Source organism: Betta splendens, chromosome 14 (genome assembly GCF_900634795.4).
Source record: "Betta splendens chromosome 14, fBetSpl5.4, whole genome shotgun sequence".
NCBI classification, from domain to species: Eukaryota; Metazoa; Chordata; class Actinopteri; order Anabantiformes; family Osphronemidae; genus Betta; species Betta splendens.
This window is the reverse complement of record NC_040894.2, coordinates 8417141-8634459: the sequence shown is the minus strand read 5'-3', so window position 1 is coordinate 8634459 and position 217319 is coordinate 8417141. Positions and strand designations below refer to the sequence as shown.

Genomic DNA, 217319 nt, shown 5'->3' with positions numbered 1-217319 from the left:
ATACGTCCTCAACATTTTTAACAAGCAGTCTTTTTGCAGTCTCCGTTTTCCTTTAAATTTAGCTCTTTGGTAAATGTGGGGCACTTAGAAGAGACAAAGAAAGACCCAAAACTGTTATGCTAAGGTGCTTATATTCAGATCTTTAGTCAATTAGTCAAGCCTCTCGGCTACTGGGAAGCTTTCTTAATATGAATTATATATATATATATATATATATATATATTCTAAATTTGGCTTAATACTGCTTTTTTCAATCAGTGAATCAGTGTTACTCAAAGTAGGAGCAGAGTAAGGTTCTAAAATCATGTAAAGATTTCATTATATACTAAATAATGAAGATTCAGGCTTTACTAACACACCAGAACTACACTGTACCCGGAAGTGAGAGGGAGAGAGGCCACAAGAGAGTAGATGATGATGAAACCCAAGTGTAAGACACATTATTAAAACATATTATGACCTGAAATTTGTATGAAATGTAATGTCTTCATGTTAAACATGTTAGCTTATCTTGTTAGCAAAATGTGACCCGTGTAAAATTACATCATTATGAATTTATTGTGTTTCCTTTATCCCCAAATATTCTCAAATTCCAAGATCCCAAGAAATTGCCAGCAAACAAATTAATATTAAAAATTTGCTTCTCTGAGCAGGTCACATTCACTGATTTATAATATCACTGTTCTCTGAAATCATAAATAATGTCAGATGCAGTTGTTTCTGAATTTTCCTGATCTACAGACATTATTATTTATTGTGCCCTATAAATTCTAAGCAAAATGAAATAGTGTGTTTTCTTTCTAAATCTCCAAGAATCAACACACAAAACAGGTGTATACAAAGTATATAATCAAGTGTATTTTCATTTTTATCCACGTTCTGTACACATATTAAGATCCATTTCACATGAACACTATACAATAGCAATGAGTGAGGAATGAGATATTTTCTGAATGTTGAGCAGGTCATGTCAAATGGCACTTTCATAAAAAATAACAGGAAATCACAGGGCATGAATAAGTAAATGTTGGAACAGAAAAGTTGGCTTTATATTGTCAGATCCATTGATTAACAGATTTAGCACATACAAAATGCACAATGCAACAGAATAAAACATTTGTTTGCTCCATCCTTGCGTTTTCTCTGCATAATCTGGACCGTAAAAAAATGCAAAAGCACAAAATACTTGCAGCAACCAGAGGAAAGTGTGCTTTTTGTCTGGATCGAAGTAAAAGGCAATTTAAAATGTAACGTGTTAGGAGGAATGGCAACAAGATACATTGAAATATCAGAGAAATATCAATACAATTCACAAACCTTCAATTATCTCATAGTATAGTCTTCTAGCAACTGATAGAAAAAAAACATGTTTGGCTGCTTTACAAGGAATATCTATGTTTCAAAGATATGTGTACATTTTCTGTGTGCTTTTGAATTATCCCATGACAATTTTGAAGGAAAGGAAGAAGAGTAAGCCGGCCTCTGGTGAGCCAGGAAGGTTCTCCCTGTCCAGGAAGCAATCAGAAAAACATCATGAAACGTAATTCCGCGTAACGTGGAGTCCTGAATGGATGCTGTTGTGAAAGCCGGGGCCCGGGCACCTGTGACGTGGGTTCTTCTTCATACCTGCTAACTTCTATATGTACATACAAGAAATGTTTACAGAAAAATACCTTCACTTGTGTAGACTGACTGGTTCACAATTACCCTTACTTGGAATGTCATGGCACATCGACTGGAATATCTCATGTAAATAACGTTTGCAACCGTCATACTCTGTGATTCACTGGTCGGAGCATGTCAAGGGATTGTATAATCCCCTTAAGCTGCTGTATTTGTCGCCGGGAGAGCTCAATAGCATGCTTCATTTATGATGCCGCAACAGCAATATTATACCCTCTCTTGTGGACAGAGGCAGAGTGACTGGGGAGCTGTGAAAGCACATAACATAACATGGACGCTGCAGAGATGATGTCTTTCCAAAAAAAAAAAAAAAAAAAAAAAAGCTTTCTCTTTGAGTGTATTCAGAATTGCTGTGGAGTTCTCTGCTCATCCGCCGACCAGCCTGCTTTTCCTCATATACTGTAAAATGATGGGGACACTGAGACTTGAGATACAGCATAACAAAGAAGAGTAACGAAAACATTTAGGCAAATCTGTCCCGATGTTCCCAGCACTTGCATCACAGGACCATATCCATGCTATGTACAAAGCCAATGTGGACATGTCTCTTCTTAACTAGACGGAGCCTAGTTAGAACTTAAAAAATGACACACTAACAGAGAATCAGTAGATGCAGACTGAGTGCGTGTTGTGACACAGACGATGAGTCAGATCTTGTGCCCGATAAGGATTTCACCACTAATAGGAGCTGGGCAACCTTGACTTCTGAATGTACTGTAACCATTAAATGCAAGATACAGTTGCTTTGTGCGGTTGTCTCTGACGGTCAACCTGACAAAAGCGGGCCAGGAAACAAATGCGCACGCTCTCACCCCCCTTGTCTCTCGCCACGTTCGCCTGCTCTCCTCCTCCTCGCTCAGACGTAGTACTCTTTGTCCTTGTTCTTTTTGCCCCTTGTGATTGCCTTGGCCACGGAGGCCGTCGCTGTGCTTTTGTCTTTGACCACGGCTCCGTTGCCTTCCACAGTGGAACTGTTGGCAAAACTGTGGCCCTGGTCTGTCTGGTAGGAGCCCTCGTCCCGGTTGCGGTACTTGTACATGGCATAGAGGAGGATAAGAATGCAGAGAGCAGCAGCAGCCACGATGCCAACAACCATCCCCGTGGTGCTACTGGACTCCCTGATCACCTCCACGGCACCGGGCTGGCTCTTTTCATCAGAGGCTGTGGGGTTGGCTGTGGGCACATGGGGAAAATTGGGGGGGTAAGTTAGTCCCGGTGTGTGTCGGGAGGACGGAGGAGCAGGGGGTAGAACCACCTGAACACCACGAGTGTTCATTTTGCCTGCAGGGATGTGGAGCTGGTCAGGGTTGGTGGTGGGAACATAAGGAGGTAGGGGGCGGGGTTTCTGAACTCCACCCTCACCAGCGGCGGGAGGTGGAGGAAGGACTGTCCTGTCAGTGACCATGGGGGAGTTATTATTGTAAAAGTCCTCGTCATCTGATTCCGTCATCTCCCCAGAGCCGAAGGCCGAGACCTCCACAGGGTCACCACAGTCCTCCTGGTCCGGGGGGCAGGAAGGGTGAGGAGGGAGAATCAGGGACTCTTTGGTGGTTTCAAGTGGGGAGAGGAGGGTGGGAGGAGGGGGGATGACAGGGTAACGGGTGGCAATGGATGGAGACTCAAGGGAATCCACTGTTATAATAGGCAACACTAATTCACCTCCTAGAAAGAAGACAGAAAAGGTAGTGGGTCCTAAATTAGAGCAGCACCAAAACAACAATAGTGAACAATGTATCAGCGTTTGGATTCTTATAATGACAACGTCACACAATAAAGCAAGAACATGAGAGAGCTCACATGTAGACACAAACATACAAGGAGGCCCATGAAAGGCGGCAGCTGAATGGAGAGCATAAAGCAAACAGAGAACGTAACACACACAGGAACAGCAAATTACTGTATGTCATGCTGCTGAATGCACATCTGTAGGCAGAGGTCAGGAGGTCACAGGAGGAATCACAGGCAGGCTTTTTATTAGTGAGAGCCGCCATAAAGCCCTGGATATCTACGTATGTTTATTATGTACCCTCCTCCTATGTGGGTCCTATATGAGCTTTCATCCTGTCACTTGATTTCTCAGATCTGAATGTCTCCTGCTTGTGAGGGAATATTTCAGTCTGCAGCGTTTATTTATGGCGCCGAGGTTCTCTTTCATCATTATTTGAGTCACACTTTACGGGGCCAGTCAACAACAAACTATTCTGATAAGGTCATGTTAATAATTGAGGCGCCCATAATAAGGGCAGGCTCCACAGCTTGTTTCCGTCACAAGCTCAGTCGACTGTCGACTGCCAGGGCCCTTAATGACTGCAGCACACTTCATAAAGATTTTCCTCCATCCAATTTACCGAGTTACAGATACGATTCAATGGCTCATATGCGCTGACGCTAGCTGGGTCGGTAGCAGCTATCCAAATGAGGAGAGCTGTTTGACAGAAAGCCCCGAACAAATGACTGCGCGATAGTGGCAGGAACGTGAAACTCAAAGAGGGGGAATTGAATTTTTTTTATAATAGCGCTGCTGAATGAGCGCGTTCCGGCTGAACGGAGAGGAGTTGTACTCTCGCGCCGTTCCATGACTGTCCCACCTGTTCCCGGCTCACACTCTTCCAGGTCCTCGTCGTCGCTCGGACACTCCGCCGATGCCACCAAAATATCGTCCGAGTTCTGCGGCTGGGAAGAAAATGTGTTGCTTTCAACAAATGTGAGATCAACACACATCGCGCAGACTGTGCCCATTGTGTTTTTTGCCGGTTCCACTGTCCCATTTATGAGAGCAACACTGGTCCGGGTCCAAAACATGCTCATATGCAGCTGCTTTCTATCTTTTCTATCTTTTCTGTCCTTGATTTCTTTGCTTTCAAATAGTAAAAGCTCTGTACTAATGGAGGGTAAATTGCTAAAATGATTCCTGTGCAACATTCTGTCCATGTCTTTTAAATTCTATATAATTTTCTCTAGATTGTAAGCAAATTCTTACAATCTAATTCTGGGCTTCAATATGTCTAAATCAAATTTGAGGGTGCACTGTGGAGTCAGGATACCTGAGCAGAACAGGGAACGCTTGGTCTACAGATAGATTACTTTGTTAAATTGAAAGTCCAGGGAAGGCAATTTGGGGGAAACTGAAAAATGTAATAAAAAATGCACTCTGTGTTTTTATTAGGACAGGATTTTTCTTTGAAACCTCAGGACTTTAAGCACCGCCGAAATCCTTCCAATCTGGCAAGACCTCACAGTGCCTGGATTAAAATCACCTCATGCGAAATGATGGGACACTAATTTTTATTGTGAAAACTCTACATATAAATGTATATGTTTACTACAAACTGAACAGAATCAATTTAAATTCAATTAAATATATATTAAAAAAAATAACAAATTCAGTGACTGGTTGATACATTTACTGATGAATCAAAGCTGTTGTACAGATTATATAGTTTATATGCATTTGCTTATTATAGTAATTTTTGCCTTTAAAAATGTATACATAATAAAGAGGTACATCCTGTAGTTTGGTATATGTATTATTTGTGGGACTATTAAAGGTTTTCTTATTCTTATTCCTATATTACATTCTGTCCCTGCCACACGTCTCCTCCTTCAGCTAAATCAATTATCCATAAATTAACATTTACAGCGCAATAAACAAAACCTCTGACCTTGGAGATGCTCTCCCTTAAGCTGGGCGACCGCGGTCTGCGGGTGGTGGTGGTCGCCATGGTGGTGGTGGTCTCCATAATGGTGGTGGACATGTCGGACACGGCCAGCGGGGTGGCCGACGTGGTGTCGGTGGTCAGCACGGACAGCGAGTCCCCCACCAGTCGCAGGTTCCCCTCCACCTGCACGCTGGGGTCGTTCTCCGCCGCCAGCTTCAGCACCTGCAGGCCGTTGTAGTACAGCCCAGAGATCTGACCCTGGAAGGGCCGACCCTTGTCGTTGCCGCCGATCTTGATGGCCGCCTGGCTGTTAAAGATGGTCAACTGTCTCCCTGAGGTCAGAACAGGGGGAGAATGGTGGAGCGGGTATAGAGAAGTCAAGTGGGAGAGATTGAACAGGAAGATCATTTGAACCAGGTGCTCTGCAGTGACTGACACATTAATAGTTAGTCATCTGTTTAAAACTCGATTTAGACGTTAGTTTTAAAGGGGGTTTATCATTTAGGCTTTACACATGCAGGTTACAAGCATCACTGTCTATTTAGGCTCCTATTTAGTTGTTTAAATAGCGCAGGCAGTGTTGGGATGACTGTACGACTGAGTTAACACACTGTCTGTGGGGAGAAAGGCACAGATGCTGTTATAGATATTTATGTATCTCTTAAGTCCAAAATAGATGGTGCAGGGATGCGTATCCTACGACTTATTCAAATTATTAAAATGGCAATCGCAACATATTTCAGTCTGTGTGCCGCTAGATGACACTAATAGCCAAACGCTCATCCCTCCATCGACTTTATCAGCCAATAGGCCATTCAGAACGCTCCTCTTTGGGCTGCCATTAGTCCAGTTGTTTTACTCCCTGAAAGGGCCAATGGCAACTAACGACACAGCTGTCAGCAGCCTCACTGATAAGCAGTGTAACATTAGAGGAGGAGGAGGAGGAGGAGGAGGAGGAGGGCCCCAGTAATGGGCCCATCTCACGAGAATACTTATTAGCAAAGTTAATGGCTGCAAAGAGCGATCTACCTCAACAGCCTGTCAGCGCTGTTGCGGTGCCGCAAGGAAAACTTTGGAGCCTGGGAGTCTGCGGCGGTCGATGCTGCGTCCGTGGTCACATTTAGCAGCTACGTTTGAGTTTGGAGGAGGCGAGACCGGTTTAACTTGAGCCACACGCTGGTTTCACTGGGGTTACCGTTAAGCGCACACAGGCCTTTAGTTGTTATTTAGAGGATAGTTACACACAGCATCTAATTACACACAGTGGTTAAGGAGGACAGTGGAGAGTTAGACAGAGGGTTATGTGTTTATAGGTGTTGGTTTAAATGTTTATTAAGGTGCAGCTTTTTCCAGTTCTAAGGATGACAAAGAAAAAATGTCAACTTTGGTCTAGGTTTGCTTTTAAAAGCACTGTGGGTTCCACATAAAGCCATAATGTTGTTATCAAAAGCCATCACTGATAAAAAGTCCAATTAAAATGGAAAGCAATACAATTTCCTTGTCACCCTTCTCCTCTGGAACTGCACCTCTCATGGGGAAAGGTTATTTGGTAGTTATTTCAAGGATTAATTAATCAATCAATTAAGTTTTACCTTTATCGAGTAGCCACTCGTCAACTACCCGACCAAGTCTGTATGGGATTCTTTGTCTGGCAATAGCCAGTCGCTCATTATCATAGTGTCCTTCAAAGAATTTGGAGAGACAGATTAAAGGTTAAAGTCGGCAAGCTGAAAGATCACATGGTTAGAAACATCGCTAACAGGTTTAACAAGTTATCCGTTTTAACCCAGCTGCGAGTTAAAAGAAACTTGTGCTCTGCTTAGTGTTATCTAGTTATCACGATGAACTAATTAGAGTAACGTTTAGGCTATTTATAATGTGCTACACTAGTTAGTGGCATTTAGCTATTTTTAAGCACAGCATCATCGTCAGCAAACAATCAATTACAGTCAAAGGCTAGAGGATTTTAGGTTAATTCACAAAAAAAACATCTAAAAAGAAGTTAGCAAAAAACATCAGACATGGCAGGAAATACTGTGAGAAAAACAGCAGTTGTGGTGATTACTGGTATTAGTGTACAATTTGACCGGAGTCATTACAGAGTCAGAGTCTCGCCCCACTTTGATGCAGCTACTATGTATAATACACTGCATGAAATACTGCACAATGGGTTTTTAAGGCTATGGGATTTATTGCCAGTATGTCTACATCCTATGAGGGCATCAGAAAAAAAACTGTATACAAGTACAAGTCCAGCAGGGGAAATATATTTATCATCAATACTTAATTTGAGCTGTTGCAAACACGCATTATTGCAGAACTTTGAGAGGACAGAAGCTGCAATTAAGTGGCACAGACTTTAACTCATGTATTCATGCAAACATAAAAGTAATGAATCCTATTTAAATTACTACGGGATATGCAGTGTATACATGACACATACAAATTACTGCATTAGGTTTGCAGTGGAACGGTGTGGTAACGATATGCAGTGTAAACTGCCGTTACGGCTACTTCTGTGCATCTCATAGGTCAAAACGGTTTAAAAAGCACTGATTGCTCAGTGGAGCTCACGCAGCACATGCATGGGCTTCACTAGGATCTTATTCATGTGCAACTGTGGCCTGTGCGCGCGCTTGGAGCACCAGCTGGAGGCAGAGACGGGGCTCTAGGACCAGCTGGTGCACCTGCTCTGAATAAGGTGAGTTGGTTGATTGATTCGCAACAGGTTAAAGCACAGGCTGTCATGAGCACATTACGCATGGCTCATATTTGGCTCTGTGGTTGTATAGTTTGATGAACTACCCAAGGCTTTGGGCAGTGACTTCTGTATAAACTATATGCCGTTTGTAGATTATGTAAGCGTCAGAAAACAGTATGAATTCAGTCCAATCTATTCATCTTTTTATATAAAAAGGGATATAGATATAAATATATATGCACCATCACCACTACATTAGTAATTATACAGTACATGTATATTCGAGGCAGTTTAAAATGACTATTGTTTTATTATGTGTATTGACATTCATCCAGTTGCATGTGTGGGCTAATTGAATAGCTACTGTAGCTCATGAGGTGGTGATTCGGGGGGAGCACATTAAAATAAGATCCCGTTCCACAGCTGCGTATATATTTCTGTTTGATACGGAGACATGCATCCTCGCCCCGCGCTCCAGCGCTCGGCGTGCTACGTAACGGCCCGTCACCCCATCAGTCTTACCTGGCGGGTAGCGCTCAATGACAGGATGGTTGTCCACCTGCAGAGTGGCATTGCCACCGCTGCGTGTGAAGCGCACAACATGGTACTTGCCGTCATTCACTATGACAGCGGGCTCGTCGATGGTGATGTCGTCCGTCCCCACGTTGAAGATGACGCCGATCTTCCCCTGATCCTGTCGAGGGAGACAAAAAACAAAAGCGCAGGATCCATGTGTCAAACGGAACCAATGGTCACACGGCTTCCCTCCACCTCCCAGGTTGTTGAGCCGAGGTCGTGTTTACGCGAGGAAAGCAGATTCCATGCGACGTGGACAGTATGCTTGGTTTCCTCTCTCCTGGGTGCAGCTCCGCTGCCCTCTTGGCAGACAACTCAGGTTTTCCTGATGTGAATCAATCCTGACAGAATCCTGCTGCTTCGCTTGAGGTTCAACAACTTGTCTCCCTGTCAGTCTTCCCGCGCTCCTGCCAACCTTCGTCAAAGGTCAAAGCTGCTTCTCAGCTCGGCCTTTGGGTGGCACTAATAGGAAGCGGTGGAAACAAAGCGTGTGTGTGTGTGTGTGTGGCTGTCTGGATGTTTGTTTCCATTCTTCTTAATTGCAACTCAAGGTCAAAGTGCTAATGTGGTTATAAGACAAACAGTGCACAACCCTGTGGAGGAATAAAGGAGCAGCACACCATTTATTACTTCATTTGGGACACAGCGGTGCCCGATGCGTGTTCATTAGGCAGCGACACGCTCGCGTGGCCTGAGGTCAAATCCAGGACAATAATTAACCTCTCCATGGATGGAAGAGTTTACTATGGGTTTTCATATGACATCACCAAAAGTGCTGCTTTTATTTTGCAGGGAACAGTTACAGATCAGGCCCAGAGCACCTTCTGACAGCTGGCCAAGAAATGCTACAATGCTTCAGATTTAGTAAACAAAACCTTGGCCTTTCCAGTTGACTTTTCCTTTCAGTCGGGGCTCCTCCATATTTGTGTTTGGGTATGAAGCTACTTGGGCAGAACCTGACGGAAGGCTGCGCAGTCTCCCGTCTGGTTGTTCTGACAACACCTGTTCCCACTGAAGCTTTCATGGCGGGCTCTGAATCCTCACCTCAGCCCACTGTAATTCATCCGAGAGGGGGCTAGTTGTTATAAGGGCGCGGTGTATTATTATGAGGAAGTCTTATTAAAAGGGCCGTGGCACTGACAAGTCTTCTCTGATGGAGCAACGCTGCCATCTTATACATTTTTAAGCAGAGCGTGAGAGAGCAGATCATGATTCTTTTAAAAAGAGCAGCATAACTGTCTGTATCTGTATTGGATGCTTCGATTTACTGAGGCGTTCTCCTCAGTGGTCTATAGTGTAGGAACAGTAAATACAGTATGTGAGCTGTAATCTGCCCGTGTGACTGCTTCTGCAGTATTATACTGGGGAGGAAGTTTGGACAGTGGAGCTTTTGTTTCCACTTTATCTTATTCAGGTTTCAGCAACATGAAGCTTCTAAAACACTCTGATGAATAGAGCTGCGGCTGCTTTTCTGCAGAGTAATTGCTCTGAGGTTTGTACTACACCAGCTACACTTTCTGCATCTGACCACTTTAATGCAGCAATTATCAACGCAAGTGAAATTTATTTTTATGCATGAAGTAAAATTGCTGCTTTATTGAAGCTTTCTGCGGAAATAAATGTGCAGCTTTGAGCATTAAAACCGCTAAATTATTGATGACGTAAATCTTGTGGTGAGTAAGTCGGACCTTAAAACAATGAACATACTTTGTTTTGACTTTTATAGTCCAGATTTCAAATTAGATAAAGGTACCAATAAAAATATTATTAATCATGGATTCAAAACCTTTTAAGGTATTAACAAAAGTATTATTAGTATCAAAGTAAAAGTTTGTGTTTTTCACTAACTACTGTAGCTGCTGTTTCAACTTTTAACATTATGTTCTGAAAGCCCCAAGGCCCCATCGTACATAAAAGCCATGTATCATTTCTTCCCTTTACTATTTTCAACTCTCCCTCGTGACCAGTGATATTTTGACGACTACACTGCTTCTTACTGTCTTCACCTAGTTTTTACTCTCCCTGTTCAGACAGAGGAAGGAGAAAAACGCAATAAACGACATCACATACATTATTACATTACAAGTAACGACAACTGACTTCTCTGTAAAACAAGGAGATGTGACATTATAAAGATCAGGCCGAGAAAGTAAAAGAGACAACCTGAGCGCCATGCGAACGCGTTCGGATTCCCCTCCGCGGAGCAGTAATAAGGTGTCAGAGTAAGCAATCTGTCAGAGTGCGAGGACTTGGCAGATGCTGGCGGAAAAATCTTTTGAGCTCCCACTGCACGAAGGCAAAGGTCTGTGCATTTACCACGGCTGCTAAGGTCAATGTCACTCCTTTAGACTGGAAATACAATTTAAAATGTTTTATGAATATATGAAAAAAACGTAGGTTTTGGTATCGAATACAACAAGGCAACATCTGTTTCAGCCTTTGTTTTTATTTTCATACTATTATTTTTACTGTAGCTACAGGTTCATTTAAATTTGTAATATAGTTTATGTCTTAATTCCTCTTAGTGGATTTACCCAGAAAAGAGATTTTGAAAAGGTTAAATATTTCATTCCAGGTTGTGAATAATACAAACCTGCCGAAACACTGCTTCTAGAGATCACGGATTATGGGAAGCGTTTTGTGTGAGTCACAACAATAATGGCGCTAATCACGTTCTAGCTCCAGTTGTGTCTTTGTCCTGAGCTTCACCAGGTGTGATTTTAATTACTGCGCCGCTCACAGACGCTTCCATCATGACACATCTGTCCCGTGGCTGCATGCTTTAAAGGACGGTTTCCCTCCAGCTGTTGACAGCTGCTGCGGCGCCTTGATCCAACCGGCGGCCGCTCGCGTTCAGAACCAGCCAGCATCTATTAGTCGTCTGACTTGTAGCTGCGTCTTGAGGTCATAACGTCTTTGTTCCTATTTTATCTCACGATTCAGATGCTGTTAATCCTTGAATCAAATAAGCTGCGGGGGGAAAAAAAAAATCTGTCTGATGTTTTTGTGCCAAGAGAGAATAACGGCACAGTCGAGTTACGTTTATAAATAGACCATACGATGTTTATTTATATTCATTTCTGTTTCCTTGCATTTCATCAAGATTGTTGCCGCAGAAGCAGCAGGAAACCTTTTTGTGCTGGATTCAGAATCTTTGCCTGCTGCTCCATCAACATATAGGAAGAAAGACGCCTTTCATTTTAATGTGGCTCCAAATGTTTTGAAGTGCAACAACTGACGTGCACAAATATTCATAATATTGCCCTACATAACAGAGTTATGGCGTGACTTACTATGTGCAGCTGAAGATAGTCTCCCAGTCCGTGGGTGCTCTCCACTCGTACCAAGATGGCGTCCTTCTGCTGGGTGCTGAAGCCCACGGCCAAGCGGTCGGCTCGGGTGCTGGGCCGCTCGTTGGGAGCCCAGGTGAACGTGATGAGGGCGCCTCCTTTCCCAAAGATGTACGTAGTCCCAGCTGACAAAAAGGGACAGAGCGAAGGTAAACATGACATCATAACGCTAATGTTAATGTAATCAACAGCAAGCGCTGAACACATGGAAACTCCAGCACGCGGTCCAGGATCTGGAGCATATATGTAATAATATTTTATATTTTATAGGGTAATAGTCATATCCCTAAAAGCGTTGCTTGTCAGTTCAATGAGCAACAATGACTCCTTCAGAGCTTCATGTCCTCTAAAATCAAGACAAGGCTCCTGACTTTTTATCTGAACATGAAAAATTCATTATTGACCGTCTTTGTCTTGGTGCATCTTCCTCCGTCTCCACGTCGCGCATCACATGCAGTGATCACAGCTCTTATGAGCGCTTTCTGTAGCTGTGTGTTATTAACACTTGTTTAATATGTGTGCTTCCATATGTGAACGTATATTAATGTCCTTTTGGGGTAAATTACATTTATAATTAGAGATGAAAAACTAGATGACTTATGTGAAGTGACTGTTTAAAAACCATTAATTTAAACATGATTAAAATTCATCCACCTGCTCCTGCACTATCTACCAGGTGCAGAGCAAAGCCATACGGCCTGCTTAAAGTTTTATTGTGGAAGTTATTCATCTGTACTCAGAAAGATTTCTGTCTCCTTGAGATGGATGAGGCATATCGATGTTAATTTATAATTTACAGGTCTTGCTAGAATTGCTGAGATACTCCAGAAACTCCATGAAGGCTTGCGCTAAAATCCATTTGCTGATTAGTGGTTAAATCAAACATGTCTTCATGATATCACATGATTTATTGCTAACCTCACGCACACCTGAGACTGCTGATTAAATATAGATTTGTGAAATTCTTTCATTTCTGTGAGGATATCAAACTCCGAGCTATAATCCATTTTGTATAATCCATGCAAATTGAGGCTGAGTCAAATCTAAGTTTACGCTAAGTCTAAATCGGAGTTTTCCCAGAGGACGCTGCTTTTTTCAGAGGAGCTGCGATTGTTGGTGTTCATTGCAAATATGAAGAAGTGTCATTCCAGCAGAAACTACGTTTATCTTTCATAATACCCCACGATGACAGGCTTATTTTAACAACAGAAGACAGCTACAAGTGCTCCTTATATTCTAAATACAGTGTAACCCCTGAGATAAACTTGCTGCCTTCATATCTATTATTTCCAAAGACCTGGTGACTCGTCTGTTTGGAGCAGGAACACTTGTACTTACTCTGAATTCAATTAAAGTCCGGGTCCTCCTGACAGTGTCGCTTTCAAACAGAATGCTTCTTCCTGCGGTATAATCTTAATTAATGTCTAGGATTTGCACTCAAATGTGACTCAGTGGCACTAAAACATTTAACACCGAAATGAATAACGTGATGTGAGTCACGTTCGTTTCTTTCGCTCAGTCAACGTTATCTGCATTCAGCTTCAGTTTGTCCTCGTTTCGGCGGAAATTGCTTTTATTTCTGGAACTTATGAGTAACAGAGCTCCTCTCGTTCTACTGTACACAGTATGATTAAGCTCTGTTTACATTTCCATCCTTACTGTAGTTATTGCTATATGCTACTTTGTACAACTTGCGTGACTAAATAAAAGAAACCATTCATTAAGTGAATATTAAACATAGAAAAGCAATTGACAAGATGTGAGAACATGATTTGCAGACACTTCATATGTATATTTCACATGAGACACCAACAGGAAATATATCCTCTACATTCGTGTCATGGACATGTGACGTGTGAGGATTGATCTCCTGCTTTGTCACGACGGCACAAAGCCACTTCAATCACATATTGAAGTGCTGCGTTTAATTACCTTGACCAGTGGTCTGTGGCCGGTGTGAGTCAGGAAATCCCCTCATTACAGCCAGCCCATGGCAGCGAGCGGTGTGCTTTATGAAATATGGAATACTAATCCGCCTGCGGGGAAACATGGAAGCACCTGTCCGTACACAGCAGCCGCCGCACTCTTGTGTTCTCCACCGCGTCTCCTTTTCTCCCCGCATCAATTAAAGCAGGCGCTCTCTCTCTCTCGATGAGAGACCAAATCTTTATAAGATTAGCATCAGAGCCTCTTTCCAGGAGTCGGCTCAACCTCACGCTTCTGCTCTGCTCTCGCCGCCGTTCGGCTGCAAGATGTGTCGCTGGCACAGTCTGCACACAACAACTGTAACATTAACCCGCAGCTGCCGTTATTGTCCAACACTGCGTGGATGTGGCTGCAAAGCCGCTGTAAAAGCCAAACTGTGGCATAATGGATGCTCTTGGCTGGTTCAACGCTGCGGAGGTCAGCGGAATCGTCGTGATATGACTGACTGCCTCCACTGCATTATATCCACAGATGTAGACCAGCGAGGCCTGCGGAGGCCCCGCTTTGCCGTGGAGCGGCCGCGATTGGCTCGGCGGATCAAATTAACAGTATGGATTGTACGTCTGTGCCGAGATGCACGCATCCCACACAGACATCCCTTTCATTTGCGCTCTCGACCCGTCGGGTGCGCGAGAGACGAGGCGAGGCGCTCATAGGACTTGCAAAACACACAGACGATCCGCTAGTAATTTGCATGTCACAGAACAGTGTAAATGTGAAAGGATTTAAAGGCTGCACCCTGAGCCTGCCGTCAGAGAGAATGGTAGCATTTGTGTGGTCTGACTAGTTACTGAGCATCAGCTCTTATAATGTTACGAAACATAACTTCTAAGAGGCTGAAAAATAATGGTGAATCAGCAGAAATGACAAGTGGTATCAGCTGATAGCTACAGTACAGGACTGTAAATAACAAGGCAGGATGTCTGAATGTACATTTGTACCATGCTGAACCCACAGTAAGGGATGAGGTACAGCGTGCAGTTTGCATAAATCTATAAACTGGGAGCAGTTTTGAGGACACGCAGACTACATCTGTTTTATGGCTGAGTCTCGGTATCGGTATCACACTGTCAGCTCTCAAGTTCAGTGTGCAGCTCAGAGGAGCTCAAAACGGCCCCTTTAAGGTTCACGCTGGAAATGCTTCGCCTCAGTCTTCTGAACTATGCTTTCATTCCTTATTGCAAAAGATCGTAAAGGCACAGAAATGGTGCATGACAAGAATGTCATCACTATTTGGATGTTTGTGTGGTTTTATGCAATGGATTTTATAAATTAATGTACAAAATTAAATATGTTTTATTTATAACCCGTTTTTCTAAACACAACATACTGAGTACTGTACCATCTGATATTAATGTATCCTGTTTATTATTAATACCAGAGCAGGTTTACACTGGTTCAGATGTGAACAAAGGAGGGAGCAGATCTTTCCCTTTCTGAGTAGAAACACACCTGCACTTCTTCAAACACCCCACAATGAATAGCCTCACTGTGCTCGTCTCACAACAAACCCCATTCATCCAGTCGTGCTCCTCTTCCCTTTATTTACAGGCTTTACGTCTTCATGTCTGTACATGATAACATACAGCATGTAGAAATTGGCCTATGGTTGCACTAATCACTGCTGAAAGCACAAACCGTGCCTTTCTCTCCCGTCTCCAGACCGAACGATGGCCACGTTCCTCTCTGTTGTCTTTATTCTGCTCCCGCAGCAAAAAATGAACACCGCGTTGAGTCCAACTCCAGCGAGACGCCGCACAAGCATGGCGATCTGAGGACAACACGCTTTCTGACCAACGCCAGTCCTTGAATATTGAATTGTCTCGAACATATCATTGCGGGAGACGCGCTAAACCGCTCTCTCCACTCGAGACATCTCTCTGGAAGCATTAGCCACCGCCAGACAGTTCTTCCACCAACACGGGGGCCCTGGAGGATGAAGTGCAGCAGATTTTCACTGAGTGTGTGGAACACGCGGGTGTGTTGGGAGTATGATGAGGGTCAGCTACAGTGCAATGCTTTTCTGCATTCCAGCTGAGAGCCCACACGGCCTCCCTGCGCCGAGGGGTCAGGGCTATCTCGTACTCTGGTGCTTTGGGGGGTTAGTTTAACAAACCACGGCTCTGAAACAACGGGGTTAGCGTGAGATCAGACCGTGTGCGTTATTGTGGCACTGCAGGGTCAGAATGTGAAGCGTGCAACACAGGAAGCACGTTACAGTCGTTACATAACAGGTTTCAAGTTGGGATTTGGCTTCCTTTGATATGAATCCTTCAGCCAGTGAGTTAACACTGGTAATTATGTCCTTTTAATTTGTGGTGCTCTCATCTAGAGTACTTTGTTTGGCACATGAAAACACCATTTCTTATTCATAGCAACCCAGATACAATGCCTAAATGTTGTTTTACTGGATTAGGGGCGTCATGTTTAGCCTCATAGCTGTGAGCACAAAACATACCTTCTGTCCTGACATTTACGATCAGGATCACATTAAAAATGCTTATTCACTGCCCAGTGCTGGTCCAGATGACTGAGCCCTAATATTGTGCTGCTAACAGCAGCTTTCTAAGCCTTGCTTATGTACATTCTGGTTCACTAAGGGCTCGTTTGATGTAGAACCCTGGTATTTCATTTAAGGCTATGCACAGTAAAGTAGTTAGAGGTTGTTTTGGATTTAATCAGATTAAGTTTGATTAATTCTTAGTACTGATTTGGACAACGTCTGCCTGAATGATCACTGCTACTAAACGTGCAGGGATCTTGAAAGGTCTGATCAACAGTTCAAAAAGTGCAGAGTTCACACTGAAATAAATGAGGGTGAATGGACAAATGTACAACGCTGGAGCAACGCATCAGGAATCCATGCGAGCTAATTCCGAGTTGACTTACTGAATTTTTAAATAATTGCTGCAGGGCTAAAAGTTCCAATTTGCAACTTGAGTCTGTCTGCCGACTTCCATAGGGGCTCCCTGCTATTCTGTGGACATAATCATTATCTAAACAAGGGAAGGAGACAGGCATGTGTAGGAACCGGCCACAGACTGTAAACAGTGTGCTGTGACAACATCCAGAGCAATAACCTGTGTTTTGGATAGGGAGCGAGGCATTGCAGCAAGGTAACTGGCCTATAAATAGCCATAGCCCAGGGGCCTCTAGAAGACTATGGCTAACATATGCGCACACACACACACACACACACACACACACACACACACACGGTCTAATACGATAGTGATGCCAATCATTGTCACCCAATAAATGTATAGGGCATTTTACACGATGCCTTCCTTGATTGTAGTCATGACTTAACTCATAAGTGCCGTCTGGTTAATTTGTGTTGCAGTAAATTGAATTACTTGCGCTGTAGCACATGCTTTAGAACAACCCACAGAACAGAGGTAATAGAAAATGTATCAGTGAGTTCTTTGAAGTGTTCTTTTATAGGCCTGTTTGATCACAGGTTGTGTCGTGCCTGTAAAAGCCTGGTCCAGAACGATACGACCATAATAGCGCTGATGTAATTTATCACAGTTTTTTTGCCGCCGTGCAACTGACAAAACCGCTGCGGCGGAAAAGACACTGCAAATCCGTTGGGCCTCCTTTTTTTATGAGACATAAAAGTGAGTGTTAGGACAGAAATTTCAAAGTGTATTAAAGGGAGCAATGACTCTGGTGTCAGCGCTTTGAAGGAGCCCATTTAAATAGCGCAGCCAATTTGATGTAGATTGTTGAAGATGGGTCAATGCTTCGCGTGCCTCCGCTCAACACAAGTTAGACTGTCTAATGGAAACGCACCATGAGGAACGGTTCTCACACAAGGGTTTTAAGATGGAGGAAACGCGGCCTCAAATCCTGTGATGAGTGTTTTATATTTGCACAATAAAAACCCAGGAGATCTCCTCTGCCTATTCTCACTATGCATATAATCATTTAATGCATTTAATCACAGGACACTGTATCAGTCACCTTTGGCACAAAACAGGCTCCATTACCAGGAGTGCATTACATTACCTAAATAAACAGAACATCATAAGGGAAGATAAAGAGATTTGTATTGATGATTCAGCACAGCCTTAATGTGCAGTTCCAATATAACGAACTGAGCTCCTGATGCTGGAGCATCTTGGAAAGGGCAAGCGGTGCTGCCACTGATGTGCCAATAAAGGGGCTTAATGATGCACCTAGACTGCAGCACAGCCACAGTTGGTAAATGATCAATTATCCCACAGTTTGTCACAAGTGAGTAACCCGTGGTGGAAAACCAAACCAACCCCTTATTAGCCTAAAATGCCCAACGCATCCTTACATGTGCGTCAGCATCAAACGAGCACTCGCATCTGATTCCTGCCGCGCTCCATCCCCGAGAATCAAAGAAATGCGATGCGTTAAAAGCGGCGGCGAGCGGGAAGTTGAAGAGAGACGTCTTACCATGGCCCCCTCTTGTGAGAAAAGGCATCCTGTTGATGGCAATGGGCACGGTGCCGTGCTTGTTGTGGAAATGGTGGACATGGTGCGTGGTGCTGAGACTGGAAGACACACGTGCTGTTCCGGTCTGAATGGGCAGTAGCGTGAGCAGCGTGAACCACAGGACCAGCTTAGAGCAGTAACTTAGGCCCATGCCTAGGTTAAAGCGCGACCGGCTGCTCCGCTGCCCGAGCACAGGGGCGGCTGCAAGGACTCTACCCATGTATATTAGATCCGCATGGGCCCAGGACAGAGCACTGGCAGGTGACAGTTCAACCTGAGGACCACAGGGCATCTCAGTGACAACGTGGGCCCATCGCTCTCATAATCCCTTAGTTTGGGAGTCGGTAGATGCTGGAACGGTATCCTCTGCGTTTGTAGAAAAAATAGCAAAAATGGATGTTTAAAGGCAGCCAGACAAAGTCAGTGAAGAGCAAACAGCTTATCTATTTTCGGTCAACATCTTGGTATCGACTAAACAAAAACCCCAAGGAAAATGCGTTGAAACCATCCCAAAGCTCTGTCTCCATGAATGGAGTATCCAAATGAAGACAGCAGAAGAATCCGCCTGCGATTTCAAACAGACGTGTTGCTCGACCATAATGTTTACGCATAAAAAGTAGCAGGACACGGCTTCATGTGACAAGAATCCTGATAAGAGTCTCCATCGCCCACAGGTACAGCTCGAGGGCAGCTGAGTGTGCCCACTGACAAGAGAGCCCCTCCGCCGCGGCAGAAGACACAGCACGCTCCTGTAGCACGCCGGATCATTTCATTTGGCGAAAGGAGGATGAAAATAATGCCCAAGCGGAGATGAAGCGATGAAGGCTGATGCTGAAACTAGCGCTTTTGTTCCCCTTTAGCCAAGGAAAGAGACGAGGACAGAGACAGGGAGGGGAAGAGGGAGAGAGAGAGAGAGAGAGAGAGAGAGAGAGAGAGGGAGCAGTATCTGCAGCAGCAGCACAGTAGAAGAGAAAATCCAGAAAATAAATAAATTAAATCTCCGCGGCTCCTCGTTCGCGCTCTCACAGATGCAGCAAATCCGGCAAACGAACGGCGAGCGGACGCGGGGAGCCGCTGCAGCACGAGTGCTTCTATTCCGGATGAATATGCGGCCGCTCTCGCTCGCTCCACCTGCTCTGGTCTCACGCGGCAGCGGCTACTGCTGCATTCCTCTCACCGCTGCTCCTTCCTTCCCGCTCGCCCCCCACCCCCTTCTCTCTCTCTCTCTCTCTCTCTCTCCCGCTACCTCGTCCAGCCTCCGTCCGAGGGCTCCTAACGTGACAGCCGCCCGCGTTCGCCTCCGGAGGAGGGCAGGTGATGCTCCTCGGACGAGGTGGCTCCGATAGCGGGCGCCGAGATGCCGCCTGGGGCTGCTGCAGCAAAAATTATGCTAATTAAAAAGCACCGCCGTGTCATGGTTAATCCTGGATGGGTAGAATTCCAAGACAGACCAAACCCCGGCAAAAATAACCTTGGCTTGGAGTTGGGTTCTTGTGAATGTGAGATAAAGGAGCTCTTCTGAAGGCATACTGTAGTCAGAGGCTCTGATCCAGTGAGGCACAGCATGCGCCTCTGTGAATGTGTGTGTGTGAGTGTGAGTGTGTGTGTGTGTGTGCGCACGTCTGAGAAAGAGAGACTGTGAGCAAATGAGCGAGGAGGGAGGGTGTGAGCGCGAGGGGGAGGGTGGGTGAGCGATAGCGCGAGGGAGGGAGCGCCGGGAAGAGACGGCGAGAGAGAAAACAGGCGGCCGCGGCGGCGCAAACGCGCGGGGTCGCAGCGAGGAGAGGAATGAAAACATGCTACGGCGCACTGGCTTGTGGGTCCTGGCAGTAACACACAGGAATCATGCTGCAGAGGAGGAGCCTGATTTAGGTGAGCTGTCAGATGGCGCCGACGTGCTCCCAACGTAACCACTCCAGAGCCGCATTAGGGCCCGAATGATAGAAACACAAATACCTGTCAGAATGGTAAAGTACAGCCAGCTCGCGGCGTCTAATCCGCTCCGAGGAGATCACGAGCCTCCGCGAGGCGACGCGACGCCATACACTCGCTGTTGTCAGCCGCCGAATCAATTTGCTCAATCCACTCCGCTCACTTCATATCTGTACACAAGTCACTCCCCGGCGAGGGAGCTCAGTGGCTGCTCGCCGCTCTCATGCTGCTTAACCATGCAGAACTTATCCCGAGCTGTGACTGATCTGAGTTCAGAGGTATTCTGACAGTTTCGGAGCTTTCCCGGGTTTTCGAGGGTGGGGAGGTGCGATGGGAGGATGAGTCGTAATGTATTGACATACGAGAGGATGAGCGCATTATCGGGAATGGAGGGACAAAGTGGGCAGGGACCGGAGGGAGGAGGGAGTGGAGCCAAATATGAGAAACAGAGGGAGGAGGAGGGGAGGGGACTGCAGGGGAGAAGTGGAGGTAGAGGAAGGGAGGCTGCAGCTATATCAGCTGAATCGCGGTCGATACAGATATCAGCTGGGATTGCCTGGTCGGTTGAAAGGACACGCATGGAAACCTGGAGGACGGAGGCGAGACGCCGAGCGCCCGCTCCCACGGTGACAAGAAGCCGACGCAGGCCATTACTCAAGCGGGGGGGGGGGGGGGTTGGGGCGAGGGCCCGTCGAACACAAAAGAACAGAGGAGGCCCGAGTGCGTGACGCTCCGAAATGGCAAGTGCCCCGACGAGCGCATGTACAGCAAGAGAACAGGCCGCGGATCCTGTTTCAGGTCCGTCCAGGCCTGAGTCACGGGGAGATTTGAATAATTTAACGACATCCTGTTTCCTCTGTGAATCCCGATGCCGAGAGGCGGGAGCTCAATCAAACACACAAAGCCCTGCCTGGCTTTGAGGACACGAGGACGCGGCCGGATCCTCCGGTTCGTTTCTACGAGCGGCTGAAATAAAGACAGTCACGACAAATAACTTCAAATCGGACCCCCTCTTCCGACTTATTACGTTACGTCCAAAAACCAGCCTTTCATTCCCAGTAGGGGGAGATAAAAGAAGCAGTGGCGGGATGATTTACAGCCGGAGACTTGATATCGTCAGGCTGAGCATCTCACGCTATGAACATGTTTCCAGGCGCTGATCACATCTACAGTAAAGTGAGTGAGAGCTGTCGAGGTGGAGGCAATCGCGTTAATCAACTCACGTGCTCAACATGATGAGTGTCAGGTTATCTGCACATCTGGGTGGGGAACGATGTGGAGCCATTAGTTCTTTATTAAGCTGGGCATCACACACTGGACTGCACATCAGGAGTTCTATGGACGATGATGAGCTTTATTCTTAAATGAATTCCAATAGACATGAATTGGATTATGAAAATGAAACGACTGTCATCAATCTGCTGTTTCCGCCGCCCCATAAACCTTTCATTTGCATTTTCATATGTTCCCACACTAAATCTCCTTCAAGCATTCTGGCAGTTCTGTGCACTGTTACATAATCACATCTGGATTCTATACACTGCGAGATAATGTTTAAAAGTCAACAGGTTCTTGCAAACTTGCACATGACATGATGTGAGCGGACGCGTACGGCGTTTTAAAGACTTACGGAACCCGAATGTGCGCGGTTTGTTCTCAGGAGGATTTGTGAGGGGAGCTTTTTCACAGACATCCAGTCTCGCCCCAGGGGGTAAAGTAGCAGGATTAATCATAGCACTTTCAGATTAATTACTCATAATGTGAGCATCCTCTGAAAGGCGTGGCCTGCAGTTGTGATGTTTAGTTGATTTCATTAGGCTCAAAGCGACAACACCTAAAAAAAGCCTGGCGACGGTGTTTGCGAAGAAAGGGGAGGCGGGGAAAACATGAAGGCGCTTAAATTCATGATGTGTGTATTAGGTGCACGGCTGAGGGGCCGTTGGAGCACTTCTTAAAAAATGATGAGAAAATTAAGAGGTGGAGATGAAAAGGAGAAGTCTTCTTAAACTGAGCCACCAAAAGTCCACGAGGACCCGCTTCACCTCCCCCCAACCACGGTCTAGCTGTGGCCCGAGCCAGAGAGGAGGCTGTCGGCTGTCACCACACACACAATTGCTGCCTGGCTAATGTGCTTCTTCCTCTCCACTCTGGAGCCTAATTTTGAGGATGGGACCGAAAAAGCATCAGCAGGAGAGCTGGCATAGAGGAAGCCCTGTCTCCGTTATTGGCTTGCTCCATCTACTTGTCTCGTTCATTATATCAACATTAAAGGAAGCACCGGCAGAAATACATGAAAGCTCGTCCTGTTGCTATGACTGCAAATTGTGATGGAGCTCTGTGCTTGTCCAACAGTTTAACCCCTTTAGGAGAATCATCACGATCCATTAATAGACTGCAGTTATCATGCTTTACACATATTCATCAGAAGCAAGTATGCAGTGTAAAATAAAGTGTTGAAATCGGGCTGAGGTGAAGTCTTTCCACTGTCTAGTCTCACATTCGCACAGTGACTTAGTGAAATAACAATTTCCTTCATTATGCTGTATGAATATTGCTGTAAGGGATATTTTTAGACCCGAGATGTCAGTCAACATAATGAAAACAACATGGAAGACGATTTAATGTAATGTAGTCTCTGTAAATACACAGGTGTAAGTTTCAGTCCTGACGTCGAGGTGCTGGAAATGCTTGGTATAAGTGGGGCATGGAGCCCACCATCATATGAATTGTCTGCATTGCCGCTAATATCGCTGCACCTTTTATGTGGATGTAATTGGGATGTATTTGGATTTTTGGCTAAGTAGGACATCTACATTTGCATCAAGAAAGGAGCGATCAAAGACAAAAACACAGTGACTGCGAGTCAAGCACGTCTGTGGCGTTTAGCATCACGGCGTAGTTCGCTTCTTTCCAGCAAAAAAGTGCAGAAGTGAAGTAAACGCTGGTTTGGTAAACCGTGATTACAGTAGAACGTCGTCCTGTGTGTCTCTGTCCGTAGTGCTGAAAGGTTTTTCTCCACTAAGGTGAGCCCATGTCGGCCCGACTGCGTGTTTGCATGAGGGATTAACAATGTGGAGGGTTATGGTGTATTTCCAGGTCCAAAAATGTCTGAAATGACGTTTGCTATATTGTGTGACAGATTCAACGCCGTCTTTACACCAAGAACAAGCACAACCAACATTCTTGAAAATTCCTATTCTGATACTAGAAAAATGCATTTCTAATAAGACAAGAAAGCAGCAGTCTATTCTGTCTATAATTGTTTATTACTGTTGAGCCCTATTGTGACGTAAGTACTGTATCACTGACCAAACAATAGAAGCTCCCATCCACACAATGGACTGACTGTACACACAGTCGAACGAAAGACTTGTAATTCTACTATAAATAAATGCATTAGCAAATCTTTTCATTGTTAGTCATTGAATACAGATGAAAGGGAGCCAAAAAAAATCCATGCTCTGCTTTGTTTTGCTGTTCACGCAGACGTTAGTGCTCAGTGACCGGAGATGTGAGGCAGAACTAGGGAGGTGCTGGCAAAGAGATGGAGAAGACAAAGAGGAGTAAAAAGGCGTCTGTGAGAGAGAGAGAGGAAGCGAGGAGCCAGCGGTAAATGTAAATAATATAAATAAATGAGGGATGAGCTCATACAGTGCGCCAATAGTGTTGCTTTACTTTAAATAGGTGCAGGTTTAAACCCAGTTAGTGGCGGTGGAACGTTCCAGATGAGCAACACTACTGTACTTACTCTACACTAACTATAAAATAATAAACAAACTAATGAGACTGTAACACAATATCTCCCTACTGAACCATGAAGGTGCAGTCAAAGGGACAATTTAGTTATTTCAGTCTTGTGTAATACTAATAATACTAATAATAATGATAATAATAAAGCAGTTTCTGTTGCGTGGGGTACAGCTGGCTTGCTCCATTCAGGTCAAACCTTCTATCTATTCATCAATAATTACATGGGTTACACACAGTGCAGCTGACTCTTACTGCTACATGGGACACTGTGGCTGTCGGCCCGCCTCGTTACGAGCCCCGTTTCCATACACTAATCTGCCGAATGCCAATTTTAAATGGATTGCGAGTTTTAATAGGCTACAGGAGTGGGCTGGGGAGAGTGAGGGATTACATGAGCCTTTATCGGGCCACAGAGGCAGAGAGACGTCAGCCTGTTAGTCTGGCTGAAGGGAAGAGACAATGGTTTGACCTCAAGTATAGAAATCCATCTAGTGCTGAAACAGATCAGGAGTGATGTATGATCTTTTTATCAACAGTAGGTGAAGCTGCCTCTGGCTTGTACCGTTTCAGTCAGTCACCACAAGGTGAAATATTTTAACAACTGGCACTAAATACAGTACGCTCTGTCATCTAATGTGATAATCAGCATCTAATGTGACATGGCTCAGGTTCTTATTAATTATATACAATAAAAAGAAAGTTACCATCTTTTAGCTTCCAGGGTTTTAATAAACTACACCTGATCATTGATCTTTATGTAGTGGCACATTAAACGGTTATAGACGCATCCTCTGCATCTGTAACCTCAGCACGTTTCTCCTGGATTTAAAGATGTGTAAATCCTGGCATGACGCTTTAAAAGCTTGTCAAAGTTGATTGCGAGACTTGTTTTATGGCCGACAGATTATGCTAAATGGCATTTGATATGATTTGTCCCACCTTAGGAGCAGCACTTGTTGAATTATTTAACACGCGCGGGGTGTCATACAGTATTAAAAATGACACAATGTAATCCAATATTCTCAGCTATGGTTGGTATAATGTAAATGCATGCGTTCATACATCATGACATACTGTATTATACATTTAGCAGCAGTTTAGCAGACAAAGAGCACCGTGCACTCTCTGTTTACCAAATCCCGCTTTACAGAAGGTGATCGTATTATTGGAGTGGGACCTCTGACTTTCGGAGTGAATGATGTGTAAGTGACTGTGTCATTGTGTCTGTGAGAGGTGGAGAGAGCGACAGAGCGAGGCTGAGTCTGACCCGGACTCTGAGGGCCTCTCTGTCTGTGTGTCGCCTTTATGATGTAAACTGAATGTAACCTTTCTCCTCTCGCCCGGCCCGCGCGGCAGGGGCTCGGGGGCCGGCATAGGCCACCATTCATCTGAGGCTCAGCTGCCGCGCGGCCCTGGTGCCAAGCGAAGGCCCGCCGCGCTGCCACGCAAACACGGGCACAGAGGGACAGTCAGGCTGAGGTGGGCGCCGTCCACTGGCTAATCAGGCCTGGAGAGAGACCTGAGGGAGCATCGCTCTAACGGGACACTAACGGCCAGCGTGAGATGATTTACACTCATCCACCCACCGCATCGTTGTGAACACGAGCCTCTTGGCGAGAGTCTGACCCCACTTTTACAGCGTTTGCTGTCGTAATTACAGCTGCCTTCGGTTACTTCACCCGAAGGCGTATTATGATCGCCCTTACTTCTATGGATAGTGAAAAGGCAATTTTTAATAATTATCCCTAATATGTGTGAAAATGATTGTGAAATGTCCTCTTTACCAAATTGCTTGTTATTACACAAAGAAAATCTCCTCACTGATGCAAATTGATCCACCGTGAACATAGCGGACGCCGCCTCCTGTCCGGCTCTCGACAAGAAAACACACTTACTGGAGACCTTTAGGATTTTTTAGGACTCTTCCTGTCATGGTGGTTGAATAAATGCATGTAAATACATGGATGAATGCTACAAACACTGACGAACACAAAAGCGACACATTCTCGGCAAACTATATATACCAACAGGACTCACTGTTCCCCAAACCGGTAATCAGGTTCTACATTATTAATTCTTATAATCGTAGCTAGGAAATAGTGAAAATTGCTTTCCAACCAGAAGCTAATCTTTTCTGGGGCATCTCTGCGCCGGTAGCCTAAATTGCCAAGCCTTGTTATGAACTTGCTGTTGCTTGCATTTTTTAAAATATATTACAAAATTAATTTGAAAGATGGAGAGCGTCTCCGCTTCCTATGGGGTCTGCACTTTAATTCTGCACTTGAGGAGCTGCGGAGAACATGCTCTCATTTGTAACACACGCCAGAAAGTACTTATGAAGTTTACTCAGGAAAAAACGGCTGCTGCTAATGAGAGACAAAGACCAGAAAATCATTTTTCGTTTTATAATATGATCATGATTGCTGGCAATTCATCAGCCTCTGTTTTCACCCTGTTGGCTTTTAATCTGAAGCACTGGATGACGCTCAAATCACAGTCTTTAATGAGTGCTCTCACTTAATATGTGTTGGTTTCACAGAGAAATAAAACATCTGCAAAGACTCTCGGAGGTGAAATGTTTTAGTTTTACTGAAAAACCCTTACGTGTGTCAGAATCAGACGAAGCAGAGGGAGAAAATTCCCTCTTTCTTCTTTGACAGCAATTTTGCATTGCTGGTATTTTATGAATCTGTAATTCAAAAAGTGTCAGGCCTGCTAACAGCTCCCACTGTGGATGGTCTAATGGATGAATCTATTTGTCGTGGGTATAATTACTACTCAGGGTAGACTCAGCAAGAAATTGCCACAATCACAATGTATTTAGTGCACTGATATTTTTAATACACATCATAAATCCCAAATGAAAATCACACTCTAAAACAAGTTGATAACTCGTACTCACATGGTGAACGAGCCTGATGCTGCAGATCTCTAACAATGGCTGCGAGGTGACGAGATTGCGTCCTATCACCGGTCTCAATCAAGGTTCGGACTCCTCGGAGGACAAGGCGAGTGAGGAGTGTTTTGTAGGGGTTTGGATATTTCTCCCAACTCCGTTAGTTCAGTGTGACATTGGCAGGAGATTGAGCTCGCTCTCCAGCAGTCAGTGTTTGCAGGGTGAGTCATAAGAGCCCATGACTAATCATGAAATAACCTGTCGCATATCTGAGCGAAACTGGCAGTGTGGCTTGTATTTTCCAATCTATTAAACATGGATTTGCACAGCCGTGTCTGTTTGCATTCTAATGAGCTATCAGCTTGTATTAAATTATCCCGTGTATCTGTATCTGCGACGCCTTCCCTAAAGGTCGCGAGGGGTCGTGAAAAATGTCTAGTGGCTTTAAATAGCGAAGCAAAATGAATGACTTACTGCTGATTATATACATTTTGGAGAATAATGAGAGGATTGAGGAGCTGGGAACCTAAAGAGCTTGAAGTGAGAAATACTTCTGCTGTAGGCCTGAAAATAACACGTCCACGGCCACAGTAGCTGTAGCAACAAGCAGAGGAGGGTCAGGCTTGGGAATTGTGTGATTGATGATGATGTTAAATACTAGTGTATTATACTACCATACTAGTATTTGTACGTCTTAACACCGCACTTTGGAGAAAAGAAAACTTCTAAGTCAACTTTTAATGTGAGAAACTACAAGGACAGAGAAGCAAAAATAAGTCAAAGTGGGCTTTAGGCCCTCGGGCCTTTGACTTCTTCTCACATCTGTGTAAATGTCAAAGGTTTTACACACACGCCTATAAGGCTAAAAAGCTGTAAAAATGCCGAGCGCACGCAGACGCCATGAATTTGCATGATCGTTATTTCGACAGACGACTGACGGCGGAGTAAACAATGGCTCCTGTAAGTCACAGGTCAACTTTTATCGCCCCATGAGCCTCTGCCAGTCACTTACAGCGCGCTCGCGCTTTTACTACCACGTTAACGGCGCTGTGCCAGCAGCCTGGGACTCAGGGCGCCCACGTGACTCACACACAGCGCAGATTTGGCTGAGACAGATCCTTCCTGGGATACACTTCCTCTATTATGACCCAAGCTGACGAAAGCAGGTGCGTAAAGCGATGGCAGCAGCGCCGCTAATGGAAAAGAGAGGGTCAGTCGCCGGATGCGTGAACCTGCGGTGTTTTCGTCGGAAAGGTTAATAGCGGGACTAACTAATGCGCGCGCGCAGCCAAAGAGCACGCTAACTTTTTTTAATTGCCCCCAAAGGTGTCACGGTGCTGAGCAGCAGATGGTCCAGACACAGGCTGCAGTCACTTCGGAGAGGATGCTAATAAGGTGAAGTGGGCCAGCAACAGCAAACGCCGGCCCAAGAAGCATCAGCGTGAGGAAGTGAAGGCAGGAAGGAGTCGAGGGATGCGTGGTTTAGTCACACCAGCAGCAGTTACATGTAAGATAATGGGTGGGTGGCCAGGTAGCCTATAGCCTAGACCACCGGCGGACTGGTCCCGTTTCTATTTGGGGCAGGTCACTGCGTTACTGTATGAACAGCAATGGGTTTTCCTGAGCCTGCGTCCCGGGGCACAAGATTAAGTCTGAACCTCTATCCTGGATTATCCTTGTGGCCTTTGGGACACGCTTATAATCTTGAACGACTCCACCTGAAAGGAAGGTCAAAGCAAATACGTGATATACAGTAATGGGCCACTTCTACTTCAGCTCTGTCACACTTTGCAGTAGAAGAGAGAACATGCTGTAGCTTGTTTTTTTCACACGTCTGCCATTATGCACATTTACTGTAGCAGCACTTCACCGAGGACTATTATGATGAGGTGCATTCTATCTGGAGTTCAGCACATACTCTGCATGTAGGGTCATAAAAAGCTTCATATGTCTCTTACAGTTTCTAATCCTTTAATAATTACAGCTTCTAGTAGTAAATACAAAATCCATCTAGCTCTGTTGAAAGTAATGGAAAACCATTATAACCTCCATACACAGCTAGACGCTCTGCTTTCTAACAGGCACATGGAATAAGAAAAGGAGACAGCTGCTGTCGAGTGCTGTGTTACTGTACCTTGCATGGATTTTACAGTCCGCCGTCCTCCAGTATGAATTAAACTACTCAATGAAATGTTGACTCAGAAATAAAAGGCAAAGTTGGGTTCCACTCTGCAAAAAAACTGACGAGTGCATGGCGTTAATCGCGCAGACATGTATGTAGTCACGCACGCATTAGCAGACAATCATCTGTAGCTGAGAGGTTAAATAATACTGTAATTACACTCCTCCTGTGTTTACACAACTCTGACCTCCTGGATGACAGAGGTGTGAGGAATTAAATATTTCTAAGGGGATATTATTAGTTTTGTTTCACAAATATCAAAGCCAGAGATGTGTTTGTGTTTTCAGAGCATTCTCTTCTTTATAATGACTCTAGCGGCTTAGTGTGAGACACAAGGCTTGTTATTTGCTCCGGGCTGCACTGATGTATTGGTTTGACCTTTGGTATCGTCCAACCCTGGCCTTTACCACCAGCATGATTGAGAGCTGCTGTGAAGATCGCTAAATGAAAACCCAAATGCTACAATTTAATGTATTTGTCTTCTTCAAAATGCTGCTGCTGTTCCATTATTAATCCTAATCCAGATACTGGAGACCAGATGTTACAGCAAACACTTGTTGGGCTGAAAGTTTAGCCTCAGGCAGACAGCGAAGTTCTTGCTTAGCTGATGTGATCTGCATCAGTCTAGCAGCAATTATAGAAGATATAGAAAGTCAGGTCTTTAGAAGATGAGAAATGTTTTATAAGACCTTTAAATATAATTTGAGTTGAACTGCATGTCCACATATAGTATTAACATATGAGTGAAACTCCTTGAATAAAGAAAAAATGAAAGAAATAAATGAATACATTTGAGAATATTTTAAAGTGGCTGAACTCAGTGGAGCGTATAAAAATGTAAGCTAACGCACCAAAGTGCCTTTTCTGTTCGGCTCATGTCTCGCGTGAAGGTTCAGGGCAAAATTATGTAAAAGTTGGAAATGAAAAAGCCAGTTTAAGAGAAATATGTTAATGTAATAAACAACTTAAAATAATTTGTTTGACTTCCTTTTTGAAATACAGTTTTAATGAGTGTGCAGAGAGACGTGGAGGTTCGAGCAGCGCCTCAGGTTCATCCTGCATGACGTCTGCTCAGTCCTGAGCCAGTAGCATGTAAGAGATGACAAACTATGGATCATGAACTCAAATCAATAGGTTAAACAGCAGGTTTTACCTTAGAGACAGCACCTGGTTTCCTTTTATACGCACATAGAAAGAAAACAAGTGCAGTTCACTTTTGTACATTTTTTGTAAGAGCGGACAGATTTAGAAGCTTCCTGTTAATTTAAACAAAAACAATCCAACCGAGAGATGATTGACAGGACACAAATGACACAAAATTGTGTCTTTTTGCCTCAGTTTTCCACTTGTGTGTGGAGACAATACCTCGGATGTACCATCACCTGAAAAAACGCTCCAATTTACTCCAAAAGGAAAGGATTTTCTTTGCAAAACCTCAAAAGTGTGTTTTAAAGGGAAAACAAAGTGTTTTTTTCTGTTCGCATTGTGTTAATGTTGCTTTTGCTACACTCAGACAGGCTCAACCAGTCCACAGCAGACGCCCACTGACTGGTTCCAAGGGGCCACGGGGTTGATGTGATCCAGAACGACGCGTGCCGTCACACATTTTCACAGCGTTAATACACAGACTCTCGCTGAATCCCCTTTTTTAGATCGTCGCGATCTCGCCGGCTAATTGCGTATCGGCCTTGTTTAACGAGCTTCCTCATTAGCGACCGGTGGAGCGTTTGCGCCTGTTCGCTCGGGCGTGTTACACCTTCACTTACGGTCGCTGCAGAACGGGCCCCCGTAGGTGGTCATGGTGCAGTCGCAGGAGAAGCCCTCCCACAGCTGCAGGCACACGCCCTGGTGGTGGCAGGAATCCTCTGTGCAGGTGGTGCTGGGACCTGCAGGGTGTTGACAGCAGACGGACCTGATGCTGTTGTCTCATTTCATTCATCCAGAGGAAACAAACACATGCATCCGAGCCAGTGGTTATTTCTAAATATACTGTAATGAAGACAGCTTTGGGTGCTGGAGACTGCATGACCTTTCCATGCCAAACTGTGCAGTAATTGTTACCTGGTGATATTATTTCAGACTGGCACATGTGCTGCAGACTGCTTCCCCCACTAAGTGCTTTCTTGTTTGATTACAGCTCTAGAAACGCTGCATTTCTTGATCTCAGAGTGACATTATTACACGTTAGCATGTCTAATCACAAACAATCAATCCACAGAACACATTCACTGGCCTATTAGCGGTGCATTCAACAAAGCCCTTTAACACCATAACAAATGTAGCGTAATTAGTTCTTAGTGGAGCAGTCGAGAATATCAACAACTGCTGGAAATCCAAGAACGCCGGTTCCCACTCACCTCCGCAGCCACGCTCCACCTCCCCCACCTTGTGGAGGGCGTCGGCCAGCAGGTCGGGGAGTCGTCCATTCAGGTCCACGGACGCCAGGCAGCCCTTGTATCCTTCCCGGGATGCTATTAATCTGGGCAGGCTGCCGTACATGCTCTTCCCAACACCCCCGACGTACAGCTCCCCTGGAGGAAGGCAGGAGTCTGTAACCATCGGCCTGTTCGCCAGCTGTTACTGCCTCGAACACTGGATGGAGCAGGCGCGTTACCTTTCAGGTCCAGGTTGCGGGCTCCGTTGGTGTGTTGGGTGACGGTGCGCGAGTCGATCTTGAGCACGTGCACGTTGTTGTTGTCGCGGGAGATGAGCACGTTGTGCCACTGGTTGTCATTGAGCGGCTTGTCCGAGTTCCCTTTCATGAGCGACGGCCCGTTGCCCAGGTCGAAGACGTAGTGAATGTACCTGCAGGACAACATGCATGTGTCATAGCCACCATCACCACTCATAGGATCTGATCAGCAGACTGTGCACTGTCAGAACCAAACTGTTGCTTGAGTCAGTTACTCTAAGCACCATCTTTGGCCAAACTGCTCCACTTCAAAGATACAGCCATTCTGAGCAGCCTGAAAACTATGACGGAGGTGTTGGAAGCCATTTTTCCTGTGCGTGGTCATTGAGAGCTTCTGCTGGGGGCTCCGGAGCCGAACGAGGCCTCCCAAGGACTAATTGCTTGCAGTGGAGAAAACCTGCGGCAGGTTTGCCTGAGTAACGCTCCAATCGCCGCTCACTTGCTCCCTTTCGACAACCTCCGCTATTTTTTCCGTGGCAAAAGTTATTTACGATGAATAAAACATGCGGCGCGTATTTGTGAAGGAGACAAGTTGTCAAATGTGCTTGAGTAGGTCTGAGTGGGAGAGTGACACTGGTGCAGAGGCGACTGCAGCTCTTGGTTTTGCTATTGCTTCGCAGCTACAGTATATTTCTTTTCTCTGCTTCGCTTTCCTTAAATTCTTTATGACAAACAAATAATTTAAATTATTTTGAATAATTTTGTGTATCTTCTCAAGGCTGGCTTGAAAAATATATAAATCGAAAAATTGAAGTCTCTGCAAAACAAGGATTAAAAGACGAGCCCATCAACAACAGAACCAGAACCACAACTCACCCTTTGACCAGCTCCACCATGATGAAGTCGCTGCCATCCCCGGAGTTGTAGAGCATCAGTCCGTCGGGGCTGGTGGTCTTGAACTGGAAGAAGAGGTGCATGGAGGCGTAGGCCTGCAGGGTGGAGAAGGCCAGGTAGCTGGCCTGCGTCAGGAAGGTGACCGGGTTGGCCACGATGTGCCGCATGCCGAAGCGGGCGTTCAGCTCGCAGTAGGAGATGTCCCCGTTCTTGCACTGGTCCAGGTACAGCATCCCGTTGAAGGACAGCGCCTGCAGGTGGCCGATGAAGTTGGACGGCATCACGGAGATGTAGCGCCGCTCCGTCATGATGCCCGTCTCGATGTTGTTGAACTCCAGGCGGGTGTGGGCGCCGCTCATGTGGCCTAGCGAGCAGAAGAAGAGGCACGTTCCATTTCCACATGCATCCGCTCTCATAGCATCGTTGTTCCTACTGTACCTTCCACCGTCACATTATCCACAGAGAGCTGCAAGTTCTTCCCACGCCGCACCACCTTCACCGTGTGCCACTCGTTGTCATTCATCTTCTCGCCTACCAGGAGTATCTCTGGTCCTTTGCCTAAGAGGAGGCAAATCACCAAGTGACAATCATCCCAAACAAGCTCAGGGCACTTTTTCCACAGCACGCCGTCAACACGTGACGCGCCCGCTCCCCAGGTCCATGCATTCGCTCATTTACCCGCATCAACGCTTAGCAGAAACCCATCATTTGCATCCACTCGCTTCTAGGTTAAAGGAGGAACGTGACAAACAGATACTGTAGCGAATGCTCCTCCTCCAAGAGGCTGAACGCGGGAATTGATTTGTGCTCTCAAATAGCATGATGAATGCCTGCTTTTTATAGCGTGGCTTGATTGATGTCTACTGGGGGAGCGATGCTAGGTATTATCTAGAGCCTTGGCTCAAACATACAGTTTTAGACATTCTGCACTATCCGCTGCCTTTTCGCCGCTTTCAAAATAGGTCACAGTGCAGAATCTTGCCACTGCAGCACCGTCATCCCGAATCAGTGCCTATGCAACAGGCCGACACGGCAGTTCAAAGGAGTTCTGACATCGCTTGGGAAACTAATTGGCCATGCCTAAGCTGACTGCGCCTTTAGGGGTTTGTCTGTCTAATTGAGCTCAGGGTGCAGGAGAATTACAGGGGACGTAGAGAGGGCAATAAATGGAAAACATCAACGGGCTTCCGAACACTTCACTGTTTTATCCTCGGGGAAATAAAACTGCGACGGGAGACTTTGTCCGCGGCTGCATATCAAGTGTCTTTACAGCACACGGCATGGCACCACCATCCACCTGCTGAATATCGACCGCACGCTCCACACAGATCAATCACGTCAAACCCGGCTCCCTCTATATCTGATGGATTTACTTAGATAACGCGAATGTTTACCTTGTAAACACGGCGAAAACAAGGCTGGGTGTAATGAAAGCACAGATAGCGGAGTGTTGGATGGCTGGGACTCTTCATCTTATCTGAGCCTCTCAGAGGGGAGCTTCCCCGCGAACGCATGTCGGCGTCAGAGCCCCAAAATCCAGACACCACAGAGTGACAGGGAAGCAGCAAAGTGCAGGGTTCTCCTCTGTTTTTTCGCCTATAGCTATATATTAACTGTGCATTTTCCTTTGGGATTATTAAAGATTTGTGGTGTCACACATCAAAGTCTGTTGAATATGGATGTGTCCTGCTTTGCACATTGTAAATATATATTATGTGGTTAATAAAGTATTTTCAAAATAGCAACAAATTATCTTGCAGGTCATAATTCATGAGATTTATCTCCAACTCAACAATAGAAAGGTATCAGTGTTACTCCTGATGCTAATGGTGGGCGACGTTGCCTGTGTGCTGCTGCCTCAAACCAATATTTTTGCTGTCCCTAGTATAAAAGCTTCTGTGGGTCCTGAGCGAGTCGACGCCTCGGGTCACGGTTAGCGGGAATCCTTCACTCTTGCAGCCTGCTCCTCGAGGCAACTGGCGCCCGAGGCTGCATTAACAGCTACTGGAATAACACAAGTGAACTGTTAAATGACACGTTGCATTGTGGGAAATATAGGTGTTTTTTTTTTGTACATGTGATTTTATGCGAAACTGTGATGAATAGCTGCAACGTTTATCGACAAAAGAATAAAAACTGGGGCCACGAACGCCCCCCCCCCCCTCATGAAAACGCCCGGTTAAACTTACTACAATGGCTGTTTGATATCAGGGACAGGATCTGTAGCGCTGCAGAGGAGTGAAATGGCAGAGCATAATATGTATTCACACAGACACGTGGCTGAAAACCCTTTGAAATGTGAGCTCCTATCAAAGTGCCTTCGCCTGACAAGCTCGGCTTCGAGCGGCTTGAGAGGAAGCAGCACATGTAAAGGGTCTATTTTGTCTAGTTTGATCCTCCGTTAAAATTTAATTTGATTAATATTCTCACACAAGGACGACTTCAAAGGCGTGCTGCACTTGTACAGGTCAGCATCACGGGCGAGCGGAGACTTTGAATGCCGAATGCCCATGTTAATAATCAAAGTATGTTAGGGTAGTTCCATATTTGATTTTTTTTTTTTTTAAGAACAAATGCGTCATTTCAACAGCGCCGTTCCTGAGAATTAGTAAACAGCACTGCAGCAGCATTTGTTCTCACAACTGCTACACTCCCACAGTGGATCCAGTTGTGGCAGGTTCCAGGCAGCTGCTTAATATAGGCTGTCAGACTCCATAAGGAATAAGCTGCACTGGAAGGAAGACCGGCCCGATAAAATCACAGCCTTTATTCTGTAATTAGGTTGTAGGATAATTCTTTCAAACAGGAATAAATGTAATTAATAAGCACAATGAGCCTGTGGTGCAAATTGTAATTCTCCCCAGTGATCGCACTCTCAATGATCATCTAAATAACTCTGTACATTGTTGTAGCACGCTTTAGTGTAATGGTTGAGGAGGAGGATTTTTTTTTTTTGCACACATACAGTGCAGAGCATGTTTCCTGTGGATGATGGGACGATGCCATCTGCTGGTAGACAACGTTTCTCCTAACGGAGCGTTTTTTTGTTTTTTTTTTACGTCTGTACTTTTAAACGAGGGCAAACAAGGCCTCGTCTCTCTGCGCGTCGGCTCATGAGTCGGCTCATTCACAAACACAGCACATGCATTTCACTTGTCATCCACACACATCCAGTGCTACTCACCTGGAGCAGAGGACAAACAATGAAATCCTTTCAATACAACCAACTGTAGCTTAGGCTTATGTGTATGTTGTAAATCTGTTGTAAATCTCCATCTTGGACCGTTACATTAACACAAGGCAGTGTTACAGTACACACTCTGGTTTGTTGGTGTTCCTGCTGCGCATGCGTAAATATTAAAACATGTTAGAGAGAGCGTGTGCAGCTGCTGCAGTGAGTCCCCTGTGTCATTGTGATCATCAGTACAATCTAATGTCAAGCAGGCCTTCAGAATCATTGGCAGGTGGAAAATTAGAAGCTGAACGTTTTATTTTGAAAAGCGCCTGAGTCGCTCATAGGGGTGGAAATGAGCTTCCAGCTCGCTCTCGATTATAGTGATATGAATTCACAAGCCTCCTCTGCACTGAGGGATCCATATCAGGCCGTCATTCACTTCTCCTCTGGCAACAGTGTTTATCTGTTTCTCACGCCAACGTAATCTGGAGCCGAACTTAAATTGCCTGCCTCCCTCTATCAGGTGAGAGCAACAATCTACATGATAAGGCGCAAAATCACCAAGCGACAATCTGCATCTGCTAACGCGTGGAGGAGCCACATTTGCTCATTTCACAAACTTAGGGTTCATGAGAATGTGTGTGATGGATGGTCTAGTCAATACTGACGTGTCTGAATGATTTAAGACATTTATACAGATTATTTAATCTGCATTCATCGTCCGTGTGTTTGTGGATGTCGCCTATAATTAAAATCATCTGCGAATTATAAAGAGAGAATTTGTTGGATTCTGTCCTGGAACCGTTGATTTACTTTGCAAAATATATTTCCTGACAGTCGAGGAGGAATCAGCTGCAACAGGCCGTCGTCTCTCGTTCACGTTTTAACATTTAGGCAAAGCCAGGCTGAAGGCTGACGTCTCTGTCTGCCGGTGATCAGATATCAGGCTAACCTTTAACTTCCCCGCAGCTCTGACGTGTGTTTACACAGACGGAGGCGCGGCTGCTCTGACTACAAAATAAAAGCTTAGTGTGCTCAAACGCTATGCAATAATCAGCTGTGTGAGCAAATTAGTCACATTTAAATGAGTTTAGCTACATCAGATGGCATTAGTACGTCACAAGAGGGGGAACTTTGTAATTCAGGTTGTTGCTGAAATGTAAATTTCAAAAGCATAGAAAGGATGCAATTATATTGAACCATAACATTGCTTGCCACAGTGAATTCCTGCTCTTGTTCTTATCGTTGTAATGATGCTTATGAGCAGCATAATAGCAACAGTAAACAACAGGAACCGTAGGGCTGAATAAATGAATTATGTTCTGTTTCATAAGGGAATAGAGCAAGAGGCATATGATTACACCACAGTGCATATTCTTTCAATCATAACACAGGAAATAATCATTGGAGACACTTACTGAGATTACAGTCTATCCTGATACAATCTGGTGAGAGAGAGAGTGAGATGGTGAGTTTAAAAGAAAAAAAGAGAAGCACAAGAGAGGAGAATATTTCACATCCTTCAAGGTACATTCTGCAGACAGTTCAGTGCGTTTCAGAGCCACCATCCGGGGACAGGCTTGAGAGTCTAAACCGCCCCTTCCCCCCCCGCGGTGGACGTGAGAGCGGGTGAAAGGAAGCGCCCGGCCGCTGCCGGGGAGCACGGAGCGGATCAAAGCGGGGATCGATACCGCTGTTATCGACCGCGGAGGTGCGCCGGCATTATTTTTAGCTGGGGCATCGACTCCGATTCGGCGGCTCACATTCAGAATCAGCCCATGGATCGGACCGGGGCAGATTAAAGCCACCGGGTTCTGGGGTAACTCAGCAAACGTGTGCCGCCGCGAGAAAAACTGTCCCGATGCAGATAAAGACAACGAGGAAACGGAAGCCGGTCCAGATTTGGGGGTCCGCTTCGGAGATAATAATGATGATTTTAACATTTGATGCAGATTAAGGAGGTCTTAAATCTTATCATACGAAGGCAAGGAATAATTTGACTGGATAGAGCAGGTGTGTGTGGCCGTTTAAAGGATTTAGGCTCCAACGGTTACTGGCTTTATGCAGAGTCTGCGATAAATGGTTGTGTGATTAATTTCATAGATATCTACTGAGAGGGTCATGAATGTGTAATTTTATTCAGAATGTGTGACATACTGCAGCAATAAAGCTCTACTCCAAAGCCCCAGCCTTGATCCGTCCTCAGACCGTTAACTGAAGTGATGTGCGGGCCTGGATGCGGGGGAAAAGGGCGGTTTGCACAACCTGCAGCCACAGGGAACGTCACACCACAGGGGAAATGACAGCGGCGTCGCACAAATGAGATGCATTACTATTATTCCCTCGCGTCTTCACGTCAGCGGCTGACGTGGTTCCGACCCCATCTGCGTGTGTGGTGAGACCAATTTCTCTAACTGTACATGAATGCATGTTGGTGTGAGTCGAGTGGCTGGGGAGTGCTCTCAAGCTGTCAACCATCACAGAGCAGTGGATACAGACAGTCAGAGACCACTTTCTGCTGCAGGTGAGTGTGTGTGTGTGTGTGTGTGTGTGTGTGTGTGTGTGTGTGTGTGTGTGTGTGTGTGTGTGTGTGTGTGTGTGAGAGTGAGAGAAAGAGAGAGAGAGAGAGAGTCCATCACAGACACCCTCTGCTCGGTGAAGCGCCTCTAAATGGCCCGACCAGTAAATGTGTAGGGAGGGAGCCACGACGGTCACATCTGTCTAAGTGGTCATATCCCCGCATGATGATGGAGCTGGTCTCTGACTGCCTTCTCCTTGAACTGCAGACAAGCCATTGAAGGGCTGAAAGAGCCGGGGCGGTCAGACGAGACCTGACCACTGGGTGAACCGAGAGAGGAGAGGCAGAGAGACAGCACGTGTGGGAGAGAGCGAACATACACGCTGACCTACAATTGCTTAAAAGGCATGAAAACGCGTCGGAATGGTGGTTTTTTTTTCTTAAAAAGCGATTACTAAAAGTGTTTTGAAGAGACTGATTTAGGGTCAGCGCTGTGACTCTTTGCTTCCTTTGCTCCAGGACATGCGTACCTTAAATCCTTAGTGTCTTAAATGCAGCTGCAACAAGGGCTTGCTCTTGATTTTTGTATAGTTCTATTAGGTTATAAGCTAAAGATCTTCTCTCATAATAAAATAATACATAAAATTATCTCATAATCATACTGTAATTATAGATATATGAATTCATATGATAATTATTATTAGATACAATATAGCTCAAGAAAAGACAGATTCTAAGGCAATAGGACAAAATAGAGCTTTACTGACTGGATGGTGTCTCTGTATCTTTTTAAGCAACTGTAGCTCCCGAGTATGCAGACAGATGAGGGAGAGATAGAGGCAACTCCGCTATCATCACAACTGTGGCTAAGCCCTGCAAGGTGAACCCGCGACGTCTGCCTCGGCATTACCCAGGTTGACAGTGAGCTTGACTCGGCCTCCGTCCAGCTCCAGGCGCAGCGTGTCCGCCGACTGCTGGGAGGTGGTGGCCATCAGCAGCCCGTACGCCCTCTGGGACATGAAGCGCAGGGACAGGTCCTCCGCCTCCGTGTGCAGCGTCCTGGGCAGCACCACCTTCAGGTACATGCTCCCGTCGTAGCTCACCATGGTGGCCTCTGTTGAATGAGAAACACAAAGTGGCGCCTATGGAGGAAAGCGTGAATTCCATTCGAGCCTATCGCAGGTGCCGCATGAGAGCGCCTTGGATTGCAGTTTCCATCAGTCACACCAGATGGCAGAAAGAGCCTAGAGCATACGGAGGCGGCGGCCAGACTGCAGCAGCAATCAAATTTAAAGGATTTATAGCAATCACGGTGCAATGCAAGAGGGATTTTCATATAACCCTTATACTATTAGCTGCCAATAGATGTGCGTAATTGGGCCTCTCTCTGAGAAAACCCATCTGCATGGAAAACGCGGAGCGAGTCGGGAATCGCGCTGCAGAGGCGCCGCTGCATTTCTAATGAGACACTCGTAGCACCGGCGACCTCCTGAATGACAGTTCATTACCCAGTCGCTACACTGAGGGGGAAATACTGTCATTTGCCTTTGAATGGCTTTAATAATAACAACTATTTTCTATTGTCTCTACTCCATTGTCCATTCATTGTGACCTGAACTGCTCCGTGGACACAGGCAGTTACCCCGGGATGAGAGATCCTGAGATATTTGATTAGATATGAAAATACGCAGCAGAGGGTGCAGGTGATCACGAGCAAATGAAAGTATTATTGTTTGGGCGGCGAGGCTCTCGTAATGAATTTCCTTTATATCCGCATTTTTTTCACCTGTGCAGCCACTCACACCTCTAAGATGATGAATAAAATACCGGGCAAAGTGTGTTAAAAGCGCCGCAGCAGCATCCCGGGGTCACCTATTCCCCCCTCCCCCCAGGACTCACCCTTCTCGCAGCTGCGGCCCAGGTACCCGGTGCCGCTGCAGTCGCAGATGTGCCGGTTCCAGCCCTCCCTGCAGTGGCCGCCGTTGGCGCACGCGTCCCTGCCGCACCGGACGTGAGTCTCGCGGGTGCAGAAGGCGCTGACGCCGGCGGCCGTCTGGACCTCGGCCAGCCTCCACAGGTCGCGGCTCTGGCCGTCGATGAACAGGTCCCTGACGCAGCCCACGTAGCCCAGGCCCAGCGTGGCCGTCCACACCTCGGGGGGCAGCGCCAGGTTCTGGTGGTCCTCGGGCAGCCCCCCCAGGTACATGTCGCCGTCCAGGTCCAGGACCTCGCTGCCCTCGTTAGCGGAGAAGGGGAGGCTCTGGCCGTTGACGGAGACGAAGCCTGCGAGGGTGGGGGGTGGGGGGTTGGATTAGCGGTGAGTTGACTCCTGCAATATATTTTTTTTTCACGCGGAAAATGACGACAGGTGTGTGTGGGCTGTGCTAAGTGAGGAGCGAGAACAAACTGTGAGACGGAGGAAGCGGGCGCCCGTCTCTGTTTGCTTTCAAGCAGCCAGCACAGAGAAGCTGCACTGCCGCTCCTTAGGATATGAGCAGGAAGCTAAAATTAAAAGCAGCTATGGAAAAGTGAGGAACTGTAATTGACAAATCTGCATTGTCATAGTGCCCTGCTTGAGAAGGAGGGAGGGTATTTATAGAAATAGAAGGAACTGTGTGTACTTTTGGCTGCTACTGATAAGGCAGACGTTTGGATTGTATTAATAAGGCAATCACGTCTCCGTTGGAGGTGGGTGACTGTATAATTGGTTCCTAGTAAAACAGGTTAACACCGTTTTTGTAAATATAATCCACATATTATAGCAATTAAAATAATATTGCTTTAAAACGCTACCATCATCCGCAGTGATTCACAGCAGCCTCCACCCCCCCGTTCTCACCGTTGCGCCCGGTCCTCTGGAAATCCACGTGGCACCACTCGCCGTCGTCCAGCCTGGCGTCGCCGGCCCTCATCTTGATGCTGCCCGAGCCCATATCCATGACCAGGTGGAGAAAGCCGTCCAGCAGCTCCAGGGCGAAGAAGTCGGCCCTGGGCTTCCTGTCGGGCGGCGCCCCCTGCAGGCTGCCGTGGCTGAACAGCAGCAGGCCGCTGGCCTCCGTGGTGCGGAAGTCGAAGGAGACGGTGCCGGTCTTCTTGGCGTTCCAGCGGGGCAGCGTCAGGTAGGCGGCCGGCGTGTCGAAGGTGACCGGCTGCAGGGCCTCCACGCTCTCGCAGCTGAACATCAGGTCGCCATGGATACTGATCCTGGGGTCCCGCTGCTCGGCTAGCTGCGACAGCTCCAGTCGGAACTCGTTATTTTTGTAAACCACCTAACAAAACGAGAAAGCGACGCCGGCGCGGTGAGACAATGGCGTGAGGGAGGGAAACATTCGGTGCAAAGGTTGAATATTACTCATCAATAACAGCTAGAAATAACAGAACCCAGAAGCTTCCACAAGGACGCGCGGCGGAAAACATGTTGATTCATCGCTAAACCCGGAGCCGCCATGATTTCAGCATTAGAACTAGTGCATTTCAATATATGCACGGTGAAGCATTTGCTGCATTAAAAGCATTTTAAAAATTAATTGTCTCGGTGTCGTCGTTGGTGTCTCATGCTGTGGAACCGTGCAGAGACGAAGCACGTGGAGCCGACTGTGTTTTACTGCTTAGACTGAAAAGTTTTTCATGTGTGAGGCCAAACAGTCGCTCTCCTCCGCCGCTGTCTGCTCTTTAGAATAAATAGCTTATATATAACGAAGTAGACTGTTATACAATGTGTAATACTGTAATGAGAAAAAAACACAACAGCAAGAGCTGAAAAGCTTGTGAAGCTGGAAAAGGAGGAAATATATTGATGCAAATACACATATTTACATTTTAGACAGTTACCGAAAGTGGCAGACTCAAATTCGCAGACAGGCCTTCAAATAATTGCGTGTGTTTATACGAAGCAAAGTGAAACAGCTCGAGCCCGAGTAGATAAAGTGGGTGGGAGAGAGAGGTGGACTCGCTCCTATACAAGCAAACGCACAATTTATTATTTAAAGAGGCGCATTTAGTGAATGTGAGAGGGCATAAACTTGACTGTTCGTTTTTATTTCGGAGCTCATGGGACAGAAATAGAAAAAAAAAAATCTAGCTGCAGAGAACGTACAGCAGAGCCTGCCTCTGCCTCGTTACCTAGTTGATATTTGAGCCCAATTATGGCGAAATGCAAATCCGTTTATTCATTTCATATACAGGATGTACAGAACTCGGTTTAAATTAAAAGCACGCCGCGCTGAAACACCTGTGCAGCTCCATGGTCTCTCATCCTGTACCAGCGCTAACTAGCTAACTAGCTAACTAGCTAGCTCCCGCGTCCCCTCCGCAGCCAGAGGTGACACGCCACGCTGCACAGGGGCCCGGCGGCGGCGGAGGGGGAGGGAGGGGGAGGGGGAGGGGGGTGCAATCTGAGCCAATATCACACTTCACACCGCCTCAGCGTGAGCAATTAGGCAGCGAAATCAGATGGCGAAGCCGACTGTCGAGAAACGGGCGGAATGGGCAATTTTTTAAATTGAGAAGACAGTCAATCAAGACAATCACTTACAGGAAGCACGAGCGGTTATATATAGGGACGTTTACACCTTTTTTTAACACCCAGGAGCACAACATCCAACACAAGCGCACGGAGGAGGCCGGCTTTGACCTCTGCCGCGCTATTATATAAGCCCAGGGACAACACAGGAAGCGGAATCCTATTCCACTAATTCAGGCGGCTGTTTTATGTGACAAGGATTACAGCGTATCCCAAAAAACACAAGAATGGAGCTCTTGTTGGGTTGATTGACAAAGCCCCTCGCGTCTTTTATGCTCAAGTAGTGAAGGATAACAGCAATCGGGGAATGAATACCTCCTCTGCTGTGCGAGCACATTCCTCACCACCAGACTGAGGAAAGCATCCGGAGCGTTAAAGTAAGGGAACCTAATGGGGTGGTGTGGGATATCCGCGCAGCGCAGGCCAATAAGCTGCCGCCTTCCAGGACAAATTCATCTCTCCCTTCTAGTTGTTGTAGTCGTGACATCCATCTGAAAGCAGCCATTATTTTCCCTCTACCTGATGAACCTGATGGCCTCTACGCTGCAGCACTCACATCTATTATCTTGTAATGTCTCCAGAGATTATTCACGGCCCAAACTACATTCAATAAAATGAGACACATGCCCCCAAATAGATCCACTGCTTATACAATAAATATTTTAGTCACTGCTCACTTTTCTTTCTCACATGGATTAAGATGAATATATGTGTTTTTTTTCTCCCCTGGAGCTTCGATCTTCTAGTTCATCACCCGACTTTGGAGCTTTGGCTCGGACTGACCCGCTTCTGAACCTGGCTTCTGGATTCCCTGACAGGCTGATCCCATTTGATCAGCTCTGCCTCTGCAATGTCTCGCCCTCATTAACGGGACTTTTTTTTTTTTTTGGGTTCGCCATTCTGTCGTCATGACTCTTTATCCCATCATATTCTCCCTGCGTGCCTACAGTACGGCACAGCAGTAGTAGGTCTAAGCAGCACCACCAGCTACACCGCCCACGGAGCGGAGGTTGCAGCATTGGCAGTGGTGCCGGGACAATAACCTATCCATAAATAACATCTCATTTTCAATTCAGTGCATTCACACTGCAGAGTAATTATGTAGACACTCCATTTAAAATCATTCACCAAAGGCTTGAGTGCTTTCAAATGTTCATGTTCGCTGCTTTACCAACAACTAATCCTAATATTTCAAAAATATAAACAAGTGTGTGCTTGGAAATCTAATGAACACGGTTGCATACCTGCAGACTGTGAGTCTTTCAATGAACTGCATGTGATACCTTGAACCATGTTCACGCTGTTAACAACATGTGAGCGTCTCTTGAGGCAGGCGACGCATCAAGCGCCTGGAGAGAAACGCTAACATTAGCAGGTTTGCGGTGCATATTTTTTGCTTACGTTTAGCGGTGCCAGGTTGAGCGTCTCCGCTTATCCTGTTAGCGCACTAACAATTAGGGATTTTCAAAGTAAAGGCGAACGATGTAGAACACGGAGTGCACATTACAGCAGCATCCCCGCGAATAGCCTTCACTCCGACATATTATCATACAAATTCCATTATTATTAGGCTTTTGTGTTTTTCAGAATGTAGAGTTGAGATCACACAGTAGCAGTGATTAGCGAGTGTGACGCTGGAATCGTCCACACAATGAAACCGCCGCTTCTTATGCTTCTCTTCTACCTGCTGATGCTGTTCGTCCTGTGGCTTAGTCAAATTATTTCTCTCCTCTTCTACTTCCCACATCTAAGTCATGTGTCTGTTCTGTCCTTGGTGCATTGTACTCCCAGCTGAATCCCAAGCAGCTGTATTAAGTAGGGATCAAGAGCAGAGCCTAGTAACAGTTTATCGGCATTTACGGGAGAATCGGTCTTAAATTACTTGATTACAGGCTCGCGGACACGTGAGGACCCCAGGAAAACATGTATGTACCGCGTATGTCGCTATGACGTCCACCTTTTTATAATTCACCTCACTCTTTTAATATCGAGCTCCTGCCCGTCATAGTCGTGCCTCCTAATCCTTCCTTGGGAGGGGAAAGCATTTCTCTCACTTTTAATGCACATCATTTGCCTTTTATGAGATTGCTCACTTCATTAAAAATTTGTGAGACCAGACTGAAATTGAGCATTAACCCGTAATTCACTCCTGTGCCTATACTAATTCCAATGCTTAGTACATAATCTGAAGTTTCTTGCTCGAGATAATCAATGTGACAGCTACAGGCCCGAGTTAAAACGCTTCAAAAACGCAAAAGCCGCGATAGATGGAACAGTCGAGGCTGCGTTTACGGAGACGCGTCTGTTTCGTACTGTATGCGTATTATTGCTACGTTTGCCAGGGGATTCCCGCAGGAATCCATAAGTGCATATGCTCGACGGCGGCACAGAAGCTCGGCTGAGCGTTTCTCCTTGAAACACCCTCCAACGGGGGAATCAATACCAACATCTGCAGCATTTTCCTATATGCACAACGGGCTCTGCTTCTAGTAGGAGTAGGTGCTATTCAGGGAAGGTGGGGTAGTGTTACACGTCCTCTCGGAGGTCACGCTCTACTCACATCCTTCAGGCAGCCCATGAAGTTGTTGCTGACCGGGGAGCCCGGCAGGTCGGCCGTGTTCAGGCTGCCGCCGATGTAGAAAAGATCATCGGAGCCCAGCATGGTGTAATCCTCCTGAGTGTAGCCCGTGGTGGTGAGTATCCCATCCACCAAGATCGTCACCTAGAGGAACCATCAGGCAGACGAGACAAGACACGGGAAGGCTCTAAGTCAAACAGAAAGAACTGGCCTAATTATTTCATGCTTCATTTTGTGATTGTGGTTGAGTTCGCCTTAATGTTGAATCTTGAAAGCAATTACAAGAACCGCTTTGAAGGGTTCACTAATCTCGGCTGATCCCTCTGTCTGATACATTAGCAGGATTGCAGCGGCGTCGGTGCATCATAAATATTCCTTCCACTAATATTTTGGCTGCAAAGTGATATGAATGCTACAGTTCTGCTCAATTAATTTGAGATTTAAGATACGGAGGTGGCAAGCCACAGCGCTTGTGTACTGGCAGCAACAAAACAAGATTATTCTCATATCGGCCTCATCAGCACACAGAGACAAAGGAAATGAATGAATGAATCGGGCGATAGAGGGAAAATGATATTCTTGTTGCCATGACAATAAGTCGACATTTAACATGTATTGCTGCACAAATGCAACAGCTCCCACTTTGGGCTGACAAATAAAAACAATTCCAACTTTTTGTAGTGGATAAAAAAAAATCAGATAAAATATCCAATGCAATGAATTTAAATAATTGAACTGAAATAATTTAAAGTGTCGAGTTTAGACTAAACATTTAAAATACTCTTTTTCTGTGAGCATTAAGCATCATGACTATGGGCCGACAGTGAAGTAGACTAGCAGCACCTGAACCAGCAGACCTTGACATGAGGAGATAACGGCAGCCAAGTGCTGGGGCAGGCGGCCCGGTCATTATCACAGAGTCAGGCATCAGTAAGCAAAAGAACTGTAAATAATTCAGAACGTGGGAGTCACCAGCGTGAGATTAAAAAGCCCAGCGGTTCAACTGTATCTCGTGAACGGCTCACTGTAGAACCTGCCGGTGTCTATGCTGTGAACAGCCCTGGTACAGTGTGTCGAAGGCAAGCGGGGAAGAAACAAAAGATTGACCTGACATGGTGTGTTCAGGTGTCAGGTCTCTAAAACAGCGCCTGCCTCACAATTCTCTGATACTGGCAGATATTGATTTCCGCCCGTCTGGCGGTAAAACCTTAGAGGGCGGACAATGGCCCGGCCGCGTCTGATGATACTGCATCAAAAAAAAAAAAAAAAAAAACACGTTCGAAAATCAAAGTGCTTTTATGAAACCGAGTCGAGCTCCTTCACACCTCAGCGTCCAGGAAGGCGACGACAGACCAGCGGCTAATAATTACACCACATCCTGAAACAGTAGCTGTAATGGGCTCTAAAATCAGCGAGAGGAATTAAAAGCAATTATTGAATTAGAAGAGAACAGTAGGATAGCGTTCGAAACTCCATCCCTGGCGGCTCCGATTGACCTGCCATCATCCACAGCTCCAGCCTCTCAGGGCACATTAAAGACGATCACATGCAGCATTTATGACTCCACTGCTTGAGAGTTAGAGTCCGGCAGGAAGCGAACGCAGCGAGCAGACACACACTGTTTGTGTTGTACAGTGCCTCAGTGTGCTGCGTGCACGAAAATAGGTGGATGCATCATTAATAAGGGTCAGAGGAGTTAGCCCACTGAAGGAGAGGGGAAGACAGATGGAGAGGGAGGGAGCGGGTAACGGGAGAATTTCTAGCTTAAAAAGCACCACCGGATCTAATAAAATGTTTCCACCACCGCTCTCTTGGGAGCTACAGTTCCCCCCTATCTTCATGTCAGTGAGGTAGCTTATCTGAGAGGAAGGCAATTTACACAGGGATCAAATGCATGGCTGAAAGCAGAAGTGATGTAAGCACTGGATTGCTGCTCCTTTGGAAGCCGGGGTAGGGAAATAGATGTGGAGGAGGATGTGAGTTTATGTGCAGGTTAATGTGACAGATTCAGGAAATATTGGTGATGATGATGAGAGCGTTAGATTCAAAGTGGCTCCGGCTTCGGCGAAGAAATCCGCCGCCTAAACGCGCGGCGCACGGCGTCGCTTGTAGAGAGACACGTTTAATTTCGTTATGGTCGGGGTGAATTTACTACAGCGAGTGATCACATTACGTGTTTGGCACAAAAAGCTAGAAACCCGTCTTGCCTTCAGAAGCCCGAGCTGCATTGTGTTCCTGCGTTTCAAGTGCAGCTGACAGATAGCATAAACCATGAAAGACTAAACTGGCTCCCAAACTACACAGCGCTGACGCTCAGTCGAGTGAGAAGCGAACCTGCTTTTGTAGGTGAGGAAATATTATTGGATGCAGCGTATTCAGCTGTAGTACACCTGCTCAGTAAAAGAGACAGGACACAGCATCACATTAAAAAATAAAAAAAAATCTGGACTTCAATGAGAATCACATCAAGCCAATTAAATAAAATTAAACCTGCTGGGATTTGTGTAGTTTGGATTATCTTTCAGGACTTGTTTGATTATTTGATCACATTTTAGCTCAAGTCTACATGGAAACACCAATTGGACCTTTAACTTTCTGATGCAGCTCTGCTACATTGCACAAACACCCATTTGCAATTTGCAAACACCTCCATAAACCTGCAGAATTTGCCAGCGACCCGTGGGCCGGTCCCTGCAGGTCCTCTGCACGTCACACCGGACCTCGTCTGTTCGGCGTGAATTCCAAAAAGTATTGATTGCTGGAGCTTTAAGGTTGTTGTATGGTGGAACTAATTGCAGAATGGCTGCAGAGTGCCAGCAGGGTAACATTTAATGCAACAGACACATCCTGGCAGTAAATTAATTTGGGAATGCAGCGCTGTGCCTTGTCTAGTGGACAGCGTTAATGAATACAAAACCTTAGGGCTGACTTGTACTTGGCTGCAGTACAGTAGATACAGCAGCACAATGTTGGACACATGCAACGGCTCTATTCATTATATAAGCTCTAGTTTTTTTGCTTGCATGACCTCTTTAAACGCAGCTGCTATGTAGTTGCAGCCACAGAAATTAGTGAGTTATTTAGGTAATAATGCAACGCCACACTGGAATCTGAGCAGCAAAGAGGAAGACATTTACAGCAAACGTGTGGATGTGGAACTAAGTGAAACGGTGAGTATAAAAGAACCATGGGTTCGACCTGTCGGAGGTTGCGCGTCACCCGGACGTCGTGCCAGACGTTGTCGTTGAACTTCCCGCTGGCGGGCTCCACCAGGGCCTCGAAGGCGCCGGAGCCCAGGTTGATGACCAGCCACAGGGCGCCGTTCCTCAGGGACAGGTTGACGTAGTCGGCCGAGCGGCCCGTGTGCAGCAGCAGGCCGTTCCTCTGCAGCGTGCGGAAGGAGAGCGTGATCTCGTCCAAGCTGCTCTGAATGGGCGTCTGGGACAGGTTGTAGCTGAAGAACTCGTTGCCTTTGAACGTGGCCACTGACTCCCTCTGCCCTGAGAGGGAAGAACAAGCATCTTAGATAATTGCTTCAGCCTCGGCTCCGTGTGCTCACTGCTTTGATGACATATTGAGATAGATTAGGGCTTTAGTGAGTGAACGGAGACTAAACAGAGAAGAAAAGAAAACACAGTACGATACAGCACTACTCAACAAACATCTCACCATCTTCAACAAAGTATATGAATATCTGCAGAGATCAAATATGTGGTTGCATATCTAACGATATGTCTGGGAATATTTTACACTGTTCATTTTGTGGGAAGGCTAATGAAACAGCTCCTTGTATACATTTAGGAGTTGATCCCAGAACTATGGAAACTCAGAGCGATGAATCATCTCTCCCATAAATGCGGCACAGAGAAAAAAACGCAGCTGACGAGCGTCCCTAAACTACCTGCTTTTACCACATAAAGACAAAAAAAAACAAAAAAAAACACGTCTACTGATTTAGTTACAGAGGAGAGACGCATAAACACTCTGGGTGTTAATCAATTATCCTTAACTGGCTTTGTTACTTGCCTTTAGGCACTTTACTGTTTAATGAACCGGTCTAAGTTATTCGCTTACACATACGTTGATGCATTAAAAGCCCTCCACACTGACAGAAACAAACAGTTAAAACACTAACATTGCATTAGACCCACATTCAAACATAACGTGCAACAAAAGATTGAAATATTATCTATATTTATTATCTAAGTTGAAATAGTCCCTATATTTATACACTTTTCCTTATTCTTCATTATTTTGTCTTGGATTGGTGGCTTTCATAAGATCTGTGGCCATAAAAGAAAGCATTAAATAACGCCGCCCTTCTCCTTTGTTAAACGGTGACATTTATAAATACCAATATAATAGTGTCAGGCTGTGCTAAACATCAAAATCGCACGCACGGTGAAAAGATTGTCCACTGGATGACGGAAACATACAGTTAGAGTAAAATGCAACGGCTCCGGAAATTGTCAGAATGACAAAAGTGTCCACGTTTAACAAGAGCTGAAAGAGAAAGCTGTTTTATGGGACTCGCTAAAAACAACGCTGTTGCAAGCTACACGGCAAAAATATATAAATCCACTAAATGCTGGTGCAGGTTTAGGCTCACTTACAAACTCGTAGTTCAGTGTAGCAGCAAATAAAATAAGCATGCATCATCATTACATCATGATTATATAGGAGAGTAAAGGCAGCAACACTGACCTTCACACCAGGTCACACAACGCTTTGCTTCTTTGTCTCTGTTCAGTAAATTACAAAACAATCCACTAAGGCTTTGGTGCATTAGCTCATTGTGAGGCCCACTCTTAATGTTCCCAGCACTGGAATCCACAGTCAAATTACCAATTCCAGGACGTTAACCTTTGACGCTGAACTCTTTATTTCGCATGCACCAAACATTACACAATGCGGCTCCTGAACCGAGTGGGCTGCTGGGAGCCGCTGAAGACGCCCCTTCCTTTACTCGCTCTGGAGCCGCGGCCTCCGTGTTTGCAGCTCGAAGGATAAGCTGTCTCTTCTATTCGTTTGTACAATAAACGTCTGCTTCGGGACTCCAGGGACAACTTAAGCCAGGCAGGATCAGTGGCCCCTTTAATCTCGGAATTGATATCAACTTATTACACTGCTCTTGAACCTAAACACATAACATTTAACTGATGTAGGAGAATTAAACCTAAGAGCTGGTACAACTTCATTATTATTACAACTGAAGGATGCAATGGCTCAATTCACTCCCAGTTTCTGTTACTAAAGGCTACAGTGAGCTATTCCTCTGTTTTATGACACCTGGAACCATTGTGTGCGGTGACCGGGTTTTGTTCGTGTCAACACAACGCAGACTGGTGCTAAGACTGCAGTCGGTGAAGCAGCTCAGCCGAGCCGCTTGCCACTTTGCGCGGCTGACAGTGGGGGTAGAGGCGTCAACCTTCAACCCCGACTGCAGCTACTGTGTGTGATCACTGAGCCGATAGATCTCCTCATGCAAATGGACGCTCGGCGGCACATAACGGCGGCGTCAACAGTCCTCCGCGTCTCACCTGGCTTCCGTCTTCCCGCTCGGTTCCACCTCTCTCACTCTGTCTCAGACACGATGTTATACTTGCCTCCCGTTGTTTGAAACCATGATCCTATTACTTCTACTATTCCATGAATTAGCTAGTGTTTGTATCGGGTCTGTCTCGAGCTCCACATTAGCAGGTTACAGTTACTGCAGGCTGTGTGTTAAAGCCTGTAGACAAGGAGCAACGTGATATCACATACTGCACTGCAACCTAGAAATGCCAACACCTACTGTACATTCTAAATGCTCATTAACACTGATTATCATTATGTCGTCTCATGGTCTGAGCCGCTGTGCCTGTTGTTGCCTGGCTGCACCCAAAGCTCAGATACCTGCGTTGGTCTGGAGGCAGAGACGAGCACAAACACTCCAGTGAGCTGCACCTGCTTCTGCTATATCGCTTCTGTTTACAGAAGATGTGTGCGCACTGGCAAATCACACACACACACACACACACACACACACACACACACACACACACACACACACACACACACACACACACACACACACAGGCAGGCAGCCACTCTGAAATGGTTTAAAAGTTTGAAAAATATCCTCTAATTAATTCATAAAGTGTGCGAATCTTAAAGCGAGGGACCGCCACTGTACAGTACGTCGTGTATTTGATTTGAAATTATTTATGACCACATAAACACAGATTGTATCAGAAGACTCCGCTGAGTATCCCCTCAGGCTAAAGCTGGAACATCAGTACAGTTAATAATAAAATTTAGTAAAACATTAAATGGCTGAATAAAACCCGAGTACAACTCACAGCACTTGCTAATTGTAGCTGTGCTCAGAGGCTTAGTTCTGTAAATGCTCATTACCAACTTCTTCTCATTAGCTTTATGGCTTTTAAATATTTGATATACAGTAACAGCATCGTTCACCTATAGCTGACCGCATAATAGAGTTGAGGCACCGACGTACGTGGCGCGTCCCACTCTTCTCATGTGCCAGCAGCCCCATCAAGCAGGAGCTCAAATTGAGCATTATCTTTTGCCCTGGCACTGATTACTTCTCCTTAACATAAAACACTTCGTCCCACAGCGAGCAGCCAAAGAATCCCAACCTTAATTTGTAATGTCACAGTCATGTACAGCCTGGAGCCGCAGTATTTTTAGTGGCTGAAACACTGGCGTAATCATATTTTGAAGTATTTTTCCGGCCTTTTCATCTACTGTAAATGACCTCCATATTAGAGTTATCAGCTTAACACCAGAAAACGCACGCGAGAACACCCAGGGTGGTGGAACACTTATTTCATCTTCACAAATTAGCGCTACATGGGAGAGGGAGTATAGCGTAATTCGAGGAAGATATACAGTACAAAGCGGATTGAGTCACATCTGCAGGGTTCGCGTGATACACTGTAGGAACTCTGATGATAAGCGCTCGCATGTATATGACTTGATGAGCTATTTCTAGAAAAAAAGCCCTGCGAGATGTTCATCGAAACAGTCCAAATACCATTCGAGCGACGGCGCAAATGAGGATGTGAGCAGCGTCGTCGGCTGTCGGTGGGTCATCAAAGCAAAGTCTCTGTGTTCAGAGACAACACTGATTGCCATGGAGACAGGACGGTGACTTTTATCTCCATCTCACAGCATGTTGCAGAAAACACAAAGCATAAATACAGCAGAGGTAATGGTCAGCGCCACCCACAGCGTTCGGGCGAAAGTTTAGTATTTGTGCACTGTTTTTCTCATAGTGGTGCTGCAGCTACGCTAGAACTCAGGCTTTAGCATGAGTTGAAATCAATTTAGACTGTGTGGAAATGATATAGAATGTCTGAACAGGCACAGCACATCACAGTAAAGTCTAATTGGCTGGAAAAAACCCTTCTACATATCAAAAACGTCTCCTCCATCAGTAGTTTAAAACCTCTTATTTTGAAACCGAAGTGATGCTATTGTATGAGCATAGATGCATTACCTTGGCGAAAAACTGTAGAGGTCAAAGGTGATGTTCCGGTAGCTCAGTCAGTGGTCAGGACAAGGGTTTGACGGACACAAATTGAGTGAGTAGTGAACATAACATGACAGGAAGCAAAAAACGAATAGGCAAGTATATGAGAAAAGAGGAGAGGAAATATTAGTGCAGCACAGTCAACTAAAATGATTTCAGGGGAGGGGAAATGTTGTGATCAGGTGGTTGGGAAGGAAAAGCAAACCAACAGACCCCATACCTTGGCGGTTTAACATCAGGTGCGCCAGACCTTGAGGGAAAGAACAGAAAAAGGATACGAAAACAGGAAGTTCATAAAGAGGTTCGGGAGAACAAAAGCATTGTCACAATGTTGGACTGCAGTTTGTGACAGACATCCTGGGGAGGGTACGGATGTCAAAGTTCAAACCAAAAAGGAAAGGGGAACTCAAACGGAAAACAGACAGACACCTCGAGGGAGGAGAGGGGGGGCAAGGAGAGAAAAAAACATCTTGGTCGGTGCAACCCGCTCAGGTAGTTGCTCACACAGATGCTTTTTTCCGAATGGAACACACACTGTATGTTTACTTGATGCAGACAGCGTTTGAGATGCACCGTATCGGATGCACTGCAGGCAGAACCCGCTGCACCCCGTGCAAAGGTCACCGCTGGTACCGTTCGTTCTGTTCGCTCGCGGGCCTCGCCTGTACAGCACCGGTATGCAGCACGTCGGCGCTCAGCCAGTCCAGATGAGGTTTCATGAGGGGGCGGAGCTACAGCGCCCTCACTCCTCCCACTTTGTCCCGCTATCAAGCACCAGGAAGCAGGTCCATTTCTGTGCGAGCCCATGTTTCTTATGGGCTCGTTTTTCCTTAAGAACCACAGGCGCATCTTTCACCGGGTCAACCAGACATTCCAGGCTCCTCCTGCCAAAAAGCAGTCCGTGACACATGAGCCAGGAGCTCTCATCAGCGCTGCGGCGCTCCCACCCGGCCCGTCGCTCTCCCACGGTTCAATTCCCAAGTCAGTCATTAGATAAATCTTTATTAAGGGGCGAGCGGCCGGCGCACAAATCTCCCTCGCGCGTCCGTCTGAACGAGACCGCTGGAGCTGCAGCCCTCAGTGTGGAATGGGCGTGATTACCCCTGGGATGGCCCTCGCCTGCCAACGCGGAGGCCTTTAATACAGCGTGCCACTGCAAAGCCAGTGACAGAGCCTCTGCTTAGACAGGATTTACCCACAAACCTGTCCACACTGCAAAATAAAGAACTGCAGCGCGCACCCGCGGCCGCTGCCAATGAGCGGGGCATAAATCAATGCGCCTCCTCCTCCTGGGTGAGCTCGCTGGACACATGTGGCACGGATAAAGAGCGTCTGGTGGCAAAGCACCACTGGCTGAGAGAGCAGGGGAAGTATGAGCCTGTTCCGCCGCTCGTCTTCCTCCCGGTGGGGAGGCGGGGGGACAGTTCGTCTGTTATCCGTCTAATAAGCAGCAGCTCTCAAAGCCAGCAGTGGCCGCGCTGCTTCATCGAGTAGTAAAGACCCGGCGTAACCCAAAGAACTCACGGCCCAGATGACTCCACACACTGTGATTTCTTTGGAGTGAGGAATACTGACCTGAATTCCTGACTAATGTGATCTCTAGCCAGCGGAGACGATGCTGGTGATCGCAGCGGGTCAAGGCGGGTGGTACTTAACTAGTGGCTCCTCCAACAAGTCCTACTTTGACTTTGTGGCTCTTGTGGAGAGGAGGGGAGAGATGCTGCTGCCGCTGTATGCGCCAATGAAGGCGCCCATCGTTACTGGCTGAGCCTGACATCACCGCTCCAGAACCAAGATATGTCGGATTTATCACCTCCTCTACAAGAAACAGGAGCAAACCTTTGCAGTATAGGAAGGGTTTTAGGAGAAAATCTACCATGGAAGCTTATGTTGGCGTCTCACCATTTGTTTATTTATTATCTTTGAATAATTTAAGAACAATATTTCAGTGTTTTCTGCAATAATTAAAATGCTGTCAAAGTCTCGCTTTTCCAGCCGGAGCTGATCTGTAAATTGGCTGCTTTACCTTGTAGATGTGTTGTTACTGATTAAACCATCACTTCATGTTTATTAATTTAGCCTCTGCTTTGGATACACAATCCATTATTCCTCCATTCTCCTGACCTTGACTGAATCCATAATAAAACGTTCACGTCTAAAAGCTGCTTCTCAACAACCTCTTTCTTATTTCGAGCCATTAAGCGCGTTGTACCTCTGGCAACGTATCCGTTAATTGTATTAGCGCTACAAAAGCAGCCGTTCACGTATGCTAAAGCTACAGTAGTTACAAAGCCTGCTGAAATGCTGGCATCGCACAATTCCTGCGCTGCTGAAGGAAACGCATCCTTCGTCACGTGTCGCCGAGTTCCTTTGCAGAAATTTGGGGAACACTTCTAAAAAGTCATTCCTACAGTATCTTAGCACGTTTAATTAAACACATATGGCGTCAGTCACGAATGCAGATGTTTTAAAGACCTCTCAGTCAACGCGGCGACATTAATTAGCGAGCGTCTGAGACGAAAGAGTCGTTTCATGAGGATTAGGATTTGCCAAATTTGTTTTTCGACGAACAGTGCGGTTATTATACAGCCTGTTGTAATGAAGGATTAGACCAAGGTCACTGCTGAAAGATGCCAGCCCACCAGGACCGGGTTTCTTTACTGAAGATTTTTATACTTGCGTTTTCAACCTTGAAGCTTTTAGTGTGCCATTACTGTGTGCTTACACATAAAAATCTGAAAGAGCAGACAAAAACAAAAACAATCACAATGTGTTAGCGCCCGGCATGTGTGGAGGAGTGAGGATTCCCTATATGAGTCCTCTCTGCTCTGTATCGGCCTTGTGCGGTGGCTGGCCTTATCTTTCGTACACAGACCTGTTTCCTGCTCGCGGAACATCAGAGGACGATGCCTGGTTTTTTCATTAGAGCACGCCCCACCGTGCCCTTTGTCCACGAGGGCCGAGGGGAGGCGACACGCCGCACCCTGGACAGTGGATGTTCTCAGGAGACTCACCTGCTGTGCCCAACGTTTTCAGAGGTTGCCTTTAAAGTAGTTGCTCAAAAGAATTTCTTAAATCTTACAGCCGACCACATATAGCACGTAGGTTACCGTCTGTCCCGCCTCTGGGGGGAGGGACTTGAAGCAGCTAGTGCATCAAGTACTGTAGGTTTTCCTTTTTCCATGGCGAGCGTTGCAGTGGTGGATAGTAGAAACATCTGGACAGATGCTTTTGAATTCTACATCCGCGCTCGTCTGCATGTCCAGCTTTAATATATGGACTCTAATACAACCTGGCAGTTAATAATGGAGGAGCAACGCACATCTGTGCTCGTACTGAGAACGTGATCATGTTTTTATGAAGCACTGTAGAGTTTAAACCTAGAATTAAATTATGAATTATTACCTTAATTCGTGAATTAAAACAAAACCTGTAATTTGCTGTACATGACCATGAATCAAAGTTTTATTGTCTGATTGGTTCAAATCAAGAAAGACTAAAGGAGTTTCAAGATATTTCACAGATGCGTTGAATAAAAACAACGCAAAAAAGAACAAGGGCAAAATTATTAGACCCTCTGGGATTTGCTTTAAACACACCTCACCACTTAATAAGCTTCAAATTTACACTTAGACGACTTTACATAAATACTCCAATGTGAGGGACTACGCTTGAATTCCTGGTAAGTTGTATTTGCATCAGGCCAATAGTAAGAAATAAGTCTGGAGCTTAGACAGAAGAGAGTGGATGCTCAGCTTCAGGAGGATTTAAAGGCGTTTCCAGACGTTCTATAGTGTCTGGAACAGCTGTGAGTTGCATTGCTGAAAAGCAAAACAACTCAGACTGTGCTTCAACTTAGCGAGTGCTTCAAGTCACCGTGTCCTTCGAGGTTCAGCATTTTCCAAAGTAAAACTCTGCAGCTCACGCAATGAGCGACGATTGCCAGCAAATGTTTGTAACGTCGGAAAGAGATGAGGAAGCGTGTCCTTTAGCTCGTTGGGCTAATGGACGCCGGCAGAGGGAGGGAAAGGCCTTCGTTTCCACAGCAGATACAACATAACGCTGCGAGGGCCGTTCTGCCGCTCCGAGCACAGGGAACCTCGTTCCGGTACTTGACACTGTAAACACTGCAGGATAATGTCAAGGAGTCTGCAGCCAGTTCAGCTCCAGGCCACTCCTGCTACTTCCAGCGAGACAATGACCTGCATGGACGCCCAAGTTGGTCTAAAATGTTCTGAAGGACTCCAAGAAGCTCTCAGAGCTCAGAGAAGACCAAATCTCAAGAGGAAACCAGGCAGGGACTCCTTATTGTAAGTAATAGACTTGGAAAGGTTGCAGTAATCATTATTAATTGCCAGAGGGATAATAAGCTTTGCCCTTGTCATTTTTGAGCTCATCACTAAAACATCTACACCAGATTTGTTGCGCATTTTGCCTTTGTTGTCGAAGGTTGTAATAATTTCTCATTCTAATAAATTTGTCCACAACAAGGTTAAGAGACTATTGGTGGGTACGAGGACATTTTAGCATTTCTGCTCGTTTTGCTGTCGCGCACCAAATAAGCGTCAGGGGCAGGATTTTGGGGAAGCAGGTGTGCATGTGCATTCGGAGTCAGTGCGAGTGATTTATAATGTGCAGCGGTTCAGTGCACCTTGCGCTGCTCTCCTGAGCCTGTTAGCTGCCCTTTCACCGGCACCAGCAGTCCTTAATGGAGAGATGGATGCTCCGGTCCGGTGCCGACTAAACAAATCTTCCCTCTCGCTTTCAATCTTCATTCCACTTTCTGTTTGTGCTCCTCATTAGAAAGCGGTCCTGTCTAATTGCGATGGCCTAAAGCGGCGCCGCTAACAAGTACAAGAGGAGTGAGGGTAGCTAATAAACGTACCTACAGTAGAATATGTAACACCTTATTAGAATTTGATGAAGTTTGGGGCCTTGGTATTGAGCCACGTGATCCCAGAGGAATTACGCCACAAGGTGCGACTTTGCTTGTATTCCTTGGAGCATAATGGCATAAAAATGTGTGAAATCTTAATAATTATTGTAGTTTAGATGAGGAAAATATGCACAGAAGAGAGAGGGAAACAGAAGTTATGAATAATAAAACAAAGCTTCTCTGTACAGTCATTTGCTCTGTGTTGCAGTATATGAATGCTTCCCATATTGTGCAACACCCACATACTCTGCAGACCTCTCCAGTCACCTTGAGTACACTGATTATATATACAATGTGCATTCAGCACATTAAGCGCATTCTCCTTAGTGACCCCGTGACCAGTGATAGTATATCTCCTTTCAGCTTAATTTGTTGGATGTCAGAACTGCAGTCCAAACTGACAATAACGACCCGATAACAACCCGGCACACTTGCACCAGTGATGCTGTGTTAACAGCTTCGGCAAATAACAGCATCATGATAGAAAAAAAAAGAAACAGTTCACGTCCATCATTATGCTCATTACATAATGCGTCGGCTTACCTGGAGCTTCTCTCTGCACAGCTGTGGGGCGGTAGAGAAAAACAGACATGGTGAACGTTATTTCAGCGCGGCACCAGCAGCATCTGAACACAGTCAAACCTGTCGCTTTCATCGCTCGCCCCGTCAAACGTTAGCCTCTAACACAGACACAGCACAGTGCAGATGCGGTGCTTTGTCCTCGGGCCGAGGCCAGTGACCTCGCCCCACTCCTGAAATGCCTTTTATTACTATTTCATGTGAATAAACTAACATTTATAAGTAGGAACTGACAAATTTTAGCGAAGCGTAAGAATCCATAATCGCTTCTGTTTTCTATTCAGCGCTTCCAGCAGCGAGGCTCACTTTAAAATGCTGAGTGTTGGGCTCAGTTGTAGACAGAGGAGGAAAATGACATCCATTCTGTTAAAACACGCTGCTACTCTGACGATACAGTTACTGCTGAGAGAGCCCGGACTCCGAGAGGCCTTTAAGTACTGATGTAGTGTGCTTTGACCTGGATTACTCCTAAGTGGGTTTTATTGATTATTCTCCAGAGCTCAATGAGGATATAGACTATACTTAGAATGGGATATTAATAAGATATCTTAACTGTTTAAATGCCAGATCTTTGCTCACAGTCCAACGGCATGCAGCTAAATCTCACTACTCTACAGTATGTGATGATTTTAAATCCTGTACTGTTAAAAAAAACACTTAGTACAAGAAATGTGATTGTTCTCACCTTCTTGGCAGTACCTTCCTCTGAAGCTGGTATTTAGACAGTCACAGAGGACCTCTCCTTGGCTAACGGAGCACAAGCCCTTGTTGTTGCACGGGGAGTGTGCGGCGCATATGTACTCCATATCACTATGTACCGCTTGACCGTCCAGCAGCACAGGCAGCGCCTCCCCCAGTTTCAGGTTGGCTATGAAGCCCTGGAACGGAGGCTCGTATTTGACGGTGCTGGACGTCAGGGCCGAGAGGCGCACGTCGGGCGAGATCCCGCCCACGTACAGGTCGCTGGCCACCACCATCTCCTTCCTCTTGGACTTGACCTCGGCGACCTTCTCCTCGTTGTCCACCGCCAGCCTGGTCTCCCGGAAGCTCCGGGACACGAGCACCCGGTGCCAGCGCTGGTCGTCCACCCGCGTCTCCGTGTGCAGGGAGGCCGGCTCGGCGCAGTGGATGGTGAAGCGCATCTGGAGCCTCCCGTCCTCGATCAGGAGCTCCAGGAAGTCGCAGTTGCCGCCGTCGTCCAGGTACAGCACCAGCGCTTTGCCGATGCTGGTCTTCAGGATGAAGCTGAGCTCACCTGTCGCCCCGGCGTCCCAGCGGCCGTAGCGCGTCCACTGCCCGGGAACGCCCTCGTATTCTAAAGCTACTCCTCTCAGCACCAACGCGGCCAACAGCAGTAAATGCAATCCTCTGCCTTCACATGGAGCCATGGTGGTCAGTGTCTACAACTACTGGCTCCTCTCTGCCTTTCGAATAATACAGACTCAGCGCGGCTGCGAGGAGGAAACGTTATCTAGTGTCAACACTCCTTTTGTTATCGCCCTAAGATTAGGCTACAGTGCCCGCATGCATTAAAAGAGTTTCTTCAGCCTCGACTGTCTATCCAGATTCTCTTTGCCATCTCTCCATGGGTGACATGACAGAGTGAACAAATGCGGCACAATGCAGAATACAGGTACTTGCATCTACTGCGAATCGTCTGAGAAAGGGAGCAGACGACACAAGTGATCCACGGTGCTGCGCGCTTCCTCGTCTTCGCCATCCAGTGTCTTGGCCTCCATTCAGCGCTGTTCCTCTCAGTCCTCCATGGGTTAGTTAGGCACGCAGCCTAGGTACTGCCTTCATCCTCCTCAGCCTCCCAGCAGCCTAAGACAGAAAGAAGGATGTATGATGCGGAGCCAGAGCGTTTGCTAACAATGCACAGTCATTATGAATAACATGGAGCCATTAATTATGGATCCACTACTTAACAAATAATTAAACTGTCAGAGATGGATTGACGTAAGGTCTAAGTCTAAGGTGGGATACAGGATTGATTCATGTGTATCAAAATAACTGATGGTTGCTATAAGGACAATTAATCCAGGCCCAGAACGACAGCGTTTCAGCCAAGAAGCATCTCAGCGGCGGCTCAAATGTCAGGATTCGGGCACAAAAATGCAAAAAAAAAAAAAAGAGGGTTTGACTCGTTTACCGAGAGCGGCTTTTTAAGAAGCTGGTGAGAAAAGTCTGTTTCATAAGCACCCCCACAGATGTTTTGGTGCAACGCATGGCCTCGCTAACTTCAGCAGCGTTGAGCTCCTTAAGCCCTCTGCACTCCCCGAGCTCGGGCTAAGACTGTGCGGCTGAGCAACGCATGCAGGCCAGTGGCTGCCAGTGATGACGGGGACGAGGTCCGGGTGAGAAACCGACCGGCAAACTAACAAAACTCAGCGCTGTGTAATAACAGAACGGGGTGCGAGTCCCGCGCCTGTGGACGCACGCTGAACTCTGGGATCTCCTCTGACTCACTCAGGCGAAGACACTCATGTACAGTCATCATGTACAGTAAAAGAAGGTCTGAGAGGAAATCATGCATTAACATTCTAGTATTCAAACTTTTTTTTTGTTATTAAAGTCAATTTCCCCACAGAGACAAAGTCAATAATGAATTTATTCCACAGAAAAATACTATCTGTGTAGCCACAGAATGGTGTTGCTTTTGCCTCCGTGCCAAAGAGCTCGCCGCTGTCCAAAACCTATTAAAAACACATAAAGGAGCAATCCTGTTGTGTGATCCAATTAAATGATCTAAAACTAAAATCAGCCACTGCAATCTATTACAGCCAATTTGCACAAAAGAGCGCCGCAACACTGTACTGTAGGTCTCAAGGATGCTTGTGTACGCCGCATGCCAAACATCTAATCAGGCTCAGACGCTGTACAGTGAACGCTGAGCTCGGCTCTTAACAGTCACAAAAAGCACCAAAGTCACCTCGTCTCCTCAGAAAGAGAAAGGAACGCTGGCAATTCACCGCTTTACATACAAGAAATGTGTCCCTTTCGAGCACACACAATTAGCGCGCAATAAAAACATTCTGCTGTAAACCGGCGTTAAGTTAAAGCTCTAAGGTTCGCAATAAAGCAGAAAAAGAGCTAATTTGTCTGAAAGCAACAAATAGTCGCTGTGCGATGTGAAATTGAGTTCTTTCCCGTTCGCAGGCGTTTAAAACCAGGAGCTGGAGCATTTCATGCAAGTTGGACCCAATTTCATCTCTGTCACAGAGAGAAATATAATATATGCTTGCGTCTGCAGGGAATTACAGCCTCTATATGGTCTCCTGGTGATGAGGGAGAACCGCAGTTGGGCTTATTCACTAAAGGTAGACGTCCCAAGACTGTGTGCATCACAGCAAATAAATCAAAGTTCCTCCCCAAAGAATCAGAGCGCTGCAGGCTGGGAGAAAAGCCCCGGTGATCGACGGCTTTATCACGGGAATAGCTGTATCCTGGAAGGCCGTAAACACTGACACCCTCAGCACAGGATAAATTGCAATTTGCCAGGGTCAGGGTTTGGTGTGTGAAATGCTCCTCGGAGCCCGGCAGAGCTGTATTTACATGGTTGACTTGTGCGGGTTTTAATTTAGACAAACAAAACACTAGTATACGGGCGACGAGGAGGCGGCGCCGCCGCCGGCGTCGCGGCCTCGCCGTGCGATTATCGTAATGCGCCGGCACCCATTTCCATTCATTAGGCGCAACCTGTGCTCCAAGACACGGCTGTAAATCGCCATAGGTGCTCGTGCTGAATAATATACATCTTGTCCTCACAATACTAATGTAGAAAGCATACAACAACAGAGCATTATGGGCTGTGCTCATAAATAATAGCAGCGGAGCATCATTTTCATCCTGATATGTCAGTGATTACCTGCTGCCTTTGTTCCCGGCGCATATGCTGTAATATCTCCGGGACTTTCATCACATACAGTGTACAGGACAGAAGAAACATACAAAGGCCCATTTCCCAAAAGAGACGGATGATACGATGCCAGTCTGGTAATGTCACCCTGTGCACTTACAGCACAGTGATTCGTGATTCCGAGCACATTGGGAGCCTCATAAGTAAAATAGCCGCCGAATTAGCTCCGAAGCTCTAATATAAAGAAGATGGAGCGCGCTGCTCTATGAAACCTCTGACCTCTCATAGGATTCTTATAGGCAGGCCCGTGGACAGATAGCGCCGCCGCGCCGCTAACGCGCCGGTAACAATGCAATAAAACACACGGGCCCCAGAGCGCGTGTGAAGCTCGGTCCAGCGACTCCTCTGGCCACGCACCCAGTATTGATTACACAATAACACCATGTAAAGGTGCAGTAAGATGTTTACCGCCGTGCTTGTTGTCCTCTAACGGCACTCGGACTGTCTTCCTTGGCCTTAATAAGCCCCGTTGTTCAGACTCCAGAGGTGGTGAAACGTCTATGCATCCTCCACGCTTTTTTTTTTTTTTTTTTTTTTTTAAACCCACCGATTTTGTCAGGTCAGTGTAATGTTATGTTTATCCCCGCAGCATGCAACAATGTGATAACGCCAGAAAATGGCCCATAATGCTGTAGCTTGTCCACAGTGGACATGGAGCAGCACTAACAGAATCCAGTGCAGGTCAAAATCAGGTCTATGCACAGTTTTATTAAAAGTACTGGTGAAGAATATAAATCATACCCACATGATCAATGTTACTGTATAAACAGAATGTAAGACTAGTGCTGTTTACTTTTCATGTACATGTTTGCTATATTACCTGTATAATACAGTTATTAATATGTTATTACACAATACGGAGAGAAGCCCTGCAGAGTGAATGTGTGCCGCGTTATCTGCTGCAGGAGGGTTTCAACCTGCTACCCTGGGGAAGGACAGAGGGCCCGGAGGTCCGGCAGCCGCTGACTGTGCACGTGCGGATGTCACACCGACCCGGCGCCGCAGGGGAGCGGAGTCCGAGCGGTTTCCGCTCGAGTCCGCGGCTGACGGCGAACAACGGGGCCGGTGGCGTGACGCCCGGCGACGTCCGAGCGAGCACAGCGGTCGATGGGGCCGCCGCGGCACCTCTGGAGGATCAATGGGCACAAACAGGCGGAGGAGTGAAACGCGGGGTCGACTGAGCAAAGCGACTCCTCTGACCGGCGCCGAATCGGACCTGCACCGGCAACAAGAACTGTCACACATGAAGTTTTACGCCATCGGAGCCGGAATCAGTGTAGCCATGTGTCTAATTGCTGGTTGAAAGGCGTTTCACAAGATGCTGTTTAAAAGACAGTTCAAGGTCTTGCATGCGTTGACTTCAGTTTAACGCTTCAGTGAAGCCGAAGCGCTCTGACATCAACCTACTTTCTACAGTTTAATCAAGCAGGTTCTGGGGTGATACTGCAGGCAAATGCCACATTTGTACCCAAAGTACTACGTGGTTATTGTTCCCCAGCTGCTCAGCTCTATTCCTCCCGCCCATCAATTTTGATATTAGAGGACCGGCAGAGGTTGAATGCCACAACATTCCCTAAATGGAGCCTGCAAGACGCAGCGGAGCTCAGGAAACCCACGTTCAATATACTGCACACGCCCAATCTACTTGAGGCACGGCTCCGTCATGGCTCTGTGCATTGAGGTAAAGTTCTGCTTCAGGTAATGACTTCTCACCGTAGCGCTGTAATCTTTTACCTCAACCTTGGGACTCATAGTCGCAGTGTTGCTGGAGGCAAAATAGGGCATGTCTAAGGATGTTACCTAATGAAGTATCTATAGCTTTTTGGCACAGCATTTGTGTATGAGATTCCCTTTGACAGTGTCAAAGCAATTCCCGCAGTTTCCGTAAAAGGAGAGCGGTACAGAAATAGCCTCCGTTCTTTGACACAACTCTTAAGTTGGGTCTTAAGAGCTCTCGAGCCTGGATGGGACCACGTCGGCTGAGACCTCAGGTCTGGGGAGGTTCTATGATTCGATCACATTTTTACTCCGCTTATGTCCAAAGTCAAATAACTGCTTGTTTAATGGTGCATTTGTGTTTTTTGAATCAGACAATCAAATGACTTGTGATGGTTTCATTGTACTTTGATTAGATTAGTTTAGATGAACCAATGTTAAATACAAACAGGCCGACAGATTCAGACTCTGAATATGTGAAATTTGCAGTTCACCCAAAACTGCACGGGCAAATTCTGAATGATATTTAATTAAAGGAAAGATAGAAGAAGTACTTAGTGTCATTAAAGCTCTGTGACGGTGCTTCTCAAGTTCACAGGCCTCTGAATGATTTAAATTAAGACGCAGAACACAAGGGTCTCCTCGGTGGGAAATCATATGCACATAAATGGAATCGTCTGAGTCTCTGTAAAGCATTTCACTGAAGACAAAAAAAGGGCGGTAAGAATGATTACTGTTAATCACAGATGGAAACAATGTCTCCAATATTGATACAAAGTTTTAATTAACCAATTTAAAAATTAAATCTAATTTGGCCTGATATGGAACAAAGCCTGGCCTGACCCACATACACTGGGACTTTTTTCTTTGATGGAAACTAGGATTAGATTAAAGACATCACACATAATGGCTGCTGCCTTGGAACATTGTGTTCAGGCTCAAATATTTTCAATAAAGTAAAACTTAATGTTAATTACATTTCCGGCAGCTCCATCGTTCGTTAGCATTGACTGTTGCATGTTAAATAGTAGCACAGAGAATGTTTTACTTTGTTTGCCTCGTCGTTAATAATTGATGCATCTGTCTAGTTGCATGTTTTAATAATTACAGGATGTAGCTGGGAATTGATTTCTTCAAATAACCCTGAGACACAAACGCATGCGTGCCTATTGTGGAGAGGACAAAGTGGAGGAGAATGCAGAGTTCAGGCCGCTGCTGATAAGTGATGATAGAGAGCTTGGCTGTCATCTTATTTTTAACTCTACAGTTCAGGATTTATTTATTTTTCATATTTAATCGTGGCTCGTCCATATATTGTACATAAAACTAGTTATCTCAACAGACATTCGGAACAAAAATAGGCAGCCATTCATGAATTTTTAACAAAACAGCTCTAATGTTGGTCCTAATGGCTGATGCTGAGTCTCCAGTCACTTCCTTTCTTTTTTTTTTTAACTTTAGTTCGTCCACCGTCAGGGACCACGGGAACCAGTGTGGAAAGTTCTGATGCGTGGCTGACAAACTGAGGTAACCAGGAGATTTTCAATGCTTCACCAACCCTCACAGTCCACACGGAGTCAGCAGCTCAAGAAGACACCTTGTCAATTGCCTTAAAGATTTGCATTTCTCAGACTTTGCAGAAATTGCAGCGACGTACACAGAGAAGATTAATGATCCTCACAGCAGGTTTCTTTTTAAACATGTTGTAATGTATATGATTATCTCATGCATATAAATTGCGCTTCACACATAAGATGCACGACAGATAATAAAGTAAGATAAATGGACGTGCGGATAGATGGGACTGGTGCACGCTGGTTTACGCCATCACATGAGATCAATGTGGGTAAAGCAGCTTGAGCCCACACACGTGATCCGGATTCCTGCCTCAGGTTCTGCATTTGGTTCTGTACCTCTACTTGTACCTCCCTGTGCCACCCACACCCCTAAATCTAGTCATCGCACCAAGTCACACGGCAGATGTTCATGTGAGTCTGTGATAATGTGTCTATTAGCTAAGAAGGAGGAAGAATCCTGGTAGAGCTAAAGATAGAGCGACTTAACAAAGATGCTGACGGTGTTTAACAAATCTTTGCATTTTGTTGCAGTCTTTATGGTTTGACAGTAATTTTGACCTTTTCCATTTTCTGTCACATGCACGAAATTAGAGAACTAATAGGCAACCGAAATACTAACAGTACATCTCCATGCTGATACACAGCAACCTGGACACATACAATGAAAATACAAAAGTGCCAACGAGCAACAATTTAAACACAGGAGCACAACATTAGTCGTTATGAATAATAAAACATTCTTTTAACATTTATTAGCTCAAGGAGGGTCTGGTCAGATGAAAAACAACGTTTTCATCCAAGCATGAACGGCGCTGCATTGAAAGCAGCGCATATAAATAGACCGTGCATGCTAATATCAGGGAGCTAAAGGTAGCGGGGGGTTGTCACTCAGCCAGTGATACCGCCCGGGGACGTACAGCACAGTTACAAGGACAGCACCCGCCCTCCACCCTGCAGCGCCCAGGACAAAACCACAGAAGGCTGCTCAGCTGTGTGGGATCACTCTAACAAGCTGCTGCCTCAGTCTGGCCCAGCTGAAGCTCCCCGCACTGTTTACCCGGCGCCTAGAACTGTGGCCTCGCTGGGCTGCGATGCTCGCATTCATGGCCGCGTGCTCTTTTATAAGAGCTACACTGAAAACTGGACTGGATGATATTTAGTGAAGAAGTCATATAGTGGAGCATATTGTGATGTGGGATATACAGTTTTGAGCAAATGGTCATAACTCTCAAGGTAAATTATGAGAAGGAAAATGAATGAGAAGGAGTTTTTGGAGTTTTGGAGAGTATAGACCGACATTTCAATACAGTAAACTGTGCTGTGTGTCTACGTCACTGCAGAGGTACCTGGAGGCAACTTAGAGGAGAAAGGAGGAAAAGGAAGCGGAAACCATATGGGGCCGTTTGCTTGTTGTCACATATGGACATCTGCTATAAGAGAAAGTTTTGCCAAAATATGCAGAAGGGGACCAAGTCATAAAATGGAGATAAGCTGTCTGGAATTAGTCCACGCCGCCACACGTGAGAACAAAGGCGTTCGTCGTTACGTTTAAGTCCTTCGCCAGGTACCGACTGAGGAACCGCATAAATAATGGAACAAACTAAGACGGTCTTTAATACTTGGACGAACATTCGCCACTTACTGTCCCATTACTGACGTAGTGCACAGCATCACGGCTGCACGGAGCTTGTGCCCTGCTTAAAAATTAAAAGAATACATGCATTATACAAAGTCTCCCTAATGTCTGCAATAATTCATGTAGACTCCAAAACAACCAGCCGCAAAATGAGAAGAAAGCATATGTCAAGGTTTGAGATTCAAACACCTCCCAGGACTTTAGGCTGGTGATGTAATGGAAAGGCTACAGTAAGGAATCAGTAATGGGGTGAAACTTCAACCTGAGCAGCACCGTCTCCAGGTACAGCATTTAATACCACGCACACGTTCAGAGGTGGTCTGCGTCTCTTTACGGTTGAAGTCTCTTTGTTGTATTTCATATAGAACCAAGAGCGACAATGAGCTCATCTTCTATCAGCTCGAATCCTAATAATTAAACTTCTGCATTTATTTGATGGTCCTATGCTCAAAGGGAGCTAATTTCCCATTAATTAGGAGTCAACTATGCCCGGTTTTAATTTGGTGTCATCCAATTATTAGCACCAGTGATCCAGTTTTTCTCCGAGCAGCGTTCGCATTGAGACGCCGTGGTGCTTCCTCCTCACATGTGTCAGCCTGGCTTTTGTCTGCTAGCTTCTGTTGTACGCTGTGATTCACTCGCTGAACACTACTACCCCCCCCCCCTTACACCTCACATGAAGCTCAGCGTCATTATTTGGTGGAAGCTGTAATTGGAACGTGCTGATGTTGTTCCTTGCTTCCTGTGGGCATCCCAGTCGCTATTCCAGGCCGCCGGTAGCGAGAGCCACATTTTCCATGACAGCGTCTCGCCTTCAAATGTATGTCACGCCGCAAACATCTCGTCGCTTCATGAATCTTCCATTTTATTCCTCCTACTTTTCTCTCAGTCTTTTTTTAGAGGCAACATCGTTGGGACAACTCAATCTTTCATGATGGACATGCACTCACAGTGGCAGCAGCCAAACTTTAATTTCTCATATATGACGTGATTTATTATTTACTTTTTGCTTAGACTGCAACTTTGCTGGTGGCCAGTTTTTGTTTTGTCTGTGGTGATGGATTGCCTATATTAGTATTAGTATTTGCAGCTGGCCATCGCCTTCATTGAACAGAAACAAAATAGGCTGGTTGGATCTTGCCCTGTGGCCAGTGGTCTGTCCTTCTGCATCTGTTTAAACTATTAATCATAAATAATATATACAGTATTTTTTCAACAACACATTTCAGAACCCACAGAATTTTAGGGTTTAGTTTTGAAGGAAATGTGTGTTTGCTTTTTGCTCAGTGTAAATGTAAAAATTTATACAGATTTACTAAACTGAGTCCTCTTAAGACTCCACATTCGCCAGATTCTTTTAACGAATAACAGAGACGTTCACATCAGTAGAAACTCATTTCACTAAGGTGTCATTTTAACGCCGAAACCTAGAGTAAGTCATTCTGAAATTTCCTGCTGGTGTTATTAAAGTTCTTTCTGTATAAATCTGTCTTTTTTGTGCAATCTCTGAACGCTGATATAATCACAGGCGATTTGCATGTGTGGAAGCCTCTCCACTTCAGCTGCGAGCTTAGCAGATATGACCTCATCAGCGACTGCATCAGCTGCATCAGCGCTCCTGCCAACAGGCATCTACTGTACACAGTCTTCATCACCAGCGGAGCCACCATCACCCTCATCTTCATCATCCACTTGATCCCCTTCTTGACCGCTAACTCACATCCCTCCATCAGCTCTTAGCCCCATGATTTACACAGTATGCTGTATAATCTACAGCACGGGGAGATTTAGAACCTTTCGTGCATCTGTAGCGGACAACATGCGACTCCTCGAAGCATCGGCGAGGTGAGTGCATCCTTTTGGGAACATAACAATCACGTTGAAATGTTTTCAGCCCGTTTGTCGTCATGGTCGGGCCGTTGGTGTGTGAGTCGAACGCTTTCCCCCACAAACTGACACTTCTCCTTGTTTGGTGAGCTATTACAGGTTCAGGTACACAAAGAAACGCTGTTCTCTGCACACCTATTGATTTAAGTATGATAAATACGGGCTTCTATCGTGTTGCTGCTGCTTGAACCACACTTGGGAAGAACCAATTTATACTGTCTATCTAGTTTCTGGGGCAATAAACAGGCCATACAGTAAGTGCACATCAACAGGACGAGAGTTCCTATTTTCACAGTGGCACGAAGCCCCATAACAGCTGACATTTTCACAAACCAGCAAGCCAGGTAATTAGGTAGCTAACTACATAATACTAGCTGCATGCATAAACATGCGACTGTGCACAGTACACTCATTAAGTAAATGTAAGTGTGGTGTAGGCGTAAGAAGGGATGAAATGCATGCACATCTGCTTGCTATAGCGACAGTATGAGTGTAATACTATTTGAAATGCTTTTCGCTGAGATGCAATTTGCTTGGATCTCTGAGAAACAAAAAAAACATGTGTTTTACATGACAGCATGTGAAGTCAACCGGCGACTATAATAAGCACCTTGTCAATTTTGAATAGGTGGAGAAAAGCATCAACAGACAAATTAAACATGTTTGATCACATTTTATAAGAATGATATAAACAATAATAATAATAGTGACGGTGCGCATCATTGAGCAGAACTATTTGTCTTAGCTGGATTTTTAAATAAGGCCGACTTTCTCCGCTTGCCGCCCACTCCCGCCCGCTTCGGCGCATAATGACGCGAGTGGTGTGTGTGGCACCGAGCGCCGTTTAGTCCGACGCTGCCAATCTCACACAGGTAAACCAGCGCAGGACTGAGAGGGAAAATCTCCCAGCCTCATAAATGCGTCTGCCGTTCTGATGATGCAGCGTAATCTCCGGCTGCGCTGATATTTTATGAAAAAGCTGCCTCTGCGTGTGGGCGTCTGACACCAAAAAACACCTCTGCGCCAAAGTAAAGCAAGGGATTTAACAGGTTTAGAGCAATACTAGTTGAAAATACTAGTACAATGAGATGAATTGTGACGCTGAACAGGCTGGACGCATTAAAAGCGCACTCATGCAGGACAAAGGGAGTTTTAAAAAATGACAATTTGCCGTGGCAAAGGTTCGACCCATTTCAGCTTCTCCTGGATGACTCAGTGCTTTCCTGTCAGATTCTTGGCACCCCTGCTGTGCAGCCATACTGGCCTCCTTCAAATGAATGAGAGCCATGAGATTTTCCATGCCGGGCTGAAGAGGGTTTGATCTTGATGCTGGTGATTGCTGCTCTAAGTGCAAAAGAGGTTTGCTGGTCACTTGCAGGCGAACGTTTCATCTTCCTTTACGTCATATACAAGCGCTTACAGGAAGCTAAACACTTGGATCGTCAGAAGCTGTTGGACTTGTTCTATTCTTAGATCTTACTTCAAGGGGAGCCAAAAAGGTTTGCCCCGAAGGTGGCACCAGAAGAAAGGCCGTGTTGTTAAATCAAAATGGTGGCCGATGTAGGGCATCCTCGCTCCCCAGGGGACCACACATGTCTGTGGCACAAACCATGGCGAATGGACAAGCTGGAAATGAACTAAGTATTTAATCTGCTGTGTAATATCTCACAGGTTGTTTGGTGCAAGGATGAATGGCATTCCATCACGATACAAGATTTAAGAACGCAAGAAAGAGGAAGAAACAACAATTATTTCTCAACATCAAGCTACTGGATACAACCTGACTCTACTGCAGAAATATTTCTCTTCATTAAAATCATGATCCCCGGCTAATTGATTGTTAAAAGGAAGATTTATTGTGTTTTTCAGTCTGTCTTCCTGTCGTTTAACATGTGTTTATGATGCAAAACAAACACACGAGGGAACAATAAAAAGTGGAGCCGCGACCTGCTCCACCTCGCAGACGGCAGCGGGGGATCTCATCGCTTTGGGAGATCCCTGAAACATCTGAAGGGAGGAACTGAAGCAACACAAGCACACCCAAAAAATAAAATAATAAAAAAAAAAACACTACAGTTAAAACAATTTTCCTTTTTTTCAAATCAAATCTGTCAAAACACACGCTGATCCAAAAGAGTGCCCTTCTTTTTGCTGCGGAACATCATACATTAGCACATCTTTCAGACTCTGAATATGCAAATGCTCCAGAACGTAGCCATCATGAAAGCCACCCCAGTGATTCTTACAATAAATGACAGTTTCATCCCCGACTCCCTACTCTCAAGGAAGACTTAAATTGCAGCTGAGGCTTCGTCCTCTAGTAGAACATTATGTATCTATGTGTCCCATATAAATTAGCTTCTCATAAAGACACTTAATAAAATATATGCATAAGAATTTAATGAGACAACGAGTCCCTCCTGTGCCTCAGTGACATTACCAGGAGCCATCATTCAGCTGCACCCGCTCATACGACTGGCCCATTTATACAGTGTAGTACTAATGATGGAAATGTTTGCCCTTGAAATCGCAGTTAATAAGCAGCTATGCGGTGACATCGATGATTAGATCACCCAGCGCTGTCACATCTCATCCTGGGGAGAATGCCACCAGACAAAGCGGGCCGGCGCCGGTTCCATTCGCGCACGCACACAGACACTCGCGGGCGCCGACGCAGCTCCTCTTCGGCAGCCGAGCGGCCTGGGTTAATCCTGGGTAACAGCTTCTTGGCCCGCATCAGAGAGCTCCACTAAGACCCGATGGATGCTGACACCGATACAGCACCGAATGCTCACACAGGTGGGACGCGCGAGACAAACGCCTTTAAAGATGAAGCGGCCCGGGGCGAGGATGGGATTGATTTCGCATCGCGGCATTAGATGAGATTTCCGATGCATACTATAACGAATTAGCATGAACGCGTTGCCCGTGAGAGGCGCCTGCAGACACGGGCTGAATTGAAATAAATGAGCGTGCCGGCGTTTTCCGCAGGCAGCTCGGCCGTCTGAGTGTGACAGGCCCGGTTCAGGCGGCAGAGATCACCGTGATGGATGGACGGCCCGGCGCCCGCTAAGAATCTGGTGATGTACACCGAGCCGGATCTGCCGCTCACTGATCAACTGGGCCCGCGTAAATCTGCCGCCGCGTTAATGTGACACGATAAGCAAAGGGAGGGAATAATCGCAGGGCTCTGCTATTTGAACCATAACTCTTAATAGTGTAATTTACAATGATTGAACAGGCTACAGGCTTTTATTTTTTTTTTATTGCTCCTCTCACACGTGGCCCGCGCCCAAAGTTCTGCGAACGCGGCCTTCGACAGGCGCCGGTGAGAGGAACGCTGCAATGAAAGGGAAAAATTTATCGGGCGATCTGCAACGAAGGCAGCGCGAGGCCCCGGCAGAAAGCGCTGGCAACAGATGTGATGCAACTCCCATCAAAGGGAACCGAGCGGCCAAACGGAGGCCCGGCTGCGCCGCGTTTCAAAGCTGGCGGCGCCGCGGCCCGGCCCTCCTCACTGGACCGGCGCCTTAGCGAAAGTCAGAGTAGGAGAAGCGACTGTAAACGAGGCAGCATTGATCCAATTTGTTGTTGGGTTGATTTTTTTTTTGGTTGACATTTATTACTGAAGCATATTTATATTTAAATATAGCAAAACCAAATATTAAACCTGACAACCCTAAGCTCCAAAACACCACACATTTAATGTGATGCTATTTTCAGGGGGTCTTTCACAGACAATTAAGCTCCTCAATTTAGGCCACTTAACGGTAATTCAGCTTTTAGTATCAGGAAAAAAACCAAAACACAATGCACGTGATGATGTTACTGCTTGTAACACACTGGGACCTGCACTGAGGGAGAGGAACAATGTATACGCTCCACTAATACACGGAGCGATCCTTTACCTCTCTAGATTTTCCCCATCAGGGCTGCGTAATAGATTTGGGGCCTCGTTTCGTTGCCGTCTTCCGAGCACGGCGGCTGCATAATGTATATCCTGACATGGTGATATTGTGTTTTATATCTCTAAGGGCACTGATTATGCTGCCTGGGCACATTTTTGGTTAACAGCGCGGCTTCAGCTTCCTCCCCCAACGCCGCTACGCCGTAACGACGATGAATGAGCCGGGTGCGCCTGCATTTGCAACGTAACACAACACTGCACCTGAATGCTGCAGGACGCACGGCGCTTCGTTAATGGTTCTGGTGGTGCAGCACGGCCCTCGAACTCTGAGGCCGGATACTGGAAACCCCGACGTCATCCGTAGGAGGCCATTAGATATGAACGCTGCAAGGGAAAAACACTTGCCGACAGCTTTTATCTATAGTAACACTGTCATTCGCCGCTTTCTCAGTTGTCACATGTGAGCTAGATCTTGGCTTCATAGCTGATAATATCAGACTCTGTGTTCCTTCGCTTCTCTCCCCCTCCTTCCTCCTCGCCCTCAGCTACCAGAGGATATTTTAGCTTTCAGCGCTTTACTGTTCACGAATGCTGAACGGCCACCACGCTGCGTTCATTGTCCTCATTGTCTCAAGCCAGAGCGGACTTTGTGCCATGTCCGTATTTAATGAATCGCAGCTGAGCTTTGAGAAAAAAAAAAAAAACAACATTTTTGTTACCATGTCTCCCAGTGTGACAGGCTCCAATGTACCAACATTTGCTGAAGCCTGAGTGGCATTCTGCTTACAGAAAATTATAGAGCACCTTCCAGTCCGTGCTACCTACTGTACCACCTGCAGGGAAAATAACCGGCAATTTCACTGAATATTATTTCACAGCCTTATAACAATATCAATCAAGCTTTCCAATCCAGTTCCTACTGTAAACGCAGACTTTTCCACTGGATGTGCCTTTGTCCGTTTTTGGACAGGAGCTACTATGGCACAATGACCCATATTGTAACCTACCCAGCAATGCTCTGCTGGAGTCCCAGCTATGACTCCTACAATAGTCTTTCAGTTTAGTTACTTAAGAATTCCCTTTCATTTCTCAAGCAAGTTCATGCACAAATAAATAAACAACCCCAACTCGCCAAAGGTGTAAAGAGACAAAGATCTCAACGATGACCTTTTTTTTTTTTTTTTCCAGTCTTCACCATCCAGGGACATAATCCCTGTTTGGCTGTGCAGCTGGCATGCGACTGAGTCACGCGTCATCCCTGATTAGAAGCAGCAGTGGTCCGCAGGCCCCATTCCTCTGCAAGAGCCAGGAGTGGAAAAGGCCAGGGCCACCACTTTCAGTCTGTGGATATGACCTTGATGGGGTATGATAGAGAGGAAGCGACACGATTCGCAATGCCACACAATATCTGTAACCTTCCACTTCCCCAGTGCGCATACTGAAGCTATTGAGCTGTGACACATACACTCACAAACCATGTCAACTCTGGCCTGTCGTTATTTCAAGCAGTCTCCTCCTTTATGTCACCCAATCGTGCCACTGTGTTTGTATATAGTGGCTGCTGGTTTGTGTGAGGGCTCTTATTATTTCCCTTCATGCTGCTGCTTTTAATGATAGTGGATCAAATGTAAAGTATCTTGAAGTTCATTCTTTTCACTCTAAGAGTGATACAATTACATTATACCTAATATTATTTAAACATTTGAGCATCGTCAGCTGGAGCAGTGACACAATTTCCACTTTTTTGAATTGCTAATTCTACCCAAACCCTCAAATCTTAGTGGAGCAGCGATGGAGACAGATGTCTTGTGAGTCAGATCACAACAACACAAGCGTGGTAAAGACGGCAGAGAAGCCACTGAAAATACTGAGTGGCGGTGAGTAAAATCTTGGCAAACGTGTCCCGTGTCAACATACAGCTGATAAGAAATAAAAATAAACATGCGGATCGTAGCCGAGCCGCAAATATAAACGAAGCATGACTGAGGCTAAATAAAACGGAACAACAAAACAGCAGACAAAAAGCTAAGACTGTGACACACCCTGCTGTTGTACTGCTGCCTAAATATATCGCCATAACAACATATGCACAGAAAAAAAGTCACGCTCAGCATTGCGTAAGTTGATTGTGCCGGGAACACTGCAAACCATGACTTCCCCTGTCGTCAGTGTGCCTCTCATTTAGGCCACGGAGGGGCTTAGTTACTGAGGAATGCAGAAACACTTAAATAAGTCAGCAGCAGGGATTTGAGAGTGCGCCCAAACAGCGAGCATTAATGAGAGGCTATGTAACAGATCTGAGGCACAACACTTAAGTGCCTTCCGCAGGTGAGGGGCTGGAAGCAGCCTCGCTCAGATGGGCAGGAAACCTGAGCCGCCGCTGCCGTCGACTCCTCTGTAAACTGAGGAGACTGGAAGTTTCCCACGCGAGTCTGCAACAAAAATGCGTCGCGTTACTACAGGGGCCGTATTTGCTAAGCAAATGGGCCTGCGGGGCGAGCAGGAGGGCCAGCAGTGCACGCACGCACTGTATGCGACATGTGCAGGGGTGTAGCTTACAGTCTCAGGCACCTCCTTTGCTTTTTTTTAATTTTTTTTTTTTTTGGGGACAAATTGTTGTGGGAAATATCAGCAGCCGAGGCGCTCCGAAGCACAATTAAAACACACCAAACCCCACGACGGACGAGTCGATGCAACCCAGGAAGGACACGACGCCGTTGTCCTCATTTACATTCATCCACTCGCTGTAGGAATCGGCGCGAGGGATCGCTCATGCCTTCATTAAACCCTCGTACAGCGGCGCACGCCACCTGAACCAATGCCACATAAGCTGCTATGGAGGCAGCAGCTTCCTACGGGCCAGCGATCACCCGGCCGCCGCTTGGCCAGAAACATTATCTCGTCACACAGGTAAAACCCTTCTTCTCTCCGGCTCACAACTCTCCTCTGATTTCACAGATAATACTTGGAGCTAATGGGGAGCCTGCCTCCGTTGCGGCTGATGTGACTACTCCTTGACTCATCTACTGTTTCCCCTCCTCGCTCCGTCTCCTTCCTGTCTTTACACTGGCCGGTCCTCCGGCACCGAACATGAAATCCCTCTCAATAATAAATAGGCTGCCTCCAGCATCTCAGAGACAAGGGCCCTGGATGCTGCATGACTCAAGGACCAACTCAAGTTCACTTTTATCTATATAAAGAATTAATAGGCAGCCGGCCCGGCATGTGGCATCAGGCGAAATCAAACAATAGGTAGAGTGGCTGGTGTCCGTCTACAGCTGTGCCGGCGCTGCAGCCTTCATTGGGAGGAGAAGCCGCCGCCGTACGTGCCGGAGCCGAACCACGGGGCATGTCTTCCGGCACGCAATTAGGCGACCTCATCCGCAGCCGCGCCGGATTCGGGAGCCCCGTTCGCCTCACCTCCACCCACCTCAGCTGCGTGTAAACACCGCAAACACTGACGGCGGGGTTAAAACGCGATTATGTGCGGGAACATTAAGTAAGAAGACCCCCCCCCCCTCCCCGCACCCCCCTCCAAGTGAAGTGCCAATTACCGAGCGGCGGACTAACGTCCCCCCGATTTGCAATACAAACAATCCCGGAGCACTGACATTGAAAAAAAGCACAGTGACACACGGGCGCGCAGATAGAGCCGCGGCTTATCTTGTAGCTTCCCGCCGCAGCGCGCGTTAAAGCTAATTACCGCCGTCCATAAGGTCGTTTCCGTGCGGGAGGTGTGCGGTGTCATTTACCTGTGCATCATCCGGCGATCCGACACATGGATAGAGCGACGGGGCTCGATTATTCCAGCCAGGCAGCGCGCGCGCGCAAACACAAAAGGAGAAAGAGAGAGGAGGAGGGGGGGGGGGGGGGGGGTGCCAGGGAAATAAAAAAAAAAATCCAAATTTCAACAGAGATGAATGCGGCAGATGAATTCGCGACCTCCGCGTGGAGGGAGAAAAGTCTTCTTATCTTTAGACGCCGCTGTGTCGAGGCAGGGAAGCCCGGAGCGTCTCCGTGCAGACAAAGATGCTTTCTCTCCTCCGCCGCACCGAGAGCAGCGGCAGCGGCGGCAGCGGCAGCGGCGGCGCCAGCACAGCCGTCATTCCCCCGACACTTGACGGTAATAGTTTGGTAGGTAGCTCATGTGGGTTGAGGGCGCGGTCAGCCGCCGTTGACCAATCCCGCTCCCCATCAAACTCGCGGCGGCGTTGCCATGGACGATGAGGCACCCCGGCGCCGTAACCCGGAGGAGCGGAGCTCAGGTGCGCCTTTATTTCACGGACCTATCGGGGAAAATGCCTCAGCGATAGGAGTGGCGTGTGATGCGAGGAAGCGGCGCGGCGGTGACCTAGTGGGGGAGAGACGGTGTCAAGCATCGCCCCATCATCATCAACCCCACCCTGCGCCCCCCCCCCCCCCCTCCTCCGCCGCCTCCTCCCTCTTCGTGCTGCCGAAGTGTCCTCCAGCAAGGCACAAGGCAACGATCACCAGCTGCTGGGACGCTGCTGGGAAACCTCGCCACGTTTTCCCTTCTCTTTCCAGACATTTGTCTTCTGTGAGTCATGTTCTAAAATAACCCCCCCCCCCCCCAGTTTGAAACTGTCGTTTTAATCACTTTCACCAAGTGCGTCTCCGTGAAGTTTGTTTGCTGGCGGCTGCCATCTTTGTTTCATCATGTAACCACAAACTCACATATCATTCACGCTGCCATGTTGCACATTCTGAAACCTTTTTTTTTTTGGGGGGGGGGGGCGTCAGCTGCTTTGAAATCCGGCCAAGGTGTGTTTTATTTGTGAGCTGCGTACAGTATTATCTCTGCTGTTGTCACCCACAGCAGGCAGGTTGTACTGTATGTGAATTTAATGAAGATGAATCACATAAAGTGGAACTGTAATGTGGAGCAGCAGCAGCAGCAGCCCCAAGCTCAGCCACCTCCAGGTGCGCTCTGTTAAACCAGCGGATTTTTACCAGTTCTTTCTCTGGTGGGAATGAAAAAAAAAAAAAAATATATATATATATATATATATATATAGTATATATATAGTATAGATAGATATATATATATATATATATATATATATATATAGTATAGATATCTATAGCTATATACTATATATATATATATATATATATCTATATATAATATATATATATCTATATATATATATATATATATATATATATGTATGAAATTTTAGCACTATAAATATCCAAGGTACGGCTCAGCCCATCTCTCACACTGGCTGTAATACAGGAACTAACTGTGGCATCAACTCCCCAAATTTATGCTCAAGAGCAGGTCAAAGGTCAAAGGGCGCCCCCCAAAAGAAATACTAAAAGCGAATGATGACACGTGATTTGAGAAACTATAGGAATAAATGCAGTAGGAGCCTGGAGCGCGACAACACACAGGTTTTAACCCGGTCATGTCAGAGGCAATCGGACATTTTCAGCTTGATTCGGCCGCAGTGTGTGCGCCGTTTGGTAATTAGGACTGCTGTAAAGGTCAGACCCAGGTCGACACTCTTTTTACATACAAACATATGTTTGTGATGGCTGGCGTCATTAGTGACAGCGGCCGGTGAAGGTGAGCAGCCTGGGCCCAAGTCCTCCGTTGCAACACACACAAAATCAAAGCAATCTCAAGTCTGGGGATGACGTATGAATAATGGATGTGGCCTGAAACGTTTCCTCACCCACAGTTCAGCCTGAGTAATAAAATGGGGTTGAATACTTCTATAGCCGCGTGTTCAAAATTGGCTTCATAATTCAACATGGATGTGAGAATCCTCACGATGCAGATTCATTAAGAAACCTGTATTTTTAGCGTAACCCGTGGAAACGTGGCTGCCTCTCTGTCCCCCGTCCGCTTTGTTGAACGGTTGCCATGGACCACAGACAGTCGTGCTCCCCAGAGGATGCACGTCTCCGCGCAGCTGTTCCGCGGCCCCGCGAACGCCGCCGCTCCGGCAGCGCCGGGATCCTGGCGTCGGCGCCGAGCTGCTAATGTTATGGTGTGTGATATGAGGCGTTTTGCAGCAGGAGCAGCGAAAAAACCCGTGAAGCAGAACTATTGTGCAGCAAAGCATCCACATCTGTAAAGAGGACACAGAAAGAGGAGTGTGGTTTACATGAATGCGCTGAAACATAATTGGGTTTTGCGTCCCTTCGTTTGGGAAACATTAATAACACACTGACCACAAGCTTTTCTTGTTAACATCTGTGGTATTTACCAACGCCGTGTGTGTCTGCGTGTGTGTTTTAGTGACCTGTCTAAGGCAATTATTGATTTTTGTTCTGGTCTCAGCAGCGCGGCCTCCGTGTGGAAATTGCTGCGCTTGTCTATTGTGCGGAGAGATACATATCCACAACTACAATAAAATATTGAGCAATTTCCGTATTATGAGAACCCCCCCAGGACTTAAACACAGCCTGAGCGTTATTGAATCTGCTTTCTGGGCTCGGGCAACAAACTGCAACTTGGTCGTTTTGGGTTCTAAACAAGGCGTCAGATACGCGGAGCTGCTGAGACGCAAACACAAGTCCTGAACTAGTCAGCTGACGACATGTAAGAGCCTGAAATATTGATGAGTAAGCAGTAAATTAAAGTTGGACTCATTTCCTAGAATATAATCAGTGTTTTAATGTCTTCTTTATTTATAATCTGTAGCACATTAGAAGTTATGCGTGATGATGATGATTGTGATTATATGATTTTTTTATTTAAACAAATGAAGATAACGTTGCTGTAATATTTTCTTTAGCCACATTATGACGAGGCGTTTCAAATTTTAGAAAAGGTTAAGGTCAATTTTTTGCATAACAACGGGGGGTCTCACAAAACCCACAATAAAATCAAATAGTGAAAAAATGAAGCAGCACTTTTTTTTCGCCCAGAGCCGTAAGTGTGTGATGAGTCGTTATTAGTGAATAGCTGTGTTCGTGTTAATTAGTTAATATCGTTCATTAGCTCATGCTGCTCCAGCCTCACTGGTGTAGTTGCTAGTTCTGCTCGCTGCCCCCAGTGTCTTTACCGCTGAGCAAACCTGGCGATTCACCAGCAGGTGACAGTGTTTCCGCCCGATCTGATCGGATCCGGCTTCGTGGGATCAGGTTCACAGACAGAGAGACACTGCAATGACGTGGCCACGACCCCAGCAAGGAAGAAGTGAGTGGTTTTCTGCAGATGCAAGCATCTGTGCACACAGTAACATTCAGCGTGGCCTTGTTTACTATTAGACATTCAACTGAACCTCATCTGAGTCAGATGAGGAGCGCTCACTATTTGAAACGCATCCACTGAATCCTAATGAGGCTGCAGGAGTCCAACGGCTGCTGCTGCGTGCTGTGCAGGAATGCACGCGCGCCAACTAGTAGGTGTAATACCTTCAGTCTGCAACTTTTGGTGCGATGTAAACAAAGATGCTCATTATCTTCAGGCAAACGAGAGGAAGCAGCCTTCCCACCGCCCGGCTGTGCAACAATGTGTGCGTGTGTGACTGAGCGTGTGAACGAGGCGACGGAGAGGAGAGAAAAGAGAATTAGGCGCAGATCAACTTAAGCTTTTGAAAATTGTTTGGCTCCTCAGCTGCCGCGTTTTGTGCGTGTGGGCAGCCGGGGACAGTTTTTGTTGAATGTAGACAAGTGAAAACCCATCAAAGCACAAAAGCGACATTCTAACTGGCTCCTAGTGTTAAACGCACCCCATGCAGGTCACCGTTAGGGAATATATGGTGGATTTGATGCATTTTTAACCTGGTTTGAGCACTGGTCCTCTAGAATTGCTCCCACTGTTCTTTTAAAACAGAAAAACGCCTCAGTTAAATGAATCAAAAGCTGAAGAAAAGGATTTAGAGCAACGTTCTACATTCACACATATATTTCTGTCATTTGTTGTTGAAAATTCACCACAACATTGTGAATAATGTGGGTCTTTTTTTTAAATTTTGCATCAGGCAACGCATCCATTCACTGGGATCCTGAATTGCTTGATGTACCATTTGACAGAACAGCCAGTAGACATGTAAGAACATAATTTGCTCATCATAATGGACAAATCAGGGGCACGCCAGCTCCAATCTGTGTCATCTGTTGTGTGATGGCTCCTCTGTTGTGGGGGTCATTTGTTACGCAGGGACGCAGGAAGGAGCGGATTTAAGCTCCACCTCGAACCTCTCTGAGAATCTGCTCCTCCTCATAAGCTGTAAGACGAAACTGCAGTCCTGCTGTTGTTTTACAGCAGCTGTTTTTTAAAGACAGACATGATAGTTTGACTCCCAGTACTTTTCCCGTCAACACGCAACATCCACATCCACAAACAGGACGCTGGTAACGGAGCGGCGCTGCATCGCGCGGCCCCACCCACCGTCCCACTCAGTAATGCTGCAGTGGTGTCTACCGGCGCTCGCTGACATTAACAGGATAAGCCTTTCAAATATCATGGCCTTTGGGACTGGGTCAGAGTTGCTATTTATAGAAGGTCAAGACGTGGTGATAGTCGGGGCCGAGCTGGAGCGAGGCCTGAAAATAGAGCGAGTTTTACAGTGGTGGCTGATTCGTGTTGGTCGTTGTGTGAGGTTCTTGACCGCAATCACTCCACAGAGAGACCCTCTGGATGGTTCCCAGCGACTCCCAGTAACAGCCCTCTAAGCACTTGTGAGGTTATACAACAGCATCAAGATGTTTCCCATCGCAACGCTATCGTTTGGGTTTTAGAAGCAACACCTGATCCAGAGTCTGCGGACCTGTCAGCCACAAACACGGCGTACGATATAATTAGCGATTGCTTTTTAGCCGCAACAGAACACAATTGGAAGATTCCAATACGTTACCATCTGCTCGTCGAGGCCCCGTTGCCAACGCTGGTGAGAAAAATCCATTAGCTGCTGTAGCGGGCAGATATTAGCGTCCACATTTCCCCTTCATTTTCACACAATGTATTACACAGATCAGTGAAGTCATTACATTAAAATATAACAGATTTTGCTGTAATATTAATAAGTGAATGATAACTACAGCACAGACACGTCTGGACCATTCATATCATTCTAGTTCTGTGAATGGCACCGGGAAATGTGAGCATGGCTGAAAATACCAGTAAAATATGGCGTTAAGAGTTGAAACCAGATCAAAAGTGAAATCATTCGGACCCTCGTTGTTTATAGACTGTGAAATCAGCAGCCCTCTCCAACATGTGCTGTATTTCTGCCAGTTCACACGATGGATCCGAGCTCCTCTTTCTGCCTCCGTCCCCTCGCCGAGCACCGACGCCCCCCTGCTTAATATTCACAGCGGGGGCTTTAAAACGCCGGACCCGGGCCCGCGGGGGGGGTGCCTCTCCTGCCGCGCGGTGGTGTGTGCTCGCAGTCCGACCGTCCACGTCCCGATCCCCAGAGCCGCAACATGTCCAAGCCCCTGTCCGACCACGAGAGGAGGAAGCAGATCTCGGTGCGCGGCCTCGCCGGCGTGGAGAACGTGGCCGAGCTCAAGCAGAGCTTCAACAGGCACCTCCACTTCACGCTGGTCAAGGACAGGAACGTGGCCACCAGAAGGGATTACTACTTCGCCCTCGCCAACACGGTGCGCGACCACTTGATTGGCAGATGGATCCGAACCCAGCAGCACTACTACGAGAAGGACCCCAAAGTAAGTTCCAGTCCAGAGGCCCTAATGGGTCTAAGACTTCTTCATAAGGACTCAATAAAGATATAGTGAAAATGTATTTTTTTTAATCCCATCTCACCATGGAGACGAGCTTAGTCAGCAAAACATTAGTCCCAGCGCTCTAAAGCTTGATGTGAAAAATCAGTCAATCAGAAAATCTGGGTTCTTTTTTTTAAAAAAAAAAAAAAAGTAAATAAAAAAGTATTTCAATGCAGCATTTGTTCTCGCACGGATCTCTGTGCAGCCCGGAGTCGGGGCAGCGCCGAGTCGTGACATTTAAACCCCGGCGCTGCTCGCTGGCGCTGGTATGCGGCCTCCGCTGCCGTGTGTTGAAACCCGACGCCGCCCCGTGACCTTCTGTTCCCGTCCCGCCACGACGGCCGCACCGCACGGATCCCCGGCCCCGTGTCACATGAGCGCATGCCTCCCAGGGCGCCTGGGTTCACGCGGGAGCGGCCGCGCAGACGCCGGGCTCCGCTAACTGCGGCGCTGTTAACGGGCGGAACCACGCGCCGTCAACAGAATGAGGCGGCGAAATTGCCAAGCGCGCGGCGTTATTGCCTGAAAATGTCACCGAAAACCATGTGCGGCTCCAATAGAGAATTCAGCGGCAGAGTGAAACTCATCTCCATTTGTGCTTCCTCAGCATAAAAAAACGACTTTATGTGACTATAATGAATAAAAGGGATCAATTTAGCGTTTGAACATCACAAGGCGCCTTTTTTCAGAAGCAACACGCTTATTTCTTCCACTTTTCTCGTTTCCGTAAACGGTTTGTTCAGATGTTGATGTATTTCAGCCTCTAGGCCACAATCTGGCTCGTCCTTGCTCTGGAGCTAGAGGTCAAAGGTTAATCCATCAAAGGTCTAAAAAGAAATTGAGGGAAGGACTGTAACCAAGCTCAGGGGTGATTTCGGCCATGATCACATTCTGGAGGATTTATGAAACATTATGAAACATACTGTCATACATAATTCAGACCGTCCTGTTCACTACTCTGTCATAATATTCATTATTATTTCCTGAAGCCCTTCTCGCATCAGCCCTGGCTCAAAGTATCAGACTCAGGTTGACCTTTACAGCGACCTCTACAGGAGCTATTTTTGCTCAGACCAAAATATTGATGTTATGTAACACCCAAAGCGGCGCGTCCCCCACTGCCTCCCCTGTTCCTCAGCCTGAGTCTGACCCCCCCCCCCGTCCCAGGCAATACACTGAATGGCAAAGGCTAAACACTGGCTCAGGTGGCACATGTCTTCGCTCCCCCGACCACGGCCTTCAATCCTGAAGGTCAGAGGCCTCCGCCGGCTGCTTTTGTCTGCAGAACCCTGCAGAACCCTACCATACGGTCGTTGAAGTGGACCCTGCTTGTCTGTCCGCAGCGCGTCTACTACATCTCACTGGAGTTCTACATGGGCCGTTCCCTCCAAAACACCATGGTGAACCTGGCCCTGGAGAACGCCTGCGACGAGGCCACGTATCAGGTGAGTGAGTGTTCACGCTGGAGCGTCCCTCGACCGCACCCACGGCCCACGCCGCACTGTGTTCTGCTGTGACTTCCAGCTGGGTCTGGACATGGAGGAGCTGGAGGACATGGAGGAAGACGCCGGCTTGGGCAACGGGGGCCTGGGCCGCCTGGCCGGTGAGCATCTCTCCATCATTAAATGGAACAATCTGACGCTCACGCCTGCGGAGGGGATGACGCCCGTCTGTGTTTTGTGTCTGGTTTCCAGCCTGTTTCCTGGACTCCATGGCTTCATTAGGCCTGGCTGCCTATGGTTACGGCATCCGCTACGAGTTTGGCATCTTCAATCAGAAAATAGTCAACGGCTGGCAGGTTAGAAATATTCATCCTCCCTCCTGCTTCTGTTTGTATTCCCCATATTTAAGTACGTGAGAAAAGCTGCAGGTGTGTTCCTTTTATCAGCCGCATGTCTTTCTTTCTTTCGTTCCTCAGGTGGAGGAGGCCGATGATTGGCTGCGCTATGGCAACCCCTGGGAGAAGGCACGTCCCGAGTACATGCGTCCCGTGCACTTCTACGGCAGGACCGAGCATCACCCGGACGGCGTGAAGTGGGTCGACACGCAGGTAAAAGCCACCGCAGACGCACGCCATGATGTCGTGTGACGGCGGAGGCTTCAGGCGTGCGTGTCACCATAGGTGGTGCTGGCTCTGCCCTACGACACCCCCGTGCCCGGCTACAGGAACAACTACGTCAACACCATGAGGCTGTGGTCCGCGAAGGCGCCCTGCGAGTTCAACCTGAAGGACTGTACGTGAGTGCGGCGCGGCCGCGAACGCAGACGCGCTCGGGTGCAGCGGGAGTTCACGCGGCTCTTTGTCTTGCAGTCAACGTCGGCGGCTACATTCAGGCCGTGCTGGACAGAAACCTGGCGGAGAACATCTCCCGCGTGCTGTATCCCAACGACAATGTGAGAGAATGTAACCAAATTGTCTTTTACCCCACTGGAAGCGCTCCCGTGAGATGACCGTGGACGTCTAAAGCTAATTAGAGGAAACAGCTGAATGTTGAACAATAAGCCCGTATGGCTCCAGTGTGACTGTATAGGGCTTATCTTAACGTTGCCGCAAGACGGATTTCCATAATTTGGAGCTGGGCAAATTTCTTTTGAGTTCATCTAGAGCCATTGTGTGTACGCGCGTTCAGCTTCCTCTGAATTTGTGCCGGACCACCGTGTGCAAACTCCCTGAAGGCCCATAAAGGAGGACTTAGGTTAACAGTTTAGCTCCAGCTATAATTTATCTCAGGTCCGGTAATTTATGTTTGCGGGAGCTCCAGTGTTGTATGAGACGTTACACTGCTGTGCTTTACAGGAATCCATAAGAAAAGGTTTCATAGTTCAGTGTCATCATTTTATAATATATATATCATTAAAGTTCATAAAATTTAAAAAATATTAGGAGGTATAACTTTACTCGCATACTGTATATACAGAACCTGCCAAGGTAAATAAATATGTCCTGACCTTTTGGGATAAAAGTCTAAATCAGTCACTACTTCCCAAAGCACGTACTGTATTCAGAGCTTGAAGAACCTTGAGAACACAAGCAGACAAATATGTGTCTTTATCCTCAGTTCTTTGAAGGGAAGGAGCTCCGTCTGAAGCAGGAATACTTTGTGGTGTCTGCCACCCTGCAAGATATCATCCGCCGTTTCAAGGTCTCTAAGTTTGGCTCCAGGGAGATCGCGCGCACAGACTTCAGCAAACTACCTGACAAGGTGAAGTGAAGAACTCAACAAAACACTTCCTGTCGAAAGAAGAGAGCGGGTTCTCCCTGATGTTGTCTCTCCCTGTGTCTTGGTTTAATTCCCTCTGTCAGTGTGTTGAACAGGTTGGAGGTGGGCTGCATTGTGTCCTACGAGCAGCGCTGCATAGCACATTCTAATTCTGGACTGACATTTAATAATATTCTCCATATTCAGGTTGCCATTCAGCTGAATGACACTCACCCCGCCATGGCTATTCCTGAGCTGATGAGGGTTCTGGTTGACGAGGAGAAGCTGCAGTGGGAAAACGTGAGGAAGAAAAAGCTCCACAAACCTTTTAAATCTGGAGCTTTGTTCCTTCATCACATATTTGCTTGTGCATAATAAAGTTTTCCTAACATCTTGCACATTAATGCATGTTCACGCCCTCCGCCCTGCTGCTCTTCAGGCCTGGGACATCTGTGTTCGCACCTGTGCCTACACCAATCACACCGTCCTTCCTGAGGCTCTGGAGCGCTGGCCTGTTGACCTGTTTGCTCATCTGCTGCCCCGTCACCTGGAAATCGTGTACGAGATCAACCGCCGCCACCTGGAGGTCAGTGCTGCACATTACAGGATCGGAGGCAAGTAATGAAGGCTTCAGCCGGTGTCTGCCTGGTTAACTTAGGGAAAACACATGAAGTTGGTGAAAGTCTGTGTATTTGAATAGAGATAAAAATTTGATGCGAACATTCACAAGGTGAAATTTAAATATAGGATATAATTAAAAACACATAAAGGTAGAACAGCAGAAAGGAGACATGTCCTTTCCTCCAACTATAATTAGACATGTTCAGATGCCACCTCTGAAAGGAGACTATAATTAAAACGTATTAAAATGCAACGAAAGACTAAAGATTGGCACATTACCTTTCATTCTGAAGGAACAAAATGATTTTGATTGACTTATAATTGCAACATCTGTCAGCATTAAGAACTCCCACGCTCCCGCTCAGTATAAGGAGAAGTATTTCTGTCTGAGAGTTGCAGCATGAGAAGGTTTCTGCTGCTGTAGCACAACGAGACCTGAATAGTAAAGATGTGGTTCAGCCGGCGAAATATAATAAGACTGAAGCGTGAGCTGATGTTTGGTGTTGATGCTTTTCATTTTGCAGAAGGTTGCGGCTAAATATCCTGGAGATAACGGCCGCCTGAGCCGCATGTCCCTCATTGAGGAGGGCGGACAGAAGAGGATCAACATGGCCCATTTGTGCATCGTGGGCTCTCACGCCGTGAACGGCGTGGCCCAGATACACTCCGACATCCTCAAAGTCACTGTGTGAGTCCCGCGGACCGGTCCGCGGCCTCGCGGCCTCGGTGTTTTTAGCCGCTCGCTGCCTCATCCGTCTGCGCTGACGCCGACGCCTCCTCCCGTGTGCAGGTTCAAGGACTTCTACGAAATGGAGCCGGAGAAGTTCCAGAACAAGACCAACGGCATCACTCCCCGCCGCTGGCTCGTCATGTGCAACCCCGGGCTGGCGGAGGTCATCGCAGAGGTCGGCCCGAACCCCCACATAACACACAACGCATGTTTTAAGACATGCCCATTATTAAAATGTGTTCATGCCATTAGAGGATTGGTGAAGACTTCATTCGTGACCTTGACCAGCTGAGGCGTCTCCTCAACTTTGTCAATGACGAGGCCTTCATCCGTGACGTGGCCAAAGTGAAGCAGGTGAAGTGACCCACCGATCATTTAACTTGTGTGTTATGATCTCATGAGCTACAAAGGCCAATCAACGGTTCATACGCGCAGGAGAACAAGCTGAAGTTCACGGCTCACTTGGAGGAGCACTACAAAGTGAAGATCAATCCCAACTCCATGTTCGACATCCAAGTCAAGAGAATCCACGAGTACAAGAGGCAGCTGCTCAACTGTCTGCACATCATCACCTACTACAACCGTAAGTGTGAGAGATGTCGGGGCTTTTTTTCACATCGCTTCTGGGTCAGTGTGTTAACGCCTTGATGTTTGGAGCAGGCATCAAAAAGGACCCCAACAAGCAATGGACTCCAAGAACTGTGATGATCGGAGGAAAGGTCTGTGATGAACATCGAAGACGTGGCAGGAAGTCAGTCGCCGTCGCGTTCTACAAGCTGAATTTGTGTAATGGTGTTTTTCGGTGCACTTCCCGCAGGCTGCTCCTGGATACCACACTGCCAAGATGATTATCCGTCTGATTACAGCGATCGGTGAAGTGGTCAACAACGATCCGGTGATTGGAGACCGCCTCAAAGTCATCTTCCTGGAGAACTACAGAGTCACGCTGGCCGAGAAAGGTAATTACCCAATCACGGCTGCAGTTAAAGCATCTGCTCTGCTCATCCTGCTCTGCTGCGAAGGCCTCCGGTCGGGCTTCACCACCCTCACACCCGGATCGGGACCGGGTTCTGTCTCCTTCCAGCCATCCCTGCCGCCGACCTGTCGGAGCAGATCTCCACCGCCGGCACCGAGGCCTCCGGCACGGGCAACATGAAGTTCATGCTGAACGGCGCCCTCACCATCGGCACCATGGACGGCGCCAACGTGGAGATGGCCGAGGAGGCCGGGGAGGAGAACCTCTTCATCTTCGGCATGAGGGTGGACGACGTGGATGCGCTCGACAGGAAAGGGTAACGGACCGACGGCAGTCTCTCCCAACAGGGATATTATTGCTTTTCTCCAACAGTTATCACATTGAATTAAGAACACAACACAGAATATTTCTAAAAAAAAAAAATTCAAAATTGTCCATAAAATACAACAGAGACGGGGAAAGGCTCATGCTCGTCTCGCTACAGTATTTGTGTCACACCTGCTCTCAGATCTGTTTGGTGAAATACCTCCAAAGTAGCTTTGCTATCCGGCATCTGCGCGGCGTCTCACAGGTGTGTGTGTGGAGCTCTGTCACTGGCCCCACACTCACCGGTTTTATCTGCAAAGCCCAGGCTTCCCACGCTGAGACGCACGCGTGGCCGTGGGGGAACACGCAGGCACCGCGGTCCGCGCGCCGACTGCAAATCATTCCCACGTTTGAAGGTTACTACAGCAACGGGCCTGGTCTCCGCTTCGCTTTTTCACCCCCCCCCCCCCCCTCCATGAACGCGCTTGAATCTCATTATTCTCTCTCCGGCCCCCGCTCAGGTACCACGCCGACGAGTACTACAACCGCCTGCCCGAGCTCAAACAGGCCATCGACCAGATCGCCGTGGGCTTCTTCAGCCCCAAGCAGCCTGACCTGTTTAAAGAAATTGTCAACATGCTCATGCATCACGACAGGTAACGGCACACGTAACCCCCCCCCTCTCGTCCGCAGCCCGAGGCGCACTCATCCTGTACTGTACACCCACCCATACCAATAAGAACATGTACCGGCGTGCATGCTGGGTAAAAAGCATCCGTTTTTCATTTACTTTTTGCAGATTCAAAGTATTTGCAGACTATGAAGACTACATTAAATGCCAGGAGAAGGTCAACGATCTTTACAAGGTACGTTCATTCATAAGGCACTAAGAGTTATTTAAATGTGCTGGTAATTCTCTGATGATCCTCTGTAAACACATTCATACCTTAGCTGGATTGCAGACACTGGGTAAATCCCAGACTGGGTAAATGTTTAACCCAGGGTCCAGTTACACAGACAGGGCTCAACCTGGACATGACCTCCATTAATGCTAGTTGGAATGGAATGGATGTGACACGCATTTAAAGTGTTGGATCACTTACGTCTCTCGCCTCAGAACCCCAGGGAATGGACCAGGAAAGTGATCCACAACATCGCCGGATGCGGTAAGTTCTCCAGCGACCGCACCATCGCCCAGTACGCCCGTCAGATCTGGGGCATGGAGCCCACGCTGGAGAAGCTCCCCGCTCCCGACGGCATGTGACACGTCCACGAGGCCCAAACCCCCGCTTCCGTCGCGCCACCAAAACCTTTGGAACCTTCACCTTTGTAGAAGCTACTGTGTGACAGGGAAAAAAAAACCTTCTCCAAACCCAGAAAACAGATAATTGGCTGCAGTGAGCTGGATAAAAAAATCATTGGGGAGGCTTCACAAATTTAATGTTTTTTTATAAACACAATAAAGTCTACAAAAAAACGTCTTTCTTAAGAACCACAATCATTCCGCTGGTTAGATACAATAAATGCAAAAAAAACCAACAAACCAACCTCTCAACTTTGATCCAAACCCAGGTAGAACAAACAAGACACACAGGACAATCCCTGCGACTCCCACTAAGGAGTTTAATGCGTTACGGACAATGGTCATGCGTAGAGTTTGTGTTAGCACCGTTAGGTTTCCACTCTACATACACCCATTCACACAATCATTCACACGTTTTGTTAACATCTTAACAAGTACGCTGGAATTACGGCTCCAGTCAACCCTTAGTTATTTATCCTGGAATTATGGGCCCAGTCAACCCCAATCATGGCATTACGGACACTCACTTCTTGTTGCTGTATTGCTCGTCTCCTGGAACTCGTCATCAACGCCGTCGGAGGGAAGATCAGGATCTATTTCACCGACCCAGCGACGAATTCACGCCCCAGGATTTTGTATCGGACGAGTAGATGTCCGGCTGCCGGCAGGTCTTAGCATTGTAAGCACTTCACTCAGAGACCACCAACTCCAACGAACTTCCCCAAAGCACAACACTTTATTGACACTTGTACACGCCTTCAATATCACATCATTGGTGCACTTGTTAACATGCGGAAACAACCAAGTAGTCATAGCAATACTAACAGGTCCCCTCTTGTGGTTTTGAACACCTACGCATGAATAGGAGCACAAAGCAAATGTGACAAAGTTGTCCTGCGTATATGACAATACTTGTATAAGAACTTAAGCATGTGGTTAGACATCTGTGCAACTGTGAATGTGGTTATAAGGCACAGCAAATGCAAACCATAAATGGTAAATGTAAAAAGGTATTATGTGTAAAAGATAATGAATAAACAACAAAGATGTTGAATAACAAGAGAGATGAATAATAGATGAGAATATATTTTTTCCAACAAACAGTGTCTTCCATAAAACAAAAAATATTATTTACTTTACTGTAGGAGGACACCTTGAAAACAGCACAGTTAAAACAGCTTTATTTGGACTTCATCAGTGATTAACAAACATGGTCAAATAGAACACTGGGGTCTTTGCTGGTATTGAGATCACAATAACAGTGGGAGGTGAACTTTATAGCATCTTTATAACGTGTCTAAAAACACATAATTAAGGCAGTCCCCTGTTATTATTTGTTGTGGTCGGGATGATCTGTCTGTTATCATTAGCAAAAGAAAGGGGGGGGGGGGGGGTTATGAGGCTAACTGGGTCAGGGGTTTGATTAGATGTTTGTTTGAGTAGAAAAGACCTCAAAGCCGAATCTGTAATGTGAGGAAGTAGTGACGTCAGAGCGAAGGAGAGATAAAGGGAGGCTTGATCTTATAACAGCACTTAGCGTTTATTACAGGCCGCAGCACAAAAGGAAGCGAGGAGCCCACTCCTCTGCTCTGTGGTGTGATCTGTGGACGTGTGAGCACCTTCACAGATGGTGCTAAACCCGCACATTTAATGGTTGTTCACAATTTACCCCAGAAGCGGGTGAATCATCCGACCCGTCGCGTCGATTCACTGTCGCACGCACGCGGCGCGGCGTCTTAACCGCGGTGAGGGAGAGTCTCCAACACAGGAGCGCTCCCCGTGAAGGTGGACATCGTATCATATACAAAATAAACGACCGCTGGCGACTGTTCGCCAGGTTCAACTGTTAAACCCAATGACATAAAACTCACCCATCAACCCAATGAGATATTCTGAATTAGATCAAACATGTTTTGCTGGTGGTCGACTGCGGCTTTCTATTTTCTACTGCTGTCGTTGGTAAAAAGCAAAACAAACAGTGCTGAATGTCATTGCCTGTACTAGGTGTACCTAGAAGTACTGCAGTAAGTCAATAAGGGGCATTTTCATGGGCCAAGTCAATAATTATACAACCAAGCAGCAAGGGCAAAAGTATCGCAAAAATACACGACAGTGAAAAAGTCAACATTATAGAAAAGCAGATGAAATACTGTACTGTAAAGACTCCTGGGGATCTGGGAGGTCACCAACAACCACCAGAGCTGACGCAGCACAAATCCAACAACAAATGAAGCCAAACACCAGGAAGTGGGTCATCCTCACGTGCAATGGGCTCCAGTTCAGCCTAAAGTCACCATTCAGAAAAGGTCACGGAGGTAAAGGTGAGAAAACGGCCTTGCTCAGCACTTTTTAAGTTCGCTCCAATTTGGTAAGTTACTTCTTCCATTAATGTTTAGACTGCTATTGTTCAGTATGCAGAAAATAATTAGCTCCTGTTTGAACTGTCACAGTGTTAATAAACATACTGTGGTTAACCAGTACTGAGGGGGGTGGATCAGAACCAGCAAAGCTATGAACCAGTGTCAGTTCTGTTCTTGGCTTTGCACCGAGTCACTTGTTGGTGCAAACGCGACCCGCAGGCTGCTTATACTACAGCCTTTACTGCAGACTTTAATGAGGGGCTTTACTGGAGCAGTAAACTCCACGATAACCCTTTGCTCCTCTTCGGTTTCTGCAGGTTGACCAAGTGTAAAGTCCAGGCGCTTCATAGCTTCATAAGCATAAGAATGTGTTTAGGTGGCACATCCTGACACTGTAAACGAGCCTGTAAAGAGCTGCTTTATGGATCTCCTACGTTTGATTCCCGCCGTGCATGAGAAGTGACTAATAGAGGCTGTTTTTTTCTGGCACAATGACAGATAGTAAAGATCTCTATCTCCACAGGCGGGTTTGTGTCTCATGCACCTTGGCACCAGCGTCTTCACATCCTCATTATCTGTACAGTACTTACAGTACTAGCACATTCTACTCTCACCACCTCCTGGTGATGGTGTTGCTCCTGCTCCATCATTTGGATTCACACATGCTTTAACTGATTCCCTTCAAGATCAGTTGAAGCAATGCACCTTGGGATGTCAAATGCCAGCACTATAAATGCACTTGGTCGCTGTGACCATGTCATTGTGTCATGGTGACATCAGAGAGTCAACCTACTGTAGCAAGCTGGGCTTCACACCCAGTTACAGATGTGATTGTTAAAGTTAGAGAGGCATGACGTACGGACATCTACATAAAAAGCCTCCTGCATAAAAAGCCTAATTATACCAAACATCACTGAATGATTGAGCAGCTTCTCTTTACTTCACTGCACTTATTAACTCTTTCGTTTTATCTCGTCTTTCAGCCTTCACACATTCGGTCAAACACTTGTACTTGCAGGGTTCAGCGGAGGAACGGGACGGACGAGGGCCCGAGTCTTCGCCCCGGCTGGAGGCTCACAGCTGACAAAGCGGAGACTTGGCTGTTTGGCTTGGATGCACCTGCGGCCTCATCCAGCCTGACGCCTCATGCTGCTCGTTACACAAGCACTCGCATTCCTCGGCTCCAATCAGCAGGGCCCGCACCTACTGTGCAAGTGCGAATCAGGGACGGGACAGAAAAAGGATTATTAGGAATTATTACAGACATTTGGTTCATATAGAACACCTTCTTTCGCTGACGTCTACAGACCTTTAAAGCACCTGGACTTTTCTGCTTATTACAAAGTTTATCACTACATTCAGTAGAACTCAAAACTCAAATTTTTTCACTACATAATATAAGAACTAATTTTTTTACTGAATATTGCGGTATCTGTTATGAACAGCCCATAACAGAATGGGCAGTTGTGATGCATTTCTACACTGAGGGATGTCACTACTTAAAGTCAGAACTAAAAGTTTTTCATTACATAAAGTCAGAACTCAAAGTTTTTCATTACATAAAGTCAGAACTCAAAGTTTTTCATTACATAAAGTCAGAACTCAACGTTTTTCATCACATAAAGTCAGTTTTTACACAAAGTCAGAACTTAACATTTTCTACACAAAGTCAGAATTCAAAGTTTTTTTACATAAAGTCAGAAGTCAAAGTTTTTTACACAAAGTCAGAAGTCAAAGTTTTTTACACAAAGTCAGAATTCAAAGTGTTTTTACATAAAGTCAGAAGTCAAAGTGTTTTACACAAAGTCCGAATTCAAAGGTTTTTTTACATAAAGTCAGAAGTCAAAGTTTTTTACACAAAGTTAGAACTTAACATTTTCTACACAAAGTCAGAACTGAACATTTTCTACACAAAGTCAGAACTCAACATTTTCTACACAAAGTCAGAATTCAAAGTTTTTTTACATAAAGTCAGAAGTCAAAGTTTTTTACACAAAGTCAGAAGTCAAAGTTTTTTACACAAAGTCAGAATTCAAAGTGTTTTTACATAAAGTCAGAAGTCAAAGTGTTTTACACAAAGTCCGAATTCAAAGGTTTTTTTACATAAAGTCAGAAGTCAAAGTTTTTTACACAAAGTTAGAACTTAACATTTTCTACACAAAGTCAGAACTGAACATTTTCTACACAAAGTCAGAACTCAACATTTTTTACACAAAGTCAGAATTCAAAGTTTTTTTACATAAAGTCAGAAGTCAAAGTTTTTTACACAAAGTCAGACCTTAACATTTTCTACACAAAGTCAGAACTCAACATTTTCCACACAGTCAGAAGTCAAAGTTTTTTACACAAAGTCAGAATTCAAAGTTTTTTTTACATAAAGTCAGAAGTCAAAGTTTTTTACATAAAGTCAGAACTCAAAGGTGCCCTGTTTCGGAGGGAAGCAGTATCTGTGGGGCTGGCGCGGCAAGCCGGGGAGGGGCGCATTTCCATAAAGGCGAAGAGTTGTGTCACTCAAGCTGTAAGAATCTGGCCCCACAGTGGATTTTATGGGTTTTTACTTTCTGTTATGACCAGTAGCACACACAAAGTTTTCTACACATAAAGTCAGGACTCAAAGTTTTTTTACAAGACGTCATAACTCAAAGGTGCCCCATTTTGTAGGGGAACAGTATCTATGGGGCTGGGTGCATTTCTACACAGGACAAAGAGTTGCGTCACTCAAGCTATAAGAATCTGGCCACAAACTGGATTTTTACATCCTGGTATGACCAGTAGCACACAAAGTCAGTACTCAAAGGTGGCCTGTTTCGGAGGGAAACGGTATCTGTTGGGCTGGGCACGGCCAGCCGCACATAATGTATTACGATTGGTAGACCATAGACTGTTTTTTAGACATAAAGTCTCTCTGTGGTGGCTCCCTTCTTACAGCACTGGCTTGGGAAGAAAGCTGACAATAGTACAGTACCTGTGTGACCTTAGTACCTGCGTGACCTTAGTACCTGCGTGACCTTAGTACCTGCGTGACCTTAGTACCTGCGTGACCTTAGTACCTGCGTGACCTTAGTACCTGCGTGACCTTAGTACCTGCGTGACCTTAGTACCTGCGTGAGTGATGGCCTTGTTTACATGACAAAAGCAATCGTTTACAGCATGTCGGACAGAGCGAGGGTTTTTTTGCCCACTGGCCTAGGTGTGTAAGTGTCAAGTGACCCCTTCTCAATGTGCTAGTGTTAAAGGAGGAGCTGACGAAGCACAAGGAAGAGAATCACACACATTTTAACTTAACCCTGAATCTTGACTCCTTTTAAACTGTTAAACTCAAATAATGCTGATTAAATCAAACAGCAGACACATGTCAGATAACCAAAGTAAACTGAACTCACGCTCACACACAGTCCCCCCACCCACCCCTTCATATCAGCAGCCAATAAGGAGCAGGGAGGGGGATTTGGGTGCAAAGTCAGAGGTGAGCGGGGCTTAGTGACGTTCCCACTCTAGATGCGGGACCTCGCTCTCTAGGAGCCATTCGAAGGCAGGCGTTCTGTTGGCGGTGCACAGCGGGGACTCGGCCACCTCAGCGCTCGGCGACGGCGCTGCTAATGCTTCTGGAGGGGTAGACTCCACTTCTGAGAATCCAAAGTTCAGGAAAAGCTGCTGGAATTTCAGAGCTGATTACTCCCTGCAGCTCGCTGCTGCAGCCAGACGAGCTTTTTCGCTGTTTTGAAGCACTCTTTGGAACATTCTTCAATCAAAATGACACTATAACGTGTTTGCTATTCAAGTGAAAGAGACTCACTCACTCACCAGGTAAGTCCAGCGCTGCTGATGCCCTTTGCCTTGCTGTCACTGGCGTTACTGGTGTTTTCTCCACAGGTGCTAGAGCCCCGCTCTCTGTTGAAGGAGCTCTGTCCGCGTCGCCCCATGGCGTTTGGGGACCTCCTGGAGCAGGTGGGGGGCACCGGGCGCTTCCAGGTGCTGCACGTGACCCTGCTCAGCATCCCCGTCCTGATGCTGGCCAGCCACAACCTGCTGCAGAACTTCGTGGCCGCCGTGCCGGCCCACTACTGCAGCCTGCACGCCAACCTGTCCCACCTCCAGCTGAGCCCGGAGGAGGCGCTGCAGGTCACGGTGCCGCTGGACCCCAAGGGGAGGCCCCAGCGCTGCCGGCGCTACGCCGCCCCGCAGTGGCACCTCCTGGCCGAGAACGCCAGCGACGGCGCCGAGGGGCCGGGCGCCGCCGAGCTGCAGGGCTGCGCCGACGGCTGGTCCTACAACATGAGCGACATGGGATCCACCATCGTATCCGACGTACGGTAGCGCCTTTGGCTCGGCGTTAGCGCCCGGCGTCCTCTGGCCGAGCTTGACCTCATTGTTCTCTTCCGCCAGTGGGATCTGGTGTGTGACCTCCGCTCGCTGAAGGAAATGGGCCAAACCGTGTACATGGGGGGAGTGCTGGTGGGAGCTCTGGTCTTCGGGGCCCTGTCAGACAAGTAACGCGTGATTCTGAATAATCGAACCGCCGCCACATGCTGATTGTCAGACGCCTAACGGCCTCCCACCGCAGATACGGCCGCCGCATCCTGCTGCTGATCTCCTACCTGCTGATGGCCGTGTCGGGGACCTGCGTGGCCTACTCCACCTCCTTCTCCTACTACTGCCTGTTCCGGTTCGGTTGTGGGATGGCGCTGTCCGGCCTGGGCCTCAACACCTTCTCACTCAGTAAGTGCTGCAGTTGAGTGGGCAGTGGGTGCGGTCGTACAGTCACTGGGTCCCATCACGGAGCTCGGCCTCCTCCTTGTCTTAGTTGTGGAGTGGATCCCCACTCGCGTGCGGACCGTGGTCGGCACGGCAACGGGCTACTGCTACACAGTGGGCCAGCTGCTGCTGGCCGTCATAGCCTACTTCATCCGGGACTGGAGGTGGCTCACCCTGGCCGTGTCCCTGCCCTTCTACGTCTTCTTCCTCTACTCATGGTGAGGCGAGCGGCGCCGGAGACGTGACACGCGGCAGCGGCACATAAAGACGGGGAATCTCTCACACAGGTGGTTCCACGAGTCCTCGAGGTGGCTGGCGCTGAGCAACCGGCCCGAGCAGGCCATCAAGAACCTCCAAAGCGTGGGCAGGTTCAACGGACGCCACGAAGAGGCCGAAAAGATCGACGTCAAAGTAAAGACTCGGAGTCTGAGACCTTTTTTTTCCCTTTTTACGCTATCAGTGTGACTTTATTCACTTCTTTATGTGCACAGAGGCTGGAGGAGTCCATGAAGAAGGAGATGTCCTGCACGCAGGGCTCCCACACGGTCCTGGATCTGTTCCGCACGCCCGTGATGAGGAGGATGACGCTCTTCCTCAGCGCCGTGTGGTACGTTTCCCCCGCCTGCGTCCAGAGCCGACCGCCGGCCTCTCCTCAAGGCTCAACGCGCTGTACGACCTCCTGACAGGCTCTCCACCAGCTTCGCCTACTACGGCCTCGCCATGGACCTGCAGAAGTTCGGCGTGGACATCTACCTGATCCAGGTGATCTTCGGCGCCGTGGACATCCCCGCTAAGGTGGTCATCACGGTGTCCATGAGCTTCCTGGGCCGGCGTCCGTCACAGGCCGGGGCTCTGATCATCGCTGGGATCACCATACTGATCAACCTACTGGTGCCCTACGGTAGGAGGACGCTCATATTCTTCATTTTATGGCTCTACGTGACCTCCGGCCCGCTTCGCTCGCAGATAAGCAGACGATCCGCACGTGTCTGGCCGTCGTGGGTAAAGGCTGCCTCGCGGCGTCCTTCAACTGCTGCTTCCTTTACTCCGGAGAGCTGTACCCGACCATCATCCGGTGAGAAGAAGCAGGTTTCACGTGACAAACACAGGCTCAGCTATTAGGCAACGCCTGGAGAACTACAAGTCTGCTACAAGGATGTTTCAGTGTTCATTCACTGTTACCGTGTTTGTTATTTGCACACATACTGTGTGGGTGTGTTCATGCAGTATCGCTTGTATATGGGCAATATTTGCCCTCCTCCGCTTTAGGTCACATACACTTTGCTAGTTCCAGATACTGAGTCCACCAGACAACAAACAAAGCGAGTTCATCAGCCTTTGGTCACGTTAAACAGTAACTGACACGCGCGTTTATCGCCCGCCCCTTATCTCCCATCCTCAGGCAGAACGGCATGGGCTGGGTGTCCATGATGGCCCGCGTGGGAGCCATGCTGGCCCCGATGGTGCTCCTCACAGGCGACCACCTGCCCTGGCTGCCGGGCCTGATCTACGGCGGCGCTCCCATCGTGAGCGGCGTCGCCGCAGTGTTCCTTCCGGAAACGCTCGGCACGCCGCTCCCTGACAGCATCCAGGACGTGGAGGACAGGTACGACGGGGCGCCAGCGTCCCAGAGCTGACGCGCAGCATACATTAAGAAAAGCGGCCTGTCAACACTGCGTACAACACATACGGCTGATGACATTTATGCACATTTCCATTTCTGTTTCAACACAGGGGATCTGGGAAAAGCTCCAAAATGTCAGCAAGGGAAACAATAATGTTACAAGACACGGAGGGAAGCTTCCTAAAGCAGGCTGCCTGAGGGCGTTTGGATTGTACTCCTGATGTTGTGCTGGCATGTTAATGAAAGCAGAGCGGGAGCCATTTCTCTGGCCTGTTTATTTGATTTTCAGGAAGACGTTATTGTCTCTTGTGACTGTTGGACAATTAGAGATGCAATGGTTTTTCGGACAGGTCAATACAGTGAAGACATGTTGCAACAATCACACCCCAGTTTATTTGTTATATAAGCCTTTTACATGTTAAATGGGTTTTTTAATGCTTTCACTGGTGTTTGTATGACTTCTTATTGCTTTATGTACAATCCTGCAGATTTAAACGTGTATTGTCATTAAATTTTCAGATTATTCATTTTATCCTACTGTTTATTATATGATCTGCTAAACCCATAAATACTGCATGATTAACATAATTACTAGAAGCTCATTCGAACAAGCTCATGTCACCTAAACTATATAATGATCAGAAAAAAATCTGAGGTTTAAATATGAATGCAGAGAAACAGCGCCATCTACTGTTGGGCAAAAGTATAACACATAATTCCCAGGGTCTTGTTTCACTTGGGTCCAGGTCCAACCAGCCCTGAGCTCATCGTTTCCTTTGATCAACTGTTTTTAACAAGAACATGTCAGCAGATTGATCCCAAATGCAGGTCAGTAATCAAACAGCAAATCTGTACGGAGAGAATAAATGTGGTATTTAATCCGTTCAGGTTTTAGTTTACTTCAGTAACAGGGACCTTTAAGTCATTAAGCACCCAAAAGTGATGAGCTGAGTTTTGACCTGAAGGATTAAGAGTTTTTTTTCTCCCTTCTTCTACTTAGATTTTTAGAATCTGTGTCAATTCTCCTCCCTAATTTTTAAAAAATGTTCTTAAAAATGGGGATCTAGAGCTTGGAATTCATCGCTGTGTCGCCATCTGGTGGCGAATCAAGGCTAATGCGACAGATTATAGTAACAAATAATAAATAATAAACAAACGCAATAAAGTTTTTAATTACGTTACGACATGTCACACTTATTTGATCAGCTCAATCGGTTCATTGTTATTTTGAAAGATTTTATTTTAATATGTAAACCAAAATATACCTTTGTAAGCAATAATTGTTTTTTTTTTCCTGTTGTATATTTAGAGTAATGTGAGGTTGGATATTAATACTACGAATTGAAGAGAGCTGTAAACCAATATTTTATTAAACCAGAGCTGTATTTTTCTCATGTTTAGCTCTATTACAGAGTTTAGGCTGAGTTACGTGTGATACTCAGCATATGAATGATCAGAGCACAACTTCCATTCAAGGCAGGTTGTTAATATTAAAAAGCCCAGATCACCATATTAAACAGCTCTTGTTTTACAATCTGACTTATGTGCACTATTCAAGATGACCAAGATAAAAGATTAATGCAAATGCAGAAAAAAATCCTTCTACAGAAATAACTACATCATAAAATGATATGAATAAAGATTTATTTTCTCATATGAACAAGTGGATTCATTGTATTTTACAATCTATGACAATCTCGCAGGTTTCTTTTTTTCTAGCATATTTCAGGGATGACATGGGGAAAGGTTCTCTTTTATTGCTTAATGTTAAATGAAATACACTTTCACTGACTGAAAAAGAATTGTCTGCTGCTTTTTTTTTTTTTAACCATGCACCCATCTAACCTTGACCACAAGGACATGCAGAGGAGAGGTGTTCAAACATTTTTCAAGCGAGGGTGGGGTTGGGTGTGGGGGTTGGCTCGGGCTGGGGGGGGGGGGTCTGGTCTTAAAACCAAAGAGAAAAGAGCATCAGGGCGTGACTAGTAGCGTGTAGAGTGGGTGAGAGGACTGGCAAAGTGAGGGGGCGTCACACTTAAACAGAGGTGCACAAAATCAGATCCAGGTGACGTGTGACCAAAACAAGAGCACTGTGCATTGACAGCACTGTAGCAGATACAATTGCAGATCTTTGAATAATTTAATTTATTTGAGCAATAATCATCTGATAATTCCGCATCTGGATCATTTCTAACAAGCTGTGATGGACATCGTGAACCGTCCCCTCTCACCCAAAACATTACAATACCCTTTAAATATCTACTCATTCTCCGATTGAGGACAGACGGGTTTAAATGATTCTGTTGACTTTTTAAAATCATTTTTATTGATGTACTGGATATTTGAAATGACTAGACCTGTCAACAAGACGAAGCAGTACACAGTACTATCGGAGGAGGTGCTATTTGGATGCTATGTGACATTATTATTCGGACGTGTGCATGTAAAGTGGAGCAGTCTAAAACAAGTGACAAAATAATTAATGGACACAATCATTCAATGGACATGAGTATGTAAACAAGAAAGGCTGACAACATAATAGATGGCTGCATAATGGTTTTAAAAAATAACTCCACGTACTGTAAATATGCATTTATATCATGATAGTTCATTATACACTATAGGCATCACATAGGTTTTCACACACAACACACTACAGTCGTCTCTTAGAAAATGATGTAACAGCAAAATATAAAGTTTGCATATTTTTGCATTATATGATCCTCCAAAGTTTCACAGCTATTTCATTTCTATTGTCGAGCACATTCGCCACTGAGCTGCTTCCACTTGGCTTTTCTACTCTCTGCATGGGAGCATTCAGGAAACTGGTGGAGTGGATGTTAACGTTAAGGCCCTCGACAGCCGAGGGCCTCGGTCTTAGGTAGACATTCACTTGAGGAAGTGGGTGAACGGGGTTTAAAGAGGGAGGATGGAGGGAGGGTGTGTGTGTGTGTGTGTGAGTTTTGGGGGGGGTGAAAATCCTGAGACACTGTGTGGCCCTTCAGCCACAAAACAGAATGGACACAGACAGGTGATGAGGCGTGGGATGAGTGGAAACAGATGCAATCTTTAGTAGTTTTGCCACCACCTCCGATGGCAAAGGGTCAACCTGTGCCAAGCGGCTCAGTGTGTGTCAGACTCCTAACAGGCTAAGGTGTAAAAAAGCCTGTTGGGAAACAAAAGGGTTACTGGGGGGGTGTGGCCCGAATAGCTGTAAACACACCAAGCAATGACCTGCATAACATACGACCCTACAGCAGCTTCACGTGTCCACCTGCACTCGGGCCGGACCCACGTGTGTGATGGTACCACGAGCAACTATGAAATTCACCTAACGATCACAAATACATGCAAGCAAGACGCATACACAAACACACTCACACACAGTCGCTGACCCACTCGTTTTCTTGGTAGACAGTCAGAGGGCAAAAAAGGATTTACATTATATTCATTAGGCGTCCTATTAAATCCCGAAACACAGACCCTACAGGCGAATCAGATTAATGTAAACATACGCTTTATGTTGAAATGGTTTATATTGCGTGACATGGAAAGGGCTTATGTTCCAGTCGCGTGAGACTCCTCATAGAATGCAACTCGGAAAGGAAAGTCAAACAGGAAACCAGAGAGGAAAATCAAACATAAATGTGTATAAAAAATGAGGCGTCCATATAAGAAAGGCTACAAAAACCTCCACTGGCCCTCTGGCATCGGCATACAGCAAAAGGCACCACAATATTACTCTATTTTTACGTCGTGAAAAAACTGGCACATCTTTTTATGCTGTAAATCAAAATTTACATATAAATAGAGTTTTCCCTATAAAAAAGTCTTTGCTGTTAACTAGTAGACAACTTTTGCTAAAATGAAAATAAATATTTCATTTGTTTAGAATATATGTCAGTTATATAAAATAAAAATATTTCTTATAGATGTATGTCTATACTATATTGATTTTCGTTGGTTCATTTTCACTCTTTAATGGGGTGTATTGTCCGGTTTGGAGTGTGAGTGTGTAAGTCTCGTGTGCATGTTCCCACTGTGCCGCCCCGACGAGTGAGAAGTCCGACTGTCCGCTGGCCTGTAGATGGTGGAGGGCTCGGCGTTCATGTTCTGCATACTGAGGAAGGGCGTGCTCTCGCCGTCCTCCTCCGACTCGCTATCCGTTAGGCAGCTCCGTGACCCGTACTCCCGGGATGCCTCGTACCCCCGCGGGGCCACGTGGCCGTTCAGTCTGGACCTCCGCCAGCGCCTGCCGCCGGCTCCGCCGGACCCGCTTCTCTTTGGTTGCTCCCGAGAGGAGAGGTACTCCTGGGTGGTCTCATAGTCCTCGTCCTCGGCCAGCCGGTAGGGGCTGGAGGGCAGGCTCCCTCTGCTGTCGTTGAGATAGGTGCGGCGCTGCTGCCGGTAAGGCTCCTGGCACTGGGCGTCGTGGAGGGGCACCTGGTAGCGGCGCAGCAGAGGCTGGTCGTCCTCCGGGGGGTAGGGGTTGTGGACGGCGGGGGGGAGGGACATGGCGTGGCTGGCGTTGGGAGATGTGATCTGGAAGGTAGGCACCTGTGGGGGCAAGGAGTAATGGAAATCCACTGGGGAGAGGCGGGCTGGTGTTGTCAGGGCAGACACGTATCTGTGGTAGAAGCAGACGGGAGGAGAGAGCTCAGTAGGAAGAAGCCAGAACCACAACAGAGAGCGTCGACAAATCAATGGGAGGCTTTAACAGGCATCGTGTTCAATAGGACGATGGCCAAGGCTTCTGGGACAGTTCAAACCGAGGCCCGGCCGAGGAAGCAGCAGTTAGCTTCTAACTGCTAGCTAGCCGCTCTTTAGCTAGCTACCAAACGGCAGACTCTGCCATCCATTCAGGTACAGCAGCTGAACTCGCACTCACAGCTAACGTGAGAACCGCTTTATTTACATGTACGCTAGGAAACCACTGACTGTTATTGTCTTCAGGAACCCACAACGCTTTTCACACAGCTCTGCTGAATCAGCTCACGCCGAAGCTGCCGGCCCAACGGAGGAGCCATTCGTTACCTGGGATGACTCTGATGGGACGTTGTTATGCAATCTGCCTCCGCAGAACAGCTAACGGCCAAGGCCCCGCTCATGCACACGTGCTCGCTGAGTCCTGGACTTGTTTTCATCTTAAGACGACAAGACGCGTCTTGCCTGGTTATGCATTAGACACTGGTCATTTTGCTCAGATGTTATTTAATCACAGAGCCACTGCCAACCCAGCATCACTTCTAGCGCTCGGCTCAAGCCCCTTTCCAAGATCGCGTGATTTAGATCGCATTTGAGATTAAGCTGCAGAGAAAATGCTGCAACTCCAAAGTGAAAGTGCGTTGAAGCAAAAAAACAGCTGGAGGACTAATTTTCTCCACTCTGACCCAGTGACCGCTTCTCTTCTTACCTGGGACCTTCCCACATGGAGCCCGGCACTCACTGTACGTGATCACTCCTCTAAGACGACCTTGCGCAAGAGTTAATAATATATCAGCTGAAGGAGAACCTGCGCTGGACTTACTCAAGAAGGCAAGAGTGGGATCCCATCCTCATTAGAGTTCTTCAAACCAGAACATCTGCGCCGTCACCAGAAACACTCAAAGGCTCTGCACATCATTTGAAATGAAAACTACCTGCTCCTAGGGACGCTTTTTCACGATGATCAAAGAGAAGTTCTGATTCAGGCCTTTGTTCGCTTTAGGTGTTCCGTTAAGGGGAACGCTGCATTCAGTCACAGTTACGTACAGTGCAGCTCGGGCCAGCGTGGGGTTGGGCTTATGGGACTGAATGCTTTTAAGCGTTGCGTGAATGCCTAAAATCGTTTTTAGGCATCAGAGCCCCCACAAGACTACATACGAGACTACCTCACTAGGCCAACCAAGGCCAGAGATGCGCCAACCCTGGAACCAGCCCCGGTGGCCAGAGGGGGAACGTACAGCAGCCGTATGCAAACACCTCCTATTTAAATAAGCACTGTTTCTCACGCTTGCCTACCTGAGTGTATTTCATCACCATGCCTGCTGTGTGTCACTTTCCACTGAGTCTCTCAGAGTGCCCTGACTGGCCTCTCGAGGCTGAGAGAGAACCAGCAGAGAGAGGAGACTTCTCAAAATGTCCACAACAAACCCAATGCCGAATGAGCCGCGCCGGCCCGCGCCCCCCACCTGTCGCTGTGCGGCGAGTCCCCCAGCGAGTCGAAGGAGTCTCCGTACTGCAGGCCTGGCCGCCGGGGCTCGGAGTAGCCACAGTGAGCGGCGCGCCGCGCCCGCGCCTCCATGCACGCGGGACTGCTGCATTTACTGGTCCCCACAGATGATGACATCATGCCCGGCGAGTCGGAGAGGACACTTTCAGAGTGTTCCAGGCTCCATGTCCGCTCCTCATGTCTGACAATAAAAAAAAATATGAAAAAAGGTTGTTAACAGGCATACATCACACGCTTCCCCTAAAAAAAGAAGCTTGGCAATCGATTTGACACTTTCCAGAGGCTGTGATTTAACCAGCTGAGATTCGTCAACGCTTACCTGTGAGTTGACGAATGGGCTCGTGTGGAAGAGTTGTGAGATCTGGAAGAGGCATGGCTGGCAGGAAAAGATCCCTCTGTCGCCGGCCGTATGACTCGTTCAGTTGGGGGGACATTCTTTGATATGTACTGTGTCCAAAGAACAAATAAAACGTCGGCAGATGAAGAAATATGGGGGAAAAAAAGGTTATATAACCAAGCATAAAACCATTTGGTGCACATCTGCGTGCGTATACTTACATCTACCATAGGGATTTCCTCTGGGCCTGGTCCTGGGTGATTGGGTCCATTAGCAAGGTTACGATTGGGATGTTCTGGACACATGTTCTGTCGCAGATGATTGTGCATCTTCTTTCTTTGTTTCCTGTTGAGCAGGACCCAGTGTTCACTCGCTTATCTGTGCTTACGGTGCCGTGAAAAATGACACGAGGCGCGAAAGGTGCAAAAGTCATTTCACTTACTTGGTTTTACAATAGGCAACCACACACACGATGCCCACCACCAGCAGAGCCACACAAATACCCGTGATTGTCAGGACTCTCTTCTGGTAGAGTTCCTCTGCCTCTGTCAACACACACGCACACACAAACGCACACGCACACAGAGCCAGAGAGATAAGAGGGAAAAGAAAATCAGTCTCTCAAAGGTGCAGGTTCTCACTTCTCCTCTGCACATTTACATTCTTTTCCTTGTCGCTCGCTAAATCCTGAGCAGCACGAAGCTTCGCTGACAACTCACTCCACAGTCCTCATAGAATCTCAAATGCAACAGAGGAGCTTGCTCCCGGGCTGCAGTAAGGCAGCGTGGGCGGGGGCAGGGGGTCAGCGGAGGGTTGATTTGAGCAAACGTGTTCACGAAGCACTTTCAAATTATACATAAGACTATAATGAGCCCAGCCTGTAGGTGAGGGGGTACAGGTAAAGTTACTGCTGCACTTTAACTGTACTGCTGCACAAGTCTTCATCTGCTCAGGTATTTAGGAAACATATTGATCTTAACACATAATCATTTAAGAAACCTCTAAATCAAACATTGTTAAAGATGAAATTGGAGCAATGTTGTTGCTTTTCCAGAGAAGCGCGTGCGTGTAATGTTGAGCTAGATTCTGTTTCCCCAAGGGAAGTGACGGAGCAAAGAGGTAGCGTGGTGCCTGATGAATAATGTAATGACGCAAATTGAATTTGTACAACTCCGTCCGTCAGAGGTTTCCTGCTCGCATTCACCCTCAGCCATTTTACCTCCACTTGCCAATTTGTGTCACCACATATAAATCACTGGGATCCGTTTATTTATAGTAGCGAACTGGGTAAGATGGCACTCATATGCTGCTGATGAATTATCAACACAGGGAATTATACTGGTGGAGGTATGACACCACACTATGTCTTGGTACTAAATTTCTTTATACGCTCAACCATCACAGCACTTTTCTGGAAAAGACAGAAGCAAACAAGAGATTACAGCAGATGGAGATGGAAGGAAGCGAGAGGACGAAAACAGGCCTGTGTTTCTAAATCTAGCTTAGCATGCTCCCATTACAGCATCCTTAAAAGATCCTTTAAACAGGAACACAGAGGAATCACAGCTTCGTTTCAGCTACGCTAACGACGGCGTGATGCAAGGGACACGGACAGGATCACACATGGATACAAAGAAAGGGATGGCATGACAAAGGGAGAGAGGGACAATGGAGTCATGAAGCTAAGAGGGCCGGCTAGTTAGAGATGAAGACTGAGGAAAGACATCTGGCATCTACATGATACATCGTGCTTGTTACGGAAAGAAAAACTAAAATCAGTCCAAAATGGGGGAAAAAATATGCTCAGTTAAACTCAGTTAATTGCTCTGCTTTACTGTCACACTGTCAAAGGTACAGGTGACTGCATCCATGTTAATGTTTGATGGTAAGTCAATTACTGTGCACTGACCGACGGGTTTGTCATTGAGTTATGGTACGACCCATCGAGCCATTGGTTAATTGATGGACAACGTGATTTACAGTTCACACCACAGAGGGAATGGGAGCATGTGAATCAAAACTTTGTTCCATACCCATAAATTCAATCCCAAGATGCTCTGCCATTGCAGAGGGTTGACAGTTGCAAGAAGGAGGGAGGTGGGGGGGGGGGACAAGAAACAAAAGACCAGATTAAGAGAGTGACACGTTCTAACCGCTGCAAATACAAATAAGCATTACAGCAATTGAGACGGAAACACTTGTCAGTACAGTAATTGTGAGAGCGGCGCAGTCAGAGCATGCAACACACACAGCTACAGAACCGCACGACTGGGGCGTTCTTGTGTTTTATTTTTATGAATGATCTATTTTATGGCTCTGGATGCTTCACTAGCTGCTGTGCGTCTCCACCCAGAGAGCACCTGTTTGTTACATAAGCGAATGAAACATCCTAATGGGAATCAGACGTATTAGGTTCACAGTGGGGGGAGATACTGTAAGTCATGTGCTGACTTTACCTTTAGCTTACGTCTCCCTAAAAACCCTACACTGTCTGTTACGAGCCGGTTAAATGATTGCATCTCTACTGCATCTGGCCCATCGCACTGAAACAGAGTGAATTATAGTTGGACTTCATACTATATGGCAGAGCGAGGCCATAGGGAGGATGCACCAACCAGCTGAGCCCGTATCTCTGGCAGCTCGCTTGCTTTACTTGGGTTGAAGCAACTCCCAGCTGTTCTTATGACAACATGCTCTTGTTAAGCCAAGGCCTTATGGCTGAGCTGAAGCCATCCTCCTTCTCTGCCGTATCTCATGGGGATGGGAGGCGCCCCATCCAGGAGGTGGGTCTTTAGCTAAGGAGTGCGTGTATGTGTGTGTCTGCTGTTTGAGAAAAAGGAATGATTTATTCTGGTATATAGATAACGGAAAATGTAAAATATGCTCTGTGACTGGTGTGTATGACGAGTGCAGCTCACCCTCTACATTTATCATCATGTGCTTTTCATGAACCTGATCTGCTTATTGGAAGCAATAACAGGTTAAAGGTCATAGTGATAAAAACCATGGGTTATAAATCATGTTCTGAGCGCGTGCAGTATATTGTAAGTCTACATGTTCCTCTGTCTCGTGACAGGACGCAGAGCACTTTTATCGTTAGCGTGCGAGTAAAAATGCGGATTGTTTTCAACAAATCCCAGCGTTTTCATCATGATCTTTAAAACCTGGCATCTGTTAAGCCGGTAAATAATCAGGTCACTGAATTAAACATGTAAACCGAGTAATCAAAGCTGGGTCTGTGTCCGTGTGTTTGGATGAGAAGTGGAAATAAATGCTGCCTGTGATGCAGTTGCACAGCTGCGCTGAAGCTAAACAGAGTGCAGAGACAGTGAGCAAGTGTAGGCCCGAGTGCTCCCACACTTTGGCCCTGCCAAAACAACAGGCAATTTCAAGCGGGCTGCGTTACGAGCTAATGCGAGATGAAATTACTCGTAGTTAAGAAGGGGGTTTTGGTCTTGAACTCCGAGCCAGCGTATAACAAACAGTATGAGAGCTGTAGAAGTCTACAGGATAAGATAGCGCCGGCCAAAAGCAGACGCGGCCACTTATTCCTCAAGTTAAACAGGAATTGTAACCACATGTGCTTTTAAATACACTGAGCTAACACATACGCTACAATACCAAGAGGCTCTCAGTTGTTATCGGAGATAAATTATAGACTTCATATTTAATTCTATATCATTATACAGGATATACTTTCCGCAGAGAACAAAGTCCAACATAGATGAGACCTACAGTAAGTTGTTTATGTTTGATGATACCTGAGCAGTAATCAGAGCGGGTCCTGTAATACTGTGGTCTAAACAATGAAGCCTGCAAGTAACAAGTTGATAATGTAAAGAAGCAGTTTAAGACCACGTAGATGGGTTTCAAAGCACAAGACCTTCAGGGCAAGATCCATCAAGCCGCAGCTCTCCACAAACCTTCATCTAATCTGGGTGTAATTCTGCAGTTGATGGATGTGTTTGCTGATGTTGCCGTGTGGATTGGTGCGGGGTTGACAAGTCTTACCCCGGGCTAACAAAGCTGCTCCACACGGCAATCTGGCACAGCGTGTGAACTCTGTGAGGACATCTGCTCCGGAGCACCATTTTGTTGCTACTCCTGAAGAAACGTGTGCTTGCAACACACGCAATCTGACCAATGTTCCGGTTAACTCTGGCGGCGAGTCCTTCCGGCACCTGTGACGCGTGCGGGCTCGCGGTCGCTAGTACAGTACAGGTTTTCGTGTGAGGTCGCTGTTGATGGATGTGAATGTCAAATGCTTTGCCCTGTTTAACAGGTTAGCATGTTCTTACTGTACTGCAAGTTATGGATCCTGCTTGTATGTGCACGTACTGTGTGTTCTAGTTTAAACAGGTGTAACACATGCGAGAACACTGAATTTAAAAGGAATTGGACCTTGGAACGTTTTTGTCATAAGACACTGAATATTAATGCATACATTTATTTTGCAGGTATGATAAATATATTCTAAAAATCAGATGAACCTTCAGCTCATTGTGCTGCAAAGTTACAGTGTAATCTACCCGAGTGGATTAGTGTGTGTTAGTAAATGCAAAGGGTTCAGCCTGGCTTTCCATCCATGGATCTGCTCTAATAAGATCATACAAGCTCCGGTTTTCAGCCCATTGCACAAACAAGCATTGTTAGCCAGCGAACCAAAGGTTGGGTTTTGGTATTTGTGCATGCAGCTGGTCATGCATAAATCAACTGTGTTAGCGGGACTTTATCCATTGGCCTTGTTGTTGTTACATTTTTAAACTTACTGCTTAACCTAATGTGCGTTATGCCGAGAGCTGAAGGACGCATTGTATCGCATGCAGGCCAAGCAGAATAACAGACTCCACCAAAACATGCCAGATTGTAAATGAGTCATCAGAGGAGGCTAAGACAAAACTATTAGGTAACTACAGGACATCACTGCAGTCGCTCTACACCCAGCATGCACGCATCACACAAGGACAGTCTGACAGAGTGACAGAAGAGGAAATTGACATACGGTAGAAACTGGCCATAACGTAGGTTTGACAGCGATCACCAGTAAAGTCATTCGGACACCTGATGGAAAGAAACAAAGCCACAGGAAGAGAGGGAGGAGAAGGGTGGTGGATGAGTGAGAAGGAGAATGAGTCAGAGAGAAGGAGGGAGAGAGAGAGAGAGAGAGAGAGGGAGAGAGAGCAAGGGTGGAGTGAAAAAGGAGAGTGTTTGTAGAAGAATTTGAGGAAGGGGGGAGGGGGGGGGGGGGGGGGAGAGGCAGAGAAACAGAATTAGAACAACAGCACAACTACAAACAGCAGAAGCAGAGTGTTCCCATGGATGGCACCATTGTGTGCATGGTGGAGTGCGCAGCTCATTGCGTGTTGACCTGAGAGGGAAAAAGAGGAGGAGAAAGAGGAAGAAACTTGGGAGAGTGGAGCAGGGGGTGGGGGGGTGGGGGGGGGCAGCTGGAGTCCACAGAGGTAATCCAGTGACAACTGTGTCTCTGTTCTCAGCTGCTCATATCAAGTGAACATACTTGGATTGGGCATGGACAACCGCTGCGGCTCGGTCTGTAAGCATCGAGGGCCAAAGTATCCGGGGAGACATCTGGGAAAGAGTGGACAAGTGTTATGAGGAGAAAAACACAGGAAGTGAGATGCACGGTTATGGATTTACACGCCCTCACACACACACACACACACACACACACACACACACACACACACACACACACACACACACACACACACACACACACACACACACACACACACACACACACACACACACACACACACACACACACAGGACGAAGCCGCGCGGATGCGCTCGTCGGCTACAGCAACGCACTGTACAGTACGTGACACATTCAGGTTACTCAAAGCATAAAACGACACAGATCCGGGAACAGAAAGGGTTAAACGGCGTCCGTGGCTCCAGCAGCAGGTCTCGCTCTCTTTGAACCCCAGCGTCAGGATCGAGAGCGGGACGCGTTCTCCTCCTCCGGCCTGTTGGGAGCACTTAGGACCTGCAAACATGTTCACAAGCCAACACTGGACAGCAAGGTGCAGTAAAGGCATCAAAGCACAAGGAAATGGAAGCCTAACTTTTTATTTCCTGCACTATAATAAAAATCATTTAAATATGTAAAATATGTCTCTCGGTGGGAAAGCGCGGGCGGAGACGGGACGAGCTTCCTCCCATGCGACTCTCTGCTGCGGTAACTGAAGACAGACTAGCGCTTCCTCATTTCCTCATTATAATCCCATTAGGATGAGCAGTTGGTCTTTTAGGGGCACCGGCATTCCAGCGGCCGCCTCGACTGGACCACCAGTCCAACGAGGGTCATTGCTGGTGATTTACTGGTGCCTCCCAGGAGCAGCATAACATCCAGCGTTCCATCACTCATCCTGACTGATGGTGTTTAACTGGGGGATATCAGCACCTAGACCACGGCGTGTCACCACATCATTTACAAATTAGACCAGTGCAAAACATCCTCCGCGTGATCACGCTTTTATCTGAAGCCGTCGTCGTCGCCGCTCATTATCGTTTGATCCTAAATAAACACGCGACATCTAAACGGGGGAAAAGGCTTTGGAAGATTTGAATTAAAAATGTCCTGAAACTGTACAGCGCGCTGACACGAGCCAGACGTTATTTATTTATTGAAAGTTCTCATTTGACTGCGTCGGATGGGCTGTTGTTTAGCTCTTCGGAAAACAAATCCCCTTCAGCGCGAGATCCGCAGCGCTCACCTGAGTAAATAGCAGCCCGTGGACCCATACGTTCACAGCTGACGCGTCCAAAAAATATGCCTCCTCCACTGAGTTACTTACTGCGGCTGATTTATTAACCTAACGTGGCTCCAAAGTTTCTGCGTCAAAGTGAAGGCGCTGGCTATAAAAGCATGGCTAGCTGTCTTCAGGACTTGTTTAGCAAGTGAGTAATACCCACTGAAGCCTGGCCTATATTGAATGAAATGGCTGTGGGGCAACAAATCCCTGCAGGCCTTCACTGCATTATCCAACTTTTCTGGACCCGTGCCCCGGCTGTGAGTGAATTAGCCGCAGCAATTGAGTTATTGCTGCCTCCAATTTGTACACAGCGTATTGAACGGCTGTTGCAGCCATGTTCTTGTGGCTCGTCAGGCATCAGTTTGTGGGCAGACGGGGAGAGGAAGCCCCGTCATTGGGCCATAATGTCCGACAACCATTACAAGGGATACTGTGCATACTCTGTGTTGAGTTATGCTTTCAAAGACAATTACATTTAAATAGTGGGAACCAGAATATTAAAAATGATAATATTAGAAAATAATAATGGGGTAAATTCATTATCTCTAAACAAAAACATTTGTTAAAGTTCCAACAAAATAGGAAAAACAACAAATCACAGTTTCTTTCAAACGGTAATTTTTTCTAGTAATTTCCCCAAAGGTTGAAATTCTAAATGTCAAAGCTAGAAAAAAAGAAGCAGTTCAATGTCAACCGGTTCTTCCTGAAAAGCAGAGATACATGGTTCCACCAACACTTCACATGTAGGTCTTGATCCCCTCTTCCAAGGACCTCTAATGTAAGCAGTGATTCGGTTTACCTCATTGGGGGCCTCTAACACGCATAAATATTTGCTCACTTTTAAACCAGTGCCTCATGACATTTTGAAAGGGCTTTTAATGTGCAGCCTGCCTGTACACTAAACACAGCTTAAAAGGATGAGCACACCGCCGCTTCCCTCCATTATTAGTGTTAAAATACACAACAGGTGGGTAGTTAAGCAGACTGGCAGCATTTTCCAGTGATGCGTAGCTGCTGTTGCTGGGGAAAAAAAAGCATGGGGATCAAGCGCTATCAGAAAAATAGGCACCAGGGTAAAAGTCTGTAGTTAGGACATGGATGAATATTACAAAGTTTAAAATGTGTGACACAGTGCAAAACAAAACAACATTCAAGTCAACCAGGGAGATAACTCACTTGCAGGAGAGCTGATCAACACCCTCTATGAAGAAACACTCGCCGCCGTTCACACAGTAGGATTTATCTGTGTCGTTGCATCTTTTGGTGTGGCCTGAGTCTGGAGTTATCGTAGTGGTTACTGCGAAATGAAACAAAAGAACAAAAGCCCTTAACTCTCTGTGTGCTGCAACATGCAAATAATGACTATTTAAATCCAAGACAACATCAATATTTCATACGAACTGGTGGCTGTTATGTGTGAGATATTCCTACATCTGGACAAGTATTCTCATCTTCACCTGCATTATACACTTGCTTTTCCATGAGGACTCTTAGTTTTCCATCCACAAACGTAATTGTGTCTCTAAGAAGTGTTGACACTATCTCAAGAAGTTCTATGAGCAAAGATAAATATTTCCTTGACGTAGCGTAGGAGTTGTTTATGCGTTGACTCAGGTTCTTGGAATGGCCCGACATGTCATGTATCTGCACTTGAACCCCCAGAGTGAAGAGATATATGTTTGGGCCGAAGTCCTCTCACCAGGAAGGAGAGCGGTGCATGCACAGTGGGGGGCGGGGTTCGAGCAGCAGAGCGGCGTGTGAGACGTGGGGCTGGGACCGGGTACCTGGCGTCAGAACATGACGGACGTTTCCATTCGGAAGCCCCTCAGCGCCGCGGCGCCGCGGCCTCAGCGGCGCGACGCTCGTGTCGCGCAGCGCGAACAGAGCCGCGCCACTGACTGACGCGCAACAGGCCGTTTGCCACCAAACGAGATTTCACAACTCCGGCTCGTTACACAACTCCCCCGCTCGGGTCGGGAGGCGTGTGCTCTGCCTCATCCGGAGGCATGCTTCAGGTTAAGCTAAGACAACAGAGGCTAATTCCCAGGCTAGTTAACAAGAGAGCAAACAGGCGACATCAATTAATGCTCACTCACCACTTTATGAGCCTGAGGAGCAGCGGGATTTCTGAGAGAACTGAGAGAACTGCCAAACGCAGCGTTTTATGCAAAACCAGGTTTAACGAATGGCAAAAATCCCACAATTCATCGCCTAAATCATTTCCAGGTTCACCTGTTACCAGAAACCTCCCCGCTGACCTCTGGCAGCCAAAACAACATATTAACAGATCAGACAAACCTGTCAGGAGGAGACTTTGTCAATACCTCCTACGCTCTAAATAAAGCAACTGTCACACACGGGAACAAAAAGGTGGGTAAACAAGCTGCCTGCCTGTGAATCTGGGGCAGCAGCCGATCCCACAATGCACCGGCGGGCGTCCCCGCACTCATCGCGGGCCCTCTCCAGGGTGGGCTCGCACATGAAGCGCGCCGCCCGTCCACCTGGTTGACATGTGGGCGGAAATCTGGCGACCCGGAGACGAGCCACACAGGGAGGCCGAGAACGCGTAAACTTCACACACACACGAGGGACCCGGGCTCATATTTGAACCTTGGCCGCGTTTATTTGGCTACCGCCGGTGCTGCCAAATCTGTTTCACTTCACTCACTTATCTCCCACATCTTCACTCGGAAGAATAACTTCTCTGCTTTTATGAGGACTCGGCCTCATTCTGTTAAATGCACTTAGAACAGACCTCAGCGTGGATGGTAAGCTCATCAGGTGGGCGCCAACAGTGCGTATCCAATCAGATTTGAAATACTGTATATAAAAGGGTGATTTTATGGCAAATGTTGGTATATTATACACAGCGAACTCCTTTTACAACCTATAGATCTATATAGAACTCAGGAATCAGGGCGGATGGAGGAACTGCTCCTTAGAATTTTCTGCCTGCTGCAACTGGTTTTCAGCAGACTCAAATATGGCAAGGATCCTTGCGCCGTAGCAAAAACAATCCATCTGCAGACATTTATTGGCCCGCAGTCATCAGCTGACATCCAATCTATGACACTGCACAGTAAGTGTCCCAATTTTCTTCTCCTCTCCTTCCTTTCCTTGCTGTCCTCCCTCTGTTTTATTATGTCCTACTACGACCTGGCAGACGCGCGAACGGCGACTCGTTTCAGATCAGTCCTTCAGAAATCCACACTAGGAAATTTATTAAAAAGCATAAAAACGTACAATTTCCACCTCATGTGGTATTGATAAAAAAGAACTTCGACTTGGTCAGTGGCCCATAATGGATTGGACTGAGCTTTTGTCTCTGTCTAAAACAAACGGATCAAAATACTGTTATCCAGTTTATTTTGTCTTAGTATTTCATCAAGTCCAGACAAACTAACAATTCAATCCAGGGACTTCAAAATCACAGACAAACCAACTCACATGTTGCTGACAGTAGTTTTCTCACTGGAAGCCCCATAGAAGGCGCATCGCCTACCAGACAGACCCTGTGTCCTGATGACAAAACACAGGCACAGTTTGTTGGGTTTTTTTCTTTGAGGTGATCTGGTTCAGCCAAACTAGTATTTACTCACACTCCACCTCATGTTTACTCAGATTCAGAAATAATATCGAGGCCTAAAAATCTGTTGACGTAGTCAAAGATGCGCGTACGACAGCAGAGCTTCTTATTGGGATTGTGTGAAACGTAACCGACTTGTGGAGCATCGCAACACGTACAGTAGGTTTGGCTGCAGAGCTAAGCTTATGCTGAGTCTTTAGCGGATCATGATGAACATACATTTGCCCTTTTGACAGTAGCAAGTAGTATTTCATCATTAAAACATGGCTGGTGTACACATAAAGCGAGTCTCCACCACCCTCTCAGCCAGTTTAGGGTAATGGATGGGCAGCTCTCAGTTACACTGTACTTTAGCCGTAAATCAGTGGCGGCTGAGGGTTCTGGTTCTGACGGGCTAACATCTCTATCCAGGCAGGGAGGATAATTGATGCCCAGGACATTAGCTGTGTTTATTGCTGTGCTTCCGTCTCAGTGCACAGGATGGATTATGTTCTGATGCAATATGCTTTTTAAACGAATGAAGCATTGTGAGCAGGATTTATTAATGGAAAGCAAGTCACGAGCAGCTCTGAGGATGTGCAGCGAAGAGAAACAGAACTATGGTGAATATCCTAAGAAGAAGAGCGTTTATTTTACTCCAGGAGTAATTGAAGAAAGAAAACAGTGGTCAATACTAAAGACTGAAATAGCTGTGTCTTCAAAGTTAACATTTTTAACTCTTGTTTTATGTTTTTTATTGGCTTTCGTCTTCCTTCAAGGCATCTGCATCTAAACCCAAGAGAATAGACAGCGATGAGGAGTCTATAAATGGCTGATAAAAGACAAACCTCAGCCTGAATCTGGATGTTTTCTACTCTCAGACAGAGTCCCATCAAGCTTCATTAATTAAAATCTTCCCGTGTAACAGAGAATGCGTGCACGTCTGCCTGCCTGACTCATCCTCCACCCATTCGTTCTGGTGCATTTCTGCGCCGTGCCATATGGCACCGTCTGTCGACAACCTCCGACCTCGCCGTGGGGATGGGGATTCAGGTGCGTTCGCGAGGGCTCGGCCGGCTTCTACCGTCCGCCCGCTGCTGACAAACTCCTTTAAGCCAACGAGATCAGCTGCTCTGCTCCAAAGAGTTACCGGCAGAGTTTATCTGAACTATTTTGGCAAATGTTTACTTGCGTTTGCTTGGTTTTTTAACCTCAGGTATCGGCTTTCCTCGGCCCTGCAGCCCAGGGGCCAAATCTGACTTGGAGTTAAAGAGAGGCTTCCTCTGGGTTACTAAAAGCCACAGTGTTTAGCCATCAGCTCTTGCCACTGACTTTGATTAATCCTTCATGGCCCAAGAACTGAAAAGAAAAACTGGGGGTGCAAGCAGGACCATCTGGAAACCTTCATAAACATGCCTGTCTTTCCACGCTCTCCAAAGGATTCTAGGAAAATCGTAAAAATGAAAAGAGAGGTCCCTGTTGCACAGGCTTTTCCTCTTGGGGCACCCGGTGCACATGCAGCAAACACATAAGTGCTCGCGCTGAATCCTAGCCCTGCGCCGCAACTCACAACCCACCCCAAACAGTGTAATCAAATACATTTTCAATCGGCCTGTCTATAGCTCACAGTCATACACATGTCCTCCTAATTCATGACAAATGTTGATAATTTACTGCAGCTTGGCTTCACTCCTTCGCTCTTCTGCACTGCAGTCGAACACAAAGTCGAAACACGAGGCAGAAAGCGAGTCTGTGCCGGGAAAAAGCCAAAGCAGTTATTCAAGCAGTGGCTCAGCTCCATCTGGACTTGGTTAAGGCTTTTGTGTTTTCACTCTTAAAGGCAATGTTATCAGAATAAAACATGGAAATTACACAGCTCATCTCCGTGCGTGTCGGCAGGCGACAGCCGGTGCATCTGTATTAACGCCATCTGTTAACACCAAGTTAGGTCCAGGAGTTGATCAGACATGGAGATGTGTTCTAATGCTGTGAAGGTAAGGATAATAGCTGGTCAGTTGTGTGTCAACAGGTGGACATCGTCACTTCCCTTCAAACCAGGTGAACGTTTCCACTCTGCCCACAGACCCTGAATTGGAAAGTGATAAACGTCGTCGGGACGGACCCTTGAGCAGAGCCATAAAACGGGTGGTATCTGTAATGGCTCTACCACCCAGACATGCTCCTCCACAAGTCAGTTTTATGTAGCAGAAAAATGCTCTGATTGCCCTCCTCCCGTAACCTCCTGACTCTTTGCGGGGGGAACGTCTGACACTTCTCCTGTTACAGCTGGAACTGGGATCTTTTATCTCGCTACTCGGGGTGGATTCGTATTGCACGCATTTATTTTGCTACACTGGATGACAGCATTATGTTCCTCTTTGCAACGTCTGCCTAATCTGGGTGGAATGAGGAAAAAAAAAAAAAGATAAACAGATAAGGTTAAAGTACAAAAGACTGAATTGGCATGTGTGGTTTTGGGTGAATGTGAAGCTGCTGACAGGTGGGTCTGATGTGGTGAGAGAGGATGTGCAGGGACATTTAAGATAATACGAGATACTAAAGAAGGAGTCTGCACTTTATTTGTGGTTGTTAGCGTTTTAAATGATGGAAGCTGGTGTTGAATAGCTGTATTATAACTCTATAGAAAGTTACACCAATAACAAAGCAAGATAAACGTCTGGATCCTGCTTGCTGACATAACATATTGTACAATGGAAGGGGGGCTGCTAGACGCGAGATGCTTTTATATTCATGACTGAATACCAAGCTATTTGGATTTCCATAACTAAACAACAAATGGCACACAATATGCTTTTTCATGTCAGGTTTTGAGGTTATAACGTATTTTGACAGGCGCTCAAGTCCGGACAGGGAAAGAGGAGACGGGGGAAAAAACAAAACAGAAACAAATGAGAAGAAAGACTGAAAAAGAGATGGATACAAGGAAGAGGAGGGTTGAGAGGGGAAGGTTTGTTGACAGGATCTTAAGTTGGAAAATATTTCAGCCTGCCAAAGCCAACAGAAAACAAGCACACACCTACTTCCACACATACACTAAAGGCACACCCAATCAGTGGCAGGATCCAGCATCTGTGTCTTCAAGTATTTCAGACAAAATGAGCATGAGAGATCCCATGACAAATACCTAAAGAGGAATTAAATTACTATTTACTGTAGGCAGGACACCCGATAGATCCCATTATGAGCGAAAGTGCCCTTAAAGCTTTTTTATCAATAGAAAATTATCCACAATTCAAACACCGTCAGCATGAAACAGGAATGTTTAGAAATGAACAAAATGGAGCCTGCCACAAACATTAATCTACCTCCCACTCGTCAGCGAGGTTGCCATTGCCACAACCAGTGTGTCTTCTTTTATATTCCTGTGTTCTATTACCATTTTTCATCACATAGCTGATATGCCTGGTCTTGCCTGGCTCGATCGTCTCAGCGCTGGAGTAAATCAAAGAGCAGCCCAGCGCGCGATTGCACAACAGCTGCTCGTGCAAAGACACAGAGTGCAGTCAGGAAAGGGCAGGGTACGGCGCGGGCGGGCGACGGGACGGCTGCTGGCGGGCAACTGCAAGCTGCGCAGTTGGCAGCGGAGACACATGGCGTGATTTCCCCGCGGCACGGCTCCAGACGGGGGCCGCCGCTTCCAGGGGCTCCGCGGGCTCAGCGCGGCCACCCACGCACTGCAGCCGCCCTGTTTTTTGGGTTTGCAGATACCTGTTGGTGTCTTTTTGTTGCACTCTGACCAGAAAACACTGTTGGTCACGGCATCGTCCAGCTCAGTAGGTACGAGGCGAGCAGCGAAAGGTCAGCGGCGGGAGGAGGACATCTGGAATAATGCTGCCAGTTTTATGCTGCAGGGGCATCACTGAAAACTGTAAGGAAGCATATTCAGCCATGACAGAGAGGAGATGAGCCTGTCATTTAATATCTGTGAATGTATTAGATGGAGGGAACCCAGAGATCTGCTGGGTAGTAGCCAGTAGATCTGGAGATCTGTATGCAGTGGCTCTTATATAACAACTAAACTATTTAAACTAAATGTCCAACCTATGTATGATGAATAAGTATCCGTGTAACACACCCTAACTCAATATATAAGCACTGTGGCCTACAACAGTAAAAAAGTGACTAAATAAATGGATAAATAAATTTAAAGAAATAAATCCTATTTAACATTTAAATTCATTCTAAAAACAGAATTTGATTGAAATGTGCTTAAAATAACCTGTGCTTAAAAACACAGCAAAAGTTTCAAATCAGTGACTCACTCCTGTAAAATGGAAACAACACCTCTGACTCATGGTGGCGTCATCCTGTCGATACTCACCTGACAGGCGGAGGGAGACACACTAGGACCCACTCTGTGACGTTTGGTGTAAAAAAGCAACGATTCAGAATTGATCTAAATGTCAACCCGTCGCATGACAGAGGAGCGAACGGACCCAAGTAGGAGAAGTAGGACTTCTACCACAGTACGTGACTACATTCAGCCCAGTGGAAGAAACTAGAGCTGCTGGTTTGGAATGGGGCAAAGGGAAAATTGGCGCTTGCAGTGATCCGAGACAGCCACTAGAGAGGGAGGGAGAAATGCCTTATTACCTACATAAACTTTATGTTTTTACAACACGACCCAAGAAAATGTAGCTGTCATGTATTTATTAGGCCCATTTGACAATTTGGATCCTTTCATCACTCCAGAAGACGAACGGTGGGGAATCCATATGTTTCCAGTGCCCTTCATCCTCAGCAGCTGGGCCTCATTTTGAGGACGTCTTTGCAACCTTGTGCCAGATGCGGGAGACATATACCACAGCTCCTTATTTGGCCGCAGCGCTCGGAGCTACAGCGGCGTCCAGCTGCTGCGACTAAAGGTTTCCCCGCTGCCGCTCCCCTAAAGCCGAAAAGCCCACACTTGTATGCGCGTGTGTGTGTGTGTGTGTTCAGCAGCCCCTTCTCCACTCATATATATACACACGCCACCCACACTCGCCGCACTGTGCTGTATGTTCGTCAGACCTCTGTATACTAAAGGATGAGTTCACACTGAGTGTATCTGTGATTAAAGTGAAGCCCAGTCAGTCCGCTGTTCACACCTACACACTCCAAAGGAAGGGGGCCTCCACTCGGCTGACAGTAATTCTGTAGCGGCTGCTCCCAGGAAAGAAATTACTCACCCCAATAGATATAATGTGATGAACGCACCGTGTCACCGACAATCATCAACAGAGGGAAGAGGCGATGGAGTAATGGAGGGTTTAGGGATGAGAGACAGCTGTGGCGAGCCGACCACGGGGCTCCCAGCGGTGGAATGGTAAGTATATGTTGCTGGTGGTGTGAAGACGCTCAGGCTGGCTCGAGTCGTAAATCCAAACGTGCTAAGTAATAGGAGGAGCAGGGATTTTTGTTTGATGTGGATGAACAATGGTTTACTCACAGGCCTATTTTCAGCGCGCCGCCTCTGTTCCCCGGCCTCTCAAGCGACTTATTATGGACTCAAGCCAGCTTCCATGACACGGTCAATATTTGTAGGCAATAATTCTCAATCTTCAAGTAACAAACCAATGTTTTTGGCAAAGTCCGCCCGTGGCCGGGGTCAGGCACGGGGACGGAGACCACCGGGACGGAGAGGGGACGGCTCCATCGGGCCGCGAGATGGAGCCGCCGATAAGTCGCGTCCAAGGCGCTGGAGGAGTTAATGGAGCCCCGCGCAGAGGGAAACCTCGCGTCACCCCCTGCTCACATCACTCAGCTCTTCAAGAGGAACAGCTGCTTCCTTCCACACATAGCAATATCCTCGCTCGTTCGCGCTGAAGGCTTAACTGTCCCGCACACAACGCGCCGAGATTACGGCACATCCCCGGAGCCGATGCCCCTTTTTTTTTTAATAACTTTGTTGTTTTTGAACAGGCTTGATTGCGGGTGCTCACTCGTCACGCCGGCTCCGAGGGCTTAAAGCCACTCAAGAAACTTAAACTTTTCCAGGTCAATTCATTGGCAAATATTGGTCGATTATACTAGGACTCAGCTGCCTCCTCTCCAGCACGTTAGCACATCCAGTACACACTATCAGAGTCCTGTCAGAAGGCAGTGAGTTATTGACTCGCTAAAGGAGCTGATTTGCATTTACAGCTAACGCGACTGGTTTTTAGGGGAGGTTGTTGGAGGTGAAGCACATTGCGACGTTACAAAATGCACAAATATGTGAAAAAGTGCCCCTACAGACTACAGATGTTCCTTGTGGTGATACAAGTGCTTTCAAAACACGGCAATTACAAACCTAATTTTAACACGCAAGCCCAGACTGAGATGCTAATGAAAATATGCACCGCTAGGTGCCAAAGGCTCGTAGGCGTCATGATGGAGTGTCCTATCATGTTACAGTACAGTACATGATATTCTCTGTGACCTAGTATTTCTTTTATTGCACGCTCACATGCAGGGTTCACGTCCACCGCTGCGTGAACTCATCTGACCCGACGGCCCGCGGACGCCGGCACCAAAGAGTGACGCCCGCTTTACGGCGCGCTGATGCTCATCCGGTGACATAAACTGCTTCGTTCGCTCCTTATTGCGTGTGTGCGTGCGTCCCCCGCTAATGCAGAAAGTCCCCCCACTCCGGCGGTAAACACAAACCGGGGATGACGCCGCCGCGGCCGCCCCCGGCGCTAAACATTGTCGTGGGTGAACTTCAAAACAAGCCCCAAACCTGGACACGCTGCAGCTGTCATGATGTCAGGCAATGATAAACAGCCCTTCAGAAGATTCTAGCGTGGATCCAGTAAACAATCAACCGCAGCCGCTTCTCTATGATCAGCGCTTGGAAGCGACTCAGATACTGTTTGTTTACTTTTCCAGCTTCTTGCTTTTTCTCCTGTGGGAAGCTAATGCACGTACGCGCAACTACCCCCCCACGCTCACTTTCACATCCAGAAACCTCCATCTTCTTGGTTAAATCCACCTGCAGAAGAGCAGTTTCAGTTACACTCTGCATCCTCTTGGCTCCACGGCCGGAGCCGGATCCTACGCTTTGAGGCCAATGACGAGGTCTGACACTTGGGTGCAATCAAACATACTGATGATTAGAAAACCTGAGGATGACTAATGGCACGGAGACGTGGTCCACCGAACCTAACGAGCTGCTCTCCAGCGGCCTGTAAACAGAGCGCTTGGTTGATGTGAAGGCCTCTCCCACATAACCGCCGCCGCCGCCGCTGCTTGCTCACACCAATCAATAGCATCGACTGACTTACAGATACTCCACATTCAGCCACGGCCACAACTCACATCCTGTGGCGTCAGCGTCATTAGAGATGAGTTTATCTTGTCGTGTGCAGCGGGGGCGAGTACGTTTCGTTTTTACTACGCAAACCGAAGGGAGACGTAGAAGGACGGGAGGAAGTTGTTGTTTATCTAGTTCAAAGTAGCACTTACTGTAATGTCGCACTGACGTAGGGGAGATATGAACGTTTCCAGGAAAACTACCGGAAAAAAAAATTCTCCGTGCGAGTAAATCACCTCTTAATGTTTAACATTATTACCAAACACAAATACAAGATCTTTCCACTGAGGCTAAAAGGATAACACGGCATATTATAACACACTTTGATACACTTTTATATCCACTATACTGTTCCCAGCAAGAACCAGGGGTTTTCCTGATTAAAGATGATTATTTGAATGTTTTACAATTATGCCTCTGAGAACCTTGATTTCCTTGAAGTTTTAATAACTGCTGTAGAAACCAACTGCTTCAAATTATCATGACAATAAATTCACAGCCTACAGCAACAAGACGGAATTAGTTTGGAGTATAATACATTTGTTTTAACGGAGAATACTGTTTCATTTTTGCCGTATTGAGTGATTTCCGATGATGATTTAACTGGTCACTAAAACGAGTCAAATGTTCTTCATCTGCTTTTCTCAATTACCTGAAGCTCCTGAGTTCCAGCGGTGCTACAGTTTGAACATGCTCACATTAATCCTTCAAAGTCGACATCACGGCAAAGCGAAACCGCAGCGATGTTGAGTTGCTGAGGTGACGTCTCGTCCAATCAGATGCGAACATTATGAGCTGACTTTACGTGTCGCGACGGGGGGGGGGAGCCGCGTTTGGCCTCGGGACGGGGAGACGAAGGCATGTAAAAAGGCATGCGCATGTGTGCGTGGGAGTGGGTGGGCCGGCGTGCGGTGGGCCCCGGTGCGAGCGCTCAGGTCGGAGCAATCACACGCTCAGCTGTGATTCCCATCAACGCATTCCTGGACGCTCGCTCGCACGCTCTCTGAGCGGGGCGGCGCGCAGCGACCCCCCCGGGGATGCGACCCGCAGCCCGCGGACACATGGCGGCCTCGCCGGCGCTTATCACAACACGGCCGCCCACAGGATAATGGGAGGCCTCAATCTGAAGCCACGTGGAGGCGAGCGGCCTCCGAGAGCGGTTGATGATATGCTACACCGCTCCGCAGAAGGCCAGTAGGTCCCACCATGCCAGACTGATTACAGGCTAGAGGTCAGACCACATGGACAACAAATGGCCCCGCACCCGGGGGGGTGGGGCACGAGGCCCAAAAGACCACTCCGCAATAGAACCACGTCTTTAAGCTGCAGAACCCTCAGCAGAACGTCAGCAGGGCCATCTGTGCTGCATAACAATACAGTAACTGGCACTTAATCAGCTGACTGTGTGCTTGTCTGCCGGTCAGAATCCCCACACAGGTCCAATCAGTCCGGTTTATTGGCAGGCTGCACGGCGGCCTTTAAAATGCATGAGAGTGGAGTTATTCCTTAAGTTGCACACCGTGTTCCGCGTCTTGGCTCGGACCCGCCGAGGTGTCACATTTGTCTCGCAACACAAATATTGATATGGGCTGGCTGTGCTGAGTAATGGCCATCTGCTGCTCGTAGTATCGATAATGAGGGATTATATGTTGTCGCTTCGAGAGGCAAAGTGGCAGCGCTCCGTGTCCGTCCGCGGCACCGAGCGAAGCCGGCACGTTTTATTTAAGGGAGGTTTTGCAACTCCTGTTTAATCACACCTCGGGGATGCGTGTCAGGCTCGTCTGGCACTCCTTGTGTGACTGATGCTCGGCATATCAGCTCGCTACCTTTGCTCAAACTCGTTGCTTCGCCGCCTTTTGTGCACTTGTCATTTTTAGAGAATTCCTGCTTCACGCTCTTAAAACCCAACACTAATCCTAACAGCGCTAATGCAAAAAAGAAAGGGGAAGGAGCTCTTTTGCATGAATCCCTCGCCGCCACAAACAAATTAAAACACAGAACCCTTCAAAATATAACGTAGCGCAACCTTCCAGCACCTCAGCGGCAGCGAGGAGCTGAGCTGGGCTGTGGTGGCCTGTGTTGGCCATGTGGTGGAGCTGAGTGATGGCTCAGTCAGCTCCGAGCAGGACAGGCAGCGTGGCCATGTGCTCCACTGCATCAGCCTCGCAGCGCTGCCGCTCCACTGCATTATGCATGCTCGTTAGCTCGTCAGCGCGCACCGGCCCTTTCTCCCCCGGATTAATCACATTAACGTGAGCGCTGGCGCAGCGGCGGCGTCCGACCGGCGCCGTGGACGAAGCGGATGAACAAAAAGCTGCCTGGTAAACTGGGTGTGAAAGTCTCCCCTGCAGCACGGCAGGCTCTTCCTCCTCCTCCTCCTCCTCCTCCTGCCTGTCCTCTCCCCTACACTCGTGCCTGTCTTCTCTCCAGCCCTGTCCCCTTCTCTTCATCTGCCTTCTGTCATGCATTCCCTCATTTTTCACCCCCCCGCCTTTATGCACGCTCACTCTGTCCATCCACATCTGCGCCCCTCCTCACCCTCCCCTCCCTAGAAGGCACACACATACACAGATAACACTGCGGCTACATGCTGCTTCGGCAACATACTGCAGCAGGCGAGCTTGCTCCACTGCAGCCCTTCAACACAATAGCCATTTCTCTTATGGCCTCAGGATGAAAAGGAAACTGGATGAATCACACCCCGTGTGTCACACTGAAGCAAAAAGCACATTGAGTTCAAACAGATGCCTTTGACTATTACTGTCGCTTGTTTCCTGCAAACGCAACGTGCCTTTTCTTTCTTTTCCTCAACACCTGCTGGTTCCAGCCTTTCGTCGACGTCTCGTGATCTCGGCACCACTTCCGCCTACGGACGTGTGCAGCTCCCGTCCCCCGTCCCCCGCCTGTGGACATACCACCCCTGATTCGCCCCGTCTTGCCTTTTCCCCCGGAGCGTGACGGAACTAGGCGTGCATTTGTAACACAAAGAACAGTGAACATCGAACAGTGGGCGCAAACACATTCCCAGATACACAAACAAAAACACAGGGAGACAGACATCTAGGGATCGTGCTATGACACAACATACAGTGATGCCATTGTCTGGATATCCTGGATTGATTGAGGCAAATGTCAGTGCTGGCACAGATGTATTTACAGTACACAAAGACACACAAACGTGCCTCAGCATCATCTTCAACTATTAACACCCAGAGGTACCACGATGTTTCATCCGCCGCTGTGATATCATGTTTTATACGTTTTGCACATTGTGTGCCGGCAGCTCCGGCTCCGAGCGACGCAGCGCGTCTGTGGCTACTGTACATCTCAGCCACCATGTCCGTCGCTTTGTAATTCAATATTGCCCCTTTGATATCAGTGCATTGGAAGCACTTTTGCCTGCTAAGATCATCATATAGGGTTTCACGGGCCACAAGTCACATGTTCATAAGCCTTCATTAAACACCCAAGCCAACAGGTGCTACCACCAGGGATTCCCCCGACCTTTGGCTGGTGGAAAGCGCAATTTAACACATTTCGCTTAATGCCATTCAACGGGACGGTTGCTCAATAACTGCGATTCACCAAATGAATCTTTCATTAATGTTAGCCCTATATGTCTAGGCCTTGGGATGTCGCCTCGCTGACCCTTTTAGATGTTACATGCTCGAGAGTAAAAGTAAATAGATCATTGCACTGGAAGAAAGTCAAGTGTCACAACAAGTCACACAAGCCGGCTATAAAACTCCACCGAAGCTTTTTAGATGTCAGAATAGAAAAAGAAGGAAGAGCGGATATGTGCAGCCCATTTAAATACAAGATAGATTGCTGCTTTTCAGAACAATTGTTCGCTGGAAATCAAATCTGCGCCCTGAGAATCAGAGTTTCAAACACAATGGGTTCTTTATTTATTTTGGGGGGGGGGGGGGGCTGCTAGTATAATAATGGAGCTCAGCTTAAGTTGCTCAGCATAAACACAAACAGTAAAAGGTGGCCTTGACAAATGCGAAGGTAGGAGGGGCATCGTTATTATTCCTCAACGTGAATGCAAGCCGGCTGACTTCAGGCTAAACGCAGCGTCTGCCCATCAAGTCATTCTACCTTCAAGGTCACCCACGGAAACAAGAATCAATCTGCTCTGAGGTGCGAGAGGCGCCTTTCTTTCTTTAATACAGTAAGTATATAAATCTAGTGAATACACAAGTCACTGTACAACACCTGCACTGACTCACACCACAGCCCCTTTGTCTGGACAGTGTCAGAGTCCCGAGCTTTTATTCAGCGCTCCTCAGATACAACGATGTCAGGACAGGAAGCTGCAGTTCCTCAACCACCGGCGTCTCAGCCGATCAAGTCATCGCACAGTTCTCTGATGGCGTGTAGACAACTCCTGAGAAGAGCCTGCTAAAGCCACAAATCTTACATCAACACATCAAAGGCTTTGATTTTTTTTTTTTTTTTTAATACCGGCCCAACGTATTCAGACAACAAACTACCCACAGCAGCCGCACGCTCGCTACCCGCACGGCTTAGAAGGAACACAAACTCACCACCCGACCAAATGGAAGCAGCTGTTATCAAAAGTCTTTCATCTGGTTCAGCACTTCAAAAAACAATGCAACACACACACACACACACACACACACACACACACACACACACACACACACACACAAGAAAAGTCTGTTAGTTAGATTCTATCACATGCTCTGAATATTTAGACTGTTTTACTCCACACTCTGCTGCTTTTGTTCCGTGCTGTACAACATCGGCTTCATTCACCACCAGTCTGCATTGAATAAAACCCCACTCACGCCCGTTCACCGTTAGGTATATTATGCTGCTGCACGGATTAACGCTGTAAGGGCCAGGGCAGACCAACTGTGTGTGGACAGTTGTTCCTCACGCATGTTACAGCTCTTGAGTGGAACTTTTGGATCTACTCAATTGGCAGGAGAACAGTCACAACAACAACAATGCCAGCACATCTGCACCACTTCACTCGGACCCAAGGCGTCGTCAGTCGTACTCACTGCTTTGGACGTTAACGGTGCCAGTGGAGTTGCCCTTTCCCAGCGAGTTCTCCACCACACATGTGTAATTCCCAGAATCCTCCAGTTTTGCTTTGTTGATCTGGACTCTGGAGTGTTTCCTGTGGGAGACACACACTTGCACAGCTGAGTCAGGGGATTCGGGCCAGGGAGGAAGCAACATGGAAACGCAACAAGTGGAAACATGGGGGACAGAGAGACAGACAACGGGGCGACAGCACAACAGCTAAGGTTTCCTGAAAACAATGCTCCACTGAACCCAATGTGGTCACGCGTGGTAATCACAGAACCAAGGCCTCTTCTCTTACTTTTTAAAGATCTTGCTAGTATTGAGTAAAAAAAGGATGGATACTGCATAAGTCTGTCTTGTTTCTATTTCTTCCCAGTTGGTAGTCTGTAAAACTCTGGGCAGGAAATCTAATAAAGCTTTAGTCAGATAAATCCGCCATCTTGGTCTGGTGTCCTTCTCTTACAGTATAATAATATAAAAACCTACTTAATTATTGTGCTGCATGTTCTTACCTACAGCAGTTTTATCTTTCCAGTTCAATCAGTAAAATATTTTATTATCAATCTGAAATTAGCAAACTTCCACACCAGATTTACATGGTGATCCTGTTATACTTTACTTTTATTATAGGATGATGATATGCCTTCAGCGTCTCCTTGTACCACTACCTGTACATGTGTTGGGGCTGCAGATCGAAGGTCACTTGTACTCACTTGTTCTTTATTCTGACTTCTTTGCTTCTCTTCAGCTCATTGCCATCTTTGAACCATGTGTAGGTGAGGGGGGATTTGCCGGTGGCCTCGCACTTCACTACCAGCTTTTCCCTCTCGTTCACTGTTATTGGATTCTTTATCGGTTTTAACTTTGGAGCCCCCGCTAAAACGAGAAAACAGAGAAACTCAACGTTATTATCCGCTACACAGACACACAGAGGAAAAACAGTTAATTAATAAATGTCGGTGTTTCAGGAGAGACAGTGAGACAAAGAAGAACAAGGAGAGTAGTACGGCCAATCTCCATCTCTGTGGACAGAGCCAACAACTGCCTCATGTGACCACCAGATGTTGTCACTAGGGACATTATCAGCTTTGCCTCAGACTAATAAACAGGCCGAGTCTCACTCTGCTGTCGCTTTGATGCTATAAACACCTGAGGAAATAATTAGCAAACATCTACTGGATTATGAGGAACAATTGCAAATCCATGCACCACTCACTGCTAATGGTAAACAAAAAAAGACAATATTATCTTGACAACAATAACTAGTTTATTGGGGTGTTTACTACATTAAAAAAGCACTTTTTCAAACTTTTCTTTCTGTTCATTATGTGCAACGTTGGAGAAATAATCATTTTTTCATTTGCATAGGGTTTTTATTCTTAGGGGAGATAGTTAATTGAAATATGAAAAACCTGAGTTCTGTCCAAATGCATGCGCGCACACACACACAAGCACACACACACACGCCTGCCAGCTGACAGCTGCACACATGTTTAGGAGAGGACTCATCCTGGGCGGAGCAAAAAAGAAGGGGTGAACAAGGGTCAAGCAGGGGCCTATACGCACGCACGCACGCACGCTAAACTATGTATTCCAACCACTTCCTGTGCACCACCTCTGAAGGACAACAGCACAACGAAGACAAACAACACATGACAAGCAAAACAAACATAATGACTTCTATGTGAAATAGAGCCGCACTAAAATTATCCTCCGTTGTCCTATTTTGTGAGACATTGTGCTACTTCACTGAGCTGCTAAAGGTGACATGTCTGGACTGAAGGAAACACTAAATGATGCTGCACTTTTCATTTCTTAGAGGACTGTACTGTGATACAACATTTGCATGTAAAACAGCCTCTGACTAAGAACACTGACAAAAACAAAGGTTATTATTAATTTCTGTTGTTTAAGGGACTCGTGTCCTTTCCTGTGCTGGTACATGTGCATATTGTGTGTACAGTAAGCAGTAAGTGTCTGACACTGTATCCTCCACCCTCCACCCTCACACAGAAGCTCTACTGTGCCACCTCTGGTCACTTGGCACTAATACTAATGATAGCTGCCAGAAGTCACAGCGCTCAGTGACCGCCATGGATCTCTCTCAAACCAGGCACCAAATAATTTTCAGTCAGTGCTGATGGCTTGGTTTTATTATTACTGAGCCCGTTTACGTGACAGTGGTTGCTCGAATCTCTGACTTGATCACCTTGTATTTGTCTGACTGAAGCGGCACCGTTACACTCGTTTTGAAGTGCAAACCCTATAAACATTACTGCCAGATACCGGGTACCAGATCTATTAATAAAGGAGTCATCTGTCTTGTGTAAACTTTGAGCTGTTTTCCACTGGATTTGCAGATAGCAAAATGTCAAATTTAAAATAGCTCACTGACAACAAAGATCAACAGAAAAGAAGCTATCTTTAGTTCAGCGGAAGATATTTGTTACTAAAAATCACTCTAAAGTTGGAAATACAGTGGACCTTTATCTATGATATGCTTCCTGTTGGAAAATGTGAGGGAAGGCAGATGAGTCTTTATTCCTCCAAACTCATCAGAGCTACAATTACCTGAGCAGCTAGATTAAGGCTCTACTCTCCTCAAAGAGTTTGGGATAATTAAGTCTCATTTACAGTGTGAAGCAAGGCATGAACACTGCAGTTTCGCAGACGTCATCAGAATTAAAACACGTCGCACTACTCTGAAGCATGTGCACCGTGGTCAAAGAAGAACCTGTCCTCATCAGGGCGGTTCAGTGCCGGTCTCGCCCGCATCAGTCGCCGTCTTGCTGTGGGTCAAAACAAAGACCAGTTTTTGCTGAAACTCATAACATTGAATCACAAGTTTACTTCACCTCTGAGTGGTGCGGTTTTAACAATAGCCTCCAGCTACAATAGAGTACGAAACCCAGAGTATGATGGTCCAGATGTTCCTCATCTTTAACATTTCTGGGATTTAACACATGCATTTTACCACGTGAGCCTTGATGCTAGTGAACGTCAGTCTGCTCAGTGCTCCGCTGTCCCTCCAGTCTTCACATAACAGGCAAGTGGAAAATCACCAGTGCTGTCAGTAGCATTTTGTGATGTATTGTGCAGGTTGGTAGAAATCTATAGATGCTATATCATATGCACGTGTGCCGTGCTTGGTACAAAACGCACCTTCATCAAGGATATTTATTAGCTGGTCTTAATTTATGATTGTGAGTTGGCAAGAAACCTCTTTTTAATTCAATTTAAGTGGGAAAAAACTGCCTTCTGCTGTATATTACACGGCGCAAAACCCGCAGGACAGAACTTCCAAAACCCTGCGTGAGTCTCTGAAATTGAACTCCTATTCGTGATTTCCATACATATTCGGCTCCGTCCAGCACACAGCCTGAGGAAAACCCTGTCAGTCATAGTCAAGAGAGCAGCAGGAATGCACCATAAAGAGAAATGTTTAGTGCTCCGCCTGGACACAGGCCTGTCCTTGCCAAGCACTTTAAACAAGCTTTGTCCTTGCCTGCAAAAGTTACAGAAACACAGAGTTGCACCTAATGGGCACAGCTCAAGTACAGATCAATAATGTTGTCCTAATGTGTAATTAATGGGACGCAACAGAGAAATAAAAAGCTGTTACTTGTGGCAATAAAATAATTTTTCGGAGACAAATGTTTATCTCATTTTCCATTACACCAACTGAGAAAGTGTCCGGCAGCGATGATAAAGCTCTGCCTCAACAACAGCCTGATTCTCTCTTTTGAAGCAGAGGGGCAGCTGCAGACACGGACTATAAAAACCAAAATCGAGAATAGAAGCCTATCTGGCGGGTCAGCAGCTCATGCCTTGGGTAACAGTTGCAAACTTCAGCCAAAAAGAGATTAAAAGTGAAAAAAAAACTAAGTCACTTGATGAATTAGGATTAATTAACAATGCAATTCACATATTCTTGAGTTAATTTCTGTTTTACTTCCAGGGGATTAGAGGAGGAATTCAAGGCATGCCTTTGTGTTTCCCTTCTAGACAAAGTCTCCCTGATTACTATGGTGTTATGTCATTTTCCTGCATGTTGTCAAAAGACATGCAGAGACAGCCAGTGATAGGACCTGTGCATGTGGGAATGGTCTTCATACACCACACGCTGACCCCTAACTGTAACACCACATCTGTTCAAAGCCATCACTTCACCAGCTTCCGGCCACCACCAACACACTTAGAGCCAAATAATTATCTGCTACATGTTTATATACGAGTCCAAATGTTCTGGCTGTCCCTCGCTGCACGACGCGGGTCTAATGAGTAATGAATAAAACATGTTTACGCTGTGACCATAGAACATTAAGTCAATTTGTAACATTTGCTCAACGCTAAACCAGATGGACGATCATTTACTGACATAAATTATTTGGAGTAATTTGAGTAAAGAGGAGCATTTACTGGAAATATCGATCATTATTTCAGCTTTATGACAATATTTCTTTGTTGCTTCATTACTTTATATTAATTATTTTAATCCAGCACTGATGTGTGTCTAACAGACAGTGTTTCAACATATATATGTACCAATTAAAATAACATGTGAATTGGAAATATTAAGCAACGCTATGTTTTTGTCACTTGTTTGATTTTAAAACTGTACGTGACGAGACCCTGGTCGTTCCTTCAGCAGATCCAAAAAGACTGTGTCATAATTTATGCATCGGGACCTATAATCAAAACCAAAGAGGACAAATCATTCCTGTTTGGCAGAACAGAGAAAGGCTCCATTTATACATGAACAGATGCCCTAAATGTGATGGAAACTTTCACGTCACTGCCAGATGAGGGTTTCCTCCTCAGCTAAGGATTGCACAACAGCGTTGCCAGTTTGTTTTATTAGTTAAGCAAATTTGTGGTTTTAACATTTATGTCAAAGGTTTTGCAAGAATTGTGTTCCTGTAAATACTCGTAGTGTTTGTATATGAGGAAACTGACTACACTTACAAGTATTTGCGATACGTACAGATGCTGGACAGTAGTCGAAACAACTGTGTCATTTGTGTATAACAGTCAGTCAGTGCTGTGCACGTGGAACAGCTGGACCGTACAACAACTACATGGCAACGTGTTAATTAATAAAGTGTGAACATCTTTGCTTACGTTCAGCTCTATGACCCCTGGTTTTGCAGTGAAACCACAAACACGGAAGGTTGAAGACTTTCTCCACAACTTAATGCACCCTTGCATAAGAAGAAACTCGTCTGGAGGGCAAAAAAAGGCTCCGCGGTTGCTTGACTCAACATGCATAGTAATAAACAGAAAGTGAGGAACAAATTAATTTAAATTTTGCACCACGTGGTGTTTCCTGGTCATCCCAGGACTCCAGGAAATGGTGCTTCAGATCCCTGTGGTTTCTGTTGCCTACAGTAGGTGCGCTAAAAAAAAAAAACTGCATGCAAATACTGTAAATGTTGTTTGTTGTTTGAAATTTGTTTCTTCCAAATAGCCAGTTTATCAGAAAGCTGTGTGTTACTTTAGGTTTTATATCATGAGCGCTGCCATTATAAGTTTCTATTGAAAACCACTGGCTGTTCTCAACCCTTTGTTCTCTTCCTTTACCAACTCAGCCATCGCCAGATTTGTTATTAGTCGTCTTCAAGGAACCAACTGAGCGTAGATCAAGCACGGAAACCCGGCTGACACCAGAACTCAGGATGTGAACCCTGGTCTCTGGTGCCATGCCAGAGAAGTTTGCATGTGATCAGCCACTTCCTAGTGACTCTTCGCTTATTCAGAGCTGCCCCTAAACGTGAACCAGCCAGCAATTACACTCGTCTCCACAAAGTCTGCGGACCTTCCTAGTGCTCCAGGTTATGGCTCTTTCAGGGGCGCCGTTTAGTTGAGGTTGTCAAAGAGGATTCACCACCTCATCCGAGATGCGACGTCTGAAAGGAGGCAACTTTTCAGATTATCACCTGGGTGTAATTAAGGGAGGCATTTCAGTAATATATTAGGAAAATGGCCAATGGGTGTGGCTGACATTACTCCGAGGCGCTTTGGAACACCAGCAATTTCAAAAGGTTAATCTGCAGATTGCTTTCAACTAAAATGTTATGTAACGGTATTATTTGTCTGAAGACATTTTCTGGAGGAGCACGATTCAAAAGGTTTCTGTGTGCTTACACACAAAGCAGCATCTCTCTATGAGCGTCTTGGGGCTTTTCATACACTAAGTGCTACACAGTGAAGGAGGTGAGATGAAGAGCGAGGTGGCGTTCGAGGACTTTCTGATTTGTTTGGATGTTTTCAGTCGTTTTACATACCGGCACACCAAAAAGCCATTTTGTAAGGGTAATTATCCGAAGCAAGATCACACATGAATCCAAAGCTTAATCTGATTTTACACCACCTCCCCTACATACTGGTCCCTTCAAATACTTTAAGTAACTTTTTTTTCCCCATTCTGAAGGTGCAGTGAGCGTTAGGTCAAGTAAAACAAAAATCCATGTCCTCACCACCATAACTGATTATTACCACTCTACACACACACGCACAGACTGTCTCACAGAGGAGCTGGTTGTGTTGTCTTGACATGAGACAAAGAAATGGCAGGAGTTTGGGAACTCTCAGTGAGTCTAACATATTGGTGTAGGTCAGACAGACAGGGTACAGGGTGTACTGAATTTATTACAGCTCATTAAAAAAGGCATAAATTTATATAGCATTGTATTAGGTGATTTGTTGAACACCTGCAGCGGGTTCTCAACGTGTTTTATTCATAAGGATACTAAAGTTGCACAATTTTCCTCCTCAAGTGTCCCCCCCCCCCAGTAGGAACTAACATGTTGGCACAGATGCCTTTGTTAGGGGCTAGAGGAACGTTTCCTTTCTGCAGCCGGGGCCTGTTTTTAAAAGAATGTTGCATGACATTTCTAATGAGAGTGTCACCTTTCAGCCACAATACACACGCATGTGAACGGAAGTCATCATGTAACACTGTAGTGGCAGCAATACCCTATGCAAACACTTTGGAATAGTTTCTGGTCCAAGGCGATTTAGCCAGTGAAGGGCCAATTATGGCTGAGGGCTACCTGCTGTGGGAAAACCAGGTTCTCAGGGAAGATGAGGAGCATGTTCAGCCAAACCTCCAGCTCCTGTGACGTCACACTTGACTGACAGTCTAACCTGAATTAGACACATATGAAAACGCTAACATGCTGCTCCGAGGACACATTTGTGCACTTTCCTAGTTTTTTAGGTAGAATATAGCTCACGCATACAGAAGCTGCTCGTCTGGTTGTGCAGACTTGTTTTCACACTTGCCAACGTCTGCTTCTTTTGAAGATGATTTATTGACAAATTACATCCTCAACAAAGTGATGTCAGACGCGGATAATTTCAAGCTGCAAACATTTATTAAGGAGCCAGATCAGACTGGAAGTGTTGAGTGGAAGATTAATGTCTCAACGGGTTGTTTGGTTCTTCTCTCACATGGATGACCCATTTTGAGGCTTTAGGCTCAAAACGCACCTGATGTGGTGTGTCAAGTGCTATTACTGCAGACATGACAAGCATTAGCCATGACCACGTCTTCACTCTGGCCTACTTTGAAAAGGCACTTTTTTTGCAAACATTTACCCAGTTTCAACTTAAATCACAGAGCTCATTACCCCACAGTGGATGATGACATTATCGTCTGCATCCATTTAAAACTGGCACGGCAGCGGACTCGCACTCACTGTTTCAACGTTAAACACCAACAGATGATGAGCACGGTTTTTTAAAGTTTGTTTTCGAAAAACAAACCGGTTGAACGCAGACAACTATTCACGGGCAACAAATAAAATGAAGAAACACAATAAAAACACAAAACGGGAAATTACTTCTAGGCCTAAAAAGGTCTAAAAGAACCTCAGTTGAGTTTTTGTTGGAAACTGAACTCAGTTACAATACTAGCTACAAAATGGCTACCAACATAATCATTACGCATGTGATACAGAACAAATCAATTCATGAATAACAAATGGTGGCTACAGTGGTAATCATGGTGTTATCCCCAAACTGTCACTGAATGGGGGTTGGGCTTCCCCATGACCTGAGGTCAAACTACAGTGGCATGTTGCAGCTTGTAGAAGAAAGCTCAGTGCAGCTAAGTCAGTCTGAAAGACAAGCGGCTCCCATGCTCTTCAGCTTCCAGGGAAATATACGAGCAGAGTTTTATGTCGGATGACTCACCACAGACCCAGAATTAAAATAAGCACTGTAGCAACTGTTGAAACATTAACCCTGCTAAAACGTGCATAATGAAATATTGTACTCTACTATACAAACAGCACTTTCATCTAAAGAAAGCAAACGGGGCTTCTTTTTTTTTTTTCAAGCCCGCGTATTTATGCTCTTGTGATAAATTAAGCAAACACTAAAAGCACAGCTGGGGCAGGCCATTAATTTTCAGGGAGCGCATTATACGAGTGTATCTTGCCTCTGTGAGCTTCGTTATTAAAGGTTTAGTTGATTGTGCGCTCCGGTCAATTCGTCCGATTCTCCTTCTCTTCCACAGAGCTGACAGAACCAGATGTGCATCTACACACCAGCCCCATAAGGAGACCAGTGCATGTGGCAGGACCTGGCAGCATGCTTTGACAAGCCAAGGGGGATAAATACTTGGGCTCACACTTCCGTAATAAAAAGAAGTCAAACTAACTTAGTGTCTCTTTTTTCCCCCTCTCTCTCTCTCTCTCTCTCTCTCTCACTTCTCTCTTTCACACAGACATACTTGAGCGTAAAAAGTTACACAAATATCACTTTTAGTTCACTTTTACCTTCCTTTTGTCCTTTCCCCCTCTTTTTCCCTTTCCTTTCATTCTTCCCTTTCTCCGCCATGCTGTCAGAACAAAGTAAATCCTCTCAGGAAAAAAAAAATATCGGGTAGTCCTATTGGGAACGTGCGGCAAGTGGGGACTACTAGACTGAGCGTGTTGGAGCGTTTCTCCTCCTATATAGACTCAGCCTAATCAAGAACCACCTACTCACAGAAGGGTGGGGGGGGCAGAGGAAATGGAGGGGAGGACGGTAGCAGGGAGAGAGAGAGAGAGAGAGAGAGAGAGGGGGAGAGAAGTATTGCTCCACGAGTACGGGTGGAAAAATGAGAGAGGAAGAGCAGGGACGGCATTCCTCATTGCTCAGAGGCAATCAACTGCGCCCTTATTGGATCTATCAGATTAGCGGCGGCTCTTTCCAGGCCCTGCAGACACGACCAGGGACAGAGGGAGCCCGATCCCGAGGAGCCCACACAACAAAGCAGCCCCGTGGGCTCGCTCGCAGCCATGGCTTTTCCCTCCACCGCGGGAGCATCCTCTCCTTTGTGGAACATAGAATTAACGCAGGGCCACTTTCAGGTGTCCTCTCTGCGCCGCGGACCTCACCTCAGACGGGAGCCCGGCCCCCGGTTGATTCTCAGAGGAACCGAAACAAGTTCCGGTTCGCTACACGTGCGAGCGTGGATCACGGGGTGCCGAACGCCAGATCACAATCTGAGGCAGAATTAGACAAAAGCATCCGTGGCCTCCTGAGCTGCTCCTCCGCTCGCCCGCTGTCTGCCCGCCCATCTCTCAGCACCGCCAGCAGGTTCCAGCACGTCTGCGGCTGTGTTTCTCTTTTTCATGTGTCATCAGTGTCCATGTGGCACGAAGGATCCAGAATTTCATATTAGACCGCCCTTAGTGCAATGCCTTCTTTACTACTAAAAAAGGCGACTGGGCGTTTCACCATTTTTTTCGCATTTGTTGTGTTCAGTCAGGTTGGAAGCACAGAGAACGGGGTGAGGGAGGGCAGACGAGATGAAGGTTCAATAGGAACTAAAGGCCAGTAGGAAAACACGCGGCTCTGGACAGAATACGATCTCAGCTCCACCCTCCTTTAAATCACACTCACCTCTGTACTTATAACATAGAGGATGATACTGTGGGAAAAAAATTAAAACACCTCAAACTGTGATTGCATTAATATTTTAGGCTGTTATGTCAGCATTAGCTTTTCTAATTTCATGCTGACTGAGCAACACTGTTCTGCTAAGTGAAAGAAAAAAATGCATTTAAACAACAGCAGAGCGCCTCTGAAACGTGTGTGTGTCTGCGTGTGTGTGTGTGTGTGTGTGTGTGTGTGTGTGTGTGTGTGAGCAATCTGTAGATGAGTCATCTACGGGGTGCTCCCTGGGTTTGTCTCCGTCTCAGTCCAGCCCTGGAGGATTCGTCTCCTGGGAGCAGCCACAGGGATTGGACGGGGCAGAGGAAGGGTCATGTCTTAACAGGTCAGCGCACTTAGTTGTATAAGCCTCATCTAGTGGAGAAAGCGACAGGGGTCAACCCGAGGCCAAGGTTTCAGCTGGCAACCAGGTTCACTTTCCCTCGATGAGAAGGATCTCTCCTCTCTGTAGTAGAGAACCTGTTAAAGGTAGCCCCTGCCACCGTACCCCCACCCCCCCACACACACACACACACTTCCTCATCTACTATTCAACAAGGCGAGACTTGTTGCCAAGCCGTTGTGTCTGTGGGTGGGCATGCCCTGCGTGTGTGTGTCTCAGAAAGGTGAGTTGTGTTATGTCAGTACAAAAGAACCATGGTTTTCAGGATTGGGATCTTAAAGCTTTCATTGTGACTCTTAAACCACTCGTAAACCTGCTCCTTTAAGATCCCACAGTCATCACAACAGAAGCGGAGGATGCTATAAAGCCGAATGTAACATTATATGACGTGAATTATTAGCTAAACGAGCGCATAATTCATAGTCTCTATCTGTCTATCTATACTTGCCACACCTAAATGACTTGGAAAAGTTGCATATGCAAAACCCGTATGCACATAAACATGAACGAGCTCTGAGTCTGAAACTATGAACCTGTGGTGCGCAACAAGACTCGGAAATACTGTTATGGACATGTGCAGCCTTTTTTTCTAGTCACCGCCACTTGAAAGCATCTGCTGTTTGTCAACAGCACTGGGCTGACCTCGGATCAGGGTCGGGTAGTGGAGCATCACAGCGGGCCTGTGTGAGAGGAGCATTAGTATCACCTCCCCTTACCCTCCGAAAAAGGAGACAACGTGGATCCTTTGTGTGGCCCCGCTCATAAATGCTTTCAGGCTCCTTCTCTGCTTCCCTCCTAATCCGTCCTTGTGGCTCTGAGAAATGGGGAGAGAGCTTTCCTGCGCGATGGAGGTGAGCAGCTCCCCTTCTAACAACAGCATACCTGCACATCATCACAGCGAGGCCGCTCACACTCACACACACACACACTCACACACACACGCACGTTTATCTTTTTCAGACCTAATGGCTTTAAACAGCCATTAGGTTATGCTGTTTACCTCAGTGGATAAAGTGGGATATATTGCCTGCTTTTAACACACATCTGTAGTCTTGAGTCACAGAGGTGATGCAAGGGCAGGGCAGAAAAAGGGAAACAGGAACAGAAGAGCATGAATAGCAATGATGGGTTAAAAGAGGAAGGAAAGAGGTACCGAATGAAAATATTGTCATGAAACAGCCCCACCTGCTGATATTAACCTTTTAACAAGGCATCTGCTTCCTCAGCTGATGTGTGGGGTTTCTAAAGCCCAATTCACTGCCACACTACTGGTCGCGGGCTCCTGGAGCCCATATACACACACACATACAGAATGTATGAACATGATACATTTGTGATACATTTCTGTACTTTGTCAATACAAGATATGAGTATGAATAACAATGACAAAGATGAAAGGCGTGTGATGAGACACTGGAAGGTTGCATCACTGACGGCCTGGTGAAGACCCCCTGAGGGGACACACGACACAAATCTGTCTGACATCTTGGAGCCTGAGGACGGGGTTATTTTCTCAAGGTCAGCCTTGCCAAGGTCAAACCAGACTGCAAATCTGAGCCTTATTAATGACTCTGCTGTGATCCGGATAGCAGCTGTTGCTGAGCAGGGACCAGGAATCAGCCTCACCTCCTTATTCGCGACGTGGACAACACGCGGGTTCAAATCAAGCACGAGCATTTACGAAGAGAGGCTAGAATTCAAAGGGAAACGGCAAGAAAGAATTTAAGCGTTAAACAAGGAAGTGATCCTGGGTGGATTCGGCTCTTTGACGTTTCCGCAGCACATAGCTGTCACCATGGTAACCGCAGTCTTAAGGGTAGCAACTGGAGTATGCGAGGGAGAGATGTGGCAGGGCGGAGTGAGGATGAGAAACAAGGAAGTAGGGGATGATACGCGAGAAATACGAGAGGCACGTGAGGCCAGAATCAAGGAGAGCTGGTCCGAGGAGCACAGAGCTCATCCAGCTGCAGCCAGGCCACTGCATCGCTCCATAAGAGCAGCGTCCATGAGCAAGTGTTTCAGAGAGAGCCCGAGAGATGGCATCAGCACTGAGCATGCTCCACTCCCAAGGCCGCTGAGACAAATAGAAAAATAAGCTTGTAGCTCCTCAGCTTCTCCGCTTGTTCACTTCTCCAGCTTTATTTCAGGCTCCGTCTGTCAGCAGCCAGCTTTGGCCTCAGATGAGGCGCCGCGCTGGATAAAGACAGATGTGCGCGAGAGCCCGCTGATCTGACGGCAAGCGTCGCCCCTCTCCCACTTGTGGTCACGTTGACTTATATTGTGACAGGTTTGATTGGGGCAGAGGGGAACAAGAGAGGAGCATAGCAACTCATCAGCCAATGGGGCATGATACCGCACTAACGGACCGGCAGTAAACGTGCTGCATGTATAGCGTCGCTGCAGAGACAATCACCTGCCACCGATCCCCTACAGGCGCATCTCTCTTTGTTTAGATACCCATTTTCCTGAATACATTCACAGCAGCTCATTGCAACGATAGCGAAATAGCGCAAATATTTTCTGACAGATGCTTCTAAGTGTGACTTTGATGATCCTCTTAAATAAAATCCTCTCTATCGTCTTAAAGCAATGTGCAACTACATGGCGCTAGACTCCAAATCGCTCCACGCGACTCTGGCCAGACTCTTTCTACCTGCTGCTCCCCGTCTTATTCAGGAGACACAATTGAAAAAGTCTAAGTTAGTATGTTAAAGGAACAGTGCTGCGCAATAAGTCTGTATTAAAACAGAAAAGCATTAAAGCATATTTCTAGTAAAAGTCGGTATCAGATTCAGTTCCACCAGCTTGTTTTGTTTCTTTAAACCTAATTATTTTTCTGGGTCTCTGCCTGTCTGTCTCTCTCCCTTCTTTCTAAGGCAGCATTAAAGAGGTTTGTGTGGCTGGGAGCAGATTGACTTGAAGATAGAGGCTGGAAGCAGATCTCTTCCTCAGACCTCCTCATTCTGTTCTTTCTCTGCCGCTCTCACCCAGATGAAGAGACAAACAGTCTCCCACATGCTCTCACAGTTTATCAAACACACACCCACATAGAACCAGGTCTTCATGCAAACACATATGTGCGCTCTCACCAGATAGAACAACACACACTTAATCTAAGAGTCCTCGGGCCGACAGAGTATACACTGTCACACTGCAACACAAACATACCCCCTCGGACACGTACATACGCGTACGCATACAAACACACAGGTGCATCCACATGTAAATAGAAGCAGCACATGGGTCAGTGATGCATGCGGAATGGACCCGTTTCCACTTGTGCTGGACCTAATACAAACCATTTCCCTTTATAAAAGCGGGCGTCATTTACGAAATGGACTTTTAAGACACCGGCTCTGAATCACAGGACAGGAGTTTTTTTTTCACTTTGTTTCCATTGCGCACAAATTTTTCTCTTCTCTCTTTCTCTTATGACTAAATGACAAATGACTAAACCTGAACATCACTGTGACGAGTGCTAATGGAAATACACGCAGAAAGGGGAACTTTACAGTAAGTGAACTGCATCATACCCTTAATTTTACGTAAGACGAGTTTCCAGTCTTCATAAACATTTTGTACATTCATTCATCAATAACCCCCTCATTCAAGCAAAGAGTCCGCTTCAAACTGTAGAAATAGAAAATTTACACAAGGGAAAACAAGGGAAGGTTGTGCTCTTATCTGCAACTACCCCCCTTCGAAAAACATACGTGCATCCGCTCTGTGCTTTGCATTCTTCGCATCAAATCAAATTCCTTCTGTGCTCTGCACTTGTCCTTTATCTCCAGAATGTGCTTTTAGAGCAGCACAAACATGTCACAATGAGGACACTGAAGGGTTTCACACAGACTGAAACCAGGTTCTCGGGTCGAATCATTTGCATTTCTACTTCTGCCCCTCATGCTTGTGCTTGGGCTTATCAAGAGACTTTCTTATCTCCTTGTTTGTTTTTCTCCAATGTAGGCTTTTCCTGGAAAACAGGCCACTACGCATGTGTAAGCTTAGATCATGCTTTGGCGGCATAAGCCCAGATCAAGGCAGTCTCAAATTGAGCGAGTTGATAAATGGGCACGAGTGGCCCAGGTTGAAAGTGCCAGGCTGGCCTCACACGGTGCTCTGCAGGACATGGTTGAAATGGAGCCAGATCTGCGCTTGGGTCACCTCAGACCGCAGAGATGCCTGCACCAGCCTCTGAAGCCCTCTGCACCCCTCCAGATTCCGCTAAACCCACCAGTGACGGACAACCCCGGCGCTAAGAAGGAGGTCAAAACTAGCTAAAGCTGTAACAGTTCTAAATAGGCAAGAAAGCATCAGTATGAGCAGATTAGTTGAAAAGCTTTAGCCTAAAATCTAATAGCTGAGTTTTAGCCAGCACAGTATTAATTGTTGCTCAAAATGAAGATGAAGATAGAGAAAAGAGCGCACAAATTAATGACAGCTTGACAATAATAATAATAATGATAATCAGTCAATATGTTTTTTTGTCCTCTGATGTTTAGCGTTCATTTTACAGCTTGTGTTGTTTTGTAATGCTGGCGTGTCTGCAGTGGTTTCCTGGCCCTGCAGTGCGATAACTGCCGGTTTGGAAGCCTAATGTCATGGAGACAACAAGCAAATGAAAAGAAACATGCCTAGACAACGTGTAGCAAAACGCACACATCCCAACAGATGTGGAGGAACGGCAGAAGGCGGCGACGGGGCTCACACTGCAGGGGATTTTCTGCAGCGCCGATCGCACTGGGCCTCGACAGCTCCACACGTCTCTTGCTTCCTCATCTGGGGTAAAACATCCCCTGGAGTTGTGGGGTATCGATATCACAAGAGATACGTTCCCCTGCGTCCGCTGCAGTGAGGTGATGGTTGGTCTGAGGGTTGGTCCGTAGGCCAGCTGGGTTACATCTCAGTTCACCCGTGCATGCGCGCACACACACACACACACACACACACACACACACACACACACACACACACACACACACACACACACACACACACACACACACACACACACTTAAGCTCGGTCTACGCTGCTCACTATCTTTCAACAACAAGCTGAGCAGGGACCAGACGGAAAGAGGTCCTATTTGTGCAGGAAGATAAATACACTTCTGCACCCAGTCCTGTCCCCTCCAGATTAGAGCAACATAATAGTGAGCAGCAGCACCGGTGGAGGGTCAGAAGAAAACAAGGGTAAAGGATAGAGTAACGTCCTACTACCCCCCCCCCCCACACACACACACACACAGGAGAAACCACAGACAGACACACATTCCTTCGTCTTTCATTATCATAACTTGATAATTACTAAACATGTGCTCATGCAACAACATTTTATCCATTGCATGTCCCTTATGAATACGAACGGGCCCCTTGTGGGCATTTACCTTTCACGTTGTTTGTGAAAAAACGTGACGAGCCAGCGTGGGTGCAGTTTATCGATTGCATGGTCATTCTATTAAGTGACCGGTAATGTGCTTAAATGTCCCCACGTCAAACGTAAACACTGGGCACCGCATGCATTCAGTTGTTTATGGAGCTCTGTGAGTCAGCAGTGCCACGGTCTTTAATCAGCTCCTCCTCCCGGTGACGACCAGGATAGTGACACTGAATCACGAACCACAGAATTAGCCACTTCATCCCCCACTTCATGGAAATGCATTTCACCCTCGTCTAATTCGGAGCAGGAGACGCTCAGTGGAAACACATTTTTTTTCCTGGTCCACTTCCAAACACTGCTAACAAGCCATTCCATTCAGTTTAAAGCCTTTTCATGTTAAGACACACATCAATCCACACCTACAACACAACATACCTGAGGAAACAAACCTTCTCTGGGATATGTACTGTGTGTGTGGGGTGAACATGGCCGGACACGTCCCTTAAATACACCGGGAGGCACCCAGCGGGAGTGCCGCAGCCCCCTTTTCAACACTTCGGCACGTTGCACACATTTGCCCTTCCCATGGTCCTTTTGTTTCCTGTCGTTGTGTTGAACTTGCTGTCATGGACACTGTGGGCTTTCTCTGGACATTAATAACCGGCGTTTGTGACCCTCACTTGAGCGTATATCTCTTTTCAGGACTACATGCTGTAGCACCAATCGTGCCCAACAACAAAAAGTTCTTCCGACGAGCCATTTTGCTGTTGACGTAGAACAACATGCATATGCTTGCTGACAGAATTATAGCAATCGTAATTTATGAAAATTAAGACAATTAAGGGAAAACTGCTACACACCCATGAGTTCTGTCGAACTGCTTACATATGCGATATAGATGAAAGGATAGATGGAAGTGATGTAGTTTGTTAGTGCAAGGCGCTACTTAAGGAACGCGTGGGTAAAAATAAAACCAAGCCGGTTTCACCAAAGAACCATCTTCCTGCAATGGAACAATGAGGTGGTTGCCATGGCGCGACCAAAAAACTTCCATCCAGTCATGACATAACGAAACGTGTTCAAATCTAAAGATGAAAGCAGAAGTCGAGAGTCGTGGATGATGACCGCGGAGCAAACCCTGGGGCCGGGAGTTAACGGAGAATAGGGGGCGAGTCTGCAGAGAAAGGTGGTGTCCTCCAGCGTCGAGCCGCTTCCTGTGAAACCACCTACGTGAGAAGACCGAGCTCCCACAGCTACGAGTGACTAACTGGCACAGGGTTTTCATGCAAGCTACTGTAATGAATCATTTCTCCAAGCGGCATCACTTTTAGTCACACTTACCGAAGCATCGCTGACCAAACATAAAAAGATGCCCACATACCATCACGAATCTAGACATGAAGGGAGCGATTTGGAAACCCAGTAATAATGGAGTAATAATTAGCTGTACTAATTCCTGCCAACAGCTTTGGCTCGCTTCATTGGCATTCTATGGTTACAACTAATGAAACTGTTTCTCATTCCACCTTTAAGCTAAAACACGGTGTCGTGTTTTCTGGGAACATCACCATAAATTCATCATTTCCAACTCGTGGAGTGTGTTGCAGTCGTGTTTCTTCCGGTGTCATCAGTAGGATGTTGGTTTTCACCGGCAATAATGGAACGCGCTCAGTTCTCACTTCATGTCTAATCAGGTCACCGCCTGAAACTGGCAACAAGACGACGTGCATTTTTACAAATATTGCGTGCTGTCGTAAGATAAATGAAAGGTGATGTTCACATTGAGGACCTTTAGCTGTTTACGCAAAATCTTTGCAGGATCGAGGATCCTTGTTGTCACCTATAAAACAGTTTATGAAACATTATGGAATGTGTTTTCTGCGTTGCAACGCCCCCAGGTAGAAGGATCTACAAGATAAACAACACTGAAATTTGTGCCCGCCAGCTTGGCCCTCCCTCCCCGGGCTGAGATGGAGTGAAAGAAATAGCACGTTACTCCTACACGAACATGCCAAAACACTGTTGATCCCAACAGTAATTTGTGTGATCTTGACACTGCTGACAACAAGCCTGGTGTTACAGGCAATTATACGGTTTCAAAATGTATCTATCAGATGCGAAACTATCCCCGTGTCAGGATGAGTTCTGCAGAGAAAACAAGCGCCAACGTTGGGTGGAGAAAGAATCTTACATGCTACAGTAGACGGGTTAATATTGCATGGGGCCGAGCAGCCTAATCGGGTTTCAGATCACTGGAAAACAAGCTTGCCTGGGCTTTCCCGAAGATATGCCACGTACATGCATCGATCTACAGTAGAGACGAATGCTAAGCTAAGAGGGAGGTAATAATGAAGACATTGATAAGCAGCCAAAAGCAGGTAAAATGAGGTTAGTAGCCAGCTTTTATCTCCCAGCTATTAATTGACCAGATGTTAGGATACAACAGTACATTGGTTGTGCTTGGGTTTTCTTTTTTACTTTTTCATGCGTCATCTTTTCTCTGCCTGCATGTTGGAGTTTGTGCTGGCCCATTTCTGTTGCGCCTATCTTTAATTCTGGCCCCTGGTGTCTGGCCTAGCGCTGATAGCGCTGACTGTAAAGGGTTAATTTTGACATCAACCTTGTTCTTTTTTTTTGCTGTGCATAGAAGAAAAAAAAATGTTTAAATATTTAATTACATGCACTGGCTGCAGCCTGTGAAGGGAAAATATTGCAGCCCAAGATAGCTGCAAATGACTGAATGATTCAAAAGGCAGAGCGAACCTAAACTGAGCCGGGAGTCAGCCAATATAAACACATTAAAGAGGGTTATCAGATGGGAAAATTACAAAACAGATTCATGACCTGTTGAGCTTTTGTCTTTATCGTTTCATCGCACACGTTTTTACACAAGGTCTACAGTGATGTTCCATTGTTGGTCGTCTATGCCCCGGTGATAATTGTGCAGCGGGAATGCTTTTATGCGCACAAACTGCTCAAAGTCACTACTGGGCATCTCTGTGAGCATGACTCAACACTCCAAATGATTGCTTCTCCCTCAGGGACACCATTACGGCTTGTTTGGCCAAAAGAACACATCCGCTTTACAGCCGGCTGCTGCAGAACAGGTCTAACACCACAACGACTGCTTCCTTTTCGTGAGAGAAACAAAATCCAGGCAGCAGTGACTTTCGCAGTTGTTACCCTGCTCACATGTCCCGGACTGTGCAGTGGCTGTCAGCTTTGGAGTGCTTCCGACACCGCTGTAGCAGCGGGGAGTCGAACAACTGCTGTGAGTGGACTCAGCCATTCAACTTTTCAGTGTTTCGCCTGCTTCCTGATCGTGATCATATACTGCCTCATTGTGGCGAGAGCGGCATTCTTCAGTGGGCTGACAAACTCTACGTGCTAATTGTTGGAAAGGCAGGATTTGAACATGTTACCCTGCTCTCATGTAGGGATATTTCCTGTTTGTCCTACTTTTACATCTTTAACTTCAGCAGGTACAGTTCCTATACGAGAGGGGGGTTATTAAGTGGCGTTTACAGTTTACACACACAGATGCATGAGAATAGTTAACTCTTAGCAATTGTTCTGGTTCTGCAAATATATAAATGCAAATTTGCCATCAGACCGATGACATATTAACGTGTGCGTCCTATTTGAAAATAGTAAAGATCTGCACTAAATAGTTCCACTAATCCAAAAGCTGCTTTTATGCCATTTTATAAATTCAAGCCAGAGATTAACATAGATTAATGGTTGTGACATTCTGGTTGTGAAGTACTAACTGCAAAACTAATCTGCATTCACCCCAGCAGCAGCTGACCCTGGCCTGCTCCGCTGTCTGGTGGCCGACATCAGCCGCTGGCTGGAAAGCTGAGGTTTTCTAGCAGGGCGTCAGTTAATGTGGCAGAGAAAACACTCATACATAAAAAAGCACTGAGCTCTTTGATAAGAATATAAGCACACATTATTCTCTGACTACATTGCTAGTCTGCATCAAAGATTTGACCTTCTTTAGAAATCTCACTGAAGCACTTTGCAGTTATGTGAATAATTACTGTATATTCATGGGTGAAGCTTTAAACTCTGAGGCAGCGCAGACTTGTTCTTATCCAGCTGAACTTAGAATAAGCCCATTAGTCTGCATGAGCCCAGACATAATTCTGTATTAAGCAAGGAAATGTATAATCATCCAAAGTATTGCTTTGGTCTGTGTTGAATCAAAGAGTCTGGTAAACAGACATTCAAACTGCAGAAAGCTATCAGTCGCAGCAAAAACTCTAAACATCAGAGCAGGATTACAAGTGATAACACCACTTTACTATTATTAGACGTAAACTTCACTTTTTTTTCCCAATATGCACATTAACACTGATTAATGAAATGTTCTCCCTGCTCTTTTCAGGAAACCTTGTCACTCTGCTCTCACCTGTGGTGTTAAAGCATTCCTGATAGATTTGTCAAGGCCTGCCAGTGTGAGACAAGCTGCTTAGATCTCTTTCAGGGCAGACGTGTTGTCTGTGTGCAGCTCACAACCTCATTAATGGCTGCACTAAATTTAGGCGAGAACATCTGCTGATATTGTTGCCACATCGACGCAGACGTTGTTACTCCACTTCTGCATTTCTTGTGGTGTCAGGTCACACTACAGACACTGTTAGCAGTTAGCGGACTTCAAACACATTTTCTCCTGCATCAGTTTATTAGGGTCTTGTTGATCCCCCAGTATTATTCCATAAATTTTCTAAATTAGCCAATATACAATACTTGGCAAATTTTACTTTACAGGAAATGTCTACGAAAACTTCCTGAAGCCCAGGTCTTAAAAAGTAAAAATACACAACTAACTTAACTTAGAAAGACTGTATGTTATTTTTAACAGCATGTTCTAATCTAATGCTGTTAGATGCTGCAAGCTACAGTGCAGCTATTCAAAAGTTTCAAACCACAGGCTGTGTGTGTAGACATGCAGCACACAGACTGTATCCATGACAGTGAATGACAGCTTATCCATCTGCACGGCAAACTAGATCCTCTTAACAATGCGCACCATGTCTCTGCCCTGATTATCCCAAGGCTTCAGCGCTAGATGCTGCACTCGCATCTAAGCACAGCGATACTACAGGAGCTGCAAACTGGCTGAGTTCAGGGAAATGCAAAGGAGGTAGCACACGACAGCACAGATACTGTGAAATGTTGGTTTTTGTGTCAGCACGTCTTTACTGAGAGTTTAAAACAGTCGTGGTGGCAAAGTTGGTGACACTTTCGCTTTCTCTCATTCACAAGTGTACATACTCTGCACAATTACACTGGGCAACAATTACGACAGCCATCACCTGAGGACATCCGCCTGATTTGATGCTTTAAGACGTATTAAACGTCAAGTGACAGAAAGGCTCCGAGCCAAACACCTTTCATCTTACATCTGCTTTGCAACAGCTGCGGTTTGCGAACAGGCATAAACTCTGACCTAAATCAGTAAACCTCAGCTCTCCCTCCAACACTTGTCTCCCACTGCAATTGTGACTCCTGCACGCGCAAAGCACAAATAACATGCAGGCTCCTTCATAATGACAGCTTGTAAAGTGAGGTTTTCACAAATGCGCTGTGCAAGTCTGAGCAATCGTGGGAAAGTGCCTATAGGACAGGAAAATGAGCACCCAATTACCCACAATGGCCGTGACCTTTTGTCATACATCTTATAAACACACATCATGGCGCTATTTTGTCAGAGTGGAGACGCGAGTGGTGATTCAGCAGGCCAGAGTGTCACCATAACGGACCCAGCCAACACAGAACACCGTGCACACCAACATACAGCACGAGTCCAATCTCCAGCTAGTCAGCCTCATTAGCCCGCAGCTAGAGACGTTACAGCAGCACCAGGCGGAGGCGCTTCAGTCATCCCTTATCTCAACAAACACATCCTGTGCACGACAATAATCTTAAAATAACAATCTCTGAGTAAATAAGCACCTGTGTCACAATCAACAACTGTTTGCTACGGTGCCCTTGAGGGTGCTATTAGGGAATAATGACCAACCTGTAGATGCATGTTGATTCACAGCGCTGCCAGACGAACTTGTGGGGGAAGAGCAGACGCCCGTAGCCATCAGCAGCTGTCATTCAACTTCTGTGCCTGGCTCTTCTAAAGGGAGCTCTCCATTCACACATAGATGCACAGCTCGGGGCAACGTTCTGCCTGTCTGCCATCGTCGCGCGGCAGCTGCGACCCGCATGCAGCGGGACTCCGCGGCGACGCATGTGTTCATTAGCGTCAGGCCCCAAGGGGCCGCGCATAAACACATGTTGGAGAGTCTTTTGTTAATCACAAGCAGGACTGTGGTTTTAGGGAGAGCGACTGGTTCGTTTAACTACTTTTCTGTGTGCGTTGTCTCTCAGTGATAGCAGTGCTCCCACAGTCTGCATACACCCACACAAAATGCAATTATGTGGGTCTGCTCCGAGCCTACGGTAGAAACAAAGCTACGGGCCTCACCTAACTACCGCGTTTGTTTTGGTTTAGGCTCAGCCATGAGGGACAAAGCCACTATTGTAATGCTTCATAATGAGAGCGAGAAGGCAGATGTGGCACACTTGAAATTACAGTTCTCAGTCGACTCTTAATGAAAGCACATCTACTCCTTTTTAACTAGAAGTCAAGTGCTCCTCTATCATTCCATCCTTTGTGTTGATAACACATAATGCATATATACATATATACATATATACTGTGAGTTGTTCATTTTGGGATCATTGCAGAGGAAGACTAAGAACAAATTAAAACACACAAAGGTTTCTGGTTCAGAACAAGCATAAAACAGACAGGGGAATGTACAGAGTTATCTTGCAGATCACACAATTTTTTAAGGTTTTCTCAGGTCGACCATATATTACTTTGTGCAATCTTTCCTTTACAGTACAGTTTTGTACAACGTGTACCGTGCATGTAGCATTTTTAATCTAACTTGATCTACTTGTGACACTGTCGGTGAGTACAAGTGGGACATGCTTGAACCTGTATTTGGATATGTTCAATATGAGAAGAACAGTATTTTTTTGTTATCTGGTTCGTTCGTTGGCAGAAACCCAGGGCTCCCAGCTGGCTGGGACTTGAGAAATGGGTGGGGGCGGAGAGTGCTCTACGTAACCTGCTCTCCAGGCAGGCCTTAGGATCCAGAAGACAATAACTGCATGAAGACCGTACCGAACGTAAAGTAAGTACAGCCACCTTGTTGCTAAGCTTGTTACAATGTGTTCCCATTTGTAAGATCACACTAGGGATCAATATATGTGCCCAGACAAAGCTGCACATGCAACAGGTCACTGGCAGATGCACACGCACAACACTGCTAGTTGCTGGTCCCAGCTGAATGGAGGAGGGAGCTCAAAGGGAGCACAGCATGTCAAGGGAATGGCTGTTTGTTGAAAATAACTTAATGATGACACAGACCACACTGAGCAAGCCAAGAGTATTTAGATCATGTTCTAGATCAAAACATGAGGATAATTTGTGCATAACAAATGATTTGTAAAATTTTACCTCTTTTATGTGACCTATATTAAGTGCCTCAATACATAACATTTTGAATTAGGACGAGAGTGAATGTAAAGATCGAGATAAAGTAGGAAGTCTGCACACCCACATCCATTCACGTGAATGAACTTGTGTGCAGTCAAGTGCACCAACATCAGCAGTGTGGTGAACTTCACTCACTAAGTTCCACTGCCTCATAAATTATAATGCCTTGAATTTCATTGGTGATATTTTAATAGTGGGATTGGATAGCATTCGCTGAAACATGTGGATGTTATGTGTGAAGATAAATATCTAAATAAAATGTGCCTGTGACTTTAAATAGACTCCCTAAGGGCGACATCTACTGATCAGAGTCAACCTCTAAACTGTGCACATCGATCTAAAAAGAGGGACAAACTTAAAAAGTGGACGGTTTGATACTTTGAACAACTTCATCGGTACCGGGTGAGGATTACACGTTCATGTTCCTGTTCGCACCTAAGAGGACTTGGACTATGCAATGTGTGGGGTATTAAAGCATTAAAGCCAGGCGTCAGACTAAATATAGCTTAGGAGCCAATTTGCTAAGGGCAGCGTGATTTTCCACACGTGACACGGGCGATATAGGCCGCTGTCCCTGGTCCTGAAACATTACAGGGCCCGTGAAAGCCCTCGCGCGATGTGCGCATAGGCTGTGACATCACGTTTGTTCATCCGCAACCTGTAAGCTATGTAAAGTTAGGTGGAACTATACGACGTGCACCACAAAGTGCCCAACACGCCCGAAGTGTAATGCGGGTTTGCAGGATGCAGATAGTTCCAGACACACAAACTGCAATTCCTAGCGAGCAACAGTGCGAGGCGCATGTCTGATGCAGTTCAGGGGAGAGAGAAAGAGAGTTTGATTGATCATGTGGGCTATAGGAGCCTGCGAGAGTTGTCGAAAATTGCTGCATAGACGCCCCTTAGACACCTATCTGATACCCACTGACTCCAAACCATGCGGTGTCCATAATCACCGCAATTCACCCGGATGCCCGTTAGCAAAAGCTCTAACCCAGCGGCTGTTAACGCATCGTTCATTCTTCCGGGTTGAACTTCACCGGTCATCCACAATACATTAACTTACCGCAGTCCACGCACAAGATCTTCCCAAGATCCTTCTTTAGGTTCTTTCCACTCGTGTCCAGGGGCGCAAACGATGCCTTAAACACCAAGGGCTCGTCAGTAGGGTCCATGAAAAAAATGTACTTGTGGTTTTTCTTCACTTTGGTGCACGGAGCCTCGGATCCAAACTCCCCCACGGTGACGAGCTGTTCTCGCTCCAGACCCCCGCTGTTTAGAGGCCAAACATCCAGCACTTTGACATTCACACGGTACGGCTCCGCGGAGACGTTCACAGGCGTAGGCTGCACCTTGCCTTCGATCACCACGGCGGATTTGTAAGCCTGGTCCTGCAGGGAATTCAAACTCGGGGAGTAGCAGGCGAATGAGACCCCGATGACCAGCATGGATAAATGTACTGAATCAAGCCTCATGCCGCCTGCTTTGGCTCGGTGGTCGCTGGTCGCGTTGCGGCAGGGCTCTCTCGGCTGCGGGGCGATGGCGATGGAGCTGGGTTGAATGAAGACACAGCAAGTAGGCTCCAGTAGCACGGCAGCGCGGCGGACCTTGCATAAGTGTCCATGCCATCGGGATCCGCTGCTTTTCCAGTAATTTTTGGTGTGTAAACAGCAGCTTTGAAACGGGGGGGGGGGACCGCGGGATGATGCTGGGTTTCAAATCCAGTCACTGCTCTCAGCTAATAATAAGGCATTGTAGATTGGCGGATTCTCCCCTGCCAGAAGATGCCCCCTACGCTGCCATCGTAGCGTTAACTGCAAGACGACGGCACTCTTATCTTTGCCCAAAAATTGCAGTGGTGGGGTGCCGCGAGGACGCCGCTCTGTATCATCTGCAGCGGAAGAAAAAGACGCAAAATGCTGCAGTGAACCCCAAGTTTGGTAGTCCGCTCGCAAAACAAAAGCAACGTTTCATTCCAAAAAAAAAAAAAAAATTTAACAGTATTTGTGTTCAGCGGCTACAGCCTGACGCTAAAACGCCGCCCTCCGCCGCGGCTCTCTCTCCGCCTCCCCCACTAGCCACAGACGGAGAGAAAATAATGCCGATTGCCAAGGGGCTCTGTCAACAAAAACGCAGAATTGGAGCACTGAGATACGGGCTAACATTAGACCAAAAGGGTTGATCTCCTCACTCGCCAAAGCCCACTTACTGTGTTACTCCATGGTGCTTTATCAGCGGCAATCTCGCGTTATAATGAAATAAGCGGAATCCTAAATCCATGATCATCCCTCCTCAAAATCGCATCTCACTGTAGCCACGGCATCGCTCCAAAGATGAAGCGTGTTCACAGTGGAAAACGCAGCCGCATATCGTCCGCTGGGCCTGGGGAAATCATATGGCTGCGATGACTAAGGCTGCGAAAGCATTTCAGACTCTTCAGGAGACTGTTTTGAATGAGTTTTGCGTCTCATCCCATTAAGCCATGCCCTGCATTCAGGTCACATTCGCTCCTCTGCCTCTAAAAAAACTGGCGTTGAAGCACCGCATCACATCCATACAAGTAAAACAGCTGCAACGCCGGAGTTCAAAGCAGGTAAAACAACTATTTAAAAAAGGGAGGCTGAGATAAAGTAGGTTTCTCTGAGATTTTGCAGCTACGATATCAGCTACCGTGAGGTAGAACACAATGCTTTAATAAAAATAGGTTGTAGAAACATTAACACGTCCAGCATCACTATAGTGTTTGTTGTTTCAAATTATGACTGCAATATTGGGTTCAAATAGAATGCGGATCCAAGACGTTGTACCGACAGTATTCACAGAGAGCGACATCTGCTGACCACAACGCGCTAATGAGCATTTTGACACAATTGCTGAAAATGCTGCTGTAAATCAAACTTACCCAAAGCTCAAGAGTTCGGTTTAAATAATTCACGATGGTTCGCAGTTTGATGGTTCGCAGTTTGAGGCAGCGTTGTTATTGCTAAAACATGAAGGGCTTGAATATGTATTTCAAACGAATACTGATGCGGTTGAATCTACACTTGCTTTAATGTTTGGTCGACACTGACCTGGCAGCTCTCCGTGGTGCTGAAATTTAACAAGATCTATAAATTAAGCCTATAGGACGCTGACGCATATGTATGTGCTGCATGTGTCAGACTCTCTGGCTCCTATAAAAAATACAGCAAAGTGTCTCTAAACAACTGCAACCCTGACTTTCAGACAAACTCACCTGGATGACTTAAAATCTTTACCGCCTTACTAACAGGAGAACAGAAGCACAATCTCCTGCATAGGAGTCAGATTACTCCTGAACCATGTGGGACAAGTGTCAGAAGAGACCCCCCCCAAAATTAATCTGATGCTACGACAGTTAACGTCCCCTCATCTTTTTAGACGCGGTCTTTCATACAGTTGGCCAAAATGTTGCCGTACCTGTTACCTTAACACGGCAACGCTGCAGTTCCCCGCTCATGCCAGAGGGGGGCGCGCGGCCATCCAGCTCCCACAGTGCGTGTTGACATCAGAGGTGAAACGTGCGGCGTTGAACTTGTGCGTGAGTCGCTCTCCGTGCCACGACTCGCCGTTTCTGGTCCATCTTGTGCTGCAAACAGAAGCAGTTCGCGGTGCTGTCACCGAGGCCCCCGAGCTTATTCACATGTGTCTTTTGCCTCGTCTCGTCTCCTGCGGCACGCTGTCGAGGCTTTAAAGGCGCACCGTCTGCAGACTGAGCGGGGTAAGGTAGGTTACGGGATCTCGATTGGCCGAATGACGCTTTATTTACATGTCACCCGGATTGTTACCGTCCTGCAGCATTAAGTGTCCTGCCATGCAGCAAAGCAAATGTCATCGCTTCGCAGGTTATAGTTATAACTTAGATATCAGCACACGAGCGTGCGTCGGAGATGAAATAGTACCGGTGCTGCATTTGGAGCGGCGCCACCGCATTCCTGTGCTGGGATGTAGGGCAAAACTTTGTGAGGCGATCACACCAGACAAACTGCGACGACACCTTTTTGAGGCTGAAATCGTCGCTGGACGTGTTGTTGGAGTCCGAACAGAGCTGCTGTTTCCGATTAACGTTCACGATTGCAAAACGGCGTGAAAACGGAAATTGTTGAGAGAACATGCAATATTCGGAGCAACTGAAACTCCCTCAGACAGGGACAGGTTCCTAATGACCCCGCAGAGAAGAGACAAGTGTAAAATGTCGCAGGGTGAGAGTTTGAACTAAAAAGTCAAAGTCTAATCGACACGTTTCAACAGACAAATCGGGGGTGGAAACGAGAGGAAATGAGCTGCCTAATCAGGTTTGGTAAAATGTATAGTCTATATTGAAAGAACAAGACATCATATCAACATATAATATGGAAATTAGGCTAATCACTTATAGGCCAGTAGATTCACCCACACAGTTTTCAAATCTCATAACCATCCTGGTTAAGAAAAATAAAAAGAAAGAAGCATTTCAGCAAACCGTGGCACAATAAGGTCATCCCCAGCTGCGCTCCAACATTTAGAAACTAGAGGAAATAATCAGAAATAGGAAAAATGAAAAAGTCCACCATGCTCACACAAAACGCCTTATGATGAAAATCAGAAAAAAAAATCTAAATAAATAAGCAATATTTTAAATGCCTTTAATTTAAGTTTTTTCACTTATGGTGGTTTGTCTTATTATGATCAATAATAATTTATTAGGCTGCCTCAAACATTATGGATCAAAGCTCAGTAGGAGGCCTGGTGACCTTTGACGTATTTTAACACGACTCACGTGATTATTGTATCAACTTTTCGCCCCGTACCAGTAGAACTGGAGACAGCAGCACAAATTTAACCCTTAATTGTATGTAGAATTTTTAAACTTTTGTTATAGGCTAAATTCAAGTTACTTATTCATAGATCGTTTTTGACTGTATTTTAAGGCCAGTGGTTGTTATATTAATAATTAAAGGCTTTAACCTCTGTAATAGGAATTTATTTAATTTACTTGTGTAATTTTGGCCATATTAATATGAACATTATAAACCTATGCATTAAGCTAATATATTCTAACTATCTACTCTAGCGTTTCGTATTTAGACTCTATTTATTACCACGTCTTCTCGTCCATAGAACATTATGTTAGTATACGCTGCTTAAACGTTGGTTTTTTTACTTTAATGATGACCAAAGCTTTGTTCACAAAATGTGTTATGATTGTTATATGTGCAAGGACAACGGGGACTTTTAACAACGTTTTCCATGTGTGTTTAATATTATTCCAGCGTGTGACTGGAATGTGCGACAACTCTAGACTGAAATAAATTTGTTTAAATAGTTAAATAGTTTCCTGAGTAGGCTTTGATTTGCGGATCCCACAAAGGCCCTCAGATTAAGACACTTAAAGGTTTCTTATTTATTCATTTTTTTCTGAAATCGGGCCAATATTTTGCACGTTCAAAAATCGCTGTTTATCCTTGTCAAATGAGTAGAACGAATGATACCTTTGCGTTTAGACAAGGACGTGAAATCATTTGTACTTACAGACTTCGGGGACCAGCGCAAACCGCTCATCCACGCTGACGCGCAGGTCGACTTCTATAGAGAATGCCTGCGTCACACAAGGTCGAGGCGAACGTTGAGCTTTAATAATACGTAAAAATCGCAATTTATATAATTCTATTAGAATAACGTGTGCGAATTCATGGAGAGTAAAATACTTACCAGGTTAACGAAATAAGCGTGAATAAAAATAAAGAAAAAAATAAAGAAACGTCGCATGCAGCCTGCGCTTCTTGTGAAAGGTTTGCGCAATCGAGTTTGTTTCCAGGTGGACGAAAATGAAGATTTGTTACGGCGCAGCAAAGATCGCCAGAACGGGACTTGAATTTGCACAAGGAACTAATAACAGGTAAATGTCTCGTGTATTGTGTTGACCTGAAACAGGCTAAATGTTAACCAGGAATAGCAGGCCCAATTTCAGACAGGTTTAGGCTTGATGGCGGCCTTGTATTCACGGCAGGGCTCATCTGTACATAGACGCATCCAGCACCGTCTCACGCTGCTTTATTAGTGCGATACAGAGAGAAGAGACACGCAGCTGGCGTCACCTGGCACCGATGCGAAGCCAGACAGCATAGACGAGGTGAGGAATGAGGCTAGGCCCAGTCTACCAGTAACACAGCAGTCTGCCCAGGTGTGGACAGATGAGTGGCGTCTGAATGGACCGAATGTGCTGGACCGGTATAAACTGAAGTCATGAATCAGATTGAATAGGTAGCCGAAAGAGACAAATAACGTGGCCTGATAAACGCACAGACGTCCGAGTTTAAAAATCATTGTTTCCCACCCATTGTTCTGGCGATAGACTGGAAGGCCCACCTGTTTTGCACCGTGATTGAACTGTATATTATAAGACCATCGGCCCGTGAACGTATGAGGGGCTGGGTTTAAACGGATGCTTTTCCCCTCCAAGCTAGGCTTAGCCGCTGTACGCTACGAACGTCAGTTTACCTGGTTCTCTTCCTATTCCGCAAAGTTTGTAACAGCCAAATGTCGCTCTGAAGACAGTTTCCTCGTCTGCAACTACAACGACTGGAATAGCACAACAGCCTGCAGTAAGCTAACGCTTGAAACACGCGTTTGAATTGGAGTTGTGGAAGAACTACCTGCGCGGCAGATGCTTAGAAATAAATAGCGGGATTTTGACTACAATTCACGCGAGAAGTAGGCCCCAATCAATATTGAGTAATGGGGCTATAACGAAAAAAAGAAGCAGCGCAGTTTTCGTAGCGTAGGGATGCAGGCCACAGGCAGTCTATACTAGTCTGTACAGACGCGTTAGCGTCACATCTTAATTGGGTCCCATTATAATTAACACAATAGCATTAAACATTTCAAAAAAAGAAAAGGAGACGAGGCAAGTTAGACGCAGCTAGTTGCGTAAGTTTAAATGTTCAAGACAGGATTTTCATATGCCTTTCAAATTAATTCATCTGGTCAAATGTTTGATGACAGACAGGCTTAATGAAACAGGCAGCACTTACTAATGTCAGGCCACCGCAACAAACACGTTCACATTAGACGAGTATGTGACCGAGACCCGTGTGATGTCCTTAGATGCCTCTGAAAGTACAGTGGTTTTCTGCTTTTATTTTGGAAAGCTGGGGTCCTTCCAGGTAACCCAGCAAAAGCACCTTCTTTTTCACAGGCGGTGCCGATAAATGGAAACTAAGCCTCTCTGTTGGAGAAAGCCGTCTTCCAAACAAGCTTTAGTTTCGTTTCCATATAAATGACACCTCATGACACTGCACAGTTTGGAGGAGAATACACTCCATCCTGGCTCTGCACTAACGTCTCGCCCTGGCTTTTTTTTCATACCCCTGTGTAGATCTCGCGAGAGCTCTGGCGTTCGCTGGCTGGCAGTAGCTTTGCAGCAGACAGAGGGAGAAGGCAGGCAGGCAGCATCATGGCGGACAGAGACAGTGGAAGTGAGCAGGGAGGAGCAGCCACGGGCCCAGGCTTCGGCTCCATGCACCTAGCGACAGGAGGGGCGGGCTCGGCTTCCGGGCTCCAGCACGAGACACAAGAGCTGGCGTCGAAGCGTGTTGACATCCAGAACAAACGCTTCTATTTGGACGTAAAGCAGAACGCGAAGGGCCGCTTCTTAAAGATAGCTGAAGTCGGGGCCGGTGGAAACAAGAGCCGCCTCACTCTCTCCATGTCCGTGGCGGTCGAGTTCCGTGACTACTTGGGGGACTTCATCGAACATTATGCCCAGCTGGGGCCCAGCAACCCGGGGATGGTACAAGACGAGCCCCGGCGAGCACTTAAAAGCGAGTTCTTGGTCCGAGAAAATCGGAAATACTACATGGATCTGAAAGAGAACCAGAGGGGACGGTTTCTGAGGATTCGACAGACCGTTAACCGGGGGCCCGGTTTGGGATCCACGCAAGGCCAGACGATTGCTCTGCCTGCGCAGGGACTTATTGAGTTTCGTGACGCTTTGGCTAAACTTATTGACGATTACGGTGTAGAGGACGAGCCCGCAGAGTTGCCCGAAGGGTCATCATTGACTGTGGACAACAAGCGGTTCTTCTTCGATGTCGGATCCAATAAGTACGGTGTGTTCATGAGGGTAAGCGAAGTGAAGCCAACGTACCGCAACTCGATCACGGTGCCCTATAAAGTGTGGTCCAAATTTGGGAATACTTTCTCTAACTACGCCGAGGAGATGAAGAAGATCCAGGAGAAGCAGCGGGAGAAAAGGGCATGCGAGCTGCAGCAACAAGAGGAGATGCAGGCGGACGATGGGGACGAAGATTGATATAGAGAGAGAGCAAAAACATGCAAGAGTAATGAAAATAACAAGAGAAGTATAATTAAAAACTCTACTGTATAAAGAAAGAAATCTAAAGATTTAACTGTAATGGTTTAACTCCAAGGGAGCATCACCCACGATATAAGAAACCTCCACAACCTGACAGTTATGACATGTTGTCACTCATCGCTGGATGTTACCCCACTTATCCACCATTAATACAGTTAACAGGCTGCTAAACAAAGTAATAACATTATATTTGAACATTGTTTCCTACTTGACAATATTGAACTGAGTGTTTATTTCCCTTATTAACAGAAAACTTTTGTACCAGTTAAAGCTATTGTAAAAAAAAAAAAGTGTTTGCAATGTTCAAATGGAATAATTGCCGAGTTCCGAGAAAAAGACATTTCCTTTTCATGTGAGCTAACGACTTCAGCACAAATCAGATATTTTAATTTCTAAGACCAAAATTCCAAAAACTTTGTAAAAGGTTGTCACATGTACTTGCCATCCTATTTACCTTTACCTGTGAGTAGAGATGTGTTTACACATAAATCATATGAGGGCTAGGCGTGCTTCGGAAAACGGTTAGATGTCATGCAGTATGAAAAGGAACATGTAGGCATTTTCATGAAATGAAAATAAGTGCTCTATTTGTTGTGCAATATGCATTGCATAAAAATCAAATATATTGAACTGGTCAATGGATATTGACATGATTACGTTTGCCAGAGGCATTCAAAGAGATATATTAATATTGTAATTTTTTGTTTCAGTTGAAATTGTTGCCATGCAGATGGATATATTATAGACTACCTTTGTGTCTCGTCGTTAATGCAATGTGTTAATTTTAAAGGTACTAAATGTGTATTTGATATAGGAAATGCAGTGACAACATGTAGCAAATGGCCCAAATTTCAGATTCTTTAACAAGTCAGACGCCCCTCACGTACTGTGTTGATTGGCTTAGTGGTCTGGAAAACGGAGGCAAAATCCATCAGAGCATTGTTGTACATCTGAAATATTTTGTGATCTTGTCCAGTCATAAAAGTCTAAATGGTGCCAAGGAGTGCTGTTGCTGCATGTTAATCTGCACTAAGATAGATTTTGTTGGTCTCCCAAAATATTGGCTCAAGGACCCTTCCATGTGTATCTTTATCTGCCTACATTGTACGAATGTCAAGTTCGAGTGCTGAGTGATTCCATCCAAAGGCTTGGTGTAGTCGTAGTGGAAAATTGTTTTAACGGCGTGGTTGTCGAGGAGCGATCTTGTGAGCTGTAATTACAATATCACCATCACACTATGAGGAGGGCCACTGAGGAGCACACCTGGATAAGCCATGATGAAGAGGGTTCAATTTACCTGTTGCTGAACCTCCAGTTGTGTGTCAATGGTTGTGCCCAGTCTTACGAGTTTTACCGTGTGAAGACGTGAAGTTCAGTGGGGCAACTTTGGATATATATAGATTTGATCCCAAAACTCTACCTGCGGGGTGATGAGATTCTGTTTTGGTCTAATTGTAAATATTGGGCTGCGCCATGGAAAACAACTGGTTGTATTCCAGTTCAGTCGCATCTCATAGATGTGTGATAGCAGTTTTATAAACTCTGTCAGTAAACTCCAGAGAAACTGGCAACAATCAGATAACGTCACTTTTACCTCAGTATTGAATTAAATGATTGCTCCCATGTTTAGATTGACTGGAAACCAGCAAACTAGACTGTCCTTGACCACCTATTTTTGGAGCCTCTGGTATAGCCTAAACGATACCTGATTGGGAGCATCCTCTTCAGCATATAAACAACCTGGTGCCTTACACACTCCGCATGCTTACACGCTGGCCTGGTGCTTTGGATCGCAGTTTGGCTTCTTGTTTTGTTATTGTTTTCTCTTTCTTGATTCCATTTTGTTTGTGTCTCAGCCCCCTTGTGAGCTAGTGCACGACTCGTGGTGCTAAAAGGGTTCGTTACGAGCCCTTTAAAAGAACAGGAGCAGGATTCTTAACTTTTCTCTGCTCCCTCCCTTCTTCCCTGACTTCATTGCCATCCCCTTTCCCTAGCCATCCAGGTATCGGCCTACATGTAAACATGGAAGGGGGTGGTCACCTAGATGCAAGATGATGCGGAAGAGTTGGCTCTTCACTGTCCAAGTGCATTAGCAGGGAGAGCAGGGGCTGATCGGGAACATCCGTAGTGGCCTGAGATGTTACGCTGACACTGGCAAGCCCCCTCCAAATGCTTGTTCCGTGGCTTGGATAGTTATGTGTAAGTTGCAAGTCGCTCAATTAATGGGGAGTAGCAAGCATGTCTGTTTTGTTTTTGTTTGTTTTTTTGTTTGTTTTACGTAGTTCTACCTTTTCAGCATTATTCCACATTATTTGTAATTTTGGAATGATTTCGCCCACAAAAAAATATCAATTTTTTTCTGTGCAACATTTCATCACTGTGTGCAATATCTTATGTGCCAATGGTGGCAATATATGTATATCAATTAAATATATGATTACTATTTGAAAGCACGTGGCTGAATTCCATGTTTATTTCTCATGAAGGTGATGTATGCCTTTATTTGCACTCAAGTCTCCTTCCTGGAGGAAAATATTGTAAACCAAGGTCTTTAGCAGCCTGTTGGGTCAAGTAGTTCACTAAGTATTTTAACTTGAAATAGAACAACATCACTGTACGTATGCCTCCCTATAGGAAAGGGTCGACTTGGCTTATGGGTCGTTGAAGATAAACACACAATGGAGTTTTTGTGAAAAGATCTTCATTTTAGCTTTAAGCTAAGTAAAGGTGCTTCAGTCCAATCCTCATTAAGGTGTATGGTGAACTGTCTTCAGTGGTTGTTGTGTGTAGCACTTTGCTTTTCCAGGTTAATAAAATGCCTGACCAATACTTGTTTTAAATGATCTCAACAAAGAATGTCGTTCTCTCTTCTGTTGCCTCTTTTATTTTTAAAGAGGGTATTTGATTTGCGCATTTGGTTTTGATGCATTCAGTATAATTTATGTATATTTGACAAATTTTAAGAATAAATTTAATTTACCCATAAGGGAAAACCTCCATTCAAACTGTATGTGTTGTTCATTTTTCATTTCTTGTTGGAAAAGAGCCCACCTTCCCATATGTCAGCAATTCATTTAAAATCAATGTTTTAGTTTGATGTAGTGTTGTCTGTAACGTCTGACTCTACATTTGCAACCATATTAAGTACTAAAGCTTAATTTTACAGCCTTTAAAATGCAAACTTTGCAGTGACAAGAAGCTGATCACTTATGTCTTCTAGATTTTTACAGTAGTACTGTATGTAACACCAGGCTGTAAAATAAAGCATTGCTTTGTTCTCTGTTCATCCTGACTATGCAATTTGTCTGCACTGATTGCTCTCTGGGTCACTCTGTTTATAAAGAACAAGTCATGACCCAACAGAACCTACATGTTAAGCTTTACCTTTAAGCACAACAAATTAAAATTTGAGTATGGGTTTAATTTGTATTTTAATGGGTTGATATAAATGGTTTGACTCAAGGCCAGGTCATATCTCTCAGTGGCCTTTTTGTTGTAAAGCCATGGCTGACTTATGACACAGACACACGTCCTGTACCATCTCTTGAGAACCTTTTCCAGCTTTTTCTGAGGACATTTGGTGTCCTCCACCAACCCAAACGCTCCAGGTTCAGGGCCCAGTCACGTTCAAAGGCATTTCGGCAGGACATTGGTCAGGAGGTGAGTAAATATACTAAAAGGGTTGTGCTACATTACGTTGGACACCAGCCCAGATGCAAACCCAGACTTTGACTTTGCTCTTCATCCAAGAACCCCGACGGAGGAGTGGTTCCTCACCACGCTGGAAGCACAACTGCAGCACATCACAACTGACAATAAACCACATTTGAGTCAGTATTGATCATTTATATATAAAACATATATTTAATAATAGCCTGAATTTAGTTTGGCTCTGCTGCCAATCTGCTGTATGGTCATCATCTCCCGAGCCGTCCTTCACAGCAGGGGGTTTTCTGAATGACTTGCTCAAATGAACAACATTCTTTTGTTTTTCACCTTTTGTGTTGGAGCATCTACATGCGTTTGTGTGTGGTGTGGTATTGGTGAGCCTCAGAAAGCCACCGTGGCGGCAAATGTTTGGATATGCAGCCTTTGCCCTGGCACTGCCTCCATTTTTGCTATAATTTGTTATTTAGTGCTTTATTCTGAAGGAGTCAAGCAGGTTTTGGTGGTGACGTAATTCAAAGCGTGCCTTCCTGGTTTTGGCCACCAGAGGGTGATGTCTACCTATAAATGACAGAGGGGACAGAAGAAGAAGAGTCTCAGCCGAGAGGGACGTTCCTTTGGCTTCAAATAAATAAATACCACGAGGTATCCGTTATTCCGTTCATGTATTTATAGAGATATGTATATAGTTACTACATACACTTTAGTACATAATATGTTTTATTATATTGCTTATTACGTTTATGACTGAAATCAATTGTGCTGATTCTCCAAGATGCCTTTAATACTTTGGTGCATATCATAAAACACAGTGCTTGATAAATACATGTGAGAAATATTATAGGTATTGATTCTGTTTAACAACTTCGCTGCAGTTCTTTTTCTTTTGATGTTGCAAGGTTTGGTCGTTCTGTGTGTTGTCTGCATACGTTTCCTTCCACAGTGGACGCACGCAGTCAAGTTAATTAGACTCCAAATTGCTGATAGCTGTGAGGTGTTGCCTCATTAATACTCTGCCCCCCCCCCCCCCTCTCTCTCTCTCTGTGTGTTTCGGGGTCCTCTGGGACTTTCACAAAGGCAGATTCGTGGACCCTCCTCTTTGTATAATTCATTTGACACACCTGCTGGTGGTGGCTTGATTGACAGCCAGCGTTGGTGAGGAGCAACAGGGACCCAGTCACGAAGCTGAGCCAGCAGCACCCGCTGAGGGAGGCACAGCTGAAACGTTTGTCACGGTCCCCTCTTGCACTGACACGCCGGCTGAAAACAACAGCGTTCAGGAGCGTCCATTACCTCTGATAAAGTAAACAAGAATAATAATAATAGTTCTGGCTGTTTGAGAAATAATGTGGCGCTTTTACCTCGGTGTTGACTGTTATTTTTTTATCATGAGGTCAACATCCTGAATTCTTTAAAGTGTGTGTGTGTGTGTGTCAGCGAGAGAGAGAGAGAGAGAGAGAGAGAGAGAGAGAGAGAGAGGGAGGGAGAGCCATTATGGAATGTTGTGATGTCATCAAGCCAGTCATACACACACACACAAAGACGAGGAGGACCCAGAGGCGCTCACAGTCTTCCAGCTTAGTTAGCACACTGCTGTGGAGCGGCTGTCTACATCCCACTGTGAGTACTTCGGCAAATTCTACCCTTCTCCTACAGCTCTCTACCGTTTCCTACCACTGACTTCCGCTGCTACTTTCCCCTCGCTGCATCCTACAGTGTGTTTAGCAGACACCCATGTGTGCTCCAGCAGTAGTTCTCAGTGAGACAACCTTTCTTTCCCTCCAAGTGCTGCTTCTGTGGTAGCCATTGTTTAACTACTCGCTGTGATTGGAGGAGTGTGTTCCAGTGTCCTTGTTGGAGAACCCGGCTCCTGCTTTCTTGGGCTGTGACCTTGTTTTTTTTTTGTGTTGTTTTTTTCTTGCAACCAGAAACTGACCATGTTAAAATGGAGCCGCTATCTCGTGGGAGTTTGGGAGAGAAAGGAACATGGGTTTGCTAAAGGGAGGGGAGAGGGGGAAGTGGGCCACTGATGACAGCAGCAGCCCCGTTCCTTCAGAATCTCCTCCCATTTCGAGCCGGACTCTTTCTGTCAGTTTGGGAACAGGGTTTGGGTTCTTCCGTATTCATGAAGGGAGGGACAAGACAGCCAACTGAAGCCTAATTAGCAAATGAATGGCTGGAAGGAAAGTGTCTTTGAGAAAAGGGTGGGGACTGGGAAACATTTCAGCTGTGTTGACAGGCTGCAGCAAATCTTGTGTAAGACTGTGTTGTGTGTTTTTTTTCTTGTATCTTGTGCAGGGGATGGGGTCCAAAGTGAACAGCAACTGACATCCAAGCCGTGGAAACTGGATTTAGTGTGTGAGCGTGTGCGTGTGTTGGTGTATGTGACACGATGCAGAATGTGTGTGAGAATGAACCTTGATTAGGAGCAAAAGTGATTTTAGTATTTAAGAAAAAGAACAAAAAAGCTGCCAAAGTCCTGTTGTTTCCCAACATGAGACTATAAACCGACACGGTCCGTCTCGAGAAGCTGCCAGCCAAACGACAGCGCCGCCGCCTCCTCCTCGCCGCCGCCGCCTGAAGCCTCCGGTCGACCGCCAACATGCTGCAGCAGATTTTAACGGAGATGTACATCGACCCCGACGTCCTGGACGCCCTGAACGAGGACCAGAAGAAGACGCTGTTCCTGAAGATGCGCCAGGAGCAGGTGCGGCGCTGGAAGGAGCGCGAGGAGAAGCTGGAGAGTGAGGCAGGGGAGGCGAAGAAGCCAATAAAGGGTGAGCGTGCCACCACCTCACCTTTTTTGTGTTGTGAAAGTCTTCCTGTTGTTCAAGTTTGTCAAGCGCGCACACACACAAAGCCGCTGTGAGTCAGGGCAGCACATTTGCATCCTGTTGTTCAGTCGTCCTGATGCGGCGTCACAAAGCGTGAGGTTGAGCGTGACTTCAGCTCCCGTCAGCGCTCCAGCTCCATCATCTCAGCAGCTGAGGCCAAAGTTAGGTCCAAACTTGGCCTAAGAAGTGTCCCACGAAGCAAAGGCTATTTCTGCATCACTAAGCTGAGCGTTTTTATTTAGATTTCGAATCCTAAACAATTAGAGCAGCTTGATTGATGATGCATAATATTTACATCCCGCTTACCGATCATGTTAACATTTACACAGGCAAAGTAAAGAGAGCGTCGTGGTGAACTGATTTGAACCCTGAGACGCTCGTCCGGTTCCTTTTCGCCTTCACGGACATGTTTCGCGTTCACATTTCTATTAGAATATTCCCAGTTACATCACACAGCGACGGGGAAGAGTATTAGCACGTCCGACGCGTGCGTGCGACGGGAGCTTCAGATCGGCAGACGAATATGACAATAAAACGAATATGATAATAAAAAGGAGGAAGTGCACGGTCCCGTGTTGTGAGTGTGAGCTGCATTTCTAAGGAACCAGCCACACGAGCTGAGCGTCAGGACGTGGGTCTGGCCTAAACTGGTTCGACGCCTTCTGCAGAATGCTGCCTCTCTGCATTTTAATTCTCTGGACATATTGAGTATGAGAGGACGCGCTCTAGTCAGTGGGACACGACAGCTTCCTTATTTTTTTTTATATTTCCTTTTTAGAAAGTGTTGGGAAAATATAAAATATGCAACATTACAAATATGTGAAATGAACACAGAAAAGTTGTTGTAAAGCACTTTCTAGTGACTGAGGGGAGAGGGACCTGTTTAAATGGAGGGGACTGGATGGACGTGGCAGGCTACAGCTACACAAATGCTGGAAGTGGTGGATAGTTCGTGTCTCTGTGTAAAAATAGGAAGTGGGACTACTCTCGGCCTTAACAATTAGCAGGGGGAGAAACGGGAAGCGTGCAGGAAACGTACGTGTTTAGAAAACAAAGGCGTCCCGACTTTATGTGTGCGGGCGTTGTGAAGGTTGCAAGCGCGCGTTTGTTTTGATGAAGCCAGCGCCGTTAGCGGATCACAAGGGGCCCGTTCCGGTCCGGAGGCACAGGCCGGGTCCCTCTGTGTTCTTCTGGTTTAGCGCTCGTTCCCCCTCCATCCGTCCTCCATCTTGCCTGCAGCCGACGCTGTAGTCGGTTTGCTGTGATTTCATAGTGGTGTTGGTGTTGGTGTTGGTCCGTCCCGGTGGAATGTGATCCTCGGGACGGGCTGGCAGAACCAGTTCGCTGTGAAAGTAAGAGATCCTGTTCCTGCAGTCTCCACCTCAGCGCGTGCGTTACCTTGGTTCTCTATATGACATGACCTACGTGGGATCCCAGACGTACTGGGACACAGCCAACACAAAGAAAGAGCTCATCCGCTGTTTATTACGATAGGAAACAAATTGGCATTTAATGGTTTTAAGGTGTGACTTGATATTATCATAATTAGATAACTTCCCGTTTCATGCATATCGAGGTGCTTGGCAGCCACCAGCTGTTAGTTAAGAGTGTGTTTGAACCAAAATCATCTCAGTTCTTTACACCTGATACTGATAATCAGCAAAAACAGATTATCTCAGATTTTGAGTGCATTGAATTATGAAAAAGGTTCTGCTGTGAATCTGTTTTCCCTCAACTCAAATAAGAATGTTGAAGAAGCGATTGTACAACTGTTGTCTGTATTATTTTTGGGTGAATCAGCTGGTGGTGTGCGTGTTCCCCACAGACAACCGTAAAAGCGTGAGCTGGCTGCTCGGCCGGGACGGAGACGTGGCGGTGATGGTGATCGGGGAGGTGGACGAGCTGAGCTCCAGGTTCATCTGCTCCGGACTCGGAGGGAAGAAGCCGCCGACTCTTCAGGACAACGCATAGTAACGCGCTCTTCCAATACAAACCGGTATAATGTGGTGTTATGTAAGACACTGAGATGACACTGTGTCGTGTCACAGCGTTGAAACCATCTTGAAGAGCAAAGCGGCGGCGGAGCCGGTCAGAGCGGAGAGGGAGAGCCCGGTTTCACAGCCTGGAGTATCGCTGGACCCAAAGGTGCGTGTGGTTCCTGTGCACCTCATCAAGTTCTGTCTTTGATCAAGAAACAGCAATTGGTTTCAATTCAACAACGACATGCATTTATTTAGATTCTAGTAGAAAAGCGTGTTTGTACAAAGCAGATTGACATAAGGAGCTGTTGATGGTTTAGTCCTGGATGCCCGTTAAAATCACTGCTCTTCTTCACGAATGCATCATTTCCATAGGTTAATGTGGACTTTTCATGTACTTGCAGTGGAGTTTGTGAAAACTGCGAATTACATGTTGAGCAAAGCCGCTAAAAACATTAGTACCCATTAAAATGTAGCGGTAACAACCGAATTAGGCTTCTCATTTCTGCCGCGCTGATGCATGAGGTGCGTTTGTGTGCGCAGGTGGTGATTTCTGAAGTGTGCGTGTGAGGGCTGACTCCTGCTTTTTTTTTTTCACACTATCTTAAAACAAGATTTGCCGCGTTGTCATGGCAACCGCGCACACACGGCGCCAGAGCGAGAGCTGGGGTGGACGGTCTCATCTGGCCCGGCCACGATGCTTCTCTGAGCTAAATCTGTTCGCACGGCGGAAACGCGGAGCGCTGCAGCCCAGTGTCTGCTCCCCCCGCGGGCGCCTCGCCTCGCCTCACCCACTCACGCGCGCGTGAAAGAGAAAGGTTCTCTCCGTCTCCACGGATAGAACCCTTTTTTTAAAAACACGTCCACCAACCCTCAAACCCTGCGTTCCGTCCGATCAGTCCAATTACGGCCCTCACCTCCGGTGCCATAACGCGACATTGTCTCTTCAAACAGGGGGAACGCGAGGAGGGGAGCGCTTCACTCCCTCTGCCGGTGAGTCCCGCTCACTGCGCCGCGCGGTGCTCTCCAGCTGCAGCCCGGCCCGTGACGCTCGTGTAATGTCTCTCTCTAACCCACAGGTGTCAGTGAGCGAGCATTTATCACCTCCAGCAGCAGAAAAGGTATATTACCACATTTAAAAAGTTCAACATCATTCTGCGCTGCCCCCGTGTTTTAGTTTGGGCCTTTAGGACGCTCCACAGCTTTTCAAAGCACTGGAGCCTGAACTAAACGTCATGCTTTATCATAAAGCCTTAAATAATCCAGCAATAATTAGGTGACTATTTTTTAAAATGGGACTTTCGTGCCAGAGTGCCTTTCACCGCAGTCCCTTCCTGGGTTAGTAACAGGAAATGGTGGTTGGGCCAGCTGTCCCCTCACCCCCAGCCTCCCTGCAGATCGTCTTTCTCCCGGCATTCCCCCCTCGCTGTGCTCGAACTCGTCTGTGCTGCCGCACCCCTCGCGGCTCTGGCTCAACTGAACCGTCCTCCCACTGGCTGCATCATCTCTCCCGCCTCGGGTTGTCAATCTCCCCTGGCGCGCTGTGTGTGTGTGTGTGTGTGTGTGTGTGTTCGTGTGTGTGTGTGTGTGCGTGTGTGTGTGCGTTCGTGTGTGTGTGCGTTCGTGTGTGTGCGCGCGCGTTCGTGTGTGCGTTCGTGTGTGTGCGCGCGCGTTCGTGTGTGTGTGCGCGCGCGCGTTTGTGTGTGTGTGCGTGCAGGTGACACATACTGCAAGAACAGCTGAATCACAGAGGCAAGGCAGGATTTCTGGACTGCCCTAGAACAGATGGTTGATGAACTTGATCAGGGAATTAAAACGCCAGAGAGGGAGAATGCGTCAGTCGCAGATGGATGGGATTGTGGGAAAGTCTCCTGAGGTTTGGGCGCGTGAGCTCGCCTCTGTTCTGTGTTTTTTTTTTTTCCCCTTTTAGCCACAGAAGGAAACGTCTCTCAAGCTCCTCTTCTGTGGGCTAGAGTCGTTCTAATGCAGGCCCAAACACATCTGTGACCAACCCATGCTGATGTGGCAATGAACATCCACACCTACGGAGGCTTCAGCAATTTGACGTCCACGAATCCTGCAGCTAAGCCTCATTTTGGAAGAGTCATTATTTAGTCGAATGGCTGCTTCGCAGATTGACTGATTTGTTCCTGGAAAGGAGAAGGGGCCGCGCCGGCGTTGCATATGCAACGGTGGCGGTTGCTAGCGCTGCTGCAGGTTTCCTCCGGTTGATTTAGTGATGGAGGGAGTCAGTCGGGGAGAGCGAGATTGTTGATTAAGGAGGCGTGAGATCAGGAGGGAAGATTAGCGAGGCAGCTTGATTTCCAAGTCACCTTAATTTTCTCTCCACACGTTCTTAGACTCTTAATCAGTGGTCATAGTCCTGTGTGTTTCATTATAGTGCAGTGTAGTCAATGGATGGCTGTAATTTGGTGAATCATTTGTCTGGTGATTTAATCAGCCCTGACAGTAATCCCACTGTATGTGAATTAGCTGTCAACACTGATCGCACCCCTCCGTCTTCTTTTGTCGCCCGTCCGCCTGCAGTCGCCCGGCGCGAGCGGGGAGAAGTCGGGCCTCCAGTCCGCTGGCTGCACCGGGAACCCCGCGAGAGCCCCCCACTTCATGGTGAGGCCGGCGTCGGCCAACGCAGCACCCGGCCCTCTCAGTACCAGGTCCGACAGTCCGAGGGCGGCCACACCTTCCAGTGCCCCCAGCAACACCAGCACAGCAGGGAACTCGCAGGAACCCAGGAAGACGCAGGGAGGGAAAGGTGAGTGAAACAAGCATCCACCTCTTAATGAATGTACCATGTTATTCCATACAAACGCAGACGTCCATAATATATACTGACACAAGACTGGACGGGGATGTGAGTCCACAACGTGGCAGAAAGCAAATAGCTGGAACCGAGAAGCCGTTTCCTCTGCGTTTTCTCGGAGCATAATAATGGAGAGCTGGGCACAAGCAGTTCTGAACAAAGTTCATACTAGATAGGCTTCCTAGTGTTGCAGCGAGGAGGAAGGATTTATTTCCCCAAACCTAATGTGCTGGCCAAATAGTGCCTCAGCCCACTGGAATCTTTATGGACTGGCAGAGTTAAAAAAAAGAAGGCAGCCTAGAGGGGAAAAGCTTATGTGACTGGGATTTGTGTCGCGGTACAGAATCGCCCCCGCACACCTGCTCGTTGGCGTCGTCCCCATTGTAACGGGCGCGTGCGAGCGTGCGTGCGAGCGAGCGCTGGGGTTGGCAGGAAACGAAGCGCGGCGAAGGCTCATCGGCGCTAGATGGAGGAGATGCCAGAGCAGAGGCCGGAGCGCCACTGCTTTTTGAATGTAGGTCAAAGCAGAAGCAGATTCATCTCGGCCGCGGTCAAACTGTGGAATAGTCGCCCCGGCGTCGACTGAGCGACCTCATCCGGCGCCGGCGCCGTCTCGCCGCGAGCAGCCGCATAAATAACATCACACGCATGTACGTATTGGCGACAAAGTAGCCAGTTATCAGCAGCGGTGTCAAAGTATCCTGTTTAAAATAGACTCCGCCCCTTTTTCTTATCACGTTCATCACAAGCCAGTGGACGGCGTCCCACTGTCTAAACATAGACCCCGGTCTTATGAATTGACCGGGCGCTCATTCACCATACTGTGACCCAGTTATGTAGGGAAATGGGGAGCGTTGGGGGGGGATTTAGCACCATCCAGTGGAAAACAGGGATACTGTAAGAAAACCCGTCCAGTGGGATATAAAGTCTCATCTCCATAAGGTCCCTCTGCTGGAAATGCAGCCGTCCTGCACCACAGCCTCAAGCATCCATTGAACGAATTATCAGCAGGAACTCAGTTTTCTTCTTCACTTGTTTTTTTTTTTTATCCAAATAATCCAGGAGGTTTATTGTAATTCACCCAGATTAAAAAAATACAAGAAGCCTGACCCACGAAAATCAACAAGCTTTTAATAATGTTGTCGAGAGACAAAAGTACATGAGATGTTTGTGAAACTCAGGTGCCGACGCTGGACTGAACGTACAACATCACAATCAAACAGCGCGTGAACAGTGTTTGTGGAGGCACGGGCCCTTAAAGTGATTTATCAGGTGTTGCTGGAACAAGAAATGACTCAAATCTGAATAGGAAGGAGAGAGCGAATGGTAGCGATAGAATAAATCACGGCAGCACAGGCGCGTTTGTGTGTGCGTGCGTGTCGGTGCCCACATTAGTGGCTGGATATGAGATCAGTGGGCAACGCCAGAGCAGCGAATAACAGACAAACGGAGGGAAGAGGGGCGAAAGTGAAAGGAACAGCTGGTGTTGTGGGAGTGGAGGTGGGCTGAACACAGTGCTTGAATAAATGTGTCTTGACTCCAGACAAAAAAAATCCTGACAGAGTGTCTGTCTTTGACAATGGCAGGAAGCTTGTTCCGAGGGGAGGAGGAGGCAGACGAGGATAAGGCTCGTGCCTCAGCTGTTTTCCTTTGAATGCGGGTAATGACAAGGATTTCTGAGTCCTGTGAGCAGGGACCGAGGCCCACGCAACATTTGTAGATGAACTCCATAATCTGCGGCGGCGCATTTAGCCCGGGAGAAGGACTAAACCCGCTCTGACCCCGCAACGCAACGCAACGCAGCGCTCCGGAAGTGGAGAAGTCGCGCGCAAGTCGGCGTTTTGCCGCAATTAGGAGCGGATGGAGATCCGGTTCATCCGCGGTGCGGCGTGAATGAAACGTCTGAACGGTTTCTCCCAAGTAGCTGTAAATGATGTCGTCATTACTGCCACCTTTTCTCCAATATTTATCAGCGTTTTCTGTGCCGTCAGTGTGGGTGAATTTACTGGAGCCCGATCAGACTGCGGGCTCCAGAGAGTCAGAAGCGGCGGCGCGGACTGGAGGCGGAGATGCCGGCGACGCGGCCGAGCATGTAGAGCCGGCGCGAGGGTCCGGGTCGGGGCGCGCACGCGCGTGACGCTTTGGGCGTACGTGCGTGTATCCGTCTCCGGCAGCTGGCGTGTGTGCGTCTGTCGGTCGGTCGGTCGGTCTGCTTCCCTCCCCGCTCTCTTCACCTTCAGCGGGAAGGACACACATTCCTGCGCTGCTTCCCGATTCTAGCCCAGGGCGACGCTCAGCCAGCGCTGATAAGTGACAGGGGCCCCAGCCCCCACAACACCCCCCCCCCCCCCCCTCCTCCCCACGCCTACCCCGAGGCGCGCACACACAATCACACACACACACACACACACACACACACACACACACACACACACACACACACACCTTGTATCCACCCTGCCCTTCAGTCAACAGACGTCCTGCTTGGGAATTCTGCCCTCTGCCCCACTTCGGCGCCCCCCCCCCCCCCCCTCCCTCTCTGCCGCAGACTCCGAGGTCTTTAAAAGAGACAGATTGCGCTGTAAGTTTCTACCGGCGTGGTCAGCGGCGCTCGCCGCCCCCTCCTGTTCGGCGTCCCGAGGCGCGGGCGGGAGACGCGCCTTTTCAAACGGGCGCCTTTCGCGGGTTGCGCTAATGACTAACGCTTGTGCTGACGGGGCGAAGAGCGCAGCTGCCGGGGAGGGTTCAGGCACAAAGGCGCGGGGTCTGAGCGCTGCTTTTGGGTGTGTTTAAAACAGGTTAGTCAGGTTACCTGTGGAGAAAGATTACGGGTTTGCGTCAAGAAACGCTCCGTTGTCTTATTCCTTGGTGTTACGGGTACACACTTTAAATCTGCGTGTCTCTCTCTCTCTCTCTCTCTCTCTCTCTCTCTCTCTCTCGATTAAGCATTCCAATCAGACCTGCACCAAGGCTCTGAGCTCAAAAAACTCTCTGACCGTGTGTGTGTGTGTGTGTGTGTGTGTGCGTGCACGCCAGCGCCCGTGTCTGCGTCTGTGCGTGTCTGTGTGTGCGTGCCTGAATGTGTGTCAGCCTCAATTGCTGGAGCCTATCCAAGGTTTCCGTGGTGACCACACAACACAACGAGACAATCAGAGGCAAGCCCACGCAGCGCGGCGAGAGGACATTAACACAGGAACTGCGGGTCAGGGGGCAGAGGAAGGCAGGGCAGGACAGGGGGAGAGGAAGATGAAGAGGAAGAGGAAGGTTGGAAGGAGGTGCCGGAGCCAGAGGGAGAGGAGTGGGAAGGAGAGAGGAGAGTAAACAACAATAAACAATAACACCGCCTTAAAGGCTACTTTAGGTCTCTCCCTTTCATGCCTGGAAGACAGCACGAGCTTTAAAGGTTTCCTGGCCCCAGGAGTGCTTGTGTGGTTTTGGCTGTTCCCCACCTGCGTGCGTGCGTGCGTGTCTGTGTGCGTGTCTGTGCGCGACTCTGTGCTCTGCCGTGCTGTTAGTCAGAGATGGCTGCATGCGTGACTGAATCCATGAGCGTGTGTGTGTGTGTGTGTGTGTGTGTGTGGACCTGAATGTAACGTGAGACTGTGCACGTGTCTTTTGAAATTCAAACTGTGTGTTCGCCCGTGCATGTTTTTCACTCGTGTGTGTGTGTGTGTGTGTGTGTGTGTAGCCGTGCACGCCAGCGCTCTCACATATCTCTGTCCCCCGGGGATGACGCTAAAAATATGTGGCTCCTCAAGCCTTCTGGTGTCTGAGCAGCGTCTGTCTGCTCTCCATTGCCGTCCCTGTGGCCCTCCCTCCGTTACTCCTGTTCCCTCCATTCCTCCCTCAATTACACCCTCTTCCAAACACCGTACCTCAGCACACACACACACACACACACACACACACACACACACACACACACACACACACACACCGTCTACACCCAGCTGTGTCCATACTATACCTCCACTAAGGATGACCTCTGTTCAGCCGATGAATGGAAAGGAGGGAAATTGTCGACTAGAAGAGTGTGAGCAAAGTTTGGGCAGAAGATGAAGATATTAGAGCATTGTTTAATCCGCCCGTCACTTTTAAATCTTGTGTATTGTACATATGCCGAAACACCAACTCCTCCTCCTCTCTCGTGCAGCAGAGGCCTCGCCGGCGCCCTCGTGGACGGGGCGCGGCCGCGTGGCCCAACTGACGAAGGCCTTCAGCGCCGACGCGTCCGCGGCCCCGACGCCGGGCGCCCCCCGGGGCGTGAAGCCCCCCCTCCCCTCCAAGCCCAGCCACCTGCGCCTCGGCACCACGCCCACCGTCAGGTAACCCCACCCCCCACGGACCCGCGCCGGAGGACGTCCACGCGGCGGAAGCGCCTGAATGTAACGCTCTCGTGTCTGTGGCTGCTGCAGTACTGTAAACACTTTGTATGTGCGCGATTGATGACATCACACGTATCTGCTAGTTAATGCTTTTTTTTTTTTTAAATCCGTTTTAGTCCGGTTCATGGCGCCCGTCAACACGCTGACCTTCAGTTATTCCCTTCGCCCATCAGACGGTTCGCATCAGTCCGGCTGCAGACTTTTTCCTTCTCGCCCTGTCTTTTTCTGAACCCAAAGCAGGGTTCAGGCGTAATGGGCTGAAATAAGATGCAGGGTACTCCTTCCTGTCTTCTGCCTCCTCCCCGGGAGCAGTGCAGGGTTGTTTATTTGTCATAATGCAATGAATGTCTCCCTCCGCCACCTGGCAGGAGCCGCGCCGCGACCTGTTGTGGACCAATGACAGTGCCAAACGCCTCGTCTGTCACTCCCAGTGGATCAAATCCTGGCAAGTTAGACAGTCGCTGCCAAATAATCCAGCTCCGTGTTGCGCTTCTCCAGCTTTTTGTTGTTGTTGTTGTTGATGTTTTTTTCAGGTATCTTTTTTTTTATGAGATTTGTGGCTGTTCATTATATATTTGACAAGAGCGAAGATGTTTTATAGCGCGTCTCAAATGCTCCCTTGTGAAGTTGTCACGTTTGTATGATGCAATCAGAGAAACAATAAAAGTATAGAACTTCTAATCTAAAATGTCACATTTATTATATTCGGGACCCGAACATTTATAATATCATCAGCAGCAGCTGTGATCATATGATAAACATCAGCAGCCATGAACCAAGTGCTGCATAAGCTCATGCGCTCAGGCTCCAATTTAATTTCCACTATGTCTCGTCTAAGGTTCGAAATGTAAATGTTTGCTGAGGAATTGTGTCCCATTTGCATCTCTGATTCGCGTTACAGATTGCAGTAACCTCGGCTCGCGTTCGGCAGCTGGCTCATCTATTTAAAGGCGAATCTGCACTGTAACCAATCAGCTCAGTGGGGTGAATAAAAGCAACATTACAACACTGTACAAGATGATGCATCACTCAGTGATTAATGATGAAGTGCGTAATTCCCTCTGCTGCTGTGAAGTCCACTCATTAATACAATTTAAACACGAATTAGCCTGAAAGTGGTAAAATAAAGTCTATAGGAAGCTTGTTTTTATTAGCTGCAAGACCCTCTGAGGTGGAAGCACTAAAGCATGTGTTTGAGAAGACAGCGGCTCATCACGGCTGCTTCGCAAACACATCCCCTGCGTTTTAACTTGAGCAGGTAACACTGGCGCATTCTTGTCAGGCTGAATGGGCAAGTGTTCTGCAGCTGGAGCCAGATGCGCCGCCGCTCGACCCTCGGCGCCTCATCTGCAACGCGCTCCTCCAAAAAGTCAGATATCTCGCAGAACGAGACAGAACAGCACATATTGAATGTAGCTATTGTTGTAACTGGCGCCTGCTTTGTAGTAAAATTTAGAAAGTTGAACAAACTTAGGTTTAGTTTTTCCATTCCTGCTGCAGCAGCAGAAGGCGGCGTTAACAGTGAGGCTACAGGCTGGCGTGTGTTAAACCTGCTCATAAAGTGTCTGTTCAGTCTGTAAAGTCCAAATACACCTGGAGCCTCCTCTATCTGACGTGTGTGAGCTCCAGCATTGACCAACGTCCACCTAAAGAGGACGTTGGTCAATGCTGGAGCTCACACATCGTACCTAAAGAGACCAAGGTTCTGTTGTCATGGACAACAGGACCTTGGTCTCCAGCGTGTAAACACGACCAAAGGACTGGTTGGGAACTTATGCACGGCGTATGCATGAGTTTCTATCGAACACAACGAGTTTCTACCGAAGCCGCGCGGCAAAAACGTTGAGAAATGCTGCAGCGCGCGCCCGCTGCCGCCTGGATCCCAGTCTCCCAGTCTCCCAGTGAGCCCCAACAATGGCCGCCGCTGTTCAGCGAAGCGCAGCGACGTCGTCGCGCGGTTTCCAGGAGATATCTGTGGCCAGTCCCTTGGTATGCACACCCCCCCCCCCCCCCCCCCCCCCCCCCCCCCGCCTGGCCGCCGCTGTCGTCAGGGCCCTCCGACGGCAGATGAAAGAGAGGCTGTTGTTGTGTCCTCGCAGGAGAGACGGACGTCTGTTTCGCTCTCCTCCGTTTTTTTTTTCTTTTTTCTCTTCTCCTTCTCCCTCTTTCCCGCTTCACTCGCCTCACGCCCACAGAAAAAACGGGACGCGAACGGCGAAAGGAGAGGAGAAAATAAGAGAGCGCGGATGAAAGGGAGGAACCTATGCAGCCGCGCCGCGTGCTGTGGCGTTCCAGCACACCGCTAATAACCCCCCCCCCCCCCCCCCCCCCCACCCCCCTCCTCCACCAGCTCCATCCACAGCACCCCCAGTAGAGAAGGAAGGAGCGAGCGAGGAGGGGAGGGGAGAGAGAGAGAGGGGGGGGCCGGGGCCATGTGATACGGAGAGCATGCGGGCACAGCTTCACCCCCAGGCAGAATGAACGGGGGCCTGCTGTGTCTCTCCTGCATGATTAATCTGGCTGAGGGGCAGGAGGACTGCCACAGCCCTGCCTGCATTAACTCCCTACTCTCCAGGTCCGCGCAAAACGCGCGCGGGCCGAGGCCGCCGTGGAAACGCACGCGCTCAGCGCCGCCGAGGCGGGTTCCTGTCGAGGTATCGGTTTCGGGCCCCATTAAGTTTAACTGTGAACTTGTCTTTGCCAAGGGCAAGCGTCTCGCTGCAGTTTACGCACTGACACGACACTAATCCTCCCCAATGCTGCCAAACTGTAAAGAGCACCGTGGTACGAGGCCGTTCAACAGTGTGGGTTTCTGGGTGATTCCGGGTTTGGGTGACTCATCCTCTCATGCGACCTCTGTCTCCCAGGCAACATTATGGATGTTTGCCGGTGCCGGTCTGTTGTGTAATTCATGCCGGGGCAGATGGTCCAGGAAGCGCGGCGGACGAAGGCTATCTGGCGTGCGATGGTCAAATTTTGGAATGAGCGTGACGCTTTCGGGGGCGCCGGGCTCGGCTAGCGCGGGCGTGACGCACGCCCCCGTGGCCGGAAGGACCGATCCGGTCCACCGGCTGGAGCGCCGGCAGGAAGTGATGCAAGGGCTCATCAAAAGGCAGGCGGAGGGTTAACATCCTGCAGCCCGCGCCACATTAACTGGAAAGGAATGAAGTGTCAAGCATGTTTTCGCCATAGCGAGACGGTCAACCCCCCCCCCCCCCCCCCTCCCTCCCCCGCCAAGCGGTCACCCCTCAAACCTTCTCCCCCACTCACCCACTCCCTGCAACCTCCCACAGCCATGACCAAATTATTTTCCAGCCTCCAGAGATTCGCCTTGCCAGACACAAATCTGCAGCGCGGTCCCGATTCAGTGCGTAAGCACGCTCCCTCCCTCGACTCTCCGTGCCTTCCCGCCGCCGCCGTCGCGGAAATAGGTCTCCTTTTTTTACCAACTTGGACTCTGTTGAGGTGGCGCTTTGTGCGACGTGAAGTGGTGCCAACTACACAACTTGCCATTGTTTACTTATTTAATTGAAAAGTGCAGGAAGTGCATGAAGGTACAGTGGATGCGAACGCAGGTACAGTTGCGATACAGGTGGCCCGTTCGGCGGCTGAATGGAAGTACTGAATGAGCAACGGAGACGGGGATCGCGAGACGGAAAGAGGACAGACACTCGGTGATTGAGAGAATAAGTGAAAGGGGGAGCAGAACGAGAGCGAGGAGAGACGGAGCGAGGGAGGGAGAGAGAAAATAAGCCCCACCAGTGAGCAGGCCACACAGCCCTGCCAAACTGCTTGAAAAAAAGCCCCCTCTGTTTTATTTATAGTGCGCTGTATCCATGGCAACCGGAGAGGTCAGGCAAGCTGGGCCTGCGCTTCACCCTGCTCTGGGGATTAGGATTTCACAGAGGTTCTCAGATGTGAGGAAGGTGGGCTAAAGCGGCTCACAGCTCGCCAACGCAGCCCTCCTGTCTTTTGGTGAAGTCTGGGCCCTCCGGGGTGGAGGGGGGAGGGGGGGCAGCGGAGAGTCATGGGAATACTGTGGGAACAGTGGTTTGTGGCGGTGGCGCTGGGAGGAACGCGACCGGCGCGGACGGGAAAGGAACACGCCAGCCGCTCCGGCGCGGAGGCCGCTCCGGCCGCGTTCCGCTTTTTTTTCCCCAGCGCGGGTCACTTGGTTCGTCCCTCAGAGGGGGACGTCAAAGAGAGGCGGACGAGGCCGCGGGCGCCTGCTGATGCCGTGGCGGGACGTGTGCAGCAAGTCAACCAAGCTGAGGAAACGCTCCCACTAATAAGTGTCACTAACAGAAGAATGTGCCAATAAAAAAAACTTTGGTTGCGTTCGTTCGTTGCCCCGTTCCCGATTCACGAACTTCGCCAAGCACTTTGTAAGAATCAGGCTAATTTACTTCCCCCTCCCCTTTTTTTTTTTTTTTTTTTAAATTTTGTGGTCTTGTTTTTTTCATCCCGAGAAAGACTCCTTCCAAAACAGCTAAGCCAGCTGGAATGAAGCATCGGGACGAGGGAAGCAGAGTGAGGTAGGGCGAGAGCGAGGGAGTTAGAGACGAGATGAAAAAAGCTGATTGCCCTCCAGGAAATGCATGGTGTGACTACAGCAGAGACCTCCAGATTCCTCCTGGGGCAGAGGACGTGCGTTGCTAGGAGATGGTTGTTGGGCTGGTGTTGCCATGCGTGGATGCTGTTGCCTGCCATGCTCCAATGTGCAGGAGGACAAGGATTCAACACACTGGCGGGGAGCATGTGCGAGAGAACCTTAAAAGCCGGAGGAAGGGGGAAAAAACGAATCTGCGTCCATCATCATCAGGGAGCGGTAATGACTTCCCCCGTCTCCAGGGGGCGCTCTCAGCACCTGAGTCACAAAATCAGCCCGTTGGAGCCGTGACCGACGTTTGTGGCTGCCAGGAATAGATGTCACAGGCACATGATGGTCGCTTCTACCTCTGCGGTGGTCTGCCGGCCGTCGTCGGAGCTGGGCGTGAATCACGCAGCGGACGAATGAGGAGGCGGCGGGAGCGGACCGTGATTGTGGGAAATGGAGGCAGAGGAGAGACAAGTTAGCGCCCAGACAACTACGTGAAACCCGTTTAGTTTAGCGCACAGCGGGGGGGGCTCCGGGTCCAGATGGAGCGTCCGCAGAGGGACAGAACGGGGACGTGACCACTGAGTTCACCCATCGCAGAACAATGGCCGCGCTTATTCAGACTGCAGAAAAATGTTCCCACGCATACCTGCGCGCGGACGTGCACACAGAGCGGGAGATAACGCGCGGCGACAGATAAGCCGGAACCACCCAGGTGAGACCCCGACGCGCAGCGCGACCTCCAGAACCCGCCACACCTGCCGTGTACTTCCCCGTCGCCACTGACATGAGCACAGAGTTTATTGCCACATTTTACTGCACATGGACACGGGAAAAGATTTTACAAAACGACAAACTGAGAATTAACTTTAGTGGAAGCCGCCTCTGCATCTATGAACTGAGAAGTGGAGTGGATGATGAATATTTAAATAGTTTTGGGAGCAAAAGAAATAAATATTACTCCCTGTTTGTATGCGGGTCTTATTAGTGATGTCAACCTTTATATAACGTCATGTTTAGTGGAAATATAATTACTCCAGTAAACTGCCCTGCATAATAACACCTATCTGAGACTGCAGCATTCTGCACTGTAGCAATGCAGATGGAATGCGATGGATGCTACAGGTTCTGATGGCGCTTGGACTCGTCTGGGTTCTCGGAGGCCCGGCTTCTGTTGCCCATCGCTGCAAATTCCCTTCAGAGACGTGCCCCTGGGCCCGAGCGGACCGGTCCGGGCCCTCCGACCCATTCGAGGGGCGCCTGAAGCCCGAATGAGCACCGAGCGGCGTCAGCGCTTTGCAGCGGCGTCACGCGCCGAGCGCTCAGAGCGGAACGTGGCCGAACACGGCGTTTCCAGGAGGAGCCGGAGTCCGAGGCGACGCGGATCCGGTTACTGCAGAACACAGGTTTCCTGTGTGCGCCGGGCCTCGTACCCAGCACACAGCTCTCCGTGACAGCAACCTGATACAGATACTGATTCTCCAACATTCCTCAGTCGTGTCGTTAGCGTTAGCATTAGCTCCCTGCACATGTTCATCACTTGTTTATTGCTTCTTCAACTCCAGCAAACTATGTTTTCTGCTAAACTATTTGAGCATTTTTCAATAGATATGTGATATTGTTTATTTTTACTTCATTTGCTTTGCTGTGCATTTACCAGGCCGTCGTCCACGTTATCTATATATGCTCGACACTGAGCAGTCCCCATTATCTGCTGTGGGTTTGAACACGGCCCTCTGTGTTTTCCCCTCTCTCCGTCCCTCTCATTGGTTTTGTCCAAACATTCTGTTGATGTCTCTGTCTGTTGTGCCCGTTCCTGCTTCTTCCTCTCCCAGCACCGGGCGATCGGGGACGCGCGCTGGTCCGCGGAGGCGGGCCGCAGCCAGCGCTGCGAGGGGGCTCGCCTGGGTCCGGGCTCCGGTTCTGGGGCTGGCTGAGCAGCGGGCCCCTGCGGCTCCGGCCCGACTCCAGGACAGGCAGTAGTAGAGCGGACAAAGGGCTTCATTCTCTATGGGTGTGGAAAGGGGGTGGGCCGGGATAGGATGAAGGGTTAGGGGATGAAGAAACCAGAGGGAGGGAGGGGGCTGACGAGCCCAGCACAAGGGGTCTTATCCTCCCGGCTCAAACACATGCCACCAGCTGCTGCCCCCTTCCTGTGCTTTCATTAAAAAGCCTCCCTGTGCTCTGCTGGGTAATCCACACGCTTTACTGAAAAAGTGTGAGGTAAATACAGTATGTCTATCCATTTCTCTGCCTCTTCCGTGTCTCCCCCTCCTCTGCTCCCCCTCTTTCTCCCTCGCTGCGATGTGTTCTGCTGGGCAGTAGAGAGAAGTCCATTCTCTGCATGTGTGTGTGTGTGTGTGTGTGTGTGTACCTGTACGTTCGCCCATCGAGTCTCTCAGACTCTCAGCGTTTCCAGCACTCAGCCCAGAGCCAAGGCAAGCATTGCCAGAGGGAGTGCCTGCGATGTAGGGCGCCCGGCGAGCCGGACGCCGGCAGAATATCAACACCGCGCGGCAGACACTCCTCCCAGCAGCCCACCTGCCGACTTACGTGATCCAAATGCGGGGAGGAGGGGTGTTGAGGTGGAGAGAAGGTAGCGGGGGGAGGAGAGGCTGCAGGAAATTGCCAGGTAGTTTCCAGACCCACTTCCCCGTGTTGCGCCCAATTAATCAGGGCTACATCTGTGTTGGATGGACCTCCACCCCCGAGGGGGGGGGTGTTTTTGTCTCCGTGCGTGCGCATTAGGTATTCCTGTGCATGCGCGCGCTACCTGGGAGCGTGTGCAGGGTGGGGTGGGGTCGGGCGGCGGTTCTGGTGGGGGGGGAGGTGGGGTTAGCCAAGCGGGTTTTGTGTGCTTCTGTGAGCGTTCGCCGGCAACGACAGGAGGAGGTTGTTGATGCCGGCTTTTTTTTTTTCTCCAGACCTGCGGCCAAAACCACAGCCGCGGACCGTGCTCTCTGGTGCACTGTCCTCCTCTCGTCCATATTAATCTCTAGGTTTCAGTATCGGCTGCACCCCCCACACACACACACATGCACACACACACACACACACACACACACACACACACACACATCCCTCTCTGTTTTGTTGGGCCTCAAAAGAAAAAGGATCATTTTTCAGCACCTGTGTAGCTTAGTGCCTGTATGTTTACTTCCTGAAGCTTCTGGCACACCTGGACCCGAGCTACCCCTCCTTCTTTCATCTCTGCTCTCCAGTTTTTTTTTTCCTTCTTCTTCTTCTTCTCCCCCGTTTGGCTGTGATGTCTCCAGTCTCTTTCCAGGCCCATTCATACGAATAACAAATGAAATTGAACAATATGAGGCCGCTCAGACGATGTGCAGGCATCCGCAGAGAGAAGAAGCATCGTGTTTGTGTTAATTACTCGCGAAAAGCACAAGCGACTGGAGCTGTGAGAGTAGAAGCATATTTTAAACGCTTTACCTCTGTCACACACACTACCGTCATCGGTTCAAGTCCTCCCTGTCAGCCCGACGTGAACCTTTTGGATTTCGCAGGCTAAAAACGGCGAAGACGCGTCCTATCGCGCCTCGGCGCCTATTAATGCGAGCGTGTGCAGCTCGCAGTCCTGCGCGGAGGCCTGGCATAGTGTGGTGCAGTGCAGAGTGGAGAGGAGAGACAGCTGCCCTGACAGATGCCGGGAGGCAGGACCCCACTGGGAAGCAGAGGGAGGGAGCTGGCACTGTCTCACCCCAGCGGAAACACCATAGGCTGCAGAGGAAGTGGGCAGGGGGACAAACCAGGGGCTCAGTGTGTGTGTGTGTGTGTGTGTGTGTGTGTGCGTGTGCGTGTGCGTGCATCTGATCTACTTTAAGAAGACCTTGGCTGTCACTCATGTATGCGCGCGCTTGCGTCACGTAGCCGAGCTAGTCTCTGTTTATGTGCAGCGGGTCGCTCCCTCCACGCGGCGTCCGTCTGAACCGGTGCAGCCGGACGGAAGCGCGATCCACATGCGGCCGCGCCCACACCGTCGCATGCATATGAATGTGTGGGGTTTGACAGTAGCTGATCGTCAGCTGATTGAACCTACCTGCTGAATTTGTGGTTGTTACGTGATAATCAGAGGCATCTTGTTCTGAAAACTATACCCAAAATACAGATACTAAAGCTAAAACTGTATTAAAATGATGAAACTGATCTAAGGTCCCGCTGTGCTTTCATAACCTTTGATTTATGGCAAATTATACTTGAAATAATTATTTCAAATATAAGTTTTGTAAAGAAATACCAGGTTTTAAGTGTGTCTGAAACCTCTAGAGGCCACAATAACATTTCTTATTGCTTGATCTGATTTGTTACGAACGCGTTTTTAAATGGTACGTACTGCAGACGCAACGCAGCGATGCGGTAATTACAATGCATGATGGGAAGAATAGAGGGAGACAAAAAGCTGATAAACGGTTGATCTGGTCAACTCAATCTGGGGTGTTTTTTTTTCGCGTGGCAAAACGCGGCATAGTGACCTGGTACCATAGCGGCTCATCAAGGCTTTAAGAAAAAATGATGAAGCCGACAGATTTTAATGATTTTCCAGACAGACAGCAGCAGGTGGCCTCTCTGGTTTGACTTGTGGAAGCGGTAGCACAGCTTGGAGGCAGCTGCTTGCTTGCCGTCACCCACCAAAGACCCCGGCGATAAAACCAAGTCTAACAATTCACACCAAGATTAAATATCAATAAATTAGATCAGTTCTGATTTGTTTAGTCTCGATAACTCTATAAAATTAGAGAATTAGAATGAGAGTTAAACTCCCATGGGTGCTAATAATTTCCAGTTGAAGGATCTTCTTTGCTTTGATGCCCCGTGTTTGTTCATGGATGTGCTGTTGGTTCTGTACGACCTGGGGATGCTGGAGGCCAGGTTTGCATGCGGCCATACAGCTGCGGGGCCTCACAGCGGGAAGCGTTGCCATGGTGAGACGCTGCACCATCCCCCTCGGTCCGCGTGGTCAATGCGCGCGCTCCTCGTCGGCTAATTGGCCCCGTTTCAGCCCTAGCGAGGCGTGCGGCGTGCGGCGAGCGTAGTCGCAGCGGCGCGACGATGGAGGGAACAGGCGCCCGCGGGCTACGTCAGACTGCGCTCCGCCCCCCCCCCCCCCCCCCTCGCTCTCAGACCCGGCAGCTCACCGAGCAAGACGTCCCCGGAGATCACGTCCCCCGGGGCCGCTGCCACAGAGGCAGAGCCCGCGGAGCGTCACGGTGACACTGCCCCGGCGCCATGTGTCTGTTAAAGTCACCCATGTGTTACGAGCTGAAGGATCAGGACCGCAGGAGGTGAAGAAACTGGGCTCATGTACCCACACTTTGGGTCATATTGCTGGAGTCTGCTAACTGAGCTCGAGCTAACTGATGCTACATAGAACAAAGCAGGTCCAATGTCCTGCCATTAGTGCATTTGAATGTGCTGCTACGTGCGCAGCTCTGCTGTCAGTAATGGATCTTTCCTTCTGACAAAGCAACACCTCTGGGTATAATGGCCACTCTTCTTTTAAAAATAACTTTCTGTTAAAACCCCTCATTTGAATCAGCACCCTTTCTTTGAACAACACCCCGACGAGGTGTTGGATCGGTGTTGAAATTTCCTACTTGGTTTGCTGTCTCATTGTTTCCTCCCACTCTCCAGCGGAAGTCAAACCTGCATCTCTACCTACATAGCACCTATCGCCATTGTATCAGGTACAATGTCGGACGCTATGTGATGCACGAGCGCGTCACGAACAAAACCCTTCTGTTGGAAACTTCACGTTTGAAAGGGAAAAGTGTCTTAGTCGCAGTAATGAGTGAAATCACGCGGCGGGAGGTGCGCTGGTTTAATGGATGATACTGTTCAGCGGCTTTGTTTTTGAATGACGACACACTGTTTGTGGCCCTGAAGCATCAGCTGATGATGACCACGACCTTAACCACAGGTACCATGCAGATGCAGCAGACAAAGGGAAGCAGGTCGTTGTTCTGAGGATTTGTGGACGCCCTGTCCTATAATTATGTCAGTTTATTACTGGGTATAGTGGGAAATCTGAGACGCCGACCACTCACTGCAAGGGAGTATCACAGGTCTAGGTAAGATTTTGGAGAGCGGGGGGTTCGAACTATGACTCATGAGTCATGATTTCCCCTTTAATCGATGATCCAACACAAAGTGAACCGATCAACGGGCTCTCAACGCGCTGTGCTAATGGGGGAGGGGGGGGCGTGAACAACAGAGGCGGTCACTCACTCGCAGTGATTACCAACCGAGGAGAGGCAGGAACGGCAAACAGATGGTGCAGCGACGCTGGCTGACGCCAAATCAAGCGGCGAGTTGACGCCGCGCTGAAAAGGACGTTTCTGTAGCGGCGACGGCAACAAGGGAGAGACGAGGACGCACGAAAGCGTGGAAAAGTGTTGGAAAGTAGAGGGTGGAGGCGACGACCTGGAGCTCCGCTCTGCACCCGCCGCTCCCAGTGGCACTGATGAATATGGAAACTCATCCGTAGTTGTTTTACAATAACAACCAGACTCATTGTATCTCTATGAAGCAGTAAAGTACAATTTCGGGAATTTTTTGCTCTCCACCATTCAGATGTTTTAGGTTACACATAAATTACTGTGGCATTTGATTTAAGGTCATGGGCTGGCGGCTCCACTCAAGACGTGATTGGTTCACAGTCGGCCTGATTCCGACAGGGAAACCAGAACGCGTGAACAGAGCTGGGGTTTTTTTACGTGAACTTCATTAGCCTGAAGCCCGTTTCTTCAGCCCCAGAATGGAGGCAAACAGGTTTCCTCCCGTCGGTGTCCAGTACGGCCGAATATGAAGCGGTTAATGGGCGAGACGCAGGAAGCGCAGCTGCGCCGGTGCCACGCAGCTGTGAGTGACAGCGGGGAGCAAATCAGAGGCAGGAAAAAAGCCCAGCAGAGTCCGTTTGTCTGTTCCTCCGGCCCCACACTCACGTTACAGGCTTTACACTTACCTACAGTATCGCACTGCAGCATTAGCTGGAAGATGCTATTGATCACATCCACCTGGCATCGGCGCACGGTATAATGCTCGTGCAGATGTGGGCAGATGTGCAGCAGCAGCTGGATGGCGTCGCGCGCAAAAAGCCGAAGTGTCACGGGAGACGTGGGAACGCGTCGGTGAAGGAGGCGTCACTGGGCTCAGGGTTGAAACATGCGGCGCGCGACGTGAGGCGTTTTTCAGCATCGCACGAGCGCTTTATGCTAATCGGCTTTGAAACAAAGAGGACGTGGACGCAGAAAGGCCACGCGTCCCGCTGCGAGCGCGGAGGTGGCCATTGTGACCCGCAGGAGCCCACTCAGCCCATTGTGATGTAAAGGTGAAGGCTTTAAACGCCTTTCCTTCAGACGGCGTGACGCGGAGCCATTGTCGGGCCGGACTCGCTCCATCCACGCTGCGTCTCCTCACCAGAACCAGTCGAGGCCCGTGGCCGCCCGCTTTCATCAAAGCGAGGCGTTTCTGGAGCTGCTCCAGGGGAAGGTTTGCATCTCAATTTATATATTTATAATGTTTTGACCTTAAAATGTGAAATTCCTTCATCGCTACTAACACCAGTCCTCAAATCATTGCAAAGCACTTAATAGTTATATGAGCTCCCAGAAATGTGAGGCCCCAGAATCAGACCTAAACACAAGGTGGAGCGTTCTGCTTAACACAATACGTAAACATCATGTCATATGCGCCACGAAGGAACCTGGCATCGTCACACGTACGAACCACGTCCCCCATAACGTGACGCGGCGTGAAACGGCGACCCTTCACGGTCTCCGTGGCGAAGCCGGCGCGCGAGGACGGACTGCAGCAAAAAGTATAGCAGGGACATTTACACGCATCTCCTCCCGCGCTCCTGGGGGAGGATCCATTCCCTGCCAAACACACACCACCGCCTGAGGGGCAGAGTGACCGCTCAAGCAGTGCCTGCGCGCACGCACACACGCACACACACGCACGCACACACACACGCACGCACACGCACGCACACACACACGCACGCACACACACACACACACACGCCCGCGTTGTAGCGTTGCAACATTCTAGCCCATTGATTAGAGAATACTGAATGTCAAATAGACTGACCACCTTAACGATTAGCAGTTAAGCCAGCAGCATGAGAGAACGCGCTCTGGTTGCGCCGCTGCTTCTATCTTGGTCTTTGTAGTCTCCCCTTCCTCTGGCGCTCTCATCCTTTTCATGCTACAGCTGTACGCGCCTCCCGCTTTCTCTGCCTCGTCTCACCCTCGCTGGCGTCTCACCTCCCGTCTCCCGGTCTTCGCGGGCCTCGGGCCTGACACCTTCGCCGGCCCCTTGACATGCTCCACTTCATGTTACGAGCACCACGGCACCCTGCTGGGTTTTATATATACATGTATATGGGTACAGCCCTATAGAGTGCATGTGACCATTTTCCGCAGGAGATGAGGAGAGAATGAACAAGGAGAGAGAGAGAGTTTACGCATTTAGCCGGAGTTTGTTAATAATTAATGTGTCACAGGTTTGCAAAATTGCCTGGCGCTCCCTCAGCTCGATCCTCCCTTCTTCCTCTCTCCCTCTGGCTTTCCTTTCTCCCGTTCACTCTGTCTTCTCTCTCCACCTCCCTCGTGGCAGGGGCTACCTCTCGCTCGCTCCATCTCAATCTTTTTCCCCAAACACGGCGCTCAGTCTGGCGTTGCTCCGCGCTTCAAGGGGAAAAGAGGGGGGGGGGGGGGGGGGTGGAAATGCTAATGTGCATCCAGTCAACGTGCCCGCCGTGACTCCGTGCACCTGAGCGGCGACGCGGGCAGTCCTGGCGACAGCGTCGGGCTCACGGCGAGACGTGGGAGAATTCAGGCTCACGTGTCTGTGTTGTAGATTAGCCGCTGATTAGCCGCTCGTAGCCTTCCAGTCAAATTTGCACATGAAACGAACCGTCACGTTTTAAAAGCCTACCAACGCAACTAAAGCGGAGACATAATGGTCACGTCTCCCTCCTCTCCCCGCTTTCACCGCAGTGCCCGTCACTATGCCAGCCGTCTAATGCTTCAGGGTGCTGGACTGCGCAGGCGGCAGGTGACACGGATTTCAATAAAAGGGATTATAGATGTGGGGACTGCAGAGAGGAAAAACAACACGTTCACGTATGCATCGGGAGGACAGGCAAAGTTGGAAATAAGCAGTAAAAGCATCATCAAGGCACTGGATCATAAACATTTTGTGTGTGCAGTTACATTGATGATGATGATGTAGATATGATGAAGAGCAATTACAACCTGAAAGATGTTTCTAACAATAACAAGACCTCTTATTTTCTTAGGTAAGGAGGGAAAAACATGTAAATCTGCCGAAACAGGATGTATATGATCAAATCAATCAAAATATAAAAAAGGATTCAAGCAGTATTTATTTAAATGATTACTTTTTAAAGTTCTCAAAATGCTACTTCTAAAAATCTAGAAATTGTCCTTTATTGTGATCACACCCATACTGGAGCTAAGTTTCAGCAATTTAAATGGAGAACCTCCCGTATAGGTGAGCTCACATGTGGAGGCCTTTACGGCGGATCCGGTGTCAGATGCTGGACTCGCCAGTCAGTAGGTGGATTGAGGACCAGAGTGTGACCTGGCCAGGACAGCTGCTGACATAATGAGGCCAGTAAACAAGCATCTGTCTCCACCAGTGAAAAGTGAACCCACTCATCCAGACCATTTCTCTTCCCGTCTCCCTCATTGTCAGTGTGAGGCGCGATGCTGCAAATGGCCACACTGGTGAGTGTAAAAAATAAAAAAATAAAAATCTATAAGCTTATGGACGAAGTGGCCTCGCTGGCATTTTCATCCCTTCTCATTACGGTTAGGTTCATGTGAAATATATTATTTATATTTAAGCCTGTAGTTTATTTCCATGTGGAGTGGACAGTTTAACACAAGATGTCACAATATGTTTCTCACCAGTGGACGGAGAAAGTGAAATTCATCAGGACTCGTCAAAGACGCAAGAACAAAATGAATTTCAACATTTTCTGGAAATTCAGTCATTAATTCTGCGGATCAGACAAAGATACAGTACTGAGACCACAGTGGGTCACATGATCTGTGGGTCACTGAGCCAGATCTGAAGATGAGAACAAGTTGGTTCGATGATCACAGTTAACACAGCATCATTACAGTAACTGGCATCTGTAATACATGGAAGTCCTCCAGATCATTCAAACAAAGCAAATTCCAACTGAAATATGACGTTTAACACTATAAATATTTAACATTTGGCAAAGTCTTACTATAATACTAATGATTAGCAAGCGCGTCAGAACCTGCTCTGCTTGGGAATAATTCCTGCATCTCCGGCCCAGGCTGCTGTAGCTGCTCCCGCAGCAGGCGGACAGCTGCCCAGATGTTGCTCAGCATGTGCGAAGATGCAGAGACACGCGTCTGCCGCCAGTCACAGTCTGACGGCCGCGGCCGCACAGAAGCTGTCTGAAGCGGGACCCCAGGGCCGAAGGGAGGTCCGGGCAGCGAGCGCGGCGCCGTGCGCGTCCCAACCGAGCCGATGGTAAAGTACAGTAAATAGGAGCGTTGAACGCACACATCAGATCGCAGCCAATCTCCACAGAGGTTCATCCAAGTGCAACATCTGCAGTACATCCAATACATCCAAGCTAATGGTGCCTTCACTTGCACGTTGTGCGTAAAACAGGGGACTTTTGCTTCCAGTGTTTCGGAAGCTGAACGGTGGAGATTTGTTTCTCCATATGATAATAAAGAGGGTTGAGGGAAAGGAGAATGTTGAGTCTTTTTCTGTAGCGTGAGTCATTGCTGGCAGCGTGACTCTCCAGGCTGATTGCCTTGTTGAGCCGGTTTTTGGCTTGGTGGCATCCTTTCTGTATCCTCTCCAAAGCGCCTGCTCCGTGAAATTCGCGAGGTTCATGTAGTCCAGGATGCAGCCGTGCCTTTTAGGATCTTCGCTAAAACGCAGGTGGAGCCGCGTGACAGCGGGGGCTTTGAAGATTAAAGGTCGGGGTGCTGTGCGATGCCATCATCCAGAGATGGCGACTTTCGGAGGCAGGGAGGAGGGAGAGGCTGGACGCAGAGCCGGCGTCAGCGGAGCGTGGAGGGCGAGCGGCGCGTGGAGCTGGAGCTGCGCCTGGAGGCACCGGCGCGGCTCCCTCGGCCCAGGCAGGATTTACAGCCTGTCACAGGCGGCCGCGGACAGCGGGGCGACGAGGAGCCGCACAGACCGAGGGCTGGGTGAAATGTGGGGCGCCGGTGCTCGTAGGAGAGAAATAAGAAGTCATCGTGTTTAGATGAAAACAACTTCCTTTCTGAATAAGTCTCATTTAATCACAGTCTTTGTTTTGTGCTTCTGTCGGGTGCATATTACGAATAAGCTTTGAACTGTGTGAGGCCTCCACTCCAGCAAATGAGTGAAGCACTTCTCACCAAACCCTCACTTCTTGCTGTTTTTATTTGTTTTTCTTATTTGTATTTCTTTCTTTTCTTTTTTGGCTTCACACGCCACGAGAAGTATGTGATTGCCTTCATTCATTTGCAGGAGGGCGACGCGAGAAAATGTAATCAAATTAAAAAATTTCTGACGCGCCGCGGAAAAAAAACCCTGCGCTTTCGGACGCAAACGGACGAATACTTCTGCGAAATACGGCGCGCATTCAGGCTCCAAAGGCTGCGCCGGTGCGAGCTTTTGTTCTTTCCTCATGCTCCTCAAGCCCAAAACATATTATATAAATAAATATATAGCTGGAGGCTGCATTTATGAGAAGGAGTTTGTCAAAATTGCTCCACCAATGAAAGGACGGGCAAATTAATTGAAGGGATGTTTGCTGCTAAAATGACTGCATTGCTTGGTCAAAGATTTTCCTGCTGAGAATTTCTCCCATCTAAAGTCACATTATTTCTTTTAAATTGTTAGAAACTAATGGTTCCTCCAAATACGACCCCAAAGAGCGGCTGCTACCTGAGTGACGCAGGGCAGAGGTCTGTTTATGGACTGACAGGACATTAATATGAACAATATATGCGTTGATGCATTGGCTGCTGAGGTGTCGGTGAAGTGGTGAACGCTGCCGTCCCCAGAGCCACCCTCTCCTCATCCGGCCTCCATCCTCTGCTTGTTATCAAATTGACACAACCTGCTTCTCAGCAAACAAGGCACTAAAAGCCACAATGGCCACGGGATGCTAGTTTTACACCTCGGCTACAATTACAGTCGCCTCCGCCGACAATAAACCCGCTCTGTGCACCGTAGGTGTTGTCGTTCTTCAGAGGGGGCGACGCAGACGCCGAGGGAGCGCCGGAGACGCAGCGCGTCCTTTTCCCAAAGCAAAACCTGGAAAAACAAGTCAGATGGAGGCAGACGGGGAAAAAAGTGCATGCGAGATAAAACAGGGTGAATGGAAAGAGCAACAGGGGTGTGGGGGCTTCGCTGGAGCACAGCTGTCCGTCTCGGGCCCTGAATGCATGGGCAGGTCTGGTGACTAAATCACTGGAGTGCAAACTAACGACAGGTGGCCCATGGCCGACACACTGCAAAGTGTGGATAGAGCACAGACACACAGGACCTGCAGGATCTGCAGCAGATTAAAGGAAAACTTCACCAATATTCAATGGGGGTTGATCCAAACGATGGCGGGTAGTTTTTAAGAATGATGACACCCAGATTCCTCCATATTTTCTGTGCAGAGAAATGATCATTCCTTCCTCTGCAGAAGTCCCCTGAAACATCTCAAGGGATTGGTTGCCATGTGCCCACAGACCACAACGAGTGCTTCCTGGTTTGTTCTGTAGAAGGGGGCGGAGCTAAACGTCAGGTAGGTCTAATCACTGCAGCCCAGAGTGCAATGCATTCTGGGTGTTGTAGGATATGGCTATTTTCAGCCACAACACACATTCCTTCCATTTTGCCTGTTTTCTCTGGACTATCGATGTTAAATGTTGTTGCACATTTTTGTAAAATATAAAATACTTAAACACAACTTTTTAGCAGTAAAGTATCGCTTTAAGAGTCAATTTGTTGATCAGCCAAGTAAAGGTTCCCCTTGTGCCTTGTTCTAGATGAGACCAGAACGCACATGTCATAAACTTTGACCAACTATTCTTTACAGTTTTAGATTTGGACTCAGTTTAGTGGCTGCTGTGGATTCACCCTCCTTTCTGGTGCTGGTGACACTCTAAGACGCCTGAAGGGAAACCCTCCCTCCTGCATCAGAGTCTCCATCAGAGTTCTCCCTTAATCTCTGATGGAGATTGTTGACAGTGAAAAGCATGTTAAGGAAGCTGGATAAAGAATCAGTAATTATCCCCTTTCACACACACACACACACACACACACACACACACACACACACACACACACACACACACACACACACACACACACACACACACACACACACACATACACACACACACACACACACACACACACACACACACACGGAGCCGTCCCATGTGCAAACCTCACCATGATCGGTGAATGAAATCATGAGGACAGAAATAAAACGGCTGATACTCCTTCACCAAACAAACCGGGCCTCCCACAGACATTACCATACAGTAACTAAAAACCCTAACGACACATTTATTGTGGGGTTTGCAATTAAAGTGCGATACTGATCCAGGTTTTTAATGGCGCCAGTGATTGGTGGGCATTAGCGAACATGCAGTTAATAACAGCTGGAGTCATATGACACTTCACAAGAGTCACTTCACATGACTGCAACTGGCAATGCATGATGGGAAAGGATAAGCCACGCTCCACAGCATCTCCATTCTTAGTATCAGCTATGACTAATAGATCAAGACTCGTATCACCATGCATCTATACATTACATCAATAAACCATCCGAAGCACCCCGCGTTCCAATCTGTTCACCTGCAGCCACATCTAAAGCCACCTGCAGGTTGTAGAGTCCAGTCAGTGAGTGAAAGGCTGTAGAATGAAGGGAGCAACACGCGCAGGACCGTAGCGTTGCGCATGCAGGATTAGCACGGTGAGCGTCCGCATAAAGGGCATTCTGCTCCGCACGCGCCTCCTGTTTGCATCGGTCGGCGCTGCGGCGAGGAAAGGTGCCGGCGCTCCGGCAACACGAGAGCCGGGGGGGGGTGGAGGAGGCCGGTGGGGGCGCGCGGCGATGGGGGCGGCTGGGCGTGAGGCTGCGTCAGAGCTATGATTAGCGCCAGGCAAGCTAGGCTCTTATTGATTGGCACAGCGGAGACACTGGGCTGCCTTCCACCACGCTCTAATGAGAAGCCCTGACCTCCACCAGTCAGCAAGGTCACCGAAGCCTACTGTAATTGCACTTTCTCTAATGGCGTCAGTCACGCACGCACTCCAACCCCAGTAATGACAATTACCATAATGTCACTGGGCTCCACGGGGACTTTCCAATCATCAGTCACTTTAGGAGAGGAAGATGTTAGTCAACTAATGCTGGGAAGTCACAGGACGCTGCATCCCATTTGACTTGGACGCTTTATATTCAGCCGTGCTGCTTTACACCGTGCCCCAAACACTTACAGGACCTGACGATTCTTTTTATAATTAAGTACAATTTTCTTCATCCTCTTCTTTTCTTTCTCTTAGATGCGGCTAATTTGGGTTTTTTTCATACAGTTCTGTGTGTTGCAGTGTGAACTTGGGGGGCGTCCGGTTGTTTGGAAACAATAGCGAGTTAATGATTTGTGTTCTTATTGTGTTATTAAGGCGTGTTGGTTCAGGTCTTTACCCAGCGTTGATGATATAAAGGCACTTTTACCTCCACGCTGAGCGGCTGCTGCGTCTGAAACAAAGGGAGGAGGGGTCACGGGTGGAGACAGGAGGAGAGGAGTTCCCTTCACCTCATGTTAAGAAGCTCTTAATCACTGCTGTGTTGGGACTGATCAAGATTAAAAGCACATATGAACATATCTCATATATCTATATAATATCAGAAATATGTCATCTCTTAAGCTGCTGTTGTCCTTTCCTCTTGTTTTCACCAAAGCCTCATCATTTTTCAGCTTGTTTCCACTGATGCATTGTTCCTTTTTCATCTGAAGTTCCACCAGTGTTGCGGCTCAGCCACCTGCGTTTGCCTCCTCTCCTTCTTTTGGGTGGAGTGTGTGCCGTGGTGACACTAACGGGGGGCGGGGGGATCCTAATAATGGCATAACAACAGATGTCACAGCGCCACTGGTCCACTGCAGCGCTGCAACAGCTGCACCACGGGGCCAGAACTCCCCCCAGAAAAGCGCATTCCTTTAAATAACACGACTACAGTGAACACTGCACAGTGGGCGGCTGCTGGAGCGGGTGGAGGCTTCTTCCTGGTGCACCTGTGCTCCTTCTGTAGCGGATCCTACGGTGCGACTTCGTCTAATAATGACGGTCGCCTGGGTCGGGTCAGCTTTTATTGCCTCACTTATTGGTTTACGTGAATCACTCGGGTTTAAACAAACCAACGCGTTGTCAGTGTGACTGTGACTCGCACGCCCGTGGGTCAGCATGACTGCGTGTGGTTCTGATCCGGCCCCGTCTGCAGGCGGATCGGGAGGATTCGCCACGGCACCTCCAATTGCGGCCGCATCCCGATATCTGAGGGAGAGCTGGAGTCCAGAAAAAAAAAAAAAAACACAAGGAGGCAGAAAGAAAAAGTAAAAACAAAGATGGCCAGGGTAGGTGGTAGCTAAATCAGTGAGAGCACAAAGAGGCAGGCGTCTGAGAGGTATTGACCCTCCATTGATCGTCAGAAGCTGCGTGCTGGTATTGACCAGATAGAGGAGAGACCCGGGGAGGCAGCGCACAGCTCCACCGCTGAGAGGGAGAAAACACGGAGAAAAACAAGCGCGCACGCTGCCTACTTTGACCTTGTGGGCCGCCGCCGTCCTACAGCCCACTCTACCCCCATATGTGCCTGTGTGTGTGTGTGGGAGAGAGAGAGAGGGAGGTGGGGGGACAGAGACCCCTTCAGAGACTCATGCAGAAAAGCCCCGGCTCATTCCATCTGAAGCTATTTCCTATTGTGCCTTTTACAAAGCTCCACCGTGGCGCTGGTAAACACTGCAGCAGGTAATGGTCCACAGGGCCTCGCGCAGCCTCTGCTCCCAACCCGGTCCCAGGCTCCGCGTTCATCAATGCATCTCTCATGATCCCGCCGTTATGAATTATTATCCTGCAGACACGGGTTTTCAAGCCCGGAAACAGAGGAAGTAAAACAATGGATTTGTGGTGTTTTCCCCCCAAAAGCGAGCGTCAGGTTTTAGGCGCGATCCGGCGCGAGGGCTAATTCAAAGATGCCCCCCGCTCTCTCGCTCGCTCGCTCGCCCGCTCGCTCGGCAGCAGGCGCGGCGGCCATGTTCCCAGCGAAAAGGTGGCGCTCGCACAGTAATTGGCACGCAAACACAGGCGGCGGAGTTGGATCGGCGGTGGCAGTTTGTCGTGGAGGTGGAGGGGGTTGTTGTTCGGTGACAAAGAGGAACCAAGGAGAAGGCGCCGAGCGGAAGACAGAAGGTGCAAACTGGGGTTTTTTTTTTGTCACTAATGACCTAGATGCTGGTCAATAAACGGGCATTATTTATTTGTATACGTGCACAAATGGAGGTGTGCATCGCAGCAAAGCGAGCACGCAGCCCCCAAATCCCGGGAAAGGCCTGAGATAAAATGCAGGAAGAGAGGAGGGGGTCATTAAAGTGGAAACCAGGAGCCACACGGGAGGCAGAATTTTAAATGACTCCCCTTGTAGCAAGACCAGCCCAACAGAAGGACTAAACCTTCCTGCCTCTCCCTCCATCCATCTCGCTCTCTCCCTCGCAGAGATGCAATTAATTCGGATGGAGCGTGCCAAGTGTGCAGAGATAGAGCGAGCGGGACGCGCCCTCACACATGCCGGAGGGAGGACGCCGCCGCTCCCCCCCCACCACAAATACGGATCCGGTGGCTCCTCGGGTCCGGCGCATCGTGACCAAACTCCGTCTCATCGAAGTTTTTCAGGGAGGCTCTCAGATCCTTCGGCGGCGCCGACAGGAAACAAGGTCTCCTCTCCTCACGCGCCGCTGCAGTAAAAGCGCTCAACTTTTTTTTTTTTAACTCACTAATTTGTTAAAAATACGGCCCCGCCCTTTATCGGCGGGCGGCTCTGGGAGCGCCCAGCTGTTGAGGCTTCTCAAGGCCGGGATGGAGGCACTGCAGGTGGGAGAGCGGAGTGTGAGTCATGTCATGGTACACAAAGCACGTACCATGCAAAGTGCAGGAGGGAGCGTAGCTCGGAGCCAGCGAGGCCATCGATACCAGGGAAATTGATCGTAATCAACCAAGTTACGGAGACTGAGCAGGGATTGGCTGACGACCATCTTTCCCCTCTTCCCCTCCTCCTCCTCACGCTCCCTCCTCCTCTTCCCTTCCTCGTCTCCTTCCTCGATCCGTCTCCGTCTTGCACCCGGACAGGAGCAAACATGCTAGCAAGCGATTAGCAACATTTTTTTAATTTATTTTAACCTAAATAGGCTAAAACATGAATAGACTAATGTTTGTTTTTACTACTTTCCGTTGGCTCTTCCACGCCGTAAGTGCGATTGAGAACCCCTCACACAGGAAAAAGGCTCCCGTGAAGTCGGCTGCGTCTGCTCGGCTGCGGCTCCCCTATAATTTCTCATTTGAAGACAGTGGCATACCTGGCAGTGCAGCTGCACCGTTAAAAATGCTGGCCCAATTATAGCATAACACCTAGCCTTATGGTTTCCATGGCTGCACGATGCATTTTCCCGTGGGACGCAGCGTGGAGAAACGAGCGTCTTATCAACCATCACCCTGGTAATAACACTCCCTCGAGCCTTTGCCGCATGTGTCAGACATTAACGAGAACCCTGGGTGAAATCTCTCTCCCAGTCCAGCCAGGGCCATTGATTCGGACTTAATCTGTTCCTACGTGCGTACGAGGGCGTGCGCGCGTGCGTGTGCGCGTAAGTGCGCGTGTGTGTTTGTGTGCGTGTGCGTGATGAGCCCAATAAAGTGTAAATGGAAGAAATGAATCCTCACAATTAATAGAACATATTTATTTATATTGGTGAAAGATAAGTTTAGTAAATTCCAGTTAACACTGTATGACACCTGCTTGCAGATCAAGAGTACTACACAATACATAAATTCATTATTAGGTAGATACTTCTATTATATTATATTATATTATATTATATTATATTATATTATATTATATTATATTATATTATATTATATTATATTATATTATATTATATTATATTATATTATATTACAGTAGATGTTGATTTCGCTTTTGTGAGCTTTTATTTTGTTGACAACTTCTTGAGCTTGACAATGGTTTGTGGGTTTTATCTGGCTGACTACAATCCAAGCGTATCTTGGCAGTGTGCAGCGCGGGGAGACGTCTCAGCCTGCTCAGACAAGCAGATGAATATTAAAGCGCTCCTTGTGAGCCCGATGCCGGGATGACCTTGTGCTCCTGCTTGACCCGAGCCGCCGCCTTTGGCTCGGGAGTTTAGTCGGATGGCGGAACCTGTTTGTGCAGAGCCCTAGAGGTGGCGCGGAGGAGAGAGAGGACGCGGATTGGCCGTACGCGTCGTTTCATGCAAAAAAAAAAAAAAAGCAGAAATATTTAGCAAGATCCCATTTCACACACAAACATGCAATCTGATCTTTTCCAACTCGATAAAAACGTTCCTGTTAGTTGACTTTCTTAATGGTAAAATGCCAGCTTCTTCAGCAAGTTCAGGTTTTCTAACCTTATACTGAGTCATTGCAAATGCATCAGATGGTGTTTTATGAGCTGTGCGACGCCGGTGGAAAGAGGCGCAGAATCACTTAAAGGTCCTCCTGAGCAGGGCCGACTTATAAATTGTGCTGATCCCGAGCAAATTCCTCCTGATGACGGTGCCCTCAGACGTCCCTGAAGCGCCGCTCGTTATCAATAATACATTCAAATCCTAGAAAGTGACGACAGCGTGGCCTGTGAGATGTAACACCCCCACCACCACCACCCTCCCCATCGCTCCATGAGTGACGTGCACCATAGTTTAGACCAGTAACCGCTGACTGCGCGTGCTGCTGTACGTGGCGTAACAGGAAGTTGTCCCACTGTTCCTCACGGCAACAGCCCGTAGAGCAGTAGTTCCACTGTAACAGGCGAAAACCCGGCGTGTTTTACAGTTAATAGTCAGCACTCACTGTGGAGCTGCAAGTTAAAAATGCTAAAGGTGAACAGCTTTCCACTAAACACAGATCGCCACCGGCTCGTGCTTTTAATGTAGTTGTACCGAAAGCACCTACAAAAACGCTCCTCTCTGATTCCATCTGCTCGGTGCTTGGGGTTAAAAAGGCGCCACCGACGTTGAGCTGAGAGCCCGGCGTGACTCTCACGGCGCCGGCTACAAAGTGTGTGTCCATTAAAGCCACATTTACAGCAGACGCCGCGTTTGACTGAACGCTGCGCTCACCTGGAGCCGCGTCAACAGCAGGTTTGACTAATTCTGCCTCCATAAGAAGTGAGAGTTTTCTTTCCATAGGATTTTTTTGAATCCTAATATGATCACAAGTCTCATGTTAATATGTGATAAAATTCTCATCAGTTGATGCTGTTTTCAATACAACGATGCAGCGTAAAGGCAGAGACGCGTTTCGCTGTGGTCCCATGACGATCACCTGACGTGTTTAATATTCACACCTCTGCAGCCTCCGGTCGGCAGCCGAGCGGAGTGGAAGCAGGGTCACTGCTGACTCCTCAGCTCCGTGTTCCCTCCCGCTAAGCTCGTGTCCTTCTTTCCGTTAGTCCCGTCTTACAAGCGCCACCCCCCCCCCCCCCCACCCCCCCGCTCTGTGACTGCGTCAGTTCCTGCTATCACCCCCCCTCACACACACACACACACACACACACACACACACACACACACACACACATACACACACATCCCCCCGCCCCCGTGCGACGGCAGCGGCGAGCGAGCCGAGAAGGGGCCGGGCCGAGCGCGGGGGGGGGGGGGGGGGGTCGGCGCTGGGATGGGGGGAAGGGCACGTCTGCTGGCAACGAGGGTGAGTAGATCAGCGCGGCTCAGTGTCTGCGAGGCGGCGATAAGATTCCAGGATTTTCCCAGTGTGACAGGCCCTGCTCGCTAAGCAGGCGAGGAGGCGCGAGGCCCCGCCGCCCGGACCCTCCCTCCCTCCCCCCTCCCCCCTCCCGCCCGCCGCCCGCTCCGCCTCGGCCGCACCTGCGGCCGCGCCCGGGCCGACGCGCGGCGCCGTTCTCCCGATTCACACGTTTCCACCCTCTCCGACAGCCCGCTCTCTCTTTCTCTCTCCTCTTTCTTTATCTCTGCCTCCCCAGCCCCCCCCTCTCCCCCTCTCCCTTGGATGGCAGGTCAGGCAGTGAGCTGTGCGGGCTCAGAGGAGGTAAGGACGCCACGGTGCACATTAATAATGAAAGGCCTCTGCCGCCCCCCCTTCCAGACACACACACACACACACAAACACACACGACTACACACACCTTCACACTCGGCGCACACACTCCCCCCATCGTCATGGCGATGGCACTAGCCCAGCACTGTCACCAGGGGGGAAACTGGGAATATAGCTCGGCTCTCCAGCCCTCCGCTCTCCAGGCTGATCACGAGCTCGTGCACACACGCGCCATACTGGGCCTTCCGCCGTGGATACGCGCTAATTAAAAAGGCTCAGCACCACGACTGCGGCAGAAATCTGCATCTCCTTCCCCACCTGGATATGAAAGGGGCGACGGCGGAGACGCGGGAGAGAACCAATCGCTGGGAAGCGGCACGTTGCAGGAAATGGAAATCCACTCTGGTGTCACAGACCCGAGGCAGCAGAATTCGTAATTGCGCCGAGACCCGCGTGAGATTAACCACATTTTAGGAAGTTTGAAATCAGCAGCGCATTCACTTATCCGCGTCTTCATCCAAACTCTGCTCCCTTCGACTCACGCCACGCGTAAACACTGGATTCGTGAGTCTGGAGGCGTCGCCTCCCGTCACTGATCCACGGCCATCAGTGAGTTTCTGTGTGTTTCCAGTCTGTAAATGTCAAAGGAGGTTGAATGTCACAAAGATTTTGGAGGAATAAATGACATTCGGGGTGAATTTCAGGTTTCATGCATTTTGAAGAAACACTGCAATCAAAATGGTTCTTAGTTAAACATCTTTTAAATAATTATTATTACATTTTAGCATAGCAGGGCTTCAGCAGTCACTCCACCATAGAAAGATATTACATAGGCAGCGAGAAATATCGCAGTCAAACCAAGGACATCGCTGTGATCCACAACTGCCAGATTTACTTTTAATGAGTTCTTCTTCGGTCGGAATCGTTTAGTTTGGTTCTCTCATGTCGTTCAATTAAAAAAAAGAAAATGGGAGCGTTTTTCAAATTTAGGGGAAACTTAAAGTCAATGTTCCTTTTTTGTCAAACCAGCGGTTTTTGAAAATAAAACATGCAAACAGACGAGTAGACAAACATCAGAACGGTCCGTTTTTGACACGAATACATGCATTCATTTTTATTCACAAAACCAGTCCAATTTCCTAAACGAATACAAAGATTGGTTATTTTTAAAAGCTGTAGCTATTCCAGCAACATAACAAAATCATGAAAATATAGCAAACAAACAAATAAAATAAAAAAAAATCTTGTCATCAGTGCGTTCAGTAGGGTAGACTCAGAGCAAGTGCTGTCTCTTAGTGCTATTGCCCTGAGCAGTATTGGCACATGCTCAGTAGGGCCACAGTAACATAAGGCTGCCAGTTTCACAAAAAGGAGGAGTTTGGGAAATGCAGAGGAGGGCTGATGGGGGAGTTTACAGTAGCGACGGCTGGGAGCGAGGGGCGTCTTCCACCTCCGGACGCCCGGGACGCTTTCGGGACCGTTTCCGTTTCATTTAAGACCCAAATCGTTGGCGTCACAATTTGAGACGCGTTCCTCTTGTGTCTCAAAAACAATCCAACAATCACTGATCTGTCAACGTAATGAATCACAAAGTAGACAAGGGTTTAAGTAACGTAACGGTGAAGAATTACAATAATGTTTGCCATTAGCCACTATTTTAAAATATAGCTGTAAATTTACATTCTCTACACAAGTACTGTATCTTTCCACACATGAACAACATTAACACCAAACACAGAAATTACTTGATTGTCCACACTCAGTCTGTCATTTCTGTTTCTGGCAATGAACAGTTCCATGTTTAAGAGACAGAAAATAAAAACCTGCTGGAAAGAAACGGACAAAAGGTACCAAAATGGAAACATAGAAAAGGGAATGAAAGTTGCCATAGATGCTTTTCTTTATGCTTCATTTTTGGTTCAAGGAATAAGTAGGTGCATCCATTACCCGATTGATTTTTTTTGTTCTGTTTTATTTTCCTTTTTGTCGTTTTTTTTTCCTATATATGTATTTGTTGCTTGTTTGTTTATTAGCCAGTGTCTGTTCCGGAGACAATCCAGGAGTTGGCATTGCACTTGATGGCAGAGCTTTGGGTCGGGAGGAGGAGGGATCCTACTGGAACCACCGGAATGCCGCTCCTGTAGGAAGCATCACCTTCTTGGAGAAACAGAAGACAGGAGGGAGGGGGAGAGGAGGGGGAGAGGGGGGAGGGAGGGGGTTTTAATGAAGATTCATCAACAAATAGGATCTTAAACCTTAAATGCAAACCAGTCAATGATCAATATTTGTAAGTGGCACAAGGATCAGGTCACATTTAGTATTTTTACCTCATCAACTATTTAAATGATTAATGTCAAAAAACTATGCAGCTAATTAATTCAGCACTTCTTCTGTTACAGCGTTCGCCAGTGTTTGTGAAATCTCTCCGTCCTACTTTGTCAGGCCCGTCAGCACCAGCACAGCGCCGGGCCTCGCACACAACCAGATCCACCGCATGTATTATTTAGCCGCCACACGCGCCGCTCTCCCGCACCGCCATCAATGCCGGTGCCGCCTTCGTCGGCCCCCACCGCCACCTCCGGTTCGCCCCGCGGGGCCCGATGGGCGGGGCCGGCCGGCGCCGAGCGGGTCCCCGGAGCCGCCGCGGCACCGGCAAAGTGCAGGTCCGCTCTGCAGCGCCGATCCCTGCGTCAGCCGGCTCTGCCCGCAGGAGCTCAGCAAACATTTATGCACCCACACACACTCTCTCACGCCAGACCAATATGTATTCAAGCGCAGTCACACACCTCCACACGCAGCGGCATGTTAACCGACACTCACAATACACCCCCGAAATCACACCACAGAGTGAGACTCTTAAACCCAAATTCTCATCCATGATGGATTCAGATCCACTTTTCCATCAGGACTTGACAGCAGAAGGTTTAATAATAGATCGCGCTCACACGCTCTAAGTGCAAACACAAACACACACACACCCAAGAATACGATCACACCTATGCAATAGCGTAGCCGCCATCAGGAGAAACAGGACTTTTCTCAGTGGGCCACTAAACAAATGAGTCTGGTGGCTCACTATGAAAAGCATGAAGCATCAGAGTGAGACAATGGAAGGGAGAGGGGAGACGGGGGCTGGTGTTCGGTGACCAGCGAGGTCTCAGCTAACCCAGACTGCTGCTGATGTGCTGGTATCCAAACCATCATTTACTGCATTTAAATGCAGGAGGAGCTGGCGAGTCCACAGCGGACGTCGGTTAAACAGGAGACCTGAGGAAAAGCAGCCTGGCCTTGTTTAGCAGGATAACGTTGGGCCTCATGCGTTCTGTGGGTTCATCACAAAACAGTACAACTGAACCTGAGGGAGAAATCTCCTCACTCACACCAGTCTGACCCGTTTAGAGGTTCCTGAAAGCACCAAATCAGTCATAAACCCTTCACATGCGCACGTAAAACACCATTTTATTAAAATCCTAATCAAATGTTAGCGTAATCAAATTGTCTTTGTCTCGTTGTGCACAGCTGCAGTGAAATCACCAGTTCCTCAACAAAGACTACTCAGAGGCAAACAGCCCATTAGTTCAGAGAAGTTTGTTTGAAACCAAAACAATACCAGCCCTAATTACTTTTCTGGTCCACTTAAACCATTCCTCTACCCTTGAATCAGCAGTACAGTGTTCCTTTGAATGCCATTGTTCATATGTGCACATAAAAGTGAGTGACAGCGGGGTTCATAGTCCACAGGTTTCATTTACTTTCATTTTGAAAGTGAACTCCCGCTGACAAAAATTAAACATTTTTGCTGCGGTGAGAAAGACTTCAACCGCGGTAATTACTCTGTGATCTGGGCCAAATATATCCGCTTTGTGTTTTATTTGTTCGAGCGACTCAATCTGGAGCAACCGGACGGCACGCGTGCGGCCGAGCGCCGGGTCGCATCCGCTCGCGTCTCGAAGGCTCTGCCTTTTCTTGCAGCGTGCAAACACGGCGGCGCAGCGACCGTCAAAGTGCTGCTGCAGCTATTTATGGCCCGCGTATTAAGTATCATTAACTCCATCTCTGATGACCTTTCTGCAGCACTCAGCTGTTAAGAAGATAGACGGGGGGTGGGGGGTGGGGGGGGGGTGGGGGGGGGCAACATCTGGCTCGGGCTGCCACAGATGTCAGGCCCTGGGAGGGGCTGCGCTGACCATGAGGTAATGTGTGGAAATATAAACAACACGGGCCCTTGATTGGACTGTAAATGCGATTTGCCTCATTATCAAACATGCGCAATCAATGTAAAATGGCAGCGGCGGCGGAACAGAAAAAGGCCATCCTTCACCGCCGCTGATTGCACGGGTTCCAACAGGCGGGATCTGTGGGTGTGAAGTGGCCAATCACTAAAATCGATGTGTTTTTCGAGCGGCGCGGGCGCATTTGTCTTAGCGTCGCACCGACAAGGGCCCCCCGAGATCCCGCGCCTTTTTCAGACTGTAGGTGTCACCGATGCAAAATTCCCGTCGACCACTTTAAGCCGCGATGAATCCGCGGCGTGCCCCCGGGCGTCCCCTCCGGGCGCTGCTTTCATGGCTCCATCGTCAGCTATTGTGAGGATTCCCTTATGGAAACCCGCATGAAAACAACCCCCTAAAAACACACACACACACACACACACACACACACACACACACACACACACACACACACACACACACACACACACACACACACACACACACACACACACAAACACACACACACACACACACACACACACACACACACACACAGCAGCAGCAGCAGCAGCTGACACAATGACCGCACAGCACCTCCACATCCAGTAGCTAGCGCATGTGGGCTGCAGCTCTGCCCTGTTATTCACGAGGAGCTGAGCAGTAAAACCTACAACAACTGAAGCGAAGCGCAAATGACCTCGAGTTGGCATCGGCGCTCGTGTTTGTCTGGCTGAGGGGATGAAGCGCCTTCCTAAGCCTGCTTTCCCCTCCGAGAGACTGCCATGATTGATATGTAAATACACCGATTCCTCTCGCTGGGCCGGCGCCTGCATCTCCAGCCACAGCGGGAACATCCACACGCGAAATCTCATCCATTAGTCCTATATTTGGTTAATTATATACGTGGGGGTCACTCGTCTGGAGAGGGAGGCGACCAATTCTGCTTTACTGCTCCATTCACATTCAGCGTGCGGATCTTCATTAAACGATTAATCATCGGGAAAAAGCGGAAATCACAGTTAGACAGAAGTCAGCGTGGCATCGGAATATTTTGTTTGCCGCCATATAAATATATAAAGGCTCCCATTTAAAAGGCTGCATTGAAGAAGAGATGAATCAATTATCAGAGTGGATTAATGAACACGCATTTGCAGCTTTAGTCATAAAGGTGATGCTGGTGATACCCTCAGAGTCTGATTCACACCCATGCATCCAGATACCTGCTATTATAAAAGATGATCTACGTAAAAATCTAAGTGTGAAACAACACAAAGACGTCACGTGTTGATGCCTAAATGCCGCTTTCCTGCAAAAGGACTAAATTAGCTGGAGAGTCTCTCTCCTTAATCCAGATATCTGTCCACAGTGAGAAGCTCCGGCCGCCTCGCCGACTTCTCTTTTGTCTTTCAGCCTTTTCTGTCCCCTCCAACTTGTCCCTCTGTCTGCCCAGCAACTTGCCCACACATCCATGTGTCTCAGTGTCAGTCTGCATGCCTGTCAGTTTGCATGAGCCTCTTCCATTGTGACTGTCTGGTGTACAGTGTCTGGGAGGCAGGAAAGACCAGGAGGGAACACACACACACGCGCACACACACACACACTCCCATAGAAACGCCTGGACGCCACTAGGACGCTCGCCACATATAAGCCCTGCATCTGCGCATAGCCAGGATATTTTGGACCAATATGTATCGGTCTATAAGTAGATTGTGACAAAACCTGTCTCAACCCATAATGTTTTCAAATATCACCCCCCCACACACATGTCCATGAATGTAGTACAGTGCCAAACAAGCAAAAAAAAAAAGGTGCGCTACAACTTCCTAACCCCGACTCGCCTTCATCCGCTCGGCGCTGAGCACCGTTGCAGAGACTGACACCACTGGAGGGGATTCAGACACGCAGCAGAAAGGAACTGCCTTCCCACTTATTTCGCTCAAATGTAGCATTCCCAGAATAAATCCAGACATCTTCAGCCAGTGAGCTATGAGGTGGCAAAGGCCTCAGCATGCTAACTCCCCCTCACTTGCCAATTTTATGCTCCTCTTTGAGCTGCCGTGAGCCTTCAATGGAAACCGTCAACACCCTTAAAATAAGCACGCCGCCGCCGCCGCCGCCGCCGCCGCCGCCGGACCGCGCTCGCGCGCCCGGGGCGCGAGCGTAACCTTTCGGAGCCGAGCGCCGCGAAATTAAGCCAAGAAATGTCCTCCGGGCTCGCGGGCGCACATCTGCGAGCGCACGCGGACGTGCCGCAGAGCAGCGGGAGCCATCTGACAGACTGACCCCGGCGCACGTGCCAAGCGAGACGCCGCGCTCCTTCGGAGACCGCGGGCGGCGCGGAGCAGACGGGGACGGGTCGCTCCGGTTCGGATCGGAGCCACGGCTGAGGCCTCGGCGAACCCGCAGAACCCCCGGCCCGAGTCCGCTCATGGAACCACCGCCGGCTCCCGCTTCTCCACTCGTTCTGCTGCAGCAGAACGTCCTCCTGACAAATCGCTCACGCGGATGACATCACGGTCACTGGCGGTGCAGCCCGGGCCGTATTCTCTGATCTAATCAACTAATCAACAAGAGCTGTTGACTTAATAACCAGGCCAACCGAGACAACTATTAGAGCTCTAATGGGAACTGTATGAGTATACGAGAACAAATTGGCAAAATTGAAAATATATATATATATAAACTGTACTGCTGTGGGAGCCCTGTACAGGAGGGAAAACTTAATTCTGTGCTGCAAATCGAATTTGGTGGGAAAAGTTACAGGTCGCTGGCGGATTCCTCCTCGCGGAGGAATAGTGGTCTCATGTCGAGTTCAAGTCCACTTAATAGCAGGTGTATTTTACAGCTTTTCATCGATTCAGCGATTTAAGCCGACGCTAAAGTTCCACGTGAAATCTAAATAAACTGTGTGTATTGTAGCACAATGTGCAAAAGATGCTGATGAGATGCTTGATGAGGCTAATCAACATCGCAGGGATCCTACGCGGATAGCGGTGATTTGAGCACAGCCGTCATCATCAACCTCACCATCATCATCGTCATCGTCGCCATGTTTTTTCTGGCTTCACCTGCCGTTCTGACGCGGCGCTGAACCCGAAGCTAGCGCGCGGCGCAGATGCGCGGGCCCCTGACGCAACCCGCCCCGATACGAGAGCAATTAGCTACAAGCGGAGTTTGACCTTTTCCCTTCTGATCTGAATACGAGCAAATTAGACCAGAGGCGCCAAATAAAATAACACGCACTGAAACACAAATAGTCAGATGTCGAGTTAAAGAAAAAAAAATAAAATGTGTAAAGCACTTTCACACGTATTAGTTTCATTTACAGTGAGCAAGGTGGCCACTGGCAGCGTGAGCAGACTGGGCCGACGCGAGCAGCAGGGCGACCTATATCAACATCGATACTCATGAATATTCAACGCCTCTTGGCTCTGGCATCGCTGGTGCGAACGACTGGTATTAGGCTAACTTGCCATGACAACATCGTTTTCTAATCATAAATTAAAATTAAATTCCTCTCTGTTGCAGGCAGCGAGTTGAGCCACCTACATAGCAAGCTGACACATTTCACCGTTGTGGTGAATCATCAGGGGAGACAAACGAAGCCTCTCATTAATTTGCAACCGAACAATACAACGCCGAAACGGCGGCGTGCTGATATTCACACGCATCAGTCTGATTTGCGGCAGGTGGAAAAAAAAATCTGCTCTTTTCAGGCACATGACTAGCTCATTAATCTTTTAAGTTACACAGTGTTCTGTTTAGTTTACTGCCAATCATGTGTTTGTTTGAATGTTCAAGCGTTTAATTAATCATCATTATGTATCAATTATGAATCAGATTATTAAAATTGGTTATTTTTGTCTGACTAACTCACTAATCTCAATCGTATGCGCTCACATTACATTAAAAATCCAAATTGCTAAATAAACAAACATTTCACTCTCAGAATGGTTTGAGAGTTGGTGAGCAGCGAAATATGAATGAATTAAAAACTCAGACAAAAAAATAAGCATTCCCCAATAAACTATCCCTTTAAGGAACATTTCTCAGTGGAACGCCGAGTTGGCACATGGGGCTGCAAGCCTACAAACATGAGGCTAAGCTGTCACAGCCAATCAACGTCAGAGAGAGAAAGAAGTGAAGCCATTAGCAGTTTGAAGCACAGATCCCGTTTAGGTCAATTAGACCAGAGGCCTCTCTGCCATGTCACGCTCACGCTGTGTTACATATCTGTCAATTTGTTATGTAACGCCCAAAGTGACACCATTATCCATCGATCACAAAAGTTTATTTCCTTTGAGATGGAACATCTGCTGAAATTGATTTTGTGATTGGCCGTTCTGTCGCCACAGCTGGGGTTAGTTAGGCCGCGGAGGGCGGCGGAGGCGGCGGCAGGAAGTTTGGGGGCCCGTTTAGACGAGCGGCAGTGTCACCGGAGAGAAGGACAGCGACAGAGCAGGGGAGGTGGAAGAGGGGGGGCTGACGGGGGGAGGGGGCTGTCGAATGTGCCTCGCTGACACCTGGTGCTCCAGATGACAGCTCTGTGGCCAGATGGACCTCGTTACGCGCGCACGTACGCAAGCATACCTACACATGTACGCTAACGGGTTCTTATACTTGAGAAGGACGCACGCGTGCGCAAACAGGAAGCAGGAAGTGCTCGTGCCGCGACGAGCGCTGACCGTTGGTTCGAGAGCTAGCCGTCCGACCTAGCGGCGGCGTGGGTGTGGTGGACAGATCAAAGGGACCCCGCAGAGCGTGCTCGCCCTGCACACACCCACTGCACTCCTCACCACCTGTCATTTCCCTGCATGTGGAGCCATCAGCCCCCCCGTTTCCCTTAAAGGGGAACGGAGTTCAAGCACCACACGACCTTCTCTGTGCTTTTAGATTAGTCATTAGGAGTTGCGAGGTCTCTCTAAACCGCTAGCATTTCAGTTTCTGCCATTTGTTTCCTTCCTTCCACTGCACACTACACCCACCCCCGTCTTACCTCCAGAGCAGCAGAGGGCTTCTTCTTCAGTTCCTCGCATTTGCGAAACTTGCAGATCTGGTGACCTGTTTTGCGGTTCCGGCAGCTGCTGCACTGCTCGCAGTTAATCCGCCGTCTGCACGGTGGGCACATGCCGCAACGTTTTCGCTTCTTTTTACCGGAGTTGATGGCGGAGGCCAGCTCACTTTGCACTGGGTACTCTGCCAGGCCGGCCATGTGTAGGGCGCTGTCCGCCAGAAACACTCCAGCCGGCGTCATGATGAAAAGCCCCGGGTTGAAGGGGAAGCCACCCCCTACTCCATATGGGAAGTCAACAGGACCACCTACGGCGTCCGTGACAGACGTACCCTCCAAGTCGCTAGCCCCCGAGCCTGCGTCTCCGCCGCCAACTCCCACTCCCATGCCCCCAGGCAGGAGCATGTGCTCCATACCGGCCCGCTTTAACAGTGCTGCTGCCTGGGCAAAGTGCAGCAGGCCGTTCTGTCCCTCCAAAACCTGTTCCAGGGTCCGGTCCAACTTGGCTGCTGTCAGTGCGGAGACGGTGGGCTGGGGCTGCGGAGGTGGCTGAGGCTTGGCCGAGTGGCTTTTAGTCTCACTACTGTCCGTGTGTCCATTGGTGGTGGCCGAGGAGACTGCTGTGTACTGGGAGAGGGTGCGGGAGTTCTTAAGGCTCTTGTTGAGGGGCGCGCTGATGATGCCACTGCGATTCCTTCGCTCGATCACAGGAGAGTCCTGATTGCAGCTACTCCGCTGCCGGTCCTCTGTCCGGCCCCCCGCCGACAGCCCGTTAGACATGGTCCAGAGTGTGTGTGCCTGGGTCGGGGACGAGGGTGGAAAGGGGGCAGGGGCGAGCGAGGAGGGGGAGCAGAGCCCTGTTCTGGTTCCGTTCCGTGCCCCGGTGAGCGTGGCGCCTCACCTCGATGGACCAATCAGCCGGTCGACAACAGAGAGGCCCCGGAGCCTTCTGCCCGCTCTACAGCTCAACCCTCATCCACGTTTCTGCCATCTGGAAAGTTTACACATGGAGAGAAGAAATGTGTGTAAGTCACTCATCAGTAATAGGACGCAAAAACACATGTCATTACTGACACACACGGGGCCCGTTACGTTGATCCTCCTCCTGCAGTCACGCTGCATCATTAGCTCGGTGTTCACTCTGCTTTAGCTTCGCCCCGTGCCTCTTAAGGTGCTAAAATCTCCCCACCGTTCGCCAGCTAATGGCCCGACGTGTCGTCTGATCCTGAGCAGGTATTGTGCGGCGCGTTTTGAGAGCGTTCTGACTCAAAACAGATGCTTTGTTCAGCCTGAAACGCCTCCACGAGAACAGCGAGGCAGAGGCAAACAGACAACGGCGACATTGTGCGCCGGGCGGCCAGAGTTACAGCTTGACAACAGCTCGGTGAAGCGGAGGAGCCGCAGATGCAGGTGAGACGCTGCTACGAGGGTCAAATGACGCTTATCCTGTATCATCCATTGTCTAAACACATCCAAAGAAGCTTTCAACACCTGTTTCAGATTTAAAGGTAAATATGTTTAGATTGGTTGAAGGTTTGGTTAAAATTTAAGGTAGAACCCAGGAAACCTTGATGAGTTGAGTCCCATGTTAAATTAAAAGTTACCCTAAAACAGTCGACGCTTTGATTCTCTCTCCGCTTCTTCTTTTTATACATCAATTTTCAAATCAAACTTCAGCGATTCCCGAGCGGTGAAGAAACACCGGCTCCCCGGGTGTCCGTCTGATTAGTTAGCGAAGAAAAGAAATTACGCCGTATGGAGCCTAATCTTGATACTCAAATCTAATAAAGTCGAATAATTAAGTTGTGGTGGAAAACTAAACAGCACCTTTAGCTTCTAGTTTGAAATTCTTTCCTCCAAGACAAACTGAAGCCAGAATCTTCGACGCAAGGCGCGTTTTTGTGTCCACTTCCATGAACACAAAATAACTTTTACAAACAGCCTAGAGATGTAAACTTGAGTCTTTTGTATTGTTCAGGGTTGAACATAGTTCCTTGTAACACTGTGCCCCCTGCTGAGAACAGACTTGAACCTACTACAAAAACAACTGCTCTATGTCCATTTGAACCTTTTCAAATCACAATAATTTGGTATGAATACACTGTACTGACAACAGGTTTGCAACTTATATTGGCTTCAGGTTGTGGTCTTGGAATTTTGTTTACTCTAAACACTTTTCAACCACCTGAAAATCTTATTAAGTCCTCACAATCAAAACTGTGGGTCTACATTAACTTTGAATTTCTTTTCATTTGAATTATTTTGGGTTTGTTTACGTCTAAAAGACCAGACCTGTGGTCAGCTGGTGAAGGCCTTGAAGAGGGTCGGCTGAGCCGGGAGACTGTCCACTAGACTGAGATGCAGGCAGCCACAAGATTCCTGTGACTGCTCATCTATGAAGAGGAAAACTATGGCGCTATTCTCCTGACCTGTCCATGTTCACAAACAAGCACACCACCTCCCACAGAAAAGCCGAGGAAATGGCCGGGCCGGTCCTTATAAGGGAAACAAAGGGAGAGGGAGGGTGAGAGGATGGGGGGGGGGGGCTGTGTGTGGAAATTGGAAGGCCAGAATTAGTGGGAGGTAAAGCTTCAAAGGCAAGAGCACAGCCCCCACATTCTCACCAGCTCAGGGGGATGTGGCGCCAGTGAACCAGAGCCAGCTCTGCAGCCCCTCAGCCCCATAGTTTCAGTTTCTCCCACTACAGCACCGACCAGGGTCCGGTTTCCCAAACGCATCCCCGCGCTAATGCATCTCTGCTCAGCTGTGCTCCGACGTGCCCCAGCATCAGCGGCGCAGCCTTTACTCTAGACACTTTGTTTCTGTAAGAGATGATTATTCTGTTAGACTTAATGTGTCAGTCGAGCGCCGCGGCAGATGTGCATTCAACGTTTTGGGGGAGCTACTGTACGGCGGCATTATTCCTCCATTAATCACGGCCTGGGAGAATATCCAGCTCTGATCCAACCGCTTCATCAAGGATCTAAATGCAGTAAATGTGCTAACAGACTCGAGTATTCCACATAATTAATGAATTGGCACATTATCAATAGCCAGACTAAACGAGTTCTCAAGTCGACTACAAAGTGACTAAAGTTGGCAAATCGCGCCTCGTGAAGACTGTTTCAAAAATATCACTGATCGCCTGAAAGCGGGATCATTCAAGCCGAGCCAAGGCGCCGCTGACCTGCTGATGACACCGCGCTGCTTAAGACGCGTCTAAATGGAAGCGGCGCGTGATTCAGGCGCCGCTCCTTCAACGCGACGATGATGTCGATGGGAGGGACGTGACAGGAAGCACAACACAAACGGCGACCCGGCGACACCCAGGCGTCACTCAGGTGTTAATATTTGGGAATGTTTTTTGCGTTAACATTGTGTTTCTGTGACGACAACGACCACCACCTGTATTCAGATTTGTGTGTGTGTGTGTGTGTGTGTGTGTGTGTGTGTGTGTGTGTGTGTGTGTGTGTGCACGCGTTGCGTAACAAATGACAGCACAGGAACCTATTTTAGCCTGGCACTCAGTCTCTGCGCGCGTCTGCCTTCCACCCCACTGACCTGATGACCTATCAGTCACACTCTTTCCATCATCATCAACCCCGAGCATGTCATTTAGTCCTCGGCTAATCGCGCTCCTCCGTCTCCGGCGTCATGGGTCTTCAGATTCCTTGGCCGAATTATTTACAGACAAACTTTCTGTCCTGACGTGAACTGCCAGCGAAACCAGAGGCCCGGTTTGCCCATTAGGCATGTTTATCCAGCTTCCTGTGATGTTATGGAATTAATGCTAAGGTATATAATAAAGTCTTTCGCCTCAGGTTTCGCTGAATTGGCCCGACAAGTGCGGGATAATTAGTCGTCACATATTGCGAGCCATTAGAGTCCCATTTCATGCACCTCTCAGCATAAAACAGCGTCGCTACCAGGGCTCCTTTTGTTGCCGTCAGTGGAACCGCACGCGGGCCGAGCTTCCTGGGATTAACAGGCTGTGGTCGAGATCAGGACACAAACGTAGAAAATGATCAGCTACACGTGTGAAGCTTTTTTTTTCCCACTAAAAGTCAACTCAGACCTCACAGGCCTGGTTCCCCTCACGTCTGACCGTCATTACTGGCAGAATTGGGTTTGTTTGGATTTTACACTTTAAGCAAAAAAAATCCCAGTAGTGGGGAATTATGTCAACTTTAACGGTCAATAAATCAAACTGACTGAAGTTGACAGAGTGTCTGAGGAGAAGCGACGCCTGAGGGGGAATAACACACAAAGCTCTTAATTTGATTATAAATGCTGCTGTAAAGATAAGTAGTGAAAACACTGGCATTAATTAGACGCTGCTTTGTTGAATCACCTGTCACTGAGGTTGTTGGACACGATCGGGGCACTTTGCGTATGAACTGTGATTAATGAATCGACTAATAATTGCAATAATTAACCGTAATGTATTGGTCATTTTGGAAAAACTCTGCTTCTGCTGTTTCACCATTAGTTCCTTAAAGCATCATCTGACTATGGATTCCTGTGCTTCTACACAATAATAACACTCTGGGTGACATTTATTCACTTTCCTGCTGAGATTTAGATCTTTGTATTGATGTTACTGGTGTCTGTATCTTATGAAGCAGTCAGCAGGTGATTTGCCAACATAAGCATAAACTTAACGCCTGGAAATCACAAATTAACACGTTATGTAGTTTAATCTGCAGACTAACACAACAATTTGTCGTTTGACACGGGCTTAGGTGCCGAACTCTTGCTTGGTCAAGACCAGTTGCCAGGCAACGAGTTGAGACTCCAGGAAGTTACTGGTCCTGGCCAAGCAATAGTGACGGCTAATTGTCTTTGTGGCAGCTGCGAGCGGACATGAGTGATGCCGCCTCAACATAAACACAGAGACTCAGCGAATTTCATGACAGACGACAAACTCTTCCCCTTTAACCCATGTGGTCGCTGCGCCTCCGGTACCAGTACCTGGACCAGAGCGGTAGCTCATCTGAACACGGATCCAAATCACAGCACGGCCGTTTAAAAGCCTTCAAATGCCCCCAAAAAGTTGAGAGCATGAATCGCGGCCTGCTTCGGGTGGAACATTGACTAAACGCCGGTTAAAGAAGCAGCACTTTGCAGATCATCCATTAACAGAAGTGAAAAGGAAGCGCACCTCCTGACGGACAGCGACTATGCTGTCAGCAGAGCACGAACGCTGGATTTACCACTTTCTCCCTCTCCCTCCAGTAAATCCCAACTTCACCACTTCCCTGTGTGTTTAAAAGAGTCTAGTGGCCTGATGCACAGTAGCCACATCACTGACACTGATGACTGATGTGTTTGTTCAGTAACTGCCTACTTTAATCAATCTACTATAGAGCGAAGCATTTAGTGCCCATGTGTTTGTGTTTACTATTGTTTGGGGACTGAGCAGGAAGCTTCCTGTCACTTGCTGCTTCCATATTTAAGGCGCATACTGGGTGCCCATCTGATTTTAGTGGCTGGGGTCATTTATGAGTTCTGTGAAAGGCATAAATATTTTATTTAGTTTGGGGATGTGATGTCCCAGCGGCATAAAAAGGCTGTTGATGCACGTCCGCTTCATTAAAACGCAAATCCTGAAATATTCACACGCCCCTAATTGAAGTCACGGCGCAGCCTTGCGCTCGGCCGCCGTTAAACTGTCAGGTGCACGTGTCCATATGTGACTCACGCGCGTAACTACCGAATAAGTTTCCTCCACTGACGTCACCGCATGCGCAGGTGCCAGGTAATAGCGGTCGGCTGTTTCAACGGAGGTGGGAAAAGTGCTGTCAGATTTCCTGAGGCGTTCGGTCGGCCACAAACTCCGGAGCAGCTGACGACACCTCCACAGACGCGTGAACAGCCTACTTAATGCGTTCAGCCAATGCGCGATGCAAATGCGCCCCCCCCCCCCGCTCATCCCCCCTCTCCTCCCCTCCTCCCCATCCTTCCCCTTTTCCAGACGCGCCGCCGCCGGACTCTGTACTTACGTCTAGATACACATTCTCTATTCCTCCCACCTCCTGTCGGCTGACGCGTGCGCTCGCGCGCACTCACACACACACGCGCGCGCGCGCGCGCAGAGGGAGAGGAAGTTAAAAAGCCTGGTGACAATAATTAGACTCAAGGCTTCATCCATTGTCCATAACCTGCTGCGTCTTGTTCTCCCTAATTAGGCTGTGCACACAAAAAGTTAGAGAAGAAAAACAACCGCGACGCTCCCACTGTGACTTCAAATTATTCGCAAACATATGGAGCGAAACTCGTGGAGGATAGCGAGGGGTGACAATAAATCTCCGGGCATCACGGTGAGCGCTACCTGGAAACTTCCCTATGGAGCCCGGCGAGCAAGGAGACGAGGGCGAGTCTAACGAATGCGGCTCCTCGATTTGGAAAGCAGATTATTTCTCCCTTGTTATAGAGACGAGGACGCCGTGACACCTGTTTACTAGTTTGTTTGCAGACCGACAGCTGATTAAACAGAAAGTTACCCATTCGGACGCGCCGATCAGAAACAGCATGCTGCCACATATGATCCGACTCCGAGGCGCATCGATAATTCTTTTCATTAACCGGCCGCGTCTAGTTTAGCGCCTATCGTTAACAGCTGATTCACAACGAGCTGGGCTTTTAGTTCCGTCGGTGCCGATTCGTATCAGCCCCGGCGCCCACTTATTAAATAAAGACATATTAGGATTGTTCTCTATATTAAAAAAACAACAAAGCAGCGTGTACAATGCCACGTTCTTCCCAGAAGAGCGCTGAAGCATCACTATCGATCCAGGCGCTGATGGCTTTATAAGCCTCGTTATTCCGTTTAAGAATAAATTAGTGACTATAACTGGCTTTTGTCTGGACTCAGCGGTCCATCGGCACGGTGCTTTATCCGCGGTGCCAGCGTACGCTCCCGCAGCCGCACGTTCGAGGATATAAGCTGGAGAAGAGCCCCGGTTAACCGCCGCTATAACTTGATCTTATAGACAGATGACATCCCAACTTTCAGCAGACTTTAACAAAGTATGATTCTCCCACCCTGGTCCTCCTCCCTCCCCTTCCATGTATCTGCATATTTGCAAACACGGGCCCATTTTATTCGCACCTACCAAAGCAGATCCAAGCGGAGGGGAGGGCTCCCACAGTCCGAGCGGTCCGTCTCTCTCAGCCTGCCGCGCAGAATGGTGACAAAAAAAGAAAAGGGGCAGTAAAAGGCTTATTCTCCGGGAACACAATCCTACAGAGTGTCCGTCTGTTAGTGGCAAATGTGGAAAAGAAAAACAATATTCGCCGCCAGTTCTTTTCGGAAAAGCGTACTTTCTCAGAGGCTGAACGCGTGGGTTCCCCCAGCTTTCTCGGTCCTCGCAATCCCACCTCTACATCCCCGCTTGCAGAGAGGAACATGCAAACACATTTCATAGATTTTTGGAGCGTCGCGGAAAAAGCGAAGTGGACTTCTCCGCCTCAGCCGAGGCGCGCGCGCACCCGCGCGCGCGCCTCGGCTGAGGCAATAATAGACGGAGGGAGGCTGTAGGGTTCAATGTGATATCAGGACAGCTGGGCAGAGCGGTGGCGGTTCCGAGTACAAGTGTGGGCTGCCAGAAGAAGCCCAGCGGGTTTTTATCAGCTCGTATAATTAATTCTAAAGGGGAAATAATAAGGAGTTTAGGAGAAAATACGTATCCAGATTGTAATCAGTCCTAATAATATAATTATCG

At 47.6% G+C, this 217319-nt stretch overlaps 7 protein-coding genes and 2 long non-coding RNA genes across 36 annotated transcripts; 4 read left to right on the top strand and 5 right to left on the bottom strand.

Moving 5' to 3' along the window:
- Nucleotides 1–836: 836 nt before the first annotated feature.
- Nucleotides 837–77547, bottom strand: nrxn2a (neurexin 2a). 7 transcript variants are annotated; one of them, XM_029173178.3, is made up of 22 exons: nt 76948–77547; nt 59239–60377; nt 58518–58538; nt 53259–53288; nt 53006–53017; nt 48700–49001; nt 45484–45645; nt 41241–41670; nt 40301–40684; nt 39312–39515; nt 37302–37328; nt 33147–33266; nt 32691–33072; nt 31797–31987; nt 31540–31713; nt 30949–31068; nt 11913–12094; nt 8566–8737; nt 6935–7024; nt 5346–5674; nt 4272–4356; nt 837–3345 (listed from the first exon to the last, which is right to left on the bottom strand). In XM_029173178.3, exons 2-22 carry the CDS (start codon nt 59939–59941, stop codon nt 2540–2542), a joined length of 4926 nt encoding a protein of 1641 aa, XP_029029011.1. In that variant the 5' UTR covers nt 59942–60377; nt 76948–77547; the 3' UTR covers nt 837–2539. The 7 variants fall into 7 exon arrangements, with proteins under 7 accessions (XP_029029011.1, XP_029029012.1, XP_029029014.1 ...); XM_029173179.3 differs by lacking the exon at nt 37302–37328; XM_029173181.3 differs by lacking the exon at nt 6935–7024 and having other exon boundaries at nt 76948–77546.
- A 4969-nt stretch (nt 77548–82516) lies between these two features.
- pygma (phosphorylase, glycogen, muscle A) lies at nt 82517–90214 on the top strand. The gene is made up of 20 exons (XM_029174129.3): nt 82517–82843; nt 84244–84345; nt 84425–84503; nt 84595–84698; nt 84819–84950; nt 85023–85134; nt 85212–85294; nt 85960–86103; nt 86308–86400; nt 86540–86686; nt 87246–87409; nt 87512–87626; nt 87704–87805; nt 87887–88034; nt 88112–88170; nt 88269–88410; nt 88536–88743; nt 89255–89389; nt 89533–89599; nt 89851–90214. Exons 1-20 carry the CDS (start codon nt 82601–82603, stop codon nt 89995–89997), a joined length of 2526 nt encoding a protein of 841 aa, XP_029029962.1. The 5' UTR covers nt 82517–82600; the 3' UTR covers nt 89998–90214.
- A 1730-nt stretch (nt 90215–91944) lies between these two features.
- slc22a6l (solute carrier family 22 member 6, like) lies at nt 91945–99307 on the top strand. Of its 3 annotated transcripts, none has more exons than XM_055502105.1 (11): nt 91945–96704; nt 96783–96886; nt 96961–97115; nt 97201–97369; nt 97439–97562; nt 97643–97758; nt 97838–98052; nt 98118–98226; nt 98554–98674; nt 98731–98757; nt 98886–99307. In XM_055502105.1, the coding sequence occupies exons 1-10, from the start codon at nt 96222–96224 to the stop codon at nt 98731–98733; spliced, it is 1599 nt and encodes a 532-aa protein (XP_055358080.1). In that variant the 5' UTR covers nt 91945–96221; the 3' UTR covers nt 98734–98757; nt 98886–99307. The 3 variants fall into 3 exon arrangements, with proteins under 3 accessions (XP_055358080.1, XP_055358079.1, XP_029029970.1); XM_029174137.3 differs by having other exon boundaries at nt 91947–96203; nt 96270–96704; nt 98554–98757; XM_055502104.1 differs by having other exon boundaries at nt 91946–96704; nt 98554–98757.
- A 1095-nt stretch (nt 99308–100402) lies between these two features.
- On the bottom strand, nt 100403–158039 carry nrg2a (neuregulin 2a). 10 transcript variants are annotated; one of them, XM_055502100.1, is made up of 15 exons: nt 157006–157075; nt 156826–156892; nt 154735–154903; nt 152363–153187; nt 128736–128898; nt 127995–128113; nt 115550–115621; nt 113279–113399; nt 110326–110384; nt 107357–107380; nt 105766–105868; nt 105545–105668; nt 105306–105433; nt 104946–105167; nt 100403–103402 (listed from the first exon to the last, which is right to left on the bottom strand). In XM_055502100.1, the coding sequence occupies exons 4-15, from the start codon at nt 152769–152771 to the stop codon at nt 102754–102756; spliced, it is 2193 nt and encodes a 730-aa protein (XP_055358075.1). In that variant the 5' UTR covers nt 152772–153187; nt 154735–154903; nt 156826–156892; nt 157006–157075; the 3' UTR covers nt 100403–102753. The 10 variants fall into 10 exon arrangements, with proteins under 10 accessions (XP_055358075.1, XP_040929781.1, XP_055358078.1 ...); XM_041073847.2 differs by lacking the exons at nt 156826–156892; nt 157006–157075 and adding an exon at nt 157795–158039; XM_055502103.1 differs by lacking the exons at nt 152363–153187; nt 154735–154903 and having other exon boundaries at nt 157006–157137.
- On the top strand, nt 154902–162669 carry puraa (purine-rich element binding protein Aa). 3 transcript variants are annotated; one of them, XM_029174140.3, is made up of 2 exons: nt 154902–155040; nt 158672–162669. In XM_029174140.3, the coding sequence occupies exon 2, from the start codon at nt 158750–158752 to the stop codon at nt 159605–159607; it is 858 nt and encodes a 285-aa protein (XP_029029973.1). In that variant the 5' UTR covers nt 154902–155040; nt 158672–158749; the 3' UTR covers nt 159608–162669. The 3 variants fall into 3 exon arrangements, with proteins under 3 accessions (XP_029029973.1, XP_029029972.1, XP_040929784.1); XM_029174139.2 differs by lacking the exon at nt 154902–155040 and adding an exon at nt 157053–157192; XM_041073850.2 differs by lacking the exon at nt 154902–155040 and adding an exon at nt 157288–157426.
- Nucleotides 162670–164758: 2089 nt separating this feature from the next.
- Nucleotides 164759–176043, top strand: zgc:100829 (uncharacterized protein LOC445149 homolog). Of its 5 annotated transcripts, none has more exons than XM_029174108.3 (9): nt 164759–164956; nt 165635–166113; nt 167996–168140; nt 168219–168315; nt 169104–169142; nt 169229–169270; nt 170697–170922; nt 175127–175295; nt 175472–176043. In XM_029174108.3, the coding sequence occupies exons 2-9, from the start codon at nt 165939–165941 to the stop codon at nt 175614–175616; spliced, it is 1038 nt and encodes a 345-aa protein (XP_029029941.1). In that variant the 5' UTR covers nt 164759–164956; nt 165635–165938; the 3' UTR covers nt 175617–176043. The 5 variants fall into 5 exon arrangements, with proteins under 5 accessions (XP_029029941.1, XP_029029940.1, XP_029029942.1 ...); XM_029174107.3 differs by having other exon boundaries at nt 175124–175295; XM_029174109.3 differs by lacking the exon at nt 169104–169142 and having other exon boundaries at nt 175124–175295.
- LOC129602968 (uncharacterized) lies at nt 167636–169198 on the bottom strand. Its single transcript, XR_008692470.1, has 2 exons — nt 169067–169198; nt 167636–168351 (listed from the first exon to the last, which is right to left on the bottom strand). It is a non-coding gene; the product is annotated as an uncharacterized LOC129602968 (long non-coding RNA).
- Nucleotides 176044–195341: 19298 nt separating the features above from the next.
- LOC114869629 (uncharacterized) lies at nt 195342–197828 on the bottom strand. 2 transcript variants are annotated; one of them, XR_008696692.1, is made up of 3 exons: nt 197482–197828; nt 197181–197399; nt 195342–195551 (listed from the first exon to the last, which is right to left on the bottom strand). It is a non-coding gene; the product is annotated as an uncharacterized LOC114869629 (long non-coding RNA). The 2 variants fall into 2 exon arrangements; XR_003788181.3 differs by having other exon boundaries at nt 197485–197828.
- Nucleotides 197829–201452: 3624 nt separating this feature from the next.
- cxxc5a (CXXC finger protein 5a) lies at nt 201453–217070 on the bottom strand. Of its 4 annotated transcripts, none has more exons than XM_029174123.3 (3): nt 216711–217070; nt 209581–210586; nt 201453–202524 (listed from the first exon to the last, which is right to left on the bottom strand). In XM_029174123.3, exons 2-3 carry the CDS (start codon nt 210373–210375, stop codon nt 202483–202485), a joined length of 837 nt encoding a protein of 278 aa, XP_029029956.1. In that variant the 5' UTR covers nt 210376–210586; nt 216711–217070; the 3' UTR covers nt 201453–202482. The 4 variants fall into 4 exon arrangements, with proteins under 4 accessions (XP_029029956.1, XP_029029953.1, XP_029029954.1 ...); XM_029174120.3 differs by having other exon boundaries at nt 201453–202527; nt 216711–217069; XM_029174121.3 differs by lacking the exon at nt 216711–217070 and adding an exon at nt 216099–216200 and having other exon boundaries at nt 201453–202527.
- Nucleotides 217071–217319: the final 249 nt, after the last annotated feature.

Bases quoted from the DNA above. Each gene is read 5' to 3' on its own strand.
- nrxn2a (XM_029173178.3), bottom strand. From the start codon at position 59,941: ATGGCTCCATGTGAAGGCAGAGGATTGCATTTACTGCTGTTGGCCGCG. The intron at 12,095-30,948 runs GTAAGTGAAGGT...CCTTTTTGTCAG, and splicing joins GGGCCCGTTCTGCAGCGACC to CTGGGACTACGTACATCTTT. The intron at 4,357-5,345 runs GTCAGAGGTTTT...TTTTCTTCCCAG, and splicing joins TAAGGGAGAGCATCTCCAAG to CCGCAGAACTCGGACGATAT.
- pygma (XM_029174129.3), top strand. From the start codon at position 82,601: ATGTCCAAGCCCCTGTCCGACCACGAGAGGAGGAAGCAGATCTCGGTG. The intron at 86,687-87,245 runs GTCAGTGCTGCA...TTCATTTTGCAG, and splicing joins TCAACCGCCGCCACCTGGAG to AAGGTTGCGGCTAAATATCC. The intron at 88,171-88,268 runs GTCTGTGATGAA...CACTTCCCGCAG, and splicing joins CTGTGATGATCGGAGGAAAG to GCTGCTCCTGGATACCACAC.
- slc22a6l (XM_055502104.1), top strand. From the start codon at position 96,222: ATGCCCTTTGCCTTGCTGTCACTGGCGTTACTGGTGTTTTCTCCACAG. The intron at 96,705-96,782 runs GTACGGTAGCGC...CTCTTCCGCCAG, and splicing joins GATCCACCATCGTATCCGAC to TGGGATCTGGTGTGTGACCT. The intron at 97,370-97,438 runs GTGAGGCGAGCG...TCTCTCACACAG, and splicing joins GTCTTCTTCCTCTACTCATG to GTGGTTCCACGAGTCCTCGA.
- nrg2a (XM_041073847.2), bottom strand. From the start codon at position 152,771: ATGAGGCTTGATTCAGTACATTTATCCATGCTGGTCATCGGGGTCTCA. The intron at 105,669-105,765 runs GTAAGTGAAATG...CCTGCTCAACAG, and splicing joins GTTGCCTATTGTAAAACCAA to GAAACAAAGAAAGAAGATGC. The intron at 105,434-105,544 runs GTAAGTATACGC...CTTTGGACACAG, and splicing joins AGGAAATCCCTATGGTAGAT to TACATATCAAAGAATGTCCC.
- puraa (XM_029174140.3), top strand. From the start codon at position 158,750: ATGGCGGACAGAGACAGTGGAAGTGAGCAGGGAGGAGCAGCCACGGGC.
- zgc:100829 (XM_029174107.3), top strand. From the start codon at position 165,939: ATGCTGCAGCAGATTTTAACGGAGATGTACATCGACCCCGACGTCCTG. The intron at 169,143-169,228 runs GTGAGTCCCGCT...TCTAACCCACAG, and splicing joins GCGCTTCACTCCCTCTGCCG to GTGTCAGTGAGCGAGCATTT. The intron at 170,923-175,123 runs GTGAGTGAAACA...TCTCTCGTGCAG, and splicing joins GAAGACGCAGGGAGGGAAAG to CAGAGGCCTCGCCGGCGCCC.
- cxxc5a (XM_029174120.3), bottom strand. From the start codon at position 210,375: ATGTCTAACGGGCTGTCGGCGGGGGGCCGGACAGAGGACCGGCAGCGG. The intron at 202,528-209,580 runs GTAAGACGGGGG...TGTTTCTCCAAG, and splicing joins AGCCCTCTGCTGCTCTGGAG to AAGGTGATGCTTCCTACAGG.